Source organism: Meles meles, chromosome 12 (assembly GCF_922984935.1).
Source record: "Meles meles chromosome 12, mMelMel3.1 paternal haplotype, whole genome shotgun sequence".
Classification (NCBI taxonomy): Eukaryota; Metazoa; Chordata; class Mammalia; order Carnivora; family Mustelidae; genus Meles; species Meles meles.
In genome coordinates, this window is record NC_060077.1 from 25,294,722 (window position 1) to 25,583,079 (window position 288,358).

A 288,358-nucleotide genomic window follows, 5' to 3' on the forward strand; every position below is an offset into this window, starting at 1 on the left:
AAGGCACGTTAGACCACAGGATGGAAGATGGGGGCAGGAGCCTGCATGGAAGCTCTGCCCATAAAATTCCTGAACAGACGGGCATGGTTGGCCCTCATCCCACTGAAGGGCCCCCTTTCTGCCTGGCCCTTCTGCGAAAACTACTTTCAGAAGAAAACCCAAATTACCCCCTTGGAATGGCAGAGCACTTAAGGGACCCGCCAGAGTACTGAGGGTGGGCTTGTGCAGCCAGAAAAGGCGTATTCAATGCCATAATTTCATAGTGGGGAACCTAGAATTAAGTGCCTGTTGTTTTTGTCAATCAGACCGCAGCAAGTAAAGCTTGAAGATATAATAACCTCCATGGCTGGGAGAGCACCTTGGAAGCCCAGTGAATTCTCAAGCAGGGTGAACCTCCCTGACTCCTGGGAGTGGGGGTGGGGATACCTGAAATCCCAGGGTCCAAGACTTGTGGGGGAGGGTTGGGGGTTTAGATAGGTTGAGAAACTGGACAAAATACCCTTTAAGGTTCTCCGAGGTCTGCCCGCTGTGTGAAATTCTCTTGATGATTATCGATTGTTGGGAGAGAATTTCCAGTGTGACCCGAACTCAGAATTTGATTCTCATTTTAAGACACACATACCAACCCACCTCCACTCCCCGGGGCTGGAGATAGTAACCTTTAGATTACATTGGTTACCTCTCTTCAGGCTGCAGAACTGCAACACCAGTCTCAGGCCATGGTCAAGTCCCTTTCTCCTGCCCCAGCACTCAGAGATCTAGCTGGGACAGGACACCAGGCTGACCTGGGGAGCTTCTGCTGGGGAATAGCCTTCCCCCAAGCACATCTTCTAGAGCCCTGGTGCCTCCCCTCCTCCTTCTAGACATCCCATCAAAACAGTCTGGGTGGGCTGCGTGGGTGGCTCAGTGGGTTAAAGCCTCTGCCTTCGGGCTCAGGTCGTGATCCCAGGGTCCTGGGATTGAGTCCCGCATCGGGCTCTCTGCTCAGCGGGGAGCCTGCCTCTCCCTCTCTCTCTGCCTGCCTCTCTGCCTACTTCTGATCTCTATCTGTCGAATAAATAAATAAAAGCTTTAAAAAAACAAACAAAAAAACCCGGTCTGGGCTCCAAGGCTCCCTCCTCTCCCCTCAGCTCTCTTTTCCTCCTGAAGCCATGTTCCTTGGAAGAGGGGCCCACTCTCCTGCCTTCTCTTCCTCACCTTCCATTCTTTCCATGTCTCCCCATCACTTCTTGGCAAGGTGGGGCAGAGCCCCCGTGAGCCTCACTGACTTAGCCTGGTTGACCTCCCAGCTGCTGCCTGACACTGTGACCACTACCCTTTGCTGCTGCTGCTTCTTTTAAAAAAAAAAAAAAAAAATTTTATTTATTTGAGAGAGACAGAGAGCGAGAGGTAGTAGGGGGCACGGAGGGCAGAGGGAGAGGGAGAAGCAGGCTCCCCACTGAGCAGAGAGCCTGACTCCTCGATCGATCCCAGGACCCTAGAATCATGACCTGAGCCGAAGGCAGATGCTTAACCAACTGAGCCACCCAGGCGCCCCACTACCTGCTGCTTCTGGAAAGTCTCTTTGGTCTTGGCTTCTTTCTGTTCATCTTGCCTGTTCGTTTCTTTATTCATTTATTAGGGCTTAGTACAACTGTGACTAAATCACTTTCCCAAAATGTCTTAACATCCAGATCCCACCTTGGACTGTGAACTCCACGAGGGCAGGGGGTGGGGGGCTGGTCTTTCTCACACATGCCTGCCTCACTGCCTGGCATCTAGTAGGTCTTGGTAAACATGTGCCGAGTGGATGCATTTAGCCTCTCCTCCCTTGGTCCTCCCAACCAGGCTGACCGTCCATGCCCTAAGCCCTGAGGACAGCCAGTTAATACTGGGAGCTGCTCTGGACAAATGTCTGGGCCATGGCCTGGCCTGTGCTCCTAATTCTGGGGCTCCCATCCTCTTTCCCACCCTTCTTCCATATTCCCCCTGGACCCTTTGGCCCCCTCCCAGGCCTCTGTGCTCCTCAGGGTCTGCTGTCCCCACCTCTGCTGAAAGAGTTCTTTTCTCTGCTTCTCCCCGCAAGCCTTTTCTCTGCTTCCCCTGGACATAAAAATGAAGAATCATTCAGTGGGCTTCGCGGCAGACTGGACACACAGAGGAAAGGACAAACCAATCTGAAAACAAAGTGGAAAAAAAAAGGTCTGATGAACTGGGATTTCCCATCCTCTTGTCCTATAGCTATTGGGCTTATATTTTCTTCTTTGTTAAGAACACTAGTGACAAGGATGCGGAGGTGGGGAAAGAAAGAAAGGATGGCACGTGGCATAGGGGTTAAAAGCGTGGGCTTTAGGAAAACCTGGGCCTGAAGCACTCCTTGGTCATGTGGTAAGTGTGGAACCTTAGACAGGTCACCTGCCCTCTCTGACCTTGGTTTTCTCATCTGAACCTACCTGGCGTGAGTTCGACAAGATAACACAAGGAAAGAGCCCAGCCGAAAACTCTGGCCGCATTGAGTACTCGGTAAGCGCTTTTATTCTCATTACAAATATCACGGTCTTACTGTCATTTTCATTTATGAACATTGCTTTCCAGACTTAGTCTGTACACGAAGTTTTCCAAAAATATTTTCACAATCGTGGAGCATTACCATCCAGTTGTCTTAAAAAACACCACCACTAACAACAAACTTACTCTTCAATATTTTATTTCTCACATTGCTACCAAGTGTTCATTGACATCATCTTAAAGTAGGGGGCTCCACAACCACCCCCTGCATTTTTGGTGGGTTTACTTTTGTTTGTGGTTTTGTGGTCTCCCTCTGCATTATTTAACCCAAGCTCCCGGTGTGACAGGGACAGGCGGGCTCCTGCTAATCGTTTCCTTTTCCAGAATGCACCTGGGGCGAAGGACCGACCTGCACCCAGGCTCCACTGCCAACTTGCCTCCCTGGGCTCCCGGGTCCCCCCCCCCTTTTTTTTTTTAATCAATGACAGGCCCTTCCCTGCCCTCCCCACCTCACAGAGGCCCAGAAGCCCTGTTCAGACAGACACATTTGCCAACAGTGCCCCTTGTAAGCTAGAAACAATGGCACTCTTAATCCTAAATCCTCTTGGAGGTACTAGGTCGTAAAAGCTTCCTGGGAAATGCCTGTGATAGCCATGTTCTCTAACAGGGTGCAGAGAAGGCACTTAGAAATTCCTTCTTAGGAGCAGCGGTGGGGTGGTGGGGCCCAGGGATCAAGTGAGCGGGGGTTCAGGGCTCCTACCCCACTTCACTTGTAACACTTTTGCCATTGCCCATCTTAAACCTTGGGGCCTCCTCAGAGGATTTAATTGGCACCAAGTGGAAACCATTCACCTGGCCCAATGTACCCACTTTGCAGATGGGAAAACTGAGGCCCTGAGAGGCAAAGTGTTGTGCTTGCCAGCACTGCTCTGGAGGACTCCTGAGTGAGGTGTTTGCAAAGCATCCCTGAAGGGGGCGCCCTCAAGATTTGCAATGAGGAAGAATAGTTCTTCAAGGGTGATCAAGTTTGGCCTGGCAGTACATTCTGGAAGGTTTGAAAAATCATTTGTCTTCTCTAATCCTTTAGACCGGGATGCCAAGGTGAGGCCCGAATGCCGCTCCCAGAGGTCAGGAGGTACATATGACAAAATGAAGGCGAGAAGGGCTGTGTGAACAGTAACAGGTAAGGTGGGTAAAGCCCAGGGCTCCCCCAATTCACCTCGCCTTGCTCCAGGGCCAAGAGCTGGGTCTGAGGAGCTCAGGGAAACAGTAAAGAAATGACCCTCACCTGTGTGGTCCCTGGCAAAGGCCTCTGGGAGGAAACAGAGTCTTCCTGCTGCCTGTCAGAGTGGTTGACCCCGAGCCCGATCTCAGCTAATTCAGCAGCTGGAAAGGAAGACACCGCTCCCCTCTCGGTGCATCTCAAATGCACCAAGAGAACTGGCGTGACTCAGAGGAATTGCTATTGATTTTCACTTGTGCGGCTGACCTAACAAAACCAATTTGTCAAGTGCCTGTCTGCCTCGCTGCTCCGGACACTCATCTAAACCACGTGCAAATAAATTACACAAGCATCTCGGGTGATTTGTCAAGGTCCAGCTGGGCAGGGGCCCTGGCTCTCATGGATGGACTCCAGGCCAGGCTGGGGAGGATCAGGCTGGCAAATACCGCACACTCGATCCTCTATTGATCAGCAACAATCTGGGGGTGGGGGGAGACCAGGAATCGGGATGCCTGGCACCTGCTGCCACACTATCAACCAACTGACCATACCAGGCTGAGGTTTTGAGGAACTAGGCCCAAGTCTTTAACGGGGCTTGGCACGGACCTCCTTCACAGGCGTCTTCTGGTCTCTGACTCCTTGACTCTGGAGGATCTGACTTCTGGTATTGGCTTTGCTACTGGACAAATGTCCTCAGGACAGCTGTGAGATGGCAATGACACCACCTATGGGAGTCTAGGACTCTATAAAGGCCAGGGGTCAGACTGAGGGTCTGATCCTTGTTCTTCCCTCAACCCGCCTGCCTGTTGCCTGGGCAGGCACCTCCAGCTCTCAGTGCCTCACCTACACCACAGGGCTGGAAATACTCCCTTCCTCTAGGGGTGGAGGTTGCAGGGACTGAACGAGAGCATGGAGGGGACCAGAGGGCCTCACACCTTCACCTCTTCTTTCCACAAGCAGGGGCTAGAGGTTCAGAGGAGGGAGTAATGTGCTCAGGGCCACACGACAAAGCAGGGCAACCTCAGGAGGGGTTAAAACGAGAGGCAAGCATGCCAGGCTGATGAGCAGAGTGGGCAATCACCCTGCTCTCTCACTCTCCTGATGGTGGCTGTCACTGAAGAATGGGATACAGGGGGAGCGGGCTGGGGGCACTCATGGGTCATTGCTTGAAAGGGTCAAAAACTTTATTTGCAGGCCTTTTCTGTTTTTGTCTTTGAATTTACAGGTTTCCTGCCATCCGGGAAGGAAATCGCCAAGAGAAGTGGTGTCTTGCTGCATGGGGTCTGTGGGGCTTGCCTTGGAGCTCTGTCCCCATCCCTTTCGCCTGCTCGCTGGGCCCAGGGGCTCCTCCACTGTGGGATAAGGCACTGTGTGTTCTGCAAGAAGGCGCTCATGGCTGGCTGGTGGACAACGAGGCGGCCTTCTCAGGGGCTGCAAAGCTGAGGCTGTTGAGGGGTGGAGTTGAACTCGGGGCCCTGGCAGGAGGCCAACGGGTGAGGAGACCCGAGGCTGTAGTAGTAACTCAGCCTGGCAGGTCTTGCTGCTGCCCCCTCCCAGATGGCCCTGACAGCGCGGCCTCAGGATGGAATCATGCCTTTGCTTCTTTTACGGTCAGCCATGGTTCTCCGGTTGTGGTTGGCTCGCGTTGCCTTGTTGGCTTCCTTCTTCCTGCGTTCCTGGGTTGTCTCACGGGTCTGCCCGTGGCCCCGGGGGCTGCCGGCCACTGCCGTCGAGCTGTCATGCCTGTACCTAAGGGAGGAACAAGCCAACCCAGGGAATGGGAAGAGCCCACTGGCTTTCTTAGAGGTCCCTGGGAGCAGACACACAGCGAGGGCCAGGACACCCCTGTCCCACTGCCAGTGAGAAGAAATGGAGCCGCAAGGGCAGGGCTCTGGGGCCTCTGGCTGGTCCTATGTCTGGTGAATTCTCTTCTCTGAGCCCTGCCTCCAGATGCGACCCCGGCCTACCAGGGGGAAGGACCAGCTGTGGGCTGAGCAAAGCCCACAGCAAGGAGAGGAGGGCTTGGGGATGGGGATGGGCCTATTTCTTCCTCTGTAAAATGAGGATGATGATAAAGTGGCTACATCCTGGGGCTGTTGTGAGGATTAAACTAACACACGTGATACACTAGATGCTTGGCTGAGCCTTCCCCAGATGGGTCCCTTCCGTCCAGAAGGCCCCTTCCCCCAGACACAGCTCTTCAAAATGCTCACCCCTTCCTGGCGAGGAAGGCCATCCGCCTGGCTTCTGCCTTCTCCCGCAGCACCGCAGGGTCCTGCACAAAATGATCGGGCTGTGGAGAGGAGGGGAGAAAAAAATCCAGAGTCAGGAGCCACCCCATTTGCTTAAGCCTCGGGCGGCTGTGAGGCTGCGCCTGGCTGAATTTTGTAGACGCCTCAGGGCCAGGAGTGGGGGACGCCACAGAGTGGCAGGGCGAGGCACTGTAATGCTGCCGCCCTTGCTTGGGTCCAAGCTTTCCACGAGAAGCCTCTCTTGTCCTTTAGAAGCCGCTAAAGGGACGAGGGCTTCCTGTACAGGTAGGGTGGAGCAGGTGGACCACGAATGGGCGCATGGATGACAAATGGGGACGGGATGGCCACCACGAGAGGCCGCACAGGGCCTCGAAGGCTAAAGCCGCCCCTGGGAGCTGCCTTGTCCTCACTCTAGGGCCGCCCCTGGGGTGCTCCGAGAGTACCCACTCTTGAAGACCATTTTTTTGGCCAATAAGAAAAGGAGCCTGGACTAGCAGTGGGGAGAACTGGGACTGAAGGATCGCACACAGGCTTTCACGGTCTGTACTGTTTAAAAAGAAACACAAACAAGTGCAACTAGTAACAGTCAAAAACTGGAAGACTTTACAGAAAAATCTGGGCTGATGTCTTGCCTGGGAAGAAGAAAGCCCTGGAAGCTCTGGGCCTCCGTTTCTGCTGAGAAGCCCCTCGGACAGGGTATGTGTGCTTCTGCCCCACCAGCCATGATCTCTGGCAGTCTCTGCTACTCGTTACCTCGGGAGCCTGGCCTGGATGCATCAGAATTTGTCACCCTGGTGGGAGGGCACGAGGGGATACAGGGGTCCCAGGGTGCCACTCCGTTCAACCTGAGCAACACCACCCTTAACCTATTTTATATGTTGAGGTTCTAGTTGAGGTTTCATTTGAGGAAAAAGTTCAGCTGCCAAAAAACAGAACTTTCAAACCCACCAGCCCAGATGACCTCCAAGGGCCCTTGGGCTCTACATCTCTGTGAGTTTCAGAATTGCCATCCTGGGACGCCTGGGTGACTCAGTTGGTTAAGCGTCTGCCTTTGGCTCAGGTCATGATCCCAGACTCCTGGGATCAAGTTTCACATTGGACTCCTTGCTCAGCAGGAAGCCTGCTTCTCCCTCTGCCTGCTTTCTCTTCCTGCTTGTGCTTGCTCTCTCTCTGACAAATCAAATAAATAAACAAAATCTTTAAAAAAACAAACAAATCGAAAAACTGCCATCCTGAGCACGGTGGCCCAGAGCTGTCCTTCTTTCAGTCCCCAGGCTCATGGGCCTGACGAACCCAGAAGCTCAAAGGCTTGGCCTCTAACCTGTCCCCTAAGCCCACACTGGGCAGTGGAGGTGAGTTCCAAGCCAGCAACTCTCCAAGCAGACATCCTAAGTTCAGAGGAACCCCTCTTCTCCTGGGCAGTGAGGCAGCCTCAAAGCCCTGCAGGCAAGCAGGGGCGCAGTGGCCCCAATCTGCCCTTCAGAACCGCCCCCTGCCCTTCATCTGCCACCTGCCAAGGCAGTACCTTGGGGGCTTCATCCTCAGCCTCCTCCTCCTCCTCCTCCTCGTCCTCTTCCTGCCCTTCTCCGGGCACTTTGGTTCTCAGCACCTGAGGGATGGTGAAGGGCCTGAGGGTTTAGAGAGAAAGTGAGATCAAAGACTGGATTAGACCTGGAAAGAGAGCCTCGGGGAGGAGGCGATGGGGCTGGGTGAGAGGGGGGTATCAGGATGGGGATGGGTTCAGGCGGCTGGGTGCTTTTAAGCCAGCTTTGTTCCAGCCCCCAGACTCTCTGAGAGTACCAGAATCTGAGATGGAGGCTTAGGGGAGGCTAAGCTGGGCAGCTCTGTTTTTATCCGCGCTGGGAAATCTCTCTAAGATTCCATGGCTAAGAGTTTTCTGCATTTAAGAACTATCTGAAAAGACTGCATGAAACCGAATAAATGTTGCCCCACTGGGGATGGGTTGGACTAACTGGCTGAGGGGATGTCTGGTGCTAAGGGACCACTGGACCAGGAGTCAAAAGGGCTCAGTTTGGGCCCTGGTTCTACCACAGACTTGCTAATGCCATCAGGGCCTCGGCTTCCCCATCTATATGAACAAGCAGCTCCGGGAGCACAGCTGTGCCCCGCCCCCAGCCCCGTCCCCCAAACTCCACCCTCTTAGCGCCCCGCAGCCTCACCTGCGGCTGATGAGCTCATCATCTGAGTCGGCATCATTAGCGCCCACCTGGTTGCCATCGTAGGTGTCATCGTACTCATCCTCATAGTCGTCGCCGCGGTAGGGCAGACCCTCGCCAGGCTGCAGGGGCACCTGCAAGGAGTGTGGGGCCAATGGGACCGGGGCCGGCCCACTCCCTCCGCCCCGCCCCCACCCTCCGCAAAGGCCTGGGGTCCCTACCTCCTCCACCACCACGCTGTACTGCTCATAGCGCTGCCGCTGAGCCACCACCTCCCGCTTGTCGTTCAGCAGGCTCCGTGTGTTCTCCTCTTTCCTGGCAGCGGCAAGCGGGGACAGCACAGAGAGAGGAAGAAAAACCATCAGGCTTGGGCTGGTGCAAACTGACAAGCAGCCGTGGCAAGGTGGGGATGGTGGTGGGGGGCGGTTGTCCCTGCTGCTGGTGGCCCTGTGATCCTGTCCAGCTGCTCTGGAAGGCATCCCAAAAGGGATGCTGCCATGTAAAACGTGCCCACCCTTCGGCTGGGAAATTCTTCTCGGAGGCACCCACCCTAGGGAACTGCTGGCCAGGTGCATAAAGAGGTCTGATGGGGAATTTTCTTTTCAACGTTGATTGTGACAGTGAAAAATGAAAAACAAGTAGTGTCCATCACAGGTGAAATGGCCAAATGATGTGCCACATCTATATTACAGAACGCTGTGCGGCTGTTATCAAGAATGACATTCATCTATTTGTGCTGATGCAGAAAGAATTCTAAGACTTACTCCTGAGTAAGCTACAGAAAAATGTATGCAGTAAGATTCCAACTGTATAAAAAGCAGAAGGCAAACCAGACAAACTATGTGTTCCTGTGAGTACATAGATTATAATTTACATGTCAATGCACAAAGAGCTATTAAGTCCCCTGTCAAATGACAATGGTTACTCCTAGGTAGGGCCTGGGATTATTTGAACGTTTTAAAACAACAAAAATTTAGGGGCGCCTGGGTGGCTCAGTCATTAAGAGTCTGCCTTCTGCTTGGGTCCTGATCTCAGGGTCTTGGGATCCGCCCTGTGTTGGGCTCCCTGTTCAGCAGGGAGCCTCCTTCTCCAGTTCCCACTCCCCCTGCTTGTGTTCCCTCTCTAGCTGTTTCTCTGTGTCAAATAAATAAATAAAATCTTCAAAAAAAATTAAAAAATAAAACCCAAAAATTTAGGGGCACCGGGTGGCACAGAGTCTAAGGCCTCTGACTCTTGGTTTAGGCTCAGGTCATGATCTCATGGTCCCAGGATCGAGTCCCTCGTCAGGCTCCATGCTCAGCATGGAGTCTGCTTGAGATTCTCTCTCTTCCTTTGCCCCTCCCACTCATGCTGTCTCTCTCTAAAATAATTAAAATCTTTAAAAAATTTTTAAAAAATTTAAGAAAGAGCGAGTCCCGCTTACTAAGCTCAGGGGAGCCACAGGAGACCTTGGGGGATGAGGGGAGAGCAGGGGTAGCTGCCTTCTTCCTTGCACCCCTGCTTTCCTCACAGGAGCCTTCTATCTGTTCTACAGTTCAATCTTCCACGTCAGATTGCACTGGAAGAAAAAGTCCAAAAGTTCAACTCCTGTTCTATTATCACAGGTGAGGAAATTCGGGCACACTGGAGGGGAGAGGGATGTGCTTGAGATCTGTGAACTGTAGCACAGCCTCAGTGGGGACTCAGGCCTCTTAACTGTGGCTTTGCAAATCTGTAGAAAAACCTGGCTTGTCAGACCATAGCAGGCTTGTGGAATGTAGTTTCTAGCCCTGCAGGGGAAAATCAATATGAGATGCCAGGCAAGAAAATCCAGCTTAGCTGTGAAATCGGTTTTCTGGAAGGTATCAAGGGTTGGGGGGGGAAAAAAGAAGAAAAAGAGGTACAAAGTCATATGCAGCTTCCATAAAAATCTTCTATTAACTGGCTTTTGATGCAGAGAGGGATAGGGGCCTGTGTCACTCAGGCTGTCTGCCTGGGAGCCTGGGGCAGGTCAGGATTTGGCTTCCTTCAGTAGTTTTTACTAAGGGCCTACTATGTGGCAGGTAGGATACAAAAGTTGAGTTGCAAGAGAATCAAAAAAGAGTAAGGTCGGGGCACCTGGGTGGCTCAGTGGGTTAAGCCTCTGCCTTCGGCTCAGGTCATGATCTCAGGGTCATGAGATTGAGCCCGGCATCAGGCTCTCTGCTCGGCAGGGAGCCTGCTTCCCCCCTCTCTCTGCCTGCCTCTCTGCCTACTTGTGATCTCTGTCAAATAAATAAATAAAATCTTAAAAAAAAAAGAAAAAAGAGTAAGGTCTGGATCTGGCCTCATGGAACTCATAGTCTAGAGAGGGTCACGACCAAGCGGCAGCTATCATGAAATATGCTGAATGAAGGTAAGCATACCCTAGGAACACAGAGAAAGGAAACATGACCTCTGGCTTCAGGGGGTTCTAGCGGGGGTGGGGTGGGAGGAGAGGAAATGGAGGCTATTTGCGGGGGTCGTTGGGAGGCACTGGATCTAGACCAGGGAAAATTCTTGGTCCACAGGAAAATTTCATATCATGCCAAGAAAGGGGGCCTGTGACTTTGGGCCCAGCCCTTATCTGGTCCTCTTCACCAGGCTGGGGGCTAAAGAGGAAAGAAGAGGGGAGCAAGGAAAGGGGGCCCGAACTCATCCAAGTGGTTGGCGTCACTGGAAGGAGCACATCCCCTCCTTCTACACATATTTCCTGAGGGCCTACTAGGTGCTAGGACCTATGCTGAGCCAGGCGTCCAGGGATGAATGAGAGGTCACAGTCCTCTCTGCCACACCCCACAGCTCCTGCTCCATTCGGTCCCTGGTTCTCGTGCGTAAGGTCCCACTGTAGGCCTCTGGTTATGTGGCTCCCTGGCAGGGCCAGCAAAGTCTTGACAACTCTGCCCACCCAGGATCCTGGAGAGGACACACACAGGGACAGTGGAGCCTGGTGCCCTGGGCATCCCATCCAGGGAGGTGCAGTTTCGGCCCCATGACCCCATTTAGAGCCAAGAAGGAAAAGTCAGGGGCAATGAATGCCAGCCAGGAAAAGACCCATCCGAGGCCCAGAACTCCAGTCAAGTCTGGAAAAACAAGCGACAGTGGCTTCGGAGACTTTGGAGCAGGTGCTTCTTTGGCTTCTTACAAGATGACAGGGAGCCCAGGGACCATGTGGGCTCCCCTGAAGCCCAGCCACTTTCCCTCCTCACTTCTTCCATCCTATCCTTCAAGGCCCAACTGGTCCTTGGGGGATGACTCCCACCTCTGAACTCCTAAAGGACCTGAGGAGGCAAAAAACCCCTCCTTTTGCAGGTGAGGAAACGGAGGTCCCAAAAGGCATAGCACCTTTCCCAAGCTTCTACCAGCCAAGCCAGGGACAGAATACAAGTCTACGAACTCGAATCTGCTCAGGTACTTCCTGAGCTGTGTGATCCATCACAAGTAAGTCTCTTATCCTTGCCAAGTCTTAATTCTGCATTCCAGGGATGAAATAAGATGATGACTAAAAGTGAACCTGGCACCTACTGAGCTCAACAAAATGAATCCTGTTTCTTTTCACTGCAGGACTTGTCAGAGCCTTTAGCATGCTAATGTGCTCTGTGCCTCTCCAAGAAGCCATGTGCACAGACATTTTTTTGGCCAGAGACCCTTTTCTGAGGGAGAACATTCATAATCTTCCAGATTATGAGATTAGTCCAAAGGAGTTATGGGACCCACCTTATACACACTGCCTCCTTCATTTGGCCCATGTGCCTGGCATCTCCCCAACAGCCATCGTCCACCTCACCCCACTCCTAACAGACCCTCACTTGGTTCAGGTCTTTTGACCTTTCCCCCTTCTGCTGGAGGCCTGGACCTTGGCGCTGTGACCCAGCTCCTCACTGGGATGAGACCGGAGTCTGGAGACTTCTGGGAAAGGCTTCCTAGTCTCTAAAAGAGATACAGGAAGATCTGGTCCAGACTTACTCTTGGCACTGTCACTTCTGGAGGTTGCAGCTGAAACAGCTGTAGCCGCCCAATGGCTTCAAAGGAACTAGCTCCGAGAGATGGCAAAGATGTTTCCTTGATGATGAGGCTGTACCACAGGTTAACCAAGCCTAGACTGCCCTACCTTGTAACTCCCTGTCATGCCAGGAAGAGTTTTCCCTGTTGAGCCACTGAGTGCAGCTATTTGATTTAACCACACACCTACCTTTTAACTCAAGTGTGACCTGTGTTGTGCTACTTTTCTCGTGTGCCTGCTGACTGCCCTGCCCAGATTAGGACAGACGTCCCCACTGTGGTCCCTGTATACCCTACCCCAGCCAAGAAAGGGGGCCTGTGACTTTGGGCCCAGCCCTTATCTGGTCCTCTTCACCAGGCTGGGGGCTAAAGAGGAAAGAAGAGGGGAGCAAGGAAAGGGGGGCCTCTCCCACTCTGTCGCTACTCGTTTAATGGCCTGAGTCTTTCCCATGGTCTCTGTGCCATTTGAGAGCATGGCCCCGAGTGCCCTGCTCACCTTGTCTCCCTGGTGTCTAGCAGAGGATCTGGAGCTAGTAAATCACTTAATAAATATTTGCTGAATGAATAAATAAATAATGAACGCATAAATGGAGGCTTTGCCTCTTTGTAATCCCCAGCCCCCAGGCGACCCAACTTCACGAATTTGGTAAACATTTGCCACCCAGTCTCTCTGCCCAGCGGCTTGGAGTACCCTCGGAGCAAGGCACAGCCCTCCTCATCTGCCCTTTTCCATAGCAGGAGTTTTGAGGGTCATGCTGGTCTGGAACAGTGGCCGCTGATGCAGGATAACATCTCTAGCCCAGGATCTGGGGATGTCGCAACGTGTGTGACTAAGCAGTTTACAATTGCTTCCTGTCCAACCAGCCAGATGGCTTTATAGCTGCCCTGTGCTCGCTCCCCGAAGCTGTCGGCCAGCTGAGCTTCTAGCACGAGATGGCCCTGGGGAGAGGGAGCAGCACAGGGCCCTCACTGAAGAAGCAGCTTGCAATTCTGCTGCCAGGGCTCCTATCATAAGAACGGGGCAGGTCTCTCACTGCCCCTCTCTAAACCTCACATTATATATATATATATATATATATATATATATATATATATATATATAATATATGTAATGAGGGAGAGAGAGGGGGCAGCCTGTACTTGTCCTGCAGTTCCCAGATTCCCAGATTTCATGAACCAATACCATTTAAAGGAACCCTGGGGGCTAGCACAGTGTTGTCAATGTCTTACTTTGCCTTTTCTATTGAACCATCATCACTACTGACTTGTGGTCCCTCCAATGGGCCTCTACTCCAAAGCCAGGTCCTCTTTCCAAAGCATAAAATGTGTCAGCTCACGGACCATCACCATGCTCCCCACGATCTCGGGGTCACCATCCCTGTTGTTTACTCTGCCCAGAAAGTTTCTCCTTGCCTGCTCTTTTCAGAATTGACCCTTTGACCCCTCCTCATCCTTCTGCTCTTGGTCCCATTTCCTCAGAGGAGCCTTCCTACCCAGATCAAATCCCTTACCGGAAGCTCGGAAGTCTGTACACCTTCACCTTATAGTGCCTGTTAGATCTGCAATGTTACTCTGCTTGTTTGAACAATTGATTAGTGCAAACTCCACAGGGCCAGGGGCCATGTCTGTTTCACTGCCCACTTACATCTCCAGCACCTAATAAATCCAGGGCCTAGTATGCCGTAAGCACCAGGCAAATATTTGTTGAATGAATGAATAAATCATAAATGGGTTTTTTCAATGCCAAAAAAGTAGAAAGGACATACACTAAAAATAAGTAGAAAGGCCTTAAAATAGAATGCGTTCACCCTCTGAAAAACTCACTTAGTATAGGCCCTTAATTTTCTCATTTTGTCACAGAATGGAGAAAATCACGTGGAGGGGCGGCTTCTAGAAGTACCGCTCGGCTCTATTGTCCAGAGATTTGACAGTTGACACATCCAAAGATATAAGAAGGGAGGAGGAGGACAGCTTAGGTTCCTCTGGCCTTTTGCTATCCACAAGGGGATTCATTTAAAAACCACCCCGTGCAGAGTCAGAGCTTAACACGTAACCATTAGAAAAGCTGGCCCTATCGCTTCTCGGCCTTTTGGCTAAGATCAAGTGTAGAAGCTGGCCCTGCCTGCTGGGAGTACAGAGATCCTGGACTGCTCAGGCGGACCCTAAACTGAAACTCGGGCCAGTTCCATAAGGACAGAGCCCTTACTGTCTTTTGATTTTTTCACTGCACATACAGAGTAGGGGAGCCTGGCACCTCTCCCGCCCATTGTACTCACCTCCTGCCCTTGTGCACCCGGCTCAGGTCCACTGAGTCTCTGCTGAACACGTCAAACTCGTCATTCTGGAAGACGTTGTGACGAGATGTCAGCAGGGGAGTCGGGTCTGGCTTCACTTGCCTGGAAGTAACCCAGAAATCAATTTAAGGGGGACTGATTGGTAAGCTGATACCTACCTTATACCTTATGGACACCCACCACGTTACCTCCATCAGATTCTCCACTCCCCTTCAACAGCCACACGAGACACGATCTAAAACCCTGCTCCGTCTGACCACTCCCTGGGGACACAGCCATCCCTCACTCAAGGCTCCCCCTCAGTCCCATGGGCTAGTCACATGGATTTTCTTCAAAGTTTCCTCCCTCACCAAACACTTGCAATAATGTGACAAGATGGGTCCCTAAGAACACTCAACCCTTCTGTGCCTCAGTGCCCTCCTCTGTAAAACGGGCACAAAGTGGCTAAGGAACGTATCCAGAGACGGAGCTAAGTTCATTCATTCAAAAAACGTAATTTGTTCATTGGAGAAACACCCATTTGTGTACCCATCACTGCGGCCGTGTGGGCCTACCAAGAAGCAGTGGGCTAAACTCTGAAAGGGAGGTGTGAGGAAAGTGAGAAGCACTGGCCATCCTCCCTTGGGAACTGACTGGAAAGGTGACAATGACAGGGGTAGGCCAGAAACTTCAGCACTCTGAAAGGCTCAGCAACCCCTTTGTCACATGCCACATCGGTCCTCCAGTGAGGTGCCGCTGTGCACACTCTCCGCCCTGCAAGGGGCACATGACAACCCCCCCAGGGACCTAAAGTTTTGAGGTTTTGCAGAGGAGGCCATCATTTACATGGCTGGTAAACGCTACCATGGGCAAGAGACAGACGGCTGAGTTCTGGCACAGGAGGGGGAAGCAGAGAAGCCAAGAAGGGGCCCAGACAAGGCCCCCAGAGTGCCTCCAGCTGGGGCCATGCCACAGCCTGGGCACCGGGAGCCACCTCCCACATCTCTCTCCCACCTGTCTAGGCTGCGGTCCAGCTGGCTGAGGGCCGGGGCCAGCCGCTCCTCCAGGAAATTGTTGATCACCTGCTCCGGGTCATAGCCATAGTGTTCCAGGCAGGCCAGAATGAAGCCCTCACCGAGGTCTGGCAGCAGGTCCTTCACTTGGGAGATGAGCGAGTCCAATTCCACACCACCCACAGGAGGGCCCAGGGCAGCCGCTGCCCCCATGCACTGTGGAGAAAGCTGGAGTGAAGGCGGGGAAGACTGGGCCAGGTGGGTGAGAGGGCCACAGGCCCTAAAAAGCACAGGATCAGGAATCGGGGGACCTGGTGTGAGTCTTGGCTCTGCCACACCTGGGCCAAGGATCTCAGCCAAGTGACTTAGGCCTCTCAAGTCTTCATTTCCTCCCCTGGGAAAAGGAGAGTTCTGGCAGAGCTACTTCTGGCTGTGTGACTTTCGGCAGGGCACTTCCCCTCTCTGAACCTGAGCTCCTTCCATATAAAATAGGCCTACTACCACACACCTCATGGGGTTGTCTCAGATGGCTCAGAAAGAATCATTCACCCAAGGCACCGAGCACAGTGCATGGAGAAAACTAGACACTATGTAAATGGCTGTGGCCTCTACTCGTCCTTAGCCAGCTCTAACAAGTTGATGGAGAGGAACAGCACTGGAGAGGAATGGCAATCACCAGCCCTGGACCATGGGGAGCTGCTCCCCTTTGATTATATTCCTTTTAAGAAGTGGGATTCAGTTCATATCCTGCTCCATGTGACTGAATTCAGTTAGGCTTTTCATTTAAGGAAATTCGTAAATCAAACAAACAAAAATAAGAATCATCCATGTCAGGGGCACCTGGGTGGCTCAGTGGGTTGAGCCTCTGCCTTTGGCTCGGGTCATGGTCTCAGGGTTCTGGGATCGAGCTCTGTGTCAGGCTCTGTGCTCGGCGGGGGGCCTGCTTTCTCCTCCCCCTCTGCCTGCCTCTCTGCCTACTTGTGATCTCTGTCTGTCAAATAAATAAATAAAATCTTAAAAAAAAAAATCATCCATATCTCTGCTAAGAAGCCCAAATGTGGGAAAGGTGGCGAGGACTGTCATTTTCCAAGGCCCTGTGGCAGTCACGGGCCTGAGTCTAACTGGAAGGAGAATGGCATCTGTTAACAGAGCACAGAGGGCTGGCTGGGTTTGGGGCGCTCCACACAACCCCTCTGGGAATCCCCACAAACTCGAGGAGGCAGGGATGGTGACCGTCCTCACTTATAGATGGGGAACAGAGGCTAGAGGTGAGTGATGGCCACACGGCTGGTGAGTGGCAGGAGCCGGGTACACCCCTGAGCTGCCGGACCCCAGAGACCGGGTGGCCTTGATCCCCACATCGCGCAGCCTCCCAACACGCAGGGAAGAGTCCTGGGCTCAGTGTCCCATCTGTACAGCTGTAGACTGGGCGAATTCTGGGAAAGTCTGGAGAGAAAGTGCTAGATTGGGGGCTTTGAAACTCGTTCAGTGGAGCCGTGCAGTGCCCCGGCGGGGAATCCAGGCTGGCCAAGCAGTGAGACCAGGCGCCGCTCTCTACTGCAGCCAAAGTAGCGCCGCGGCAATCTGCTCAGAGGAGCGCTCCAGGAAGGATTCCCCAAAGCTCCAGCACTTCATTTTAGAGGGGAGAAACTGGGGTTTTGGCAGCTGAAGCAACTTGCAGGACTCTCCAAAGGCAGCTCGAGGCTGTCAATTCCAAAAGAAACCCTTTTCTCTGGGAGCAGAAACAGTAGGGGGAGAGATTTCCCGGAAAGGGCAGGGGAAGGCGGTGAAAACGCCGCTGCAGACACACACCTCGTCTTCCTCTGAGTTTTCCGGACGTGAGGACGGTCCCCCGATGGGCTCTCCCAGCGCAATGACCCCATTAGGATCCTCAGCCGCTGGGGGGTCTTTAGCATCTGTGGCTTTCTGTCGGTCCACCCCTTCCCAAGCACCCTCAACGGCCTGGAGGATGTAGGCAGTCCGCGTTTCGTCCCTGTTGACATGGGTTAAGGCGCTTCTCTCTTGGGAGTGGGGGCGTTCGCTGCCTCCCTTGCTCTGAGGCAGCATAGTTTCTCAATGCCTTTCCGGCACCTGACCCTTTGACTTGTGTTAGGGGCTATATGAGCTGTACCCAGTGGGCATCATGGGCACCCGGGCTGCATGGGGAAGCAGGGCAGGCCACGACCACCCTGGCCTTAAAACCCAGTGCCTGACACTCAGCAGAAAGCAGGTCTGGATGAAGACAGGGCCAAAAGCACCCTGGGATGTGACATCTGGGAGAGCCAGCAGCTCCTCCTCTGCACTGACCCCTAGGAGGGCCTGATGGGGGTCCTGTACCCTGCTTCCTGTCCAACTAGCTGAGGGCTTCCTACAAAGGCTGGGGGCCTGGCGCTCTGCTCAGCAGGGAGCCTGCTTCTCCCTCTCTCTCTGCCTGCTGCTCTGCCTGCTTGTGATCTGTCAAATAAATAAATAAAATCTTAAAAAAAAAAAAAAAAGGCTGGGGGCCTAGGGGGTATCCCTGAGGCGAGCCTGAGCCACCTAACCCAGTCTCCAACATGGCCCACAGGCCCTCCTCCCTGTCCTTCCTCACTCTCTACCACTCCAGCACTGCCAAGCCCGACATCTGGGTGTTGCCTTAGATGTCCTCCCACCCCTTCTAAACCGCACCCCCACTGGCCACACCTGGATGCCAGCCACAGCATCCTCACCCCTGGGCCTCATAGAGGTCCCAGGCAAGTCTGTTCTCTTCCCTGTGCCAGACAGAGCTTTTCCAAAGTATAAAACCAACCCTGTTCCTCCCCGTTTCACACCTTTCCATGACACTCCAGTGCTTGTAGGACAGAGTCCAAACTCAGTGAGAGTCATTCTGGAGCCATGCAGGTCTGCTCACCTACCATGTCAGTTTCTTCCTGCTAGACCCTGGCCCCCCTGGCCCCTACACCCCCAAGCCACACAAAATGTCTCAGGGCTCCTCAGAAGGGCCTCTCTGTCCTCCATCTACTGGCCCTGGTCTTGGTCTCCTCTATTCTCTTCTGCTGTTCTCAGCTTGGACAGCACTTCTGTCTCAAAACCTTACTCTGAGCTTCCTTGTTTCCTTGTCTGTCTCCCCTCCTGCTATGAGGTCTGTGAGAGCAGGGCTGAGTCCATGTTGGTCACACAGGCCCAGACACTCAGTAAACATGCAGAACGCAGGCCTCTGACCCCACCCAGCTCTGAGGACCAGAGTAGTCATCTCCTCCAGAGACAGGGGCTGGGACATTGGCAGGCGCTCTGGGGACCCGTGGGTTGTAGCTGGCCGATCCATGGGTTCTGGAGCTAAAACTCCCTCTGCTCCCCGGGGTCCTCGCAGCCCATCTCCAACTTGGTCAGGCCAGGTCCTGTCCCAGAGGCTGTGGGAGAAGGATACAAGGCTGCGGAGGCCTGCTGGAGCAAGCTGACATCATCGGCCACAGGGAAGAGTGCGTCGTAGTCCCGGAGAAATCTGCTGGCCAGGGAGCAGACAGAAGGGACAAGGCTGGGGCAACAGGGGCGCTGTTCTGCTGCCCAACCAACAACCTCAGACCAGGATAAGCATTTGGCAGAGGCTGTAGTATGTAAGGCCTCGTGCCGACCGGTCTCAGCTCGGCCGCACTCACCTCTTCTCCTGCAGCAAGGAGCTGAAGATCTGAAGAAACTCTTCAATGAAGCCCTGAATGTTGTCACAGCTGGAACAGGATAGCAGGGCAGATGAGCTCGCTTGATGCAAATGATCTGGAACTTCCCTCCCTGCTCTTCTGCAAGGCCTCAGGCCAGTTAGAGGAAAGAGGCACGGGTCTCTTTTTCCCATCTCCGCTCAACCAGGAAGGGGGCAGAGGAAGTAAGGGGGACACCTCTGGTGGCCTAGCCACCTAGGCAGCTGCTCCCAAGGGCTCACCTGCTTTCCAGGACAGGAAGAAGGCAGATCTGGTTTATGAGGATGTGAAAAATCTCCAGCAGCTTCTTCCTAGAATGGGACAGCCTCTGCCACAGGTCCCCTAGCAGCCTTTGAAGGCCAGAGAAGAGAGGGAAGGAAAAAAAAATAGAGATTAAGGAGATTAAAAAGGCCCGGAGGGAGCTTATTCTCAACAGTTGCAGGTGTCCCTCCCCAGGGCTAAGAACGAGTCACAATTCGCTGTGGATAGCAGTTGGCAAAAGGCTACAGGCCCCAAGAGGCCAGTGGATTCCCCGGCTGCTTCTCTGTAAACAGTGGGTGGGAAACCAGCCCACCAATTACTAAGAGGTTGGAGCAGCAGCGGAGGGGAAAAGCCTAGGATGCTGGGGCTGGGAGGCTGCTAGGCAGGGACACTCCATGCGGCTACCCCCTCGTTCTTAGAGATGGGGACGCTGGAGCCCGGGGAAAGCAGGGCCTCTCTTTCCCTGACGACAAGGCACTTAGTTTTGTCCCCTGCTCACTTGCTGTCTTCAAGCCTCCTCTTCTTCATTGCGGACTCCAGTTCAGGAATTGCGATTTCATAAAAGGAAGCTAGTCTGGGAAGGCACACATGGGGAGAGGGTGGGGTTAATTCCTAAATACCACACTTCATCAGGAAAATCAACAGCAACCCATGGGAAGGGGAAAGGCCCATTTCTTGCTCCCGAGTTGTCGCCACAGCAGTTTGCTCCTGGAACCTGCCTGGCTCTTCCCCCAAGCTTACCCCAGATTGGGCCCCACTGTGGCTGGTCCACGAAGAGCCACGTGAGAAGTGACCTGTAGCTCCTGTCCCCTTTCACCTGGGAAACTGAGGCCCAGACAGGCTCTTTCTCACAGAGCAACGAGAGAGCTACTCAGAACTACTGAGGTTTGCGAAACAAAGGAGGTCACTCTTTTTGCTTGCTCAAACCTGCCAGAGCTCCCTACCTCCCATGACATCAAACTCTTAACAGCTCTCTCTGGTACCATGCATAGCTGGCATGGAGCAGCCAACCTTGCTTCTCACCTCAGCAACATCACACCAACCCTTTTCCCAACTCAGATTCCAACTCTCTGCCCCAGCCACATGCTTCCTGGTGATGCTCACCAATGTGATAACTCCTTCCTGGAACTAGGTGCCAAGCACCCATCATATGTTACCCTTACAACTTAAAATGTAGCTGCCTCTCTTCTGTGGTCAAATTCTTCCTCTGAATATCTTAGGCTTCCCAAAGCCAGAACTGTAGCCTCAGGGCCTAGGACCGCTGCTGAATTTGCAGCAGGTACTCTGCAAACACTTCACTACCCACTGGCTGGATTCTGGCAGCTTCTACGCTAGTGTAGTCCCGTACGCAGCAAAGGGTAACTGGGCCCAAAGAGGCAGGGTTTCTAGGCCCACGGCATGGCACCCAGAAAAAGACAGAGGGGGCAGTCTGGCCCAAGCAGATTCAGGTGTTGCCAGGATACATGGCTGGTGGGAGGGTAAACTGGAACAACCCCTTTGGGGGGCCATTTGGCGAGATCTAGGAGAATTTAAAATACACAAACCATCTGTTCTTGTGATTCTACTTCTAGGAATATATTCCTCAGATGTACTTGCAAAGGTACAAAATGATGTATGTGCAGCTATTCTTTGTAACATTTTTCTGGAATAGCAAACAACTGAAAAAAATCTGAAGGTCCATCTATGGGATCTGGCGTTCCATAGGGTACAATGGAATTCTATCCAGCTGCACCAAAGATGGAGGTTGCTTTGTGTACTGACACACATTAATTTGAAAAATAAAATGTATCCAGCCTCTAGAACTGTGAGAAAGAAACTTCTATCACTGAACAAATAAATTATTTAATTAAATAAAATGCAAACAGTACATATAGTACTCATAATAGGTCAGCAGTTAATTTAAAAGGCAGGGGGTGGGGGTGGGCACCTGGGTGACTCAGTCGGTTAAGCATCTGACTCTTGGTTTCAGCTCAGGTCTCATTCACAGGAGCGTGGGGTCGAGTCCCACATTGGGCTCTGCACCCAGCAGGAAGTCTCAAGATTCTCTCTCTCCCTCTGCCCCCACCCCTGCTTGTGCGCTCCATAAAATAAATAAAATCTTAAAAAAATAAATAAATGAAAGGATGAGGGGGGAGATATGTATTATGTGTATCTCTGGAAAACACCACCAAAAAACCCTAACAACAATGGTGGTGTGTGAGAACGGGACTGGGGAAGGGGAGGAGGTAGACTGCGTTTTATGTATGCATATATACATTTTACTTTCATTATTATTGGTTTTATTTATTTTAAGTAAGCTCTACGCCAAATGTGGGGCTTGAACTCATGACCTACAGATCAAGAGTTGCATGCTCTACGGACTGAGCCAGGTGCCCCTCATTATATATTTTAAGTTTTGAGCCACGTGAATGTATTATTTTTTCATAAAATTACGTGACAAAGAGTTACTCAGATATACTTGAGGATGTCTGGGAGGAAGGAGGTTGTTCTGAGAGGATTAGCCACAGAGCTGTTTGGTGGCTGTAGACCCTTCCAGAAAGTTGCGGGCACTGAGATGGCTGCGTTTGCTCAGCGGGCGTTCCTGGCTTCCGACACAGTGAGAACACGCTGGGCCAGTGCGGAGCTGTTTGTGGGTCAAAGGCAGTGTCACTTGTAGTCAACCCTGTTTTCCTTTCTTCCTCCCTCCTTACTCTGACATGGGTGGAGCCGCTCCCTGGCCTTCACTGTCCCTTGCAGGAAAGTCAGTTCTTCCAAAAATTACCCTCTGTTTCCAAAGACCCTTTCAAAAGCAATCTGTTACCATGTTTGGGAAGATGCTTTAACAAAACAGGAAAATGCCTATGGGGGCACCTGGCTAGCTCAGTTGGTAGAACATGGGATTCTTGATCGTGGGGTCGTGAGTTTGAACCCCATACTAGGGGTAGTTTACTTAAAAGAAAAGAAAAGAAAATGCCTATGGTAAGTGAAGATACAAAATCCTAAAAATAGCATGATCCCTCATAGTGATTTTAATTTTTTACCTTTGGAGATTTTCCAAATTTCCTATGAGCATTTGCCACTTTAACCATGAGAAAAGATACCTTTGCAAAAAGGGGATGGCAGAGCACCTGGGTGGTGCAGTTGTTAAGCCTCTGCCTTTGGCTTAGGTCATGATCCCAGGGTCCAGGGATCAAACCCCGCATCAGGTCTTCCTGCTCAGCAGGAAGCTTGCTTCTCCCTCTTCTACTCCCCCTGCTTGTGTTCCCTCCCTCGCTGTGTCTCTGTCAAATAAATAAATTAAATCTTTTTAAAAAAGTGGGTGGGATGGCTACAGGCCTATTCTAACCCCTTTCTTCAGGTGGAGTGCCGACTGGTGCTTTATCCTAATATCCTCTGGGAGGCTGATTAGTCCTCATGTGCGACCTTCTCTAGCTGAGGGGACGCAGGAGGGGTCAGAACACCAGCTGCCCTCTCTGACACAGGTCAGCGCTAGACACAAGTTTTGTTGAATGGGTGAGTAAAACAACTGAATGGACTGGTGGCTGAGTGCAGAGAGTTGGGCAGCTCCCAGGAGCTCCTGTAAATGGTGGGGAGATGTCTGGCAAGAGTGACAGCCAAGGCCAGCACTACTCCCACATCGTTCCCAGGCAACATGCAGGTTACCAGCCCAGGCCTGCATACCCCTTTCCACTGTACATGGAACAGACAGATGCCTGTGATGCTAAAAGTACAAGGAGGGTCTCCCTCCCTATATCTTTCCTCATCCTGGCAGGATCTTTCTATAACTCCTTTGGATAAAAGCTCCCAGTGGCTCCCTATTGCGTATAGAACAGAGGCCCCACTCCCTGCCAGCGACGTCAGGGATTGTCACAATCCAGCTTTTACCAACCTCTCCAGAGTGTCTCTGGTTAGCTGCTCCTTTTCCTGCTGCTCTGGGCCCTGCCTCATCCCACTCTACTCCCTGGCTCTCCCTGGACACCCTCTGGGGTTTCTTACCCTCGCTCTGCCTGCGGGAGTAATCCTTCTGTCTGGAAGGTTCCTGTCCATTCTCACTTAAAGGCCATCATGAAACCTCTTACTTCACCAGACAGAATTTTGCCTCCCTCCTCTGTGTTCCCAGAGTGCTTCATAATATGGCCACAGCAGCCGGCCCCACATGTGAGCTTATCTGCTTGTTTCTTTGAGTGTGCTCTGCTCGAGACCAGATGCTGAAGTCCTCGGACCTGTTTTTTTTTTTTAAGATTTTATTTATTTATTTGACAGGGAGAGAGAAAGAGCGAGAGAGAGCACAAGCAGCAGGAGCAGCAGGCAGAGAGAGAGGGAGAAGCAGGCTCCCCGCTGAGCACGGTGCCCAATGCGGGGACTCGATCCCAGGACCCTGGGATCATGACTTAAGCCAAAGGCAGACACTTAACCATCTAAGCCCCCCAGACACCCTCCTCAGACCACTTCTTATGATCTGTTACTCCTTTGTGCCTGCCCATGAGAGGGGCTTTGAAACCAAGGAACTGAACTTGGGTTTTTTTCTCCCTTATCTAGTTCTTAGCCAAATGGGAATGTTTGGGGTGCCTGGGTGGCTCAGTTGGTTAAGCAACTGCCTTCGGCTCAGGTCATGATCCCAGGGTCCTGGGATCGAGCCCTGCATCAGGCTCCCTGCTCAGTGGGGAGCCTGCTTCTCCCTCTCCCTCTGCTGCTCTGCCTGCTTGTGTCTCTTGCTCTGTCAAATAAATAATAAAATCTTAAAAAAAAAAAAAGGGGGGGGAATGCTTCTAAAATGCAGGTTCCATGGCACCTGGGTGGCTCAGTCGCTAAGCGTGTACCTTCTGCTCAGGTCATGATCATAGGGTCTTGTGATCAAGCCCTGCATCAGGCTCCCTGCTCAGCAAAGAGTCTGCTTCTCCCTCTCCGTCTGCTCCTACCCCCTGCTCGTGCTTGTTCTTGCTCTCTCTCTCAAATAAATTTTAAAAATCTTAAGAGAAAAAAAGATAAAATGCAGGTTCCACACAAGCAGGAGCCTTACCTGTCTTCTTCACTACAAGTACCCAGTAAATATCTGCTGAATGAGGATGTCAACTAGCACATCTACTTGAGGAGTTGGAATTACCGCTGTACCTGTAACAGAAGTCGTGTTTCTGGAAGGTTTGGCAAGCCAAGGGGAAGATATCCAGAAAGGCCCAGAGCGTTGTGCAGGTATCACAAAGGTAGAGAACAATGTCTTTTAATTCCTGTTGCCAAAAGAAAACACTGCATTATTTTCCTCCACCCCCATACACAGCTCTGTGGTGGGTATGAGACAAAGTTGACAAAACCAGTGGGAGCCAACAGGCAGCTGCCTTGGGCGGGCAGGGAGGCGGGAGGGGGAGAGATCACTGGAGGTCTGTGTGAAGACTGGCTGGTCCATCTCTAGCAGCACGATCTGGACCAGTTATTCAATCTTCCTACCTCAGGTCTTGCTACCTTAGCTCTGACGCGCACCCACCCAATGATCTGGGGTTATTTCTAGTTCTAGCATAATATAGTTCTCTCTTCTAGGCTGAAGGACCTGAAGACAATGCCCGTGGTCCTACACAGAAGGTACGTCCCAATTAGGACAAGAATATCAAGTCCATACACGGAGTACATTCTTAACATGCGTTCCGGAGTCTCTTGACCACTCTGAAAGGCAGGCTGAGCAGCTGTTGCTGTTCGGATCTCTATCGTACAGATTAGGAAACTGAGGTTTAGGCAGGTAAAATGACTTGTTCCCACAGAACTTGGTGTGCCTCCTTCTGACCTGTTTAATGCCCATTTTTCCACGAGGTTGTGAGTTCCAAGAGGGCAGCCAATGGCTGCCTCTTTCCTCCTCGATCGCCAGTGTTTAGCATAAGGCCTGACACAGGTCTGTGTTCCTTATTTACCTCTGGCTTAGACTGCAAGTCCCATGCCTGCTTCTGCCCTGCTGCTTTACCCTGAAGGCTCAGCACCTGCTGGAGCCTCCTCAGTACAAATTTGTGGACCCAACACAGGGCTCAATGAATAACACAAATGAGCTCATTGTGCTGAGCTACGTGAAGACTGAACCTCCCTCTCAGAACTCCAGTTCCCTGTTCTTTCCACTGCCCCATAAAGAAGCTCCCAGAGAAAAATACAAAGCCTGCTAAAATGCTCTAAGCCTGTGTGATGGGACTAGCTGCTTCTGGAGTTGGGGAAAAGGGTCACGAGCAGGGGAAGGAGCTGTGGGGTCCTCTGCTGGCCAAAAACAGGATGGGCTGAAGGGCAACCTCACCAGGAGAGGCATGTCGCTGGGGGTCAACCGGCCCCTCTCCTCGAGTTTCTGGGGTGTGGTGCTGACCCCGTCCCCTTGCAAACCACAGTGCTGGAGGATATTGCTGAAAACCTGTGAAACACAAGAAGGGGTCCTCCTACATCCTGTCGAACCAGCAGCTAGGACCCCTGGCCTGCAGTCAGGGATGGGCGATCTGGAAGCTGCCTTGGAATCTTTCGAGTATGGGCCAGTGTTTCCAAGAAACCAGCTGAGAGCACACCAGGACACAGGGTTAGAGTGGAAACTATAAAATCGGGATGAGGGGGGTTATTCTTCTTACAGGATTGTGGGGAGGATTAAAAACACAAAATGTAAAGGGGCACCTGGCTGGCTCAGTTCAGAAGAGCTTATGGATCTTGATCTTGGAGTTGTGAGTTCAAGTCCCATGATGGGGGCTCAAATAAAAAAAATTTATTTTATTAAGTAAAACTAAAAAAAAAAGACAACATGTATGAAAAGCCCCCAGAATCCTACAGAAATTATCTGAATGAATATACTGGGCAAGTGTATGGTAATGAACATTTAAGATACACTTTCAACAATATATGTTTTGGATCCTCTGGAGACGGCAATTTATGGAACTATATTGAAATTAAAAACAAATAAATCAACAGTGTGAAGAAAACAGAGCCCATCGTAAAATCACGTAAGTCTTGAATTCATTGTACCATCTATAAGGAAGCTAGCACGTAACTACCCTAAATGTTATCATGAATAGTAGAGTCTCTTGGTGGGATGATGGGTTAATCTTCCTCTTCTTGTTTTTTATTGGTTGTTTATATTTTCCAAATTTTCTACAATGAATATTATTATATTCTAAAACAGTTCTATAGAATTTTAAAACACTTATTTGAGCAACATAGGCCTCTTAAAGGGGTGTCCTTAGAGGCTTGTGGCTTTTGGTAAATAGCACACAATTTAAGCTTTTTGTATGAGTGCTAGACAGCCCTTAGATTCCAGTTCTGTTCAAGTGGGGAAAAGGGTGAATTTGAAAGGGGGTACTGAGGCACAAGACCCAGAGACTGTTTGGAGATGGGGCTAGAGAAGGGTGGGGAGTAAACATTTCTCCACACTATTCTAAGAAAGTCCAGGGCCATGCCATCGGGTTGGGGAGGGGATCTGGGCAGGGATGAGAACTGGTACCTGAAGGATGGTGGGCATGGTTTCATCCAGGTCATTATAGTAACTGGGCTGCTGGGTAAAGATGTTTCCTGAAAAGAGAAAAGAAAGGTAGGGATTGGGAAAAGAGGGCCGGGGAGGGGAGGACACATTACAAATGGTTGCCAGCATGTTCTGTGACATTTCTCCCCTTTCTTAAGCCTGTCTGCACTAGAGCAGTCCTGGCCCCAGGCCCTGCTGGCACAGAGCTTTGGCCCAACCTAGAAACTTCACCAGCACGAGGGAGGACTTTACTCAGTACAATTTAACCTTTTAAGCACCTCTGCCTAGCGAATTACATCAAAGGCCTACCCTGGGAGCAACTGGGTGGCTCAGTCGGTTAAGTGTCTGCCTTCGGCTCAGGTCATGATCCCGGGGCCCTGGGATTGAGCTCTGTATCAGGCTCCCCGCCCAGTGGGGAGTCTGCTTCTCCCTCTGCTTCTGCCCCTGCTTGCATTCTCTCTCGCTCTCTAATTTAAAAAAAAAAAAAGGAAGAGGGGAAAAAAAAAAAGGCCTGCCCTGGTCAAACCAGCTCATGCTGACGTTCCCAGGGAGTGATCATACTTGGGCACCATGCCTTGGATGATAGCATTGGCTTTGGAAGTGGGAGTTAGTCATCCAGGAGAATCAGGAGATATGATCTCTTCGCTCAAGAAACCTGGATGCTACAATCTAGGACTCTTGCCAGGCCACGCCTCTAATAATGTGAGGAGACTCTAGGGAGAAATTTGTCTGGAAATTCTCTTGCCCTCTGCTTTTGAATACAATAGCCATATTAACCTACCCTCCTCCAAGGGGGAGAGGCCTGGGAGGGACCTAGAGACAGGTTTACCACGCATTTGCAGTTGTTCCTATAAAACAAAGGCTCCTTTCCAAATGTTTACTACCTCCGAGCGCTGCTGCTGCTGTGAGCGTGTAGGTTAGAGCATATGGTAACTGGAACAGAGACTGAGTGTTCCGGCTGCCCAAATGGCAAGGGAAGGAGGGAAAATCATAGCTAGCCAGGAGACATGCTGATGCAAAATACCAACACCCTTAAGAAGAGGCCAGGGTTCTTCAGCCCACCACAATCCTAATGGCTAAGGCTGGCTATCAGGCTGTGCTGAATTCTAGGCATCCTTTGTCTTTGGACATGTTTGTCCTTGGTTTCCTTAATGAAAACCAAGGGAAGTCCTTGCCCCATCCTTGAAGATTTGAAAATCCATGGGATCAAAGGCCAGATGGGACTGGGTGAGGAAGCAGCTGGAATTTCTGTAAACAATTTCTTGGATGCCCCTTCATTCCTTGACTCCACAAAGCGGAGTTTTCCAAGCACGAGCTCACTCAGGGTATCCCACCTTCAGAAGGGTGCTAATCCCTCAACCTGTGAAGGTACTCCCTGACCATCTCTGGCCGCCTCCTACTCTTGACAGCAAGCAGGGACTGAGCTGTCTCCCCACCAACTTCTGTTCTTTCTCATAAAACCCTCCCAGCCAATGGCATCCTCAAGGTCAAGTCTGAACTCCCGACCGGAGCATAGAGGGCCATGTGAGATCTGGCCCAGAAAGCACCTCCATGCACCCCCTCTCCATTTCCTGGGCTGCATTCTCTCTTGTACCTCCTCAACCTCAGAGAACAAGCCCTGTCCCCTCTCCTTGCCTGGAGTGACCTCCCAGATTTGAGTCCACCATAAGGCCAGTGTCACCTCCTCCAGGCGTGCCTCCTGACTCAGGCTTCAGGAGCCGGTCTCCCCCCCAGTACCAAACGGTAGACCCCACTGTGCCCTAACCACCTGACCTGGGGTAGGGCACTCTTTCATAATCCTTCTAGTACTTATGTCTGAGTAACAGGGATGTTTTACAAGCATCAAAACAGATAACATTTCACAACTGACCCTTTCCTCTCCTTTATCTGATCCAGTGATGGTGAAGATCTGACTTGTGATCTCTTAAAGAAACAATTAAGAAGTAAGGGACAACACGGCATCCTTCTCAGACTAAAGCAGTTCAGAAACCCAGGGTGAAGGGAAGGGATTGCCAAAGAGATCAGTGTAGTCCTCGATGGGGCCAAGGCCTGACGTACTCCTGCTTTCACAAAGTGCCTCCAAGAGTCTAACTGGAAGGCCCTGCTTTCAAAATCACACTTCCTGATTCAGAACACCAATCTTGAGGTTAAAAAAAAAAGTAAGGTGTGTTTGTGCAGGAAGGTCAAGGGGGGTGGGAGGGTGCCAGGTAAGGACTGGGCTTCTGCCCAAAGGACAATCGGCCAGTCCCCTTGTTCCCTCCTTCTCTCCCTTGTCAACACTCTTACTACAGTTGATTTGCTTGGCTCAAGAGCTTCTGTGGTAGAGAGAGTTGAGGCTGGCCCTTGTTGTGCCTTCCGCTCAAGGGCTGGAAAGACAGCTGCAGTATTTGTGTGTGGCGGGGGCGCATGTGTGCACTGTGTCTCCAGGCCCCTCCTCCACACCAACACACACACACCCCATGCACACACACAACGAAGGGGCTCCTGATGCCTGGTCTGCCTTCTTTTCCATGAACCACCCTCTAAGAGCCAAAGAAAAGACTCTCCTAAATGAGTCAATTAAGGGTTCTCAATCTGCGGGACAAAACATAGGCCTCTTAAAGGGGTGTCCTTAGACACCTTAGTCAATTAAGGGTTCTCAATCTGCGGGACAAAAACATTCTATGACACTTCAAAATTTATAAGGGGGTATGTTCTTCTAGGGACAAACTTTCATCTGATTCTCAAAGAAGTCAGTGACTCAAAAATTTAGGAGCTTTCTCACCCACCCTTGCCCACCTGGAACTACGGGCAGAAATCCTTTCCCCCTGAATCTGCACAGCGTCTCACACCCCATAGATCTAACACCATGCCTCCAGTTGCAACACGCACCCCCCACCCCGACCCGAAAGGCCCTTTTCCTGCACCTGACACCAGTTTTTTCTAGAATTGTTGATGTCTCCCTCTAGCTCACCTCCCTAAACCCTGCTTTATTCTACCTCCAGGATGTCCTCTTCAGCCAACCCAGGCTCTCACCTTCAAACCTGTGCTGAAGTACTGGCCTCCTCCTTGGTCTCCTGTCACCACCCTTCCCACTGGCACGCTGCCAAATTAACTATAACATCAGACAGCTCCTCTCCACAGCTCCCATGACCTCATTCCAGTAAGAGCTCACAGTAACCCAGTGCTTATAACGAGTCAGGCACTGTGCTAATCCTCACGACCATCCTATCAGGTAGGTAGAGCATTAGTCTTCCCATTTTTCAGATGTGAAAACTGAGGCTCAAGGGGTTGACTGATTTGGACAAAGTGACACAGCCAGGAAGAGGGTTGGGGTGTGAACTGGGCAGAGCCTGCCTTCTGAACCACCAAGCGATACTGTTCCCTGAGTGCTAACGGCTGGCGTAGAGTCCTCCCCAATCCGGCCCCAGCTTCCCCTTCCCCATCTCCTGTTGTTGCCCTCCCAGAATGCTCTGCTGCTGCCCTCCCAGAATGCTCCACTCTAACCACTAGCCTAATAACTGTTTCTCTAACTATCTCTTGTGCCTGGTTTGCTCACTCACTCCATGCCCTCTGTCTATAGTAACATTATGAAGAGTTTTTCTCTGGGAAAGTAAAAGAATTGAACTGATGATCAGGGAACAATTAGATTTGAATGAGAAACCAGACACCATATCAATGAAAAGGCTGGATGTGAAATTTCATATATGTTATGCTCTGACATGTTTTTCAAAAACACACAGAGAAAAGACTGGAAGGAAATAATCACTCAATGATTGTCTATGGGTGCTGCAATTTGGTAATTGCTTTCCTGCTTCTTTACACATTATATTCTCCCCAAACTTTCTAAACTAACCTGTATTACCTTTATTATTACCTTTTTCATTAGGAGGAAGGAAAGAAACCATTTCAAGGGACAAGTTAGCTTTGAAATTGGGCATCTGGGAAGACTATGTCCTATAATCTCAGGGTGAGGAGAACTAACAGTGGTGTCCTGTCTCTGTGTCCCGCCCAATGCTAGGGTGTTGTTCCCTCTGCAGCATCCCAACCAAGCTTCAGTCTTTGACTGACCCCTCCAGCCCACTCCCTCATGATGGGATCCAACTGCTGAAGTCATTCCTTTCTCAACCCAAAAGAGTCCTCTCTGAACTCGGTCTCCAACTGATCTCAGCAACAATGCAAATCATGAGACTTCTGAGGCAGCCCCATTATCCCAGAGGCAGGGAGTGACAAAGAGGAAGAGCTGGAGAGTCAGGCCTCTGTGACATAAATCCCAGCTTGGTCACTTATCAGTCATGGGCTCTCGGGCAAGTCCCTTACATTTTAACCCCAGTTTCCTTGTCTGTAAAGAGGGATGATTACAGAGCCACATCCCAGGACTGCCGTGAGAATCAATTAAGATCACATACAAGGAGCTCGGCAGAGTGCCAGGCCCCCAGTGAGTTCTCACCTAAAGGTTAGCGATCACTGCTGTTCTTACTGTCACTGCTGAAGCAAACCTCCCCACTCCTTCAACAGTTTGACACGTGGCCTAATACTAAGACCCTTGAGGGACCGTGGGGTCCAGTGTTGTCTCTGCTCCCCCATGGGCACCTAGTTGTGTCTTTTGGAGTTGTAACACACATACCTACAAAGTCAGGTCCAAACCCCATTTGCCACTGCAGTTCTGAATTCCCCTGCGCTCATCTAGGTGCTCTAGTTTGGCCTGTGGGGGCCAGCTCTGTGCAGCCCTCCAGGCCCTGTGCCCTACATACCTATCATCTTCTGGAGCAAAGGCGAGTTGCCTTTTCCAAAGAGCACGCAGAGGTCCAGGATCTTTGGGATGTCAAACAAGAAGTTATTGTAGAGGATTTCTCCAAATGCAGAGGGAGAAATGAAGTGATCCTAAGAACAGTGCAGAGAGAGAGGATGAGAGACCTTCCAAAAGCACACACTTGGTAAAGTAATAGCAAGCTCACAAGGAACAAAATGAAGGTCCATCCATACTGCGGGCATGTCTGAACCTCATATATTGACCTGAAGCAACAGCTATTCTTCGTTTTAATGTAAAAAGAGGCAAAAACATGCTATTAAAAATAGTCAGTTGGGCATTCATTCTAAAATATTTATGGGTTGGGGTGCCTGGCTGGCTCAGACAGTAGAGCATGCAACTCTTGATCTTGGGGTCTTGAGTTCAAGCCCCACATGGGGCGTAGAGCTTACTAAAAGAAAATAAAATATTTATGGATAAATTACTGTGATGTTTGGAATTTCTTTAAAATACTCCAGGAGGGGTGCCTGGGTGGCTCAGTGGGTTAAAGCCTCTGCCTCCGGCTCAGGTGATGGTCCCAGGGTCTTGGGATCGAGCCCCGAGTCGGGCTCTCTGCTCAGCGGGGAGCCTGCTTCCCCCCCTCTCTCTGCCTGCCTCTCTGTCTACCTGTGATCTCTCTCTCTCTGTCAAATAAATAAAATCTTTAAAATAAATAAATAAATAAAATACTCCAGGAAAGGGGTGCCGAGGTGGCTCAGTCAGTTAAGCATCTTCTGTTGATTTTGGCTCAGATCATGATCTCAGCGTGGTGAGATTGAGCCCTGTGTTAGGCTCTGTGCTGGGTGTAGAATCTGCTTAAGATTCTCTCTCTCCCTCTGCCCTTCCCCCACCCTGCCCCTGCACTCTCAAACTCTCTCTCTCTCTCCTTCAAAAAAAACCAAACAACAACAACAAAAAAAAACATTCCAGGAAAAAAAAAAAAAAAACCCTCAGGGGAAGAAAGAAAATAAAAGTGGCAAAATACTGGTAATTGTTGAAGCTGGGTGGTAGGTAGGTACATGGGGTTCATTATGCCTTTGCATATATTTGAAAGTTTCCATACTACAAAAGGTTTTTTGGGGAAAAAAAAAAGCAAGATCTTATTGTAAAAATAAATATGGACTCAAACACACACAAGTATATTGAAAGGAAAATAACTCCCTGAAAGAACACGCACCATCGAACCATAAGAGACTATGGACTCTGAAAAACAACCTGAGGGTTTTGAAGGGTCAGGGGTGGGAGGTTGGGGGAACAGGTGGTGGGTAATGGGGAGGGCACGTTTTGCATGGAGCACTGGGTGTTGTGCAAAAAGAATGAATACTGTTACGCTGAAAAAATAAATAAAATGGAAGAAAAAAAAAAAAAAAGAACATGCACCATAACAGTGGTTATATTTGGGGAAAGGGATTTTCTGGTGACTTTCACTACCTACAAAATATTTCTGCAATGTTTGAGTTGTTTAGAGAGCGTGTTATTTTTAAAACTGGGGGGAGAAAAGTAAAGGTTTTTAAAGAGCACATAAAAGTTCCTTTAACAAATCAGAATCAATGTTTTCACCCTCTGACGCATGAAAAATGGCACAGTCACACGTCAACTGGCAAAGGGCCCTCAGCTCCCATTGATGAAAACACTGGATATAACGCAGACCCAGTGAATTCACAGATAAGGGGGGTGGCCACAGATTTCTTCCCCAAAGGTGGGAATGAAGGTGGAGAGGAGACGAAGAGGAAACTCGATACTTCCAGAGCCTTCCAGAGCCTTCCTTCCCAGGGGCGGGAGAGTCTGGCACAGGGGTGCTGGGTGTTGGGCGGCACCCTGTCGTGAGGCCGGGGCTTACTTTGGATTCCTTGTGAGTGGACATGCGGAGGAAAGTGAGGAAAACACTTCGATGGAGGCGTTTCTGCATGTCAACAACCTCAGGGGCCGGGGCCACCCACTCATCGAACTTTCGGGGGACATAGCGCAGATAGGAGTCCAGGCACTTCTGCAGGGTTTCATCGAAGATAACCTGTGCCAGACAATAGATCAGAGCAAGGATTTGTCACTGAGGTGCAAGGGCTTGTGGGTGGACTGCACAGGGGCTCACGGGCCTACCAGCCCTGGCCTAAGGCAAATACTCCAACCCGAGGGACTAAGGAGGTATGAATGAGCAGAGGGCTAAACACAAGTTTCTAAAAATGACACGTGGAAAGGCGTTGCATAAACATCGTTAAGATTGTGATACAAGACAGAGCAATCCAAACCACAATTTGCTGTTAAGGATCCAGTGTAAGAAGTAGGGAAAAAAGCATCTCCTAGGGGGGAGAAAAACAACAACAGCAACCAACCAACGGCATGTCATGTGCTTTGTCTTAGTGTTAATTTTGATAGAATGTTACCTGGCACCAGAATTTATCGTGAGGCAAGGCCAGGAGCCAGTCGAGGTCATTGGCTACGAAGGTGGCGCGTTCCAGGTACTCCTCCACTAGGGCGGGAATGTTGTCTTTAGGGGGCGGTTTGTATAACACAAAATACCGGTCTGCCTTCTGCTCGGGGTGCTACGGATCCAAAAACCACGTGTTAACGTGGCAGAGGTTAGTCAGCGAGGGCCCATTTGCCAACCCACAGCAATGACAACACTTGGCTGCTCCAACCGGTGACCCTCCAAGGAGTTTTTAAGCATAAAGAACCAAGTGTCTTTAACAAAGGGGGCTTGGTTGCACCCAGGGAACACTAGGCAGGCATTAAAAACCATGTGTTTTGGAGGATATTTTAATGCCATGGGGAAAGGTCAAGGCAAGAGAAAGCAGGAATATAAACCTATTTAATAAAACCAGTTGATTTTTAAAGAAGTATATATTTTTAACACAGATTAAAAAAAAAAACAAAACCCGGCCCCCGTGGGGTGGGGGGCTCAACATACCAAAGCTAATAGTGGTTATCTTTGGTGGGGGGGAATTATGACTATATTATGACTGGAATACATTTTCCAGTTTAAAAAACACATACACGTATTATTTTTTAAGTTATTTTGTAATTCTACAAGGAAGGGATGCACATCTTTTCTTTCAAAACTTACAACCCTGTAGAGAAGGTAAGATTCCCGGGACCACACTCCTAGTCCCCACATCCTCCCAGGAGGGACAACTCAGCATCAGGTGAGTGTCCTTGCAAACCTTTTCTAGGCTTTTATGGGAAAACTATACCCATAGAAGGTATGTTAGATCTGTTTTCCACTTTCTTATATAAATAGTACCATACTGTATGTATCATGCTATATCCTTCTTAGATTCGGGGAAAAAAAAAACTTGGTAACTTTTTTCTTTTAAAGAAAAGAATGCTAATCAAGTAATTGCAGGTCTCAGCTTAGAATCACAAGTTCTCTGTCCTAACCCTTACTTCGCCATGAACAAACTTTACTTTGTTCACCATTAAGAAGAGATGATGAGCTCAGTTTTCTTCTCTGACTACATAAGGGCTGCTTTCTCCAGGGGAAGTGGAAAGAGGAGGAAGGCCAGGCAAGGTCTCAGTGGTTATCAACCACAATTCACCTACTTCCAGGTCTGTCAGTCCAGGGGGACAGGAAAATCATGATGGATTGGTCGGTTTCCTCGAGAACACCCTATGCCTCACTACTGCCTGATGAGAGTTTTCAAACTGTGGAGTCTTTGGGTTCCACAAGGATTCCTCAGGGGGGTCCCTATCAGGTGGGTCTTCAGGACCCCGCCCCCGTGGAAATCAGAATTTATACAGTGGGCTTCCAGGGACAAGCTTTTTGAAAAAGGGACTCCTGCCGATTGAAACAAGTTCAAAACTACTCTCTTGGACCTAAATTATCTCCTTGGTTTCCGAGCTCCTCCCCTCGTCTTTCTGTTGACACCTCATTTCTTAGGTTACTTCTCAGTCAGGGCTACTCATCACCCCCTACTCCTCTGACAGACAGACAGATAGACACCCCCGACCCAAGATTCTACCGTCCTTGCATTCCTACAAACATTTACTGGCACACCGTTGGGTCAGGTATGGCAAGGCACATGAAGAAAACATCAGCATGCTCACGGAGCCTATGCTCCAGAGAGGAGATGCACATCGAAGCCAGCAAGTGGGCACAAAACAGAGAAAGTGACAGCCCAAACCTGGCAGAGGGACCGTGGAGGGCGGGGAGGCAAAGGTGATTATCTGCACCCAGAGGACAAAGGAGAACTTCCCAGAGCAAGCAGCATCTAAGCTGGGCCTTGGGAAATGAGAAGGATTGTTTTTTGATGGAAGAAACAGTACATTATGGAGGCATAAAAATGGGCTGAGAATCAAAAAAAGGGGCCAGGATTGCACTGGGTGGTGGGAAACAGATGTGGAGGGAGAGAACACTGGAATGGTGAAAATAAAGGCCGCCACTTGACAAGACCTGCTCTGTGCCAGCTGCTGAGTGCGAATGCCCCACAGGCTATTTCTTTTTCATTGATAACTATTTAAAAGGGAGATAGTATTCTCCCCATTTTACAGAGGAGGAAACAATCAGTAAGGGGCAGGAATTTTGCTAAGGTCACAGGGCTAAGGAGGCCACTGAGGCAGGATTTAAACCAAAGCTTACGCTGCAGACCTACTCAATGACTCACAGTACCCACGTGCTCTCCTGGTGCTGCTTGGCCTTCTGATCCCAGCGCTGACCTCACCTACTCCAGGAAGTCTTCCCAGCTCCCAACCCTGACCAGGCGGGGTGTGCACTTGGGCTCCCCCAACCACGGCAACTGTTGAACTGCATCAAAAGTACTTTCAGATCAGTGGGTGCTGTCCATGGGGACAGAAGAAAGGTTTGGTCACTGAAGAGCACAAGGAACCTTTCTGGGAGGGGTAGAAATGTTCATTACCTTGACTATGATGACAGTACCCTGGGTGCATACTAATGTCAACACCAGCCAAATTGTATACTTTCAGTATGTGCAGTTGGACTGTCTTTCAATCATGCCCCCATCAAGTTATATGAAAAGGAAGGGCCTGCCTTCTCTGTCTCCCCTCCTAGCCTATAGGTCTGCAGAAGCAATCTGGGCCTTGCTCACCACAGCATTCCAAGTCCCTGGACCAGTGTCTGGCATGGAACAGACTCTCCATCTACATTTGCTGGCTGGACAAAGCATCAATGCGGGTAAAGAAGGACCAGATCCCACCGAGTTCTCTGAAGGACCTTGAATGCCAAAATCAAGAGTAGGGGCTTAATTTTGTAGGTAGCAGAAGCTGTGGGAGATGTCAGGGCAGGCCCAGCTGTATCTTCTACCCTTCGATCTTGGCTCAAGTCCTACTTGCTCTGTGAAGCTTTCTGGACATTCTCTGCCCATCAAACTTCTGTTCTGCCGATCTCGATAAGAAACCATTTCACCCTGTTCTCTGCCTGTTCCATGTTCCACTTACATGAGTCTTGTCTTCCCCAAGAGCTCATTCACTCATTGTGGCTCAAGACTTTATTCCTTTTGGGTTTTCAATAGCACTAATTGTGAGCTGTGTGCACAGTAGCTACTCAATAAACATTAGCTCACCTATCACCCTGCAAAGGCAACGTGGTGGCTGTCCCTTGGCTAGAGATCTCCTTGTCTTAAGTTGGGACTAACAAGACAAATATAGAGTGAGTACAGATCTCCTCCACAAGACCACTCCTTCATCAGGCAGCTCTCTCCCTCAGCTCATCTTCTTCCCACCCTATTTCCCATTCGAACTTTCTGCCACTGTCAATGCTACCATCACTGTCACTGAGCGCTTACAGTGTTCTGGTTATGTGGTTAAATATGTGTGAGACTTAACACAAAGCTTGTGCTCCTTGACTCAGTGATACTGCTTCCACCCCAAGGGAGTGGTGGTTGGGTAGGAGTTGGGCTCTCAGGACTTCGGGATGGTATACTTGGGTCCTCCTGCCAGGTTCATCCTTCTCCCATTGCTCTCATGGCTACTGGTTATTCCCCCTTCAATACCCAGTCCAGGATCCCTCCCCTCCTTCATGAAGCCTTCCCTAGCTGCACATGCCCTCCCACCAGCTCCAAGGCATCCCTGCCCCACACACCCCATTCAGTCTGGATCAGTGGCCTGGGCTCTGCATTCAAGCAGCCACTTCTAACACCACCTTGATCACACCGTAGAGAAACTACTGGTCTGCTTTTCTCTTCACTGCTGGTCTTCTCATAGACTCCTCAAAGGCAGGAACCATGTCTTTTTTCTCTGTAGCTCCAGGATCTGGCACAAGGGCTGGCTGGAGTCCTTGACTCATTTACTGAATGTTTCCTGAAAGAAAAGCACCTGGTACCCGGGAAACCAGAATGAAGAAAAGGGACCAGGATCCTGTTCTCGTGGAGCCCACAGCCTAGCAACCCGGGTATTAAGTACACAGGGAAGGACTGAGGTGGAAAATCAGAGTTTCTGTGTTATTGGAACTGTTCCCTATTTGTGCTGGCAAATGCAGTAGGCACTCACCACATGGACTATTTTAATTCAAATTAACTAAAATTAAATATAAAATGTAGCTCCTCAAACTGTCTACATCTCAAGTGTGTAACCCCTATTTGTGGCGAATGATGACTGCACTAGGTGGCTACCATGCTGAGCAGAACAGATCTGGATTTTCACATAAAAAGGTTATAAAAAAGAAACAGCAGGCTTTATAGCAGAAAGGTTAAGGGTATGAGATCCAGAGTCAGTCTAGCTGGCTTCCCATCCCTGCTCCCTTAATTTCCTAGTTCTGTGACCTTGAACTTTCAGTTTCCTCATCTGTAAAGTGGGGACAATCAAAATACCTACTCACGGGGCTTAAAAGAGATAATCCAGGTGAAGTGTTTAGAAAGATTTGGCCCAGAGCAAGTGCTCTATAAACATTAAGTCCTATTATCAGAGAGGAGTTAGGAAGTAATAAGAAGCCATCCAGAGAGCAGGAAACCCAACACCAAGCTCTTGTTTCCCACGACTTTACTCAAGCCCCCCTAGAAAATACTTCCTCCCACCTTGCTCAAGTAAGCTCATATTCTTGGGAAAACAGTAAGTGGGTGTGGGGACTCCGGTCCCCACGTCTGTCTCCTTCAGCAGTCTGGCACCTCTCTGCAGCCCTAATCTCACTCTGCACTGGTAATCAGCACGCTCACAGCCTCCTTGTTTTTCAGTCTCCCAAGCCCTGCAGAGTTGGTATGTGGCAGGTGGCGCTTCATGGCCCGGTATGATAAAAGACAGCCTGACCTCTGAAACTGGTGTTCCCCCCGAAGTGTGGATAGCAGGTGAGATAGCTCTGAAACAAGGCCTACCTGAAACCTGAACGCTTCCCGCAGGGTCAAATCCCCAAACCCGGCTTTAGGCTGGATCCTTTTCTAGGCCAGCTCAGGTTGAGCCACAACTGCCATCAGGCTCTGATTCAAAATGCAATGCTTTGGCGGCAAGGTGTGGGGTGGCAACATGGAAAATAGGACTCAAATTCAAGCTGCTGCTCTCAGAAAGGAAACTTCTGCACTGGGTCTGGGAGGACCTAGTAGTGCCTCAGCTACTGAATTGCTGACTGTGGCCCTCGGGTCATTCTTGGAACAGATAAAGGAGGAATTTGCTTTTTGCTTCTGAAATTGCAAGAATGACAGTATCAGGCTGAACGGCCTCAAGGTCCCGGCTCACCAGCGCTGGGGAAGTCCTCAGTTTTCCTGTCTTCAGGTCCGTGTGGGTGATCTGAAGTTGGTCCAAGGGCAGAGCTGGCATTGTGCTGCGTGACCCTCCTGAAAGGAATATGGATGGGAAGAAGAGAGCAGACACATAGGCTCCTGGTGGCAGGGGCCTGCCCTGGAACTGATCCCAGAGCCAAGAGAGAAGCTTCACCCTGTGGCCTCAGGAGGCTCCTGACTTGAGCCTTGAAGGCCTGGTGCCTGCACCTACTAGTCCAGATGGTGCTGACTTTTCTGCCTAAAGCAAGAGCTCTCAGCTGAGGAGGAAAACACTCACCAAGTGACTCCTGAAATACTCCCGCCATCTTTGTGAAGTACTGGCTAAGCGGACCTAGGTTATTTTTATTATGGCTCTGGCTCTGTGCCCTCCTTGGCCTGTGAGCTCTGTGAAGACAATGCCTGGTCTCTCCTCTTATCATCTTTTCTGTGACCAGCACAGGCCTGGTGCAGAATCGGCCTCATCAACTGTTTGATGAGTGACTGAATATAAGGACACTTTTCTTAAAATTCTAAGCAGATCTGCAGTCTTTTCAGGGATGGAGGAATGGGCTTTTCCTCACTTGTTTTTTTTTCTTTTTTTTTTAAGATTTTATTTATTTATTTGACAGAGAGATAGAGAGCACAAGAGCACCAGTAGGCAGAGTGGCAGGCAGAGGGAGAGGGAGAAGCCGACTCTCCACTGAGTAAGGAGCCCAATACGGGGCTTGATCCCAGGACCCTGGGATCACGACCTGAGCCGAAGGCAGCTGCTTAATCAACTAAGCCACCCAGGTGCCCTGCCATTCCTCACTTGTAGAGGGTTTTAAGATTTTACAACCTCCCTAGGCTTCAGGGAAGAAGGATGTGGATGAACAGAAGGACCAGCGAAGATGACAGAATTCAGAGAAAACTGCCAGTGTGAGCTCTTTTCTGCAGAGGCCCAAACGCGCCTCCAAGTCAGTGAGTGGCAGATGCCACATCTCTTATCTTCCCATCCAATGTTCTTTCCACAATTCTACTTGGCCTGCCCCACAGAAAGGGACACACATATTGGGTGGATCACAGAATGAAAGTGAATCAGGCCCCTGATATAGAAGACATGCTATATGAGGCCAGCACAGTCTCAGTGACAACACAAAGACATACTGAGGCTGGGATGAGGAAACCATCCATCACCTCCTGAGAACCTCACAGATGAGCTGAGGAGGCACGGTCAGCCATTGAGTTATGGGATGTCCCTGGTGTTATGAAGACAGAGCAATAATGCAGGGTCTCTGCCCCACAGGAGCTTACGACCCAATAATTATGATAATGGCAGTAGTAGCAACACACTTATAACATGTGCTGGTGCTGTCCCTAGGGCTTTTCTCAGCATTAACTCACTATGCATATATTAATGCTCAGAACAACTCTAAGGTTAGGTCTATTTTTATCTCCATTTTATCAGTGAGGAAATAGAGAGGCAGAGAAGATAAGAAACTTGCCCTCGGACTTAGTTAGTAGTTGGTGAAGCTGGCTGGCTCTTAACCATTCGCTGTACTGAGTCTAGTGTACTTGAGCTTGTAGGGAGTGTTGCTGTCAGGAAAGTATTTCTGGGGAGCCTAAATGATCAGGAGAGCCTGCCTTGAGCCTTGGTAGTGGAGGTTAGCCAGGAAGGAGGGTGCTGCAGGCAGAGGACTCAGCAGGAGCAAAGGTAAGGAGGTTGGAAGCAGCTTGGTACAGAAGGAGCCTTAGTTCATGGGCTGTTTTAAAGATTGAAGATATCCATTCTAGAAGAACGTAAAAGAGACAGGACCACTCTGTCTAATCCTCAATGCCTGTTCCAACTCTAGGATCTCTGTGGGTCAGCCACGAGGTCCCTATACATGTGAGGTAGCTCGCCAAAAATCATAAGGTGTGAAGTAATGAATGGGGCTTGGGTGACTTTTCACCTTTCAGTTTTCCAGAACATAGATAATAGACACATGTTGCACAGATGTTAGTTTGAATCAAGTTATGATTGTACTAGCATCTCACAACAACCTAGCTACAGACAACAGGGATTACTGATGCTCAGAGGTCCAAAGAGGGACAGATACGTTAGTGACCGAGTTGAAATTGAAGCCCAGCCCGTCTGCTTTGGCACCTGGATCTCTTGTGCTCAACAGACTAAAAATACTTCTTTCCTAACCCCCCAGTGATGCTGGGAGGGCAGCTGGGAACACCAGGGGTCTGCTCACCCGTCCAGAAGTCTAAATGACTCATGGGCCCAGTTCTTTCCATGTTCACCTGCCAAAGAGGGTTGTGGGAGTGTCCAGTATAGGAACCTAGGTTGGAGAAAGAGCTTTAGTAGGTGGTGCCTCTTCAACCTTTTAACTTCCAGGCCCCAGAGGCCAGGCCTAGACAGGTAGAGACAGCACCTGATTTCAGAAGAAATCCACTCCTACAAGCCAGTGCTTCTAAAGGCGGTTCAGGCTGGCATGATGGTTAAAAGAGAGCTTTATAGTTCTGCAGCCTGGATTCACATCCCGGCTCCACCTTTTCCTACCCATCTTTGAGACCTGGAGACAGTTCCTTAAACTCTCTTAGCCTTGTTTTCCTCATCTATAAAACTGAGATGTGAGAAGTAATCAATGCTAAGTGTTCAACACAGTAGTTGGCACATAATAAGCACTCAATAAAGTTTACTTGTGATTGCAAATCCCAGCCATAGGCAGAACACTTTGGACTTCCTCATTTACTCAGCAAAGGCTGACTGAATACATTCTGGGTCCTGGGCATGTAAATGACTTTCATTCAGCGTGATCAGAACTGTAACAGGGAATTTTCAAAACAAGCACAACAGAGAAAGGGAGGATGTCTCTGAGAAGGTGACCCATAACCTGATTGTTGAGGAAAAGGTGGGGAGGAAGGGCATTCCAAGCAAAGAGCAAGTGGGAATACAGGCTCAGAACCAGTGGCTTTGAAGGAAGAGGGAGACATTTGGTATGGCTGAAAACACAAGGTCAAGTAGGGGGGATGATGGGAGTTGAGAGAGGAGGTTGGATAGGAAAGATGAAGCCATTTTAAAAAGAGCATCCAGTGTGATGCTAAAGACTTTGGTCTTTCATCTAAAGGCAATGAGGAGAAAAGAGATATAATCAGAAAGAAAAGACAACAACCCAGTGGCAGAGACACTGCCTATGAACCACTGGAGAGCAAAGACCATGTTAATAATTTCACTCAGCCATTCAAAAAGTTTTTTGAGCACCTACTATGTGCCAGGCACTGAAGCCTGGAGAATACCAAGATAGGCAAATAACAGATTTGGTCCTGCCCTTCACAGAGCTTACAGTCTTTATGGGAAAGACAGATATGAATCAAATAGCCATTAAAAACTAATAGAATACCATGGTGTATGCTATGTAGATCAGGCACATGGGGCTGTGACAGCATTTAACAGAGAGAACAGATTTGAGGGAGGGAGCATGTCAAGGAAGATCCGAGTTTTCATCTAAAGTATGGGTAGAAATTAACTAGGCAAAGATGAGACTCTAAGTTCCAAAAGGCAAAGGACATTGATCACGATGACATCTATGCCCACCACTGCATCCTTCATGCCAAGCAGGGCAGCAGAAGCCAAAAACTTAGAAAAGGGCTTTCTTTAGAAGGCGAGCTTGGTGCTAGCAAGGATGCCTGGGAGCATTTCCAGGGCCATTGCTGCCTCAGTTTCTCTAACTGTCATCACCTTTCTGGTCTCAATTCAATATTACTTTCTTCAAAGGCCTTCCCAGACTCCCCAGTCTAAAGTATTCACTCCGCAGTTATTGTCATATCTTTAATTATATTGTGCCTTTATTTGTCGTTAACGGTCTCCTCCCACTGGACTGTATGCTCCATGAAGGAGGGTACCTTATCTGTCTGGCTGTTTGTATCCCCAGTGCCTAGATCTGTGGCTGACACGTAGGAGGTGATGGACCTGTATTTGTTGAGCGAATGAATGAACACCAAGGAAACTGAAACCCGGAGTGCCAGTAGGAGGATTGTGACTCGTCCAAGGTCACTCTGGGGTTGAACCTCGAGCCCGAGACTCCCGGCTCTAGCGGCCTGGCCTCAGGGGCGACTAACAGCCCCTCCGGCATCATCAGTCTCGGCCCCGCCAAGCAGGCGAGGAGGACCGTGGCCGCCGGGGGCATGGCCGCGGCTCGTCCCAGGCCCGATGCCACCTATTCGGCAGGACCCAGCCGCGCACTCACCTCGGCGGCTCCACTACCGGCGCTGTGCCGCCGCCACCGCCACCGCCACCGCCGCCGCCGCCGCCGCCGCTGCCGCGGTCCACGGTGACAGCTCCCAGTGTGCTGGCACTTCCGGGGTCAAACTGCGATTCCGCAGGCGCAGACAGGAAGCCCCGGCCAGCCCCGCCCCCGGTGCTAACAGCCGCCGGGAAGCCTTGCCCGTAGCCACGCCCCCAGCTTAAAGACCTCGCCCCCACCAGGAAAAGGCTGGACGGTAACCACGGCCCCTTCCCCATCCTATCTTCAAAGAGATTCACCTCGGAAAATCCAAGTATTGTGCCTGGTCTCTCAGCATCTCAGGCTTCCATCTCCTTCCTAACCTTCTCAATCATCGTTTTACACATTTCATCCAAAAGAGTAGTTTTAACAAGTCAGAAGCATGAACATGATGTTGAGCAAAAGAAAGGAAAGTAGTATAGACTGCAATTTTGTTTACTGGAAGTTCTAGAACACGCAAGACGAGTGAGCGGTGATGGGATTAGAATGGTGGTTACGTCTGGGGCTGGTGACTGGAAGGGGCCACAAGTGAGACTGGGACATTGTGTGTCTTCATCTTTGGGTAGCTACATAGATGTATTCAACTTGGAAAAGTCATCAAATGGTACACCTATGAGTTGTGCACATTTGCGTGTGTATGCAATACAGATTTTTTTTATTTTGTTGTTGTTTTTTGTTTTAAATCAAAAAGGCTGTTCTATAGCTTTTTTTTTTTTTTTTAGATTTTATTCATTTGACAGACACAGAAAGAGCACAAGTAGGGGGAGCGGCACATAGAGGGAGAAGCAGGCTCCCGGCTCAGCTGTGGAGGCTGAGCCCCCATGTGGTATAGGTATCTTAAAAGCAAAATGCAAATTTTCCACAGAATGTCTTAGGTGGTATAAGGTTGGTATTCCCAAGTCCCGCTGTGCATCAGAATCATTGCAGAAAGCTAGTTAAAAATACACAACCCTGGCTTCCTCTCTGTGCCTAGCACACAGTAAGGACTCAAAAAACACCACTGCCAGGGTACCAGAGTGGCTCAGTTGGTTAAGCGTCTGCCTTCTGGTCAGGTCATAATCTCAGGGTCCTGGGATTGGGCCCATGTTGGGCACCCTGCTCAGTGGAGAGTCTGCTTCTCCCTCTCCCTCTGCCTCTCCCCCAACTCCTGTGTGTGTGTGTGTGTATGTGTGTGTGGGTGTGGGTGTGTGTGTTGCATGTGTGCACATGCACTGTCTCTCTCTCTCTTTCTCCCTCTTTCAAATAAATAAATAAAATCTTAATAAAATAAAAAAGAAGAAGAAAGAAAGAAAGAAAGAAAAGAAACCCAGAAGGGTACCTGGGTGACTCAGTTGATTAAGCCTCTGCCTTCTGCTCAGGTCATGATCCCAGGGTCCTGGGATCAAGCCCCACATTCCAGCTCCTTGCCCATTGGAGAGCCTGCTTCTCCCTCTCCTTCTGCCTGCTGCTCCCCTTGCTTGTGCTCTCTATCAAATAAATAAATAAAATCTTAAAAAAAAGAGAGAGAGAGAGAGAGAGAGAATTACAAGGGATGCCTGGCTGGCTTAGTTGGTAGAGCATGTGACTCTTGATCTTGGGGTTGTAAGTTTGAGGCTCATGTTGGGTGTAGAGATTACTTAAAAATAAAATCTTAAAAAAAAAAAAGAATTGTAAGTGATAAAAACTATTGTACCATTTTATAGAGGGGTTTAGAGATTAAAACAAGGTAACAAAGCTTGTAAGTTGATGGACTGGGGATTTGAACCTGGCTTTGTCTAGCTTCAGAGCTTGCCCTCATAAGCTCTGTACCAAGGGCTTGCCCAAGTTTCATGAAACAAGTTTGGGGTCTCAGGTCCAGGAAGAATTCTGTGACCAAATGCTGCAGACTGAGTCCAAAGAGTGGGTGCATCCCTTAATTGCTGCCATTTTTCAAACAAGGCTGACCATCTACTAACACAGAAATGTCACCAGCCTGACCCAGGAACTCAGGAAATTTCTAGTAGAAGGTCCTGTGTCACTGTCCATCTTACCTTTTAGGAACTAAACTCCTAGCTTCTTCTGCCTGTCTACCTTACTTTTTAGAAACAAACTAACAAACTGCCAGAACAGAAAAAGAAACATTTGAGGAAGATGCCTGCAGTGATGAATCAGAAAGTGCCAGAAGTGACCAACAGTTACCTCAGCCTCCTTGTAATGTTGAAATCCCCTTCTGAGTATTCATCCCAAACCCTAATCAAAGGACCCTACTTTCCCTTGTTTGGAGAGTCACAGTTTTGGAAATTGTTCCCTATAATCTCCTTATTTATACAAATAGAGATGATGAGTATGACAACTCCTTCTGATGTAGTCTCTGACTTTTAACTCGCCAAGGAGCAGACCCACTTTGGTCTGGTAACAGAAGTGGCAGAAAAAGTTGCCAGAAACACCATGTTTTTTTCCCTCTGGCACCACGCACATTGGGCACACAGGAAATATAATCTGTATCTTGGTGATTGGTTGGAAGGAAATCATGAATAGCAGTCTGTGGCGCAGAGAAAACTTAAAATAAGACTTCTGGCAAAAATGTATGGGTGGGTTTCATCTTTCCTTATGTGTATTAATATCAACAAGGTTTTGGAGTTAAATAACAAACCTGTAAAAGGACAAATCAGCCAATAAGACAACTAACTTCTCCAAATGTGTCTGTTTCTTCAGTTGTTAAAAGGGATCATTAATACCTACTTCATCATCATCAGGAAGTTTAATGAGACAATACAGACAATTCCGGCACAGGATATGTGCTCAAGAAATTTATGGGAAAGGAAGGAAAGAAGGAAGGAGAATCCCTATCAGTTGGAGTGTTAACCCTTATATTTCCTTTCCGTTTTCTCTTCTTTGCCAGAAGAAATTAATAAGGAATGTGAACTTTCAAAGGAGACATCTTTGTCTAAGCCTACATACGTCCAATTGAAATTAAACTAGAAAGCCATTTTAACAGAAGAAGACTTAAGCCATACATTCGTCACACAATACGGAGGAATTTGGGGGCTTCGATTCTCTAGATTAAAAGAAAAACAACAGGGTGCCTGGGTGGCTCAGTCTTGGGCGTCTGCCTTTGGCTCCTGTTGCAATCCAGCAGTGATCCTGGTGTCCTGGGATGGAGCCTTGCCTCGGCTCTCTGCTCTGTAGAAGGCTGCTTCTCCCCTCCCCCCTGCTTGTACTCCCTCTCAATGTCTCTCTCTGTCAAATAAATAAATGAAATCTTAAAAAAAATAGGTAGCTTATTTTAAGAGCAAATATTTGGGTTGACAATGAAGGCAAATCACCTGTGTTGCCCATAACCAATCAAGTCTAGGGATAACTTGGAAGAAAAACTGTTAGTAGTTGGAGCTGGAAAATTGGCATATGTGTATCCAGGCCTGAATCCCCCTGACCCAGGTGCTCAGAGCCACCTAAAATGAATTAGTATCATCTTAGTGCTTCACTCTTCCAGCAAGTATGTGTCTATGGAGAACCCATAGTTGGGTTAGCTGTTGTGTGACCCACCCAGTGTTCATTTCCTCTGTTCACCTTCCCATTAATAGCAACTTGATTACTCCTCAGGGAATCATTCCTTCCACTTCAGTCCACATGGAGTAGAACTGATTCCTTACCCAGGGTTAATGGGTAAGAAATTGTGCCTGTTATGTCTTACTGTGCAACGAATCACCCCAAAACTCAGTGACTTAAGACAATAATAATCATGGGGTGCCTGGCTGGCTAGGTCAGAAGACCACGTGACTCGATCTTGGGTTGTGAGTTTGAGCCCCAACGAAATTAAGAAAACAATTCTTTTTACAATAACATCAAAAAGAATAAAATACGGGGGTACCTGGGTGGTTCAGTTGGTTCAGCATCCAACTCTTGATTTTGGCTCAGGTCATGATCTCAAGGTTGTGAGATCTAGCCCTGTGTCAGTCTCACGCTGGGCATGGTGGCTGCTTAAGAGTCTCTCTCTCCTTGGGGCATCTGGGTGGTACAGTCAGTTAAGTGTCTGACTCTTGATTTCGGCCCAGGTCATGATCTCAGGGTTCTGGGTTCAAGCCAGAACCTGCATCAAGCTCCACACTCAGTGGGGTGTTTTCTTGAGACCTTTTCTCTCCCTCTCCTTCTGCCCCTCTCCCACTTGCATGCACGTTCTCTCTCTCTCTCTTTCAGATAAATAAATAAATAAATAAATAAATAAATAAATAAATAAAATCAATCTTAAAAAGAAAAAGAAGCAGCAGCAGCAACACCTGTATGACCCAGCCTGGGAAGTCACATGGTATCACTTCAGCTGTATTTCTATTGGTCACATAGGCCAGCCTTGGTTTAGTGTAGGAGGGGACAATATAAGGGCATGAATATCAGAAGACAAGGTTGCTGAGGGCCAATTCAGAAGCTGGCCATCCCATCCATTTCAGATGAGTCTGGCCAATTGGCATTTTCCAAACCTGCTGAAAAAGTAATTGGCTCAAGAATGGATATACGATCTGCACCTCTCCAATGATACTAATTCTGGGATCTTTGTTGGAGCCAAAGTGATAGAAAACTCTCTTTCTGTTGAGACTGATGACAGTAAGAAAAAGCTAAGCCTAGAGCTGCCAGAGGCCACTACCTGGAACTTAAGAATGAAACCACTACAAAGGAAGCAGAGCTGGGGAAAGAAATGGCAAATGGGGGGGTGGGTGGGGGGAGATGAAAGAGCCTGATGATGTCATTTGATTCCTGGATCCAGGAACCCAGATTCCCCAGACTTTGTTCGTTCCTGCTTTCCCTGAGCCATTTTGAGTTGGGCTTCCATTCTACACAATTTCTAGATGCAGAGTCCTTCTTGTGTCTAGTTTATTAGCTTTTTCTGAAGATTATAATTGGCACCCTGTGGGACAAGAAGGAGAGGTTGCTTGTTAACTGTTCAAGTTTGCAAGTTGCTGGCTTTTCATGTCACGGCATAGTAACGAGATCCAGCTTGTGGATTGACCAGGTACACTTTGGGTATGTGCCATCTGGTATCCTTTAACTAGACCAAGTGTGTTCAGGAGTAAAGCTAGGTAAGAAAATGTGGGAAATAGATTGATGGTGGAGCCTGAAGACCTGATTTGTGCCGCCTACTCACTGGGCAACTTTGGACAAGCTGCTCAGCTTTTCTGACTCCCCATTTCCTTATCTACATAATAGAAATAGTAATACTTATTCAACCCACTATGTCCATGCAGCAAACATTCATTGAGGACCTAGGATGTCCCAGGTACTGTCAACAAAGCAACAAAAAACTCAGTTCTAGTTTTCAAAGTCTCCTCAGAAGTATGAATAAGACAGGGAGCACGTGGCTGGTTCAGTCAGTAGACCGTGTGACTCTTGACCTTGGGTTATTATTTAGAGCTCCACATTGGATGTAAAGATTACTTAAAAAAAATCTTTTTTAAAAAGTATGAATAAAACATGAAATGTAATGTGTTTTGAGGTAAATGTACATAGTGTGAGATATACACATCATTATTTTGAGGTCACAAAGGAGAGAGTGTCTCAGATGGTGGGATCTGCATGGGCTTTCTGAAAAGGATGCTATTTAATCTGAATTTTAAGGGAGTGTGGGAACTTACAGATTGGATGAGAATAACAGGCAAAGAGCACAGCCTGGGAAAGGACCTAGAGGTATAAAAAAGAATAGGCTAGGGATGCCTGGGTGGCTCAGTTGGTTAAGCGGCTGCCTTTGGCTCAGGTCATGATTCCGGTGTCCTGGGATGGAGTCCCACATTGGGTTCCTTGCTGGGCAGGGAGCCTGCTTCTCCCTCTGCCTCTGCCTGCCACTCTGTCTGCCTGTGTTCTCTCTCTCTCTCTCTCTCACAAATAAATAAATAAAATCTTAAAAAAAAAAAAGAATAGTCTAGTAAGAAATTGCAAGCAGACCTGTATAGCTTGAATCTCAGGGTTTGAGGGTATCCTAAGGAAAGGCCAGATTATAAAGGGCTCTGTGGACCATGCTGAGGAGTTTGGACCTCCTCCTGTTGATGGTGGTGAAGGCCCTGAAAGGTCTGAATAGAATTGAGGAATTTCACAAATGTATTTTATTGTATTTTATTTATTAATTTACTTATTTGATATAGAGAGAACCAGAGGGCACAAGCAGGGGGGATGGTAGTAGGAGAGGGAGAAGCAGACTCCCCACTGAGCAGGGAGCCTGATGCAGGGCTCCTCGATCCCAGGACCCCGGGATCATGACTTGAAACAAAGGCAGATGCTTCACCAACTTAACCAGGCACCCCCACAAATGTATTTTATTATATTTTTTTAAGATTTTATTTATTTATTTGACAGACAGAGATCACAAGTAGGCAGAGAGGCAGGCAGAGAGAGAGGTAGGGAAGCAGGCTCCCCGCTGAGCAGAGAGCCCCATGTGGGGCTCCATCCCAGGACCCTGGGATCATGACCTGAGCCGAAGGCAGAGGCTTTAACCCACTGAGCCACTCAGGCGCCCCCAACAAATGTATTTTAGAAAGGCCACTCTAGCAGCTTTGAAAGTGCAGAGAATAAATGGTAGCAAGAACAGACATAGACTTGTATTGCCACTATCGGTTGCTACAAAACACGTGATTCCAAAACTTCGTGGCTTCCAATGACATATTATTTCTTGTGATTTTGTGAATTGACTAGGCTCAGTTCTTCTGCTTCACGTGCTGTCGGCTAAGGTTATCATTTGGTTACATTCAGCTGAGTGTTCACTTGAGGGTGGAACATCCAAGAAGTTTCACTCCTATGTCTGGCTGGGGTGGCTGGAGCAGCTGGTGGCTGGCTGGGCCTTTCTGGCAACGTAGCCTCTCATTCTTCAGTAGTCTAACCCGGCGGTTTTCAAGCAGGGGTGATTTTCTCCCACAGGGGATGCATGGAAATGCCTAGAAACACTTTGGTTGTCACAAGTGGAGCATCAAGTCGGCAGAGGCCAAAGGGGCTGCTAACCCTTTGACATTGCATCAGATGGCCCACCACAGAAGAACCACCACAAAGAACCGTCCGGCCCAAAACATCAATAGCGCCAAGGTTGAGAGACCTTAGTCTTAGCCCAGGCTTCTTTACGTGGTGACTGGGACCTCTAGATGGTAACAGTGGGAGTTGCCAGATCTTTTTAGGCCTGGATTCTGAAACTCATGAATTATTTCCTCTACGTTCTACTGGTCAACGCAAGCTTCAAGGCCAGCTCTGATTCAAGGATTGGAATGAGCCCTCCTCCGCCATCCATGGGCAACCACTAATCTACTTCCTGCCTCTACTGATTTGGGGTGGCCATTTTTTTTTCCAGGTAATCTACCACAGCCAGGGAGACTACACAATGAGAGAGATTCACGTGGGAGGTGATAGTGGTTTGAGCTCAGGCAGTAGCAGTTTCCCCAGGAGAAAATGAAACAATAGCAGTGAAATCTCTTTGCAAAGTGTTACATAAAAATACTAATTTCATAATCCGCGCTGTCCCCAGCCAGGAACTGCTGTCCCCAGCAGCTTTCTGCTAAGCCGGGCTTTCTCTCAACCGGCCTCTGCGCTGTGCCTGTCCAATCCCCCTGCCCTCTGTTGAGTTGATCAAAGCATCAAAGCTTCTGCTGACTCGAGAAGAATCTAGAGAATGATAGCTGCAGTGAAAAGTCTCAAATCATCCCCCAGGGCCCCTAATAACAAAACATCTGCTTGTCATTCTCCTCTCCCCCTCTGGGTTTTAGTGAGAAAACAGTGTTAAATGATGATAATGATAAACAACTTAGAAACTAAGCCTCCTGGCTTCCAAGAAGGGAGGACTAATTTGAAGGCCGCTAATTATCCACTCATGATCATTTACAAATAGTTGTTGTCTTGCCTTCTATTGCTGGTCTGTGAACGGTAGTTGAAAAGATGGGGGGAAAATGTTTGAGTTCGCCCATTTTTGAAAGAAGAGATTAGAGAATCCCCAAGTCAAAGAAAGAATCTTATCAAACACGTAGTCTAAATCTCTTATTTTATGGATAATGAAACGGAGGCCCAAAGAGGGGACTTGCTTAGAGTTGCCCTGTAACTGGTGGGTGGCAGAATGGGCACCGGAACCAAAATTTCTGTGCAGGCTCCAACCTAAAACTCCACCCAAGGAGATGAAAGGGTAGCTCTGTCTGCCCCATGCAGCCTGGAGACTGCACTCAGACCACCCATCAAAGTGGCAATTGGCACGTCCGGGCTTCTCCCTAATCATCGGTGTAGGACGATGGAACCACACAACCAGGAGGTGGAAATAATTCCTCAAAGGGTGGGACATGGTTTAAATTGCAGAGGGGGCTGGGGCAGGGAGATCTTTGCTACTTTAAGATTAAACAATTTTTATCTAGTACCATGTTGTGCTTTTCATATAGGACCTGAGAAGAAGGGGTTTCAGCTACTTGGAGATGAGAGAGGTTGGTACTTAACGTTCTTAACCATTGAACCTGGGGTTTACATGCCATGGAATATTGCCAGCTCTCTAGCTTTCCTAGAGAGGGCATGAAAACGAAGTTACTAGAAGCTATATGCCTTGATCATCACAAAAAGAGGGAAACCCTAGCCTTCTCATGTTTCCAAGCTGCACAGAACCCAGAGGACTCCAGAATGCAGCCAGGTTATAATTATTCCCTGACATTCACATTCCTAGCTAGCTCCCTGCACTTCCCTTGTGCAGCACTGATCACATTTCATCATCTTATATTTCTTGTGTGATTGCTTAGTCAGTGACCACCTTCCTCTTTGGACTATGCATTCTGACAAGTGAGGGACCTCCTCTGTTTTGTTTCCCAACCTCATCCCCAGTTCTTAGCTTGGTAACTGGCACCTGATAGAGTGCAATAAATACTTGTGGAAGGAGAGGCACCTGGGTAGCTCAGTCAGTTAACCGCCAACTCCAGTTGTGATCCCAGGGTCCTGGAATCGAATTCCGCATCTGACTCCTTGCTCAGAGGGGAGCCTGCTTCTCCCTCTTCCTCTGCCTGCTGCTCCCCCTCCCTGTGCGCACTCTCTCTCCCTCTCTGTGAAGTAAATAAATAAAACCACAAATATATTTGCAAAAGGATGGGTACCTGGCTGGCTGAGTCGGTGGAACATCTGACTTTTGATCTCTGGGTTGTAAGTTTGAACCCCATGTTGGGTGCAGAGCTTACTTAAAATGAACTTAATTTAAAAACACATAGTTGCAGAAGGAATGATTGAATCAAAGCACCAAGATAATCTAGAGCAACTCTTCCAGTTCCAAGTGAAGAAAATATGGCACAGAGATGGACCAGGCTTACAGAAGAAGTTTCTAATAGCTCCTTGCTGTTTATTCACTTAGAGTAGTGCCTGAAACAGGGCTATTTCAGGGAAATGCAAAACTGAGGGGCTGAACTCTTTTCCATGCCCTGGACCATTGTAGTTTGTCCCTCTCCTCAAGAGATGACTCCCTTCGAGGTAGGAATTCTAAAGATGGGTCCATGGAGGGGTTCCGAATATCTATGTACCTCCTGAATTGCATGCAGATGTATTTTTTTTTCTTTTCTCAGTAGTGAGACTGCAACACTCTCTTCTGATCCTCAAAAGAATAAGATTCCCCCCCCCCCAAAAAAAAGAATAAGATTCCCCAAATGCTAAGAATCGTGCACACCAGCTCTCTGCTAAACCTTTCATCTCCTTCTAGCTGGAAAAGTCACTCCACAGCCCAAGAATCTCTGGTAGCAGAAACATGGCTTAGTGTGAGGCTATGGGGTGAGCAGTATTCAGGGCAAGTGGCTTTCTGAATAAGTAAATAAATAGATAAGTAAGTAAGTATGTAAGTATAGGTTCAGCTTCAGTAGGGTGGGGATATCAGGGAAAGTTTGCTGGAATAGGTGGCCATTAAACTGGCCTGTAATGAACTGTGAAGGTTTGAGAGGCTGGAAGTGACATGGAAAGAGGCTAGGGTCCGAGATTCCCTTCTGGTGGCCCCAGTGTCCTCATCAACTCCCTGTGCCCCAAAGGAAGGCTTGTTTAAATTGTTCAGTATCAGAGTTGTTTTGGTCCAGACACCAGCCTAGCTGTAGAATCCTGTCTTCCCTCTTCCTTTAGGAGGCAATACGGGCTGTTTCTGTGATGACGATCATTGCTGGCGGCCCTTTGTCCCCTCTGTTGAATTATTCATCTGCAAGATAAATTATTAATTTCCAATTCTGTACAGCAAATGCCTGGCAAACAGGTAGAAATGGAGTTGAGACCCTGGGCATGGAGCCACAGACCTCCCCAGGTCCCCTGAAGCAACAAGGCCACCAGGGCCAGGAAATTATGCAGGAATCTGCAAGGGGCTCACTCTGGAATGCACTTGACTGAGGAAAAAGTTTGCACAAGATCATGGTGCCCATGAAGTGACTGGGCTCCATTCTCCCCTGACTCTCAGGCCCCTGGCTTTCCTGGGTCTTAGCTCTGTCCCTCCTGCTTGAGTCCAGGGGTGGCTCATGTCCAGAGTGGGCTCAGGGACATTTGGCAGAGTGACTTGAGTTTGATTCTGAACGTAGAATCCCAGTGGTCCTGGAGTAGTCCAGCAGGGCTTCTCAGCCTCAGTACTATTGGCATTTGGCCCAGATAGTTCTTTGCTGGGGACTGTTCTGTAGGATGTTGAGCAGCATTCCTGACCTCTACCCACTCAATGCCAGTGGCACACCTTCCTCTCCTCCCGGTCGTGGCAACCAAAAATGTCTCTAGACATTATCAAGTGTTCCTTGGGCAGAGAGAGTGGGGAGGAAGTTGCTCCCACTTGAGAGCCACTAGGTTAGTGTTTTCACTTCCTTGAGCCTTTTTTCCCCCCTCATCTGTTAAGTGGGGATCAGAGTAGCAGTTGCAAGGGTGCAGTATGGTGATCACAGGAGATCACAGATGTCAAGTGTTAGTTTAATCAGAGTGTTTCCACCCTGGGACTTGTCTGCTGCATGAACTGATGGTTTTCTTTTGCGCTGAAGTCAAAGTCCTGGTTAGGATTGCCCTCAGATGCAAATAATGGGACAGCCACCTTAACCTGACTTGGCAGTGAAGGAGAACAAGGGGTTCCGGTAACTGAGAACCAGAAGTAGGCTGAGTTTCAGGTTTGGTTGATTTGACAACTCACATATATCCTCATCCTCAGGGACCAGTTTTTTCTGTGTTTCCGGTCTGCTCTATACAGTGAGAACTGACTGGTACTGGGGCCTCAGGGTCCTAGAATGACCTCCAGCAGTAGTTGGCACCGTGGCCTTCTTATTCATTTTAGTGTCCAAAAGAACACATCTGTTCCTGCTTTCCAAGCCTGAGCCCTTAGCGTCAACCTGGCTGGGCCACTTAGGTCACAAGCCCACTCTGAAATTAGCATCTACATCCAATGGAATGGGTGTGTGGGTTGGTTTAATTCCTTTAAGTCCCACCCCTGGAACTTGGAATCACCTTCCCCAGTATCTGGCCATGCAGATACCCAAATGAAGATCTAAGCATGGATAAGATCTAGTGACCATTCCTGAACCAATCATTCTAGCTAGAGGGGAGGAACGGACCATGCAGATTGGCTGGACCTGGGACTTGACCAAACTTTGGAGCTGAGGGTGTCTGGAGGCAGGGGGGTCACCTTCACCCAGTCACAAGGACTGAAAGTGGGGGAGGCTTGGTTTTCCAATCCCCAAATAGGGGGGCTGCTACCAGAAAAGGAGGAATAAGTGCTGAGCAGGCAAGAATGCAAGGTGTCCACTGTAGGTGGTTAAGAGAGGGCCCGTGGATGGTGGTGGAAGCGGGGAGGTTTGTATATCTGTAGAGTAGATCAAACATCTCAAACATCTCTGTGTACCACTTCAGGTCCTTTTGGGCTCACCTTTTATTCTGACCTGGGATAGATGCTGCCAGGTGCAGCTTGACAACACCTCACCTCTCTCTCTTCTGCCACAAGGGATGGGGGTTAATTGTCAGGCTTGGTACTCACCATGTATAACCTGGAAGTGTGAGATGTTAATCCACCGTGAAGCAACCCTTGACCACGGGGAATGGGAGCTGATGGCTAAATATTTCCCCACTGGTTGGCTCTGTTAATGGAGCATCGGACTCCTGATCTCAGAGTTGTAAGTTAGAGCCCCACGTTGGGTGTAGAGATTACTTAAAAATAAAGTCTTTATGGGGTGCCTGGGTAGCTCCGTCCGTTAAGTGTCTGACTCTTGATCTCAGCTCAGGTCTTGACCTCAGGGTCGTGAATTTAAGCCCCGCATTGGGCTCCATGATGGGCATGGAGCCTACTTAAAAAAATTAATTAATTAAAATATTTGAAGTCTTCCCCCTTTGTTCTTGGAGTCGATGCTCCTGAGATATATTTCCTAAGGGATTTCAAAACATCCCGAGGGATACTCATGATTCATCCTTGTTCTGGCCCGAGTTCCTTGCTTGTCCTTCACTCCTGTTCCCTGGGGCTACTTCCTAAATAAACTACGCATACAGAAACCTTTATCTCAGACTCTAATTCTGGGGGAACCCAGGATAAGTCAAAGATTTGCACTAGTCCAAGATTTAGATTTAAGGCTTTATGGTTTTTAGGCAACATGTGAGACATTAACTAAAGTAAGTTTCATGCTTTTACATTAACCTCCTGCCTGCTGATTGGGGGCCGGCAAAGAAGAAAATGCACTCAGGGACTGAAAGCCAAAAAGACTCTTGAAACCCAGTGAGTCCTAAGCCTTTGCTGGCAGGAGGCAGCAGCCTGACAGCTGGGCGGGCAGGCGGGCAGCAAGAGCGGCCCAAGATGAAACTGTTATCCCAAGGAGCTGTCAGAGGCTGACCGGAGGCCTTGGGAACTATATCAAGATGTTACCAGGCAAATTGGGAAGGCTGCCCTGCCTCAGCTGAGACCTTATGATTCTGACTGATGTGGCAGGACACTGACACGTCCCCACCTCCACTCGGGCATGAAGTGCTCTCTTGGGGTGGCCTGCCAGAAACGAGGCACAAAACAAACCTTTGCAGAGACGGTGAGAGGGGTCTGGAGATGGGCTGTCTCCCTTTCTCTAGCAGCCTTGCCTCTCCACAGCCGGCTAGAGACACGTCATCATGCGTCTCTGCTCCCTGCTCCCCGGGGCTCAGTTTCCTCCACTGATGCCCACTGACAATCCCTGAGATCATGTGGATGAACGCCTCTCTTTCTTGATCCTCTGGCCCTTGCCCCTATACTTGCTCTGCTCCACCCCTTCCCCCCCGCATAAGGCCTTCATCCACCTCTCCTGGACTTAACCCTTGCTCCTGGCTGCCAATAAGGCCAACAGGCCTAGTGCATCTTACCTTTTCTCAATCCTCTGCCTCCCTAACGGAAAAACACAGGAGAGTCGGCAGGGCACAAAAGCAGACCAATTTACACATATTTGGCCATATCTCAGATTATGGACAGGCCTATCAGAGGAATCTGGGGCAGGATTGAACAGTTACTGATTAACCCCGATCTGACTGTGCCACTTCTTGGCTTCATAATTTTCAGCGGCAGCCCATGGTAGTTCAAGGGCCTGTGTAGGGTATTCAAGCCTTGTCTCCTCTGTGTCCCATAACCTCCAACTAGTGAGCTCCATGACCATCCCACACTCCCTCTAGTTCCCAAGCTTATGCCTCAGCTGGTTCTACTGCACATGAGGCATTTTGACTCCTAGTCCCCTATTACTTGGCTTACTTTGAACCATTTTCCAGGTCTCAGCTGAGTGCCACCTCCTCCAGGAAGCCTTCCTTACTTTCTCAAACTGAGCAAGGTTTCTCCTGGAGGCCCCCAAATTACCCAAAATAAACTTTAGCACATTGCCCTGTACCTATTTATGTGTTTGTTTCTTACAACAGGCAATAAATTCCTTGGCATTCAAGTACTATCCCTAGTTTATCATCATTCCGTCAGGGCCAAGCACTGTGCCTGACACAGAGAAGGTGCTAAGTAAGTTTTGTTGAATAAATATTAGGAGACTTCAAAGTGTCTCATAATTTGAGTTGAGAGTTTATTAAAGCAATTAAATTTCAGGTTTTATATAACACCTAAAAGTAGAAAAATAATTCATGCATTAATAGGGAGTATTAATAATATTACCTAGTTACAGGGGTACCTACATGGCTCAGTTGGTTAAGAGTCTTCCTTCAGCTCAGGTCTTGATCCTGAGGTCCTGTGATCGAGCCCCACATTGGGCTCCCTCCTTAGCAGATAGCCTTTTTCTCCCTCTCTCTCTCTCTCTCTCTGCCCTTCTCCCTGCTCATGTTCTCTCTCTCTCAAATAAATAAAATCTTAAAAAAAAATTACCAAGTTAAGGGGCACCTGGGTGGCTCAGCTGGGTAAGAATCTGCCTTCAGCTCAGGTCATGATCCCAGGGTCCTGGGATCGAGCCCTGCATTGGGTTCCCTGCTCAGTGGGAAGCCTGCTTCTCCCTCTCCTACTCCCTCTGCTTGTGTTCCCTCTCTCACTGTGTCTCTCTCTGTCAAATAAAGAAATAAAATCTTTAAAAAGTTTTAAAAAGAATTACTAAGTTATATTCATATATCAAATACATATTTGTACAGACACAAATTTTAAAACTCATATGGCCACAAATTTTTAAAAAACACTGTTAAAAACAGAAAGTAAATAAATATGCAACAACTTAACAACACGAGCATTGTGTATTTTTCTCCAGTCTTCGCCTCTGGGCAGGCATATTTACCCCAATTACAGCAAGAGCTATTTCTACCCTTCACTTAACATTACAGCATCAACATTTTTTCGTCTTGGAATCACTGCCTTTGGAGCTAAAAGGAACTTAAGAAATGGTCTCATCCATCTGTTTCATTTTCAGAGAGAAGAACTGAGGCCTGGAGCCATGACTGGCTCAAAATCACCTAACAAAATGACAACTCCAGTTTCTAAACTTCCTGATATGTGATGTCAATTTCCTGCCCCATAGCCTTTGAGATTTTTCTCAGATACTCTCTACTTCTGGATCTAAACAGGAAAATACTCTGAAAAGAGGATTTGGAAGCACAGATGGATCATAATTGGACTTGCATGCAATTGCTTTTCAGGATTTAATGACATATAGTTTTTTACTTCTGCTGGAGCTCTCCCACACGGCTGGTGGGAGGGTAAATAACACTGGTACAACCACTTGGGAAAACTTGCTGAGATTACTTCCCAGAGCTGCACATCCACCTCTAACCAAAAATTCTCCTACGTACACTCCCATCAGAAATGAGTGCTTGGCTCAGTCGTTAGGTATTTGCCTTTGGCTCAGGTCATGATCCCAGTGTCCTGGGACTGAGTCTGGCTCCCTGCTCTGCGGGAAGCCTGCTTCTCCCTCTCCCACTCCCCTTGCTTGTATTCCCTCTCTCACTGTGTCTCTCTCTGTCAAATAAATAAATAAAATCGTAAACAAAAGAAGTGAGCGCTTGGGTCCATCAAATGAGACATACAAGGAGATTCACGGCAGCCTTATTCATAGTAACTCAAAATTAGAAACAACCTAAATGTCCATCCACAGTAGAATGGAGAAATAATTGCAGTATCATCATAGAATAAAATACTACACAGCAATGAAAACCAACGAAGCTCTACTATGTGTCAAATCATGGATGAATCTCATGAGCTTAATGTTGAGTGAAAAAAGCCAGACAGACATAAAGGAGAATATGCTGTATGATTCTATTTATTTATTTTATTATTATTTTAAAATATTTTATTTATTTATTTGACAGAGGGAGAGAGTGAGCACAAGCAGGGTGAGCAGCAGGCAGAGGGAGAGGGAGAAGCAGGCTCCCCACTGAGCAGGGAGCCCAAGGCAGGACTCAATCCCAGGACCCTGGCTGGGATGGTGACCTGAGCTGAAGGCAGAGGTTTAACCCACGGAGCTACCCAGGCGTCCCTATATGATTCTACTTACATAAAGTTTAAAATAGGTTTACATAAAAAGTTTACATAAAATAGGTTATGGGGGAGGCTGTTTACTTAGAGGGGTTATGAGGTAGGTTCGGAGGCTGATAGCGTTTATACCGTTATAAAGATGTTGGTTACATTAATGATTAGATACGTAAAACTTCATTGGGCTGGACACTTAAAATTTGTGTATTTTCGGGGTGCCTGTGTGGCTCAGTGGGTTAAAGCCTCTGCCTTCGGCTCAGGTCATGATCCCAGGGTCCTGGGATCGAGCCCCACATCGGGCTCTCTGCTTGGCCGGGATCCTGCTTCCTCCTCTCTCTCTCTGCCTGCCTCTCTGCCTACTTGCAATCTCTCTCTCTGTTAAATAGATAAATGGGATCTTTTTTTAAAAAAATGTAGTTAAAAAATTTTGTGTATTTTCTGTGTGAAATAAAATTTTAAAAATATATTATGCTCCCCAAACTGGCACAGTCTGAGTAAGGTATGCAGTCTTGTTAATGTCCTGTTTTTGAAAATGCACTGTAGTTGCATGAGATGTTGCCGTTGGGGAAGCTGGGGAAGTACGTAGAATCTCTATGCACTATTTTTACAACTTCTTGTGAGTCTGTAACGATTTCAAAATATGAAAGTAAAAAAAAAATTTGTATGCTCCCTACTTCCATTACAAAATCAGACATTGTAAACATATTACTTTTTTTTAAGATTTTATTTGTCAGAGAGAGAGAGAAAGCATGAGCAGGGGGAGTGATAGGCAGAGGGAGAGGGAGAAGCAGGCTCCCTGTCAAGCAGAGAGTCTAACATGGGGCTTGATCCCAGGACCTGGGACCATGACCTGAGCCAAAGGCGGACACTTAAAAAAGACTGAGCCACCCAGCATATTACTTTAAAAAAAACATATTATTTTTTCCAATCACCCTCCTTCTTACCTTCAACCAAATTTATGGATCAAATAAATTTATTTTCTTTTCTAAGTAGTTTTAGGCCCTCTTCTCCCTCCCTTTTTTTTTTTTTTTAAGATTTTATTTATTTATTTGACAGAGAGAGACAGCGAGAGCAGGAACAGAAGCAGGGGGAGCAGGAGAGGGAGAAGCAGGCATCCCAATGAGCAGGGAGCCCGATGTGGGACTCAGTCCCAGGATGCTGGGATCATGACCTGCAGACACTTAATGACTGAGCCACTGAGACGTGCCCCCCCTTTTTTAAGGAGGCTCATCTCCCAACATGGGGCTTAAACTTGTGACTTTGAGATCAAGAGTTGCTCGCTTCACCGTCTGAGCCAGCCAGGTGCCCCCTTCCTTCCTTTTTTTTTTTTTTAAGGTTTTATTTATTTATTTGACAGAGATCCCAAGTAGGCAGAGAGGCAGGTGGGGGGCAGGAGAAGCAGACTCCCTCCAGAGCAGAGAGCCTGCTGCAGGGCTCTCTCCCAGGACCCTGAGACCATGACCTGGGCCAAAGGCAGGAGCTTAATCCACTGAGCCACCCAGGTGTCCCCCATTTTTTGAGTGTCATTGCTCCTGGCCCATTCCTCTTTTCTGCCCCTTCTGTATCACCCCACCTTGGTGAATACCTTCCCCGAGAAGGCATCTTCATAAGATCTTACTATCCACTTTGCTGAATCCAAGAGCTGGGGAGCCTAGAACTCTTCATTTCACCCTCCTCCCTGCTCCGCCTAGTAACCTATGGCCAGGTCTCTAATTTATAAGTCTGGGTTTACCTGTTTGGGGAATGGGTTGAATAATAGATGCCTACCTCACTGGGGTGTTGAACTTTAATTACTGTTTGCAACATTGCTTAAGATGTTGAGATGAAAGGCAGTTTTCAAAGTCCATGTTATGGGCATTAGTAATAAAGCCGAGGAATTTGTTTGTGAGTTTGCAAGGTTGTCATAACTGGGAAAGGGGGAAAAAAGTTGATTTTATGTGGAAAAACCTTGCCCAAAAACCAGCCACAGATCCTGGTTGGTCTGTATAAATAGCAAGAACATGTTGTACCTCAAAGGACTTCGCAAATTTCACATTCTTCCATGCCCCCAAAAAGATAGAACCCATACTTCCAAAGTTGAAAACAAGGAGTTACCTGGGGTTAGAAGGCAGGAAATTCAGGGACTGATTTTTTGGCTGAGTTCATTCTTGGTTCTTTTTGCAATTTTCAAGAAAAATGCAGTTAAAGCACAGGGTTCTTTATTTTTACTGTCAACACTTTGCTATTTCTTTTTGCATTCTGATCACATTTCTACCAATATAGCAGTTAACAAGGACTCTTAAAGAAATCTACCATTTGTGTGAGCACTTTATAAGGGAGGGTAGGATCAAATAAAAAGCTAAAACTCAGCCCATGTCCTCAGAACATTTATCATCAAGCCGGAGGATAAATAGGACCGAGTGGCCTATATTTAGAATTTATTTCATGGTGCCCTGTTATTAATAATAACTGCCCCCCTTTGGAGTGTCCATAGCCTTTTGAAATGCTTTACTTCATTTGATCCACCGACAGTGCTAGAATGACAAGCTCTGATGTGAGGGTGAGAAGGCTCAGACAGAAGAGACTTTCTTAAGGCTACACAGCTTGCAAGTGATGGTGTTGGTTCTTAAACATAGTCTTGGAAATTAGGACAGTCTAGAGGAATCTAGTGGAAGGATCTAGTGGTCTTTCCACTATACTGTCATGCCTGGTTGTTACTTAGCCCTGGCCTTTTGTCCCATGTTTAAGCCAGCCTAGCTCAAAGATCAAGGCCATGTTGCATCTAATCCAAGAAAGGAGTTATGTAAGGGTTTAAGTGTATGAGTCTTGCACTCAGGCTCTGGATTAATTCCTGGCTCGTAATACTACGTGGATTGGACAAATGAAACTTTATTCTACTGAATCTCCATGTCCTCATCTGTTAAATGGAGATATAATAACAGTGTTTCCTTCTTGCTAGGTTCAGTTAAAACAGATAATCTATGGAGAGCACAGAGCCCAGTGCCTGATACATATAGACCATTCTTTTTAAAAAATATTTTATTTATTTATTTATTTGAGAGAGAGAGAGAGAGAACGAGAGAGAGACAGTGGGACAAGGAACACAAGCTTGGCTCCCACCAAGCAGGGCTTGGTCCCAGGACCCTGGGATCATGACTTGAGCCAAAGGCAGCTGCTTAACAACTGAGCCATCCAGGTGCCCCTATATAGGGTAAATGCACTTTCTCTGGAAAGAAAGCATCTTGGGTTAAGCTGTCAAAAGAATTAAAAACAAAAACAAAAAACAAACAAACAACAAAAAACCCCAAACACCTATTTTAAGACAATCATAGATTTACATGCTGTTGTAAGAAATAGTAGCAACAGAGATTCCCTATGCCCTTCACCCATTTGTCCCTAATGATCGCAACTTATCTAACTATAGTACATTATCACAGCCAGGAAATTGATGTTGATACAACCCATCTACCTTATTTGGATTTCACCAGTTTCACATGCACTTATTTGTGTATGTGTGTGTGCTTAGTTCTCTGCAATTTTATCACATGTGTAGATGTGTTTAACCATCACCACAATCAAGATACAGAACGCTTCTGGGTTCAGTCAGAAGAGCATGCAATTGTTGATCTTCGGGTCGTGAGTTCGAGCCCCACGTTCCATGTAGAGATTACTTAAATGAATAAATAAACTTAAAAAAAAAAGATGTGGAACACTTCCAATACTTAACATTTCAAGGGTTCCTTGGGTCACACTTCATAGTCATAGCCTTTCCCTTCCTCTTCACTTCCCTAACCCTTTGGCAACCACTAATCTATTCCCCATGTATTTAATTTTGCATTTTATCCTTTTAAGAATGTTATGCGTATATACAAAATCATGCAGTATGTAACCCTTTTGAGGTTATTTCTTCTCACTCAAGCATAAGTCCCTCGAGATCCCATGGAGTTATTGCATGGACCAATATATTTACTTCCTTTTCATTGCTGAGTTGTATTCTGTAGTGTGAATGTATCACAGTTTGCTTTAAGTTCACCCACTGAAGGACATTTCATTTGTTTCAGTTTGGGGCTATTATAAAGAAAGCTTTGGATGATCACACACAGGCTTTGGTGAACATAAGTTTCCATTTCTCTGGAAGGAATGTCCAAGAGCAAAATTGCTGAGTATTGGTAAGCATACGCTTAGTTTTGTAAGAAACTGCCATACTTTTTCGCAGAGGAACTCTACCATTCTGCATTCCCACCTGCAGTGTTTAAGTGATCCAGTTTCTCCACATCCTTATCAGCATTTGGGGTTCATTAGTTTTTATTCTAGCCATTCTGATACATGTGTGGTTATATCTCATTTTGGTTTCGATTTGCATTTCTCTACTGACGAATGATGTGGAAACTCTGCTTACTTGCCATCCATATACGTCCCTTCAGTGGGATATCTGTTCATGTCTTTTGCCTTTTTTCTAATTTTTCACATTTACTATTGAATTTGAGTTCTCTGTTAGGAATGTAGTTTGCAAATATTTTCTCCCAGTCTGTACCTTGCCTTTTCATCTTCTTCACAGGGTCTTTCAAAGAGCACAAGTTTTTTGTTTCGATGTGGTCCACCTTCTCAACTTTTCATTTTGGGAATTATGCTTTTAGTGTCAAGTCATTTGCCTAGTCCTAGATATCAAAGATTTTCTCCCATTTTTTTTCTAAAAATTTTATGGTTTTACATTTTATGTCTAAGTCCTCGATCTTGTTTTGAGTTAATTTCTATATTTGGTGTGTGGTTTAGGTCACTGTTCAGTTTTTCTGCCTATTGATGATCAATTCCTCCAGGACCATTTTTTTAAAGGCTATTTTTCCCCCTATTGAATTGCTTTTACAAAAATCCGTTGCCATATTTGTGCAGATCTATTTCTGGGCCAAGAACTGAAAACAATCTTGACTCAGATATTGAACTTGGGCGAACAACACACAAGAAACCAATCCATACAAAGACTGAATGAAGACTAACATGTGATGCATTTATCAAACAACCTAATGCTCTATGTAATTAAGTGTGACACGGAAGAAATTAACTGTGAGTACCCCGATCATTCAAACACAGGCTCAGGGAAGTGATCCAAAGCAGCAGGGTATATTGAAACAGGCCCTGACTTTGGGGCGCAGAGCCCTGCAATCAGACAGTGAGTCTGTCATTTATCATCTGAGAGACATTGAGCAGATAAGCGAGTTAACCTTGAGCCTCATCTTTCCCCTTCTTCATGGAGATCATGTTACCTGCCTCACAGGACTAGTTTGTAGACCAGTGAGATGGGGGTCTGAAGAATGATTGACAATGAACTTGGTCCACAATAGCTATGTCAGAGACAGATCTGAGGGATGCGTTGGAGGTCTTATCTCACATTCTCTATCAACCCCAACCCAAGCATCCACTCTAAGTAAAAAGTTGTGTACTTTGTCAATATTCCTTACAAATATAGCACTGAGTCCCTCCCTTAAACCAAGCTACTGTTCTTAAACTCTTCTCTTATAGAAACTGCAAAGATTCTATACATGTACAATATAAGTACAATTACATACAGTATATAGTACATCATACAATATACACTGGACGTCTTTTCCCCTGAACATCAGAATGTGGTAGGATTGTCCTCAGGACTGGCATTCAAAGGTCCCCATTCCAACTTTATCTGGCCACTGACTCACTCTCCAAATGAGGTTGATCATCTTTCTCTGGACATCAGCTTTTCCCTGGAAAGGGGAAGAAACTTGATGCCCATTTCCTAAGGGTGTTTAGGAGGACCAACAAAAAACAGAACGGGGAATACCTAGTGACTTCTTCATACTTTCCTTGTGTTAAACACTGTTGATCAGTGGTCAGTAAACTATGGCTCAGGCCCCAGGTCTGCCCTCCTCTCACCCCTCAGCCTGTTTTTGTATGGCCTGAGAGCTGAGAATGGTTTTTACATTTTGATTTTTTTAAAAGATTCCATTTATTTATTTATTAGAGAGAGAGAGTGAGCTGGAGAGGAGCAGAGGGAGAGGGACAAGCAGACTCTGCACTGAGCACGCAGCCCCATGCAGGGCTCAATCCCATGACCCTGAGATCATGACCTGAGCGGAAATCAAGAGTCAGATGCTCAACCAACTGAGCATCTGCTGCCCCTGTTTTGTTTTTTTTTTTTCTTTTAAGATTTATGTATTTGAGACACAGAGAGGGATAGAACATGTGTGTGGGCAGGGGGAGGAGAGAGGGAGAGAGAGAGAAGCAGACTCCCCTCTGGGCCCGGAGCCCAGTGTGGGAATTGATCCCACAACCCAAGATCATGACCTGAGCTGAAACCAAGAGTAAGATGTTTAACCAACTGAGACACCCAGGTGCCCCACATTTTAAGGGATTGTTGAAAGCAAGAAGGAAGAAAGGAAGGAAGGAAAGAAGGAAGGGCCCTCAAAGATGTATGTGGTTCGTAAAGCCCCAAATATTTACTATGTGGCCCTTTACAGAAAAACATTGCTGGCCCCTGCTATAGAGGATAAAACCGAGGCTCGAAGAAGAGAAGGATTGCACATACCTTGGTCATACAACAAGGAAATAGTCAAGCTATGTGTTCATTCATCCTTCCAAAATATATAGTGATAAAGGAGATTTGTATATTGGGACTCACAGAATGGAGGCTGCACCAGTGGCCTGGGCCACTCATAAACCTAAACTTTTTTTTTTTTTTTAAATATTTTATTTATTTGACAGAGAGAAATCACAACTAGGCAGAGAGGCAGGCAGAGAGAGAGGAGAAAGCAGGCTCCCTGCAGAGCAGAGAGCCCGATGCGGGGCTCGATCCCAGGACCCCGGGATTATGACCTGAGTCGAAGGCAGAGGCTTTAACCCACTGAGCCACCCAGGCGCCCCCATAAACCTAAACTTGAGTCAACCCCCACTTAAGCGAAAAACATTTCAAAACTGTCTTGGAACCCTAACATACACCAATCACAATCCTCCAATTCAGTTTGAGCTAACTCCCCTTACCCTAGAAAACAGGACCTGCTAACCTTACCAGGAAATCCTTGACTTCCTAGCCCATCGTGCCCTATTTCCATGTTACTGCTTATAACGTTCTATAAAATTTGCTCTTGCCCAAAAATCCCTTGGGAAGAGAGCTCCACTGCTTGTGAGGCATTGTGCTTTCCCAATCCATGAATTGTTTCCCCTTGAATAAAGGACATTCAACTCATTATTAAATTGTATCATTGTTGTCATTCAACAATATATTGGACTCCCTTTCTATATAAGGATAACATGCCCCCAAAATCATGGGTTAGTGCAGCATTTTTCTTTTTTTTTTAAGATTTAAAACAAATGCATGTATTCAACAGAGAGAGAGCACAAGAAGGGGGGAGCAGGAGAGGGAGAAGCAGGTTCTCTGCTGAGCAGGGAGCTTGATGCAGGGCTTGATCTCAGGACCCTGGGATCAGGACTTGCGCTGAAGGCAGATGCTTAACAGACTGAACCACCCAGTTGCCCCACTGCAGTATTTTTCAAAGTGAATTCCAAGGAGCCCAGATTCCAGGAATTGCCCAGAAACAACATGTCCTCCACTCAAATGACTTCTGGAAACTGAAAACCCTGTAACTTCCTCTTAGAACGTCACCATGTCTATCAGTGTACCAAGGCTCTGAGTTCAACAGCAAAGAAAATAACCTAGTTAACTTTGTTGAACTCAGCATATTCCCCAATTTATCAGCTGGGAAATTCTTATTTTGTTCTATTTATTTCAATGATAGCTGTGTAATATCATTCACCTGAAACATTTGGGAAATTCTGAAGTTGTAGGCCAATCATTTGGTTTGAAAGCTGACCAGGCAGGCCCCTTCTCGGTTGTAGGAACCTGAGCAAGTGACCCAGCTCCTCTGAGCCTCATTGGCAGAAAGTAAAAGCTAATTTCCACATACATAGACATCTCTGATCCTGTTTCCTGTCTTTGGAGCCATGTTTCCCACCAAGGTGTTCATTGGCAATCTGCCATGCTATTGGGCTCCGGGTAGAGGAGGTTTGGACTTTATTTTTTCTCTCTGGTTGGGTAAAAATTCTGTGATTTCCCAGGAAAATAGAGCCCTCTGGATTATACCTGCTGCCCCTTTATGTCATATATATCTTGATAAAGGAGGATGGAGTGGGTCAGGTTCTAGAATACTTGACCTTAAAAAGTCAAGAACATAGGACTCAGGGAGACAGATGGAACACATCCAATAAAAAGGATTTGTTAACATCCAGAGACTGAGGGAACAGGGTTGACTATTTCCTAGGTGTACTGTTGGAGGAATTTATAATATTAAAAGAATGCAACCGTTATAGGATCCAGCTTGCACTCTATGATTAACACAACATTAAATCATAGAATTTCAGCAAGATTCTAGCCTTAGAATGAATAGTAAGATTGTCTCACAGAGAGATGCCCAGGTAAACCCATACTTGCTCCAATTGGTTGGTCCAATGAATAGGTCAGTTCTCTTCTGCCTTTAGGTCTTTGCATGTACTGTTCCATCTCCCTGAGTCATCCTTTCTCTTTTGTCTGATTAACTTCTACCTTTCCTTCCAATCTGTGCTTCAATGTTACCTGCCCCCACCCTGTAAGTGTGGGGTAGGTTCCTTACATGACAGCTGCCATAAGTCCTCTATCTTTTCCATCAGAGCTCTCAGCTGACCTTCTGTTGACTTTGTCTTTCCAAATAGATGGTGTATCCCAGGACGGCAAAGTTTGGTTTTCTCTTGTCACTGTTATTGCTCTTGCATCTGTAGAGCTTGGCATGAGGCTAGACAAAGGGAGATACACTTGCAACAGAGACTGACTGAGTGTGTATACTCTTTGAATTCCTTGATTCTCAGACACATTGGGGAAAACGAGGCAGCTCGACAGACTTCGTAGAGGTGTGGCAGCACTCAGAATGGAACTGAGATTCTTTGACACTAGATGTGAGGCTCTATTTCATACCCCTCAACCATTTCTTTCTTTTTTTTTTTAAGATTTTATTTTTAAGTAATCTCTATACCTGATGTGGGGCTCGAACCCACAACCCTGAGATCAAGAGTCTCAGGCTGTACTTCCCAAGCCAGCCAGGTGCTCCAATACCCTCAACCACTTCTTTTAAATAACTTCCTTCCTTCCCAACAGAACTTCTACAGCCTATTTCAGTCTTTCTTGTCATCGCTGTAGAGGTTAAGACTGTTTTGGAGAGTTATTTTATAATAAATGGGATCTTGAGGCAGAAGAACATTTATCTCACTCTCAGGGGTTGGAGAAATGTGTGCCTTTGGACCTTGGATTTAAATGAGCCAGCAAATCCCTGCTAATTCTCTTCCCTTGCTGGGTCCCGTCTGCTTCATATTCAGCAAAGGAGAAAGCCAGTCTGTGTCACCCATGATTTATGCCCTGCTGTTTGCTCTCTTCCCCTAGAACATTAAACACGCTGAGCAGAGGGGGAAGAAGAGGTAATCTCAGGATGCCTGGCTGCTAGATGGGTGTCTGGGGTGGGCTCTCTCCTCTGGGGGGAAAAGAGAGGAGGTTGAAATGTGAAAAAAAGGAAGAAAGAAAGAAAGAAAGAAAGAAAGAAAGAAAGAAAGAAAGAAAGAAAGAAAAGAAAAAGACCCATGGGGCTTTCACAGAAAAGGAACAAGGGAGTCTCTGTTTGCTTCAACCTCTGCAAAAACCATGTGCCCTGTGCTGAGAGACCTAGGTGCTTGCGTTATGTGTTTACTGAGTGCTTCTCCTCCCTCTGGGTCTCAGTTTCTCCAACTGGCTAAGGAGAATCTGGGTGCCTTGAGCTCCCCACAGCCTCAGGGATCTGGAGCTAGTTGGTACAGTGGCCTTGGAGTGTAGTGAAGTGTTTAACCATGGGGACTCTGGGTCCACTTCCACTGGCTGAGTGGCTCTAGGCAAACTCCCCACCTCCCTATAGACCTTCTTCATTGGGTTGCTGGGGACGAAAGCTCCTGGTGGTACTGGCACGGAGCCAGCACTTAATAAGAGTCCGTTATTGGGGCTGCTGCTCTTTAGGTGGTCCCCAACCTTGGCTTTGGTATCACCCTACCTGAGTTCCCTGCTTGGGGCCTGGCTGGTAGGGGCAAGGCATCCCTGCCAGCATTTGGAAACTCTGGGCAGGAGGGAGGAGGAGCTATTTTCAGTGGATTCTGGTTCTATTTGTGGCTGTGAATTGGCCCAGGCTGCAGGGAAGCTTTGGGTAGAGAAAACTGGCCACTAAGAGGGGTGTGTTGTCTTACAGAGGAGAGGGTGGCGAGAGGAGAGGGAGGAGAAAGAAAGGAGGGGAAATGGAGAGAAGGGAAGGCTGCCCCTTCCCTCTCAGAGTCTTCCTCACCAACGCCGCCCCCCCCCCCCACCATTTCCCTTTCTATCCTCTTCTTGCCAATTTCATCTCCTTTGCTTTCTCTGGGGGGCGACTGACTTTTCAAAGGTGGATTTAGTTAGTAACACCAAGCAATCCATTAATCTAGTTAACACAGTGTTCCCAGCCCACAGCATCGATTTTTCTCAAGCTGAAGTGGGATTTGTATCCCCCAGTGGAATTGCAGGGTATTTGTTAAGGCGTGAGTGGTGTCTAAACCACCAAATGCCTATATCATTTATCAAAGTGAAGAGGAAGCATTCATATTTCCCCACTGGACCCTGAGGCATTACTGCCTCCCCCGCCCCTCCCCCTTGTGGCTAGGCAGGTGGCTTGACTTCTCCACCTCTCTGGGCTTCAATTTCTCTGTTTTTGGAATTGGTGGGGGGCATGCCAGGGAGACGTACAGAATCCTTTCCAGCTGCGGTTCTGTGATTCTCTGATGCAATCATCAAAGAGGTTGAGGCTGGCTCCTTTAACCAGAGGATGGTTGGTAGGACTGGGAAGCTCCGGAGAGGATGACATCCCACCCCATCATTTTCTGGATGAGAAAACTGAGGCAGGGAGGGTGGAGTCAGGTTAGTGAGTCAGTGGCTCAGCTGGGTCAGGAATCTGGGTTTCCTACCTCTAATTGTAGCAGGCTTTCAGAACACTGGACTACCAGGTACCTTTCCCTGGGAGGAGGATGGGAAGCACATCTCCTGAGCTCTACTGCACATGCGTCAACTCATTTAACCTAGACAATAATTCATTTTCCAGATGAAGTTACCCACGTAGTAAGGTATGGTGGCAGGTTTGTCTATTCAAAAACTCCATCACTGTTTGAGGGTTTCTCAGAGTCCAGTCATTTGGATACTATCCTCATGAGATTTTAAATAATTGTATTTATTTATTTATTTGAGAGAGAGAGAGAGAGAGAGAGAGAAAGAATGCATGTGAGCAGGGGGAGGGGCAGAATAGGAGGGAGAGGGAGACAGTCTCAAGCAGATGCCACGCTGAGCACAGAGCCAGCCATAAGGGCTCCATCTCTTGACCCTGAGATCATGACCTGAGCTAAAAGCAAGAGTTTAACCGACTGAGCCACCCAGGCTCCCCACAGCCTCATGAATTTTTGACACCATCAGCTTTGTACTAATATTTACCTTTGTTAAAAAACAAAATTCAACTGAGTAAATTTAAAGATCCAATTGGCTTTATTAAGCGATTCATGAATTGGGAAACGGCCCTTTTAGCATGGAGAGAGGTACTCAGAGGAACGCTCAAAATGGAAGGTTTTTATAGGAAGAGGGTGGGGCAAGGAAGTTATTACCAAAAGAAAAGATTGCTTGGCCAGGACCGAGACTTTTTGAAAGAAGGGAATGTGGAGTTTTTACTATGCAGATTAATTTCAGTAGCCCTGTTAAGAACATTTCAGACTTTTAAAAGGTCATGTTTGGGAGCCTGGGTGGCTCTGTTGGTTAAGTGGCCAACTCTTGTTTCAGCTGCAGGTCATGATTTTCTGTTTGGGAGATTGGGCAGCTTCAGGTCCCCTGCTCAGCGAGGAGTCTGCTTCCCTTGCCCACCCCCACCCTCCTCCGCGGATGTTTTCTCCACTCCCGCTCCAAATAAATAAATAAAATCTTTTTCTGAAAGATTTTATTTATTTTTTGACAGCACAAGTAGGCAGAGCAGGAGGCAGAGGCAGAGGGAAAGGGAGAAGCAGGCTCCCCACTGAGCAGGGAGCCTGACTCAGGGCTTGCCCCCAGTACCCGGGATCATGACCTGAGAGTTGAAGGCAGCTGCTTAACTGACTGAGCCACCCAGGCACCCCATAAATAAATAAATTAATTAAATTTATTTAATAGAATAAATTTAAAATAAATAAATAAATTAATTAAAAATAAATTAATTAAAAGATCATGTTCCTGGGACACCTGGCTGGTTCAGTCTGTAGACAATGTAACTGTTGATCTCTGGGTCATGGGTTCAAGCACCACATTAGGTGTAGAGCTTGCTTTAAAAAAAAAAGTCACATTTCTGTACAATTTTTGTTTTGGCACCAAAAAACAAAAAACAAAAATTAATAAAAGGTCACATTCCTGGGAGAGGCTGAAACTGTAACACAGTCTGGTTTTCTGTTGTGCGGGGCAAATGACTTCATTCTGGGCTTGTTTCTTTTTTTAACACTTCATATTTTTTCCTTAAATCAGTTCATAATTTTATATAAATAAATTTAGCCTCATTCCCAAGTAACGATACCTGTGATGACTGAATTTGGTTGGCTATAGTTTACCATATGTATTAAATAACTATTTAAATAAAAAATCCAAGTATGGACTAAAAATGCCTTTGCATTTGAGAAATCCCAATGAATACTCTGTACTTGTGGTTCTCAGACTTGTTAGTTTCTTTAAAATTATTGAAGACCCTAAAGAGATTTTGTTTATGTAAGTTATGTCAATGTCAAATACATTAAATTATATATTAATTTACAAAAATAGCATGACTTGACTTGGGGGTGCCTGGCCTGCTCAGTTAGTAGAGCATGGGACTCTTGATCTGTAGAACTTAGCTAAAAAATTGTTTTAAAAAAAAAAATTGTTTTAAATGCATAAAAAAATAAGCATGATTAAAAAAATTATAAACCCATGACCTGTTGACATAAATAACATATCTTTATGAAAAATAATTAAACTATGTTTTCCAAAACAAACATTTTAGTGAGAAGAATGGCATCGTTTTACACAGTTGCAGGTCTCCTTAAAGTTTGACTTAATAGAAAAATTCTGCTTTCTCATATCTGCTTCTGCATTCAGTCTGTGGCAATTTGTTTTAGTTGAAGTACATGAGGACAATCCAGCACCATACAATTCAGATAAATGAGCAGATTCTTTTTTGATCCTACACTAAAACATAAGTGGAAGTTTCTTCAAATTTAGTTGCATAAGTCACATGAATGAATTTTTCCTAAAATCCATTGGTTTATCTTGCATTGTGAAAGGATTTTTTATTCATGCATGTGATATGGTAACATCATGCATTGGTCATTTGGAAAATATTGGTTCACTGGGTTATGCAGCTCTTCCAGTTGTCAGCACAGTTCATGATACAATATCAAAAATCTACTTGTTAAATATTACTACCCATCTGAGTAGAAAAGATGTTAGGGATTGGGAAGTTGTCAAATTCATAGTGGGATGTTCAAATTTTCTTTTTTTTTTTTTTCCAGATTTTATTTATTCATTTGAGAGAGAATAAGAGAGAGGGAGAAGGCGAGAACTATCAGGAGGGAGGAGCAGAGGGAGAGGGAGAAGCAGATTCCCCAGCTGAGCAGGGAGCCCAACACAAGGCTCAATTCCAGAACTTTGGGATCATGACCTGAGCCAAAGGCAGATGCTTAACCGACTGAGCCACCCAGGTGCCCCTCAACTTTTCCAAAATTCTGATTAATCTGAAATGCTATCATTAGTAACAAATACTAGCAGTTATTTTACTTTACATGACAACTCATTTCATACATTTTTAAAAAAAGATTTTAAGTAATCTCTACACCCAACATGGGGCTTGAACTTACAACCCCAAGATCACAAGTTGCATACTCCACTGACCCAGCCAGTTGGGCACCCCTCATTTCATACATTTTTGAGAAAAGTTTGCCAAATACCCAAATCTAAATAACTGTAGTGTGTATGTTGACCATTCTTTCAGGTAAAGTAAAAATAGTGGGTTTTTTTTACACTCCTCCCTCCCCTTAAAAAAAAGAGGCTAGTTTAGCTTGCAACTCAAAGATCATATAAATGCTTCCCCTTGCAACATCCATTCTACTTCTACACATAGCAGAAATGCTTTATGTGTGAGGAGTAACTTATTAACGGGTATGGGATCTTATTTTAGAGCTATGAACGTGTTTTGGAACTGGGTAGAGGTGTTGCACAACACTGTGAATGTATTAAATGACACAGAATTGGCCAGGGCTCACTTGGAAGAGTGTGTAAGCTTTTTTTAAAAATAAGATTTTATTTATTTATTCGACAGAGAGACAGCAAGAGAAGGAACACAAGCAGGGGGAGTGGGAGAGGGAGAAGCTGGTTCCTCCCTCTTCCCCCGATGCAGGGCTCAATCCCAGGGATCATGACCTGAGCCTAAGGCAGACGCTTAATGACTGAGCCACCCAGGTGCTGCAGAGTGTGTAACTCTTGAATCCGGAATTGTGAGTTCAAGACCTACGTGGCCTATGGAGATTACTTAAAAAAAAAAAAAAGGATAAAGAATTGGTTATTTATTTTTATTTTTTAATGCACTTTTTAAAAGATATTTATTTATTTATTTATTTGACACAGAGAGAGATCACAAGTAGGCAGAGAGGCAAGTGGGGGCGGGGGGGGGAAGCAAGCTCCCCGATGAGCAGAGAGCCCGATGTGGGATTTGATCCCAGGACCCTGAAATGAAGGCAGAGGCTTAACCCACTGAGCCACCCAGGCGCCCTGGTCACTTTATTTTTTAAATTTATTTTTTTTCCCCCTCTCTCTTTTTAAGTAATCTCTACATCCAATGTAGGGCTTGAACTCACTATCTAAGATCAAGACTCCCATGCTTCACCAACTGAGCCAGCTGGGCCCCCAGAACTGGTCACTTTAAAATGGCTGATTTTATGTTACGTGAATCTTGCTTCAGTAATAAGTTAAAAAAGTGCTTCATGTGTAATTTCCATTTCATCATAGAGGATATTAAAAAGACTTGTATTCAAAGGTCTAGAGATAATAAAATTAGATCTTTACTGTTTTCTCAAAGATATTTTTTCTTTGTTTTTAAGATTTTATTTTTAAGTAATCTCTACATCCAATGTGGGGCTTGAACTTAACCACAAGAATAAGAGCTGCATGCTGCACTGACTGAGCCAGCCAGGCGCCCCTTGAGGATCTTCTTAAATGAAACTGGCATTCTGTTTACTACCAGCACACATTAAGTGAAGACTACCATGACTCCTAATACAGGTGGTACCACTGCCTTGATTTGTGCCAGCAATCTTCCTACCGCTGCTTTTGTATCACCAGTGCAAATGGCATCATGGTTAAATAAAAAGGTAAATGATTTATTATTATTAAAATAATTTTGACCCATATGGGTCCCTGAAAAATCTCAGGACCCCAAAGAGATTTGTGAGCCACACTTTGAGGACCACTGCTCTATGCTGAATTGTCGTTGAGCTGATCCACCCCAGCAATCTGGGTACAATGTGGACACTGGAAAATCCCTGGAGATGTTGAATCACATAACCTGAGTTCAATTCTAGTTTTTAGCTGACCCTGGGCAACCAGTTCCTCCAAATCTGAGACCCCCGGTTATCCCTGTCTGCTAGGTGGGTGAGGAGGCCAAGGAGATGCTGGAGTTATAACCCTTTGGGTATAATCCTCACAAAAGAGCTCACGGAAGGGGCACCTGGGTGGCTCAGTGGCTTAAAGCCTCTGCCTTTAGCTCAGGTCATGATCTCAGGGTCCTGGAATCAAGCCCCGCATCTGGCTCTCTGCTCAGCGGGGAGCTTGCTTCCCTTCCTCTCTCTCTGCCTGCCTCTCTTCCTACCTGTGATCTCTGTCAAATAAATAAATAAAATCTTTAAAAAAAAAAAGAGCTCACGGAAGAAGTGACTTTTATCATGAAGCAGCAGGATCTAGCTTTGGAAAGGCTGCATTTGGAGGTACTTGAGGGACTCCTCCTTTCAGGGGCCCTTTGTGACCTCAGGAGGCTTCTATCAATCAACCTTTCCATCTGTCTTATGCTACTTCAAAGAGTCCCTGAACAGCTGGAAGACCATTTTCAGCTTTGAAGATAGCAGGGGTCGGGGGAAGGAGGCTGAAAGGGTAGCAGGAGGGGGTAGGGAGGTCAGGCGGGTAGAGGAGGGCACCTTACATGAGAAATAGGGCAGTGAGAAGCCTTCACTGAGCCTGGATTGGTTTTCTCTCCCTTTCCTTGACTCATTGCACAAAGTTTAGGGCTTTGTTTTCAGCCAAAGCCCAGGAGGAATCCCATGCACTGGTTTGGCTTTCCATAAATTACAAAAAATTTTCAAGCTCATTACCTTAAAGAAGCCTTACACACCTCTGTGAGGTGAGCCGAATAGTGATTAGGATCCCAGAAGGCCAATGAGGAAACCGAGGCATAGAAAAGGTAATAAAGAACAAGTATGTGGAGGGGCCAGGATTCAAATTTTGGGCCTTTAGGCCCAAAGCAGTTTTCATTCTATTATTTTTCCTTTTTTAGACCTTTCTCCTTGAAGTGAGTTCTCAAGGCCATGCAGCAGTTTTCTCTTTCTTATTTAAAGACAATTTACTAAGGTCTGCTTAATGAAAAGCAGGTGGGCAGCAGTGGGGGATGACGCGTAGCTGAAGCTTAAAAGCATGCTCTCCGAATCGGAATTGTCTGGGTTCAAATTCTGGCTTTTATACTGCCTCCTGTGTAAAATCAGATAGAGTAACAGTACCTGTGCCTACGGTTGTTAAGATTACATTACACACACATGTAAAGCACTCATACTGCGTCAGCACATCTTAAGATTCAATCCATGTTAGCTATTATGAGAACCAGGAGACACAAATAGCGATTTCATGGGCACAGAGAAACTCCTTCCCTGTCCTATGTACGAGCTGAGGACCCAGTTTAAAATTCCTTAACCCAAGTTAAAAGGCAAATAAGAATGATACTCTGCCTGAAACAGAAAACCAACCGGTAAGCCAAAGGCACCTCTTGCCCTGCGGATTCAGGGAAGCTGTTGCATTGGCTGAATCTTTGCCCCTAGCCACCTCATTGGAAGCTAGCCACCCAATGGGCAGGCTGTTCTGGAGTCAGGTGCTAGCTTCAATCCAATCAGAGGCCACCCTACTATGGAAACCCATCCTTCAGTGTTTGCTTGAACAGAGAGGCCTGTGAAGCAGAGTATGCAGAGAGAGAAAGATCAAACCTGTTAGGAGCCCTATTTTATCAGATAATTGGAAAAACAGGTGGGAAACCTGTGTGTGTGTGTTGTCATTCTTTTATTCTATGTACCTACTGTTTCCTCTCTCATTTGGTAAAGGCTATAATCATAACGGAAAGGGGAAATCAAGACATTAAAATATAAATAGGGGCGCCTGGGTGGCTCAGTGGGTTAAGCCTCTGCCTTCGGCTCAGGTCATGATCTCAGGGTCCTGGGATCGAGCCCCACATTGGGCTCTCTGTGCTGTGGGGATCCTGTTTCCCTCTCTCTCTGCGTACTTGTGAACTCTCTCTGTCAAATAAAAAAATCTAAAAAAAAATTATATATATATATATATATATAGGCAAAATTGAGGCGGGAGAGAAAACCACAGTTAATATGCAGACTGGAGGGCACCTGGGTGGCTCAGGTCATGATCTCAGGGTCCTGGGATCAAGCCCCGCATGGGGCTCTCTGCTCAGCGGGGAGCCTGCCTCTCTGCCTACCTGTGATCTCGATCTCTCTCTCTGTCAAATGAATAAATAAATCTTAAAAAAAAAAAAAGGAAAAAATATGCACACTGGAAGGGCCAACAGTAGACTACCACTGAACTTCAGATTTAGCCTTGGGGTTTTGGGAAGCCAAGGGGAAAAGATACACAATTAGCTGCATAACACTAATTATCAGAAAGGAAGCATACCTCATTCTATGGGAGTACAGCAAAGCCGTTCCTAACTTTGAATTCTAATGTGATTTTTTTACTTGGGATTCTATTTCAGGGGTAATTTTTGTTGTCAGTTGGGGTTGGGTTTGAATTTTGTTTTAGTGCATCTTATTCTGGGCTGCAGTTTCTTGATCTGTAAAATGGAGATAATAGTATCTGCCTATTAAAGCTGTGAAGATTCAATTAGATGAGTTATATAACTAAATATTATCTGTTAAGAAATTTTAGGGGTGGGGCGCCTGGGTGGCTCAGTGGGTTAAAGCCTCTGCCTTCCGCTCCGGGTCATGGTCTCAGAGTCCCCGGATGGAGCCCGGCATCGGGCTCTCTGCTCAGCGGGGAGCCTGCTTCTCTCTTTCTCTCAGTCGGCCTCGCTGCCTATTTGTGATCTCTCTCCATCAAATAAATAAATAAAAATCTTAAAAAAAGAAAAAGAAATTTCAGGGGCGCCTGGATGGCTCAGTCAGTTAAGATCTGCATTTGGCTTAGATTATAAGCTCAGGATCCTGGGATCCAGCCCCGCAAGGGCTTCCTGTTCAGAGGGGAGTCTGCTTCTCCCCCTCTTTCTCTGCCTCTCACCCCTATTCCTGCAATCCGGAGCCCCGGGAGCCCACCAGCACTCACTCTCTGAATAAATACAATCTAAAAATAAATAAATAAAAAAGACATTTGTCTACTACTTGCCATGGGCAGTTCCCGGTGCTGGGGATAAAGTGATGAGCAAAACAAGAATTTTATCCCAAAGTAGCTTTTACATTGGAATGGGATAGAAACACAATAAACATGAAAGATGGATAAATAATTACAGAGAGTGCTGTGGGGGAAAAATATAACATTGCAAACACAGATTTCATTTGACTGGTTCTCTTAGCTATTTTCCAGGTATAATGTTGAAATGCAACTCTGAAGAAGTAAGTTAGTCTGTTAAGGGCCTAAAATAATTCCATTCTGCCTTGTAGAATTCATATGCAGGCTATTGTGGGTAGGGTACAATTTTTGTGTGTTTGAAAACTCATTTCTTGCAGCTGAGGTTCAGCTGAAGCAGTTTGAAATTGTATTTGAGAGCCTTGAGCACACAATGCTTATATGGGTTATGTTAAATTAGTTTTAGCTTCACCATAACTACAGGTGAAAAATACTACTGTTCCATTGTACTGGTTAAGTAGAGTGAGGCGCTTTGTCTTGCTCAGGGCTATAGGACAGGGAAAAGATGCCTCCCCCAAATCTTAGGGCCACCATTGGTTTTCTTCCTTGCCTATTTCCCACCTGTTTCTAATACTTTCTCCACCTGAGCTCCTCTGCCAGCCTTTCCCGCGGAGGGCATTCTGCAGCTCTGTAGCCCCGCCCACCACCGGGGCGTGGCCACCGGCCCGGGCCCCGCCTCTGCCGAACCTGCGAAGGCCTGCCTTCTTTCCCCAGACCGCGGACTGAGGGCCCGAGCGTGCGCGCGCGCCCCCGCTCGCGGCCCGGCTCGGCGTCGGGAGCGCGCTCTGTGTGGCCGCTGCCGCCATGTTGTTGTGGTTGTGAGAAGGCGGCGGCGGCAGCGGAGGAGCAGCCGGACGAGAGGCTCCAGCGTCTCAGGCGCTGCCCCCCGCCGACCCTGGCTGGGAGCCTAGTGGGGTGGCGGAGGAGGCCGTGCCGTGGCGGGCCTCGCCATGTCTTGCCGCCCGGTAAGAACGCCTCCCCTCCCCTTCCTCTGGGGGTGAGGAGGGGCTGGAGGAGGGGCCGGCCTCGGCCCCGGCGCAGTGGCTGTCACCCTCTAAGGAGGCGGCGGCCCGTGGGGGGCTGGGGACAGCGTGCGTGGCCCGGGGACGGGTGTCCTGGGTGGCGGCCCCGGCCGCCAGGGGGAGGCTTGGGGAGTGGGAGCGTAGCGGCCGGGCTCGGCGAGGGGGAGGCGGGGTCCCGGGCGGCCATCCCGAACCTGGCAGGGACGGGCCCATGGGGCTGGGGTTGTGAAGTGCTGCCCCCGGAGCGTCCGGACAAGTGCCCGCGGACCCCGGGAGGTGAGTGTGCCTCCATCGCGCGGGACCGGGTCTGTGGGAGTCCACTGTGGCGAGAGGCCGGAGGTCGGGGGCCAGGAGAGCCCCCGGGGCGAGCGGTGCGGGCCCGGGACTTGTGGGAAGGAGGAGTGGCCGACTGACTGTGCAGCCTGGCATCCTCCTGACCTGGTAGTACTTGGATGGGAAGGATGGTTCGGAGGCGGTTGAGAGTTCAGTGAACACTGGTCAAACAGCTCCTCGAGAGATTATTTCTCAGGTGGAAATAGCGCGGCTTAGGACCCTTGCGATAATATTGTTGCTTGTACTTTGGGCTGGAAAACTTACCTCAAAATAATAGGATCAATTTTATGGCACTTTAATAAACTTCTCGGGGGTCTGATAATCTTGCTTGAGTTTTGCACTTGGTCTTAAGTTACCTATTGATGTGCAGGTGTCTTCTCCGGTCAGAGGCTGAATTCTTGACTGAATATTTTGACATCCACTCTGCTTATCTCACAACCTAATTTTTCATAATGAAAAAGGAATGTTCATACTCTTCTAGTTGAGGTTCAACTGTTCTCACAATTTGAATGGTGATGCTATCGAAGGCTTGGGTTGAATTACACGAGGTTTTGTTTTTTTTGTTTTTTTTTTTAAATGTAAAACGTTTGTGATTTCTACATGGAGAGGTGACAGGGACTTTCTCCTTTTTAAAGGGTGTTTCTGTAGGGCCAGAGACATGATATGTGTTATTTTTACTGGGAGACCCCAGTAAGGTGGATTGGTGGCATGCAAAAAGTCTTCCCTTCTAGTAGGGCCTGTGACTTGGATGGGTAGAAGAGCTTACAAAATGACCAAGTTTTGAGTAAGCCTGGTACGGTATGTGATATTAAACTAAATTTGGAGGATTCTAGAATTTTAGATTGGCTGCCTGTGAAGGCCTCTTTCAGCTGTAATTACCTCCCTCATTTTCAGGGGACCCAGAGAAGTTCAAGTGACCAGCACAGTGGTGCAGACCCACTTGTAGTTAATAACAAGTTAGGAGAACCCCTCTTTCTCAGCTTGTAGGCTAAGTTCTTTAGTTCAGTGGTTACCTCAATATGGTCATCAGAAATAGTATGGATTGCCCTTAACTCCATTCAGGAGGACCTGGTGAATTAAAATCTTTGAGGGTGGGGCCTGGGAATCCATCCTTAGGAAGCTCCCTGAATGATTCTAGTCAGCCAGGTTTGTGAACCTGTGAAAGTCAGCTTTAGGTCACCTTTGGTATTCCATAAGGTTCCCATTAATTATGACTCCTGAGAGTGCTTTTAGTTCTTTATAGAGCTTTAAGAATTTGATAGGGAAGAAGGGGAAGCCTGAGAAATTTAAAACTGAAGATTGAACATCTCTTAAAATATAATGGATTTAGGTAGGGGAATTAGATTTGTTGCTAGAATTTATTTTGTCAGTCTTTGGGAACACATGTGATAAAATTAGATGCTGCTTGACTGGCGGTATATCTAGAGATACATAAAAGAATCTAGAGGAATGAAAAGAAGAGGGAGAAGCAGTAGGTCTACTTTTGGCTCACAAAGAGGTCCATGGAAGGTGCTTCCCAACATCTCAACATACTTGCTCCTAAACCAGCTGACTACGTATCTAGTAAAGTGAGGGTAGGGTGGGTGGGTTAGCAGTCATTTGAGATGAGGGTTGTGCACCCAGAAGGTTTATTGTGGATTATGAAAAGTTCTTGAAATTTGCCTTAGGCCACGAGGAGTGGTAAAGTCAGTTTTTAAATCTGTTGTAGTTATGGTTAACACCTTCTATGGTAAAGCAGAATGGTGAATTACCCAAGAAGTATTCATGTGCAGAGGGGGTGTTGTGAAGTTTGTTATAAGTTTGGAAGAATTGGGAGAAATTTCATAGTTGGGGCGCCTGGGAGGCTCAGTGGGTTGAGCCTCTGCTTTTGGCTCAGGTCATGATTTCAGGGTCCTGAGATTGAGCCCTGCATTGGTCTCTCTGCTCAGCAGGAAGCCTACCTCCCCCCCCCCCCCCCCCCCCCCCCGCCTCCCTGCTTACTTGTGATCTCTGTCAAATCAATAAAACAAAATCTTAAAAAAAAATCATAGTTATGTAGAGTAGTGAAGGAGTTTGGTAAATATCCTGTCAAATCATGAAATAGTATTTTAGAGAAGTGTATCCTATTGTCCAGTTTGAGAGCCAGAGGCTGTTTTGTTTTCAGGGTGTCTCCAGTGTCTAGCATAGTTCCCACAGCGTATACTGTGCTCTCAGATATTTGTTGAGAAAATGAATAGTGTTGAGATGGGGGGAAAAAGTTGTGATGGTTGATAATCTCAAAAAACAAAAAAACACTTGATACCTTGCGTTGGCTCAAAGAGCCAGTTTTTAGCTCATGTGGTTTAGAACTTTGGGATTCCTTCAAGACGTTCTAAGGTCTAGGGGCTTCTCTCTGGTTTAGTTGGTAGAGTATGTGATTCTTGATGTCAGGGTTGTTTGAGCCCCATATTGGGTGTAGAGATTACTTAAAAATAACATCTTTAGAAAACAGAAGGTTTTTCTTTTTCTTTTTCTTTTTTTTTTTTTTGGTCCTCCTAGGACTGTCATTGTAAACTATCCTGTGTCTTGAATGTGTTTTAAATTTTTTTAGGTATAATGGCCCTTTTTAGTGACTTTATTAGATGCAGAGACATTTAGGATAATGGGAAGCTGTAGATTGGCAGAGATTGTGTCATTAATTGACTGTGACTGCTGTTAGGAATGTCAGTTCTCTGGATCTCTATTTTCTCATCTATACAATTAAAGGCCTATACTTTTTGATCTCAAGTAGTTTCTTCATCCTAATTCTGCAAAAAAAAAATTTTTTTTAAGAACTATTTCATTTTTTTAAAGTAAGCTCTATACCCATCAAGGGGCCTGAACTCTCAACCCCAAGATCAACAGTCGTGTACTCTATTGACAGAGCCAGCCAGGCGTTCCTCTGCGAATCTTCAGTAAATTGTAATTGTTATTTGGTATTTATTTTATGTAGGTAGATGAATCTTTTTTTTTTTTAACTTGAACATTTTTGGGTTCTACTCTTAGCTTACAGATTTTAGACATTGTCCAAAAGTGCTCTGGAAATTGAGTGCATGTTGCAAGTATTATGCAGAAACAACACACTTAGCTGTTGTAATTCACTTAGTGTTGAAATCAAAATGGATTTCACATAAGGAACTTCATAATTTAGTGTGAAGCCGCAAGTTTAAGAATGGTTTGGGAAAGTTTGTGTAATTTATGTGCCCAGTTGTTTCTTATAGACCACCCAATTTTGTAATTTTCTATGGTAAATGTATATGTAATTTTATAATCAGTAAAATGTTCACTTAAGACAGTATGAGATCAAATCCATATTGGATTGAACTAGAATTCTTGATAATTTTAGAGGCTACCAAAATTGACATTCATTGCTGTTTTTTGTCTTTATTTTGATACCATATTTGATATGCTTTCATTTTCACTTTTGTATCTAGACATTAAAAAACATTTTTTTTTTTTTTTTTTTTTTTTAGTAAGTATACTCTATACCCAGTGTGGGATTCTGACTCACAATCCTGGGATGAAGAGTGCCATGCTCTACTGACTGAGCCAGTGAAGTGCCCCTCATATCTAGAAACTTAACATACTTCTTAAGTTCATATTTGTATCAGATGTTCACCATGAAAATTGTAACATGAGAATGGGTAGACAGTTAAGTCTTGGGTTCAAACTTGAGTTGTGTTCCTTGTAAGCTGTGTTGTTTCTGGCAGGCCATGTAAGTGTTCTCAGCTTCAATTCCCTCATTAATAAAAGGAAGAATAACACTTCATCTCAGTTTGTTCGGGAGGATCAAATGGAATGGTGCATATGGAAAGCAGTCTGAAAATGTAAGGGTATGATGCTATATTAGAGTCCTGTTTTATTTTCTTGGAAGAGTTGGCTTGTGGAGTAGTGGTAAACCTATTAATGTTCTCAAGTGTAGAATTTACTAATGTTACTAATATGGTAACAGAAAAGATTTCTACTTCTGTACTCAGTCTAGAGAAACTTTCAGCACTGCAACCTGTCTGCCAGTAGGAATAGTTACGGGGCACCCGGCTGGCTCAGGTGGAAGAGCATGTGACTCTTGATCTCGGGGCCTTGAGTTTGGGCCCCCTGTTGGGTGCAGAGAGTACTTAAATATTAAAAAAAAAAAAAAACCCAAAAAACCCCAAACCAAGGACTCATCTCAGTGCAGCAGAAACTTCAGAGAGGGATCTGGGACGTCTCAACAATTTGTACTTGCAATAGATTTGCTAGATTTCATCCATTTTTTAAAGTGGTAGTGGAAGGAGTTTAGTAGTACATTTTGTGTGAAGTTTAGGGCTGTGTTTTCTAAATGGCAGGTGGCAACATCATAGGGTAAAGAGAACAGTGTGGTGATCTGTTTTTATTTATTTATTTTTTATTTTATTTTATTTATTTTTTTATTTTTTAAAGATTTTATTCATTTATTTGACAGACAGAGATCACAAGTAGGCAGAGAGGCAGACAGAGAGAGGGAGGAAGCAGGCTCCCTGCTGAGCAGAGAGCCCAATGCGGGGCTCGATCCCAGGACCCTGGGATCATGACCTGAGCCGAAGGCAGAGGCTTTAACCCACTGAGCCACCCAGGCACCCCATATTTTTTTATTTTTTAAAGATTTTTATTTATTTGAGAGAGAGTGAGAGAGGGAGAGAACATACAGAGAAAGAGGGAGAAGGAGAAGCAGACTCCCCGTTGAGGAGAGAGCCTGGCATGGGTCTCTATCCCAGGACCCCAATATCATGACCTGAGCTGAATGCAGATGCTTAACTGAGACTCCCAGGCAGTCCTGAAATTGTTATTTCTGATTGTGGAAAGCTGCCCAACTTAGTCTAATTTTTAATTTCAAAATGAAATTGTGATTTTTTTTTTTTAAGATTTTATTTATTTACTTGTATATGGGAGAAAGAGCACAAACCTCAGTCAGAGGAAGAAACAGGCTCCCTGCCCAGCTGAGAGCTGGTTGTGGGACTTGATCTTAGGGTTCCGGGATCATGACCTGAGCAGAAGGTAGACTCCGCTCTAACTAAGCCACCCAGGCGCCCCTGAAATTGTTATTTTTGATTGCGAAAGCTACAAGTACATATTCAGTGTGGTGGTAGTGGTGGGGTGGGGGAGAATCCTACAAAACAAAGACTTGAATTAACTCAGGAGAGTAAAGTAGAGATAACGCATGATCCCACTTAGAGTAATGTTCGGTATTTTCCTTTTTTCTTATACATTATCTATTGAATACTTCAATATGAATAACTTTTCATGTCAAATTAATGTTCTGTTAATGATTATTTACTGTTCTGTAATACGGATGTGTCATAATTTACAACAATTCCTTGTTAATGGACATTTTCAATTTTTCTCTTAAAACAGTGATGTCATGAACTCCTGGGTTTTGAATGTATTTTAATTTTTTAAATTGGACTTTTTGGGGCACCTGGGTGGCGCAGTGGGTTAAAGCCTCTGCCTTCGTCTCAGGTCATGATCCCAGGGTCCTGAGATCAAGCCCCGCATCAGGTTCTCTGCTCAGCGGGAGCCTGCTTCCCTTCCTCTCTCTCTGCCTGCCTCTCTGCCTGCTTGTGGTCTCTGCCTGTCAAATAAATAAAATCTTTAGGACTTTTTCTTATACAGTTGTGCTGTTATTTCCATGGGTTAAATTTCTAAAAGTGGACTCATATGGTCAAAGGGTTTGTGCATTTTACATTTGAATATACTCATGGCGCCCTGTAGATAGGATGTCTGTTTTAAAGCTTCACCCTGGGTGCCTGGGTAGCATAGTTGGTTGAGCTTGGGACTCTTGGTTTGTGCTCAGGTCATGATCTCAGGGTGAAGAGATTGAGCCCCATGTCTAGCTCTGTTCTGGGCTCTGGGTCTGCATGAGATTCTCTCTCCCTCTCCCTGCCCCTTTCTGCTTGTGTGCCCTTGCACGTGTTCTCTTTCTCTCTCTAAAATGGATAAATCTTTAAAAAAAATTCCCAGGGGGGGCACTGGGTGGCCCAGGTGGTTAAGGGTTCGCCTTCAGCTTAGGTCGTGATTTGGGGTCCTAGGATCAAGCCCCACATAGGGCTCCCTGCTCAGTGGGCAGTCTTCTTCCTCTCCTGCCTCTCTCCCGTGCTTGTGCACTTTGGCAAGTGTGCATGCTCTCAAATAAACTCTTAAAAAAAAAAAAAAGGCATTGAGCATCTGCCTTTGGCTGGGATCGAGCCTCACACTGGGCTCCCTGCTCGGCAGGAAGCCTGCTTCTCCCTCTCCCACTCCCCTTGGCTTGTGTTCCCTCTCTCCCTGTGTCTCTCTTCTGTCAAATAAATAAATAAAATCTTTAAATAAAAAAAGTCCCACCAACAGTATGTTAGTGTCTAGTTCTCTATTATTCTTGCTAGTGGTTTATTATCTTTTAAATTGTTGGTGGGAGTTTAAGATAGTTTGGGAATAGTTTTCCTTTTGTTTTTTTTTTCAGCATCGGGTCTTAGCCTCTGTAGTTAAACTCTGTGAAAGGGGTGGGTGAAAATGAAAGTGCAGTGACAGAATACATCAGGCCAGTGATCTCCAAAATTTTGATCATCTCAGTGGAAAAAAAAATTTGAGCATTAATCTTCACCCTTAAGTATTTAATTTACAAACAATATGGATAGCAACTGGTTATTATGTACCTTATAAAATATAAACAAAGAAAATTAACAAGGATGAGAAAACTAAAGTGAGGCACCTGGGTGGCTAAGTGTGTTAAGCTTCTGCCTTTGGCTCAGGTCATCATCCCAGAACCCTGGGATTGATATCCACCCCCTGGCCCCCATCCCCCACATCCAGTACCCAAGTCAGGCTTCCTGCTCAGCAGGATGTCTACTCCCTCTGCCACCCCCCACTGCCGCCACGTTAGCGCTCTCTCTCTCTAAAATAAATAAAATTAAAAAATAAAGTTCAAATATTTTTCTTTTTTACCCCAGTGGAGTGTTTGTCATAATGAGAGTATCTAAATATCCTCCAGTTCAAATTACATGTATAAAATCCTGTCACTTTTTGTTGCTATAATCCCACTTAATATTTAAGACACACACACACACAGCTATAGAACTTGCTCAAGTTCACATGGCAAGTCAGCAGGAAGAACTGGGAATTAAGGTTGAGCCCTGCGTTTAGGGTTCACAGAATCTGATTTTTCTTTTCAAGGCATAACTCATAATTCTCAGTCAGCTCATCAGGAAGAAAATTAGATGAAGCTCTTCTTATGTGTAAAGGTGATCAAAGCTCAGTCTCAATCACAGTGGAGCTTACAGTCACAAAGTTCAAATCTGCCACCCTGCTTAAGAACTGGAGCCGGGGGGGGGGGGGGGGGGGGGGGGCGCCTGGGTGGCTCAGTGGGTTAAGCCTCTGCTTTCGGCTCAGGTCATGATTCCAGGGTCCTGGGATCGAGCCCCACATCAGGCGCTCTGCTCAGCAGGGAGCCTGCTTCCCCCTATCTCTTTGCCTGCTGTTCTGCCTCCTTGTGATCTCTCTCTCTCTCTGTGTCAAATTAAAAAAAAAAATTTTTTTTTTTAAATAAAAGAACTGGAGCCGGTTAACTACCCACTTTCTCACTGGTGGCTATGACTTAAACCCTCTTAAGACACCCAGTGAGGGGCACCTGGGTGGCTCAGTGGGTTGGGCCTCTGCCTTCAGCTCGGGTCATGATCTCAATGTACCTTTAGGTATATTACATTTTTTTTTGGGGGGGGGGGTCACTGCTTTAGACTTGTAAAATTTAATGTTGGGCCTTTATGATTGATTTTGGGCATTTCCTCTCGTTCTGCAGATGGTCCAGTCTAACTGGATTATGATAGTCTTTAGAGCGTGCCATGCTTTTGAGAGTTATATCTGCAATAAGGGCAAACATATAAACTTTGCTGAAAGTATTTGATACCTTTTGTCATTGTTGAGGTGGCTGAATTTGAAAAGGGAAAATCACGGGATAGGAAACAGTCTTAAGTAGTCTACTTCTCTTAGATATGAAGAATTGATAACTGTGTAGGGTATATTTTAAAAAGTATGTGTTTTATGGAAAGCAGTTTGGCTACAACATATCCCTATTTTCTAAGAACCCAGAAACTGAGGGAAGGGATGAATAATTGCTACTTACTTCCTTTGCTTGCAAAGTACCACAATTAACCTGTCATTCTAACTCCATTTGGAAGAGCCTGAACCTATAACTTTAAAAAAAAATGCTTTATTGGGCTGAAATTTTCCATGATAAATCTTAGATTAAAAAGTAACTTTTTAAATTAAGTTCAAATAAGTTGCTTTTGATTTGTGCCTCCCCCCGCCCCCTACCATATGTTATGAAATCGGGAAATGGTGCTTTTTGTACCAGAAAAATGAATCTCCCTTTCTACTCCCATTGTGGGAAACTTAATTTCAGTTATTTCATATGGTTCATTGTCAGAGAAAGATAATATTGAGGTCTTAGAGATTGTGAAAAGAGCAACTTGTGATTATTTTTTTGTCAGTTAAAAGAAATGAGATAATTTAGTGCTTTCTTTTTACCTTACATAGCATGATTTATAAGGTGCTTTCACGTATCTTCTTAGACTCAAAGGAATTAAGAGCATAATTTAATGAGTGATGTGACTTCTGTTCCTTTGAGGCCGCATGCCTAGTGTTTGACATCATATTTAAAGAGGTAGACTGTGAGCCCTGCAGAAGTAGGGATGACTGTTCTCCCTCACTCCCTAGCACTTGTACTACCTGGTACAGAGTTAAGGTGTCTATACTTCTAGACTGTTCAAACTCTTATGTATTTATTTACACATGTAAATAAGTTATAGAGTTGTAAAAGTAATAGTTATAATTTTCTGTAGTAGTTCTTTCATCTGATGTGCACATTTAAAATTTTTATATTTTTTTTCCAGCCTTTCAGATATTTTACCTTCTCCTAAGGATGGTTTAGAGACCGAAAAAAAAAAATGTCTTGATTTAATTCCTTTTACTATGTGTGTTCCTCCTACTGCCAAGACTGGTTGTGTGTGTGTGTGTGTGTGTGTGTGTGTGTGTGTGTGTGAGAGAGAGAGAGAGAGAGAGAGAGAGATTGATTTATGTAGTAGGCTGCTACTTAAGAAGGAAGCATTAGTTTTTGGGTATATAATGGTTCTTGAAATATGGACTCAGTGGTTGCCATGGGGTGAATTTCTCTGATTTGTCTCGTTCTCTCCAGTTCCATGTATACACATGGTTTTGGCTTAGAAAACACTGAAGAAAATTAGTCTTCAAAAGAACTAGTAGGTTTTCCCCCTTTTCTGCTGTACTTAAAATCCTGTTCAGAAGGTAAACTAATATACTTTTGTAAATAAGAGAGAACCTGGAAAGACAGGAGTAGAAAAAAAATTTTTTTAAAGATTTTATTTATTTATTTGACAGAGAGATAGCACAAGTAGCCAGAGTGGCAGGCAGAGGGGGAAGCAGGCTCTCCGCTGAGCAGGGAGCCCAAAGCAGGGCTCTGTCCCAGGACCCTGGGATCATGACTGGAGCTGAAGCAGGTGGTTAACTGAGCCACCCAGGCCCCCCACAGGAATAGAAGTAATAATGATTAATTTTTGTCTGGTGGGATAACGTCACTGTTTTCTGCTTCATGTTCTTCTGTAGTTTCCCAGTGTTCTATGAGCATGTACTACTCTTACTAGGAAAAATGGCTATTTTAAAGCACATTTTGATGTCTTTAGTTTTCATTGGGTGTCTTTTTTTTAAAAAAAGATTTTATTTATTTATTTGACACAGAGAGAGATCACAAGTAGGCAGAGAGGCAGGCAGAGAGAGAGAGGGGGAAGCAGGCTCCCCGCTGAGCAGAGAGCCTGACAAGGGGCTCCATCCCAGGACCCTGAGGTCATGACCCGAGCTGAAGGCAGAGGCCCAACCCACTGAGCCACCCAGGTGCCCCTCACTGGGTGTCTTAAGAGGGTTTAAGTCATAGTCACCAGTGAGAAAGTGGGTAGTTAACCGGCTCCAGTTCTTAAGCAGGGTGGCAGATTTGAACTTTGTGATTATAAACTCCACTGTGATTGAGACTGAGCCTTGATCACCTTTACACACAAGAAGAGCTTCATCTAATTTTCTTCCTGATGAGCTGATTGAGAATTATGAGTTATGCCTTGAAGAGAAAAATCAGATTCTGTGAACCCTAAACGCAGGGCTCAACTTTAATTCCCAGTTCTCCTGCTGACTTGCCATGTGAACTTGAGCAAGTTCTATAGCTGTGTGTGTGTGTGTGTCTTAAATATTAAGTGGGATTATAGCAACAAAGAGGTGATAGGATTTTATACATGTAATTTGAACTGGAGGATATTTAGATAAAATTACTTTCATTATGACAATGTAGTCTTATTGGGGTCTTGCTGTTAATATACAGCTTAGAGTTGAGCCACTTTAAATTTATATACTAGTGAAATTTTAGGAAGATCTATATAATATATCCTTTAGAGTTTAAGTGATTATAGATAGAGCTGGTCAGCTTGTGTTGTTTTTTTTTTTTCTGCACGTTAAATGTTAGATTTTTGGGGTAGGACATTTGTAATTATCTACCCTTTGTTTTTTTAAAGAATAAGATTAAAGGTGAAGAGCAATCAAGGTAATAAATGTGGGTACTACTATAAGTTAATGGAGTTTTTCAGTTAGAAGTTTTATAGTAAATAATAAGCTTGTGAAAAGAAAATACCCTGTAGATGTCTACAAAGCCCATTCTCCTCTGTTCTGAAATTCCATACCTGCCTTTCCTTTTTTAAAAGTAAAATTTGAATATTTCAAAAATTCAGAAAAACACAAAGAATAATTTAACAAATGTCATGTATTTAATAGATGTTTAGATTTAATAGATGTTGACATTTTGTTAGATTTGCCTGAAGGTTTGTTTTTAAAATTTAAATATCATACAATTGGAGTCCCTTTTGCTTTCCTCCTAGGTCGTTTCCATTACCCAGAGATTATTTATCTTTCTTAGCCGAAGCTCTTATATTCTTCCTATAGTTAGATGTATTTAACTTGTAGTATTATGTGTTTCAGATATGTATGATACCTAAGTATATGTATTCTGCAATTTGAAAGCTTGAAATTTATCTGTATCAATATGTATGTATTTACTTCATTTATTCAGTTGTGTGAATAGGAAAGTTTTAGTCCCCTGTTGATAGTTGTTTTCAGTTAATGTGTAGATTGAAAAATTTCCCAATAGGATCAAAGTATACATGCTCTTCTACAATTTGCTTTTTTTCTCACAATAATAGTGTATTACATCTTACCCTATCATAAAATGTAAGTATACCCATTTTTAAATACTGTGTATTTTTTTTTAAATTTTATGTTTATTTAAGTAATCTCTATACCCAGTGTAGGGCACAAACTCATGATCCTCAGATCAAGAGTTGCATGCCCCACCAACTGAGCCAGCCAGGTGCCCCCATGTAGATTTTTTTTTTTTTTTAAACTTAATAGACACTATTATTTATCCTAGTCCCTTACTGATTGACATCTAGGGTTTTTCTTTTTTTCTATCCTCAAAAGTGCCATCTGTAATGGATAGTCTTGTACTTAATACTTTTGAACAAGAATCAGATTATTTCTACAGAAATAGTTCTGCAAAATAAATTCTAGGGGAATAGAATTGCATGTAATAAATATAGATGGCTTTTATATTAAAGCTAAACCAGTATATGTATTTGTAACTTTCTTATTCCTGGTCTGTTCATTTAGGTGTGTTCAAAATGTGTGCTCGTATGAGATGCTGAAAAGATAATTTCCTAATATATAAATTAATATATTAAAATTGCATGGTAGAGGGGAGCCTGGCCAGCTCAGTGTGTAGAGTATGTGACTCTTGATCTTAGGGTCGAGTTAGAATCCCCTGTGGGGTGTGTATCCTGCTTAAAAAATTGTAGAGGGGCACCTGGGTGGCTCAGTGGGTTAAGCCTCTGTCTTCGGCTCAGGTCATGATCTCAGGGTCCTGGGATCGAGTCCCGCATCCCGCTCTCTGCTCAGCAGGGAGCCTGCTTCCTGCTTCCTCTTCTCTCTCTGTCTGCCTCTCTGCCTACCTGTGATCTCTGTCAAATAAATGAATAAAATCTTAAAAAAAAAATTGTAGAGACAAGGAAGAGTCCAGCTTTGTATAGGGAATGGGGAATGTTTGGGCAATGGGGAATAGTTTGGGGAATGGTTTTGATTTTGCTAGCTAGGACAGAATAGAAGATAGGGGATTCAAAGACATGTTTGCAAAGTGTGTAAGCTACAAATTGTTGACATCAAATAATTAAAGTGTTTGAATATTTTTTTACTCTCTGTACTGAGTCCTTTTGGGCTTTTGAGTTAAAAGGCAATTTTGGAGAAGATGTGTCTGATAGCAGTTGCATGATTGGGAGCAGGCGAAGATTGGAAAACAGTGAGGAATCCTTACTGTACACACATAGGTAATGAGGACCTGAATGAAGGTGGTGGCAGGGTGGTAATTGAGGTGGCTAGATTAAGGTAGAAGATTGCTAGCTGACACCCTAAAGGAAATGAACATTTGTGAACTAGTTGAATTGGAGGTAAGCGGCAATGATTCAAAATTGATGGGTTTTGGGTCTTCGTGAATAATGATAGTACAGAAATGTGGAATTGGGAGGAGGAGCTGGTTCTGGAAAAGGACTAAAATGAAGTCCTTCATACATTTAACATTGAGGCCAGGGGATAAGGAAAAATGTCCTGTAGGAGCTTGGAGATAGAGAATTTCAGGTGGGAAAAAAGGTAGGTTGGCTTCATCTGGATAAGGTCTTGAACCTAGAAGAGACAAAGATTAGTATCACATTTTGGGGGGTGGGGATGGGAGAAGAAGATAAAATTAAAACAGTTAAAATTAGGATAATTAGGTATAGTAGAAACAGAGGAGAAGAGAGGATTTCCAAATTAAGTGATAATCAGTTAAGTTTGAGTGAAATGAGGGAAGATGAAATAATTGGATTTCGTGATCCATGCTAGTCATTGATCATGATTTTCTTAGATTAAGTTTTAGCATAGTAAAGGGCTAGAGGTGAGTGGGAGGTGAGATTGCATTTATAGAACAAGTGCTGGTTCAGTAGAACTTTTTCTGATGATCTTTCTGGCATTCGATATCTGCACTGTCCAGTACATATTAAGCATTTAAAATTTGGCTAGTTTGACCAAGAAACTTAAACTAAAAATTTTTTTAAAAGGCAATTTAATTTCCTTTTTTTACCTGAAGTATAGTTGACAGCTTAAACTTAAATAGCCACATATGGCCAGTGGTTGTCCTGTTGGATAGCACAGATTATGGACTCAGTTAAACAGATGTAAATTAAGCCATAAGAAGAGATCTCAGGATAAAATAGAGGTATTTAGTTATCTAAAAAATTTCTTGCAGTTCTATCGAAATGGTATTGGAATTAGACATTCTAGTGCAAACCAGATTTTTATAAATTTTTACTCTTTGTGTTCAGTGTTGGCAGTAATTAATGACTCTTTTCAATGTATAAGAGGAACATTGAAGAATGTAATTTTAAGGGGTGCCTGTGTGGCTCAGCTGGTTAAGTGTCTGCCTTCAGCTCAGGTCAAGATCCCAGGGTCCTGGGATCCAGCCTGGCATTGGGCTCCTTGCTCAGCGGGAAGCCTGCTTCTCCCTCTCCCACTCCCCCTGCTTTGTGTCTTGCTGTCTTTCTGTCAAATAAATAAAATCTTTTTTAAAAAAAAAGTAATTTTAAGATAATTATGGTCTGCTATCCCTTCATGATTATTTTTCCTGTCTTTTAAGAAAAGGTTGCAATTCAAATTTTACTGATGAAAGAATAATATTTGAGACCTTTTGGGTTTCTGTTTTCTCTAACTAAAAGTAACTGAAAATATCTATCTTAGAAATCTCATTGGAGACTTTAACTGTAGAGAGCAAATTGATGGTTACCAGAGGAGTGGTGAGTGGGGGCATGGGTAAAATAGGTGATGGGTTTTAAGGAGTGTGTTTGAAATAAAAACTTAAAGAAAAATTCAATTTTCAAGCCAAAAAAAACCCCAAACTCATTAGGTAGAGAAGAAATACCAGTTATAGTTGACTTTAAATAAATCAGTATTTAGATTGAGAAATGGTTTGCTTTGAGAATAATTTATGGTTTAAATTTGAATATTTGATAGTGTTGGGAGAACGTTTCTTACTATCTGCGTAACCTAAATGCTTTCTATTTGCAAGAAGAAAAGTATATGAAAGAACCCATTCATAAGATAACACACAGTGTGTGATTCCATTTTTACAAAGTTTAAAAAACAGACAAAAGTAAGAGATGGTAATTGAACTAAGGAGAATAGCTGTTTATCTTGGTGATATGCACAAGGTAGACTTTGGGGGTGCTGGTAATGTTCTGTGTCTTGATTTAGGTGATGATTTCATGGTTTTCTTCAGACAACTATTTATGAGAGTCATTAAGTTTTATACTTATGTACATTTTTTTGTAGGTATATTATACCTCAGTTTTTTAAAAAAAATTTTTTTTTTAAAGATTTTATTTATTTATTTGACAGAGAGAGAGATCACAAGTAAGCAGAGAGGCAGGCAGAGAGAGAGAGGAGGAAGCAGGCTTCCCGCGGAGCAGAGAGCCCGATGCGGGGCTCGATCCCAGGACCCTGAGATCATGACCTGAGCGGAAGGCAGCAGCTTAATCCACTGAGCCACCCAGGCGCCCCTATACCTCAGTTTTTAAAACTTTTACCCTCTAACAAAATTCTAGTAAACATAATCAGTTGAATTTGTCTCCCTTTTGCTTTTTTCTTTAAACTTTTCTACTACTTCTCTTCATAAAGGAATACATTTAATGATGAAACTTCGCTTTACAATTTTTTGAAAAAAAATTTATTTATTGACAGAGATCACAAGTAGGCAGAGAGGTGCAGGGGGAGGGAGAGCGAGCTAGCGAGGGAGGGAGAGAGAGAGGGAGAGGAAGAAGCACGCTCCCTGCTGAGCAGAGAGCCTGATGCAGGGCTTGATCCCAGGACCCTGGGATCATGACCTGAGCCAAAGGCAGAGGTTTTAACCTACTGAGCCACCCAGGTGCCCCTAATGATGAAATATTTTACCTGTGTATTTTTTAAAAAAATATTTTGTTTATTTGAGAGAGCTAGCATGAGGGGGAAGGTCTGAGGGAGAAGCAGACCCCCTGCTGAGCAGGGAGCCCAGTGTGGGACCATCTTGTGACTCCAGGATCATGACCTGAACTGAAGGCAGTCGTTTAACTGAGCCACCCTGGTGCTTGTTGTTTCTTTTTTGAAGTAAGTCCATGCCCTGAGTGGAGCCCAGCATGGGGCCTAAATCCACGACCCAGAGATCAAGACCTGAGCCGAAACCAAGAGTTGGATGTTAGACCCTTAACTGATGAAACCACCCAGGCATCCCTTACCTTTTTCAATTATGATATAAAACAAGCATACAGAGGACTGCACAAAAAAGTGTATAGCTTAGTGTATTTTTAAAATGCATAAATTGGAGGTGGTTTTTTTTGTGTTTTTGTTTTTTTGGTGTGTCATACCCGTATCAGAAGAGAAGGGTTTGATCAAAGAAAGGCAAAAATATTTGGAGAGAACAAAGTTTTGAGAAATCTCAGAACAGCAGATCCTTTTCTTGGCTCTGCCTTCATCTTACTGTCCTTTTGAGCAAGTCATTAAACTTATTTGGGCCTCAGATTTTTTTTTAAGTGTTTTTTTTTTTTTTTTAAGAGGGAGTGTGTGCACAAGCAAGCACAAGCAGGGGAGTGGCACGCAGAGGGAGAGGAAGAAGCAGGCTCCCTGCTGAGCAGGGAGCCCTATGTGGGGTTTGATCCCAGGATTCTGGGATCATAACTTGAGCCAAAGGCAGGTGCTTAATGGTTTGAACCACCCAGGCACCCCTGGGCCTTGAATTTTTCTGTATAACAGGGGTATTACTTAACATTCTTTGTAGGGTGACTTGATGTAGTTCAGGTGAAATTATAGGAACTTAGAATGGTATTAACACATAAGTATTTGGAGCATTGCATTTAGGTCTCTTACCCTACAGGGCAGAATTATGATACACAAAGGTAAAATGATTTGTCCGAGGACACTGAGCTGGTGATTATGAATATTCATTTATATTCGCTTGAAACTTGCTGAGGCTTAAGTATGTCAGGCACTGTTCTAAGTGATAATATGTATATTTGTTCATTTAATTGTAGAATTATTCCCAGACATAGATATAATTATTTTGCTGATGAGAAAATTGAGGCAAAATGAGGTTAAATAACTTGCCCAGGTATTTGAGTTGTTGAGCCTGAGCTTTTAACCATTTTGCTGTACTGCCTAGTTAAGTGAAAGCACTTAAAGATTTTAGGCACAAGTTAAGATCTTAATCTCTTGCAGGTTTTTTGAAGTGAAATTTTGGGTTTTTGAACCAGAATTAGGAGAGGAAGCTCATTTGTTGTGACCGTAATAAATCTAGATAAGATTGATGTTCATACATTTTTTGGGTGTTAATACTTACTGCTTGGGTTTTATTCCCTCCTTGACAAAGCTTATTTTCTTCCAGCACTACTAGGATGTAAATAATAGGTAGTTTTCTTAAAAAACTTTTCTTAAAAACCCAGTGTGGGGCTCGAATTCACCACCCCAAGATCAAGAGTCACATTCTTGGGGCGCCTGGGTGACACAGTTGGTTGAGTGTCTGCCTTCAGCTCACGTCATGATCCCACGGCCCTAGATTGAGCCCTGTGTCTGGCTTCCTGCTCAGTCACCAGTTTCCTTCTTCTCTGACAACCGTGCACCCCTGCTCGCGCACATGCGCTTGCTCTTCCAGATGAATAAATAAAAATTCTTAAAAAAAAAAAACAAAGGGTCATTGTCTACTGACTGAGCCAGCCAGGTGCCCCAAATATATATATGTGTATTTTTTAATACATGTATTTATGTTTTTTTAAAGATTTTATTTATTCATTTGGCAGAGATCACAAGTAGGCAGAGAGGCAGGCAGAGAGAGAGGAAGGGAAGCAGGCTCCCTGCTGAGCAGAGAGCCCGACATGGGGCTTGATCCCAGGACCCTGAGATCATGACCTGAGTGGAGGCTTTATTTTATTTATTTTTTATTTTTTATTTTTTTTTAGACTTTTGTTTATTCGACAGACAGAGATCACAAGTAGGCAGAGAGGCAGGCAGAGAGAAAGAGAGGAGGAAGCAGGCTCCCTGCCGAGCAGAGAGCCCGATGCGGGACTCGATCCCAGGACCCTGAGATCATGACCTGAGCCGAAGGCAGAGGCTTTAACGCACTGAGCCACCCAGGCGCCCTGTATTTATGTTTATTATATATTTATATATTATGTGTATAAACCCAATCAATGAATGTATGTATTTACTTTTTTAATCCTAAGGGAATTTTTAACTACCTTAAAAATGTTATTTTAATTTCTAGACAAAAATATTAAAGGAAGCTTTGGTGTACCTGCTTTGTTGTTTAAGCAGCATCTGGTCCTGTTTTCAGGTTAAGATTCTACCACCTCCATGTTTTAGAAGAATTTTACAACTAAGGTATAATTTACATATCGTAAGACTCACCTTTTGAGTACAGTTCTGTGAGTTGTAGAAACACATATGATCACAGTGATGGAGATACAGAATAGTTCCATCATCTCAAGATATTTTTCTCCTGGCCCTTTCTAGTCCACCCATTCCCCCAGTTCTCATCTCTGGCAAGTACTGATCTATTTTATCATTACAGTTTTGTCTTTTCAGGAATTCCTTATGGATGGAATCATGCAGTATGTAGCTTTTTGAGACTGGCTTCTTTAACACAATGCACTTTGACATATCCATATTTTGTGAATGAGTAATTTTAATTGCTGAGCAGCATTTCATTGTATGGGCATACCATAGTTTATTCATTTTTCTAGCTTATTTGGGTTGTTTCCAGTTTTTAGTGACTACAAAAAACTGCTATAAAAACATTTGTACACACATACACGTCCTTTTTTTTTTTTTTTTTAAGATTTTACTTTTAAGTAACCTTTACACCTAATGTCGGGCTTGAATTTACAACCCCAAGATCAAGATTCCTATGCTCCAACAACTCAGCCAGCCAGGTGCTTCATGCCCATGTGTTCTTTTGCGGGGGGAGGGGCAGAGGGAAAGGGGCGGAGGAAGAGGGAGTGAGAGAATATAAAACAGGTTTCATGCCCAGTGGGAAACATGACCTGAGGCCATTCCATGTATTTAATGCTTTTTTTTTTTTTTAAGATTTTATTTATTCGACAGATAGAGATCACAAGTAGGCAGAGAGACAGGCAGAGAGAGAGGAGGAAGCAGGCTCCCCAAGGAGCAGAGAGCCCGATGCGGGGCTCGATCCCAGAACCCTGGGATCATGACCTGAGCCGAAGGCAGAGGCCTTAACCCACTGAGCCACCCAGGCGCCCTATTTAATGCTTTTTTAAAAAATATGATGCCCAGAGCTTTTGTAACTTTGCCATGGAACTTGAGGCTTATTAATTTTCACAGAAAACTGTAAATTACTTATTAAACTTTATCCCCAAGGAAGCCCACTCTGGAATGAGAATAGTTTGTTACATAAATAATCTTGTAAACTATAAATCAGACTTTTTAAAAAGAAGTAGGCAGACACACTTAGTCAATGGATAAATTTATTTACAAAACTTCCTTTTTTTTAAACTTACAAAACTCCTTAGTACATTATTTTATGTTTTTAGTAGCTCTTGAATTGTGAATCCTTGACTTTGTTTTGTTCCTCTAAGTAGCAGAATGGTTATGTAATTTTGGTTATGAAAAGTTTTAAGTAAAACATGTTTAGCTAGAGTTCCTGCTGCATTTCCTCCCCTCTCTTAAGGTCGCTGGAGGTATTAATATTAGTAGTCATAGTTTCATGTGAACAAGACATAAAACTTAATGTTTTATGGTTTATGGTTGATTAGCTACTTGAATTAAATTATCCTCTTTGTTACTAGGTAGTGAACTTTCTTTTTCTTGCAATATGAGACCGAGGAAGAGATAGGACCTTTTTACATTAGAAAAGACATTGCAGGCAATTTTTGCAAGTTAAGGGTTCGAGCTTCCAGTTCTGACCCTGCAAAGGACTACAGAAATGACCATAGGTGGTTTCACACTTTCAAGCATAGTATGTCTGTGTGTTTCTTTTGTTTAGTCTAGAATCTTAGCTTTAGATTTAAATCCTATGATTGAAGTACTTGGTGTACAGAGCTGTAGGTGTTCTTTCAGAAGTGTATATTTCTTCTAAGTTAAAATACTCAGAATACTGAATATTGTGTTTAGAACTGAGAGATGTTACATTTCAAGTATCATTTGGTAAGTGATTATTTGATATTTCATTTGTGGGTTTTCATGTTTCTAGCCTTTTCACATGGAAATACCTACCTGGAGATGTCCAGTCTTGACAGAATGGAGATTGCTAATTTGGTCTTCCGTATGTGGTTGCTTGATAGGGACAAGACTTAATTATTAGGCTTTTACTTTTTCTGATACTACAGTGTTGGTGATGCAAGTCTAAAATTCCAGCATAAGGTCGCCAACATTAAAAACATGGGAATATGGAGGTAACAACTGTGGTTCTAGTATTACAAATGAGGTTTTAATTTGCTGTATTAGTTGTACACTATCTGAAGTAGGCAGGATAGGCCATATTGTAATTCACACTTTACAAGTGAATAAATTCTTTCACAGCTCTCAGGACTTGTTTGAAGTTGGACTGCTAGTGAATAGATGAACTAGAACCCAGATCTTCTGACATCAAGTTGGATGCTCTTGGCAGTATTGCAGTTTAGTATCATGAGGAGCTCAGGCTTGGGTTTGAATTGTGGTGCCACCACTAGTACCTCTCTCTAATCTTAGGCAAATTCCTTAACTTTTTGTGTGCCTTAGATTTCTTAGTTTTAAAATGGGGTAACAAGGGACGCCTGGGTGGCTCAGTCAGTTAAGTGCCCGCCTGGTTAAGCGCCCGCCTGGTTAAGCGCCTGCCTTCAACCGGGGTCATGATCCCAGGGTCCTGGGATCGAATCCCGCATTGGGCTCCTTGCTAAGTGGGGAGCCCGTTTCTCCTTCTGCCTGCTCCTCCCCCTGCTTGTGCTCTCTCTCTCTTTCTGAAAAATAGAGTCTTAAAAAACTGGAAATAATGATACTTGGTGCTTTTGTGAGGATTAAGTGCTTAGACAGTAGCTAGCCAATAGTAAGCATTCCATATATGCTTGTGCAGTTGTTGTTACTCTTACTACAGTGCTAACAAGAACACTGCCTCTTTCCACAGGGATCAGTGTTAGAGTTGAAAGAAGGTAAATACAAGAATATTCAAAGATGATAGATTTAGATGGAGCCCAGGAGAATAAGTAGCAAGGGCAATTGATTTTTGGCAGAAAGATAAGGAGTGTTGGGGGGTATGTGTGTGTGTGTGTCTTGCTTTTAAGCATAGAAGTAATTGGATATCTAAATACAAATAGTTAAGGCAGAGCTTTAGAACAGGGCTAAATCACCATCACAGATGATATGTGGGAAATTTACTTTGCACCAAATTTTAAGCAACACTAAGTTGTTGCCCTCTATTACATGTGGTTCTTAGGGCTTTGGTACATAAACAGTAAGAAGCTTACCATACATTTTCATTTTTAGTTGTTATACAGAATAATATAGATATTCACCATGTATCTTAGTATAAATAACAGGGAAATATATCTCCTTAAATTAGTGAATATTTCTTGAGCTCTTTTACCATGTGCATAAAACTCTTTAAGGGCTAGGGAATTCTGAATTGTATATTAGAGGATTATGCCTTTTAGTGCTTGAGTCCTTGTATGTGGGTAAGGTACTTCCTTGGTATAAGATAATGTTCATTCAAGCATTCTAAATTGAATGCAGGTTGTTTAAATTTACTATACTGGGAGGGGATATCTTGCCTTTACTGTAATAATGCTATATAAATTATATATTTTATACTTAGTGTTTTTGAATTTGCATTTATTTATTTTTTTTTACTTTTTTTTTTAAGATTTCATTTATTCATTTGACAAAGAGCACTAGCAAGGGTAGCAGCAAATGAGGGAGAGGGAGAAACAGGCTCTCTGCTGAGTAGGGTGTGGGGCTTGATCCCAGGACCCTGGGATCATAACCTAAGCTGAAGGCAGACGTCCAACTGACTGAGCCACCCAGGTGCCCCACTTACTACTATTTTTTAAAAACTTATTTATTTTTAGAGAAAGCGAGTATGCCTTCCAGTAGGAGGGAGGAGAGGCAGAGGAGGAGGGGAGAGAGTCTCGTAGACTCTACACTGGGGAGTCCGATGTTGGGCTCGATCCCCAGGACTCTGAGATAATAACCCGAGCCAAAACCAAGAGACAGGTACTCAACTGACTATGCCACCCAGGCACCCCTGATTTGCAATTTTTCTTTTAAAGATTTTTTTTATTAGAGAGCATAAGCAGGGGGAGTGGGAGAGGGAGAAGCAGACTCCACACTGAGCATGGAGCCTGATGTGGGGCTCACTCCCAGGACCCTCAGTCATGACCTGAGCTGAAGGCAGAAGCTTAACCGACTGAGCCACCCAGGCACCCCCTGAATTTGAAGTTATTATTGTATACTTAGAGCTTTTCTCCTGTGGGTATTCAAACAACTTTTATGGGTTTTATGGGCACATGTTTTAAGTTTACACACTAAAATTCTGCATAAGCACATTTTTAATTATGGTAAGTCTCTTAAACCGGTAAAACTGTGTATATTAGCTTTTTTTTTCCAGTCTTATGTAATCTTCTGTTGACAAACCTGAAATGAGCTCTGTCCATCTTATGAGTAGATTCATCCTGAACGTTTGCGCTCTTCTCAAATTCATAGGAAACACCTTGCCTTTTTTTTTTTTTTTTAAAGAAAACCATACACGAGTATACCTTACTTTCTATATCCTGAAAGTGGATGTTATTATTGTCCATTTTTTCTTCAGAGCCAGGAGTTTTCCCATTCTTGCTCTGTGGAACTAGTTAGTTGCATTGCATATATTATTCCTCTGTTGTCAACAGTGTTTTCCCTTCGCAAAACTAAGAATTACACATTTAAAAAAAAAAATTAATGGGTTCCTCTAAAAAGATAGAGTGGAATAGGTTTTTTTCCCTTCCAGGATAGTTGATGAAAATTTCAGAGAATTCTTGGGTATCTCATGTTTGTATTAACTTAAAAATTCTTCAGTTCATTTACCTGATATATAAAAGATGACTTCCTTTCTCAAGGACATAAAAACTTTTAAATGTATCCATTTGCATAAAACCTAGTTAAAAATATCAGGAGATTTTACAGTACATTTTTGGACTCTTACATGTTAGTTTTTTTTTTTTTTTACTATGATTCTGTGAAAACTCCTTTGTATTATTTGTCCCTTCTCTTACTGAAACATGTGAGTGGCTTGCTTGGATATGTATCTGTGTCCTTTCTTTTGATAAACACTTTGAAGGACTCTTTTTTGAAATTGTGTTGTGGCCACCATATCAACTCTACAGAAATATGGTTTCATGATTAACTCAACAAAAAGCACATTGGCGGCAGTCCAGAAGCTGACTCACCAAGGAGTAATGATAGACACTTTGAAGGGAATGGCCTATCCCAGGGTCCTATTTCAAAGCTTCATGCTATGATTACATCAGTGAAAGGCAGCCAAGAAATGAAGATGAGATCTTGCTTGTACCTCCTGGGGGTAATGGTAGGAAGGACGTAACTAGTAGGATGCAAGTAAGATTTTTTTCCCTAACAATCTTGTAAAACTTGGGGACAGAAACCAAGTGAGGATTCAGAATGGGGGTGACCTTTGTGGTGCTGCAGTGGCATTTCCTTTTTGGGCCTGGATGAAAATAGTCTTGTAGTGACTAAGGGTTAACTCAAGGAGCTCAATGCGTATCAGTTTTCTAGAGCTCAGGGAATATACTTAGCTCACTAGTAAGCACAAATATCATGTTCACATCAGACACTGTAGCTACTGTTTCCTACTTGAACAGAGCAGAAGAAACCAAAGCAAGACCAGAATCAGTTCAGTTTTGAGGAACAGACCCTTTTTGCTTACTAGTACTGCACATTTTAGGAGTAAAACCACTATGAAAGTAGACTTGCTTCAGAACTGTGAAATAAATACCAGTTCTGATTGTTTTTGTGGATTAGACTGATTGCAGCTCCCATTTCTAAATCTAGTTTCATAGCCTCATGTTTTTCTAGGTGACAGATTGTCACCTTAACTTAATTGTTAACTTTGTGGAAAGCATTATGTCTTTTTCATGTTCTCGAAGGGTTGTCTTTCAGATAAGAAAACCCCTTACTAATCTGAAAATCTTTTTGAGATAAAGCTAAGTGAATATGCCATGATGATAGATTGACCTATTTTTGATTATTGTAGTACTTTCTATTTCTCAATAAAAATTGTTGCACATGGTAGTTCTTTCCTGTGGGATATTATGAGAGATTGCTTTGAGGGATTTGCTACATTCTTTCAAGCATAATATTTAAGAATGAATAACTAGTATTCAAAGTGCTGCCATTTCATATGATTTTTGTCAAGAATGTGCCTCTTAAAAGTTAAAAGTGCTTTCTTTCTTTTTCAAAGTTTATTGGTTTATTATTTTTAGTAATCTCTATACCAAGTGTGGAGCTGGAATTATGACCCTGAGATCAAGTCACATGCTCTTCTGGCAGAGCCAGTCTGGTGCCCCTGAAAGTGTTTTTCTTTAAGAAAGAGTTACTTGTGATGATCTCCCTGATATGAGGACATGGAGAAGCAACATGGGGGGGTAGGGGGATAGGAGAAGAATAAATGAAACAAGATGGGATTGGGAGGGAGACAAACCATAAATGACTCTTAATCTCACAAAACAAACTGGGGGTTGCTGGGGGGAGGTGGGATTGGGAGAGGGGGAGCGGGCTATGGACATTGGGGAGGGGAGGCGAACCATAAGAGACTATGGACTCTGAAAAACAACCTGAGGGTTTTGAAGGGTCAGGGGTGGGAGGTTGGGGGAACAGGTGGTGGGTGATGGGGAGGGCACGTTTTGCATGGAGCACTGGGTGTTGTGCAAAAAGAATGAATACTGTTACGCTGAAAAAAAAAAAAAATAAAAAGGGGAAAAAAAAAAAAGGTATGGATTATCCAGTTGTTGGGAAATTGTAAAGCAATTGCAAATAGTGCTTATTCACCCCCAAAAGCCTGAATAATATTGGCAAATAAAGAGTATTGAAAAATGCAAAAAAAAAAAAAAAAAAAAAGAAAGAGTTACTTGTGAAATTAAAAAAAAAAAAAAAAAGAGTTACTTGTGATATTTTTGTATAGTTTGAGAATATAGATATATTACCCCCCCAGGGATCTGGGTCTGGTTTCATGGCACTGAGAGAAAAACAAACAAATAAGCAAACAAACAACTTAGTTCCTCTTAGTCTATGCTACTTTTCTGCCTTTTTTTGGAATGGACTACTTTGACATTGACTATTTTGTTTTTGAGATGACCTTACATGTGCTAGTCCTCCTTAATACATGGTTTGAACTTTCATGTGTAAATTATTTATTAGCTGGCTTTATGACTTGGACAAGTTACTTTATCTCTTTGTGCCTTAACTTCCCCCTCTGTAAAATGGGATGATAACTTGTAGGGTTGTTTTAAGTGCTCTGTGTTGTGTTGGTTATTATTATTATAAATAATTGCCTTGACTTCTCCCCTACATTATTTGTAGCTCTCTTTTTTGTAATTTTTTCAGAGGCAGTATGACTCAGAATCTAAGAGAACTTTTTTTAAGGAATAATAAGCATTTGTATTTAATTCTTTATTATAAATAACTATAAATTTGCTACTTGTTAAAAAATGTGTTTATTCCCTCAGGTTGAGCTTTGAAAGATAAAAAATTAGTAGAAAGTGAGTCCTTTTCTGTGTCTTAGAGGTACCCAGATACTACTAAATGTAGGTCATTGTTTGACTTGAATTCTGAGTGTAAATGCAGTTATGTAGAACAAAATCAGCTTGCATGGGACTGGAAGTATTGATAGATAAAACTAGTTGGTAGCAAACTGTGTTAGTTAAATTGAGTGATGGATCAGCAGAGAATATGGGACTGCTGAGTTTTATTTGTAACATTCAATTGTTTTGAAATGATTAGCCTTGAAACAAAGAAATTTAAAACTCAGATACACCAGAAAATTTGAGATTCCTTTCCACTTACAAAATGTCTTTTTAAAGAAGGAGGCATTTCTGCAGAGAGATTTAGTTCCCCAAGTGTTGTATGAATCTTAGCCATTGCTATGGTGATTGATTGCCCCCAGAATGGGTCTCATGTTATCCTTTAGTTTCAGATTTGTGCCATCACTGAGACAATTCTTTTTTTTTTTTTTTTTGAGAATTTTTAAAATAAGATTGCTCTTTTTCTTGATAAACTATCATATGTAAACCCATTAAATTGAACTTGTCCTTTTTTTCCCATCATAGGACTTTCCTGTAATTTTAGGTCAGTGGTTCTGTTCCAAGGGTTAGATTTCCTTATTTTTTCCTTATTTTTTTTTGGATTATATTTGGAGGGGTTATTACTGATTCTTAGATTGTATCCTTAAATCAATTTTTTGAACATTAGGGACTCCCCCAATACTTTATTATATATACTAGCAAAAGGAATAGGGTATTCATATATACTAGCAAAAGGAATAGGGTATTCATTGTGTTTTTGTTTTTGAGATCTTGCATTTAATTCATGGAGTCAGAATAATTTATATATAGTAGCAAAGTCATTGATTTTAATTAATTCAGCAAGATATCTTAGTCCTCATTTTCTGGTGTCTTAAGGTTGAACATGTGTAGCAGGTCTGTCCCTCTTGAGTACTAATTGGCATTTGACCCAAAGGGCCAATAAGCATGCTTGACTGGTATTGATAAACAGATGACTGGAGCAAGTTGTCAATTTTCTTCTGGGCTTGTGAAGTTAGAAAGCTAGCAGGAGGCAGGAGGTCTTTCTCTATTGGGAGAGAATGAGGCCAAATGAGTAAAGAGGAACATGAGATAAAGAGATGCATCTGGTGGCACTGAGCTTTTGAGGCCCTACTGCTTGAAGTTCATTCTTTGTTTCAGTATCCGTTGAGCCAGTCCGTTTTGATTTTGTTAGCTTGGGTTTCTTTCACTTAACAATTGAGGGTTCTGACTAATATGTCTAGCATTAGTCTAAAACCGTTTCTACAATGACTTTCTAAGTATTTAAAGATAGTTTGGACTTCAAGCTCAGGGTAAATGTTTAAGATACATAGGTAAACTCAGCCCATAGAGGAGTGAAAATAATTATCTTTCCATTTTCAGCGGGGTCTTTGCTTAGAATGAAACGTTTAAATGGATATGGAACAGATCAGTATTCTTTTCCAACCACTAATATAGTGTAGAAGTTTCCTTTAAAGAGATTATCACCATAATAAATAGAAGAGCGAAGACAGGAAGACAGATTGTAATAATCATTGCACTGATCTAGGCATAATATCTTTAGTGTTTTCTCACAAAGAAGCTGTAGTAAAGTAGATGTGATTCATGAGGAATCAAGAGGAGTTTTCTTGTCTTGCTTTTTAATAAGCTGTTGGCATTAAGTTGTGTTGCAAAATTTGGTTCTTTTGTAATGTGACCCTAATTGGTTGGGTGTAACACATTAGGTGAGAATGCAAGGTGAATACTTAGAACTTTTTTCAGAATTGTTTTTTTGGAAGCCTTTGATTAATGGAATTAATGGGTAGGAGATGCAGTGACCATGAACTTTAAAATATTCCAGTCCCAAAATAAACTTGACCATTGGCAAAAGCATGGTAAGCCAAGCGCTTGAGATGTCTGTGCTGCATTATCCAACTTTTAGTTTAATCTGTTTTAGCTAGCTTGCCCTGTGTAACTTGAAACTTCCTTTAAGGCTTCACTGTGGGTTAAATGCAGTTCATGGAGCTCCATCAGAAGGGACTTAGTTATACAAATTTCTTGGTCATCTGTAAAGCATACATTCTGAGTTTAGATTTCAGTGAAATGGTCTGTACCCCTAAACATGTTTCCACTAGTTACTAAGGGTATTTAACTCTAAGATTTAGGAAGAATACTTTCTTTACTAAAGAACATATCTATACTTCTGATTTTTTTTTTGCTGCCAAATGGGGGAAAAATAGATTTATTGAGGCATAATTTGCACAAAATGAAATTCACCCATCTTTATGTAATTTGAGTTTTTATAAATGTAAAAAGTCATTTAGCTACTCCGATTTGTTACCTCAGAAAGGACACCCCTTGCACCCTTCATGGTCACTCCCCTTCTCCTATCCCTATCTCAGCAGTTACTGATCACTTTCTGTAACTATAGTTTTGCCTTTTCGCCTAAAATGTCATATAAATAGAATCGTACAGTATGTACATTTTGCACAACGCTTTTGAAATTCATCCCTTTTATTAAAAGAAGTAGTAGGTTCTATTTAATTGCTAAGTAGTATTCCATTGGATATTCCACAACTTCTCTATTCACCAATTGATGGATATTTGGGTTTCTAGTTTTTGGCTGTTATGGTAAAGTTCTTATGAATATATGCATAGAGGTCTTTGTATGGGCATGTGTTTTCATTTCTCTAGGTTAAATACCTACGGAGTGAAAGTTGCAGGATTGTATAGTAAATGTATGCTTAGAACTTTATAAAAATAAACTGCCAAACTATTTTCCCAAGTGGCTATACTGCTTCACGTTCCCACCACCAGTGTATGAGAATTTCAGGAGCTCAGCATCCTTAACACTTGTTATTGTGAGTCTTTATATGAATTTTAGCCATTCTTGGTGGGTCTGTAGTGATACCTTATTGTAGTTTTATTTTGTAATTTCCGTATGATCATCTTTTTGTGTGTTTATTTGTCATTCATTTATTATCTTCACTGAAAATGTCCCTTTCAACTCTTTCCTCCATTAAAAAAAAAAATAGGTTGTCTTAAGTAGCAAGAATTCTTCATATATTCTGGATATGAGTCCTTGATCCCAGGTTTTGCAAATCACACATTTTGTAAATATGTTCTCACAGTTTGTAGTTTGAAAGATACTGTTAAGAAAATGAAAAGGCAAAGACTGAGAAACTTCTATGAAGTCTAAGTTACTGTTCTACTTTTCCTTTATAGTAAATGCCCTTTATAGCTATTTAAGGAATCTCCTCTAAACCTAAGGTCACTAATATTTACTTCAATTTTCTTCAGGAATTTTTTTTTTTTTAAAGATTTTATTTATTCATTTGACAGAGAGAGAGATCACAAGTAGGCAGAGAGAGAGGAGGAAGCAGGCTCCCCGCGGAGCAGAGAACCTGATGCGGGGCTCGATCCCAGGACCCTGAGATCACGACCCGAGCCGAAGGCAGCGGCTTAATCCACTGAGCCACCCAGGCGCCCCTCTTCAGGAATTTTTATAGTTTTATGTTCTACATTTAGGTCTGTGAAGCACTTCAAGGTGTAAAGTCTGTTTAATGAATGAGGTAAGGGTTTTGTACATGGTTATCTAAATTTTTCTCTAATACTTTAGCTAGATACCACAAATTGACATATTATATACTTACATTTAGTTTGAAATATTTTCCAGTTTCTCTCTGGCTATGGATTATTTAGATATGTACTCAATTAACAGATATTTGGGGTTGTTTGAGATATTATTACAGATTTCTAATTTAATATTTTGATCAGAGGACAGACTATAAGCTTTCAATCTTTTGAATTTGAAATTTGTAGGAAGACATAGTGAATATTCTATGTCTAGGATAGAAAGTGTATCCTGCAAGTAGATACCAATTATTGGCTTGATAGTATCATTAGAGTTTTTTTTTTTTTTTAAGATTTATTTATTAGAGAGTGTGCACCCACTCGAGAGTCAGTGGTGGGGACAGAGGGAGAGGGAGAGAGAGAATCTCAAGCAGAAGGAGCTGTATGTGGGGGCTTGATCCCAGGACCCTGAGATCTTGACTTAGGCTGAAATCAAGAGTTGGACGCTTAACCACCCACGTGCCCTTTATTAGAGTCTTTTATATACTTAGATATTTTTTGTCGACTTGTTCTGTTACTGAAAGGAGTGCTGAAATCTCAAACTACAGTTGGGGATTCAGTGCTGTCAGTTTTTACCTCTTGTATTTTGAAGGTCTGTTTGTTTTAAGATTTTATTTATGGGATACCTGGACAGTCCAGTTGGTTAAGCATCTGCCTTCAGCTCAGGTCATGATCCCAGCATCCTGGGATCAAGGCCCACAGCAGGCTCCCTGCTCATCGAGGAGCCAGCTTCTCCCTCTCTCTCTTTCACTCCCCCTGCTTCTTAAAAATGATTTTATTTATTTATTTGAGATAGAGCAAGAGAGAGTGATCGCGAGCTGGTGGGGAAGGGTCAGAGGTAGAGGGGAGAAATAGACTCTCCCGTTGAGCTCCCAGGTAGCCCGATGTAGGGCTCAATCCTAGGACCCCAGGATCATGACATGAGCTGAAGGCAAGTGCTTGACTGAGTTGTCCAGGTGCCCCTTTAGGGTCTGTTTTTAGCTGGATACATATTTTAGGATTGTTAGGTCTTCTCAGTAAGTTTACTCTTTAATCACAAATGACTTGTCCCGTTCTATCTTGGTAATATTTGCTATCTCTAAGACCTCTTTTATAGGAATATAGTTATTGTAGCTTTTTTATGACTAGTATTTGCATGGTGTATCTTTTTCCATCCTTTTATATTCAGCCTGTGTCTTTATATTTACAATGTATTTCTTATGGTTAGCATATAATTAATTTTTTTTTTTTAAAGATTGTATTTATTTGACAGAGACACAGTGAGAGAGAGAGAGAGAGAGACACAGCGAGAGAGAGAGAGAGAGAGAGAGAGAACGAACACAAGCAGGGGCAGTGGGAGAGGGAGAAGCAGGCTTCCCACTGAGTAGGGAGCCCATTGCGGGGCTTGATCTCAGGACCCAGGGATCGTGACCTGACCCAAGGGCAGATGTGTAACAGCTGAGCCACCCAGGTGCCTCCCGGTGTTTTGTTTTTAAGATTTTATTTTTAAGTAATCTCTATACCCAGTTTGGAGCTCAAACTCCTAACCCCAAGATCAAGAGTCCTGTGCTCCATCAACTGAGCCAGCTAGGTGCCCCATAGACCTTGGTCGATTTTTTTTTTTTTTTTTTAAGATTTTTGTTTGTTTATTTGATGGAGAGAGACAGTGAGAGAGGGAACACAAGCAGGGGGAGTGGGAGAGGGAGAAGCAGGATACCCATGGAGCAGGGAGCCCGATGCGGGACTTGATCCCAGGACCCTGGGATCATGACCTGAGCAAAAAGCAGATGGGTAACAGCTGAGCCAACCAGGTGCGCCCCAGGCCTTGATTTTTAAATTTGGTTTGACAATCTGCCTTTTAATTAGTGTCTTTACAAAGATCCATTAACATTTAAGTATTGATATGGTTAGGTTTAAGTCTGCCATCTTACATTTGATTTCTGTTGTGGGGATCCACTGGGACCTCCAGAATTGATAGAAGATTATTGAGGTATAGGAGCACCTGGGTGATTTAGTCCTTTGAGCGGCTGCCTTTGGATCAGGTCATGATCCCAGGGTTCTGGGATCCAGGCCTGCATCTGGCTCCCTGCTCAGAAGGGAAGTCTGCCTCTCCTCTGCCTCTCCTGCTTCTCCCTCTGCTCATGCTCCCTCTTGCTTTCTCTCTCTCCAAATAAATAAATAAAACTTAAAAAAAGATTATTGAGGTATAGTTGATAACATAGTATTACATTAGTTTCAGGTGGAATCTAAATGGACAATATTTGATATACAGCAAATGTAGAAACCCTCTTGGAGCTTCTCTTGTCTCTCTAAAAGCAGAAATTTGGGAGTGAGTTTTCTATGAATCTCCTTCCAGGGGAATTTTTATGGCCATAAAGAAAAAAATGAGTAAGATCACTCATCCCTACATAAATAGACATTATCACAAACTTTCTTATCTTCTGTTTATTCTCTTAGAAACCCATTTGTTTTTCCCATAGGAGCTTTTCAACTCCTCTCTCTCCTAAGAAATTAAGTATTAAAGGCCCCATCTTTAGTTGTTTAGAAAGTCACTACTTTTGTGTGTTCATATACATGTGAATAAACTTTGCATCCCCCATCCCCATCATTTTCGGTTTAATTTGCAGGCCTCTAATATTGAACTGAATAGAGAAGAGGAAAAGTTGTTCAATCCCGACACTATTCATCTCTTCTATTCCTTTTTTTTAAATTACAAAAAATATTTTTTTACGTAATCTCTACACCCAGCATGGACTTCAGATGAGTTTCAAACTCCACTGATGGAGCCAGCCAGTCACCACTACCCCCATCTCATCTATCCTTAATTTTTTTCTTTTCTTACCATTTTTTGGATTAAGTATTTTGCGATATTTACTTTATCTCCTACATTAGTAAATTAACTGTACTTATTTGCCTAGCTGCTATAGGGTGTATAGTAAACCCTTTATTTATTTATTAATTTATTTGACAGAGAGAGAGAGAGATCACATGTAGGCAGAGCAGCAGGCAGAGAGACAGAGGGAAGCAGGCTCCCTGCTGAGCAGAGAGCTAGATGTGGGGCTCTATCCCAGGACCCTGAGATCATGACCTGAGCTGAAGGCAGAGGCTTAACACACTGAGCCACCCAGGCGCCCCTATAGTAAACCCTTTTAACTTATCATGGTCTACCTTTAAATAATATTATACTACTTGGTATATAACATTAGAGTCCTCTGTTAGTATGTCTCCATTTTCCCTCCTCCTGGTCTTTGTGCTAATGTCATTTTACTACGAGATATGTTATAAAACCCATAATTCAGTGTTATATTTGCTTTAGTTATTTTATATTCAAATACTTGAAGACTTGTTTTTATAGAAAGCTTTGTTGGATAGGCCAAGAGAAGAGTCTTGGTCCTCTGGCTAGTTTAGCTCTGCTGATGCATTCTCATCTGAATGCTCTTGAGTGTTCAGTAGGTTTTCTCTATTTTGGTTGGTCAGAATCAGAGGTCTGTAAAGTCTAGTGGTAGTTATGTTTATAGTACCCAAGTAGTTGCTCATTACCCAGTGGTTCTTCCTTCTTTTTTTTTTTTTTTCTTAAAGATTTTATTTGTTTGACAGAGCCTGTACAAGTAGGGGAACTGGCAGAGGAGAGGAAGAAGTGGGCTCTCCACTGAGCAGGGAGTCTGATGAAGGGCCCGCCCGATTCCAGGGTCCTGGGATCATGACCTGAGCCAAAGGCAGATGCTTAACTGACTTAGCCACCCAGGTGCCCCCCTTCCAATGGTTCTTCTTTACCCACTCTTCCTGGACTCTCACTCTATGCATGTACAGTTTAGTTAAGTAAAGACACAAGAATGCCCCATAGGTTATAGCTACCTCAGCCTTCTGAAACTTGTATTTGAGCTTCTGTTGGGTTTTGGCTCTGCTTGGATTCCCCCTTTTTGGCTAGTGTGTGGAAAGTGCTTTGGGGCAAAAAGTTTAGGTGGTCATAGGTCTCAGGTAGTTTGTCTCCCTTCTGTTAGGGGAACATCCAAGAACTTGTTTCGTATATTATTATGTCCAATGTTCTAGTTGGTTATGGTGGGAGGGCTAGTCCCAAACCAGTTACTCTGTTGTGGCTAGACTAATCTTTTAGAAATGCAAGATTCTGCATGATAAAAGCTGTTATTATAATGGGCACCTGGCTGGCTCAGACAGTAGATGAGGTGACTCTTGATCTTGCAACCGGTTGTGAGTTCAAGTGCCAGGTTATAGATTACTTTAAAAAAAAAAAAAAAAGAAAAGCTTTTATAGGCTTTGACTACATTAATATATTGCATTTTGCCGGCAACCTTTTGTAGCAGCTGTCCCGGCTTAGCCAATATCCATGTCCTAACTATTTACTACAGGATTTTATGTAAATTAAGAAATGTTAACCTTTATAATAGGATTGTAAATAGTACCCTGGATCTACTACTTCACCAGTTGCTTCCTAACGCCTCCAGTTGATAGCTGGCACTGTCTCACTGGCCACTGTAGTTTAAAGATACAATGTCACTAATTAATTATGGATTCTGTTCTTGTTCTGTAATACCCTAACACTTTCAGTAAATGATTTTGTATTGGCTTTTACCAGCTGGTGTTCATTAGAATATGGGAATAATTCAGAGGATTAGCCTCTTAAGAACCCACTTTAACATTAGAAGAGGAGAGGTGATTTTTAAGTGACTTTTTTTCAGATGAAGGAGGCATTAAATTTTCATATGTATTGCTTAAAGGAAAAATTGTGTGGCTAAAGGTATCTCTTTATAGTCGGGTCATTTTTTAGGACTACAGTATTCAGTTTCGTTTTCTTAGTAATATTATTTTCTTTTCCACTCCTCATCACGTGTAAAATTTAAAAATTTGCACTGTACTGGGGTTTGGTTTTGTTTGTTTTATATTTTAAGAGTGAGAAAGCATGCAGGCACTAGAGGGAGAGAGAATTTTTTTTTTTTTTTCCCCTTTTATTAATTTTTTCAGTGTAACAGTATTCATTCTTTTTGCACAACACCCAGTGCTCCATGCAAAACGTGCCCTCCCCATCACCCACCACCTGTTCCCCCAACCTCCCACCCCTGACCCTTCAAAACCCTCAGGTTGTTTTTCAGAGTCCATAGTCTCTTATGGTTCGCCTCCCCTCCCCAATGTCCATAGCCCGCTCCCCCTCTCCCAATCCCACCTCCCCCCAGCAACCCCCAGTTTGTTTTGTGAGATTAAGAGTCATTTATGGTTTGTCTCCCTCCCAATCCCATCTTGTTTCATTTATTCTTCTCCTATCCCCCTCCCCCCCCATGTTGCTTCTCCATGTCCTCATATCAGGGAGATCATATGATAGTTGTCTTTCAGGGAGAGAGAATCTTAAGCAGGTTCCGTGCTTAGCTCAAAGTGGAGGCAGTGCTCTGTCTCACAACTCTTGAGATTATGACCTGAGCTGAAATTAAGTGTCTGTTGCTCAACCAACTAAGCCACCCAGGTGCCCCTGAACTGGGATTTGTATTAAAAGTTGCAACATATGGGCGCCTGGGTGGCTCAGTGGGTTATGCCGCTGCCTTCGGCTCAGGTCATGATCTCGGGGTCCTGGGATCGAGTCCCGCATCGGGCTCTCTGCTCAGCAGGGAGCCTGCTTCCCTCTCTCTCTCTCTCTCTCTGCCTGCCTCTCTATCTACTTGTGATCTCTCTCTGTCAAATAAATAAAATAAAATCTTAAAAAAAAAAAAGTTGCAACATATACCTAGTAGACTTTATAATCATAATGTATAATTTCCATCTAATTTTCACTGAAATTGGGGTGCGTGGCTGGCTCAGTTGGAAGAGTATGCAACTCTTGATTTCAGGGTCATGAGCTCAAGCCCCATGTTTGGTGTAGAGATTACTTAAAATAATTTTCCCGAAATTAGACCATCTTTGTTCATGAGAACCTTTATTTCACTGGAACAGATCTTAGTGCCAAATTTGGCACCACTTAAAGAATAGTGCTAGCATTTAAATATTGACAAAAGATGATCAGTAATTTCCCCTCCTTTTTAGTTTTTATTTATTTATTTATTTTTAAGATTTTTATTTATTTGTCAGAGAGAGAGAGAGAGAGAGCAAGAGCGAGCACAGGCAGACAGAGTGGCAGGCAGAGACAGAGAGAGAAGCAGGCTCCCTGCCGAGCATGGAGCCCGATGTGGGACTCGATCCCAGGACGCCGGGATCATGACCTGAGCCGAAGGCAGCCGCTTAACCAACTGAGCCACCCAGGCATCCCTCCCCTCCTTTTTAATTTGTTTATTAATATTTTAAAATTATTTTTTCCAAAGATTTTATTCATTTATTAGAGACAAAGAGCGTGAGTCAGGAGGAGAGAGAGAAGGAGGGTTCCCTGCTAATTAGGGAGCAGAACGTGGGACTTGATCCCAGGACCCTGGGATCTTGACCTGAGCCAAAGGCAGTCAGTTAACTGACTGAGCCACCTAGGCACCTTCCCCTCATTTAAAAAAAAAAAAAAAAGGCTTATTTATTTTAGAGAAAGAGAGCACAAGCATGAGCTTGCGTGCAGTGGGGGAGGGGCACAGGGAGAGAGACTTATGGGAACTTTGCATTGAGCAGAGCCTGATGTGGGGCTCAATCTCACAACCATGACATCACAACCTAAGCCAGAACCAAGAGTTGGAAGCTAAACCAACTACATCATTCAAGTGCCCTCCCTCATTTTATTGTTGTTATTACTGTTAGGTAAATAGAAGATTATAAAAATATTGTGCATTAATTTAATACCTGTTGTTTACTTTCCTTTTATAGCTTTTATGTCTTGGTAAAAAGTTAATTTATGGGTAAATTGACATACTGTGTCCATGGATAAGTAAGATCTTCTTGTAGCTTGAAGATCTTATGAGCACCAGTATTTACTAATGATTAAATGGGATTTGAATAACTGGTAAGGGATCACTTGGCACAGGAATTTAATCCTGAAATTATAAAATACTTTTCCCAGTCTAAAATCATCAAATGTCTTAGGTTGCTAATGCAGAGAGTTTAAGTGCTTAATGTAGAAAAGATTAGTAATTGCTGGTATTATCTGGTGTGAGATGAACTGGGAAGGGAATTGTTGGTGCTGTTTAGAACTTTTAGAGTATATATAATTCTGTCTTGTACTAGTCTACTATATATGCCACAATAAGGTTTTACTTCATAGATACCTTGGAAAATAAGTCCATGATGTTAAGCATCTCTAAATTGGTTTTATAATTTAAAATAACTTCCATGTATTATTAGTTTTGAACTTAAAAATTTTCATTTTGATAACAGGTAAGATCTCTCTGAGGCATTTCCTCTGCCTTGAAACCTCTTCCTCTTTAAGTTTTACCTATTTTCTTTGTAGGATTTGGCTTAGGTTTATAAATACAGTATTTACCAATGCCACCTATTTACTAGACACTCCTATGCCCTAGGCCTTGTGGAGGCTGCAATGAGCAAGATTACATGGTCTCTGACTTCATTCAGTTTGTAGCCTATGAAGGAAAAGGAGTAGGGAATTATTCATGTATAAGTTGCTTTCTTGAGTCAGGTGGGTAGAATATGCTGAATGGTAATGATAGGCTTCTGCTTTCTTTTGGTACATTGGGGTTTTACCAGAATCTGTCAAGAAATTGTCAGTCAGCTGTTAATTTATTTTTTAAAAAGATTTTATTTATTTGACAGAGATCACAAGTAGTCAGAGAGGCAGGCAGAGAGAGAGGAGGAAGCAGGCTCCCCTCTGAGCAGAGAGCCCGATGCGGGGCTTGATCCCAGGACCCTGAGATCATGACCCGAGCTGAAGGCAGAGGCTTTTAACCCACTGAGCCACCCAGGCGACCCAGTCAGCTGTTGATGTAAAGGGATCATATCATGTCACATGTTAAGGGTAAAGGGAATTTAACAACAACAACAACAAAATGCTACTGGTTGTGTATTCTAAAAGGTAGAGGTATGCAATATTATTTGTCTTTAAGGATGCACAGAAAAGATTGTCTTTATGTTCAGTTGAATGTCTTTTCTCCCCACAATAGACATTTTAGTATCAGGCTAAAATCTAAAATTATAACTTTGAGTGTCATGTCATAGGACTACATAGTTTTGCTAGTAGTCACTGGGTCATTAAGTTTCCTCATTTTGTGTTTCCTACTTTTTTTTTTTCTTTTTTCCTGGGGAGGAAAAAAGTTTTCTGTAGTCCCCACCTCCTCCTAATTCTTTAGCATGTTACATTTTTATTCTTTAAACCAAAAGTGTACATACTTAAAAGTAAATGGCATTCTGGGATGCCTGGCTGGCTCAGTTGGTAGAATATGAGACTCTTGATAGGGTCATGAGCTCAAGCCCCATTATGGGTGTGGAGTCTACCTTGGGGGGAAAAAAAAAGTAAATGGCATTAAAAAAAAAAAACCTGTTAATTCCTCTTTTAAAAAAATAACATATATTGGGGCGCCTGGGTGGCTCAGTGGGTTAAGCCGCTGCCTTCGGCTCAGGTCATGATCTCAGGGTCCTGGGATCGAGTCCCGCATCAGGCTCTCTGCTCAGCGGAGAGCCTGCTTCCCTTCCTCTCTCTCTCTGCCTGCCTCTCTTGTGATTTCTCTCTGTCAAATAAATAAAATCTTTAAAAAAAATAACATACTATTTGTATTAATGTATTTACATTAATACATTAGTGTATTATGTATTATTTCAGGGGTACAGATCTGTGATTCATCAGTCTCACACAACACCCAGCACTCACCACAACACATACCTTCCGTGGTGTCCATCATCCAACCACTCCATACCCTATACCCCTCTCCCCTCCAGCAACCCTCAGTTTGTTTCCTAAGATTGAGAGTCTTTTATGGTTTGTCTCCCTCTCTGGCTTCATCTTGTTTCATTTTTTCCTCTCTTCCCCTATGGTCCTTTTTATGTCTTAAATTCCACATATTAGTGAGATCATATGATAATTGTCTTTCTGTTTGACTTATATTGCTTAACATAATACCCTCTAGTTCCATCCACATCATTGCAAATGGCAAGATTTCGTTTTTGATGGCTGCATAATATTCTATTTTATATAGACACCACATCTTCTTTATCTATTCATCTGTTGATGGAGATCTTTTGGGCTCTTTCCAGAGTTTGGCTATTGTGGATATTTCTGCTATAAATATTGGGGTGCGGGTGCCCCTATGGATCACTACATTTGTATCTTTGGGGTAAATACGCAGTAGTGCTATTGCTGGGTTGTTTAAAAAAGAAAAAAGGGGGGCGCCTGGGTGGCTCAGTGGATTAAAGCCTCTGCCTTCGGCTCAGGTCATGATCCCAGGGTCCTGGGATCCAGCCCCCGCATCAGGCTCTGCTCAGCAGGGAGCCTGCTTCCCCCTTTCTCTCTCTGCCTGCCTCTCTGCCTACTTGTGATCTCTGTCAAATAAATAAAATCTTTTTTTTTTTTTTAAAGATTTTATTTATTTATTTGACAGAGAGAGATCACAAGTAGACAGAGAGGCAGGCAGAGAGAGAGAGGAGGATGCAGGCTCCCCGCTGAGCAGAGAGCCTGATGCGGGACTCGATCCCAGGACCCTGAGATCATGACCTGAGCCGAAGGCAGCGGCTTAACCCACTGAGCCACCCAGGCACCTCCTCAAATAAATAAAATCTTTAAAAAAAAGGTGGCCATTCTGTCTTGGCATGGATTTCTAACTGATACATTTGGCAAAATGGTTTAAACTGTCCAGTTGTAAATACGTTGAAAGCAAAAGTTAGTTATGAAAATGAAAGGAGAAGGGGAAGTTTTCTTAAAGAAGTTAATAAAGTTAATGTTGTAATATAGTAATATATGCCCTGTAAGACATTTGTCTCTTGAAATTTAGTAAGTATTTTTGGTCTATTTATATTCACCTTTGGGCATGTTTATAGTCGGTTTTAATCTGTAGGAAGTATTTTTCTACATTAAATTCAATCCAGTATAACTATATTTGAATGTATTTCACTTTATTAGGATTTCAGGTGATGACTGCATGTGTATTTTATTTTTTCTGTGCTTTTATTATTCTTAAGATTAAAGTAATTTGTTATAAAACTTTAATCAGATGACTCAGGAATAAGTCTTTATTAGCGAAAAATAATTATTAGATAACTCCATATTGTGCTAACTTAGTGACTCATTTCTGCTAACTTAACCATCTGTAATTGGCTAGAGAAAATAACATTTTGTTGGAGCCTACTTTGTAAAACTAAGCCCATCAAAGAATTCATACAAGATTAAGACTTTAGGAATAGAAGACACTTAAGTTGAAGTCTGGATATGGGACTCAGTAAGAAATACCTTGTTAAATTTGTGTATTGTTTTGGTACCTACAGGTAATTAGAATATTTGAATGTTACATTCACTTGGATGCCTATATTTTGCATTTTAAAAAAGAAATGGTTGATATTTAAACTTTTTGAATGGTAGGAAAAGAATCTTACAGGTGAAGGAAGTCGTGTACAGTATTGTACATCTGTTATGGATAAAGCATCTTTTTGTTTTCAGCCTTATATGTAAATCTCTAGTGGGGTGCCTTGCTGACTCAGTCTGTTGAACACTCGATTCTATATCTCAGGGTTTGTGAGTTTAAGCCCCACTTTGTGTGTGCAGCCTACTTAAAAAAAAAATCTCTGGAAACCTGTTGTGCAGACTTTGATATAAAGCATAGAAATAAATTGCATTTGGTTTAAAGATTGATGGTGACCAAATGTAAAAGCTAAAACTTACAAGTTTTACTTCTAATTTTTTTTTGCCTTTTGTTATTCTTCTTTGAAGATATATGGGTGACTAACTTCTTCAGGTTTTACTGAATATTGTTTATTTTAAAGGTTTAAAATGTACACAGAAACAGACCTGTGAATATAGAGAACAAACTGATGGTTGCCAGAGGGGAGGAGGATGGGGGGGATGTACAAAAATATACATACCCACATGGAATGGGGAATGGAATATGAGGAGGATGGGGTAAAGGGGTGTGGGAGGTATACAGGCTTCCAGTTATGGAATGAATAAGTCACAGGGCAGGTGGGGAGTGAAAGTTACATCATGGGTCATAGATATTTTAACAGTGCTGTATGTTGACAGATGGTGAGCATGGCATAAGGTATAGAGTTGTTGAACCACTGTGTTGTACACCTGAAACATTTGTGTGTCAGCTGTACCTCAATGAAGAAAATAAAGTTTACAAATTTACAAGTCAGAGTTATAACAAAAACTCCAGGGTGGTGGTTTTTGTTTTTGTTTTTTTTGTCCTCTTATACATCCTGTTAATGGACACCCTGTTAATATTTTGGGGAATTTCTTTTGGGGGAGCTTAGGATTTTTATATATATATATATTTAAAGATTTTATTTATTTATCTATTTGACAGAGATCACAAGTAGGCAGAGAAGCAGGCAGAGAGAGAGGGGGAAGCAGGCTCCCCGCCGAGCAGAGGGGATCATGACCTGAGCCGAAGGCAGAGGCTTTAACCCACTGAGCCACCCAGGCGCCCCGGATTTTTATATTTTTTAATGCATTTTTCACTTTGTGAAATTCTCTCTTTTTTTTTTTTTTAAAGATTTTATTTATTTATTTGACAGACAAAGATCACAAGTAGGCAGAGAGGCAGGCAGAGAGAGAGGAGGAAGCAGGCTCCCCGCTGAGCGAAGAGCCTGATATGGGGCTCGATCTCAGGACCCTGGGATCATGACCTGAGCTGAAGGCAGAGGCTTTAACCCACTGAGCCACCCAGGCGCTCCCACTTTGTGAAATTCTTATTTCACTTTACTATTTTTACCTTACGCATATATATATATAGAGAGAGAGAGAGAGAATGACTGTTGTGGTAAAATATACATAACATGAAATTTACCATTTTAACCATTAAAAAAATATTTATTTAGAGTGAGTATGTGTGTGTACAAGTGAGGAGTGTAAGGAGAGAATATCGAGCAGACTCTGTGCTGAGTATGGAGTCTGATGTGGGGTTCCATGCCACAACCCTGAGATCATGACCTGAGCTGAAATGAAGACTCCAATGCTTAACCAGCTGAGCCCCCCCCCCCCGCAATTTTAACCATTTTTAAGTGTACAGTTTTGTGGCATTAAGTACATTCACATTGTTGTGCATCCATCCCTACTATCCATCTTCAGAACCTTTTCATCTTCTCTAACTGAAACTCTGTACCCAATAAACACTAACTCCTCATTCATCCCTCTCCCAAGCCCCTAGCAAACAACATTTTGCTTTCTGTTTTTCTGAATTTGACTACTCTAAGTACCTCATGTAAGTGTAATCATACAATATTTGTTCTGTTGTGACTGACTTATTTCATTCAGCATAATGTTGGTTCATTCATGTTGTGGCATGTGTGTGAATTTCCTTCCTTTTTAAGGCTGAATAATACTCTACTGTACATACATGCCATGTTTTGTTTATCCCTTCATCCATTGATGGACACTTGGGTTGCCTCCACCTTTTGGCTACTGTAAACAGTGCTATGAACATGGATATATGAATACCCGTTCAGGCCCCTACTTTTCAGTACTTGTGGGTATGTTTATCCAGAAGTGGAATTGCTGGATGATGTGGTAATTTTATGTTTTAATTTTTTTGAGGAGTTGCCATCCTGTTTTCCACAGTGGCTGTACCATTTTACATTCCCACCAGCAATGCACAAGAATTCCAATTTTTCCACATGGTAGCCAACACTTTATTCTTTTTTTTTTTTTTTTTTAATTTTAAGTAATCTCTACACCCAGCACGGGGCTTGAACCCACAACCCCGAGATTGGGAAGCATGCTCCACTGACTGAGTGAGCCAGGTGCCCCTAAATTTATTATTTTCTATTTGTTTAAAATAGCCATCCTTTTAAAAGATTTATTTGTCCATTTGAGAGAGAGAGAGAAAGAGAGAGATGGAGAGGGACAAGCAGGAGAGGGACACAGAGATAAAATCAGATTCCCTACTGAGCAGGGAGCCCAACTCTGGGCTCCATCCCAGGATCCTGAGATCGTGAGCTGAGCTGAAGACAGATGCTTAACTTACTGAGCCACCTGGGCACCCCTGAAGTTTTTGTTTTAAATTTTTGTTTTTTGTTTTTCTTTTTCATTGTCTCTTACAGGTTTTGAGGTGTATTAATAATGTTATTCTTCCTTAATGGCAGTAGTTTATTAGAGGAGAAAATTTGAGTATTGATGGGCCTTCCAAAGTAGCGTGCAATATGGTGCATGATAGAGGCACAGCAACTTGTGTGAAATAATAGTAATATTTATATAGTAATATTTCTCAGTTTGAACTATTTAAGGGAGGCAAACCTAATATATCCATTTCTTGTTTGCATTAGTGCTTTCCAAAATAAAATTTCAGTATGTGAGTTATAGGTGAATAGTTTCTCCATGTGAAATATTAAAACATTAAAGATAAGGCTAAAATTCCTTTAAATATGATTTGCAGTCCTGGTCTTTTTATTCTCTCTAGAGATAATCACTATAATTCATTTAGCACATTCCCTCCCCCACAGGCTTTTTTCCTCATGCCTCTTATCATAAATAACATAAATAAATATCATAAATAACATAAAATCTTTTTAAAAAATCTGTATTAAAAAATAAAACAGTAACAAAAAAGTAGCTGTAACAATTTTACTTCTACCCAAGTGTATGCAAGTAGTCATTTTCCATGTTTATTCCAGTATTTGAAAGTAAATGGTATCTTACGAGACCAGTGCTCTAACCCCTGAGCTACGGAGCTTCGCTAGTAAATGGTATCTTAATTTTGGCCAATCTAGTGGCTGGAGTATAGGAAAACAGTTATCTTCGTTGTTTTTATTTTGTATTTTTCTGATTGTTTATGAGGTTTAGGTTATTGTAAGATAGCTTTAGGAAAGTGTGCATTATTTTCTGTTGTCCATTTACTCAGGCTTGGTTCCTCCCCCCCCCCCCCCCCCCCAGATTTGTTACTTTTAAAAGTATCTCTAATGCTTAAAGGGTCTGTGTTTTGACTGAAATGCTTATAGCATTGAGCAAGTGTTTGAGGAATGGGAGTGGTAGGTATGCGGACAGTAGAGCTGGTGAGGGTCAAGTGACTTTGGAAGTCCCCTTGATTGGCTTCCATACAGATATCTTTCAGTTAAATCAAGTTTCAGTGAATTTTTTTCCTTAACATTTGATTTCCCCATCATTTTTCAAATTCTAAATTTGGTGTATTTACTTTTTAAGTCTGTTTTATTAAGATATAATTTATATGCAACAGAATTCACCTGGTGTACTTTGACAGGCATATGGGCTTATAAAATCACCACCCTATTCTTGATAGAGAATATTTCCATTACTGTGGAAAAAAGTTCCTAATGCCCTTTAGCAGTCCTCCCATTAGTCTCAGCAAACCACTAATCTGATCTCTGTCACTGTAGATTAGCATTACTTATTATAGAAATTTGATATAAATGGTCATTGCCAGACCTCTTATGTAGACTTCTGAGGTTATTAAGAAAATGAACTTAAAAAAATGATTAATTTCTAGATGTTTTTGGCTAAAAAGTTCCTGAATTTCTTTAGGGTTGATAGTGTTTTCAGAATGGTGACTTGGCAACTTTACTTCACTGTTGAATTAGAAAAAAATTTTGTTTCAGTTCTGCTGTGTAAATACTGACACAATAAGGGTGACAGTACTTGAATCTGTAATGAAATATAGCCCAGTGAAAGGAAGATAGGAGTAGCTGATCTACTCCCTATTTCCATACTTGCTTCTTAAATGTTAGTTTCATGGTCCTGTTTATCATTACATACATTGATTTTGGTTTATGTTGTCCTGAATTTGCAGACATTGTTTTGAATGAAGGACAACATCCACAGTGTTAGTGTTTAGTTTCTTGCCAAAGCTATATTTTTTAAAAAGTTTTCTATTTCCATAGTTTCTGCAAAGGGAGAAAAAAATCCATGCCTTTTAGCTTTTTTTTTTTTTTTTTGAGAGAGGGAGGGACTGAGGGACGGAGACCATCTTTAGCAGGCTCCATGCCCAGTGTGAGCCAGAAGTAGGGCTGGATCTCACCATCCTAAGATCATGACCTGAGCCAAAATCAAGAGTTGGATGTTTAACCAACAGAGCCATGCAGATGCCCCATTATTTATCTTTTCAAGGTGGCTAAGGCTAAAACATAAAACAGTAGAGAGGAATCTGTCTAACCTGATTTCTTGTGTAAGATCGTAATGTTACAGATCATAATATTACAGATTTCATGGTATTTATTGGGAACTCCTGACAGCCAGTTCTTCTTTCTTCCTTGCATAATCTCTTTGAACACCTTCTATTTAAAATTTTGCAATGGTTATTCTTTAAACAAACAAAACAAAACAAAAAACCTGCCTCAGAGGTATACTGCTGTTAACCAAGATTAGAGACTGGTTATAAATCTGAGTGTCAGTGTAATCTGTGTCGTTCTGTTGCATTGTAGGTTTTGGATTTGAACTGAGTGTCTGTTTTCTGAAAGCACTGGTTTGTTTTAATTTATTGTAAAATTGGGAAATAATTGTACATGTAATAAAGTATAGTAACCTTAAGCTTGATAACTTTTTACATATGTATAGATCCATGTAATTGCACCCAGCTTAAGATAGAACATTTAGGGGCACCTGAGTGGCTCAGTTGGTTAAGCAACTGCCTTTGGCTCAGGTCATGATCCCAGGGTTCTGGGATCAAGTCCTGCATTGGGCTCCCCACTCAGTGGGGAGCCTGCTTCTCCCTCTCCCACTCTCCTGCTTGTGTTCCCTCTCTCGCTCTGTCTTCTGTCAAAAAAAACCAAAAACCAAAAAACAAACAAACAAAAAACATTTACAGCTCTCCTCCACTAAGACTCTATCCCAGTCAGTACATACCCCAAAGAGATAATCACAATTTGACTTTTATCACTATAGTGTCTTTGTTTTTGTTTTTAGTTTCATTGTAAAAGTTCTTTTTAAAAACGTTTCTTTTTCTGGTTGTAAAGAGCACCAGGGTGACATCCCTAACCTATTAGTAAAGCTATAATCAGAGATTGCTTGAAAGGCATGGAAGTGAACAAGGCTTAATTGTATGATAGATGATTAATAACAAAAATCTAGTGTCTTATGCAGCTTTCCTTATGGACAGAATATACTTTACCTGGGACTAGAGTACAGCCTTTTTTTTTTTTTTTTAAAGATTTTATTTATTTATTTGACAGAGAGAGATCACAAGTAGATAGAGAGGCAGGCAGAGAGAGAGAGAGAGAGGGAAGCAGGATCCCTGCTGAGCAGAGAGCCCGATGCGGGACTCGATCCCAGGACCCTGAGATCATGACCTGAGCCGAAGGCAGCGGCTTAACCCACTGAGCCACCCAGGCGCCCCAGCCTTCTTTTTCATTTGAATCTTTTTAATCATAAGGAGAATCTAGATTAATCAAGGAATATAATGAATGTTCATGTACCTGCAGACTAGTTGAATAATATTAATCTGTCATATTTGTGTCAGATTTTTAAAAATAATTTTTTGCTTTGATACAATTTCAGATTTAGTAGAAGTTACAGAAATAACATAAGGGATTTACCAGTCATTGCCTTTCACCAGTTGTTTACATTTTGTTTCATATGCTTTATAATTCCCCATTTTTTTTTTTTTTTCTGAACCCTTTGAGAGTAAGTTGGAGGAACTGTGCCCCTCCAGAATTTCTTTGAATGCTCTGGAGTTTATTTCCTAAGAATAAGGTAGGGACATTCTCTTACATAACCATGGAGAAATCCTTTATGGATTTTTAGAGTTTAATTTTAACGATAACCTTATATCTAAGCTCTTGGATACACCTCACAGTTGGCAAGATATTTCACGTACCGCCTCCAATTCTTCTATCAACAGAAGTTTTAGTATGTTTTTAAGCCTAATTAAATGCAAATGTAGTTTATTTTGCTTTTGGTTAAGATGTTTTGAAATTTGAAGACTAAAATGCATCTTGCTAACTTTGGCTTGTATTTCATTAGGTTGTTGTCACCAGATTTATTATATTATAGTATCTTAACATAATTTTTGAACTAAGAAGTATTAATTATAGTTAGACTTTAGTCTGTCAGTGTTCTTTGTAAACTAACACTATGAAGTGTCAAGATGATACATAAACTCAACAGAGCATTTTTAGTTGTCCCTTATCACTGCTTCCTACAGAGGTGACATGCTTGTCCAAGCCACATGTATTCTTCTTCCTGTTTTCCTGATAATAGTACAAGTTTTTAGGTCAGTCGATGTGTGGATAAAGGCATTTGTATTGTGTTTACTCTCTATGGAAGTGAGTAAATTTGTTTGTGAAAATTAAACTCAGTACACTAAAGGTCTTAGTACACATCTCACCAAATGAACCATTATCCAAGGTGGTGGTTTTCCTTGTGCCCTATTTAGATATTCTGAAGCCCAGTTTTTCTCTTGTAACTTCAGAAGTTCTTCCTGTTATATTTGCATTTTAATGTAAAATTTATAATGTCTCTTTTCCTTAGTATCTGAGTTTTGGTACTTTATTTGTAGAATTTGAAAAGATCTTACCATTGTTTTAGGAGAAAACTGCATTCAAGTGATTATGTCACATCATGGTAAGGGGTCCATTCTAGTGTGGTGTTTTAGAACCTAGAAATATACCGGCCCTTTGACCTTGGGCAAATTACTTAGTCCTTGGGCAGATTACTTAACCCTTGGGAGACTTGCTGTCCTCACTGAAGTGGGGATAAATAGTACCTACCTCAACAACAACCCTATGAAGATTGAATGTATGAAAAGTACATAGCTCAGTGATAGACACAGGTCAGTAAATACTAGCTTTTAAGTAGAAGATAATGGTACTTATTTAGACTAGTTTTACTAAGCCTATAAAGGTCTATAATATACAAACAGAGCTCCATATGCAGTGTTTAACTGTAGCTTTTTTGTGAACAGAGTAATGGATAGATCTATAATGGAAGACTTTTTAGTAGCTTTTTTGGTATATTGATTTGTTTCCCAGTAATCTCATGAAATTGGGCAAGACAGATAATTACATTTCTTTTGAGAGCTCAAGAAACAGATTCCTAGAGTGTGTGTGGTATAACTAAGTTATGGATACTAAGTTATTAGTGGGAATTGCTAACATGTATGTGATTACTAAATGCTAGGTACACTTCTGGTTGCTTCTGTGTCTTAGATCACTGATAATAACACTGTGGGATATTTTTGCTGTCAAACGTGTTAATGAAGAGAGACCTGCTCAAGATGATAAAACTAATAAATGCCTGAATTAGTTTTTGAGGCAAGGTCAGCCGGATTCTAAAGCTGTACATGAATGCCTAAAAGAGAACACTCTTCAGGGTGCTCGGGTATGTTTTTAATTCTTAAATACTGGTATTCCCTTGAAGCTCTTTGTTTAAAAGAGCAGACACTGAAGTGACAGTGCATAGTAAAAAGGGAAATCCTATTCCTCCACTCTGCCACAAGCTGTGGGGAGTAGAATAAAGGAATAAAAGCAGGAGATGTGGTCTTAAATACTGACTTTTGCAAAAGAATTTGCCTTTCTTATTATGTTTACTTTCTGGTTGAATAATCTTTTATCTTCCCTTACCTTTATTTTGGGGAAAAGTTTAGAGGCTGGAGACAAAATCAGCTATCTGTTCTGCAATCCCTTAGATGGGTTTGCATTCTTCCTATTCTGTAGTCTATAATTGTAATTTGGAAGGATTAGATTTAAGAAGAATAAAAGATTCCTTAACTTCTGTGGTTCTATCAAAGTACCCTAACCCCATAATTTTATGTATACGTATACTTCTGTGTGTGTGTGTGTGTGTGTGTATTTTATATATAAAAAATACATATATTTAACTCTGTATTTGGTTATGCTTGGGAACTTTCAGGTAGTTACAGTCTCATTAGTATACTGAACACATAGACCAATTGTCTTATCCGGTCAGCTTTTTACTTCCTTGCCCTTATATTTGTTTTATTGTGCTGGTGCCCATAACAACACAAACTTACAGCCCAGTAATGCAGGGCAAATAGACTTCTTTCCTTCCCTGGAGGCTTTTCCTGTACTAGATGCCAGTTGGGAGGGTGGTGAGCCTGTGAGTTTAATGGAAAACCTGATTTCCTGACTTTCTCTTCTTTAGATTGTCTTAGTGCTGAAATAGGCTTTAAGAAGTGAGTAGAAAGCAGTGCCCAGCTTGAAGTTATTTAAAAATATTCAGCTGTAGAGTGAATGGATTTTTTCCTTTATTTATTTATTTATTTAAAAAATTTTATTTATTTATTTGACACAGAGAGAGAGAGATCACAAGTAGGCAGAGGCAGGCGGGGGTGGGGGGGGGAGCAGGCTCCCTGCCGAGTAGAGAACCCAAAGTGGAGCTTGATCCCAGGACCCTGAGATCGTAACTGGAGCCAAAGGCAGAGGCTCAACCCACTGAGCCACCCAGGTGCCCCCGATTTTTTCCTTTGTTAACATCTTAGAAGGTGTTGATGGGTTTAATATTTTAATATTAAATTTAATTTAATATATTATTTAATAATAATCTGTAGTAGAACATTATTTAGTGACACCCAGTTTTCAATTTAATAGCCATTTATTTGCCTTGGCAAATTCTCTGTATTTTCCCATATTCCCCCAAACATGCTTTTCTTTCTTTTTAAAGATTGTATTTATTTATTTGTCAGAGAGAGAACGCGTGCGTGCACAAGCAGGGAGAATAGAAGGCAGAGCAGGCAGAGGGAGAAGCAGGCTCCCCGCTGAGCAAAGAGCCTGATTTGGGACTCCATCCCAGGATGCTGGGATCATGACCTGAGCCAAAGGCTTAACTGCTTAACCTCTTAACCAACTAAGCCACCTAGGTGTCCCAAAACTTGCTTTTCTTTACAGTTTTCCAAGTTAATTTCTTTTATTAAATTTTTAAAAATTCATACCCTAGATGAGCTCCTCCCACCCAATTTTTTTTCTTAAATTAAGATGTTTATTTTATTTTAGCAATCTCTACACCCACCGTGGGGCTTGAATTTAAAACCCCAAGATCAGGAGGCACATGCTCCACTGGCAGAGCCAGCCAAGGCACCCCAAGTTAATTTCTTTGAATAGAATATAAAATTGTAATATTGAAAAAATATGCCCCCCCCATCTTTTCCATTTGAGTTTTAAGATGCTTATGTTTTTGATACTGCTACCTTGGTTAAAAGATTTTCTGGGGAATTTGATGTGATGTTTGGATTTTTTTTTATTTTATTTTATTTTTTAAGATTTTATTTATTTGACAACAGAGAGAGAGAGAGAGATCACAAGTAGGCAGAGAGGCAGGCAGAGAGAGAGGGGGAAGCAGGCTCCCTGCCGAGTAGAGAGCCCGATGCGGGGCTCAATCCCAGGACCCTGAGAGCATGACCTGAGCCGAAGGCAGAGGCTTAAGCCACTGAGCTTTGGATGCCAGGTCCCCTGATGTTTGGATTTTAAAGGCTTGTATTTTACCCCTTTTCCAGAACCTTCTATCAAGTACTCACTTCTGCAGCTGACAAAAGTAAGATACTTACTGATAATGGATCTTTGTTATCTTTCTTGTCATTAATTACTAGTGTTTTAGCTTTACTGTATTTTGTCTTCATTTGAATCTAGCAGTTTTAATACCCTTATTAGCAGGGTGAATCTCTTTTCTCAGGAGAATGCTGACATTTATATGACTATAAAACTTAGTTGTTTGAATGTCTACTGAGCATCAAGACATTCTTTTCTGGAGATGCCTTTCTTTACCACACACTGTTTACCTTTGATCTATCACAGCAGTCTTGGGGCTCAGAAACAACTTGTTTGTTGTGTTTGTGTGCTTCTTTCTTTCATAAAACTTTGAAGGTTTGTTTTTATAAAATACTAGTTTTTAAAATGTAAAATTTGGTGAATAATAGCACTCCATATAATTTTTTGGTCTCAATGAAGTAAACATCAAATTGCATTTCATAAATGTGTTTAAAGGATCTAAATCTGTGAACGATAGAATAAACTTCCCAAAGCTTGTTCTTCTAGTTGATGATGCTTCAGTAGGTACAGACCTTTCTGAAATCTGAGTCTGATTTGGAACCGTATGTGCATTTCTGTCATACTTAAAGGAAAAAAGATTTGTATTGATTTGTGAGCCCAGAGTTAAATTTTTCTTGGTCATTGGAGTGATGGGTGTTTAAAATTTTTTTTTTCCTTTTTTCCTTGCTTAGGACTGACCATATAATTTGCAGGGCTCCTTTTTCAAAAAAAATATTATGAATTTCAGAATGATCATAGCAGAACAATAAACCAAGCATGGAGTCATGTGACTGTACAGGTTGTGCACTTATGAAGCTGGCCCTGTCATTTCTTCAACAGATAATTTTATTTTTAAGAAAGAATTATTTCTGAGAGAGAGTGGGCGAGTGTTTGGAGGGGCAGAGGGAGAGAATCTTCAAGGAGATTCCCTGCTGAGGGTGGACCACCCCCCCTGCAGTGGGGTCTCAGTCTCACCACCCATGAGATCATGACCTGATCCAGAACCAAGAACAGTTAGATGTTTAACTAATTGAGCCACTCAGGCACCTTGTTCAATAGATAATTTAGAAAAATTGTGTACATTTTCTAATTTTGACACATAAGTGTATATTTTACTGTTTTTTTTTTTTTTTAAAGATTTTGTTTATTTATTTGACAGAGAGATCACAAGTAGGTAGAGAGGCAGGCAGAGAGAGAGGAGGAAGCAGGCTCCCTGCGGAGGAGAGAGCCCGATGCGGGGCTCGATCCCAGGACCCCGAGATCATGACCTGAGCCAAAGACAGCGGCTTAATCCACTGAGCCACCCAGGCGCCCCTATTTTACTGTTTTTATTGAAGAAAATATGTCCATGTTAGGATTTAAAATCTTAAACTTTTATGCTCGTTTTATTTTCTAACTTAAGATCTGGTTAAGGAGTGTCACAGTACAAATTGTTCTTATTATAGGTTTAAATAACACAGGGGCGCCTGGGTGCCTCAGTGGGTTAAAGCTTCTGCCTTCGGCTCAGGTCATGATCCTAGGGTCCTGGGATCGAGCCCCTGCATCTGGCTGTCTGCTCAGCGGGAAGCCTGCTTCCTCCCCTCTCTCTCTGTCTACTTGTGATCTCTGTCAAATAAATAAATCTTTAAAAAAAAATAACACAAAACTTGGATCTTAAAAATGGGAAGGGGACTGTATTGGAGGTGATTGTTGTGTTTTATTCAGACATTGAGGTCTTGTAGAGATAAACTTTTGAAATTGATGATCCTGAGTTGCGACTTTAGGTCATGTGCTTACCTCACTCTTGAAATAACTTTATAAACCTTTTAGGCTTGCTAATTAAGGTTAGCTAAAACCACTTTCAGCAAAAGCCCTGTGCTTGTTTTCCCAGTGAGCTAAATCAAGCATTAATTTCTGAAGATAAATTTTTTTTTGTTTTGATAGGAAGTAGTATTTATTGGTGGGCATGAATAGGGAGGGGGCAGTTCAAGGTTCTCATGAGTGCAGAGCCCTTCATTTGTCCAAGGGGTAACCGTTAGGAAAGTATTTGTCCCCACAGCTATCTGGGATGAGCCACTTTTCAGCTACGATGTCTTCAACTTTGTCTGCATTAAACTATGTAAAAGCCCCACTTCTTGGAGATGCGCATCTTCTGGCCGCCAGGGAACTTGAACTTGGCCCTGTCTGAGGCCTCAGTCACATGCTCCTTGTTCTGCAACTTGTTATGGATGGACATGAAGACTTGGCCAGTGTGGACCCTGGCTCCTGTGCCCTAGGGCTTTGCAAAGGCACCCTGCAAGCCGGTCTGCAGCCTGGCTTGGAGATAGCATGAGGTCATACCTCAGTGTCCACTGGAAAGGGCTGTGTTCAAGGTCCCTTGGGGCAACTCATGCAATCAGCAGGCTCCATATGCCACCAAGGAGGCTACTCTTTGCAGCGTGGCATGCTGGTCCCCCATGGAGAAAGAAAAGAGTACAGTCAGCTTGAAGATAAGATTTTTTAATGAAATTGTTTAAAGTTTTCTGGGTAGACGTTATTCTGAAATGACTTCTTGTGTATGGAGAGATTGTGTATTTTATATAAAAGAGTAGCAGTTGGGGGCGCCTGGGTGGCTCAGTGGGTTAAAGCCTCTGCCTTTGGCTCAGGTCATGATCCCAGTGTCCTGGGATCAAGCCCCACATCGGGGCTCTTTGCTCAGCGGGGAGCCTGCTTCCCTTCCTCTCTCTCTTCGCCTGCCTCTCTGCCTACTGTGATCTCTGTCAAATAAATAAATAAAATCTTAAAAAAAAAAAAAGCAGTTGATGTAGACTACTGGATAACAGCTTTAACTAATAGTAATAAGAATATTACTATACTTTTAACCAGTAAGAAGTTTTATGGGAGCTGAAACTAGGAACCCACCCCCCCCTTTTTTTTCCAAGTAGGAAATTAGAATGCTACCAAAGGTCCAACATTTTTCCCCCCTCTCTTCTTCCTCCTCACCATCAGGTTAGCAGGTGGTTAAACAACCATTTCCCTGACAGAAGGTGCTGGGTGATTAACAAAAGCCATCATATAACACATTCGCTTGATCATGTCATGAAGTTGATCTCCTTCGAGGCTAATTAACTTCATGGAGATTTCTGTACCTTAGAAGAACTTTAGACTTTACCCAGAACACTGATCACATGTAAATGCTTGTCCTTTGGTTATATGGAAAACCACAAGTTCATATGCATTCCCTCGGAGATTTGAAACAGAGTTAGTGACCTATGTAGGGTAGTTCATATGATCTGCTTATACAACTTTTTCTAAATACTATACCGACTGCTTTTTGGATGAGGGTTAGAGCCCCGGCTTTAGGATATGATTTTAGGATTTTTAAAAAATTAAGATAGAATCTATATAGTGAAATGCAATCACTTCTCAGCCTTTTGGCTAAGGTCAAGTGTAGTATATAGTGAAATGCACAGATAGAAGTATGCAGTTTGAGTTTCAGTAAATGTTTACAGTTATATAGCCACTGCCACAATCCTGATATATAACTTTATATTGGAACATTCTCTCATGCCCCCCTTCTGTTTATTTCCCCTTCTCCTCCCACCCAAACTGTAGTTGCTACCTGAACTATGTTTCTGTCACTATAGATTAGTTTTATTTATTTATTTTAAAAGATTTTATTTATTTATTTGTCAGAGATCACAAGTAGGCAGAGAGGCAGGCAGAGAGAGAGGAAGGGAAGCAGGCTTTTCTTGATGCGGTGCTTGATCCCAGGACCCTGGAAATGACCTGAGCCGAAGGCAGAGGCTTTAACCCACTGAGCCACCCAGGTGCCCCACTATAGATTAGTTTTGTGTATTTTTTCATTTAAATGGAATCATGTAGTATTTGCTCTTTTTTAAGTTGCTGCTTTGAGTCAGTCTAATGCTTTTGAGATTCATCCATGTTGTTCATTTTTATTGCTGAGTAGTATTTTATTGAGGTATTGCACCCATAATTTGTTTATCTAATCACTTGATACTGGACATTTTGTGTTCTTTCCAGTTTGGGCCTGTTAGGAATAAAGTTGCTCTGAACATTTGTTTCCAAGCCTTCTTGTGATCACATGTTTTCACTTCCTTTGGGTTAGTATCAAGGAGTGCAATTGCTGGGTCATAGAATACATGGATGTTTAACTTTATAAGCTGCTTCAAAGTGGTAATGCCAGATTTATACTTCCATGAGCAATGTATGAGTTCCAGTTACTCAACATCCTCAAATTTGTTATTGTAAGTCTCTTTAATTTAGTTACCCCATTGGGTGTGAAAGAGTATCTCACTGTAGTGTTTTCATTTGCATTTCCCTGATGATTGATGGTGATCCACATCTTTGAATGTGCTTATTGGCCATCGATAATGTCTTTGGTAAGGGTTCCATTAAAATCTTTTGTCTATAAAAGTTTTCTTCCTCTTACTGATTTGTGTTTGCTTTTTATATATTTTGGACATAAATCCTTTATTAGATACATATATTTGCAAATATTTTTCCCACTCTGAAATTCATTTTCTTAAGGGTCTCTTTAATAAGCAGATTTTAACAATTTTTAAAATCTTTTTTATTGTGAGGAAAATACACATAACAAAATTGATCATTTAACCATTTTATTATTTTTTAAAATTTATTATAGCACGAGTGGGGAGGAGGGGCTGTGGGAAAGGGAGAAGCAAACTCCCTGCTGAGCAGGGAGCCGGACATGGGGCTTGATCCCAGGACTCTGAGATCATGACCTGAGCTGAAGGCAGATGCTTAACTGAGTCACCCAGGTACCCCCCATTTTAAAGAGTACAGCTTGGTTGCATCAAGTATATTCAGTGTTCTGTAACTGTCACTATGTATTTCCAGAACTTTGTCAAACAATTTGTACCCATTAAATAACCAGAAATTAAAAAAAGAAAAACATTTATTTATTCATTTTAGATGGGGAGGGGCAGAGGTAGAGGGAGAGAGAGAATTTGAAACAGATTCCCTGCTGAGTGCAAAGCCCAATGTGGGGCCCTATCCCATAACCCATGGGATCACAGCCAGAGCTGAAATCAAGAGTCAGACAGACGCTCAATGGGATGAGCTACCCAGGCGCCCCTGAAGACTTTTTTTTAAAAAGATTTTATTTTTAAGTAATCTGTGCACCCAACATGGGGGCTCAGATTTACAGCCCTGAGGTCAAGAGTCATAGGCTCTACTGACTGAGCTAGCCAGGTGTCCCAATAATAAGAAATGTTTTGTATGAAAAATTTTTTTTTTTTTTTCAAGAGAGGGAGAGGCAGAGGAGAACAGAGAATCTTAATCAGGTTCCACATCCAGCACAGAGCCCTACGCAGGGCGTAGTCAGTTAAGCATCCTACTCTTGATTTTGGCTCAGGTTGTGAGATGGAGCCCCATGCAGGGCTTCACACTAGGTGTGAAGCCTGCTTAAAGGTCTCTCTCCCTCTCCCTCTGCTCACACCCCCCAAATTTGGAGACTGATGGGATGTACAGCTCTGTCTCTCTTCAGTTTTAGCAAATAACCCAAGGGCAGAAGCTGACCAAAGTATTGTATTCATCTCTCTGAATTTCAGGTTCCTTTCATATCTCAAGAAGTTTAATTTTAATAATAGCTCTCACTTTGCTTTTAAGAGAATTTTATTTTTTTTTTAACTTATTTATTTCATTGACAGAGAGGGAGCACTAGTAGGGGGAGGCAGGCAGAGGGAGAGGGAGAATCAGAGCCTGAGCTTGATCCCAGGACCCTAGGATCATGACCCGAATCAAAGGCAGACGTTGAAGCAACTAAGCCCCCTGGTGCCTGTTATTTTATTTTAAAAATTTATTTTATTAGTTTGTTGTGCCAGTACCCAGGAACAAATCACTTATAAGATAATTTTAAATATTTTATTCAGGTTTTTAAGTTGTCCTTAGCCCATTATTAGTAATTTGAATTACTCATTGCTGCTGGAAGTGTTTTAATTTTTATTTGGGGTTTCTGTTTAGGATTCTGATTAGGCACTTTAAATAATTCTGTTTTGGATTTTTTTGTGTTTGGATTCCTTCTGCTTAAAATTTGAACTTTGATTATAGGCTTGGAGGGAGTTACCTTGGGTTTTATTGTAGACTGGGGTCAGGGTTGCAACCGTGTATTGATGTATTAAAGGTTAAGATATGACCTTAAGATATACTGTGAGCTTTGTTGGTTCAATGGATTTTTTTGACTTCATCCTGGGATGAAAGTTGCTTTAACTTATCTAATATTACCCCCATTAGTTTTGTAGTGGACTGATGGAAGGCGTGATCCTTCTGTTGCTAGTTTGAGAAGCATTGGATAAAGAAGCAGGAGAAACATGCAGCAGTGCTGGAATGGAAACAGGGAATGAAGGATCCTGGACAAACTTTGAATCCACTTGAAACTGCCATTTCACCCCAGTGATAATCTGAAATGTTGTCTAATATATTTTAAAAATTTAAGCTCTTTTCAGAGATGGATGTAAGTGTAAGATGGAATTAGAATTCTGAAGAAACCTGGAGTGACTCTTGGATCTGCCCATTAGGTGGTGAAAGGAATAATGTCACAAAGAGGTTGTCAGAACCTTGGAGTTAAAAAATTTAGAAAGTAGTCTGGTAGTAACTGTTTTGAATGCGTGGGAAAGATTAAAACCAGAGATGTACCAGATAAGCTAGGAGCTAACATATTTTGAATTGGGAACGGAGACATGATTAACCTAATTTCGTGCATATGCACTATGGCATAAAGATAAACTTGATTCTTATTTTAATACATATTATCCCTGGAAGCCCTGTTTTCTCTCGTTCATCTCCTGCTTTCATTTCTCTTTTCTTATTTGACTGATAGAGACACCAGTGAACTGTTGCAGACTTTAGTTGCTTTACTTTAATATATATCTGGATTATTGAGTTCTACTTTATTTTTTTAGTAATCTCTCTACTCGGTATGGGGCTTGAACTCTCAACCCTGAGATCAAGATTTGCATGCTGTTCCGATTGAGCCAGCCAAGCGCTTCTTTATTTTTTTAAGTGAACATTTAATCTGTATATTTCTTTAATGTTCATCTTTAGGCCTCTAGGAATTTATACAGCTCAGTAGACTGATAGTCCAGATTCTCCTTTGGAGATGTTTAATTGAACATGTGCAGTATAGTCTTCAGAGATCTATATTTAAGCTTTTAAAAACTTTTTAGACTTTACACGTTTTACCCTAGAAATTTTAGGCAGTCTCATCAGGTCAGAGTTGCATTGGGGTAAGTGGCACTTTAAATATTAAACATATTTAACTAATACTGAATAGTTAATTATTTATACACAGTGCTACATGAAAAACGGGTATTTGTCTAGGGAAGATATACTCAGAGCCAAAAGGGAAGTAGTCTGTGAAAAATTTGCATTTTCTTCTTCAGACTGGGGCTAAATATGTGTGTATGCACATACATATGTATTATATAAGACGGATAAATCCAGGGGCATGTGACTCTTGATCTTGGGGTCGTGAGTTCAAGTCCCACATTGGACATAGAGATTACTCAAATATTAAAAAAAAAAAAAAAAAATCCAGGGTGGCTCAGTTGGTTAAGCATCTGCCTTCGGCTCAGGTCATGATCCCAGAGTCTAGGGATCAAGCCCTGCATCAGGCTCCCTGCTCAGTAGGGAGCCTGCTTCTTCCTCTCCTTCTCTCTGCTGCTCCACCTGCTTCTGTGCGTGCATTGTCTCTCTCTCTCTCTGGCAAATAAATATAAGTAAAATGTTAAAGAAAAAAACCCGACCTTTTTTTTTTTTTTTTTAAAGTAATTTCCGTACCCAATGTGGGCTTTGAACTCATGACCGAGATCAAGAGTTGCACGCTCTACCAACTGAGTCAGCCAGGTACCCCCAAATCCAACTTCTTATATGGACACAGCATGAACAGGACGGAATGAATATGCGTATGGATGCTCTGCGGAAGCTAGATGGTAGATCGTTTTCTTTATATGATGGTAAAGTGACATTCATTGAGGAATAAGTTAATTGTTAGGGTCTTGTGAGCAAGGCAGAATACTCAGTGAACAGGTAAAAAAAAAAAAGTTGAGTGCTAGCCAGCCAGTGGTTACTTTTTTTTCTGATAAAATTTTATTTGCAGTAGATCTGTATAAGTGCTTTATCACAGAACATAAAGATTAGCTGTAGTTGCCATTTTCCATTGGTATATTTCTGGGTTTTCTCATTTTTGGAAAGGTTTACTTTTATCTCTGACTGAAATAAACATCTGTTTAACAGTTACAATGAATGAACTATTAGTTGTGCTCATTGCTAAAATCACTATTGCCTTTGATTTATAATAAAAGATTTCTCCAGAAATCAAAATTAATACAAGATCCATGTTAATTTCTGGAAATGCATTGTTTTACATATTATTTAAGAAAATGTTTGATGACTTCTTGTAATATTCATAAAATAGAGTATTTTACTTTTCTTCTTTGAAGCTGTAATTTTAAGTATATTAGAGCTTTAGATTACTTAGAAAATATCTAATTTGTAATCTTGGTGTGAAAGAAAAAAGCGTGGTATAGTTTAGTTTGTATTACCATGCTGTGAAAGCTTAATGAGGTTTTTTTCAAGAAGAAATCTATAGGGGCACCTGGATGGTTCAGTGGTTCAGTGTCTGCCTTGCCTTTGCGGTGCTGGGATTGAGCCCCGCATCGGCTCTCTGCTCAGTGGGAAGCCTGCTTCTCCTCTCCCCCTGCTTGTGTTCTTTCTCTCACTCTCTCTCTCTGTGGAATAAATAAAATCTCAAAAACAACAACAACAACAAAAGAAACTTTAAGCGTGCCTGGGTCTCTCAGTCTGTTAAGCAGCTGCCTTCGGCTCGTGATCCCAGCATCCTGGGGCTGATTGAGCCCCACTTGGGCTCCCTGCTCAGAGTATGCTTCTCTCTCTCCCTCTGCCCCTCCCCCTTCGCACATGCTCTCTTTCTCTCAAATAAATAAGTCTATAAAACTTCAAAAACTAAATTTTGTCTCAGCATGCAATATCCAATAGGAGTTATTTTGTATTCAGTTAATATAGGACATAGTAAATGGGATGATTTGTATTTGAGTTATAGTAATGTCCTAACTCTGCCTCTTTGGTTGTTTAAAAAAACAACCTGGTATACATTTATGATTTTATTAAGGAAATCAGGCTGAATATGTGGATCATCTGATTTTGTTATTCAGGACTGTTGGTTGCTGGTGACAAACTGAAGAGAGCTTAAGTAGAAGAAGGTATGGCTTTATTGGCAGGATACTGAAGCAGTTCATATAATTGAATTGTGACGGCCAGATAGAGGACTTGGAATTGGGGGTACAGTGTCTTAATTATTCTAGTTTGGCATCTCGCTGGGCTTTGCTGTGATTTCTCTCAGGCTTCTTCTGGCTCATGGTGAAAAGAGTCTCTTCTTCCTTTTGGTGACTCAGTAATATTTTCCACTGTGCCCCTTCACCAAAAGAAATAGTAATATTTCCATTTATTAAGTAGTTTGGACCAAACAGCTTAAGTGTTTAATTCCTAACAATTTAGCTACTTGAAAAATTAATATATATATTTGAAAGAAAACATTTTAATTTTAATATGTGTGCCTTTTGGGTGCTATACAAATTCTCAAACCTTGGAATCAGGCATTCCAGCTTTTTTTCCTTTTTGGCACTGATTTTTATATGATACTTGGGTTTTATCATAGCAACTTGCTTAAAACCCCCGTTTCTCAAGTATTGAAAGGAATTTTTTTGAGCTACTTTTGAAATTATGAATGACCTTAGATCGTTGTTTGTGTGGTTCACATACGTCAGTTACTGCTATTTCCCTCAAGAAACTTAAGATTCCCTGTAGTGCCCCTGTGAATTTACTGTGGTACCCTCAAGGTGCCTTAGCACACAGCTTGGAAACCTTGATTCTAGAAGAAGAGGGTTTTTTTTTTTTTTTTAAAGATTTTATTTATTTATTTGACAGAGAGAGAGATCACAAGTAGGCAGAGAGGCAGGCAGAGAGAGAGGAGGAAGCAGTCTCCCTGCAGAGCAGAGAGCCCGATGCGGGGCTCGATCCCAGGACCCTGAGATCATGACCTGAGCCGAAGGCAGCGGCTTAATCCACTGAGCCACCCAGGCGCCCCCTTTTTTTTTTTTTTTTTTTTTAAAGTAATCTCTATGCCCAATGTGGGGATTGGGCTCAAGATCCTGAGATAAAGAGTTGCATGTTTACCTACTGAGCCAGCCAAGCGCGAAAGGAGAAAGATTGTGTTTTTCTTCTTGGATCATGTGGTTGAGGGAATAGGCTATAATTTGGTCAACCTGGGTGCAATCGACATTCACCCACTCCTTTGCTTAGAAGAGCATGGTATTCCATTGTATGGGTATATCAGTTTACCTATTTACACTTGTTTCAAAATTGCAGGTCATAAATTAACATCTTGCGTATCTGTGTCTATGTCCATAGCACAGAGTCTGTTAAGTCTCATCTAATACTTAAACTATAAAAAAAGTATGGATTTGAAAGCATGATATTTGTGATTTCATATATCTGGGTAATTGAGAATCAAAGACCTAAATTTAAGAGCTAAAACTGTAACTGTAATACTCTTGCTGAGCAGGAAGCTCGATGCAGGGCTCCATTCCAGAACTCAGAGATCATGACCTGAGATGCTTAACCTAGTGAGCCACCCAGGAGCCCCTGCTTAACACATCCTTAAGAGTTGGTCTCAGTTGGCCCATTAATATGAGATTATACTTATAACATTTTCTCTCCCTGTTCTTGCTGTCACTGTAAAACAAAAACAAAACCCAGCATTATTAAAAAATTAAAATTGGCTTTGTTTTTTCTAAGTACCATGCCCAATATTTTACCATTGCTTTCTGGTGCTATAGAGTTAGCTATTCATGTGGATGCAGTACCATTCAGATTCTTTGTCAGTTCTCAGAAATTGTTAAATATATACAATTGAAAAATTATATTGGCTTCAGGTTGGAAGGAACTGTGTAGACTCACCAATTTGTGAACCTGTCTGCTCTTCCTTTGTTAATTCAGGAAAAGTTGAGAAAAGGACAGAGAAGGAATTCAGTTTTCAGAGGAGAAGCAAAATTATTACACAAAGGAATGGAATGTAGAAAGGATTTTCTAGGAATGGCTTGATCTTGAACTCCTGCTTTTTTATGATGGCTTCAAAGAAGTCAAAGAGATTAAAGCCACTTCCCTCTTGCTGTCACTTTTATATTCCATATCCTTATCTTGAAGCAGTGTTTTTTATCTTTACAAAAACCATTATTTTATACATACGTGGCATTTTTTTTTTCAAAAGTGACATTTTTATTAATACCAGTTCAGGACTGATATTGCAGCTATTACCAAGTTCTTAGTCACTTCAAGAAGTCTTTATGTGTTAGTCAGACAACATTATACCATTAATTATGATCGCGTATTACCTATTTTTAGCTTAATGTTGGAACATGAAAGTAGAGAGCACCTCACCTATAGCATTATCACCTATAGCTATTGAATTGTTTATGAGAAAATTTTTTATGATTTATCCCCAACCCTTAAAGAGAGATAAATATTATTTCATTAACTAATCAAAGCATTTTGATTAGCCCTTGAGGGAACTTGCAAACTGTGTGTGTTTTGAGGGAGACAGAAAGAGGGAAGGAGAGAGAAGAATTTGGAAAAGGTGGAGAAGTAGAATTTGGTAAAAGATACTAAATGCTAAATCATGTGTACCTGCAAAAATGCAGTAAAAGTTTAGTGGTCTAAAATACTAGAAGAGCTCTGATGATCTGTTTCGTGGTAAAAAGCCCAGTCTGTGTATAGGAAACAACATAAACAACGGCAAGGAATTTGGAATGAATATAGAATGTCCTAGAGGGGAACAGTAAGATCCTCATTTGAGGTGGACCTGGTTGTTTGAGAGAAAAGGGCCTCATTTTGGGAAGACCTTATTGTTGAGATGGATGCATTAGATCTTAACAACTATAATGATTGGTACCATGAGAGTTCATGTGTTGATTGTGCGTAAAGAATAGCAGTTAATGTTGCTTGGCTCACTCAGTTAAGTGATTTCTTCTTAAGTGTCAAATGGCTACTAGAATTTTTGCTTCAGCAAAAATCACATACTACTATTTTATTTTGGACTTTGAAAGTTTATAATGCATATGAAAGTTAAAATGCATGTTGGAAATAAGGCCATTATAAGGCCTTATTCGATATGAAGACAGGCAGGTAGAATTGTTGGATTTATGGTAAGAACTAGAATGTAGAGGTTTTAAATGGACATGGGTGCTAAATAGAAGGCCATGGTTTATTTCTTGTATTTACCTAAATTATGTTTTTTTTTTTTTTTTAAATTCAGAAGGTAGTTATTGAGCATGTTTCTTGTCCTTGTCAGAATTAGTATTCATTTGGTTTGAAGATACTTGTGCAGTAACTCTTCTAATGTTATCTCCATTTTACAGATGAGGAAACTTCATGAACTTCCCAGACTGACCCAAGTAAGTTTAGAGTCAAAATTCCTATCTAGAATAGTTTGATTCTAGAATCTGTGATCTTACCTAATAAGCTATACTGTAGTGTCTCTCATTAATGCATAGTGTAAGGTCATTGGGTTCCATTGTTAATGGAAAATGTAAAATGACCTTATATATAAAATCATAATCTGTCTAGTAGAACATACAGAAATGTAAATAATCATAGTGATATTTGGTATTATAAAATAGAGCTATATTTATATTGAAAGTGCTCGTGAACTCTGCAGGGAAGCTTTCACAGTGAAAGCTTTGTTTTCCAGGAAGAATTGAAGGATACATAGTATTTAACCAGATAGTTAAAGCAGTATGAGTAAATTAAGCGGAGGTAATAGTAGTGACGAAAACTCATGGATGGAAAATTTAAAGCACCTTCAAGTTGTTCGTTTTGGATATAAATGTCATAGGGCATATTTTTTTGAGCAAGGATGTTTTAGTAAAACTTCTGTTGATCAGATTGGATTTGTCAGGTGATGTTAAAAGAGGAACTGACCAGAACCAGTTCTTTTGTGACTTCATTTGTAACTGGTTGTTTTGTTTCTTACGTAACTAAGATCTACATAAATTTAATTCAAATGTTTGAGAATCAGTTAGCTAGACCAAATGGTGGTGATACTAGTCTCATGGAATGGAAATATGGAAATTGAGCATTTCAGGAAGAGCAGTAAGAGTTGGCATCAGATTTTGTTATTGGAAATAGTCAAATGATTGCTAGCTTTGAAGTCCTAGGCCTACCAAGATTTTCAGTGGAGTATTAAGAAAGAAGGAATGGTGGGGGGAGGGGATGGAGGCTGATGATAGATTTCTGTTAAGGATATGTAGAGTTAGGATATGTGCTCCAGTGACAGTTCAGGGGAGACCCTGTACGCTGTGGTACTGTGCTAGTAATAGTCGCTGGGGTTGGGGAAGGTGCGGGAACTCTGGTGGTAGCAGAAACCTTAGGTTTATCTTTTGTGGGGGGGAAGGACGAGACACTGTTGTTACATGTGGCCCTGGTCAGGTCTCCTTATGAATGGGTTCTGACTTTTAATCACCTAGATCTCTCATTAATATATTACCTGCATGATTTTTTTTCAATATCTGTATGCTAAATGGGAATACATCTTAAAATCAGTGGCATGTTATAGTTGAATCGGAGTTTCTTTCTTAGGGGTGTGTAAGTTTAATAGTGTGCTTTGAATTTAATGGCATCAGAGTCAAGGAAATGCAAAATTTTTTTCAGTGCATAAATACATTTTTTTCCCCCTAAGATTTCATTCATTTATTTGACAGACAGAGATCACAAGTAGGCAGAAGCGGGCAGAGAGGAGGGGAAGCAGGCTCCCCACCGAGCAGAGAGACTGATGCGGGGCTCGATCCCAGGACCCTGGGATCATGACCTGAGCCGAAGGCAGAGGCTTTAACCCACTGAGCCACCCAGGCGCCCCAATACATTTTTTTTAAGGTATTCATATTCCATTTAAGTCATCTCAAATATCCTAATGGCCTGTATACCACTTAATGAAAACACTGGTAATTGAAAATAAAACTGTATGCTGTAGAATGTAGGGTTTGGGTTAAATATTGAGGGTGTAAATCAATAGAAAAGAAAAAAGATAAGCTCTAAGGTCCTCTGTTTCTTTGCATTTTAGCATATGTAAGTGGCCTGATTGAAAACAGTAGTACACAATGGGTTGTTTAGTCATAGGCCTGCTGTTTACCAGAGAGCTATATAAACACATTATTCTTTCTGCCTTTTTGAGACATTGGTTCCTCTGACTATTTTCAGGTTGAAAAATGTAAGAAACTGTGTGGTGCTGATGGACCTTGGAGGTGTGATGTTATTTTTAATTGTTACGTCCACACGCTTATTGGAAACTTGAGAATTTGAATGATTTATGTGAATTGTTTTTTTCTTTTTTAAGATTTTTAAAATTTATTTGACAGTGACACAGTGAAAGAGGGAACACAAGCGGGGGAGTGGGAGATGGAGAAGCAGGCTTCCCACGGATGCGGGACTCAATCCCAGGATCCTGAGATCATGACCTGAGCCGAAGGCGGACGCTTAACGACTGAGCCACCCAGGCGCCCAGATTGTTTTTTTCATGTTGAATTGAATAGTACTTAAGTTTGTGATGTATAAGCAATATACTTGGAATATTCCGTAATTTGTACAGGATAGGTTTAGAGTAGGTTGTATGTTTGAGAAGTTTTTCATCTTGTTTTAGAGAATATTTTACCTGTTATTTTAATATGTTTAGTATAAATAGAAGTTATTTAAGCCAGTATGCTTTTTTATTACACCCTGCTCCCCATTAATGGGTTAAGCAAAATGATAGTTTAAGGATTTTTGTCTTCAGTATGAACCCATGACTTGAGTTTTTAGAGTGGTTATTTTAAGTGTAGTTACTTAAAACCAAAAAGGGAGAAATCTCTTTTGCTTAAGAGCTCATTTCTTATTAGTTTAGAGTACTTTTGCCCTCCTTTTGTTTAAAGCATGTCAATGATGGGGTGCCTTGGTGGCTCAGTGTGTTAAGCCTCTGCTTTTGGCTCAGGGCATGATCCTCAGGGTCCTGAGATTGAGTCCCTCATCGGGTTCTCTGCTTAGCAGGGAGCCTGCTTCCCCCGCCTACTTGTGATCGCTTTCTCTTTCTCTCTCTGTCAAATAAATAAATAAACAAAATCCTTAAAAAAAAATGTTGAGGAATTTACTTTTTGACTTTAGCTGAAAGGTTTTTTCCTTCCTATATTTATTTGGATGGCAGTGACATGTTGTCCTCTGTTTACATGAGATAAATGTTACTAGTTTAAAAGTGTGGGTCTTGGGGCGCCTGGGTGGCTCAGTGGGTTAAAGCCTCTGCCTTCAGTTCTGGTCATGATCCCAGGGTCCTGGGATTGAGCCCCGTGTTAGGCTCTCTGCTCAGCAGGGAGCCTGTTTCCCTTCCTCTCTCTCTGCCTGCCTCTCTGCCTGTTTGTGATCTCTGTCTGTCAAATAAATAAAAATCTTAAAAAAAAAAAAAGTGTGGGTCTTTCTCTCCGCGTTCTGTTGAATTGTCTTAAAAGGATGGTCTTAAGAAGATGGTGTTCTGACAAACAATTTCTGGTCTTTTGGCTATTTAGTAATTGAGAATGGCTTCAAAAGGGTAGGATTTGGGGCACCTGGGTGGCTTAGTGGGTTAAAGCTTCTGCCTTCGGCTTTCGGCTCAGGTCATGATCTCAGGATCCTGGGATCGAGCCCCTAGTCGGGCTCTCTGCTGGGCCAGGAGCCTGCTTCCTCCTCCTCTCTCTCTCTCTCTCTGCCTGCCTCTGTGCCTACTTGTGATCTCTGTCTGTCAAGTAAATAAATAAAATCTTAAAAAAAGGTGGGGGGGTAGGTATTTGACCTTGCCATTTAAAACACAGCCTGCGTTGTAGTGTGTGGTTACTGGAGGTTGTTTGGGTTTTTATTGGCTTGCCTTAAAAAATATGAGTAGCCCCCTACCTCATTGCCGGAATATTAATTTTAACTAGGCCAGTAGAAGAGTGGATTCTTTTCATTGCACATAACCTTTATAATTTGAATTTTGTTTCTTTCCTCTTGGGTGTACCTTTTGGCTAGCGGAATTGGACAGTTTTTAATTGTGAATACAGCAGCTAAAAATTCAAATCTGTTTCTTACGTTGTAAGCCTAAAAGATGGATTTGCATTTTCATTCAGTTTTCTGTTCTTTGTCCATTTTTTAAAAAAGTTTTTCTTTCTTTATTAGTTTGAGAGAGCTCGTGCATGAGTCAGGGGAGGGGGCAGAGGGAATGGGAGAAGCAGACTCCCCATTGAACAGGGAGCCCACCTTAGGGCTCCTTCCCAGGGCCCTGAGATCATGACTTGAGCCCAAGGCAGATGCTTAACTGACCTAGCCAACCAGGCACTCCTTGCTCCTTATCCATTTTGATGCTCTTAACTCTACATAAAACTGAGTGGAAAGAACCAGAGCTTTGGACAGTCTGTTTACAGACTGGGAGAGGAATATTAACATTCCTAAATATAATATTAATAGCCTAATAAGCAATACGCAGATTAGCTGGGTTTGGAATACTGATTAGGTTTTTTTTTTTTTTTTTTTTTTTGTAGTTTACTACATTTTTCCTGGAATTGGCGTTAAACATCTCAAGTACTTAGGCAAAACAGGAAAATCATGCTCATTTACACAGGGGCACACTGTTGAGTTCCCATGGTAAATTGACCTTCAAATTTCGTTGTTTGTCTTTCTAGAAAAGAAACTTCTTATGCAGCTGTGAGTGGGGAGGATTGGTGTAAAAAGGGTGGGGTTTGGAGATTCTGTTTTTGTTCCTTTAGGGCAGGGCCCTGAGGAAAGCCTATTAGAATAAGATGTGTAAATCTGCAAGTTTCAAAATGACATCGGTGTGTTGAATTTTGCCTGTTTTTTAGTTGCCTTTTTTTAAATTGCATTTTTGGTTTTTGCTGCCTGTCTCATTTGATTAGTTTTCTTTCTTTCTTTCTTTTTTTTTTTGGAAGATTTTATTTATTTATTTGACAGAGATCACAAGCAGGCAGAGAGGCAGGCAGAGGTCCGGGCGGGGTGGGGGGGGGAAACAGGCTCCCGGCTGAGCAGAGAGCCTGATGCAGGCCTTGATCCCAGGACCCTGAGATCATGACCTGAGCCGAAGGCAGAGACTTCAACCCACTGAGCCAAATAGGCACCCTTAGTTTTCTTTTTCTATTGAGTATGTAAGAAACAGGAATTGATAATTTAAGCACTTATTTATTTATTTTCAAAGATTTTATTTATTTATTTGACACAGAGAGACAGCCAGAGAGGGAACACAAGCAAGGGAAGTAGGAGAGGGAGAAGCAGGCTTCCTGCTGAGCAGGGAGCCCGATTTGGGGCTCGATCCCAGGACCTTGGGATCACGACTTGAACCGAAGGCAGAATCTTAACAACTGAGCCACCAGGTGCCCTGTAGCTTTTAAAAACTCTTTGAGACCCTATTATAAAACTGCTTATCTTTATAGGGATTGGTCATTTAGGTGTTTTGTCCCCAAAAAATGCCCTTAAAATTTTATTCTTTGGACAATAGGAAGCAGGGACAGAGTCTATAATCTCATGTTAAGAGAGAATCATATAATATGTTAAGGGGGAAATTATAATTAAGAAAATTTAAATTTCTATGGGGAGCTGTAGATCAGAAATCAGGATGTTTTTCTCTTTCTTTTAAATAGGACATTGACCTAAGCAGTGCCAGTGAGAGCTCTGATATGGGGGCAAGGTAGGGGAGAAGAAAGGAGAGGTGCAAGAGGAAACAAAGTTAACTTCCTTCCGCTTTATCAGAGATTAACTGGGAGCAAGTAGCAGGACATTAATATGTGTGCAGGAATTTGCCTTATGTTAAATCTCAAAGGTACACCTCAGAACTAGTCAAAGAGAAGTTAGGAAACATTTTTCTGACATGGCAGCTAGTCTTTGTGATCTTTGTGTAGTGATTATAAATATTGAACTATCTCCAGCACTTAAATAAAATGATCTGCTTGGCTTTAAAAATACAGTTAATTTCTAGTGATTTGAATACCTGGATTTTCTGTCCTCTTAACATCCAAGACTTAAGTATTTCTTCTGTTTTCTGTTAAATTATAAGGGTTTTTGTCTTTCTTAGGCAGTGGGGAATGTTTCATTTAAGGTGATGAACTTAAATGCTGCCTTATAAAATTAAATTCTTAATTTCAGGAATAAAATGCCTACCATGTGATTTCTTTCTCATGGAGGACATGGAGTCAGAAAATTACATTATAGATTACACATAGACATTCCTTAGAGTACTATTAGTAATATATCTGAGTAGTATGAAGTGAATGTGTTCTGTTACAGAAGTCATAATAAAGAGCAAGCCAGAACACTAAAAAACTTTGCATTCTTAAAATTATTTGATTTTTATCCTTTTTAGGAGATAGTATGTGATCCATGGTTTTTGTTTGTTCATTTTTAAGATTATTTTAGAGATAGAGCACCACGCATGTGAGTTTGGGGCAGGGCAGAGGGAGCAACCTTCATGTAGACTCCCATTGAGCACTGAGCCAAGGTGGGGCTCGATCTTCTGACCTGTGAGATAATGAGCTGAGGTGAAACCAAGAGTTGGTTACTCAACCAACTGAGCCACTCAGGCGCCACTGTGATCCGTGATTTTTATCTTTTCTGCTCACCATCAGAAAATATCTTCACCAAGACATCATGTCAGGATTTATGTTCCCCCCCCTTACCTACCCTGTTGTATAAGGATTAAGTTTAAAAGAAAAATACTTGGGGTGCCTGGTTTAAAGTCTCTGCTTTCAGCTCAGGTCATGGTCCCAGAGTCCTGGGATTGAGCTCAGCAGGGAGCCTGCTTCCCCCTCTCTCTGCCTTTCTGCCTACTTGTGATCTCTGACAAGTAAATAAATAAAATCTTAAAAAAAAAAAAAAAAAGGAAAATACTTGTATATTAAATGATTTTTAAAAAGGTACAAATCCAAAAAAAAAAAAAAAAGGTACAAATCAGGGTACCCTGGTGGCTCAGTTGGTTGGACATCTGCCTTTGGCTCAGGTTATAATCCTGGGGTCTTAGGATCAAGTCCCACATGGCTCCCTGCTCAGCAGGGAGTCTGCTTCTCACCCCTCCTCGCTGCCCCCCCCCCCCCCCCCCCCCCCCCGCTCATGCTCTCCCTCTCCCTCCCCACTCAAATAAAATGTTTAAAAAAATAAAGATACAAATCAAATTTGCTAAAATTGGTTTGATCATAGTTAATCTTTTCTGAGAACATGGTTGGGGCTTCCTTTTGCCTACTTGAGATGGGAAAAGCAGTAATGTTCATCTGAAGTGCAACCAAACTTTGTCTAAAAGTGCTAGAGCATAATTACTTGCTTTTGATTTCTCACATTTGAGGTCCACTTTTGGAAAAGCAACTGTCAGTGTTTCAGCCACTTAAGTGACACCCAGTGATTTTGAGTATTGATCACTAACCCAAGTGTTTGAAATTCTGGGTATTGCAGAACCTCCTTTGTGGGATATTTGCAGAATTTGTCCCACCCTTAATCCCCTCATTCCCATATATATACATACGTGCATACATACATACACCTATGTATGTAGAATATAGATTGAACCACACTCTGTACCACTAGTGTAGTCACAGATTATATAAGATTGATCTTTGGTGGTTATCTCTTGAAACAGAGCTTTTTTGTTATTTTGAACATTATCTTAAGTGTTGCTGGTTCAAGAGACTTATTACCAGTGAAAGGCTCTTGATACAGAAATGTGATTGCAACATGGAGTTTAAGTGACAGTTTCTGGCAACTTTTACTGGGTTTTTGTTTTTCAAGGAGAAGATGGTTGTTTTTTGGTTAGGAAATGATAATATTTTAGCTACTTATCTGTGCTCTACAGCTGGCAGAGGAATGCCAGATCATGAATTTGCATCTGGATCTCTCAAAACTCACAGACATTACTTAGTGTTTCCAAAGGGATAGAAAAGACATGTAGAGTCAGTCCCTCCATCTTTCTCTCTCATCATCTTGTTTAGCGATTTCACTGAACAAGGTCACTAACTCAATTTTATATTTACTTTTCTTTTTATCTTTTTTAGAGCATAGACCTAATAGGTAGGGGAGAAAAGTCACACTGAGGGCATTCAGCCATGTGAGAATAGTACAGTTGACACAAAAATTGCAGCTCCTGGACAAACCATAAGAGACTCTTAATCTCACAAAACAAACTGAAGATTGCTGGGGGGTGTGGGGGTCGGGATAGGGTGGCTGGGTTATGGACATTGTGGGGGAGAGCTATGGTGAGTGCTATGTGAAATGTGTAAGCCTGATGATTCAGAGACCTGTACCCCTGGGGCAAATAATACATTATAGGTTAATAAAAAAAAGTTGCTTCTCCCTTAAGGATAGGAACTTTGTTTTGTTCATATCTGCAACAATCCCCAGTGCCTAGAATTGTGCCTATCACTCCCAAATATTTGTCAAATAAATGAACCTTCATTGTATGCAGGCATGCTTTTTGAACTCTGTTTCTGTTTTTATTTATAGTTGACTTCAGCAGCAAAGGTTTTAGAAAACCTGAGGTTTGGGCTTCTATTCAAGGAATAAGACGAGACCATGGTAGGGCTTTTTTTTTTTTTTTAAGATTTTATTTATTTAGGGGCGCCTGGGTGGCTCAGTGGGTTAAAGCCTGCCTTCAGCTCAGGTCATGATCCCAGGGTTCTGGGATTGAGCCCTGCATCGGGCTCTCTGCTCAGCGGGGAGCCTGCTTCCTCCTCTCTCTCTCTGCCTGCTCGTGATCTGTCTGTCAAAAAAAAGAAAAAAAAAGATTTTATTTATTTATTTGACAGAGAGAGAGATCACAAGTAGGCAGAAAGGGGGGAAGCAGGCTCCCTGACTAGCAGAGAGCCCGATGCGGGGTTCGATCCCAGGACCCTGAGATCATGACCTGAGCTGAAGGCAGAGGTTTTACCCGCTGAGCCACCGAGGGGTCCCATAGCCATAGTAGTTTTATTCAACTGATAAGCGTTGGTGTTTAAATCATCTCTCCACCATGGAATAATCCCACCCAGCATGCAGCGTCCTAGTATAGGAAGGTCATACCATCCATCAGATATTTGAAAAGTTATTAGGAAAGTTATAAGGAAACATGAAGAAACTGTAAAAACTTGCCTAAAGTAGTAGCAGTTGGAAAGCCACTTAATAGTTAACATCTCTGAATTATTTTATGTTGCCTCCACACTCAAATTTTGCTGTGAATCTGTTTCTTAATATGCAGTGCATGTCTAAGAAAAAGCATTTCTTTGACATCCAGTGAAAATAAAAGATTCCTTTAAAATTATTCAGTGTTGCCTTCTCAAAGTTTTCAACTTTTAATTACTCGGCATTTGAAAGTGAGACAGGAATATGTAAAATAGTCCTTTTTACAATTTTTTTTTAAGTTAAAATGTACACTAGTCAAAAAAGTGCTGCTTTAGCTACCTGTGCCTAATTTTCCCCACCCAACATTTTAAGATGCCTGGCCTGAGTCTCTTCATTTCTCATGAATTGATTCAATCTGTTTAGTTTTTTTAAAATTAACATATAATACAATATTTGTTTCAGGAGTACAGGTCTGTGATTCATTAGTTTTACATAATTCAAAGCACTTACAATAGCACATACCCTCCCCAATGTCCATTACCCAGCCATCCCGTCCCTTCCACCCTCCCTCCAATCCAGCAACCCTCAGTTTGTTTCCTGAGATTAAGAGGCTTATATGGTTTGTCTCCCTCTCTGGTTTCATCTTCTTTCATTTTTCCCTCCATTTCCTATGATCCTGTGTCTTGTTTCTCAAATTCTTCATATCCGTGAGATCATATAATTTTCTTTCTCTGATTGACTTATTTTGCTTTGTGTAATACCCTCTCTTTCCATCCACATCATTGCATGTGGCAAGATTTCATTTTTTGATGGCTGCATAACATTCCCGTGTGTGTTTGCGCGCGTGCGTGCATGTGGATGCCACATCTTCTTTATCCAGTCATCTGTTGATGGGCTCTTTCCATAGTTTGGCTGTTGTGGACCTTGCTGCTACAAACATTGGGGTGCATGTGCCCCTTCGGATCACTACATTTGAATCTTTGGGGTAAATACCCAGTAGTGCAATTGCTGGGTCGTAGGGTAGCTCTATTTTCAACTTTTTGAGGAACCTCCGTACTGCTTTTCAGAGTGGCTGCACTGGCTTGCATTCCCACCAACACTGCATCCTTGCCATCATCTGTTGTTTCCTGACTTGTTCATTTTAGCCATTCTGACTGGTGTGAGGTGGTACCTCCCTGTGGTTTTGATTTGTATTTCCCTGATGCCAAGTGATGTTGAACATTTTCATGTGTCTCTTGGCCATTTGGATGTCTTCTTTGCAGAAACGTCTGTTCATGTCTTCTGCCCATTTCTTGGATTATTTGTTCTTTGGGTGTTGAGTTTGGTTAAGTTCTTTATAGATTTTGGATACCAGCCCGTTATCTGATATGTCATTTGCAAATATTTTCTCCCATTCTGTTAGTTGTCTTTTGGTTTTGTTGACTGTTTCTTTACTGTGCAAAAGCTTTTGATCTTGATGAAGTCCCCACAGTTCATTTTTGCCCTTGCTTCCCTTGCCTTTGGCAGTGTTTCTAGGAAGAAGTTGCTGCGGCTGAAGTGGAACATGTGGCTGCCTGTGTTCTCAAGAATTTTGATGGATTCCTTTCTCACATTGAGGTCTTTCATCCATTTTGAGTCTGTTTTCGTGTGTGATGTAAGGAAATGGTCCAGTTACATTCTTTTGCATTAGGCTGTCCAATTTTACCAACATCATTTGTTGAAGAGGCTGTTTTTTTTTTCCATTGGACATTCTTTCCTGCGTTGTCGAAGATAAGTTGACCGTAGAGTTGAGGGTCTATTTCTGGGCTCTCTGTTCTGTTCCATTGATCTATGTGTCTGTGTTTGTGCCAGTACCATACTGTCTTGATGATTGGATAGATGATTAGAATAGAGCTTGAAGTCTGGAATTGTGATGCCACCGGCATTGGTTTTCTTTTTCAACATTCCTCTAGCTGTTTGAAGTCTTTTCTGGTTCCATATAAATTTTAGGATTATTTGTTCCATTTCTTTGAAAAAAGTTGATGGTATTTTGATAGGGATTGCATTAAATGTGTAGATTGCTTTAGGTAGCATAGACATTTTCACAATATTTGTTCTTCCAATCCATGAGCATGGAACGTTTTTCCATTTCTTTGTGTCTTCCTCAATTTCTTCCACAAGTATTCTATAGTTTACTGACTACAGATTGTTTCCTCTTTGGTTAGATTTATTCCTAGGTATTTTATGGTTTTGGGTGCAGTTGTAAATGGGATCGACTCCTTAATTTCTCTTTTATCTATCTTGTTGGTGGTATATAGAAATTTCTGTGCATTGATTTTATATCCTGACACTTTACTGAATTCCTGTATGGGTTTCAGCAGTTTTGGGGTGGAATCTTTTGGGTTTTCCACATAAAGTATCATATCATTTGAAAAGAGTGAGAGTTTGACTTCTATTTTGACAGTTTGGATGCCTTTTATTTCAATCTGGTTAGTTTTTGTGGTTTGAATTCTTTTATTATATAAAAGGCCCAGATTGGTGTGCCTCTTTGCCCCATTGAAGCTAATGGGGCCCGTCTATTCATTCGTTTGTTGTTCCTCCCCCTGCCCCCCGACTTTTAGGGGAAAAAATAGATTTTATTTATTTGAGAGAGAGAGAGAGGGAGCACGGGGAGGGTTAGAGGGGGAGAGAGAAAGGTAGAGATAAGCAGAGTCCCCCTTGAGCAGGGAGCCCGAGGCTGGGCTGGATCCCTGGACCCTGGGATCATGAAGCTAGCCAAAGGCAGGCACTTAATAGACTTGAGCCACCTGGTACTTCTTTAAATATATTCAGTTTATATTCAGTGTCACCCAAACCTAAGTGCTGTTACTCTGTGAGGCATGTGTATACATGACTGTATCATAGGATATCTGCTGCTGTCACTGGCAGGTAGCTTATGGCACCAGAGAGCTTCTTTCAGACTCACCTCTGCATGGCCTTTATCTGGCAAATAGTCCTAAGAGGCGTGGGCAGTTTTTGTTGTTGTTGTTGTTGTTGATGTTGGCAGTATTTCACAATGACATACTTGTTTCCAACCAAGTAGTTCTTTGATTGTAGTTGTTGGGAAGAAGAGTCGTTGCCAGCGTTGAAGTAGACCTGCCTGAACCTTCTTGTTTAAACTGCCTGTTGTTTGGTCTGTCTCTTGGAACTTTACACCCTGTGAAAACTGTACACAAACATTTCTGTATTGATGGACTTCTTATATGTTTGACAGAATAAATTATCAAGTAACTTAAGAGGCGCCTTGGTGGCTCAGTGGTTTATTTATTTATTTATTTTTAAAAGATTTTATTTATTTATTTGACCAGAGAGAAATCACAAGAGAGGCAGGCAGAGAGAGAGGAAGGGAAGCAGGCTCTCCGCTGAGCAGAGAGCCCAACGTGGGGCTCGATCCCAGGACCCTGAGATCATGACCCGAGCCGAAGGCAGCGGCTTAACCCACTGAGCCACCCAGGCGCCCCGGTGGCTCAGTGGTTTAAAGCCTCTGCCTTCGGCTCGGGTCATGATCTCAGGGTTCTGGGATCGAGCCCCACGTTGGGCTCTCTGCTCAGCAGGGAGCCTGCTTCCCCCTCTCTCTCTGCCTGCCTCTCTGCCTACTTGTGATCTCTGTCAAATAAATAAATAAAATCTTTAAAAAAATTATCCAGTATCTTAAAACATGTCAAATGATTTTTATAGTAGATATGGTGATTTCCTTGAATTAAATTTAGCACCTTGAATTAAATCAATTCATTATTACCCCTAGACTTGACCTGTCTCTTGAATTTAATCCCTCCACCTTCCACCTGCTGGATATACATCTACTTGACATTGCTTCCTTGGAACTACCTTCCATTTCTTTCTTTCTTTTTTTTTCTTTTAAGTTTATTTATTTTTAAGTAATCTTTATACCCTGTGTGGGGCTCAAACTCATGACCCCAAGATCAAGAGTTGCATGCTTTTCTGACTGAGCCAGCTAGGCATCCTACCTTTCATTTCTTAATGATACTGTCCTTTTTCCACTCACCCCAGGCATTAACATTTTGGAGTTACCTTTGACAATTTGCTCTGCCTCTTTTTCTCCCATTTCTAATCAATTACTAAGCTCAGGAAGTTAATGCTTTTACTCACTTTGATGTTTTCCCCTGCATTTCCTCTGCTACAGTTGAGATATTAGGCTGTTCGCAATTTATATATGAACTACCAGCCCACAAACATCCTAAGTCAATTTTCCCCTCCAGACCATTCTGCTTGCTGCTTGCTGTTATTGTAACACCACCACTTTTGTGGTTTTTCCTGTTTATAAAGCTCTTGATTTCGTGCCTGCCTCTCATTGAATTAAATCTGACTCCTTACCCTGGCATTGAAGGCCCACAGTTGTGTCCTGCCTTTCTAGTCTTCTCTTCTTGAACTCTCTCTTGATATTCTGACCTCTATTTCTCAAAAATGTCATGTTTTCTTCCTACTGTGGTATTAATAGCTATTCTGTCTTGAATTATCCCTATCCTTTTTTTCTCTTTATTTAGATCCCATCCAGTCTATAAAACCCAGTTAAGAGTCTTCATCTGCTGTGAAGTCTCCCTGCGCTGTTCTCCCCTGAACTCTGAGCACATGCATGTCACTGGGCAGTTAACCTGGTAGTATCCTGAAACTTGCTGAGTTACAATGAGCTGTGTTTCATCATTTTTTGTTTGTAATACTTTTTATGTGAAATGTGTCTTGACATACATTATTTCATCTTTTTTTTTTTTTTTTGTAAAGTCAAAGACAAAGAGACCAAGCAGTTCTTCTTAACAAGCAATTCTTTATATCCTAAAGTAAAAGTCTTAGGTAGTGGGTCTCTAGGTGGCTTAGTTGGTTAAGCATCTGCCTTTGGTTCAGGTCATGGTCTCAGGGTCCTGCTCAGCAGGGAACCTGCTTCTCCCTCTCCCTCTCCCTTTTCCCTCTGCTTGTGCTCTCTCTCTCAAATAAATAAAATCTTTTTTTTTTTTAATATTTTATTTATTTATTTGACAGGGAGAGATCATAAGTAGATAGAGAGGCAGGCAGAGAGAGAGAGAGAGGGAAGCAGGCTCCCTGCTGAGCAGAGAGCCTGATGCGGGACTCGATCCCAGGACCCTGAGATCATGACCTGAGCCGAAGGCAGCGGCTTAACCCACTGAGCCACCCAGGCGCCCTCAAATAAATAAAATCTTTAAAAAATCATAGTATAATGTACCTACTGACATAACTTAAAAGGAAGAAATTAAAATATGTATTTTAGTATTTAAATGCTTAGCAAAAATTACATTCTAGCAAGAAAAGGTCCTGCAGATTTACAGACCTCCAGCTTTTCTTCTGTATTGTGTTGTACCTTTTAAAACAATAAGACTAAACTTGAGGAGTGCCTGGGTGGCTCAGTTGGTTAAGTTGAAACTTATGACTTTGGCTGAAGTCATGATCCCAGTGGGATCAAGCCCTGCGTTGGGCTCCCTGCTCAGTGGAGAGCCTGCTTCTCCCTCTTCCTCTACCTGCCACTCTGCCTACTTGTGCTTGCCCGCTGTCTCTCAAATAAATAAAATCTTTAAACAACAACAACAAAAGACTAAACTTGATACTTAATATGGTTTGTATCTCAAGTTGTAAATTATTAACAGCTTTATTTCCCATATAGTATGTGGTTAATATGGCCTCTGAGTTATAAAATTTAAATTAGATGTTATGGGAGACAAACAAAAATCCTTCTTGTAAAATGGTTAAAACACTTTATTATTGCATATTTAGCCTCCCTTTTTTGGTTCTTACCCCATTAAAATTGTTTTTCTGGAAGTTATGGATCTAATGTGCTATGTTGACTGGTTCCTTTAAGATTTTAATATTTTACACAGTTTTGTTTGTGACTTCATGTCCTGTAACAGCCCAAAAGAATGAGTTGTCTGCAAATACTGAGAGAAATCATTACAAAGGAATCCTGTTATGGGGCACCTGGGCTCGGGGGAGTGCTCAGCAGGGAGTCTGCCTAAGATTCTCTCTCTCTCTTCCTCTGCCCCTACCCCTGATGTTGCAGTCTCTTTCTTTCTCTCTCTCTCTCTCAAATAAATCTTTAAAAAAAAAAAAAATCAGTTAGGTATTTTATCTTTGTAAATATCAGATTGGTGCCTAGTTGTAATAAAATTTATTTGTGTTTAGATCATACTCCTTCCACCTTGATTTTTTTTCTTACACATAAAAGATCCCTTGGTAGGAATGCCTGGATCACTCAGTTGGTTAAGCGTCTGCCTTCCACTCAGGTCATGATCCTGGGGTCCTGGGATCTAGTCCTGCATCTGTCTCCTTGTTCACTGGGGTGCCTCCTTTCCCTCTGCCCACTGCTCTCCCTGCTTGTACTCTCTCTCTCCTTTCTGTGTCTCTCTAACAAATAAATAAAATCTTTTAAAAAATCCTTGGTAGAAGCCAGTTGTGTGTACAAAACACCTTATGTTACCAAGTCTTAATTCTAGACATACGATCGTCTTTTCTTAAAGTACTGGTTCATGTAGTGGCAAAGGTTTAGCTGAGAAACCATCAGAAATGATGTTGATTGAGGAAAAACCCATATATAGGAGTATCTGTAGGTTGTTGGAATAGTTGTCTGAATAGTTCTGTAATTTCTAAAGGCATCGTGAGGCCTGACTGGGCTCATTTTGGGCAATTAAGCACTCTAAATTCTGTTGTTGACTAAATAGTCAACAAACAATTTAAAAAAATAATGTCACAGCCTTCTAACTTGTAGAGAAAAGTCTTGTGGAGACCTTTAAGTGGCTTAACTTGATTCTTAGGATGTTTGTAAAACTATTGGTTTTTCTTTTGCAGATTGACTTGTGAAACCTTCTAATAGAGAAAGTTCTTGGGACAAACTTCACTTGGTAAGTTTGTCGTACCCCTCCCCCCACTGTGTGCTGTTTTGAGCAGCAGAAACTAATTTACAGATTAATTGTGGGGGGCGGGTCTCTTTGTCCATGTACATAGTTATTTAGATGAGCTCTTTTTAAAAAAAATATTTTTTTCCCCTCCCCCGCAAAGATTTTATTTATTTATGTGAAAGAGATCACAGGTAGGCAGAGAGGCAGGCAGAGAGAAAGAGGTGGGGGGAAGCAGGCTCCCCGCTGAGCAGAGAGCCCAATGCTGATGTGGGGCTGGATCCCAGCACCCTGGGATCATGACCTGAGTTGAAGGTAGAGGTTTTAACCCACTGAGCCACCCAGGCGCCCCTTTAGATGAGCTCTTACATGTTTACTTTAATGTTAAATCTCTAAATATGAGGGCTCAAGGCAGATTATTTTTTCAATATATAATTTGCCATAATACAGTATACTATATTTGGAAACTTTGTATTTAAGTTGAGATTAAATGAGTTGGACCCCTAATATTTTGTTTATGGAGTTGACAGTTCTTAACAACATGGAATTCTTTTACATTAAAATGATTCTTGTTTTGAGTTTTCCTGTTACATATCTATATAAAAATGTTTCATCATTAGAAATAGTAGTACTAATGTGACATTTAAGAAGAAAAGTTCTAAAAATTTTAATCTTGTTCCCAATGTGGTTATTAATCCTTGTTCTTTTCATAGACTAGTGTGTATCTATGACTTTTTCAGTCTTCATTACTGCCTCTTGTTTCTGCCATCTGTTTAATTTATGAAATTATAATCTAATTCTATTGAAAAGAGAATTTGTTGTTTTAGTTTTAACTTTTTAGATCCATATCAATACTTTGTTTTGCAGCCTTTAGCTTGACATTGCCTCCAGAATAAGGATCAAGCTCATTACCATGACATTTTAGGCTCTTGACAAGTAGGCTTTAAACATTTCCCCATACACCTAGGGGCACCTTTTGCTGTAGCCACATTGACCTATTTTCCCTTGAGTATTCTCCAGTATGCTTTTTGGGGGAGGGGGGGGTCTCATTCTTTTCTGTGCCATTCCTGTTCCCTCTGTCTCAGTAGCTCAGAATCTGACTGGCTCAACTATTAAAAAGCTCAGTTGTTCCAAAAAGCCTTCCTTGAGTGCCCAGACCAGAATCTATTTCTGTCTTTTTTTTTTTAAGATTTAATTTATTTATTAGAGAGAGACAGAGCGCGAGCGAGCACAGGCAGACAGAGTTGCAGGCAGAGGCAGAGGGCAAAGCAGGCTCCCTGCCGAGCAAGGAGCCCGATGTGGGACTCGATCCCAGGACCCTGGGATCATGACCTGAGCCGAAGGCAGCGGCTTAACCAACTGAGCCACCCAGGCGTCCCTCTATTTCTGTCTTTTGCATCCTCATGGAGTTCTAGTTCTGCATCTCTTTTCACATTCTGCCTTATTAGTTCCCGTGAGATTGTGAACACCTTGAAGGCAAAAACTATGCTCATATTTGAATTTTCAATTCACAGACATTTCCAGAGTTCTGGGATATAGGAGTTCCACTATAATTTGATTTTAAGTAAGATTTTTGTTTTTGGTGGGGGTGAGTGTGTGTTTGATAAGAATAAAGGAGAATAGATTTTGTGCCATTTGTTTAATTTAGGAAATTATAATCTAATTTTTAATTTAGTAGGGATTAGTTATAATCTTGTTGATTCAGGGTACTGTTTTTTTTTTTGTTCTTTCTGTATAATGAAGGGTTTATATGATACATATAATCTGTGACCTTATAGTCTGAGTTGCAGTTGAGTTACTGTTTGTGAGTGTAAGTTTTAGTTATTGAGAAAAAAATTGGGTAATTTCTCCTTTACAGGTGCCTGGAAGATGAGATACCATGTTCACTAGGAAGATGAAATGATATTTTACTTTTGTTAAGATTTCTCGGAAGTTGCATGGGTGGTACTGACGATAGAGCCCAGAGAAGCCTGCAGATCCTAGATGTCAGATTCTCATGCATATATTAAGAAAAGAGCAATCATTTGACTTTGATGCTTGGAATAAGAATCTTATCCTTCATTTGGCCCAGTGGGTCTGTATTAGACCTTTAAAGAAGGAAGTGTAATCCTAATATATTACTTGGCTCTGCGGGTTTAATTTTTACATTGCCATAGTAATGTAAGTGTTCGTTGATTTTTATTTTTAGAATCATTATTGACTTGATAAAGCATCTAATACCTGTATTTGCAAACAGTGAATTAAAGTATTTTTTTTCAAGATTTTAAAAATTTATTCATGAGAGACAGAGGCGGTGGAGGGGTGGGCAGAGGGAGAAGCAGGCTTCCTGCAGAGCAGGGAGCCCTATTCGAGGCCGGATCTCAGGACCCTGGTATCACAACCCAAGCTGAAGGTAGATGCCCAACCAACTGAGCCATTCTAGGTGCTCTTAAAGTGTTACGTTTTAAAAAATATTACATTCTTAAGAAACATGGTCTAGGTTTGGAGGGAAAGATGTGAGATTATTGAATTAATTTTGATGCCAGGAAACATTATTTGAATTAATATAATATGGGTCACAGATTAAAAGAGACCCGAGATAGGACAACTAGATTCAGTATGTGATCCTAGACTGGATCCTCTGTTGAGGGAAAAAATTAATATGAGGTATGAAATTGGTTAAGTTGAGCAGATTGTAATACAGAAGGTAGGTTAATGTACTAAATCAGTGTTAAACTTCTAAATTTTAAAACTAATACTGTGATTATTTAAGATTATTTTTGTTCTTAGGAAGTATATACTAAAGTAATAAGGAGTACAGAGGCATGGTTTATACAGCTGTCATTTTAAAAAAATATTTATTTATTTGAGAGGTAGAGAGAGACAATGAAAGAGAGCGAGCATGAGAGGAGAGAGGTCAGCAGGAGAAGCAGACTTCCCACTGAGCAGGGGGCCCGATGTGGGACTCGATCCCAGGACTCCAGGATCATGACCCAAGCTGAAGGCAGCTGCCCAAACAACTGAGCCACTCAGGCTCAGTTGTCATTTTTTTTTTTTTAAAGATTTTATTTATTTATTTGACAGAGAGAGATCACAAGTAGGCAGAGAGGCAAGCAGAGAGAGTGAGAGGGAAGCAGGCTCCCTACCGAGCAGAGAGCCCGATGCGGGACTCGATCCCAGGACCCCGAGACCATGACCCGAGCCGAAGGCAGTGGCCCAAACCACTGAGCCACCCAGGCGCCCCCAGTTGTCATTTTTTGAAAAAAATTTATTCTAGAGCAAGAGAGAGAGAAGGGTGGGAGGGGCAGAGGGAGAGAGGGTCTTAAGCACATTCTGTGCTGAGCGTGGAGTCCAACGTGGGGCTCAGTCTCATGACTCTGAGCTCATGACCTGAGCTGAAACCAAGAGTCAGATGCTTAACTGACTGCACCACCAAGCACCACCCCAGCTCTCTATTAAATGGTTCCGAAATAGGGGCACCTGGGTGGCTCAGTTGGTTAAGTGTCTGCCTTCAGCTCAGGTCGTGACCTCAGGGTCCTGGGATTGAGCCTCAAGCCAGGCTCCCTGCTCAGCAGGGAATCTTTCTCCCTCCCCTTCTGTCCCTCTCTCCACTTGCGTTCTCTCTCTCTCTCTTTGTCAAATAAGTAAAGTCTTTAAAAAGAATGGTTCAAAAATGAGTAACTGTGTATGCACACACACACGTGTGTGTGTGTGTGTATTTAATAAAACAGGACATGGTGGGAACTATCCTATCCAAGTTCTTTGTCTGTAATGGAATATCTTAATGATTTAAAAGGTGCTTATTTCTATATGTTAGTAATTATATTAAGCACACCATATGCATTATCCCTTAACCCTCACACATCTTTCATGCAGTTGTTAATTTTTATTTATAGATGAAGAAACAGAGGCTCAGAGAGGTTAGTATGACTTGCTTTCAAGGTCATAGAGTTAGTAATATGGCACAACGCTTAACCAACTGAGCCACCCAGGTGCCCTTTCATTTCTTACTGTATTTTTGATACAGTCAAAAATATCTTTTGATATTTCAGGTCATTATCTTTACACTTAGCCTTAGATTACATGGAAAACCTTTTATGCAATGTTATTCTAAGTTTCTTTAAAAAAAAACTTCTTGGGCGCCTGGGTGGCTCAGTGGGTTAAGCCGCTGCCTTCGGCTCAGGTCATGATCTCAGAGTCCTGGGATCGAGTCCCGCATCGGGCTCTCTGCTCAGCAGGGAGCCTGCTTCCCTCTCTCTCTCTCTGCCTGCCTCTCTGCCTGCTTGTGATCTCTCTCTGTCAAATAAAAAAAAACTTCTTTGTAAAAGTTTATTTTCCTAATTACAAATGTAAATTCTAAAAGTATAAAAACTAAAAGTCCCCGCTCCCACTTCTCTTTCTTAGAGGGGTAGCCATTGAAAAAAATTCGTGTATCATTTTTCTGTGCATGTACAAACATACTTCAGAATTAATACAAATAATGCTTTTGTATATATTTAATTTTTAAATTAATATTTAATCTTTTAAATTACAGAACATTGACACTTCTTAAGTTGCCGTGGGAATTAGTCTTTAGAGACCATACTGTAGATGCCTAGAATGCTTATTTCTGCTGGACTGGCTCCAAAACTTTTTTGATGTAAGATTATTTTTAGTGTTTTATGAAGAGTTTGATTATATGCACACTCTTTACATTTAAAAAAAATTTTCTTTAAGATTTTATTTTTAAGTAATCTCTACACCCAGTGTGGGGCTCAAACCCACAACCTTGAGAGAGAGTTGCACACTCCATTGACAGCCAGGCACCCCTAACTGCATTTTTTTTTAAATTGAGTGATAAGTCACATCACGTGAAACTTACCTTTTAAAGTTTAGAGTTGAGGGATTTTTAGAATGTATATAATGTTGTGCTAAACATTACTGTTATCTAATTCCAGAACATTTTTGTTACCCCACAAAGATGCCTTGTATCCATGAGCAGTTACACCCTATACCTTCTTCAGCCTAATCCCTGACAACCACTAATCTGCTTTCTGTCTTTATGGATTTACCTGTTCTGGACATTTCATATAAATGGTATTTAATAATGGGGTTTTTTTGCCTGGCTTTTTTCACTTAGTATAATATTCTCACAGTTCGTTCACATATTATCATGTATCAGTATTTCAGTCCTTTTTATTGTGTGACTTTCAGATGAACATAGAATATTGGGACAATAAGGCAGTTTTTTCATATTTTGCTTACTGAGCCAGTTTGGTTCTCACAGATAGGGAGATCCATTTTGAATTTATAGATAAGCACAGAAACAGCCTATAATATTACAAGAACAGGGGCGCCTGGGCTCGGCGGCTGCCTTCAGCATGGGTCATGACTTCCAGGGTCCTGGGATCGGGCCCCACATCGGGCTCCCTGGTTGGTGGAGAGCCTGCTTCTCTCTCTCCCTCTGTCTGCCCCTTTGCTTACTTGTGTTCTCTCTCTCTCTGTCAAATAAATAAAATCTTTAAAAAAACCAATTGTATTACAAGAATATTGTTTTTGCATTTGCAGGTTGGTTTTAATCTTTATTATTTCATTGAAAGTTTATAACATTTTTCACACTACTATCAACGTTAGAAACTTGAGTCTTTGCTGCATTTTTGCTCAAATAGGTTAGGACCATGAGGATTTTCACAAAGGCATTATTGAGTTTGGATTTAACTAGTGGAAATTGGCTGGGTGATATTTAACTTGTTCTTGGGTGACTCTGGTCAGGTCTGCAGATCCATGTATGTGTGGTTCTTTAATTAAAATATGGCCAAATAGGGGAAGATTGCCAATTTTCCTCCCCCCCCCTTTTTTTCCTTTTTAAAGATCCACGTGTAAAGGAAAGTCTTGCCAGACACTGAAGAAGGGAAGGGGATTTCTCCTCCTAATTTGGGCCTCCTGTCATGGTAAGTAAAAAGAAATAACAAGAAAATTGGAATTGAACTCTATCCTGAAATTAAGTGAACACTAATAGGTCCATACATTTTTATTTTTTAAATCACTTTTCTTTTCCTGAACTCTCTTCTTGTTACCTTTCTTTTGTTGTTTATTCAGTAATAATGGAGCATTTTAGTGTTTTAGAATAGTTTCTTTCTTTTTTTTTTTAAGATTTTATTTATTCATTTGACAGAGATACAGTGAGAGAGGAAACACAAGCAGGGGAGTGGGAAAGGGAGAAGCAGGCCTTCCACCGAGCAGAGAGCCCAATGTGGGACTTGATCCCAGAACCCTGGGATCATCTGAGCCTAAGGCAGACACTTAACGACTGAGCCACTCAGGTGCCCCTGAGAATAGTTTATTTCTGTTTAATCCTGTGAATTAGATAATGTATGTTACTTTTCAGTCAGGGAATAAGTGGAATTAAGACTAAAATGCATGATTCTTGGATTCTAGGTTTCTTATCCTTTTCTAGGGAGCAAGATGTGAAAACCGTGTGTGTTTGTGTGTGGTATGTCTGTAGAAGAATTATGATATGGTCATCCACATATTCTTTATGAATTCACCTTTCTGGATAGCAATAAATCCCTACCTTCCTCTTTCTATTTAAGATAGTATTTTTATCCCAATGAAGGTGAAGCAGCTTTCCACACCCCCTACCTGCATCTTTGACTATAGAGCATATAACATATAATGGACATTTCAGTGACTTGTGGGCCATTTAGCACTCCGTCTAAGCAGAGAAGATGGAGCAGTGAGCCAGCCACATTTCTATCAATCCTGAGCATATGTTAACAGTGCTTCAAGGCTTAAAAAAGAAATGGTGCTCTATAATACTGTCCTGCTTCTACCTTGTTACGTTTCCTAGATCGAGGCTGTTTCATGCTGGCACACAAAGAAGGAATTGAAAAGGCCATGTTAATTTCAAGCTTCATTAGGGACATGGGTTGAAAATGCTTTTTGAAATTAAAAACAAACTAAAACACAACAGAAAAACTAGTTGTGCAAAAATGTCATACTAAAAGAAGGAGAAAGATAACTGCTTTCATTTTGAAGCTGGGCCAGTTTTTTCTTAGTTTGTGGGTGTAACAACTTTTTGATATATCTTATATCCAGACACTGATGAACCTTTAATATTATTTCTCTAGACTACATTTTATTTTATTGGTTTTCCCACAGAGTGTTTAATGAATTGAAAAAATGTTTGCCTTTTACGTGGTATGTATGCCAATGCTAACAAATAACAAATGACAGCCTTATAAAAGCAGCTCTGTTCTGTACCGAGGGGTTGTCCTTTATTGTAGACCGTGTAGCTAGGAAGAGTGTGGTTCTCGTACTGGTGCTGCTGGGGTCTCTGCTGGTGCCCTGTGAATAGTCTTCTGGTGTGCTCTGGAGAAGCTTTTATGTGCTGTAGTTAGGCAACAGTATGGCCATGTGTCTCTTTAAAAAAAAAATTTCTCATAAAGTGACATTATAACAAGTTTTTACAAATACTCTGATAATTCTACCACCAAAACCCATGGTTGTAGTCCTTTCTACCTAGTTCATGTCCTCATGTATATTTTTTTATGTATTTGTAATTAAAGCATAATTAAAATTCTGTTTTGCTTATTTCACTAAAGGAATTAAACATTTCCCCGTGTTGATTCATTGGATTCCTAATGTTCATTTTACTAGCTGTATAACATTTTGCAAGTTGTTGAACCATTGATTTAATTAATATCCTAATTAATTGATGTATTCTGTTTTCCAGCATTTTGGTTGTATATGCTTAATCCTTATTTTTTGTGTAGTGCATTCAGAAGTACTGAATTTTTTTTTTTTTTTTAGATTTTATGTATTTATTTGACAGAGAGCACAAGCATGGGGAGCAGCAGGCAGAGGGAGAAGGAGAAGCAGGCTCCTTGCTAAGCAAGGAGCCAGATGCGGAACTTGATCCCAGGATCTGGGATCATGACCTGAGCCAAAGGCAGACACTTAACCCACTGAGCCAACCAGGCGTCCCAAATTTTCGTTCGTTCTTTCTTTTTTTCTTTTTTAAAAGATTTTATTTATTTATTTGACAGAGGGAGAGATCATAAGTAGGCAGAGCAGCAGGCAGAGAGAGAGAGGGGAAGCACGCTCCCTGCTGAGCAGAGAGCCTGATGTGGGGCTCTATCCCAGGACCCTGAGATCATGACCTGAGCCGAAGGCAGAGGCTTTAACCCACTGAGCCACCCAGGCGCCCCCCAAATTTTCTTTTTTAAAATGTATACCTTTGTACTAATTTGAGTAACATCTTTTCTCTTGAGCTTCTAAAGATTGAGTTTGAAGTCTTTTTTCATATGTTAAGCATTAGGAGAATATGTTTCATGTTTTATGGAAAATCTCAAGCTTGTACAGAGAGACAGTGAACGATTACATGCATCAATCTACTGCAGTAATTATTCATGGCCATACTTGTTTCTTCTGACTCCTTCACTGTCAACTCTTGGATTATTTTGAAACAAATCCCAAGCATTGTATCAAGAGAAATTTGTATTTTTGATGGCCTTCAATACCAGTCTTAAGAATAATGACTGGAATTGACAATGAGACTGATAATTATTTTCATTTTTACATTTTGTCCAATATGCCTACACATATTTTACTCTCAGCAGTAGTTTCTTTTCTTTCTTTCTTTTTTTTTTTTTAAAGCCTGGAAATTTGTATGTGCATTTAGTTAATGGGTATTTTGACTTGTTGGCAGTCTCTGCTTCCTGTATTCTTTAAATATTTCTTTGTAATGTTGATTTCCCCTCTAATGCATGGACTACCGCTCTTACCTTTGTAAGACAGTAGCAGAAACTAGCCTGGAACTGTGGTGACTAATCCCTTTTCAAGATTTTGTAGGTAGTCCCACTGACCTTATGGAACTGGTAGAGAGTAAGAATTGCCAGATTCCATAATACCTGGTGTCCCTCAGCAATACTAGGAAATCAACCATACGGAATATATGCTCCCTAGTACGAATAAATTACTACTTGTAGCCTGGGAGAAATTTTGCAAGCCTTTTAGGAGGCCAAGACTTGCTAGTCTGTTTCTTCCTTCCCTTTTGTCTCCTTCCAGCTCCTTATTCTATCAGAATAGGTATGTTAAAGTTTGACCTTTTTTACCCATGAAATTTAGAAACTAATAAGGCAGTTAATTTAACTTATGTTATGAAATACCATTCTAGGATGTCAGTAGCTTGTCCTAATGTTAATTAAGTCCTTAGTGATTAAATGCATATTTATGTATAAGGGGGAAATCAGCTGTAAAGCCTTACAGGTAATGTGAATTGAGATAGTCTTAAAAAACACACTTTATTTGACTGTGAAGAAAATAGTACTTCATGATCTTGCGTTGCTGACTTAATTCTCTGTTATGTTCAATACCATTCATTCCATTTTCAGTTTTCACTGGCTACTTTGGTTATATACATTAGCATAGATTAGCACCCAAATGAATGTGCCAGCAAGAATAGATTTGTAGATTTGTAATGGCTTTTCATTTTTGGTTTTGTTTTTAGCTTGCTACATTATTTTAATTCTGTGCTATTTAGAGGTCAGTAAAAAAACTGGGTTCAGTAATCACTTGAAGAAATGAGTGACTCTGTAAAATGATCTTGAAGAGAATAAAAGTTTAGGCCTATATGTTTGTGTGAGTTAAAAAGTTAATGTGATGGGACGCCTGGGTAGCTCAGTGGGTTAAAGCTTCTGCCTTCCGCTCAGGTCATGATCTCAGATTCCTGGGATAGAGCCCCGCATCCCATCCGGCTCTCTGCTCAGCAGGGAGCCTGCTTCCTCCTCTCTCTGCCTGCCTCTCTGCCTACTTGTAATCTCTGCCTGTCAAATAAAATAAATAAAATCTTAAAAAAAAAAGTTAATGTGATGCCGAGGAGACATGTTTACTGTGTACTTTTATGTAATAATTTTTAAAAAATTATTTATTTATTTGTTTGTTTATTTGACATAGAGACCACAAGAGAGGGAACATAAGCAGGGAGAGTGGGAGAGAGAGAAGCGGGCTTCCCTGCCAAGCAGGAGGCCCAATTTGGGGCTTGATCCCAGTATCCCGGGATCATGACCTGAGCTGAAGGCAGATGCTGAATGACTGAGCCACCAAGGTGCTCCTATGTAATAATTTTTTAAAGATTATTAGAGCTTGGGGAGGGGCAGAGGGAGAAGGTGAGCATCTTAAGCAGACTCCTTACTGAGCACAGAGCCTCACACAGGGCTCGAGCTCACAACCCCCAGATCACAACCCGAGCAAAATCAAGAATCCAATGCTTAACTGACTTAGACACCCAGGTGCCCCTTTTCTGTAGTAATTTTTAAAAGCATTCCCCCTCATAGTGTTTCCTACCTTTCCCCTGTTGCTTTTTGTGAGAAAAATCTTCCTAAAATCAAGATTCCTCTTACCTTTTCTTGGTTTTAAGTGTAAATACTCAATGATCTTTGGGTCAGGAGCTACCTCTTTTTTTTTTTTTTTTTTTCCATTTTATTTATTTTTTCAGCGTAACAGTATTCATTCTTTTTGCACAACACCCAGTGCTCCATGCAAAACGTGCCCTCCCCATTACCCACCACCTGTTCCCCCAACCTCCCACCCCTGACCCTTCAAAACCCTCAGGTTGCCCCAACCTCCCACCCCTGACCCTTCAAAACCCTCAGGTTGTTTTTCAGAGTCCATAGTCTCTTATGGTTCGCCTCGCCTCCCCAATGTCCATAGCCCTCTCCCCCTCTCCCAATCCCACCTCCCCCCAGCAACCCCCAGTTTGTTTTGTGAGATTAAGAGTCATTTATGGTTTGTCTCCCTCCCAATCCCATCTTGTTTCATTTATTCTTCTCCTATCCCCCTACCCTCCCATGTTGCTTCTCCATGTCCTCATACCAGGGAGATCATATGATAGTTGTCTTTCTCCGATTGACTTATTTCACTAAGCATGATACGCTCTAGTTCCATCCACGTCGTCGCAAATGGCAAGATTTCATTTCTTTTGATGGCTGCATAGTATTCCATTGTGTATATATACCACATCTTCTTGATCCATTCATCTGTTGATGGACATCTAGGTTCTTTCCATAGTCTGGCTATTGTAGACATTGCTGCTATAAACATTCGGGTACACGTGCCCCTTCGGATCACTATGTTTGTATCTTTAGGGTAAATACCCAGTAGTGCAATTGCTGGGTCATAGGGTAGTTCTATTTTCAACATTTTGAGGAACCTCCATGCTGTTTTCCAGAGTGGTTGCACCAGCTTGCATTCCCACCAACAGTGGAGGAGGGTTCCCCTTTCTCCACATCCTCTCCAGCATCTGTCATTTCCTGACTTGTTAATTTTAGCCATTCTGACTGGTGTGAGGTGATATCTCATTGTGGTTTTGATTTGTATTTCCCTGATGCCGAGTGACGTGGAGCACTTTTTCATGTGTCTGTTGGCCATCTGGATGTCTTCTTTGCAGAAATGTCTGTTCATGTCCTCTGCCCATTTCTTGATTGGATTGTTTGTTCTTTGGGTGTTGAGTTTGCTAAGTTCCTTATAGATTTTGGATACTAGCCCTTTATAAATATCTTCTCCCATTCTGTCAGTTGTCTTTTGGTTTTGTTAACTGTTTCCTTTGCTGTGCAAAAGCTTTTGATCTTGATGAAATCCCAATAGTTCATTTTTGCCCTTGCTTCCCTTGCCTTTGCCGTTGTTCCTAGAAAGATGTTGCTACGGCTGAGGTCGAAGAGGTTGCTGCCTGCATTCTCCTCAAGGATTTTGATGGATTCCTTTCTCACATTGAGGTCCTTCATCCATTTGGAGTCTATTTTCGTGTGTGGTGTAAGGAAGTGGTCCAATTTCATTTTTCTGCATGTGGCTGTCCAATTTTCCCAGCACCATTTATTGAAGAGGCTGTCTTTTTTCCATTGGACCAGGAGCTACCTCTTAATAATGGAAATAGAATTGGTTAAAAGAAAAAAAGGGTAACACTTACAGAAAAATAAGTTCCTTTCAAATGTAACTGTATCCCTTGTTATTCCTTCACTCAGTCATTGACCTCGGAGGAAATGACTGAAGAGGGATAAAAATGGAACAGACTGACACAGATCTCTTCTTTATCTAACAAATTATTATGGTGTTTATGGGAGTGGAGCCTTTTTACAAACCTTTGTACACCCCAAGTAATTATATTTTTAGAGGCTCTAAGCCACACAATATTAACCTTACTGAAATATGCTGCATTGATTAAACTTTTTTTACTATGAGAAATTGAATTTTTATACTTTTATAATTATTTATCAGCCATAATTTCTTAATTCATCATGGTAAATACCTCATAGCCCAAGGGATGTGACTCTGTTGACACCTGATTTGTTTTCAGATATAACAAGTCTTTATTTAATGATGACTGATGTTTTGTGATTCTTTTTTGGATTTCATGAGCCATTTATAAAGCTGTTAACAGTTTTATTTTTAGAACTTGAAGTCAGTAATGTCTTTCTGTATTTTAAATATCAAACCTTTAAAAGGTAAAATTCTTCTGCCTCAAAATAAAGTGGGTGGATGGAATGGGCCCAATCAGCTAGTAGCCAAGAGACTGCTTTTATGGTGGTAGATGGGTGAGGGATTGTTACTCAATTTCTGTATGACTCTTCCAGTCACAGATTAGAGCTGGAAGAATGGTTTTTGAGGAAGTGTAACTTCAAATGAGCCCACATGAATGGTATTTTGAGTTGCAGTATAGTAGATAGAGCTATAGTTTTCCCAACTCTGCTTTCAGGATCCCTTCTTACATTGCTGACTTATTGAGGACCCCAGAGAGATTTTGTTTACATAGGGTATGTCTGTCTATACTTTATTAGAAATTAAACCTGAGAAGTCTTTAAAATGTTCTTTTGTTCATTTAAAAACAATAGTAACTGGGGTGCCTGGCTGGCTTATTTGGTAGAGCACACAACTCTTGATCTTGGGGTTGTGAGTTTGAGCCCCATGTTGGGTGTAGAGATTACTTAAAATCTTAAAAAAAAGTAACAAAACCCAACTAAATGTTAACATAAATAACATTTTTGATGAAAAATAACTTTTTCCTTATCCAGAGATAGTGTAAACAGTGGCATTATTTTAAAATTTTTACAAATCTCTTTAATGTTTTGCTTAATAGATGATAGCTAAATCCTCATATCTACTTTTGCATTTAATTTGTTAAAATTTATTGTTGAAAAATATGAAGTAAATCCAACCTCATATGGATATATAGTTAGAAGAATATTTTAATAGTTTTTCCATCTGGAGAATATTGTGTATATTCTTCTGTTATACCAAAGCAAGGAATATATGTTCCCTTTTTTGGGGTGGGGGGAGATAAGTAATATTTCTTTAAAGGTTAGTTGCATTGTGGAATCTGAAGCTGTATCAGTGAACTTACTACATTCTATTACATTTTTTAAAAGATTTATTTATTTTAGATGGGGGAGGGGCAATGGGAGAGGGAGAGAGAATCCTAAGTGGACTCTGCACTGAGTATGGAGCTGGACATGGGGCTTGATCTCACGATCCTGAGATCATGACCTGAGTTGAAATCAAGAGTTGGACACTTAACTGACTGCACCACCCAGGTGCCCCAATATATTCTATTACATTTAAAGCCATTGGTCTGTCTTGCACTTTAAATGGATCTTTTTTTTATCCATGCATGATTTTGTAACATTATGCCTTTGTCATTTTGAAAATAATTGTTAATTGAATAATTGATCTTTTAAATATAGACCTATTTCTTTATATAATTTCTTTTATTATTTTTTTATTTTCTTTCTTTTTTTTCTGAAGATTTTATTTATTTGACAGAGAGAGAGATCACAAGTAGGCCGAGAGGGAGGGGGAACTAGGCTCCTGACTGAGCAGAGTGCCCAATGTGGGGCTCAATCCCAGGACCCTGACACCATGACCTGAGCTGAAGGCAGAGGCTTAACCCTTTAAGCCATCCAGGCACCCCTACTTTTTATTTTCTTAAGTAGGCTCTAACACCCAGCATGGAACCAAATGTAGGACTTTGAACTCACCATCCTGAGATCAAGACCTGAGCTAAGATTGAGAGTTGGATGCTTAACTGACTGACCCACCCAGGCACCCCTGTAATTTCTTTCAAAAATCACACTTGGGCATGCCTGAGTGGCTTAGTCGGTTAAGTATCTGCCTTCAGCTTGGGTCCTGAGTTGGGCTCCTTGCTCAGCGGGAGCCTGCTTCTCCCTCTGCCTGAGCTCCCCCCTGCTCGTGCACACGTGTGCTGCTTCTCTCTTTGACAAATGAAATCTTAAAAAAAATGAAAATAAAAATCACATTTGGTAGTATTGGCTCAGATTTTGTCAGAGAAGTCTGTTTAAATATTGGCAATCTGTGGAGCTCTTCATTTTAGCAGATGATGGGTTTTCTAAGATTCAAATTTTCACATAAAAGCTTTATCATTAGTAATTAATGATGTCATTTGTAGGAAGAAACCCTGCTAGTTTAAGTCTGAATTATAGTTTGTCAGATGGTCTTTCAATTAAAATGTATTTAATGAAAAAAAAAAAAAGGCAAAACAAAACTGGTTAGTTCAGCTGGTAACTAAAACAGTTGCACAGGCACCTGGGTGGCTCAGTCATTAAGCGTTGGCCTTAGGCTCAGGTCATGATCCCAGGGTCTTGGGATGTGAGCCCCACGTTGGGCTCCCTGCTAGGTGGGGAGCCTGCTGCCCCCTCTCCCACTCCCCCTGCTAGTGCCCCCTCTCTCGCTTGTCTTACTGTCAAATAAAATCTTTAAAAAAACAAACAAAAAACTGTTGCAAGGATGCTTTACCTTGAGACAACCATAACATGTCAGTATGTAGCAGAAGTGTTTCATGTTATTTCCTATATAAAAAAAGACTTACCAAAGGTAAGTGATAAAATAATAAAATAAATAAAATGAAATTTTATCATTTTTGCTCTGCTTTATTAAGGACATCTGAAGTGAAATTAGTGTCATTGCTTATACTTAGGTGTTAGTAGTTTTATCTGTTAATTCTTTTTATACTGTTAGTACAAAGGTCAATGTGAAAAAAGGCAGATAATGTCTCAGTACTAATGTGGAAGTATCTGTAGATCTCACTTTGAGAGCCACATTAGTAGTGTTACTGTGTTATGATTAAGATTGCTATTAGGTAAAACTGTAAGTGGGTTTATAGTTAGGATTTATAGATAGCATGTTATTTATAGGTAGGATTTATTTTTCCCTTTGAGGAAATTTAAAGAATTGCTGGAATTGTGTTAAGCAGAACATGTAGGTAGAACTGCCCTCTAATTAGTGGTTATAATTCTTAGTGCTGTCAGAGGACATGATATGGTTTTTGCTCTTGTAAAATGTGCTGTATAAAACAGATTCTATAATGATTTACAGTTAGGCTTTCCAGTAGATTGCTTTACTCCTGTCTTCCTAAACCATAAAAATTCATAATATAAAAAACTACTTTTTAAATACACATTATAATTAGTTAAAGTGCCATTTAGATGAGAATTTAGTGCTTCTTTTTTTGAAATTGTCATAATAGAAATGCCTTGTAATTTAAGGCAGATTAAACTAGGGACAGTGGTTCACATGTTTTCAGTTTTTGAGGGATTCAGTTCCTAAACTTAAATTTTTAAAGAAACCTTTCCGTTGTGGAAATCTCACATCTAACCAAAGTAGACACAATGGTTTAGTGAACCCCTGCTTTTCCCAGTTTTCTCAGTTATCCCTCATGGATAATCCTGTTTCATTTGTTTCCCACTCACTTCCTTTCTACCCTTCCCCTCCAATTATTTTAAAGCAAATTGTAGATATCACATCATTTAATTCTTCAGTAATTCAGGATATAGCATTCAAAAATAAGAATTTAAGGTTATAACAAAGAGAAAAAACTGTATTGGTTTCTCTTACAAGTAATGTGTTACAATTTATTTGTGCTTAGTAAAAATGTTCTTTACTCTCAAAAGTTTTTTTTTTTCCATCCATGTACTCTCTGACTAGAGACACCTTATATATTGGATGGAACACTTAGGGGATGAATATTTTTTCCTTGAGCTTTCTGCCTGTTCACCTTGGTAACTGGACTCTGAATTGTGATCATGCTACTAGACATGGCAGAAAAAATAAAATATGGATGACTGAGAGCTTTGAAATTATTTAAAGGTTTTGGGTTTTTCCAGGATGAAGAGACTCGGCACAGCCTTGAGTGCATCCAGGCCAATCAGATTTTTCCCAGGAAGCAGCTGATCCGGGAGGATGAGAATCTTCAGGTAATTACAGGCCACTTTGATTATGAAATAAGTATTTAGCCTCAGAGTAACAGTGTAGCAGAGCTAATGGATTGAAGTAATGCACTGTATAATTTTGTTTTTCCCTAAACCATACTCATAGTAGAAATGCAACCTGGAAAACAATCTCTTTTTATTTTTTTATTTTTTAAAAAGATTTTATTTATTTATTTGATACAGAGAAAGAGATCAAGTAGGCAAGGAGGCAGGCAGAGAGAGAGGGGGGGAAGCAGGCTCCCTGCCAAGCCGAGAGCCCAATTCTGGGCTCGACCATTACCTGAGCTGAAGGCAGAGGCTTAACCCTGTGAGCCACCCAGGTGCCCCACAATCTCTTTTTTTTTTTTAAAGATTTTATGTATTTATTTGACAGAGAGAGAGATCACAAGTTCACAAGTAGGCAGAGAGGCAGGCAGAGAGAGAGGAGGAAGCAGTCTCCCTGCAGAGCAGAGAGCCCGATGCGGGGCTCGATCCCAGGACCCCGAGATCATGACCTGAGCCGAAGGCAGCGGCTTAATCCACTGAGCCACCCAGGCGCCCCCACAATCTCTTTTTTTAGAAAGACTTATTTCTTGAGAATTCGTTATTTGAGAGGATCATCTCTCTGTCATTCCTTCAGTAGTCTAGAATTTGAATAACCAGGTATATTTGATATGTGGATATAAATCATCCTTTTAAAGTCCTTTATTTATTTATTTTTGAGTGACAGGTCTTTATCATCCATTTGTCCAGCCTGTGCTTGAAGACTTTGCTTTACTGCTTTAGAACTCTGAAAGGTTTCTTTTTCCATTTTGAAGGTTCCTTTTCTCGAACTTCATGGAGAAAGCACAGAGTATGTGGGCCGTGCTGAGGATGCCATCATTGCCCTTTCTAATTATAGACTTCACATCAAGTTCAAGGAGTCTCTTGTTAATGTAAGTGATTACCAACTGTTTTCCCACTAAAGTAGAGGGAGAAAGGAAGTAAAAAAAAAAAAAACCAAAAAAATTGTTAATGTTCTCAAAGAGAGAAGTATTATACACAGTTGGGTATGAAAACATTGTGTGCTCTGCTTTTCTCTCTCTCGCTTACTTTAGCACTGGGACACTAGGTTAACAAGCAACTCTTACTCTTGATTCAAAATGATAACTGTAGTTGTCAGCTGAATTGTCCATTTTTTAGTAACACCTAACGATTTGTACTAGGTAATGGTGTATCATTAAGCTTTATAAGGGTACAAAGGCTGTATAGGCTTTTATCTTCAATCTTTGGTATTTAACAGCTGCCTCAGTTGAGATAATTTCTGGGAGGGTCCTTAATGTCAAGTGATGAGATGTACTTTGAACTCCATGCAGACTCTCATTATAGATGAAGTTAATGCTAATTGCTTCTTAGTGGAATAAGCATGGATATTAAATACAATGTTTATTTGCATAATGGACTATATTACTGAAGAAAAGGGAGGCCCTCAGTTCTCAAGAGTGCATTTACCCTTTTCAGTTATGAGGGTATTCTCAGTGAACTGGTTCTTCAGTGCACTGCCATTATTAGTTTTCAATGAATGTGCCTTCACCACAAAGATATGCAAGTTCATACACTTCCACCAAATGAATGCCTTCTTCCTTTTTCCTTTGCTAATATTGTGGCTTTCTTTCTGCAGTTTGATTCGAGCCCTGAGAAATGTATTAAGACTTCTTATAAAAGTTCAGGACTCTCCTTTCATTCAGACTTTACATGGTGTGTTTTGGGGTTCATTTTGGGTTCTTTGAAATCTGTCACTTAAGTTCATTTTACTCAGTGGTCCAGAAGTTACCTAACTCCTTTGTCAAATTCTTTTGTTTGTTGAAATGCTGTCCTTTTTAAAATAATTGGCTTTTATTATTTATGTATTATTATTATTTTTTGTAGTTAAACATTTATATCAAGGAGCTCTTTTGGCCTGAATTTCTTGGCGTGTAGATCTGGGCTCTGACTGTCCATCAGCTAAAAATACACATTGGATTCATCAAGGAAAGAGGCATGCTGTGCATTCATACCATATAGCACTGTATTCAGAAGGGTCCGTTTGATATTGGGTGGTCATGATAGGAGGGAACAGGATGAAAATCCTATAAAATCCTGGCAACCAGAATTTGCTTCCTAGCCACTGTGAAAGTAAGGACAGTAATAATTAATAGAATTGCCCAGTTTAATCCTGTGTTTAAATTGTTTATCTGATTGGAATTAATGAAATTGTAATTAAATTGCGTGAGGGGATGATAGTTTCATGTTACTGTATTTTTCCATATTGTCCCCTATTTCTCAACTTACTGCCTTAGAGCCAGGTATTTCCGAGGCTATTTTTAGATTTACTTGGAAATAGGGTTTGTTGGAGAGAAAGCATGGATTTGATCATGTCATTTACCAGTCTAAGGCCTCCAGTGTTTCTTCAATATTTCTAAGATGAAATTACTTAGCATGGTATCAGGCTAAGTGGTGTGATCCTTGGTCTCTGCCAGCTTTTCTGTCAGTTTCTCTCTCATCCTCTTTCTCTCCTTTGTATTATTAGTAAAACCACCCTCCTTAAAGTATTCAGCCACACCTCACACCTTTGAATTCTCTCTCTTGTTTCCTGCCTGGGGAATTTCTCTTCATCTGTCAAAACCAGGTTTAGGTGGTAACTTCTGTGAAGCCTTTCTCTGTTCCCTCCCTGACAGTTTGTTACCCTTGCCTCTGACTTCTTCAGTATCTCAAGCATGCCTTTACAACACTTACGAGATGTGTTATAATTTTTTGGTTCTTCATCTTTGTATCTTCAGAATTAGCATGTTTCCTGGTGCTGTGGTATTCAGTAAATATTAAGTGAATTGAACTTAATATGAGTTTGAAATGGGTATTAGACCATTTTAAAACCCCTTTTGGGTTTAAAGCTCATTTAAAAACAAATTTCTGTGTGACTAGGACTGTGTCATCATCATCTCTAGCAGTAGTGTATGAGTAGTAGGCTGTTTACTGTAATTGTTGATCCCCCATTATGATTGAGGTATAGTGCTTAAGAAAACTTACACTGTTCCTTACTTTTGACCCACTTCCTCACCTAAAAGTGTTATCTCAGCATAATAACCCTCTAAGGCATAGAATGTGCATGTCATGTAAAAGTCCCAAGATAATGGCTTTGCACTCAGAAATGGTTGTTCAAAAGTATTTTGGCACTGCAGCAACTTTAAACATTTCAAATCAAGAGAGACTGGGATTTCTCCATACAAATAGGCACATCACAGTTAGTGCTAAGGTTCTTAAACCTGTGGTTACTACTTCACAAAACAGTGGCTGTTCCTGTACTAGGTCCTGGGGGGAGACCAGAGACTTGGTGGTGTCGCCCCACCTTTACTTTTCCCTTTCTCTTTCCCCTTCCCCTCGCCTCTCCCCCTCCCCTCCGCCCCTCCCCTCTCTTCTCACCTCCTCCCTCCACTCCCCTCTCCTTCCTTCCTTCCTTCCTTGCCTTTTAAATCAACATATTTAGCACTTTAGAAAATGACTTACCATCAAGTTTTAAATAGCTACCTGATATCATATATTCTCTTTTAATTTTACAGCACATTGAATAAAACATGCCTGTAGATTTAGATACCATAACATCATTACTTTAAATATATTCACTGGGTATCAGTTTTCCAAATCCTAGAATAAAGAACGTCTGTAGGAGAGTTCATTTGTAACATTTAAGGTATGAATTGCTCCCATTCTGTGCTTTTCCCAAACTGTATTTTTGCATATGTACAGGTATATTTCTTTGCTCAGCTCATTTATAAACAAGTAAGTGTTCAAGTGAATTCATGAAAATTTAAAACAATTTTTGTTGTGTAATTCAATAGACTGCCTCTCAATCTGCTGCTTCTGAAATCCCAGTAAGTAGCATGAGAATCCTAGGTGGTTTTTGCACCTGTGCTTTGGAACAAGTTGGTTTTGACTGTCAAAAGCTCACCTTGCAAAGCAGCAGAATTTGTCCTCTCTGCATGAGTCCCTTCCATTTTACTAGACAAAGTGCTAGTGGTACACTATGATGAGAACAATTTGTGGAGTGAGGAAAAAGCCCCATAGTGTGTACATAAACAGGTGGAATTGTGATCCTCAAAAAATGTAAAGTGAATTTCAACTAGGAATAATTTGTAAAATCAACATTAGTATTTAAAAAGACAGTAGAGCTTCTTTTTCCAGGCTGGCCTGTTAATGCTTTTTAGGAAAAATATGCAAGTGTAGCAGCTGCAAACATTTTCCTTAGCATTTTTTCACATTCTTTTATTGTCTAACTGTAGTATAGCAAAAATCTTTATTACCCAAGTATCAGAAGGAGGTTACTGTCAACCCTTCCTTCTTGCACCTTGGCCGCAGTATTCATATGCCAGCAGAGGTCTCTGAATCAGTGCCCGAAGAGCAGTTTGTAAATATAAAAGGTGAGCAGTAGAGTTTGGATCTTTAACTAGTGACAATCTTCTTCTGACTGGTTTTTATATAAGATTTAGGGCCCAGATACTTCACAGCTTATTACAGATTTTAGGGTTAGACTCATTATTTTCACTCAATTACTGCCATTTTTAATTCAAATGGATGTACAGAATTAGTACTTTCCATTCAAGCTATAAAAAGGGCATTGTTTTTAAAAGGTAGACCTATCCCACTTTTAAATTCTGGTGCTTAAAAATACTGCACACGTGCATGTCCACACACACAAACTGAGAAAGAATTAAAGTAAACATACTTAGGATATGATGTCGTAAAATTCCCTCTGGAGTGAGATAGTGCTATGGATCTTTAATACTGTGCATGTCTATTACAATTTTTAACTGCTGCTCTTCTGCTTTTTTGGATTGACGCTCTTATGAATTTTGATGCCCATGATGTAACTGTTGGCCTTTTGAGGAATTAACAGCACTGAGTGTGTTTGATGCATTGTTTGAGCATGAGTTTGGTGGAGATTATAAGAGGAAAATCACTGTAAAGGAAGTTAGAATTATCTTGCAGGAAGAAGGTAGAGGCGAAAGAAGCAAAAAGAAAATGAGTTGCTGCAAAACACTGAATCAGTGTGCTAGGGAGGATTTGAATGTATGCGACTTTAGATTTTTTCGTACTCTTCCATGGTTAGAACTATACATAAGGAATCTGGTTTAAATTCTATTTTCCTCTTGAAGGTCCCTGGTGGAGAGGCCACTTAGTTCTGAGAGAAACATTAAAGTAGAGCTCATACGGCAAGGAGGGGCAATCTTAGAGGAAGAAGGAAAGGTGCACCATTATAATGGAAGGATCTTGGGCTAGAAGACAGGTGCATGGAATTCTGACCCTATCTTTGCCACTAGCTTATAGTGTAGAAGCTTAACCTCCCTGGGCTATGGATTGAAGACAATCTATAATTGTTTGCTAATAGGGTTGATTATGGGGTTTGCCTGGTTACAGAAATGGTTAAGAGATCCTCTTGATGTGTGAGGAAAATTGAGGAACCTAAAGCAATGGAGCAGGCCTTAAAAAAAAGTAGAGAGGGGTGCCTGGGTGGCTCAGTGGGTTGAAGTCTCTGCCTTCGGCTCAGGTCATGATCCCAGAGTCCTGGGATCGAGCCCCACATCGGGCTCTCTGCTTAGCAGGGAGCCTGCTTCCTCCCTCTCTTTGCCTGCCTCTCTGCCTACTTGTGATCTCTCTCAAATGAATAAATAAATAAATCTTAAAAAAAAAAAAAAGTAGAGAAACTTAGTGTGTTTTGGTTGGGTGTGTAAGAGGGAAAGAAGGCCTGTTCTGCCTTTTTGGAAGAGGTGGCAGTCTATGGAGGGAACATTGAAGGGAACGTTGGGGTAGAAAGGAGAAGAAAAAAGGGAGTTGTTGATTTAGTATACAAAATCACATATGTCTCTTTTTTTAAATTGCTGCATATTAAACTTCCCTGCATGTGACAATCTGCATGAGCATTAAAATCTGTTTTCCATATCTATGACTTGAGTACACATGGTGGTTTCTGGTGATTTGCTAGTAGTATCTGCATACTAGCATCTGGTATTTTTAACCTTCTTCCTTAAATTTGTGATGTTAAAATGTGTGAAAATTTGCATATCGAATACATTTTAGGTAGCAAATATTTTGCATGCTCTAAGGTGTTTCGTTATTCTGGAAGTCTGGACACAGGCTGATCCAACAGTAGGGCTTAAGTAAAACTTATTTTTTCTTTATAGCACAGTAGCACAGGCTCGTTCACTTCCTCCAGCAGCTGCTATTAGCATTAGTTGATTTTCAGATTTTATAGTTACAAGGAAGGTGACTGAAGGGGACCTGGGATACAGAGCAGCCTTTCCATGTGGGTTTGTAAAGCTACTCTCACTCTACTCCAGACACTCCCTGTTCCCTCTGCCTGGGACTTCCTATGCTGTGACCATTTGATGTTCAGAAAACATAATAGGCAGGTTGGAAATTGGTCCAAGGAAGTCAGGAAGTAAGTAGACAGACTTGGTAAAATTTTAGAAATTTGAGATTAGAATTCAGACTTCTTAATTGCCATTCTTGCAGCCATTTTTGGGAAGGGAGGGAGAAGAGAAAGGGGTTATATTAAAACAAAGCAAATGCAGTGTGAGAGTCTGTTACAGGACATCCAAAAGTAGTATGAGAGTCTTACAAGGCACCCAAAGGACTGACCTGCAGACAGATCAGTGTCCTCTTCCAATCTCCATCTTTTTTTTTTTTTTTAAGATTTTATTTATTTATTTGGAGAGAGAAAGTGGCAGTGTGTATGTGTGTGCACAAACTTAGGGAGAGGGAGAAGCAGACTTGCCCCTGAGCAGGGAGCCTGATGTGGGGCACCATCCTGGGACCCTAGGATCATGACCTGAGCTGCTTAACAGACTGAGCCACCCAGGTGCCACCTCTATCTTTTTAATCTGTGTTCTTCCTTTATAGCTTATCCCTACCCGTTGATTAATACTGTATTTTTCCTTCTGAGATGTACAGGTCTTGAAAGAATTTTTAGCTGCTTCATCTACAGTTTCTCACAGCACCTGGACTTAAAAACAGAAGGCCAGGGGTGCCTGGGTGGCTCAGTGGGTTAAAGCTTCTGCCTTCAGCTCAGGTCATGATCCCAGGGTTCTGGGATCAAGCCCCTGCATTGGGCTCTTGCTCAGTAGGGAGCCTGCTTCCTCCTTTGTCTCTGCCTGCCTCTCTCCCAATTGGTGATCTCTGTCTTGTCAAATAAATAAGATAAATAAAATCTTAAAAAAACAAAACAAAACAAAACAAAAAAAACACCAGAGGGCCAGAGTTCCTTTTTTCTCAGAATACAAGATTTCTTTACTTACTCCCAGTCCTATTATTGAGGGAATTTTTAGTTTATAGACTTAGAACTAGCAAGAATGTTCTGAGTTTTGAGGTAGAAACTCCCGTTTTCTATATATTATTTTGCTTGCTTCTCTTGTTTAATCCCTGCCCCAGTTTCTGTTTCTTATCCCAGATATCCAGCTCTGGGCTTCTTTTTGATTCTCACATCATTTTTCTGAGAGTTCTCTGCTGACTCTGGCAACTGTGTGGTGGGGCAGGGTTTGCAGGAAGCCTGTTTCTGAAACTGGCTCAGCTAATATGATGGCCACCTTATGCAGGCAGCACTCTCTTGTTTCTGTGCTGGAGACTGCCTGTCTCTTCCTATGCTAAACATGAATTGTTGGAATACTACTCAGAATTGTCAGAGCTACATTTTGCCTGGGCGTGATATAGTATAAGAGACAGTGGTCTACCCCTTCTCTAAGGAGTGAGTGTATCTACAATTATTTTACCAGGCTCTCTTGAGAAGTTTTAGAAATTAGTTTCTGAAACCAAGGGTTGAGTCAAGGTGAATTGAGCCAAGAGGGGGAGGATTCTCATATCAGCTTGAAGATTTGTCACCTGTTAAGATGTGTTCCCTATCTGCATCCCTTTCCTTCTCCCAGCCCTCTCCACTATTGTCCTTACTTCTGTGTTCTGTAGAGTCTGCTCACCGGATTGGCAGGGAGAGAACCATTCCAGTTTTTTCATACATCAAGCCCCACTTGGCAGACAGGGATCTTCCCTGGTCTTTTGAAGCAAATTAGACCTAGCTAGTTTTAGGACCTTTGACCACTATGTGGCCTGCTCCCTCCTCTTTGATGCTTATTCTAACATCTAGATGTTGGATGGGACTATTCTACTGAGCACAGAGTCTGACAAGCAACCACATCTTTCCTGTGTGGCTTGTGGGCAGTTTAGGTCTCTAGTGTTTTTCAGGATGTTCCTTTGCTAAAACAAAGCCACAAGTCCACTTTGTTATTTGGGGCAAATAAGTGTAGTCCTACCGTCACCTTGATCTGCACTTCTTCTCTGTGAACAAGACCAGATTACCATTCTGGTTCCCTTCAGCTACTTTGTCATTGCAAATCACAGCTAGCTCTAAGTGTGTAAAGTAGTACCTGGAGAGATTGTGAGTTTGATACTTGAGAGATGACCTGTTTCCCCGTTCTTTCATTCCTTGTCTTCATGCTCAGACATGACTTGAGGCTGTTGATTTAGAGGGAAAGAAGGGAAAACCCTACTTGACTCAGTAGTAAATCACTTGAATACTACTGATTCAGATAAATTTGCGGCTTTGTTTGCTACTTTCCCTTGTAGAGCTTTTGGATCTTTCTTGTTGAACCCACTGAGAAAACTGCAGGATTAATGCCTTCTTGACTAAGGGGTCTTCATCTTTTTTAATTGCAGGTTCCATTACAGCTTATAGAAAGTGTTGAATGCCGAGATATATTTCAGCTTCATTTGACTTGCAAAGACTGCAAAGTTATCAGGTATGTGATGTGTTTATGCTGTTCTTTAGTGTGGAAAATATGTATTATTAAAAGAATGGATTCATGGTTCGGTAATAGAAAAACAGCTTTTGAGTGTCAGCCTTGTTAGGAATATTTTCTGAGTGGTTAGTGCCTGAAATATTTCATCTTTAGGCTACTTTCCTATTTGAAAAGTGATTTTTAAGTTTTTTACTTGGAAATAATTTCAGATTTACCCAAATAAGTGCAACAGTTAAAATATTATGAAGAACACCAATATTGTTAACATTTTACCCCATTTGCTTTATTATTTGCAGGGGCTGTGTGTGTGTGTGTGTGTGTGTGTGTGTGTGTGTGTGTGCTTGAGTGATTCTTTTTCTGAACTATGTGAAAGTAAGTTATGTAATCCTGGCTTTTCACCCTGAATACTTTGGTGTGCTTTCCTAAGAATAGGGATATTTTCTTACATAACCATGGTATCATTATCAGCTTCACAACTTTACACTCATAATACTTTTATCCAGTCTACTATCCTTGTTCCAGTTTTGTCATTTGACCTAATAATGCCCTTTATAGCATTTTTCTCACCCCCACTTTATTCAGGATAGGATCCATGCAAAGTCAGGTATTGCATTTATTTAGTTGCTGTGATTCTGTAGCCTTCTTAGTTTTTTAAAAATATGTATTCATCCATTTTATTTTATTTTTTAATTTATTCACTTTATTCATCCATTTGTCAGAGAGCGCGCACACGCACAAGCAGGGGGAGCAGCAGGCAGAGGGAGAAGCAGGCTCCCCACTGAGCAAGGAGCCCAATGTGGGACTTGTCCCAGACCCTGGGATCGTGACCTGAGCTGACACCTAACTGACCAAGCCGCCCAGGCGCCGCTCTAGCCTTCTTTACTCTGAAACATTTTTCACTCCCTTTTTTTCTTTTATGACATTCACATTTTAAAGAATATAATCTTTCAATTGAATGTTTCTCATTTTATGTCTGTACAGTGTTTCCTTATGATTAAATTGAGGTTCTGTATTCTTGGCTACAGTACTGTATGTGTAGGTTGTATCCTTCTCAGGGTGCTCTATTACATCTGGAGGCAAGCAGTGTCCATCTGTCCCTTATTGGTGATGTTAATTTTGATCATTCTTGTTGAGGTGTCACCTGCTTTCTGTGTAATTTCTTCATTTTCTCCCTCACAACGAATAAACTGTCTATAGAAGGCACTTTAAGACAATGAAAATATCCTGCTTTTTGTCAAGTTTCTCCATTGATTTAACATCCATTATGATTTTTATCTGATATAATCTTTAATGATTGTGAAATGATGCCTGAAATGTGTTTTTAAATTTAATAGCTCTAGAAGTTCCGAATTCCCTTATCTCTTTGATTTTGGAGTGCCAGTAAACACTGTGTGTTGGCATATTGATGAGCCACATTGATTGGAATGAGCAAGAGGTTTAAGTCACCTCCTTGGTTTTAAGATATATAAGTTGCCTTTTAGCCATTGAGATTGGCCTGCTTTTGATGGATACTAACTACAACTTACATTTAAAAAGCTTGTTTATTAATTACTCAGTTTAAACACTGTCTGCATTTGAAAAGGTGAAATATTTTTTGCCTAATTGAATCAAACAATATGTACCTAAAATTACAATTTCTAATAGAATTGTTTGGTTCTCTACATGGTCACAGCTGAAAGTTTCAGGGTCTTATTTTGGATCTAAGTTGCTGATTTATTCTTAATTGCTGAGTTAGATTTTGAAATTATTATCAAACTGGCCAAAAGTTGTGCTGATTTATTTTTGAGTTTGGCCTGATAGGTTTAGGAGAAGTTCTTTTTGTTTTGTTACAACCTATTTCTTAACAACCTTTCTAAAGCTTTGGTGGAAGACATAGAAGGAAACCTTACTCATGAAAGAGAACACTGCCATTTTACTTTAATAATTACCATTAATCAATCTCAGAAGCAATTTCATCAGCCTAAAAATAAGTTTTTCACACATCCATTTTTTTTGACATTTTGTACCATTGGCTAAAATTTATTGGACCTCTTTTTATTATAAATGATGAACATGTGAATGGCCACCTCTGATGCTCTTTTGATTGTAGCTGTCACTGCACCAGGACATAGGCACTCTTGAAATGGTGGCTTCCCTCAGGTTTGTCAGCCATCTGCTAATTACATCCATACTTGTTTGGCTTTACAAAGGTGTCAGTTCTCAACATTTGAGCAATGTCAAGAGTGGCTCAAGAGACTGAACAATGCAATCCGACCACCTGCGAAAATAGAAGATCTATTCTCATTTGCATACCACGCTTGGTGCATGGAGGTCTACGCCAGTGAAAAAGAGCAACATGGAGACCTGTGCAGACCAGGTAGACCTTTCTAAAATGTGCAAATAGTGTCTTTTTTGAACTACTGTTCGAGGTACCCTTCACGTGAAATGGGACTCTAAGCATACGTGTATTCATTCGTTATCTGTTTTATGGAGCACCTAGCATGTGCCCATCACTTCTAAGCTTAATAGAACATGTTTCCTGCCTTTCAGGGGAAGGGAAGAACACTATATTTGGTATTACTGTCTGTTGGGCCTAAAAACAACTATAGTATAAACCATACTATATAAATCAATGGGAGTTGAAAGGAGCCTAATGGAAGGGAGTCATGAGTGTTGTATACACATTTACAGTAGCTTTTGAATAGGCTTTGGAGGTAGAATAAGGAAGGGTTCGTTAATTAGAGAAAGGGGGAAAATGTTAACACAGGTTGCATGAACAAAGATCCAGAGGTAGGTGAAGGTAGCATGTAGAATAGTGGCATACAAAATGGCCTTTCCCTATCTTATTTTCATGTCAGAGATTTCCTATCCCTACCCCTTTCATCTCCTAGGTGATGAAACAGAGGTCTAGAGAGGACAGGTGTCTTTCCTCGATACAAGTAGAGAAGTCGAGCTTATGCTAGAGTCCAGGCCTCCTGCCTTCCCAGGAGATCTTTGTTCCATTCTGTCTTTTCCCCTCAGAAATGGCTTGGATCAAGTTCATGTTATTTCTCCACGTGTATTTTTCTATAAACTTTAGGCTGCCATAAATAGAACTTTGCTGGTCCAACACTCAATCTTTATTATGTCCAACCTGGAAGCAAAGTCCTGAATTTTTTCTTCTTTTTTAAATTTCGAAGCAATGAGAAGTTGTGAGGCTCCTTCCAGCTCAGCTTACTCTAGGGACTTTTTTCTTTAAACCTCAGTTTTAATCCTGAATTTTTTATCTTAACTGTTCTGCCCTGGGTCATTTTAAACATTTGAGGCTAATTTAGCTTTGCTTGTATCGCTTTGTTTCCTGGCTCATTCACTGGTTGAAGTTTCTGGTTCATAAATAAAATATAACAATAAGCATCATATTTTTTAAAGATGCTTTGATATATACTTTTGTTTGACCCTCATGACCACATCAAGCAGGCAGGATAGACTGAATCTCTGTTTTGGGAGCCACAGAAATGGAACTCAGAGGTAAAGCCTGCTGCTGGGTCCCACTGCTAGTCAGTGATAGAGCTAGGACTTAACCCCAGTTCTCAGCTATTGAGAGTTGACTGTGTGGGATGTTGTGCATGCAGAGATGAAAAACAGGCACTGCCCTGTGGATCCACAAGGAAAGCCTCAGGAATCCAAGCTACCCATGAGCCTGGTCAGGCCAGTGAAACGCAGAGTCAGCCACAGGAGTTCACACCATCCTGGAAAAGGTTATGAAAATGTGCTTGAACTGTCTATGACTTCACTCCATCATCCATTGCATCTTTTTCATTTTCCTTCTTTATTGAGATGCCATCATATTTTGTCATTGTTGTTGTTTATGGCTCTTTTCAAGTTTTTCTTTTTTCAAGGTAAAATTTACATACAGTAAAATACACAAATCTTATATGTATTTTTGCTGAATTTTTAGTCAGTGTGTCTTACTAAATTTTTAGTCTCTACCATTTCCTAGGATAATGAAGTTAGGGAGTTCTGTCTAGCTGCATAGTGTTATAAAAGAACTTCATTGTTAAAGAGTCCTTACCCTAATGGACATACCCCTAGTTTAGGTGGTTAGTCAGCAAGGCTTGCTTTTTCTCCTAACCTGTTTTTTCACGACAGACTGGAAATTCCTCATCTCTTTAGATGACTGCTTATTTCCTTGATAAAATTAGTTTCTTTTGGATTTGAGCCATCTCCTAAGCTATTGCTAAGGTGTGCCAGGTCAGAACTTCACTCTTTTAATTATGGATGGCCATGTCTTGAGCTGAGATGACTTCTGTCCCCAGATCCTTCTCTTCCTGATGATATCTGGTATTCTTTGGCTGCCAGAGCTTATAGATATCGATAGTGTTCTCTGTCTTTTCATTAGGTTGTGATGCGTGGAGGTATTTGGGGGGTAAAGAACTAATTTAAGAACTAGGGAACCTGAATTCAAACCCATACTTTACCATTTAATTAAAAAAAAAAAAATACTGGGCAAGCCATTTATCATCTTTGTATTTCAAAGATGTTTTGTGTTTCCTTTGTTCTTCAGAGTGGGACTTCCAGTTCTCCCTACCCAAGCTGATCTGGGTATCCCAAAGATTAAATCTGTTATTGCTGGAGAGTTCAGTTCAGTAAATATCTGAGTACTTCCCATGTGCCATGCTTGTCAGAACATTTTGGATTTTATGAACATACAAGGTGATGCCATTGTAACTGAATGGTTGGAGCTTAATCTGAGTAAAGGTTGTATTATGTTTCTTTCTAATGTCACAAATCCACACTGTAGTTAACCTCCTACCGCTTAAGTGGAATCTTACTGTACTTCAGTGACTTGGTTTGAGTGTGTTTATGTATGTATGGCTTTTTCCTTTTTATATATTTTCACTGTGGAGTACAGAGGGAAAACTTGTTCTAATAAAAAATACTGTGGTAGCATTTTTAAAGCCAGTCAACCTGGTTCTTTTGTCTCTGCCCAGTATTATTGAGTGTTGGTGGTGGCTACAGCATTACTCACCAAGTGGGAGCATACCAGACAACCACATTCTTACAAGTCATCTTTAGGGTGAGACAACACTTGAGATATTTCAGAGTGATGCCTTTGTATAATCTGTTCCAATATATAAGATCATAAGCACATAGACTCTGAAGAGTTGAAGTTAGTTTAGTCTTTTAGCAGTTAATAAAGGGTTTTATGGATTCTGTTTCTCTATGCCTAGTCTGCTAAGAGTAGAATGTGTCAGAAAGGAGCGAAATGGGAAAATTGTATCATTGCCTTGTATTCATATAAATCTTAAGTTTTTGACTGTTGAAGCTGTCATAGTTAAGCCAGCCATTTGGTGGCCAAAGCTCTGAATCTTAATCTGCTTTGGAAGAAGTCTCAGCATTGCTATTGGAATTTACCTGTGAAACTTCCATAAGTCTTTGTAAAACTCTTGACTCTTAGATCCATTTCGAACTCTAAAAAGGAATGGACTGAAAGCTTAAAGCTTCTCTCCCATGTGCTTGGTTTTCTTCTCTTCATTGTAGCTGCCTTCTTGATGATCATTCTGTCCTTGAGCATTAAGCAGGGGTCCTGACAAATGACTGGGCAATTCAGTTATTAGTTTAGTCGCATCAGGCTCATCTCTCTGACCTCTCTTCTGTGAAATGCCCATTAAGCACATCTTGAACCATGAACAGCATGGGAGTCTGGGTCTCACAGCTCTTGTGCAGCTACTTGTAGTATAAAGCCAAGTCTTAGGAGTTTGAACAAAGTCCAGTAAGTGTAAATTTAGATGACTGTACTGGGATGTTGTTCATAGAACAGAATGATTCTTCCATCCATATTTGAAAATCTGGGAGGGCTGGTTCTCACCTTCTCTGACTCTGAAGCAGTTCTTCCTCGCATCCTGTATAGAGGACTGGCTCTTCTATCTCAGACCTTTAGGCTGTTCATAATTGTGGGCTTGAATGCTCAGAATCACCCAGGGAGCTAGACTTTTGAGAGGGGGATTTTTTTAGACTGCCTGTTGACACTGGTTATGATAGAGGGTCTCATTACTTTGAAAAGATTTTCATTCTCGGGGCGCCTGGATGGCTCAGTGGGTTGGGGCCTCTGCCTTCAGCTTGGGCCATGATCCCAGGGTCCTGGGATCGAGCCCCGCGTCGGGCTCTCTGCTCAGTAGGGAGCCTGCTTCCTCCTCTCTCTCTGCCTGCCTCTCTGCCTGTTTGTGATCTCTGTCAAATAAATAAATAAAATCTTAAAAAAAATATACAATCTTAAAAAAAAAGTTTTCATTCTCACTAAAGAATTGCTGGACTGTTTGCATTTGTAGTACAAGAAATACTAAACATTAAAAAAGGACACATCCTGGGGCGCCTGGGTGGCTCAGTGGTTTAAGTCGCTGCCTTCGGCTCAGGTCATGATCTCAGGGTCCTGGGATCGAGTCCCGCATCGGGCTCTCTGCTCGGCAGGGAGCCTGCTTCCCTCTCACTCTCTCTGCCTGCCTCTCTGCCTACTTGTGATCTCTCTGTCAAATAAATAAATAAAATCTTTAAAAAAAAAAAAAAAAGGACACATCCTCATTTGGGGGTGGGGGGAGAGCAGACAGGAGGGTTGCAATGGAAATTGAGAGCCAAACAAACTTACAACTGTAATATTTAAAACAGGATATGATAGTATATCTAATATTGAATCAGTGGAAACCTAAGAATTCTTAGAGGGAAATTCATAAGGGAAATCAGCAAATAGATGTGCTTGGCATTCAGTTTTCTAGCTGAATAAACATAAGGGAGCTTCTAACACAAGTTAGCAAAAGCCAGTTGAATTACTCCTGTATTTAGTTTTTTTTTTTTAAAGCACTGCTTTTCCTACTAAGTTGGGTCATGAAATCAAAAGTTTTAAGGAATGAAATACAAAATGAAACACCTAGGATAAAAAATATCAAAATGTATCCCACATAGTAAGGGTGGGTAGTTTTGTAAAGCTTTTAAAAATAAACATGCAGGGCGCCTGGGTGGCTCAGTGGGTTAAGCCGCTGCCTTTGGTTCAGGTCATGATCTCAGGGTCCTGGGATCAAGTCCCGCATCGGGCTCTCTGCTCAGCAGGGAGCCTGCTTCCCTCTCTCTCTCTGCCTGCCTCTCTATCTACTTGTGATCTCTCTCTGTCAAATAAATAAATAAAATCTTAAAAAAAAAAAAAAGAAAAAATAAACATGCAGTGGCTTATGATGTAAAACCTAATTATTTGGGTTGTGATGGTCAGTTTCAAACCTAGGAACTCACATTTTAGAGGATATAAAGGTAAACTCCTTGTTCTCAAGGAAGTTGAGTAACATGTTTTATGCTTGATACACAGTATATATTTCTTCGTGTGTAGCTCAGAATTTCATACTCTTGATGGCGGTTCTAAGCTTTTCTTTGGGCAAATTGCCAGTGATGGTGGTGGTGATTTGCTAGTTACTCTTTTAAAATTAGAGGGTCCTTTTAGGGCTGTGTGTTTATGCTCAGATTAGAGGTACTAATGTTAGAGTCATTAATTACTTTTACCTTTTGCAAAGACTTGGAGCTATATCACAGGTGGGAAAAATCTCATTAATTAATGAACTTGGAAATTGTCATAGTTTTACTGTTTTAGATGGGGAATAAAAGTGAAGGACTCTCCAATATTCTTGATGGTCACTATTCCTTGCAATTTATAGACAGATGTCACTCCATTTCAGATAGCTTTTTTCCTATTTGGAAAGCCGACATCACATCTGTAACTTTTCCACAATGGGATGCATTCAGCTGATTATTTCTTCCTGAATCTCTGTGCCTCATTTTTTTATAGCTCTCCTTCAGGAAACATATGATACCTATTTTAAGCTCATGAAAAGCAGTTTAAATGGGCAGTAGTTTTATAGAATTGTCCTTCATTCAAGTAATTGCTGTTTCCTATTCTGAAGCTCCTTTCCCAGGGAGAGCAAAGCTTTATACTTTGATCACCAAAGCAGTCTAGTCTGCTTTGTGCTTTTATTATTGTAGTTTCTCCCAGCCCCCACCAGAATTTATTTTACAACCTGTAACACTACATATAGAGATACTGCTTAATGGTTTTTTGTTTGTTTGTTTTACTGCCCTAGGACTATGTGTGTTTTCAAGGAAGAAAGTTATTTCAGATTTAATGACTTTTATGTTTGGTTCACTTCTGCATTTGTTTGTTGTCTTTAGGAAGAGAAAGCCAGTTTCATTAGCGCAGATGTAGGCGGGTTATACTTGTTTGAGTGGATGTTCTTACAAATGCTTAGCACTTTACTTAGTAGTATGGCGTTTCCTGAGATTCTTGGGTACTGGAAGTTACAGTTTCATGATCTCTTTATCTATAATTCTCTAATCTATAAGGCTCTGAAAATCAAAAGATTTTTCTTACTTGGTGGCTTGACCCGTCTGAGGTGACATGAAGGTATTTGCTGCTTTACTGTGGGAATTATCCATGCATTTCGCTGTAGAAATACTAATGTTTTGATTAGTAGACCCTGTTGAGAGCGTTAATCTAATACTATATTATATATACCATCTTAAACTCTAGAAAACTCAAGTTTTGAAATCTGGCCCATAGGATTTCTGATGAGGAGTTGTAGATTTATATTACTATTCTTGGTGAAATTGTTGATTTTATGTTTTATGTATATTGTGAGTGTGGAAATGGGAGAGTAGCCAGTGACAGGGACTGGATTTTGGGACCAGACAGACCTGCCATAATAACCTCTCTCAGTCTCAGTTTTATCCTCTGTAAAATGAACTCGGTGATAACCATTCTGAGTTGGTAGTAGTGATTAAATGAGATAACATAATTCTTCTTTTTTTTTAACGTTTTATTTAATTACCTGACAAATCAGAAATAGGCAGAGAGGGAGGCAGAGAGAGAGAATGGGAAACAGGCTCCCTGCTGAGCAGAGAGCCCGATGGGCTCCATCCCAGGACCCTGAGATCATTACCTGAGCAAAAGGCAGAGCCTTAACCCACTGAGCCACCCAGGCGCCCCTAGATAACATAATTCTTGATCAAAATTCCAAAATAATGGGAACAACCCAAGTCAACCTAAGTGTTCATCAGTAGATGAATGGATAAAGAAGATGGGGCATATGCACGCACATGTGCACGTGTGTACATACACACGCATACAGGAATATTACTGAGTCATAAAAAAGAAAATCTGCCATTCGTGACAACATGGAGGGACCTAGAGATTATTATGCCAAGTGAAGTAAGACAGAGAAAGACAAATACCATATGATTTCACTTACATGTAGAATCTAAAAATGGACAAAAAATAGATACAGATTCATAAATACAGAGAACACATTGGTTCTCTGGTTGCCAAAGTTGGGGGGCGATGGGTAAAATGGGTGAAGGGGATTAAGAGGTATAAACTTCCGCTAAGAAATATGTCACAAGGATACAAGGTACAGCATAGGGAATATAGTCAATAATATTGTAAATACAATAAGATTGTAATTTTGTAATATAGTCAATAATATTGTAATAACTACCATAATACTGTGATACAGAATTGTAGTAGCAATATAATACTGTAATAATATTGTAATAACTGTTACTCTGTATGGTGACATATGGTACCTGCACTTACAGTGAGCATTTCATAACATATGTAATTGTTGAATCACGATGTCGTCGACCTGAAACTAATGTAAATTGGATTAGCTATATTTCTATTAAAAATTAATTTCCTCATTCCTTTGTATAGTCTTACCCTGACAGGGACTTTTTAAACTAAAACTAAGTACATGTTATTTATATAACTGAGCAGGGTAGCTATGCTTTTATTCTACCTGTTTTGCAAAATGGTATTCATTTCTTTCTTTCTGCTGTCCTTGGCCCCTAGGGGAGCATGTAACGTCGAGGTTTAAAAACGAAGTGGAGCGAATGGGTTTTGATATGAACAATGCCTGGAGGATTTCCAACATCAATGAGAAGTACAAGTGAGTTGTATGGGTGCCTATGGACGGTGCTTCACAGCCAGTGCCTTTGCAGAAACCCCAGTTCTCATGTGGCAGAACATTTGAACTTAGACATAGACCTATTTTTTCAGTGGAATTTCATTTATATTCATGGAAGTGGAAATTCATTTATATTATATCTAACTGCATGGTCTTCAGAGTACTTCTTGAGCCTTCTGTTCCCTTTGCTGTTACTGGAGTGGAAAAGTCGTATTTCATAGGATTCTGGAACCTTCCTTTCCATCCCCCTCCAGATCTCTGTTGTTCCAGGTGCGTGCGTTTCCCAGACAGTATTGTGTTCTCACGTAGGCAGGCAGTTTCCATTGGTCTCGTCACCACTTGACGTCACATTGGCGATACAGGCAGTGATACAACACTTAGAAGCTAGTTTTTATGACTAATTTTACTCCAGAGTCTATGAAATAGGCATAAGTACTATTCTGTTCTTTCCAACTTCATAGCTATGACCATTTAATCATTAAATATTAATATAATCACTATTAAATATTTCCCATTTCTTGTTTCCTTAAAAGGTGTAAGTACTTTGGTATGGGGGAGCAGCTAACTATTATTATTTTGGTGGTCCAAATTTCTATGAAACAAAAGAAAATTGTTCAGGAGATTTAAATTAGTACTTTTCTCCTCTTAAGATTCCTTCTAGCAATTGGAGGCATTAATCATTCTGTTTTTCAAACTGCCTCATGATATTATGATATTATGATATTATGATAGCCATTTTCTTGGTCTGTTTGTGGGTAGCCATCAGAGCATTTCATTTTTCATTGGACTAGTTTATGCTGCTCTTAACATGGACACTGGCCAAGGAATTAAGAACCCGGGATCTTGTGAAGGAACTGGAGCTACAGACCTGTCATACCTTTGCCTGTTCTCGGTTACAAGTCAAAGTAGAGAGTAGAGGTGGAGACTGGAGGCAAGGGCTCAGAGAACCTGAGGCTGCCACAGGCTTTGTTCATGCACAGCTCTCCTTTCCTATGCTGGAAACAGCTTATCTACATGTAAGCAGCCAGTATTTGCTAAAGAGGTGACTACTAGGTAGTATAATACAGGACAAGGAATAGAATGATTAGAATATTGAAGTCAGAAAACCGAGTTAAGCTAAATTCGTTGAATAAAAAACAGGTTGAATAAACTTGAATTCAAACGAGTTCAAAAGCCATTTTGTTTTCAAAATCGCCATTCAATATGGGTTTTAAAAATTAATTTTTTTCTTTGAATCCCCTATTTCTGCCTCAAAACCAGTCTGCAGGACATTGAAAAGTGCTTCCTACTATGAAGGAGCGCTAAATTTACTGTTAAGTTTTAAACAAGATAAAAGAAGACAAAAGAACAAGACTTGTGGTTACCATATTAACTATGGTCATAGTGTCCCAGATTATTTTTAGTTTATGGGTGTTAAGTTTATAGAGCTACTGTTGGTCGTAGATATTCTCTTGGTTCAGTGGCTTTTAAATTCTTGATATTTAATCTTCTGGAAATTGAGAACATGTTGTAGATATTTTGTGCAGAATGATCTTAAGCTACTTGATGTTTTCTGCCTCTTCCCCCACTGCGTAAGGTAGGCAAGGGCTGGGCGGTGGTGGTGCAGGAGGAGGAGGAATTTGTGTATTTTAAGATTCGGATTAAAGGTCTTCTTACCTTCACTGCTGAAAAGGAATGTTGGGATACCCATAGAGAGACAATGAAGGTGAAAAACCTGTCAGAAAGAACTGCTTTTTAGGGTACCAGCCTGACTAGTATGCAGCTACGATCTTCCTCCCTAATGAGAAGAGCTCCCCCCCAATATAGTTCTGAAGTATGTTTTATGAAATTATGATTAATAGCTTACTCATATTACTAACTTGGGTCAGTGGGGCTGCGATTATGTATGCAAATGTCCTGACTTATGGTACTGCTTCTGCATACCCATGCCTGTACCTGTTACCTATAATTAGGACACATCAGAGAATATGTTAGTAATTCTGTAAGGTATCTGGAAACTTGAAATTGTAGGCTTTTGTCTTTCTTCACATGTTTCCCTTTGACAGAAGCCTGAAAGAATGAGGGGGTCTGGTAGAGGTTGACAGACTTTCACTTCTGTAGTTGGACTGTGCACTTTCTATAGTTAAGAAATGACTTGTGTGTTTGTTACAAGAGAATGTTAGAGTGAAGTAACTGATTGCCTATGGACTCCCCTTATTTCACATGTTAGGATCACCAAATTCCCAAAGGTAGCCTAAAGTGGAACAGTGCCAGATATTATCAGGCGACATACACATAAGTAAACACTAAGGTTACTAGTTCTGCTGAGTAGGCCAGGACTCACTTACAGCTCCTTATTGCCTTTTAACTGGCTCTGGGTAGCTTGATCAGCATCCTTATACTGGCTCACCCAGTGTCTCTCCCTCTTCTCCTTCCCTGTCTTCTAACCCCCACTCCCTCCTTTTCCCCTTCCCCACTAGGCTATGTGGTAGCTATCCACAGGAGCTCATAGTGCCTGCCTGGATCACCGACAAAGAACTAGAGAGTGTAGCAAGCTTCAGGTCCTGGAAGCGCATCCCTGCCGTCGTCTACAGGTAAGTAAGCCTGGCCAGGCCCAGCCTGGTCTGGTGCTGCTGTCCACTGCATGTGGTCTGCTGCTCTTTTGCTGCTAACCTGGGAAGGAAGGGAACGGTTCAGAGAATTTTCCAGGCTAGCTTGTGCTTCCTTATAGTTAAAGCCACTCTTACGGTGACACACTGATACTTACTGCATCCAGAACACTTGCTGATGGCTCAGGTGATAAGAAAACTTTAATAGAAATGTTGCTAGTCTTGGGGCACCTGGGTGGCTCAGTGGGTTAAAGCCTCTGCCTTCGGCTCAGGTCATGATCCCAGCGTCCTGGGATCGAGCCCCGCATTGGGCTCTCTGCTCCACAGGGAGCCTGCTTCCTCCTCTCTCTCTGCCTGCCTCTCTGCCTAGTTGTGATTTCTTTCTGTCAAATAAATAAAATATTAAAAAAGAAAAAGAAAAAAAAAGAAAAGTGGCTAGTCTTGCTATTTTAAGAGCCTTCTGACATTCTGTGGGAAGATAATGTGTTACTGCATTTGACCTTTGGATTGAGAGAGAGGAGTTAAAGTCAAGTCATTTGTGATTGTCTTTGTGGTTGAAACATTGACACATGAAAGAGCTCTGTTTTGAGAGGTAGCGTGTAAAGGAGAAGGCTAAGGCTTGGCTAGATAGAAGATCTTAAAAAGATCAAAGACCTGAGAGCCAAGGGAGGCAAGTTCTAGAAGGGAATGGTGGCGTGGTGTCAAGCACAGGTTTGGGAGTTCAGGTCTTCTCACTGATAACTCTTGCTAAGGCACCTTGAGTAAATTCCCTCAGCCTGTTCCTAATTAGTAAAATGGGAATGACGGTCCTACGTCACAGGTATGCTGAGCTGCATGAATGCATCTGTGAATACTGGGCTGCTCTAAGCAGTACATGGAGGAGGTTGTATTCCTGGGGACTGCTTTTATATATAATTCATTGAATAGCTCAGCTCTCAAGGACTCAAGTTAAGACTTGAAGAAGTCATTGCCTCTTATTTTGAAATTGTTTCAGATGTCATCTCTTTTTGTATTTACATTCTCCATTCCATTTTTCCAGTTTGCAGATTTGGGCTTTCCTTGAATTTGGGCCCAGCCACTGGGGCTTACTTAAGAGACTTCCATGCCAGGAAGCATTCCATTGAAATACTGATGTTGTAGGAAGGGATTTATCTCCTTGTGGAATTTCCACTGAGGTAACCAGCTTGTTCATTTAGTCCACTGATGGCAAATTCTGATGGCCGTCCTGAATAGAGAGAAATGAAAAAGTATTTGTTTCTGGCCCAGTGGAATCCATTAAGTTTTCAATCTCAATTTTCATCACTGTTGTTTTCAGACACCCCTAGAAAAGTAGGTCACCAAATTTACCTATCACTCAAGTGACAAGGATGACACAGGAATTAGAGAGCAGGGAAAGCTGAAAGGATTTGTGTCTTAGCAGTGATTGGCCTAGCTCAAATAGGGAAAGCAGCCAGCTGCTGGCTCTCTGGCCAACAGCTGTGTTAGATCAGCAGCTCTAGCATTTGTAGGGTTTGCAGACTTTGAGCATAAGAGGAAAGGACTGTCATTTTCAAAGTACAGGGCTTTAGGTGAGTTTTCCTTGTTGGTAGAGAAGCCTGTAAGTGCAAAGTTAAAGAAGAACTTAGAATAAACAAAAGACCTTTTTTCCCTTCTAAAATTTATTCTAGAGGGCATGGGCCATGGGTTCCCCCCCCCCCCAGCCCTTTCTAGAGATCGTAGTATATATATATAAATGAAGTTTATTTCCAATTTCTCTTAGACAATCTGCTCTCAAAGGATTACAAATGAAAGTTCTTGGTATTTAAAAAAAAAAAAAAGTTCTTGGTATAGTCCACACAAACTCAGATAGGCTTTTGGGAACTAGCCTCCATTTGGGAACATGTGTCTTGAATCTCTGAGCCCCAAACTGGGTTGTTAAAATGGTGGGGAAGCTTTGTAAGGGGTATACAGAAGACTGCTTCGGGGATACTCTGCCACTCTCTGCTTTGCCAGGCCAGGTGGCAAGCTGCTTCTGAATCCAGCATACGTTTACTGAATTTAGTTGTCTGTAGACTGCAGTAATGATTCCTGAAGTTGCTAGCAGCAGTAACTTGAGAGCATCATACTGAACCAGCGCCTCATTAGTGTTTTTTTTCCCACTGTGATGAGAGAGTGTTTAATTGGGTTTATTACTGAAGACCAAGATTGCTCTAACCCAGCAAGATGGTGCAAAGGGCATCCATCTGTAGTGCAATTCACAGCTCCCCCCTTTGTGCACTGAGTGGTTATTAGAAATTTCTAATCGTTTAGTGAGCTTGCCTAATACTGACTTAGGGATAGTTTAAGTATTTATGTGTTTCTGTATAGAATTGAAGCATTCAGTGTTCAGTAGGGGACTCATCCATTGGACATTCATTTTTATACTTTTTCCTTGATTCTGTTTGTTGATATGGTAGAAATGCTCTTTCATGATATTTAGCTGTATTGTTTTAGTTTTCGATCATGCAGTCAAAAGCATTTTGGAAGACTGCAGAAAACTTCACTGCTTATTGCAACAGTTCAATTGAGGCTGGCTGTTAAAAATGCTATGACCCTTTAAACCCAAGATCCAAGCTGAAGAGTGCCATCTTCTGTTCCTCTTGGGCATTGCTAGGAGCATTGCAGAGAAAGAAGATGCTCAGGAAAGGCCCTGCCAGCCTCATTTGTGAAGGTTTGGCATAAGTCAGCTCTGTTGTTTCCCAGTGCCTATTACATGTGCTACTAGGCATTTTTAGGAATTCGGTTTGATTTCCAGTTGGGCTCCATTCAGCAGGTGAGCCCACTGAGCATATTGGCTAGTGCTTTCTGTTACTTGTCTCTCTGTTCTGGAGGATTTAAAAGCTAAACTGATGGTTCCAGTGGAATATGGTTCTTGCTGAATTTCATTGATTGCCTGTGAGCTTTAGGATTAAAAACAAAAATTGTTCTCCCATTGTTTCTTAAAGATGACAAATAGATTCAGTAGTATGTTTTATTTAGATCTGTCTCCTATATATATGTTATAGATGTGTATGAATGTATGTATGTAGATTTTTAAAAGATTTTATTTGAGAGCGTGTGTGAGGTGGGGGAAGAGCAAAGGGAGAGGGACAAGCCGACTCTGTGCTGAGCTCGGAGTCCAACGTAGGGCCTCATCTCAGGACCCCGAGATCATGACCTCGAAAGCCAAAACCAAGAGTTGAACGCTTAACCAACTGAGTCACCTACCCGGCCCTGTATTTAGATTTTAATGGGAAGTAAGACATGGATACTTCCCCTCTGGAAGATAGAATTGGGGGGCATTTAAACATTTTGCTTACTCTGCTAATTTAGTTTTATAACGAACCGATTACTTTCATAACTTTTTAAAAACTACTTTGTGAATATCACAGTTCACCCTTTTAATGTGTTGTTTGATTTTTTTTTTAAGATTTTATTTATTTATTTGACAGAGAGATCACAAGTAGAGAGGTGGGGGAAGCAGGCTCCCTGCTGGGCAGAGAGCCCAATGCGGGGCTCAATCCCAGGACCCTGAGATCATGACCTGAGCCGAAGGCAGAGGCTTAACCCACTGAGCCACCCAGGTGCCACTGTAGTTTGATTTTTTAAAATATATTCAGAGTTGTACAACCATCGCTACAGTCAATTTTAGTACATATTCACCCTCTCAGAAAGAAACTCCAGACCCATTAGTAGTCACTCCCTATTCCCTTCCCAATCCCCGTAGCCCCAGGTCACTAGTAATCTACTTTGTACAGATTTGCCCATTCTGAACACATCTAATAAATGCAGTCATACAATATGTGGCCTTTTGTGACTGGTTTCTTTCACTTAGCATAACATACTCCAGGTTTATCCATGTTGTAGCATTTATTGGAACTTTATACCTTTTGTGCCAAATACTACTTTTGTAACTTTTTTTAAAAAAAGATTTTCATTTATTTATTTATTTGACAGATCACAAGTAGGCAGAGAGGCAGACAGGGGGAGGGGGAAGCAGAAAGCCTGATGCGGGGCTCGATCCCAGGACCCTGAGATCACGACCTGTGCTAAAGGCAGAGACTTAACCCACTGAGCCACCCAGGCGCCCCCTTTTATAACTTTTTAATTGCTTAAATTGCCTAACTAAATTCCTAACTAGGAAAAGACTGGGTTTTACTTTTTCTTTCTTTCTTTTTATTTTTTTATTTAAGAATTAATTTATTTGACAGAGCGCAAAGGGAGTACAAACAAGGGGGAGCTGCAGAGGGAGAGGGAGAAGCAGACTCAAGGAGCCCAATGCAGGACTCAATCCCAGGACCCTGAGATGATGAGCTGAGCCGAAGGCAGATGCTTAACTGACTGAGCCACCCAGGCGCCCCAAGAGACTAGGTTTTAATATCACCTTAAAGATTTTTGAGTAAGATTTCTGGTCTTAATTTTTACAAAAGGATCTATCAAAAAATAAAAATAAAAAAGGGTCAGAGTATGGCTTACTGAGGTTTATGCTGTGCCTTCTGAGAGCTTAAGGAAAGGTAGCTGATATGTTGAGCTATCTGCCTATAATAAGAGCAATTTGTGAGTCATGAAATCTCAGAAGATTTTGTAGAGCGGTTCACTGTGGGCCAGGTAAATGTTTGAGTCCCAAAGGTGGGACCTTGTTTTAAAAAGAATCCCCAAGCCATCCATAAGTGTACAGTTGCTGCAGTGGGCCCTTAGAAGTTGTTGTGGAAACAAATTTTTCTGTGTCAGCATTTATTATGCCAGGATATTCAGGCACAGTATTAAGAAGAGATTAATGTTTCGTTATTGAATAGCAGAATTAGTGTAGTATTTGTAGATTATATTTTTACCCAATTTTCCAAAAATAAATTTAAAGATTCAAACATTTGCTTAATGGATATAAATTTGTTTTTTCTAAGAGCACACATTTATCATTTTGTTGCTGACTTTACAAGGGCCTCAAAAATGATCAATTTTTGAGAAAGATCCAGATAGGTTTTGTTGTTTATTCTTGATGCTATAGAAGATTTCAAGAGGACTTGAAGCTAACCCATCACTTAACCTATATTTAGGCTCTTCATTAAGAGATTTAAAATCCACTACCTTACTTTTGTATGAGCACAGAGCATCGGAATGGGGCTGCTGAGATGGGTATAGTTGTGTCTTGTTTCTTGCACAGGCACCAGAGTAATGGAGCTGTCATTGCCCGCTGTGGACAGCCAGAGGTCAGCTGGTGGGGCTGGCGAAATGCTGATGACGAGCACCTGGTGCAGTCGGTAGCCAAAGCTTGTGCCTCTGACTCCCGATCAAGTGGCAGCAAGCTGTCAACTAGGAACAGTTCTCGAGACTTTCCCAATGCGGGAGACCTTTCTGATGTGGAATTTGGTAAGATGCTCCCTGGATCCAGTGGCAGAAATTTTTAGAGTATCTTTGAGAACTTTTTCTTGAGTGGCCTTTTCCTTGTAAGACCTATAATTTGTTTCATAGGAGAGAGAGGGTGAAGCTTCAGTTGATGGGATTATTTGAGGAATCATAGGTCTGGACAATGAACCAGACAACTATTTCAGACTTGGCTTAAGAGGGCTAATGTGTCTGTTGTCTTTCCAGTCATTGTGACAACAATGGGGTATGTATGTGATAGGGGACCTGGAATTTCTCCAGACCATGGCAGGAGTCACCAGTCTTTATGAAAAGACTATACATGTAGAAATGAGATAAAGGAGAGTGGTAGACAAAACAGAAGATAGAGAAGTCCTGTGTATTAAGGGTTCTGGTTAGGTGAGTTTTATTTAATTGAGGGTTTTTGTTTGTTTCTTGGTATTGCAGGAGGTGTTTTTGCTTTTAGTTCTTATTTTGCACAGTTTTGGGGAGAGATGGGTTCATTCTAGTTTTTCATTCCCGCCTGTGATGTTCCTAGATTCTTCTCTGTCGAATGCTTCAGGAGCAGACAGTTTAGCCATCCAACCGCAGAAGCTTTTGATCTTGGATGCACGTTCCTATGCTGCAGCTGTGGCGAACCGAGCCAAAGGAGGAGGCTGTGAATGCCCGGGTGAGGTGTATGGTGCTTTGTCCCCTGACACTGTTCTTGTGAACCTAGCCCATGCTCGGCTGGGTCTTAGTTCTCAATTTGAAATGAATGGCAAGCTATGTTCTTCAGCCTATCTCGAGAGAGCCAGAGCTGTTTGGATTCTTAACACTTGTTTCTTTTCAGGGAAGAAGTGAAGGAGGAGGTGTAGGGAAACCAAATAATCTTCCTTCCTAACCTTTAGATGATAAAGAAAGTAAATCCTCCCCATAATAAGGCCTGTTCATGTTTGGAAGCTTCTTTAGTGGCTCAATTTCTTAGCCTTCTAAAAGCTTTTTGTTGCCTTTGACAGTGGGTTTACTCCTCACTGACCTCAGAGAAAACTTCCCATATGGCTTCTACTTAGAAAGGCTGGGGTGGAAGGTGAAGCACCAAATACAGGACTCTAAGCAGCACACCTCTGTCCTGACCTGTAGCACCCCCGCTTTCTGAATGTATTCTCCAAGGAGGGACCCCTTCAGTGCCAGTGGTGCGCTGATGGAACAGGGAGAGGCTCCAAGCCCCTTCATCGGGATGTGATCTCAACTGGAAATTGAAAGCACTTGTACGAAGGTGATATGTGAATACATAAAATGCATTGTTTGGCCAGCTTCTTTTTGAAGAGATTCCAGAGCTACAAGTTAGATGTGGCCAGAGAAGTTAACCTGGGATGGGATGGTAGACTATAGATCTTTTAAAAAAAAAAGCTTCTGTTTTATGTCCATATCTTCACAAATCTAACTTTTCTTTTTGCAAAAATTCAAGCACTGTTTTTCCTGTGATAAAAGGACTAGACTAATAGGTATCAAAACAGCAGTTTCATTCGTCAGCAACTATAATGGATTTGCTTTATAGCCTGTTTGCTGCTTTTAAATTTGGCCATGTGGGCTTTAAAGTCAACATATTTTTGTTCTCTTTATTGTTGTTCTCTGCAGAGTATTACCCAAACTGTGAGGTTGTGTTTATGGGGATGGCAAATATTCATTCAATTCGGAGGAGTTTTCAGTCTCTGCGGTTGCTGTGCACACAAATGCCGGATCCGGGAAAGTAAGACTTTGGCCTTAGCTTTAATTTTGCGTTGCCTTTTTCTTTCTTTCTTAATGAGTTTGGAGGTATCTTTTCTTCTGTTTCTTGGTACACTTTGGTCTTACTTTCAGTCCCTGTGGGCATTCTCCTTTCTATGTTAGCACAGTAGCAAAAATCTAGCCCTTTGAAAGGTTTAAAGATGTGGAGCACAAAACAGATCTCGGTCCTCAGAAGCCCTGCTTTCTTGTTTTTCCTGGGACCTCTTCAATTGTACATTGTTTTTGGCTCATTTTTAATTCTTTGGTTTTTGACATCCTATAGGTAACAGTTACCTACTGTGAACTGGGGGGGGGGGGGGGAGTTTTTACCTTGAGTCAAAATTTATTCATCATGTTGTAAAAAAAGGGTTAAACTTGCCATTTGGTGAATTCCTTTTACATTTGCTTCTGAGTCCTAAACTACCCTCTCTCATTATGAACATTGCCACATTTTAATTGCTTGTTAAAAATAAATGGCTGGCATTTGCAGTGAGGTAGGTGAAGTAATACTCCCTCCCTGCCCACCCAAGGGAACTGGTTGAATACAAGAAAAATTAGCAGGAATGGTCTGTGAAACAAATACGGATAGATAAATATTTAAAAGACCCTGTTTTACTATTTGAGGAAGCCAGAAATGGTGCCAGAGAAGACAGAATTTTCTCTTTTCTGGTGTTTGTGCTGGAGCCCATAGCTGTTTCTCTGGGTTCTGTTCAGTAGATCTGATCACATCAAGTTTTGCAGAATTCCTTGATTTATTCAATCAGATGTCTGCCTGAACCACTTGTACTAACCTTGGTAGTAAGTGATTAGATTCATCACATTTGGAATCAGCCCAGAGGGTGAAGTGCAGTTGTCTTTGGGGAAAAAGCCTGACCCAAGAATGAGCTTGCTTCTCTGCTTTGGGGATTAGCAACTTGTATTTGCTACACAGTCAGTAGTGCTCTCTTCCCCAGAGGTGGGGCAGAGAAAGAGCCTGGCTGAGGTCTCAGAAGATCTGCCATTAATTGACTATGTGACTTTAACCAAGTGGCGTAATTACTATTTCCTTCAGAAGACTCCAGAAAGAACTACTTATACGGGATATATAACTACCATGGATTGAAAAATACTAGATACTCATTCTCAGAAACTAGCCGTAAGATTTTTAGAACAAAAATTCTATTAATTGCTGTCCTATTAGTAAAGCTGTCCTCTATTGCATAGTAGGGGTTAACCTGCATCTTTATACATGCTTTATAAAGACAGAGATTTGTTTGTTTTGGCACTGTTTTATTTGGCGGGAAAGATCTTTGGGAATTGCCTTTTAATTTCACGGGTATTTGGCATTATGCAGTAAATCATAAAAATCCGCATTTCCTTTCCCCTTCTGTTTTTATTTTTATAGTTGGCTCTCAGCCCTTGAAAGCACAAAATGGCTCCATCACCTGTCTGTGCTCCTAAAGTCGGCACTTCTGGTAGTGCACGCTGTGGATCGTGATCAGCGGCCCGTACTAGCACACTGCTCAGATGGCTGGGACCGCACTCCCCAGATTGTGGCATTGGCTAAGCTCTTGCTGGATCCGTATTACCGAACCATAGAGGTGGGTGCATCCCAAGAGTAGGATTTGGTACATCAGTATGAGTGGGCGAAACCTTGGATGGTTTCATGATCAGTTTTGGTCTTGGTGGTTAAGCCTAAAGAGAGTAAAATTTGTTTTAAAACTATTGCTCCTTTACCTTGAGCTAAATTGTGGTGGTGCCTCCCACAGTTCTTGTGCCTTTTAAAATGGATCAGATTGTGGATAACAAGGTATTGAGAAATAGAGACATGTTTTCCTCTGTAGTCTATCTACTTGGAAAAGTTTTGGCTACTCCAGGAAAATGGGGATATTATAGTAGGATCTTGGCATGCTTATCCTGATAATGGATCCGGATATCACTACAGTGTTCTGTGGAGAAAGAGCCCTACTCTGAAAGAACCACATGTTGGGTTAAAGATATGAGGAAAGTCATAAAGGTGCCCTAAAATACATGTAAATCTGGGGTAGGGAAAGATACTAGAAACAAGACTTAGTACAATACAAAATAAAGAAATTAAAAAATAAGTTTAGAAAAAATGTGGTTCTTACACTACATAGTGAAAGAAAGTATAGACTCAGGAAAGGCTTAGATAAATGATTAGTACCCATTTGATAATTATGGAATGGAGTTGAGGGAAGTGGGAAATTGCCCTAAGGATGTGTTCCATGGAGCCCTTGGCTATGGGGCTGGGTCAGGCCCTCCTGTTGGGCTTACTGGGAAGGTATTAAAAGGGATTATTGCTGTTAGTCCTGACAGGCTCAGGAACGTCATAGTCTCCATAGACAAGTAAAAACAATTGGTCTATCCCGGGTGTTTTCCTGCAGGGTTTCCAGGTCCTCGTGGAGATGGAGTGGCTGGATTTTGGTCACAAGTTTGCTGACCGGTGTGGTCATGGGGAGAACTCCGATGATCTGAACGAGCGCTGCCCCGTGTTTCTGCAGTGGCTTGACTGCGTTCATCAGCTTCAGAGGCAATTTCCTTGCTCTTTTGAGTTCAATGAAGCATTCCTTGTGAGTTTGAGCTTGTAATTCTTTATTTTGGGGACCTTCTAAAATTATGGGGGTATCAATGCAGATGTTAGTGGGTTAGTTTTCACATGAAACTATGAATTCTTTTTAGAATTTAATAAGGGCCATTCTTTCTCCCAGTTTTAATTAAAAACAGTAAGAAGTGTGTGTTTATTCAGTGAATATAGATATGTTAGGTTTGCACAAAGTCTTTGAGTTGTTTTATACTTAGCTTTTAAAGTAGATGATAGAAGCCCTAAATATTTAGAGAAATAATGGGGGTGCCTGGCTGGCTGAGTTGGTGAAGCATGTGACTCTTGATCTCGGGGTTGTAAGTTTAGCCTCCCGATGGGTGTAGAGATTTTAAAAAATAAAAGAGAAATAATAGAATATCCTCGGCTCCCTCCAGTCCATCTGCCAATCTCCTCACTGTCCCTTCCCCCCCACCCCCACCCTGGACCCTGGCTTGTGTTCCACACTCACTGCACCCTTTTCCTTTGACAGAGGACTCACTGTCTTTGCCCTCTTCCAGCCTCTCCATCCACTGCTGCACCGCCTTCCATTGCTTGTCCTCTCCTCAGCTGCATGGTGCCAGCAATTCTCTCCTCTGCGGTTTGCATTGGTGTATTTCCCTCTCTACCACATCGTTGCCGTTAGTACTCAGACATGGCATAGTACCTCCCATCCCCTGAAAACACTTTCTCAGCTTTGCATCTCTTGCCAGCTATTAATTATTTCCTATATCTCATTTCTTCACAGCAGAGCTCAAGTCTTCTGCATTTACTGGCTCAAATTCCTTTTTTCCCATTCTCTTAAACCCAGTCAGGTTCAGGTGTTCCCCCAACCACTTTAGCAGAGCTGTGACTTTCATGTTGCTAATCCAGTGATCAGCTCTCTGTCTTCATCTTGCTAAGAAGTTTTTTAAAAAAAATCCAGGTATAATTGACAATATAATACTAGTTTCAGGCATACAACATAATTCTATATTTGTGTATATTGTGAAATAATCACAATAATTAACATCCATTGCCACACAAATTTTTTTTCTTGTGAGAACTTTTAAGACCTACTCTTAGCAACTTTCAGATACGCAGTAGAGTATTAACTATATTCACCATCCTGTACATACATCCCAAGGACTGACTTATTTTATAACTGGAGTTTCGTTTCTTTGACTCTCTTCAGTTTACTCTTTGGCACTGTTCAATAACACCTTTCTTGAAAGCCTTCTTCAGTTGACTGCCGGTACAAACTCTGCCTTATTTCTTCTCTGCTTCACTAGCTGGTCCTTTTTGTCTCCTATGCTAGTTCCTTCATATCTTCCCAGTACTGAATGTTGGAATGCTCCAGGACTCAGCCTCCAAGGTGCTTCTGTATCATACTGCCTCTCTGGGGATTTCCTCCAGTCCGCATGGCTCTGATTGCTATCCATGATTCCTACATTTATAATTATGTCTTCAACTCAGATCTCTCCACTTAACTCCAGACTCGCATACCCAACTGTGACTGCATTATCTCCACGTGGGTGTCTTAATGGTATTTCACACTTAACCTGTTCAAAGCTTGGTTCTTGAGTTCCACATCTTCCCACCCAAAATCTGACCTTCCAGAAGTCTTCGCCCCCACTAGGGGGCAACTCAGTCCTTCCATTTACTGAGGGCAGAAACTCATACAGCCTGCCCAACTCTCCTCCTCCCCCTTTAGTACTCCATGTTCAGTCTGTCAGCAGATCTGCAGCTTTGCTTCCAAAATCTATCTAAAACCTGATTACTTCTTGCTATCTCTACTATTCCTACACTGGTCCAAAGTTACCACCATCTCCTGTCTTAATTCTGGAGAGTCAACCCAGCAACTAGAGGGATCTTTCTTTTTTTCCATTATTTTAAAGATTTATCCATTCATTTATTTTAGAGAAAGCACACAAGCAGGGGGAGGGGCAGAGAGAGAGGGAGAGAATCTGAAGCAGATCCCCTGCTGAGCATAGAGCCTGACGTGGGGCTTGATCTTACCACCTGACACTGTGACCTGAGCCAAAATCAAGAGCCGGCTGCTTAACTGACTGAGCCACCCTGGCTCCTAGAGGGATCTAGGGGCAGTCCTCCTTTTTTTTTTTTTTTTTTTTTTTTTTTTTAAAGATTTTAAAAATTTATTTATTTGATAGATCACAAGTAGAGAGCGAGGGGGAAGCAGGCTCCCCGCTGAGCAGAGAGCCTGATGCGGGGCTCGATCCCAGGACCCTGAGATCGTGACCCGAGCCAAAGGCAGGTGCTTAACCCACTGAACCACCCAGGTGCCCCGGGGCAGTCCTTCTAAAACATAACTGAGACCATGTCATTCCTCTGCTCAAGAACCTCCAGTGATTTCCATTTCACACAGTAAAAGCCAGTCCTTAAAATGGCCTGCAAAGCTGTCCTAGAGCTTACCTCTCTAGATTCATTTCCTGCCATTGCCCTCCTTGTGCAGTGTCCTTCAGTTACACTGGCCTCCTTCTGTTCTTACAAATTGCAAACATGCGCTCACCTCAAGACCATTGTGCTGGCTGTTGGCCTCTGCCTAGAGCATTTCCCCCTCTGATACCCTCTTAACTTGCTCTCTCACTTCTTTCTCCTGCTGCCCTATGTGTGCCCTGTCCCTCTCACTCCCTTACTGTGGTCCACAGCAGTGGTCACCTCTCCTCCACAGTTAGAAACAGCTCTGCTGAGAGTTGTCGCCAACCCAGTACCCCTAGAAATGTCTGGGGTGTGTCAGATGCTCAGGAGTGATTTGTTGAGTGGAAAGCTATTTAGAAATGTGCTCTCAGTTCAGACTTGGGGTTGCACACTGACCTACTCTTGTACCCGAGTGATAATGATCTATCGCTGTGGAGTGTGGCTATTAACTCAGGACTTCTCAAACTGGTTGCAGGGAGGCCAAGAGGAGTGGGGTGCCAGCTCTTTTGAATCAGGAATGCTAGTGGTTGGGGTTGGTGGTGTGAGGAGGCAGCTCTTCCGTGGCTTACGTGGTTTCCCCATTCTTATGGAGTGTGAATTCTGAGGTGCTCTCGGGGATGTTGGGGAAGGGGGGCTCAGCGGGGCTACCCTTTCCCCAGAGACATATACCCTGTTGCTTGATTTTGGACTCCCATAGGTGAAACTGGTGCAACATACCTATTCCTGCCTGTTTGGAACATTCCTGTGCAACAATGCCAAGGAGAGAGGAGAAAAGCATACTCAGGAGCGGACGTGTTCTGTGTGGTCGTTACTTCGGGCAGGCAACAAGGCTTTCAAAAACCTACTATATTCCTCTCAGTCGGAAGCCGTATGTATCCTTCAGCCTTTCCTCTCTGATCAGCAGAAGGAATTTGGGGGTGGTGACATATGGGAGCCATTTTTGGTAGTGACTGTTTTCTAAGAGGCATCTCTGTTTTCTCCAGCAAACTTGTTTTCACTGTTTTTTTCCATCTGTCCCGAGGAAGGCTTGTTTCCTGGTGCTGCTCTGATCTGCTTCTAACCCCTTTTTGCTCAGGGTGGTTTGATTTAATACTCATCTCTATTTTGCCACTCTGGACACGAATCTTTTTTGGCACCTCTTTTAGAGCTTAACTCATTTTTGACATGTTCTGTCTAACAAATGGAAGGGGAACCTTATTGTCCCCTGGGTGCCCATGATAGCTTAGGAGCTGCCACCAGGCTCATGGCACCATTCCAGAGCCATCAGGTGATGATACGCACTGCAGCTCCTGTCTCTGAGAGCAGAAGTGTGTTTGACACTGGCATGTGTGTCCATGTGATTTTTCTGCTCACATGGAGAGCTGGTAGACTTTTTTCTGCAAAGGAATACCTTCAGTTAAATAGAGGAAAGGAGGCACGCACATCTTTGTTGATACATGGTGATGTTCCTTTTGTCAGAATGCATCTTAAATTCTAAAGTCAAAAAGGAAGCTTCATGAGAGGTTGTATTGCTTCACTGGACTGTTAACATGCTTCTCACTACATTTAAGTAGTCAAAGGAAAGATTTACACTAACTGCTTCTCTCTTTCCTTCACTGTGCCTGCTGGGAAAGTCACAGTATAGGAAGAAAATTCCCTTCTTTTTTCATAATTAATTTAAGTGATCCTATACAACAGGTTTGACAGTGTTTTCTGAAGCCACGTTTTTGTACAAGGAAACATAGTCACCATCTAGTGGATTGACTCACTTTCATATGAAGTAAAAGCAACTAAAATCAAGCTGATATGAAAGTAGGTTATTCAATAAAGGGGACCTAAGAAGTAATTAATGAGGAATAGATTTTTAAAAATCCTTTAGATTTTCATGCCCACAAGAGGGTCTCAGGTGGGAAATGCAACTGATGCACACCTGTTGGATATTCCAGCTTGGTGACTTTTTGACCCTCATTTCTGGATTTGTTTAAACCTGTATCCCCTCTGCTCTCCCGTCAGGTGCTGTACCCTGTGTGTCACGTGCGTAACCTGATGCTGTGGAGCGCAGTGTACCTACCCTGTCCATCCCCGTCTACCCCTGTGGACGACAGCTGTGCACCATACCCAGCCCCCGGAACCAGCCCTGATGATCCGCCCCTGAGCCGGTGAGCCTGGGGTTGATGCCGAGCTTCCAGTCCTGCATGGGTGTACTTCTGTGTCGGGCACACACAGGCATGGTCAGAGATCATGGCGTCTGGCTCCACATGTCTCGCCTAGATCTCTGAAGTTTTCTCAGGGCAGGTTATAAGGGTTTCAGGCTTTGAGGCCATAAGAATCTCATTTCCTGAAGGGCACTGGGCCCTGTCACTGTATTGCTGGGCTGCATGCAACAAGCCATTTCTCAGTTAATGAACAAACCTCTAGGTTCCTTGTGACCCTCTGGCTTGAGTTTCAGCCACTGCTCTGTGCCCTTGCCTTTCTGCTGTCATTTGTCTTTTTGGGGTTGAAAGGCAAATGCTGTCAGATGATACAAAGTTTGGCTTTGCCACTGGAGAATTAACTTTACTGAATTCAGACTGCTAAACAACATGTTAATTTAAAATATTGTAATAGAAAACCAGCAGTGCTACTTTCCCTTGCCACTAGTTGAGAAACAGCAGTATCATGATGTTTTTTTAAACACAGCATTTGCTGTTTGTTTATTTGTAGGGACACGGGGTGGGGCTAGTGGGGTAGGTTGAGAGGAAATTTGCAGACTAGAAGAAGGGCCAATCCTGGAGCTTTTTGCCTGTCAGTCTGAGCCTCACTTTGGAGATGCCATGGCTCATTGAGGAGCTAGAGTGGACCCAGTTATGAAACAACTGCCTGTTAAAACCAGTTGTCTCCTACTTTCCTCTGAACAGCCTCAGATTCTCATTTCCCTCAAACTCCTTTTGTTTAGGCTACCAAAGACTAGATCATTTGACAATCTGACTACAGCTTGCGACAACACAGTGCCTCTGGCCAGCCGCCGCAGCAGTGACCCAAGTCTGAATGAGAAGTGGCAGGAGCACCGGCGCTCACTGGAACTGAGCAGCCTAGCTGGTCCTGGGGAGGAGCCTCTCGATCCTGATAGCCTAGGAAAGCCAACCAAAGTGCTGGGCGGTGCCGAGCTGTCTGTCGCTGCTGGAGTGGCTGAGGGGCAGATGGAGAACATTTTGCAAGAGGCCACCAAAGAGGAGAGTGGGGTAGAGGAACCTCCCCATAGGGGGAGCATTGAGATGCAGCAGGTTGAAGAGGAGGCTGTCTTAGAAAAGCAGATCAGGGCGAAGACCCCCGAGGGCTCGGCCATTGTCTTTCCTCAAGAGCCAGAACTGGGTGATGCTGCTCTGGTGAACCGTCCAGGCACTGGCCTCTCTGTGTCCTCCCAGGATATTCCTAAGCAGCAGGATGGGCACAGTGTTCTCCCCAGTTTTCTCTCGGAGTCCCCCGAAGGAGAGGATGCCCAGGAGGTCCCTATGGAACAGCCCCAAATAGGAGCTACCACAGAGGGTAGGGAGGAAGCTTTTCTTCCAGTCCCAGTAGATACAAAAGTTGGCTATGGTACCTCACAGTCAAGTTCTCTGCTGCCCTCCCAAGTCCCATCTGAGGCCAGAGGACCAAATACAGACAGTTCAATGGATATGTTAACAGAAGATCAAGTCAAGTCGGAAAGTGGGCCCGAAGGCCATCATACACCTTGCCTGGTAAACAGTGGCTGGTTTAGTGGCAAGCACATGCTTCCTCAAACCATGGAGCCCCGGCCTTCGGGGAAGAGCCTAGCTGAGAGGCCCCAGGTGGCGTCTGTGGTACATAGGACTTCCCCTGGCAGCACCCACAACCCAACACATTCTCCTTGTGCCTTGCCTTTAGCCGAATGTAAAGAGGGGCTTGTGTGCAATGGTGCCCCAGAGACTGAAAATAAGGCTTTAGAGCAGCCCCCAGGGCTTAGCACTCTCCAGAAGCACGCCACCCCCAACGGCCACTGCACCAATGGGGAGGCTGGCAAGAGCAAGGACTCACTGAGCCGCCAGCTGTCTGCTACAAGCTGCGGCTCTGCCCACTTACACTCGAGGAACTTGCACCACAAGTGGCTGCACAGCCACTCCGGGAGGCCATCTACAACGGGCAGCCCCGACCAGCCTTCCCGCAGCCACCTGGACGACGATGGCATGCCTGTGTACACGGACACTATACAGCAGCGCCTGCGTCAGATTGAGTCAGGCCACCAGCAGGAAGTGGAGACCTTGAAGAAACAAGTACAGGAGCTGAGGAGTCGCCTGGAGAGCCAGTACCTGACTGGCTCCCTCCGCTTCAATGGGGACTTCGGGGATGAAGTGGTGAGTAGACCACAGTGCCTCCATAGCTGCCCCGGGAGAGGGCACACTGAGGCTGGGTGCTCTTTTTGCCCCGTGCACGGTTGATTGGTACAGATTTCTAGAAGAATTGGAAAGGTCCAGAGTAGTTCTTTTGAGAGGCTGGAGATCAGCATCAGCCATGAATGGCAGTCGGCCTTTTGTTCTTTCCTGCCTTGCTTGCTTGCCACAGGGATCCTGTTTAGGCAGTTAGAATAAGGAAGACAGCACTCAGTATGTGGCTGGTCAGATCCCTTTGGATCATGTTTTAAGAAAAGGCATGAACTCCTGGGTGGAATGACATTAGTAGGGCAATGTCAAATATTTCTCTCAAATTATGATGTCTATCCTACCCCAGTAGCTAGTTAACAGTGAGCTCCCCTGCCTTGCCCTCCCCTCGGCTGTAGTTTAATTAACAAATGTTTGTACCTGCCCTGTGGCAGGTGATGGCAGTAGAAATGGGGAGATGGGATTGGTTTCTGGCACTGTGGAGGAGTTAGCACTGATGGTGCCTGGTGACTGGAAGGGTGGGGGGTGGGATGCTACATGAGGGGAGGCTCTCAGAGAGATGCTCTCCTCGCTGGCTGGGTGTGACTTGATGTGTTCAAGTACAAGAGGGAGCCTGGCTCTGAAGCAGTCAGCGTACACTAAAGGCGGGCTCATCCAATGACTTTCAATTCAAACTGACTTCTCGGTATTTCCTTCATACTAATGATGGTTTCTCATTTTCCCAAAGAGTCCTTCAGAGAAAGGAGGACATGCCCAAAGCACTCAGTTTCAACTTGCAGATGTAAGTGGCAGGGTTGGAGTAACAGACTCACTGGAGCAGCTGACTCAGAGTTCACACGCCATCCTGGTCACTTCCACCCCACTCACTTCCTGGAGCCCACGGCCTATCCTTCCCCTACAGTCACTGCACACAGCCTTAGACCTGTGCATCTCTCTTCCACCTGAGTTCAGCCCTGTGTCTGCACCTGCTCAACCCATTTCTTGATGGCTGAGGTGCCAACAGATTTGGCAGCCCTTAATACTCAGGCCCACCCAAAGTCCCCAGTGCTCCCTTCTTTACTAAGCCCTTTCTTCTGGGAGGAGCCAGGTTCATTCTGTTCAGCTCTGTTTGTTTGCCAACAGACTTCAATCCCCGACTCGGAAAGCAATCTGGATCAGAACTGTTTGTCTCGCTGCAGCACAGAGATTTTCTCTGAAGCCAGCTGGGAGCAGGTGGATAAACAGGACACGGAGGTACAGGCTCAGCCCCTGTTCTGAGTACCGTCCATGAAACTGTTTTATGGTTCTCTCCACCCCCATCCCTGTCCCGTGCCCCTGGCCAAGGTATAACCTCATAGCACACTTAGCCTTGAGCCTCTGTGAATCCCCATCGAGTCAAGAATTTCTGAGCCAGGGAGACCCAGCAAGCTGGTCCTCTCTCCTCCTTGCCTCTCTGAACTGGAGCCTTGCCCGCTCTTATGGTGACCCAGGGTGCTGCTGCCTGATACTTTATCTCAGGGGAGTTTGGAGTCCCCGCTAGGGAAACGATTTGGACGCCTTTCTTGTACTGCTGACATCAACCTGCTGGGCTGGTGCCGCTGGAGCCGGTATGGTCCTTGTGACTCTTGCTGCCCCCAGCATGGCTCTGCTGGCTCCAGCTCGATGGCCCATCTCTGGTCACTAACCTGGCCCCACCTGTTTTACAGATGACCCGTTGGCTCCCTGACCATCTGGCTGCTCACTGCTATGCGTGTGACAGCGCCTTCTGGCTCGCCAGCAGGAAGCACCACTGCAGGTGCCGTTTGGGTGTGTGGTGGGGGTGAGGTGGGCCAGAGTTTGGAGGCTGAGGTTTGACCCACAGAGCTTGCAGCTTGGAGAGATGCAGGTGTCTGGCTGGCAGTGTCCCCTCTGAGGCAGAACCTGGGGTCTACAGGACTCCAGCACATCTTTTGTGCCTCTGAAATTGGTTTTTACATTTGTTGTTTTGGTTTTTTTTCTAATTAAGAGTGATCATGACTAAATTTTAAAATGTGCAAATGATGTCCCCTTTTGTTCTGTTTTGCTTCCTGGATTAGCAGAGCAACAGCCGCCACCCAGACTACCATTTCTTATTCCTACCAGTTCTTCCCATTCAACATGGCTGCCCTGAGCAAGAAAATTTTTCCTGCTGTGGGCAGGGAACTTCATTTTCCTACTCCTTATCCTGCTCCCTGACCCCAAACTTGTCTTGTGGTAGTAGTGAGGAGACCTAGCTGTGGGGACTGATAGGGACAGCTGAGGACATAGTCTTCAATCCTTATGGCTCCCGACTTCTTTCTTCTTTCTTCTTGGTTGGGATAGCAGCTAACTAGCTGCTAGGAATGCTTTGCCCCAGCTGGGGTGGTGACTGACTGGAGGATGTTCAGTGTTCTTGGGGTAGGAATTTTATCTGAATCCTGACATAGCTCATCCACAGGAGAGAACCCAGGTAGAAAATGGAACCACCTCTTTGTCTAGTAATGATGCTTCAGGATCGTATATCTCCCTACCATGCACCCCAAGCCCATATGTCTTTGGTTGGCTTCTCCTCTGAGCTCTCTCTCCCCTCCTTGCAGGGACACTGACCGTGTTGATCAAACGTGGTGAGCATTTGCAACAACCTGTCTGTGATGTCTGCACATCTACAATAACTTCACACTAACGCTGCCATTTCCCCCTCTCTGCACTCACTGGGATGAAGCCTGGGGCTGGGAGCGTAGGCAGGCAGGCAGGCAGGTGGGCTTGGGGGGAAACCAAAGCAGCCAACTGGGGAGACAGTTAGGGCTGAGTCAGACTGCAGCCATGTGCTCCCCTCCTGACCACACAGGTCAGTGGAGCCATCCTGCTTGTGACTTAGAAGCTGGGCTTCAGCAGGGGCTGCTCTTGTGGGTTTTCAGAGCTATTTTCTTTGGGTTAGTCATTCAGTGGGATCCTAGAATGATGCTTCATGATATCTGAGTCAGACAGCATTGCTGCTCCAAAAAAAAATTTTTTTTTTTTATTTTTTTTAAACAAAGAGACCAGGACTGAACAGAGGTGGTCTTTCCAGAGAACTGTTTTAGCAGGGAAGACTTTAGTGGAGAGTTCTACTTGAGGTCTGTCAGGATCCCCTGAAAAAAGCCAGATAGGAAAGCTTAGTTGGTCAGATTCATATCAGGATAAACTCTAGCAGGTCTATTAAATAATCAGGATGAACTCCAGCAGGTATATTAAATAAATGCAGATGTTCAGAAGTAGATTTAGGTAATTTTTCTGTGTAACCACAGGTTCTTGCTGATTCATGCTTTTCAGAAACATGAGGTTCTTACTGCCTTCTAGAAGATGAAGTTATGTGTGTTTGTTTTAGTTCTCTGTCCTTCCATTGACCCATGTCTAGCCTTGCCTTTTGTGGGTTTTTTTTTGGGGGGGTCCCCAAAGGGTATTTAGTATTCTCTCCCCTGTGCCCAGGTGGTCCTTAGTTTACATTCTGTGGGTTTATATTCTGAGGAGCATAAATGAAAAGGCAGTGAGTGATGCTAGCTAAGGGGAAGCATTTCCCTTCAGCTGCTTTCCCGTCTTTGGTGGGCTATGTCAGGCTCCTTGAAGTCTCCCATTCTTGGGTTTATTGAGATTGAATTGTACTTCAGGGCCTAGCAGAGTGGGGTTGTAAGGTGAGCAGAAACTTCTCTACCAGTTCCTTTTCCTCTTAGCTCTGAAGAGCAGTTGTTTGGTTGTTTATTTGTGGGCACCTTTGTTGCATGGATACATCAGAGCTGGGCTTTCAAGTGGAGGAGAGGGAGCCCTGGGGCCCGAGTACAGTCTGGCCTTCGGGTGGAGCTCTGATAGTTCTTGGTAGATGCATGGGGGCAGGGGAGTGAGCTATAATTGACTGACACCTATCTAATAAGGGGGGTGTTTGTGCACGTGTGTTCATCTGTGCTCTCTTGTCCTTTCACCTTGAGCATGTGTTGCTTGTCTTCTGGCATTGCATGTTGGCATCAGGGCAGTCCTAGATGGCAGCAGTCTGTTCTTCATGTTGCTGCCTCCGAGCCTCTGGGGATGTAGCCTGTTGGACAAGGCTCCTCACCCCACCCCAGCTTGGCTAGGTAGTTTGTCTTCTCTGAAGGGCTCGGAGGTAGTTCCATTGGACTCTGGTCTCTCTGTGACCACGAGCTACACAGAGGCCATTGCCCAAGTGGGTATGGCTCACTGGGTTTTTTGGGCCAGGACTTAGCCAGTGTTCTAGAACCTACTGCTGCGTGGGGCCCTTTTGTTTTCCTAGATCTCTCTTGAGCAGCATCCCCCCTGTGCACCTGTAACCTTGAGCCATATGGTGAGACAGCCAAGTGGCCTTGGCCCTAAAGTCACAGTGCTGTGCAGCTACACTAGGCAAGGATTTCCTGCCCCCCACCCCACCCCGCCTTTTCCTGGGCTAGACAAATGAAACAGTTCAGTCTTGGAGGAGTCTCCAGGACATCCGAATTACCACAGCCAAGTTCTGTCTTCTGAAGTTGGTTTCCTCACACCATACCCGCGACCGAAACTAACTGTTTTGTTTTCTTCTTCCCATCTCAAGGAATTGTGGGAATGTGTTCTGCTCCAGTTGTTGTAATCAGAAGGTTCCAGTTCCCAGCCAGCAGCTCTTTGAACCCAGTCGAGTGTGCAAGTCTTGCTATAGCAGCCTTCATCCCACAAGCTCCAGTATTGACCTTGAACTGGATAAGCCCATTGCTGCCACTTCAAACTGAAGCTCAGTGACCTGGGGCGGGCAGAGACCAAGCTGCTGTTCCTCTGACAGGCCCACACAGCCTGGACAGACCGAGAGGCCCGTGCACTTTGGAATGGGGGCATGGAACCACCTGTGCAGAGTGACAGAAATTTGGGATGTACCACTGGATTGTAGATCGATTTTTCTTTCCTGTTGTCCCCCCTCCCTCCTTTTCCATCTTCTGCCTCCAAAAAAGAAAGAAGTCCCCTGGTTGTATTAATTTTTTTTTTTTTTTAATGAAAGACCAGAGGTTGCCAGGCCCCCTGTAAACTGTTGAGCCGCCTGCTGTCCTGTGATGCTGAAGGTTGGCTTGGTTCCTCAGGATGGGAGGAGGCTGGTCAGAGTCAGGAGTGGAGGTCCGAGATGAGTGAGTGGAGGGAAGCAAGCCAGGGCTGATGTTTGTGACCATTTCTCGTGCTACTGCCACATCTGATTGGAAAAACCTTTGCTGCTGAGGAGGCTGAAAGCATCTTCCCTCAGAGCATTGCCCCGAGTGCCATCTCTCTCTTGAGAGGAGCTGGGCCTGTCTGACCTCAGAGATAAATGGGATTGGCACTTGAGGGAGGGATACAGTAAATGGAACCCTTCCAGGCCCCCTTTCGGGGAAGGAAGGTGTTAGTTTCTCTGAAGTGAGTGAGAGGGACTGGGAATGGGGGTGGCATGATCTCTCTTGCATGGGATTCTGTTTTTAACTTGACCCTGGATGGTCTAGGGCTCCCTTCACTGTCATGAGTAGGCCTCCCTCGGCTAGGCTGTGTAGTACTTCCCACCCTCAGGCATAAGAGTGCATACTGGCCAGAGTGCGGTGTCCTGCTGCTGTGGCCAAGGCCAAAGCCTGCCCTGAGCCCGGGCACACCTGGAAGCCCCTTCTGGGGCCTGGTCCCCCAAACAATCTCTCTTCCTTGACCAGCACAGGGAAATCCAGACTCAGGGTTCCAAAAATTCCCCATTCCCAAACCAAACAAATCATGGATCTCCCCCTTAAGGGGTAGAATCAGCCTTTTAGAGTGCAAGCCTCTGGAAAAGGGAGCATGCCCCATACAATCAGCCTTTCTCCTCCTTCCCTTCCCTTTTTGGGGCAGTGGGAAGGGCCCAGCAATCCCCTGCCCTGCTCCTGTGCTGCTGGCCAGCAGTGAGGGGACACTTGGTGACTCTGCAGGGTTCTTTAGAAAATTTGTGACACAGCCCGTAGGAGATTTGGGACACCTTTCCTCAGTAAGTTTGGTGTGGTCCAAAAAGAGCCTTAAATCAAGAATATTTGTGGTAGAGTGAGTGTGGGGAAGGTTTGTGCTTTGTAATCTTGGCATCCATGTTTTGTGCCTGCCCTCCCTCTTGGGGAAGGGCCATGCTTGGCTCTGCTAAAAGCTGCTAACTGGTAATGGCGGATCGTGGTGAGCAGATGGGGGTGAGGCCAGGGAACTCTCTGACCCTTTGGAAGCAATTCCTTGGCCAAGGGAAGTTGTGTCTCAGGAAGGTGGCTCCTGTGTGTGCCTGGGTGTGGTTACGTGGTGGCCCAGAGCCTCCCCTGGCGCTGTCAGTCCAGGCAAAGCCAAGAGCATCAGAATGAGTCTCTGACTTCCTAGTGGCCGCAGGTAGCTCAGAGTCTGACTTTAGTGAAACAGGGTGTAGTTCTTCTCCACACTCTGTATGGTCTGGCCGTGCAGGTGGGGAGAAGTCCGTCTAATTAAAGATTGTGCAGTTCCTAGTGACAGGTGCCAAGAGGTTATGATACGGGTTTCTTGGGTCTGATGTACAGTGTGAATAAATGCTTGCAGCTCTTAGCCCTTTTCGATCAATGAAGCACTTTTTTATTAATATTTTTCTTTGTATGTAAAGGAGGAACCGTAACTCTCCGTAGCTGTACATATAACCCTTTTCTCCTAAAGAGGAGTCAGTCAGTGCTCCTATATTTTTCATTTTTTGTCAAAGCAGGAAGTAAATACTTTAGAACTGTTAAATATATAAATAAAGTGAATAAAGTTTAGTGTTCCGCATGGTAGCATTTGCTAACACATTCTAATTGTTTGCCCTGTGGTTTATTCCCTCTTCATCCCTTTTCCCTTACACAGCAGCAGTTCGAGGTGCTGCCGGGAAGCTGAACTTTGGCGAAGGGAACTACAGGTTTCTGTTCTACTCTGGACTTTGGCAAGCAGGTGCCCCACAGTGCCCAAGCACTGGAACACCTTTCCTTCATGGTTTTGCCCCCAACCTCTCTCTAAAGCTAAAAAGGCAAAGGCAATCAGGCTTCTTAACAATCGGGGGGGGGGGGGGGGTGTTCCTCATCCAAAGAACTGAGCATCAGTAGTAAATACAGTAAACAAAACTACCTCTGGCTTCTAGCCACGCCCCGCGCCCCCCCCCCCCCCCCAGCAGCTGGTGCTCGGGCCTCTTAAGCCCACAGTGGCAGCTGCAGGGCCCGTTAAGCAGAGCCCTGCATGGGGAGATGCTGAAGCACGGGGAGGTGGCCGGAAAGTGCTGCTTCCTGTGCTTGGATGAGAGCGAGTGGGTGGGCCGAGAGACCCTCAGAGTAGAAGCTGACATGGTGTGACTGGATCATGTGCCTGACTGGAAGTCATCCTCCCTCCACACCGAGCGCCCAACCTCTGCTCTGTAGACCTGCAGACCAGCCAAGCAAGCAAGACCATAGTAATGGTCACTTCTTGACTAGTTCTTGCTCTTCTCAGAGGTGGATTTTCTTTCCCTGCATCACTCTGGGGCACCCTTCCATTGCACAGGTCTGTGGGGAGAGCTACATCATGCGCTTCCTCCCTAGAGGTTTGTCCTGAGTAGTGCCCAGCATCTCTGGTGGGTTGGCCGGGCTCTAAAGAGTGACCTGCTCAGAGCCTCCCCAGGGCCTCAACTCCAGGACAGGCTTTTCCAGGGTCGCGTTCTGGATGCACTCTCTGCCTAGCTTGTGTAAAGTACCTGAAGAGCTGAGCTCAGCTGCACGTGCCATCCAGCAGTGTTTGACAATGGCCTGTTCTTTGGAAGAAGGTGCCCCTTCACCTGCTAGCAGGGAGGCCAGACCACATTCAGACCAGTTTGTAAAAATGAGGGTGTTCCAGCCACCGTGTGTCCACACACTGCTCCTGTTCCTAAGGTCTGATGGTGTAGACCTTGGCCAGTTGAAACACTAGCAAAACCCAGCAAGGCTGGCTGGGGCCCACAGGTGGGGAGCTGCTGGGGGAAGGTGAAGATGAAAGCCGGCGTGCTGGTGAGACCTGCACAGTGTGGGGCTGAGGCTGGGAGCTGCTATGGGAGAGGTCTGTGCGCAGAGAACGGTGGTTGGCCAAGGGCCACGCCAGCTTTCTTCAGGCCCCCACAAGGCGGCACTTGGTGTGAAGCAGTGAGGTACTAACAGTGAGCAGCCAGGATGTCCTCCTCATCTCTGAACTTTATCCTGGCGCTTTCTCAATATTTACCTTCTTTCTTTACTTTGGCCTTAATCCGAGTCTAAAAAATGAGAGGGCTGCCTTAATCCACTGGGATTTTTCTAGTGAGGAAGTACAGAAAATTTTTTGAGTTATTTCGCTAAAATGCTCACTGTGGATTCCTATGTTAACAAAGCATATTCTAAGACTTAAAACGGTACAGATCTGAAGGAGATCTGAAGGATCTGAAGGAGAACGAAAAACATGGCACTGGGAGATCTGTTAGACAATATCCAGCTATCGAATATATTGAAATGGGAATCAAGAATATACCCTAGAGTAAGATTACAGGCTCTTGAGACGGCCGATACACTTCAGCCTGCTCTGCGTGAAGCTAGGAGATTAGATTCCATGTTTATTGAAGTTAACTCTAGCCCTCTCCTGATCTCTTAGGGCTGATTTGAAGGTGCTCTGGCAGGATTGCATTTAGCGAGTGCCTATTCAAGTGACCGGTCCCCAAGGCTGCAGTTGCACCTGCCCAAGTGAGTTCACTGAGGAAAGGCTAACAGCACAGTTAAAAATGGACCCTAGGTGGGGGCGCTTGGGTGGCTCAGTGCGTTAAGTCTCTGCCTTCGGCTCAGGTCATGATCTCAGGGTCCTGGGATGGAGCCCCACATCGGGCTCTCTGCTCAGCAGGGAGCCTGCTTCCTCCTCTCTCTCTGCCTGCCTCTCTGCCTACCTGTGATCTCTGTCTGTCAAATAAAATCTTTTAAAAAAATCTTTTAAAAAAAAAATGGTCCCTAGGTCACGGAGCCATGACTGTCCATTCGGAGTTTTGAATAGCATGGCAAGAATCCCAGCTATTTAATTTCTAGTCACGTTTTCTAAGAACATTTGTTTTAAGTCGAGGTTACCGACCAGGTATCTCAAGGGCCGGCCTAGAATGTGTGTGAGGCTTCTGGGTGTAAGAGGTGATCCTCCTATGACTTTGCCTCTTAAAACACAAGGCCTGCTGTCCCTAGCAGGAAACCACACTGACGCTTCCTCTCCTGTGTGCAGCATTCACCTGCTGCACAGTCTGCACACGTACCAGCTGCCTCCCCTGCGGAACAGGCCTCTCCTGAGCAAGACGCGTGTTCAGAGGCTTGAAGGAAAGGAGTCCACTCCCTGTGGGAATCACAAGGTTTTCAACTGTGGCTATTGTATTTTATTTACCACTTCCCGTCTTCTTTCTACCTGAGTTGGGTCACTTTTCTTACAGTGCTCCTAGCGGTTGCATTTCAATTGTATTTTCAAGTTGAAAGTTGTTTTACATTGGCATTTAAAATTGGCCTTTAACTGCTTCCCTATTGGTTCTTAAGTTCTTTGTTTTGTTTTGTTTTTTAATGCAAACATAACCTATGAGGCTTGGATGCTGTTTAAGAAACATGCTGTGTGTTGCCACAGACAGTAGTGCTTGCCTATTGATTCTGCTGTAGCCTTAGTGACCCTGTAAATGAAATAAACGTGTCCTCTTCACCCACAAACAGTTGTTCGGCCCCTGGATTCTGGTTGCCACCGTGGGTCTCTAGTCAGTGTGGTGACCAGCATACTAGGTGCTGGGATGAGTCAGTTCAGCTCCTTGGTTGGTCTGGGAGAGGGAGGGGCCTGGCCAGGAAGGGGCGGCTGAGCCCAGCGTTTGCGTGTCAGAGGCAGGGGACTTGAAATCCTGACGATTAGACGTGGAAGGAATCTTAGATGATCTGGTTTCGTGGTTTTCATGCTATTTTGTGGGGAGGGAGCCGCCATGCCCATTCAGTATTACACTTCCAAGTAAGATATGATTTGAAGAAAGGTTTTGGTGCTTAAAATAAAAGTCTGAAAATTATTTGATTTTATCCAAACTCCTCTGTTTTTTTGGTGAGGGAAACAGCTTCAGGGAGCCACAAAGACTTATCCAAGATTGTCAATGAATTAACAGCAAAATTTGAGTATGAAACTTTCTCTCCCAACTCCACTTCCACCACCTGCCAGTGCTCCTGGGCTTCCAGAAGACAACCTTAGATAAATGGCTACGGTAACCTGCTCCTCTTTGAGCTAGAAATCTTAGAGAAGAGCTTGGTAAATGCTACCAAAAGGCTTAAAGAATGAGCCCTCCTCTCCCAATCCAAATCAAAAGGTTTTGATACTATAATCATTGTCTTTAACCTTTCAAATATGTGTTATTAGCATGAATTGTCTAAGTTGAAGTAATAACACTATCTTAAATTAGTAGGCCTTGGGGGAGCATTTTTACTACAGCAAATGGGTTAGTTGTGAATGGTCTCTGCCTCCAGTTTATTTCTGAATTTGTTTGCTATAGAGAGAAAAATCATATAATAGGTGAGTGGCTGCAAATGGTAACAGTCACAGCTTGTCTGCAATCTCTGGTTATTGACAAAAGTGAAATAGATGCTTGGAAAAAAGGATTAATAGAAGTTAATAGAAGAATACTCAATACCGGGCGCCTGGGTGGCTCAGTGGGTTAAAGCCTCTGCCCTCGGCCCAGGTCATGATCTCAGGGTCCTGAGATTGAGTCCCACGTCGGGCTCTCTGCTTGGCAGGGAGCCTGCTTCCTCCTCTCTCTCTGCCTGCCTCTCTGCCTACTTGTAATTTCTCTCTGTCAAATAAATAAATAAAAAAAAAAATACTCAGTACCTGCTTTCAATCCCTATCCTCTCTATATCAGTAAAGAAACACCTAAAGGTTATAAGTAAGCCCTCAAATTACAATGAGAGCCACTAGCGCTGCGCAGCAGCTGGGCCTGGCGATCCGCCACCAGGCTAGCGCCCTCTGCCTCAGCTCCCAGGCCTACTCAGGCGCGGCTGTGGAGGCCTCACAGTGACGTCTCAGGCAGTTTAAACTCATGTGTGCACATAAGCGATGATTTTTACCATCTCAGATATTTGAAGTGTTTGCAGAGAACCCCTGAAGTGCTGCCACAAAAGCCAGTTTCAAAACCACTAGTTTGGTGGAGCGAACCCGAGTTTCTGAGCCCACAGACCTGGGTTTGGAATCCCAGCCCTGCCAGCTGAGTTCGCTTGTGGGCGGGTGGGGAACTGAGCCATTTCCTCGTCTAGAGCACAGCGCTTTGCCAGAAGAGCCAGTTGAAGGTGGTTGCTTAGTAAATGTTCGCCTCCCCACTGTTCATGGGATGAGATGGCATTTCTATCTCTGGCTGCTGGCAGACACTCTGCATGTCTGGCAGACATTCTGTTTCACCATGTATTGAGACTAGGAGACAACCGGCCCCACCCTGGGTCTTCCACCTTACGGTGGTAAAATTCTGACCTTGAAGCATTCTGATCTGACATTTGCAATTTATTGTAAAACTATCACTACTCAAAGACTTTAAAGTTCACACATGTATTTTATTAAAGGATTAAAATGTTCCCATGGATGCAGGTGCACTGATGCTTTAAAATTGTGTAAAAGCAATGGAAGGGGGCCCGAGAGAAAGAAACGGGGTTGAGGGGGCACCTAAGAACTCCTGAGCCCTGTGGAGACTGCCATGGCCTCACTTTGCTGAAGTTCCTGACTAAAGACGGAGACCAGCTGTCCAGGCTGAGGAGCAGGGAGGCAGAAGCAGGTGGCCCTTACCTCTGCAGTGCAGTTCTCTAAGGCAGAGGCCCAGGCCCAGGTTGTGTGCGCTATCTAGCAAGAAAACCTCCGTGAGGACCCTAGAGCCCGAGGTTGGAAAATGAAGCAAAAGACCTTGCATTCATATGATCCCCACCCCTCCACCCCGGCCATCTCTTGTGCCAAAGGATCCCAAGCTAGCTGAACGGATTTAAGCTCTGTCACCCAAGTTAAACCAGATTAGTGTTCACTGTAAATGGTTGCCCTACTACACCTTGCCATGTGGAAGGTCAGGCCCTAGACTGGTGGTTCATTCAAGTCGCCGTTGAAGGTGCCGCGACCAGCTAGCACACCCTCTGCGCTGGGGCAGCTCCCACTCTTACATGTCCTGGGACATGACCTCTGTGCTCTGGCACTTCAGGTGCGATTCTGTCATCTGAAGGATAAACCAGGTGCTGCCTCAGAGGCTCCTCTTGCCCCCTCTGTCACTGTGCTCAAATGTCCCGAAGGACTAGCCAGGCGCTCCAGCCCCTGCCCCAGAGCATTCCTTCTCAAAGTACACCTCACCACAAGGCAACCCCCGGCTGGCGCTCACACCTCTGCAAACGGCCTGCAGCGCCGGGCCTTGCCTTCTGTCCTCCGCTCGGTCTGGGGGACCTAACCAGTCAGTGCCCGGAGCTGGCGTGAACACTGGTGCCAGTCTGCCCTTCCTCCTCCGCTCCCAAGTAAGAAGTTAACCTTTTTGCAGACATGTTCCCTGGGACTGGGAAATGCTCCGCCATGCAGTCTGGTTATGGAGCATAGTCTTAAGTTCTGAACCATACCAGGCAGGAATAAACCAGAGCACCCAGCGCCACCTCACACAGCTTCCCTACTTGGGGGGAGGCCAGAGGAGTGGCAGCAGGGGCGTCTGCCTCTCCTTAACTGATCACCCTGCCCTCTCTTACGAACTCCACCCAGCCCTACCCTGCAGAGCACTCCAGGCTTTTAGAGAACACCGCCAATGCCTGAAAAGCCCAGACAGAGCTGAGGACAAGGGCCTGGGTATCTGGGATCACCTAGTCACTCCTCCTTGCTGGCCCCTCACTGCAGGTCTTTGCTTTCAACAGCTCTGGATATACCAGGACTCATTCACTTAACAAGTAATTGAGGGCCGTGGGTCGGCACAGGCTTCACTGGTGACTCACGCACACATAACCGCCCCCGTCACCCTATGAGATGGTGACATGGCATTTCTGTCTTGACGCTGTTTGCCCTAGGAGTGTGCCATCTGTTAGGGAAGATGGGGGGGCAGATAAAAGTAAGTTAAAAGGTGTTCATTATCCAAAAAGAACTGAGACTTGAAAAAGCCTCTGAGTCAACCTACTTAAAATGGAGACTAGAGTTACATATAATGAACGGTGGGAAAGGTTTGACTGGAACTTCCTGGAAAACGAAACTACTACTAAAACTAGTAGCTCTCAAAGTGCAATTGCAACTATGGGCTAGTTCTTAGAAAAAAATTATTTTATGCGTATTTCCCTCCTAAAATTACATGATTGCACAACAGGACATCATTTCCGTGGGGCAGTCATTTTTGCAAAAGTTAGGGGCTTCTTCAGTTTCTCTGGAAGCCTCTCTTATTCCATTACTCAAATTGCCCCCCTGAGGCACCTCTCTGGTTCCGCGAAGCTCTTCATTTCTTAATGGACCTGACCCTCAGCTCCTCATTTGCGTGACTGCAGTCATTTGAGCAGTTTCCCACCAACACCCTATGACTTTATGACATTCTACATTTTAAAACTTAAATTGTACTCTGGCACCATTTCATGTCAGAAGTTTACAACATCTCACAATCCTAAGTATGAGATCAGAGAGACGGGCTGCGGTGCGGGGAGGGTGGTAAGCAGGGAGATGCTTAAAAAGAGAAAACAGGCCCCAAATGAAGTCAGCTGTGCGAAGCCCCATGTCCGCACACCCTGGCTTGTTAACTGAACTGCACCTGCAGCTCCCCAGGCAGAACCTTTAACCAGTCGTCATGGAATTACCTAGTCAGTACTGGTGAGAGAATCCACTTGATGGAGACCCCGTCTGATCCTGGGAGAAAGGCCATCTTCTGGAAACAATGTATTCCTTACTAATCATTCCCCTTTCCCACCCCATTTTTGCTTTTAAGAACCCTGCATTTTGTACAGCCCTTCAGAGCGCCTTTCTGCTGCTGGATGGTCCTATGTAAATTCATGACCTGCCCAACTAAGGAGTCACTGAATCAAAGCCAATTTGATCTCTGAAGTTACTCAGCTGAATTTTTATTGTTTAACCATGTCTAAGTAGAAAGTAATTTTTTATATGCTCAGCTGTTCGGAGAATACATTTCACCTGTTCTGACTTTAGCTTTCCTCTACAACTCTGAAGGCCTACGTAGATACGGCTTAAAGGACAAAAGAAAAAGCCCATCAGCACATCCGAGCAGAGAGCCTGCCCTGAAGGGGCAGCAGTGATGTCAACTGATGGCAATACTAGGTCAGCATGAGCCGAGGCAGGAGGGCAGGTTTGGGGACCTGAGTTGGAGTGCACGGTTTAGCAAATGAGGGAGTTCTTGTTAAGAGAGGCCAAGGAAGTCTATTTTTGGTTAAACACTGGTCTTAATTCTATAACTATTTGGGATTTCTGAACAGAGAACTGAAAAAGATGATATAAGATTTATTGTGGGTCAGACACTGTTTAACTACTAGAATTAACACATTTAATTCTATCAACCTGGTAGGTCAGTACTACTCTATCCTCATTTGAAAATAAGGCAGTGGAGGGTGCCTGGGTGGCTCAGTCAGTTGGGCATCTGCCTTCGGCTCAGGTCATGGGATTGAGCCCCACGTCAGGCTCCCTGCTCAGTGGGAGTTTGCTTTTTCCTCTCCTTCTGCCTCTCCTCCCAGCTTGTGCTCTGTCTCTCAAATAAATTAAAAGAGAAAAGAAAATTGGACAACAGAGCCCGCTTGGCTATTAAGGCCCTGGCCCAATGTTACACAGCAAATAAGCAGCAGAACCATGGTTTGAGTTCCGGCTCTCTGTCTCTAGAGACCACACTCTTACCCAGCTTTTCCTTAGTCAGAGCCAGCTGGGAGTGGGTGCTAGGAGGATGAAGGAGTGGGAAGAACAGTAAAAGGCCATGTGCAAGGCCTAAACCAGAGCAGAGAAGGCGCGGGAGCAATTCCAAAGGGACCCTTGGAGTACTAGTGCTACTGCGCTGAATTTACACAGGACGATTCATTTCCAAAATACAGAACCGCGTTACATTTCACACAAAGTAGTCCATGTTGCAAGAAGGAATTAGCTACTCCTTAAAATGTACTAAATTTCTTAGGAGGAGCTCCCTCACTCAACTGTAAGCCTTCGACCTCTTGCACAGAGACAAATCTGTTGGCAGCAGACACCAACTCCATGAGGGGTCAAGACAGCTCTGAGCCTGAAGAAGATACGGCCTCGTGTTGACGTGTGTGGAGCCCTGGGTGGCCCAGACCCAGAGACTGGGACTTGTGTCCTAGCCCCCTTAACTGCTTATTCAGGGTGTGGTCTTGACCACTGTACTCTGCTTTAATTTCTCACTTATGGGGATGTTTGTCCAATCAACCCACAAGGCTGTTGTTCCATGAGGAAACACCATGTTTTACAGTCTAGTGGCTCTGCAGGTGACACCGAGTGCCTACTCTGACAGACTTGCCACACCTTACCAGCTTTCCCGTGTAGTCCAAAGTGGGAGGCGGCAGGAATCCTTGTCTTCCATGCTCGAAGGCAACAGCACGTCTCCTCTGCCAAACCAGAGAGAAATAGATCAGGTCTTTCCGGGGGTGGTGGAGACTCCCGGCCATCTCCAACCAGGAGGTCCCCAACATGAAATACTTCATATTCAGCAACTACAGTCTGACTCTTGATTTTGCCTCAGGTCATGATCTCAGGGTCTTGAGATCAAGTCCCACGTTGGGCTCTGTGCTCAGAGCAGAGTCTGCTGGAGGCTCTCTCTCTCTCCCTCTCCTTCTGCGTGCCGCCCCTAAATAAAATCTAAAAAAAAAAAAAAAAAAAATTTTTTTTTCCTTTTGGCCATTCAGCTTGGATGACACCTACTACCCTGTCTTCCAGATTGCCGATGCATTCTTCTGCACTATCTAATCTGCTGTGGACTCCCCTCTAGTGCATCTGTCTAGCATCAGGCCAGCTAGACAGAGGGACGGAAAGAAATATGGTGCCTGCCAGTGCTTACGTTCTCAGAGAAAGCCCCTACAGATCCTTGCCCCTTTAGCACATGCCCTCACCCTAAAATCAATTAGTCATAGACAAATAGTCAAGACTCTTGATCTGAGGGTTGTGAGTTGGAGCCCCACGTGTGGTGTAGAGTTTACTTAAAATAAAAAATTTCTTTTTAAAGAAGATGTATTTATTTGAGCATGAGCAGGGGGGAGGGGCCAAGGGAGAGGAAGAAGCAAGCTCCCCACTAAGCAGGGAGCCTGACTTGGGACTTGATCCCAGGGCCCCAGGATAATGACCTGAGCCCAAGGCAGATGCTTAACCAACTGAGCCACTTAGGTGACCCTAAAATAAACAAATAAATAAATTAGTCAATAAATCTCCTTCCCATATGACACAGTCACTTTTCAAACTGCTGCCTCTGTGCTGAGTCTCAGGGCAAGTGAGCTTGTATATGGGCCCTTTAAAAGTGGACTCTCAGTTTCCCGCAGCCCTCCAAGTTCTCCTGATCACCCTTCCTGAAGTTAAGCGCCACTGATTTTTTTAAAGCCAGATGTTATGAGGGCTCCTCTTCCCAGTGCAGATCTCCAAAGCTTGAGGTGCCTGATGAGGGGGCAGGGTTTGAACCCCTCACTTCTGAGGGACGATCTCTGTGCCTGTGATATCCCTCCCACTAGTGAGTCACTGCACCAGGGGTATGGGTCCCAACCAGAACATGCCTTTGCCCCTCCTCCCCTTCTCCACGTGGCTATCTTTAGCTGTGGAAGAGCTGTTCTGCTGGTCTTCGGAACATTCTCAGTGGAGCTGCTACGTACGCAGGTGCAGCCTCAGTGTGTCCATGGGAGCAGGTAAGCTCAGGATCCCCCGCTATCTTGATCCACTCCCTAGGCTGCTTTCTTATGGAAGGATCTGCTACGATGAATCACCCCCAGTGCCCCAGGTTTAACTTAAAGCCGGTGGGATACTCTTGGCCTCTTGTTTGTTTACGTAATGTGGCCATCTACCTCTTACTTCACAATTAGTTGAGAACATTACAGGGACCCCAATCCCGGGAACCTTTGATTATGTATGAGGATACTAGTCAAATCACAAAACAGGAGTTTCTACCCCTTGTCAGGCACCTCATTTGGCAGAAGAAAACCGGATCCCTGTCCTGATGGAGAGGAGAGTTGAGAGAAGACAGGTAAGTGTGATGAACGTTGCAGAGGAGTCTACATTGCTGGGAACCTGCACGGAGCCTGTGGCAAGTCAAGGGAGGGGGACCTAAGGAAGTAATGTTTAAACTGAAGCCTGAAGGATGAGGGAAAGAGAAGGAAGTTGCTGATTCATCGAGTACATACTGTGTGCTAAGCCACTTGCATCATTTCATTTAGTCCTGACAATGACCCTTTAAGATAGGTATACTGTCCCCATTTTTTAGATGAGGAAACTGAGGCTCAAAAAGCTGAAGAGCCCCATTCAAGGTCACCTAGTTAACAGGTGGCAGAATGAGGACTTAAACTCAATGATTTAAAAACCAATCTAATTAGGGGCACTTGGGTGGCTCAGTGGGTTAATGCCTCTGTCTTTGGCTCAGGTCATGATCTCAGGGTCCTGGGATCGAGCCCCATATCGGGCTCTCTGCTCAGCAGGGAACCTGCTTCCTCTTCTCTCTCTGCCTGCCTCTCTGCCTACGTATGATCTCTGTCAAGTAAATAAATAAAATCTTAAAAAAAAAAAAAGCCAACCTAATTAAAGGCTGTTGTCATAGTCATGGCCAGAAAACATGAGAGCACCATTGGATATGGAGAGAAGTGGATGTGTGGGCTCAGGAGGTACAAGTGCAAGTAGAACTAACGGGACTTAGTACATGGTACTGAGATAAAGGAGGAGGAATCAAAGATGACTCCTGGTTTCGTTTTTTTTTTTTTTTAAGATTTTATTTATTTACTAGAGAGAGAGAGAATGAGAGGGGAGAAGCAGACTCCCTGCTGAGCCAGGAGCCTGATGCGGGACTCGATCCTGGGACTCCAGGATCATGACCCTAGCTGAAGGCAGTTGCTTAACCAACTGAGCCACCCAGGCGCCCCTCCTGGTTTCTGTCTTGATCGACTGGGTGAATAGTGACCCACGCGGATGACCTACCAAGATGGAGAAAAGGGAGCAGCAAGTTTACAGGGAAAGAATCATTCACCTAAATTTGATATATTCTACTTCAGTTTAAAAAATTGACTAAACGAAAACCAAACAGGGAGAGTTCCATGCCTAGAAACTCCCCCTCTTCATGCCTCCTCAATCCCTGTGTTCTCTATACCCATTCATCACCCCTTCCTTCTGATGTTCTAAGGCACCCTGATTCTTTTCCGATCCTTGGTCCCTCTGATATCCAAACCCCAAGCAGAACATGACCAAGGACTGCCGAGGGAAAGCTGTCCTTGGCCACACCATTCACTCTCATAGAAGTGGCCCTATGGTTGACACATGCTTTCGCCGGATCTTTCCTGACTGACACTTCCTTCTCTACTGAGGCTGCTGAGTTCCTTCAGGCAAAGCCCCTTCATCATCCTAGCGTTCAAATCACTCTGTGTGAGCAGCCTCTGCCTCCCCATGCTCAGAAGGGCCCTGCCCCTGCTGTAATGGTCTTCTATTGCAGGTTTGAAACTCCTACTGTGTTTAATGAGGGGCCCACATCTTTATTTAGCACTAGGCCCCACAGATTATGTAGCTGGTCCTATCTGTACACGTGCATCATAATGATGGGGGACCTGGAGCGGCATTCTTTCCCATCTCTGGGAAGGAGCCTCATTTCCAACTCCGAAGACCCACTGCTTTAGAGATAAAGCAAAAAAAAAAAAAAAAGTTCACTTTCTTTGTTTCTATGAAATACAGTTTTATGTGCAGTTTTATGTTTCTTCCCGGGTAATAACTTCGGAGAGAACCTTGGGACGAAAATGCAGAAATAACAAATTTATGGGCTATTAAGTGTGGTTAATTAGTTCTTTACAGCTTGGGCAGAGACATGGCTGACTTCCTCTGGCATACTCAGTGATAGGTAGGGACACGGGTCTGCTTAAATACAACGTAGGGTCCCTCAGGAGGTAGAGGGAAGAGCAACTGAGTAATCCCAGCCTGGCTTTTGAAGCTAAAATCTCCACCAAGGCCTCCCCACCAGTGAGAGTATGTTCTCTTGCAAGCCTAATCACTCAGTGATCAGGGGCCCTTTACCTGAGATCTCCTCAGCTCTCCGAGTGTGGAGGTGGTCTGTGTGATGTCTGGGCATCATGCAGCAGCCTCTGGGTTGTAACTCATACTTCTGCCCCAGAAGTCTCCAAGTTGGTTCCATCTGCCACTCCGGCTCCAAACAGCCGCAAATCCTTGCTTACTTCAGTAACCATGTATTTTTTAAAAAACTGAACCAAAAAATGTTGCTTAGATTCCTTGCTAAACAGGAGTAGAAATGCTCTGCTGCTTATGGTCACAGCCCTCTGCATCCTGATGAGCTAATGCAGAAAGCACTATGACCCTGAGTGGCGACCCTTCCGGTGTCACTTACGGCAGTAACAGCGAAGACCCAATAGGCACAACACACAGAAAATACAATCTGCCCCCAAATTCCTTGTTCCATAGCCAGTATCAATTCAAACTGGTTGTCAAAGGCTTTCAGAATGTACTAGGTCATCCCACTGATTCCCCACTGAACTGATCATGTAACTGCTGTCCTGCTCAGGAAGCTTAGCCTACATCCTTGGTTCTAAAAAAGTCTGCATTCCTTCGTCTGGTATCTGCACGCGTCCCATTCTGACATCAGCTGGGCTTTCCAGCTCTATCGCCCCAGAGCCTGCACCCCAGCCACACCAAACTATTTTTTTTTAATATTTTACTTATTTGACAGAGAGAAATCACAACAAGGCAGAGAGGGCAGGCAGAGAGAGAGGAGGAAGCAGGCTCCCCATGGAGCAGAGAGCCCGATGCGGGGCCTGATCCCAGGACCCTGGGATCATGACCTGAGCCGAAGGCAGAGGCTTTAACCCACTGAGCCACCCAGGCGCCCCACACCAAACTATTCTTTACTCCATGTACTTTCTCCCTTTTATTCTATCTCTTCTCCCTCAACTTTTCCGTTCCTATTCATTGAGTGCCTATCCTTGCTAGGTCTGGGGAATACAACAGGAAGAAAGCAGGCCCAGTCCCTAGGTCTAGTGAATCCATAATTACACAAACCTTCATGGCAAAGTGTAAGAAGTGCTATGGGGGAAAGGAAAGGAGGCTCTGAGTGCCCATATCAGGGGTTTGGTCTAGTCTAGGCATCAGGAAAGCTTACTTGAGGAGTGTGATTTTTTTTTTTTTTAAGATTTTTATTTATTTATTTGACAGAGAGAGATCACAAGTAGACAGAGAGGCAGGCAGAGAGAGAGAGGGAAGCAGGCTCCCTGCTGAGCAGAGAGCCCGATGCGGGACTCGATCCCAGGACCCTGAGATCATGACCTGAGCCGAAGGCAGCGGCTTAACCCACTGAGCCACCCAGGCGCCCGAGGAGTGTGATTTTTAATTTTTTAAAAGATTTTATTTATTTATTGGAGAGACTGTGTGCAAATGCCTGCACACACGTGAACGGGCGAGGGGCAGAGGGAGAGAGCGAGGACCCCAAGCAGACTCTGCACTGAGCGTGGAGGCCAACACTGGGCTTGATCCTTCAACCGTGAGATCAAGATGTGAGTTGAGATCAAAAGTCAGAGGCTTAACCAACTGAGCCACCCAGACGTCCCTTGAGGAGTGCGATTTCTGTGACCAGAAACAGAGGTGGTAACTGGGCACCAACTAGCAGCCGGGGCAGGCTACTAGAAGGGCATGTTCAGGCCAGACTAGCATGGGAGGAGCCCTGGAAGCAAGGCCATTGTGAGGGAAGCACTGAAAGACCAGAGAGGCTGGAGTGCAGAGGGCAAGAGGAGATGTGAGTTCAGGTTAGGATAAGCTGAGTCTGAACTCAAAGAATGTGGTCGTCATCCCTAGAGCCACGGGAGATCGTTGAAGGATTTTCAGTAGTAATATCAGGGTCTGTGTTTTTTTAAGTAGACTCTGTGCCCAATGTGGGGGCTTGAACTTTCAACCCTGAGATCAAGAGTTGCATGCTCTCCCGACTAAGCTGGCCAGGTGCCTCATCAGAGCTGTTTTTAAGAGGCTTCTGGAAGGGGTGCAGGGCACTTGCTGGGGCAATCAGATGAGAAGGGAAGAGCAGTGCAATAAAGTGTATTTGGGGGGGGGGGGCGTTTCGGTGGCTCAGTCAGTTAAACATCTGCCTTTGGCTCAGGTCAATATCCCAGGGTCCTGGGATCAAGTCCCATGTCAGGCTCTCTGTTCAGCAGGAGCCTGCTTGCTTCTCCCTCTTCCTGCCACTCCCCTGCTTGTACTCTCAATCTGTGTCAAATAAATGAATAAAATATTAAAAAACAAAACAAAACCCAAAAACTTTAAAAATTTTTAAAAAAAGAGAGAAGTGTTTGGGTTGTAGAGAGGGGATCAGCCAGATCTCGGTATTGCACAGTGGGAAGGACAGCGGTGTCATCTAGTGAGGCTCTGTGTGTCCTGGGGAAGTCTGGGGGCTTGTTCTGAAGAAGGCTCTCTGAATGTTGTGCGAAGAGAGATGTCTGGGTGGAGAGGAATGTGTGCCATTTGAGGCAGAGTGATGCAACTGGAACAGTGGATGGGAAGGAGACAGAAACCCAGACAGAAGGAACAGGAGGCCAAGGACTAACCTAAAGACCAGGGAGAAAAAATGGAGCTGGCAAAGAGGGTCGAAAAGGAAAGAATGAAGTTATGGTGCCAAAAAAAAAAAAAAGGGAAGAGAGTATGTCAGAAAGCACCAGCCACAAAGGGCAAGTGGGCCCCTCAAAGAAAAGGGGGAAAGAATGGCATAAAGAGAGAAGAGTAAATCTGAAGTCCAGAAGGCAAGGCACAGGGAGGCCGTGGAGCTGGAGCTTCAGGCGCAGGTGGGACTGGACAGAGGAAGGAGAGGTGGCAGGGGAGGCCTGGAGGTCAGTGAAGCTAGATCAAGAGGGGCCTCAGTAAGGAGTTTGGCTCTGATTCTCAGGGTCAGCAGAGGGTTGTTAGTTTGATTTGGTTTGTCTTTTTAATTAGAAACAAAGTGCAGGCTCCTTGTAAATAAATGAAGAACCACCCTCCACCAAATCAAACTCTGGGGCACCAAAGAAATGTATGTTAACAACCGGAAGTTCCTTCTGCTAAATCCCACTCCTCGGCTAGCATTTCAGTGTTAGCATTCCAGACTTTCTGCCATTCACAGACTTCTTAGTTTTATGAAGACAGGATCATGCTACAGGTAATTTTTGCAACTTCCTTTATGCAACCAGCAGTAATCATGGGTTTCCCCCTGGTCTGACTGGCTGCATAGTGCTCCACAGCCGGGATATACCTGTGCCTACTATGGCTGTGTAATCAACTGCCACTGAATTAGCAGGTTAAACGCTACAAAGTTGTTACCTCACGGTTTTTGTGTTCAGGAGTCCCACAGTGTGGCCGGTCCTCTGCTCAGGGTCTCCCAGGGCTGCTTCCCCTTCTGAGAGTCGGGGTCCTCTTCCAACCTCTTTCAAATTGTTGGCAGAATCCATTGCCTTGCAGCGTCAGGACTGAAGTTCGCTTCCTTGCCGGCGGTCGACTGGGGTCACTCAGCTCCTAGAGGTTTCCTTCATTCCTTACCAGGTGATTCCCTCCATCTTCAAAGCCAGTAACAAATATACCTCGAGCTTCACACTTCTTCTAGGAAGAGCTGAATCCTTCTGAGGAGTCACCTGCTTAGGTCAGGGCCACTCAGGATAACCTCTCTTTCGGAAGGTCAGCTGTGCCATCTGACAACCTAATCAAGGGAATAGAATCCATCCCATTCCAAGTCTCACCCACACTCAAGCGTAGGGTCACCACAGCTTCACCTTAGAATTCTGCCAGGCACGATACCATACAATCGCCTTCCAATATAGGGACAGGTAAATTTTTCCCCATGTTTTGCTTTCTACAAACAACTACGATTAGTAATTTTTACATATATTTTGTATGCTTTGTAAATATTTTTGTTGGGTTTTAAAAAGTGGCATTTCTGGGCTGAGCATATAATCACAGTATAATTTTTAAAAAATATACATAGATTTATGTAAAAGAAATAAGCATCTCTTTAGGATCTACTTGGCTTTTGTTTCTTAGACTTTCCTTACTTTTTTTTTTAAAAAAGATTTTATTTATTTAACAGAGAGTGATACAGTGAGAGAGGAAATACAGGTGGGGGAGAGTGGGAGAGGGAGAACCAGCCTTCCCACTGTGTGGGGAGCCTGATGTGGGGATCGATTCCAGGACCCTGGGACCATGACCTGAGCCAAAGGCAGATGCCCAACAACTGAGCCACCCATCTCCCCAGACTTTCCTTATTTTTGGTGACTGACAGTTTTGAGGTACTAATCAGGTATTTTGTAGAATACCCCTTAATTAGGATTTGATGTTTTTCTCATGCTTAGACTAGGGTTTTTAGGAGAAAGAATATAGAAATAAAGTGTCATTCTCATCAAAGCCACTGAAGGGTACATACTATCAACATGTCCCTGTTCATGTTGGCCTGGATCACCTGGTTGAGGTCGTGTTTGTCAGATTTCCCCACTGCAAAATGACTCTTTCTCCCCCCTTTCCATACTTTCAATGTTGGAAGGAAATCACTACGTGAAGCCCACACCTACAGAGCAGGAAGTCATGGTCTATCCCACTGAGAGCACAGTATCTACATTAATCATGTAGAGTTCTACGCAGGGGATTTGTCTGTTCTCCTCTTTTTATTTATTTATATGATCACTGATTAATATCAGTATGGTCTCAGAAATATGTACTTTACACTTTGGATTATACTCCTTTAGGGTTGACATAAGGTTTATTTGCCTGCTTGGTACTCTTAGGCTTTTGCACTGATAGATAATACTAGTTCTACATGTGACAATCTCTCATCTCTTTGACATTCTGTGGTGTAGTTTTTTTTTTTTTTTTTTAAGATTTATTTATTTATTTATTTAAGAGAGAGAGTCTGAGCATGAGCCAAGGGAGGGTCAGAGGGAGAAGGAGAGAGAGACTCCCTGCTGAGCAGGGAACCCGACCTGGGGCTCAATCCCAGGACCCTGGGATCATGACCTGAGTTGAAGGCAGAGGCTTAACCCACCTGAGTGCCCAGGTGCCTCAGTATAAACTTTTCTAATCTTGATGGCAAATTTAATGCCCTACTTTATTTTTATTGTTTAAATTGTTCTAATTTTGGCCACTGGGAACTCTTTCAGTTGGCTCCTGTGTCCTCTGGCACATGCCATATTTGTGTTGTTTTATTGTTTGTTTGCCTCATGAGCACAATGTGGGGTTTGAACTCACAACCTTTAGATCAAGACCTAAGCTAAGATCAAGAGTCTGATGTTTGGGGGAGAGGAAGCAAGATGGCAGAAGAGGAGGAGACTGAAATATTATTAAGTCCCAGGAGTTCAGTTAGATAGTTATCAAACCATTCTGAACACCTACAAACTCAACAGGAGACAGAAGAGAAGAGCAGCAATTCTAGGAACAGAAAATCGACCACTTTCCAGAAGGTAGGACATGCGGAGAAGCGAATCCGAAGCAACGGGAAGACAGACTGCAGAGGGAGGGGCCGGCTACTGGGTTGTGAGAGAGCAGCGGAGCACAAAATTGGAACTTGAAGAAGTCTGCTCCACTGAGGGAAGTCACTCCAGAGCTAAGCGGGGGTGGAGCCCTCACAGGGACAGCGTAGTCTCAGGACCCATGTGGTCACAAAAAGACCAGGAGTGTCTGAGTGTGGCAGAGCTCCCAGGTATTGGAGTGGGGAGGCCAGCTGCAGAGACAGAGCCGAGGAAGGGGCTCTAAGCTCAGGGTTACCTTAAACCATGACCCAAGTCACAGATGGACCACTGCTCTTTGAGGAGGGACCCCACAAGTGGCAGATCTGGAGAGAGTCCCTCTTTCCTCCCCTGGAAGGAGCAGTGTGGGAGCACATGGCAGGAATCTGCTGGGTTTGGAGACTCCAAATGGGGTGGCCACATGCCAGAGATGGAAATGCTTGGTCACAGGCTGGGTGAGCTCTGAGTATAGCTGGAGACCTAGAGATGGGAGGGACTGACTGCTTTTCTGAGGGCAATGAGGAGTGGGGTCCTGAGCTCTTGTCTCCTACAGGCCAGAGATTTGGAAGCTGCCATCCTCATCCCCGTCCCCCAAAGCTGTATGGAAAGCGTTCAGGGAACAAAAGCTACGGAGAGTGAACCCGAGCAGATTACTTAGCTTGGCTCCTGGCAAGGGCAGTGCAATTCTGCCTCAGGCAAAGACATTTGAGAATCATGCAACAGGCCCCTCCCTCAGAAGATCAACAAGAACATCCTACCAAGACCAAGTTCACCGATTAATGAGAACTGCGGAACTCCAAAGTTAGGGGAAAGCAACACACTGAATTCATGGCTTCTTTCCCATGATCCTTTAGTCTTTCAAAGTTAACTTTTTTAAATTTTATTTTTTTCTTATTCTATTTTTTTAACTTTTCATCTTTTTTTTTTAAAGATTTTATTTTATTTGACACAGAGAGAGATCACAAGTAGGCAGAGAGACAGGCAGAGAGAAAGGGGGAAGCAGGCTCCCCACCGAGCAGAGAGCCCAATGTGGGGCTCAATCCCAGCACCCTGAGATCATGACCTGAGCCAAAGGCAGAGGCTCAACCCACTGAGCCACCCAGGAAACCCTAACTTTTCCTCTTATTTTAACATTTTTAAACTATTTTATCTAATCAATACCTTTTTTAAAAAATCTTTTAAAATTTTCACTGTTAAATTCATATTCTATCCCTTCATTGTATTTAACCTTATTTTTTGTACACATTCAGGTTTTTTTTTTTCTTTAAAATTTTGGGATACAATTTCTTCTCATAGATCAAAATATACCCTAAATCTAGCACATGGCTTTGTTCTAGTTTCCAGCCTGATCACATTCTCTCCTCTTTTTTCTTTTTCCAACCAACTTCTTGTCAATTCCTCTTTTAGAATCTTTTAGATTTTCATCTTTACAGTCATATTCCATCCTTCATCGTGTTTACCCTTTTTTTTGTGTGTATATATATATCTATATCTATATGTATATATATATATACATATATATATACATAGATATATATGTATATCTATATATATACACACACACACACACACATAAGTTTTTCTTTCTTTGAAATTTTGGGAGGTAGTTTCATCTAAGAGACCAAAATGCACCCAAAATCAAGTGGGTGGCTCTGTTCTATTCACCAGTCTAATATATATACTTTTAAATTATCCCCCCTTTTCTTCTTCCCCCAGTTTTGCGTCTCTTTCGATTTGATTAGCATATATTTTTCTGGGATCTTTGCCACCCTTTTATTATTTTGTTCTTTTTCTCTCATTCATCAATTTTTATCTGGATAAAATGACAAGACAGGAAAACTCACCACAAAAAAAAAAAAAAAAGAAGAGGCACTACCGATGGCTAGGGACTTAATCAATACGGACATTAGTCATATGTCAGAACTAGAGTTCAGCATGATGATTATCAAGGTGCCAGATGGGGTTGAAAAAAGCATGGAAGGTATTAGAGAGTCTTTTTCTGGAGAAATAAAACCCCTTTCTGGAGAAATAAAAGAACTAAAATATAACCAAGTTGAAATAAAAAAAGCTATTAATGAGATACAGTAAAACACAGAGGCTCTTACTGCTACGATAAACTACACAGAAGAGAGAATCAGAGATATAGAAGACCAAGTAACAGAGAATAAAGAAGCTGAGCAAAAGAGAGACAAACAACTACTGGGCCATTAGGGGAGAATTTGAGAAATAAGTGATACCATAAGACGAAATAATATTAGAATAATTGGGATCCCAGAAGAAGAAAGAGAGAGGGACAGAAGGTATATTGGAGCAAATTGTAGTAGAAAATTTCCCTAATATGGCAAAGGGAACAAGCATCAAAATCCAGGAAGCATAGAGAACCTCTCTCAAAATCAATAAAAATAGGTCCACACCCATCATCTAATGGTAAAACTTACAACTCTTAGTAACAAAGAGAAAATCCTGAAACCACCTTGGGACATGAGGTCTGTAACATACAATGGTAGAAATATTAGATTGGGGGCGCCTGGGTGGCTCAGTGGTTTAAGCTGCTGCCTTCGGCTCGGGTCATGATCTCAGGGTCCTGGGATCGAGTCCCACATCGGGCTCTCTGCTCAGCGGTGAGCCTGCTTCCCTCTCACTCTCTCTGTCTGCCTCTCTGCCTACTTATGATCTCTCTCTGTCAAATAAATAAATAAAATCTTTAAAAAAAAAAAAGAATTTGGCAATCTATGTGCCTTTGTTGCATTCTAAAAAAAAAAAAAAAAAAAAAAAAAATATTAGATTGGCAGGAGACCTATCCACAGAGACCCGATAGGACAGAAAGGACTGGATTGCTATATTCGGAGCACTAAAGGAGAAAAATATGCAGCCAAGAATACTATATCCAGCTAGGCTTCACTGAAAATAGGAGAGAGAAAAAGCTTCCAGGATGGGGACACCTGGGTGGCTCAGTGGGTTAAAGCCTCTGCCTTTGGCTCAGGTCATGATCCCAGGGTCCTGGGATGGAGCCCCACATCAGGCTCTCTGCTCAGCAGGGAGCCTGCTTCCCTTCCTCTCTCTCTGCCTGACTCTCTGCCTACTTGTGATCTCTGTCTCTCAAATAAATAAAATCTTTAAAAAAAAGTTTCCAGGACAAACAAAAATTAAAATAATTGGCAAACACCAAACCAACCCTACAGGAAATACTGAAAGGGGGTCCTCTAAGCAAAGATAGAGCCTAGAAGTAACAGACCAGAAAGGAACAGAGACAATATACAGTAACAGTCACATTACAGGCAATACAATGGCACTAAATTTGTATCTTTCAATAGTTAACCTGAATTGTAAATGGGCTAAATGCACCAATCAAAAGACACAGGGTATCAGAATGGATGAAAAAATGAAATCCATCGATAGGCTGCCTACAAGAAACTCATTTTAGACCAAAGACACCTCCAGATTTAAAGTGAAGGGGTAGAAAACCATTTACCATGCTAATGGTCATCAAAAGAAAGCTGGGGTGACAATCCTTATAACAGATAAATTAAACTTTAAGCCAAAGACTATAATAAGAGATGAGGAAGGACACTATATCATATTTGAGGGGTCTGTCCAACAAGAAGGTCTAACAATTTTAAATTAACTAAACTAACCAAACCCACTAACATGGAAGCAGCCAATTATATAAACCAATTAATAACAAAATCAAAGAAACACATTGGCAATAATACAGTAATAGTAGGGGTCTTTAACACCCCCCTCACTGAAATGGACAGATCATCCAAGCAAAAGCTCAACAAGGAAATAAAGGCTTTAAATGACACACTGGACCAGATGGACATCACAGATATATTCAGAACATTCCATCCCAAAGCAACAGAATACACATTCTTCTCTAGTGCACATGGAACATTCTCCAGAATAGATCATATCCTGGGTCACAAATCGGTTCTCAACTGGTACAAAAGATTGGGATCATTGCCTGCCTATTTCCATACCACAGGGCTCTGAAACTAGAACTCAATCACAAGAGGAAAGTTGAAAAGAACTCATACATGGAGGCTAAAGAGCACCCTACTAGAGAATGAATGGGCCAACCAGGAAATTAAAGAAGAATTTAAAAAATTCTTGGAAACAAATGAAAATGAAAACACAAGTGTTCAAAATCTTTGGGACACAGCAAAGGTGGTCCTGAGAGGAAAGTATATAGCAATACAAGTCTTTCTCAAGAAACAAGAAAGGTCTCAAGTACACAACCAAACCCTACACCTAAAGGAGCTGGAGAAAGAACAGCAAAGAAAGCCTAAACCCAGCAGGAGAAGAGAAATAATAAAAATCAGAGAAGAATAGGAGAAAAAGAATAGGAGAACAAATCAACAAACTAGGAGCTGGTTCTTTGAAAGAATTAATAAGATTGATAAACCCCTGGCCAGACTTATCAAAAAGAAAAAAGAAAGGACCCAAGTTAATAAAATCATGAATGAAAGAGAGATCACAACCAACATATACAACAGATATACAAATGATTATAATAATAATTGTTTGTATTTGTTATGAGTATTTGTATTGTTATGAGTAACTATATGACAGCAAATTTGACAATCCTGAAGAAACGGATGCATTCCTAGATACATATAAACTACCAAAACTGAACCAGAAAGAAACAGTAAACCTGAACAGACCCATAACCAGTAAGGAGATTGAAGCAGTCGTCAAAAGTCTCCCAACAAACAAGAGCCAGGGCCAGACGGCTTCCCAGAGGAATTCTACCAAACATTTAAAGAAGAATCTATATCTATTCTCCTGAAACCATTCTAAAAAATAGAAATGGAAGGAAAACTTCCAAACTCATTTTATGAGGCCAGCATTACCCTGATCCCAAAACCAAAGACCCCATCAAAAAGAAGATTTATAGACCAATATCCTTGATGAACACAGATGCAAAAATTCTCACCAAAATACTAGCCAATAGGATCCAACAGTAATTAAAAGGATTATTCACCACGACCAAGTGGGATTTATTCCAGGGCTGCAAGGTTGGTTCAACAACTGCAAATCAATGTGATACAATACATTAAGAAAAGAAAGAATGAGAACCATATGATACTCTCAATAGATGCTGAAAAAGCATTTGACAAAGTACAGCATCCTTTCTTGATCAAAACTCTTCAAAATGTAGGGATAGAGGGTACATACTTCAATATCATCAAAGCCATCTATGAAAACCCCACAGCGAATATCATTCTCAATGGGGAATAACTGAGAGTTTTCCCCTGAAGGTCAGGAACACAGCAGGGCTGTCCACTATCACCACTGCTAGTACTATAAGTCCTAGCTTCAGCAATCAGACAACAAAAAGAAATTAAAGGCATCCGAATAGACAAAGAGGAAGTCAAACTCTCACTCTTCATAGACGCTATGATACTTTCTGTGGAAAACCCAAAAGACTCCAGTCCAAAACTGCTAGAACTCATATAGGAATTCAGTAAAGTGTCAGGATATAAAATCAATGCACAGAAATCAGTTTTATGTCTATATAAATAGTAAGACAGAAGAAAGAGAAATTAAGGATCCCATTTACAATTGCACCCAAAACCAAAAGATACCTAGGAATAAACCTAACCAAAGAGGTAAAGAATCTATATTCAGAAAACTATAAAACACTCATGAAAGAAATTGAGGAAGACACAAAGAAATGGAAAAATATTCCATGCTCATGGTTGGAAGAACAAATATTGTGAAAATGTCTATGCTACCTAAAGCAATCTATACATTTAATGCAATTCTTATCAAAATATCATCAATTTTTTCCAAAGAAATGGGACAAATAATCCTAAAATTTATATGGAACCAGAAAAGACCCCGAATAGTCAGAGGAATGTTGAAAAAGAAAGCCAACGTTGGTGGCATCACAATTCCAGACTTCAAGCTATACTACAAAGTTGTAATCATCAAGACAGTATGGTACGGGCACAAAAGCAGACACATAAATCAATGGAACAGAAAAGAGAGCCCAGAAATAGACCCTCAACTCTATGGTCAACTAATTTTCGACAAAGCAGGAAAGAATGTCCAATGGAAAAAAGACAGTCTCTTTGACAAATGGTGTTGGGAAAACTGGACAGCCACATGCAGAAGAATGAAACTGGACCACTTCCTTTTACACCACACACAAAAACAGACTCCAAATGAATAAAGGACCTCAATGTGAGAAAGGAATCCATCAAAATCCTTGAGGAGAACACAGGCAGCAATCTCTTCAACCTCAGCCGCAGCAACTTTTTCCTAGAAACATCGCCAAAGGCAAGAGAAACAAGGACAAAAATGAACTATTGGGACTTTATGAAGATCAAAAGCTTTTGTACAATAAAGGAAACAGTCAACAAAACCAAAAGACAACTGACAGAATGGGAGAAAATATTTGCAAATGACATATCAGATAAAGGGCTAGTACCAAAAATCTATAAAGAACTTATCAAACTCAATGCCCAAAGAACAAATAATCCAATCAAGAAACAGGCAGAAGACATGAACAGACATTTCTGCAAAGAAGACATCCAGATGGCCAACAAACACATGAAAAAGTGCTCCATATCATTCGGCATCAGGGAAATACAAATCAAAACCACAATGAGATACCACCTCACACCAGTCAGAATGGCTAAAATGAACAAGTCAAGAAATGACAGATGTTGGCGAGGATGCGGAGAAAAGGGGAACCCTCCTCCACTGTTGGTAGGAATGCAAGTCGGTGCAACCACTCTGGAAAACAGTATGGAGGTTCCTCAAGAAGTTGCAAATACAGCTACCCTATGACCCAGAAATCACACTACTGGGTATTTACCATAAAGATACAAATGGAGTGATCTGAAGGGGCACACGCACCCGAATGTTTATAGCAGCAATGTCCACAATAGCCAAACTATGGAAAGAACCTAGATGTCCATCAACAGATGAAAGGTTAAAGAATATGTGGTATACACACACACACACAATGGAATACTATGCAGCCATCAAAAGAAACGAAATCTTGCCATTTGCGATGACATGGATGGAACTAGAGGGTATCATGCTGAGCGAAATAAGTCAATCAGAGAAAGACAATTAGCATATGATCTCCCTGATATGAAGAATTTAAGAGGGAGGGCAGGGGGCTGTAGCGGTAGATAAGGGAAAAATGCAACAAGATGGGATCGGGAGGGAGACAAACCCTAAGAGACTCTAAATCTCACAAAACAAACAGAGGGTTGCTGGATGGTGGGGAGGAAGGAATAGGATGGCTGGGTTATGGACACTGGGTGAGTGCTGTGAAATGTTTAAGCCTGATGATTCATAGACCTGTACCCCCAGGGCAAATAATACATTATATGTTAATAAATAAAAAAAAAAGAGTCAGATGTTTAACTGACTGAGCCACCCAGTCACTCCTCCTTACTTTCTTCCTTACACAAGGCTCATCTTGTATATTTCCTGTTTCAGTCCTCGAATCAGCTGTTTCTCTAAGGAGGCCTGGTTCGTTTTATTAGAGAACAGAATTAGAAACCAAGGTCTAGGTACCCCTGGCTGGATTAATCAGTAGAGCATTTGACTCGATCTCAGGTTGGGCATAGAGTTTGCTTAATAAAAACACATATTAAAAAAAAAAGAAAAAGAAACCAAGATCTGAGCATTAGGTGTTCCCACTGCTACTGGGTTGTCATTGCTGTTTGGCCCTCTCAGCAGAGCTAGTACATATATATGTGTATACTAATATATATATATTTTAACTTTTAAATATATGTGTGTGTATACACACACACACACACACACACACACACATCCAACCATCTCTACTGTCTCTAATATTCCCTTGGTGTAGTATAAAATGTTATAATTCTATATGCAAATTTAGTTCCTTAAGTGATTATAGTTTTTTTTCTGAGACAAAGTGTACATTATCATCCAACACTGTGAAAGCCTAGCAGCATCCAAACATAAAATTAACCCTTATGTTGGCCCTAAAGGTCTAGTATGTGGTTTGACTTTATGGAAGTAAAGTCTTCCCTATTTCACAGGACCCCTATATTTCTTCCTTTTTCTACCCCGAGAGAGAGCCACTTAGCATAAATCTCAGAAATATGTGCTGGGAGCTATCAGAAACATTAAGAGAAAGGTTTTTTGGTCCAGGATATGCTCCACTCTGAAGAACCGAAGGCCCAGGATTATTTCTACAGTCCACAGTGGAACCAGAAACCCAGGTTGACGTGGGGCAGATACGGGCAGAGAAAGGGATGGGCAACCTGAAAAGAAATGGATATCCAGGAATCTTCTGAAGTTCACTCTAGAGAGAGGGACCAAAAAGTAACCAAATGGGGAAGTGCAGAAACAGTTTTACCACTAGCTGGGATCCATGAGCACTGGGGAAGGCACTTTTCTTTCTGGCAATGAATAGTTCCTTCTAGATGTGACAGGGCAACACGGCAGGGTGACAACTCCATTGTGCAGTATCTTGGATGATGAACCTCCAACTGTATCTAAAAGTAGGATTTTGACATGAAAGAATAATTTCTCAAGTTTTCAGAGTTTTTATATGGGTTTCTTTCAGGGACTTTTAGTGCTTAAATCTGTCATCTAGAAAAGACAAACTCAACCCATTAAATGCCAGTATAAAGATTTCAGTAAGGGGGAATGAAGACAAATTGCACTGGTTTAGGAATAAAACAAAGTAGGTAAAACCACTTTTCCCATGACTATATGCTAACCTGGCAGCGCCTCTAACCACTTAAGTAATTTTCTTCCTTTTAACGACATTTATTTATTTATTTAGCTACAGAAACATTCTATATCATCATTTTAAAGTTCAGGTAATACCAACAAGCAAAATGAAGAACATAAAAATCATATATAATTCCAGGTCAAGATGGCGGAGAAGTAGCAGCCTGAGACTACATCAGGTAACAGGAGATCAGCTCGATAGCTTATCTAAACACAGCAAACACCTACAAATCCAACGGGAGAGCGAAGAGAAGAAGAACAGCAACTCTAGAAACAGAAAATCAACCACTTTCTGAAAGGTAGGACTGGCGGAGAAGTGAATCTAAAACGACGGGAAGATAGACCGCGGGGGGAGGGGCCGGCTCCCGGCAAGCGGCGGAGCAACGGAGCACAAAATCAGGACTTTTAAAAGTCTGTTCCACTGAGGGACATTGCTCCAGGGGCTAAACCGGGGTGAAGCCCACGCGGGGCCAGCGTGGCCCCAGGCCCCGCAAGGTCACAGAAGGATCGGGGGTGTCAGAGTGTCGGAGAGCTCGCAGGTATTAGAACGGAGAAACCGGCTGCAAAGACAGAGCCGAGGACTGAACTCTCAGCTCAGGGTTACCTTGAACTGGTCGCGGGCTGGGTGAGCTCGGAGCGCGGCTAGAGGCTGGGGATACGGGAGTGATTGGGTGCTGTCCTCTGGGGGCGCACTGAGGAGTGGGGCCCCAGGCTCTCGGCTCCTCCGGGCCGGAGACTGGGAGGCCGCCATTTTCATTCCCGTCCTCCGGAACTCTACGGAAAGCGTTCAGGGAACAGAAGCTCCCAAAAGCGAACCCGAGCCGATTACTTAGTCCGGCCGCCGGTAAGGGCGGTGCAATCCCGCCTCGGGCAAAGACACTTGAGAGTCACTACAACAGGCCCCTCCCCCAGAAGATCAACAAAATATCCAGCCAGGACGAAGTTCATCTATCAAGGAGAAAGCAGATTCAATTCCTAAGACAGCAGAGCAATTCCAGAGGAGGAGAAAGCAAAGCACGGAACTCATGGCTTTCTCCCCATGATTCTTTAGTCTTGCGGCTACTTCAATTTTTTTTTCTTTTTTCAATTTTTTATTTTTTTTTCTTTTTTCAATTTTTTTTTCTTTTTTCTTTTTTCTTCTTCTGCTAAATTTTTTTAAAAACTTTTACCCTTTTCTTTTTTAACGTTTTTTGACTAGTTCATCTAAATATATATATTTTTTCTTTCTTTTTTATATTTTTTTATTTGTTTTATTTTTTAAATTTTTTTCTTTTTTTTTTTTTTTTCTTTTTTTTTCAGAACCTGTTTTTTATCCCCTTCCCCCCCCCCCACAATTTGGGGTCTCTTCTGATTTGGTTACAGCGCATTTTTCCGGGGTCTTTGCCACCCTATTAGTAGTTTATTTGCTCCTTCATATCCTCTTATCTGGACAAAATGACAAGGCGGAAAAAATCACCACAAACAAAAGAACAAGAGACAGTACCGAAGGCTAGGGACCTAATCAACACAGACATTGGTACTATGTCAGATCAAGAGTTCAGAATGACGATTCTGAACATTCTAGCCGGGCTCGAAAAAGGCATGGAAGATATTAGAGAAACCCTCTCTGGAGATATTAAAGCCCTTTCTGGAGAAATTAAAGAACTAAAGTCTAACCAAGTTGAAATCAAAAAAGCTATTAATGAGGTGCAATCAAAAATGGAGGCTCTCACTGCTAGGATCAATGAGGCAGAAGAAAGAATTAGTGATATAGAAGACCAAATGACAGAGAATAAGGAAGCCGAGCAAAAGAGGGACAAACAGCTACTGGACCATGAGGGGAGAATTCGAGAGATAAGTGACACCATAAGACGAAACAACATTAGAATAATTGGGATTCCAGAAGAAGAAGAAACAGAGAGGGGAGCAGAGGGTCTATTGGAGAGAATCATTGGAGAGAATTTCCCTAATATGGCAAAGGGAACAAGCATCAAAATCCAGGAGATGCAGAGAACCCCCCTCAAAGTCAACAAGAATAGGTCCACACCCCGTCACCTAATAGTAAAATTTACAAGTCTTAGTGACAAAGAGAAAATCCTGAAAGCAGCCCGAGAAAAGAAATCAGTAACATACAATGGTAAAAATATTAGATTGGCGGCAGACTTATCCACAGAGACCTGGCAGGCCAGAAAGAGCTGGCATGATATATTCAGAGCACTCAACGAGAAAAACATGCAGCCAAGAATACTCTATCCAGCTAAGCTATCATTGAAAATAGAAGGAGAGATCAAAAGCTTCCAGGACAAACAAAAACTGAAAGAATTTGCAAACACCAAACCAGCTCTCCAGGAAATATTGAAAGGGGTCCTCTAAGCAAAGAGAGAGCCTAAAAGTAGTAGATCAGAAAGGTACAGAGACAATATACAGTAACAGTCACCTTACAGGCTACTAATGGCACTAAATTCATATCTCTCAATAGTTACCCTGAATGTTAATGGGCTAAATGCCCCAATCAAAAGACACAGGGTATCAGAATGGATAAAAAAACAAAACCCATCAGTATGTTGCCTACAAGAAACTCATTTTAGACGCGAAGACACCTCCAGATTGAAAGTGAGGGGGTGGAAAACAATTTACCATGCAATGGGCATCAGAAGAAAGCTGGGGTGGCAATCCTTATATCAGATCAATTAGATTTTAAGCCAAAGACTATAATAAGAGATGAGGAAGGACACTATATCCTACTCAAAGGGTCTGTCCAACAAGAAGATCTAACAATTTTAAATATCTATGCCCCTAACGTGGGAGCAGCCAACTATATCAACCAATTAATAACAAAATCAAAGAAACACATCAATAATAATACAATAATAGTAGGGGACTTTAACACTCCCCTCACTGAAATGGACAGATCATCCAAGCAAAAGATCAACAAGGAAATAAAGGCCTTAAATGACACACTGGACCAGATGGACATCACAGATATATTCAGAACATTTCATCCCAAAGCAACAGAATACACATTCTTCTCTAGTGCACATGGAACCTTCTCCAGAATAGATCACATCCTGGGTCACAAATCAGGTCTCAACCGGTATCAAAAGATTAGGATTATTCCCTGCATATTTTCAGACCACAATGCTCTGAAGCTAGAACTCAATCACAAGACGAAAGCTGGAAAGAACCCAAATACATGGAGACTAAACAGCATCCTTCTAAAGAATGAATGGGTCAACCAGGAAATTAAAGAAGAACTGAAAAAATTCATGGAAACAAATGATAATGAAAACACAACAGTTCAAAATCTGTGGGACACAGCAAAGGCAGTCCTGAGAGGAAAATATATAGCGGTACAAGCCTTTCTCAAGAAACAAGAAAGGTCTCAAGTACACAACCTAACCCTACGCATAAAGGAGCTGGAGAAAGAACAAGAAAGAAACCCTAAACCCAGCAGGAGAAGAGAAATCATAAAGATCAGAGCAGAAATCAATGAAATAGAAACCAAAAAAACAATAGAAAAAATCAATGAAACTAGGAGCTGGTTCTTTGAAAGAATCAATAGGATTGATAAACCCCTGGCCAGACTCATCAAAAAGAAAAGAGAAAGGACCCAAATAAATAAAATCATGAATGAAAGAGGGGAGATCACAACTAACACCAAAGAAATACAGACAATTATAAGAACATACTATGAGCAACTCTACGCCAACAAATTGGCCAATCTGGAAGAAATGGATGCATTCCTAGAGACATATAAACTACCACAACTGAACCAGGAAGAAATAGAAAACCTGAACAGGCCCATAACCAGTAAGGAGATTGAAACAGTCATCAAAAATCTCCAAACAAACAAAAGCCCAGGGCCAGACGGCTTCCCAGGGGAATTCTACCAAACATTTAAAGAAGAACTCATTCCTATTCTCCTGAAACTGTTCCAAAAAATAGAAATGGAAGGAAAACTTCCAAACTCATTCTATGAGGCCAGCATCACCTTGATCCCAAAACCAGACAAGGATCCCACCAAAAAAGAGAACTACAGACCAATATCCTTGATGAACACAGACGCAAAAATTCTCGCCAAAATACTAGCCAATAGGATTCAACAGTACATTAAAAGGATTATTCACCACGATCAAGTGGGATTTATTCCAGGGCTGCAGGGTTGGTTCAACATCCGCAAATCAATCAATGTGATAGAACACATTAATAAAAGAAAGAACAAGAACCATATGATACTCTCAATAGATGCTGAAAAAGCATTTGACAAAGTACAGCATCCCTTCCTGATCAAAACTCTTCAAAGTGTAGGGATAGAGGGCACATACCTCAATATTATCAAAGCCATCTATGAAAAACCCACCGCAAATATCATTCTCAATGGAGAAAAACTGAAAGCTTTTCCATTAAGGTCAGGAACACGGCAGGGATGTCCATTATCACCACTGCTATTCAACATAGTATTAGAAGTCCTAGCCTCAGCAATCAGACAACAAAAAGAAATTAAAGGCATCCAAATTGGTAAAGAAGAAGTCAAACTATCACTCTTCGCAGATGATATGATACTATATGTGGAAAACCCAAAAGACTCCACTCCAAAACTGCTAGAACTTGTACAGGAATTCAGTAAAGTGTCAGGATATAAAATCAATGCACAGAAATCAGTTGCATTTCTGTACACCAACAACAAGACTGAAGAAAGAGAAATTAAGGAGTCAATCCCATTCACAATTGTACCCAAAACTATAGGATACCTAGGAATAAACCTAACCAAAGAGACTAAGAATCTATACACAGAAAATTATAAAGTACTCATGAAAGAAATTGAGGAAGACACAAAAAAATGGAAAAATGTTCCATGCTCCTGGATTGGAAGAATAAATATTGTGAAAATGTCTATGCTACCTAAAGCAATCTACACATTTAATGCTATCCCTATCAAAATACCATCCATTTTTTTCAAAGAAATGGAACAAATAATCCTAAAATTTATATGGAACCAGAAAAGACCTCGAATAGCCAAAGGAATATTGAAGAACAAAGCCAAAGTTGGTGGCATCACAATTCCGGACTTCAAGCTCTATTACAAAGCTGTCATCATCAAGACAGCATGGTACTGGCACAAAAACAGACACATAGACCAGTGGAACAGAATAGAGAGCCCAGAAATCGACCCTCAACTCTATGGTCAACTAATCTTCGACAAAGCAGGAAAGAATGTCCAATGGAAAAAAGACAGCCTCTTCAATAAATGGTGCTGGGAAAATTGGACAGCCACATGCAGAAAAATGAAATTGGACCACTTCCTTACACCACACACGAAAATAGACTCCAAATGGATGAAGGACCTCAATGTGAGAAAGGAATCCATCAAAATCCTTGAGGAGAACGCAGGCAGCAACCTCTTCGACCTCAGCCGCAGCAACATCTTCCTAGGAACAACGGCAAAGGCAAGGGAAGCAAGGGCGAAAATGAACTATTGGGATTTCATCAAGATCAAAAGCTTTTGCACAGCAAAGGAAACAGTTAACAAAACCAAAAGACAGCTGACAGAATGGGAGAAGATATTTGCAAACGACATATCAGATAAAGGGCTAGTATCCAAAATCTATAAGGAACTTAGCAAACTCAACACCCAAAGAACAAACAATCCAATCAAGAAATGGGCAGAGGACATGAACAGACATTTCTGCAAAGAAGACATCCAGATGGCCAACAGACACATGAAAAAGTGCTCCACGTCACTCGGCATCAGGGAAATACAAATCAAAACCACAATGAGATATCACCTCACACCAGTCAGAATGGCTAAAATTAACAAGTCAGGAAATGACAGATGCTGGAGAGGATGTGGAGAAAGGGGAACCCTCCTCCACTGTTGGTGGGAATGCAAGCTGGTCCAACCACTCTGGAAAACAGCATGGAGGTTCCTCAAAATGTTGAAAATAGAACTACCCTATGACCCAGCAATTGCACTACTGGGTATTTACCCTAAAGATACAAACATAGTGATCCGAAGGGGCACGTGTACCCGAATGTTTATAGCAGCAATGTCTACAATAGCCAGACTATGGAAAGAACCTAGATGTCCATCAACAGATGAATGGATCAAGAAGATGTGGTATATATACACAATGGAATACTATGCAGCCATCAAAAGAAATGAAATCTTGCCATTTGCGACGATGTGGATGGAACTAGAGCGTATCATGCTTAGTGAAATAAGTCAATCGGAGAAAGACAACTATCATATGATCTCCCTGATATGAGGACATGGAGAAGCAACATGGGGGGGTAGGGGGATAGGAGAAGAATAAATGAAACAAGATGGGATTGGGAGGGAGACAAACCATAAATGACTCTTAATCTCACAAAACAAACTGGGGGTTGCTGGGGGGAGGTGGGATTGGGAGAGGGGGAGCGGGCTATGGACATTGGGGAGGGGAGGCGAACCATAAGAGACTATGGACTCTGAAAAACAACCTGAGGGTTTTGAAGGGTCAGGGGTGGGAGGTTGGGGGAACAGGTGGTGGGTGATGGGGAGGGCACGTTTTGCATGGAGCACTGGGTGTTGTGCAAAAAGAATGAATACTGTTACGCTGAAAAAATAAATAAAAAGGGGAAAAAAAATCATATATAATTCCAAAGTCCAGAAACAATCACTATTTATATTTTTGAACAGTCTTTTCCCCTCCTATGAACATATACATAAATACAATTCATAAAAACTGAGTCATGTTTTATATAATGTTTAGTATGAAACCTGCTTTTCTACATCTAACACTATATTATGAACATCTATGTTGGAATTGCCTTTCTCCAATATTCAGAAGCTGGATCTAAACATGGAAGGTACATGGACTGAATCCTCACTTTTAAAGTTTTTTATTTTATTTATTTGACAGAGAGAACCAGAGAGCACAACCATGGGGAACAGCAGAGGGAGAGAGAGAAGCAGGCTCCCCACTGAGCAGGGAGCCCAATGCGGGGCTCTATACCAGGATCCTAGGATCATGACCTGGGCCGAAGGCAGATGCCCAACCATCTGAGCCACTGAGGCGTCCCTGAATCCTCTTTTTAAATTTAATTTTATTGTTTCAGTGTTCCAAGATTCATTGTTTATGCACCACACCCAGTGCTCCATGTAATAGGATCCTCTTTTTTAATAGGTATTGCCAAACCATCCTCCAAGAAGTTGTGTATAACATTCCCACCAATAATGTCTGTGCATTTCCTCTCACTAACATCGACTGATGATTTTAAATCTCTTTCATTTGGAGAGATGGAAAAAAGGTAATCTCACTGGCGTTTTAATCTAGATTTGCTTTTATTAGTTGTATCTTACTACCTTCTGAAACCACTATCCTATCTTTGCTTAGTTTTAGTTTCTTCCATATACTGAACCGGCTCTGTCTCCAGAAAAATTTCCACTTTTTTATTCATCCTTTGACAGATCTAACTATAAGTACTCTACATCTATATTCATAAGGGATATTGGTCTTTTCCTATAATGTCTTTGTCAGGTCGTTATAGCAGGTAATACTGACCTCATAAAATGAATTCGGAAGTATTACATTCTCCGATGAAATTGGTATAAGAATAGTGTAACTTCTTCCTCAAGACTTTGGTAGAAACTATCAGTAATAACTGCCTTTTATTTCTGGTATTTTTGTTCTGTAACTGATGTTTCCTTCCTTAGTTCATCAGGCTAGAGCTTAATAATTTGGTACTCTTTTTACAAAGAACCAACTTATAGTTTTGGTAATTTTCTCTCTGGTTTTCTCTATATTAATTTCTGTTATTTTCTTCTTTCTGCTTATCTTGGGTTTACTTCCTTTTTTAGTTTCTTAGGTCATTGATATTAAACCTTTCTTTTTTAATATAAGTATTTCCCAGCTTTACTGAGCTATAATTGACATTTAACATTGTTTAGACTTAAGATATACAATCTATTGACTTGATACACTCACATGCTGTGAAATGATTACCACTGTCATGTTAGCCAACATCTTTTTATTATTATTATGTTAGTCACCATACAGTACATCATTAGTTTTTGATGTAGCGTTCCATGATTCATTGTTTGCATATAACATGCAGGGCTCCATGCAATCCATGCCATCCTTAATACCCATCACCAGGCTCACCATTCCCCCCCATCTCCTTCCCTTCTAAAACCCTCAGTTTGTTTCCTGGAATCCACAGTTTCTCAGGGTTCGCCTCCCACTCCGATCATGGAGGACATTTTCCCTTCCTTCTCCTAATGTCCTCCATGCTACTTCTTATGTTCCATAAGTGAAACCGTATGATAATTGACTGTCTCTGCTTGACTTATTTCACTTAGCAAATCTCCTCCAGTCCCCTCCATGTTGATACAAAAGTTGGGTATTCATCCTTTCTGATGGCTGAGCAATATTCCACGGTGTCTATGGACCACATCTTCTTTATCCGTATGTCTGCTGAAGGCCATCTCGGTTAGCCAATATCTTTCATCACCTCACACACTTACCATTTTTTTTTTCGTCATGAGAAAATTTAATATCTACTCTCTTAGCAACTTTTGAATTTATAATAGAGTATTAGTAATTAAAATTACCATGCTATATATTAGATCCCCTAACTTATTCATCTTATAACTGGAAGTTTGTATCTTTTGACCAACATCTCCCCATTTCCCAGCCCCTGGCAACCACCATTATACTCTTCTGTTTTTATGAGTTTGGCTTTTTAGATTCCACATATAAGTGACATCATATTTCTCTTTCCCTGTCTGACTTATTTCCCTTTGCATAATGTCTTTTTTTTTTTTTTTTAAGATTTGTCAGAGAGAGAGAGAGAGAGAGTGCGCGAGCGCACAAGCAGGCAGAGTGTCAGGCAGAGGCGGAGAGAAGCAGGCTCCCTGCCAAGCAAGGAGCCTGATGTGGGACTCAATCCCAGGACTCTGGGATCACAATCTTAGCCAAAGGCAGCAGCTTAACTGACTGAGCCACCCAGGCACCCCTGCATAATGTCCTTTAAAAGCCCATCCATGGTGAGGCTCCTGGGTGGCTCAGTCAGTTAAGCATATAAGTCTTGGTTTCAGCTAGGTCATTATCTCAGGGGGTTTGGGATTGAGCCCTGCGTTGGGCTCTGTGCTTGGTACAGAGTCTGGTTGAAGATTCTCTCCCTCTGTTCCTCCCCCAACTTGCTGTTTCTCTAAAATAAGTAAATAAGCCTTTAAAAAAAAGTCCATTCATGTTGTCATAAATGACTGAATTTCCTTTTCTTATGAACAATATTCCATGTATGTGTGTGCATGTGTGTATACACATACACTTAACACATGTTCTTTATCTGTTTATCCATCAACGGACACTTGGGTTGTCTCCATTATCTTGGCTATTGTGAGTCATGCTGCAATGAACATGGAAATAGATCTCTCTTCCAGATCCTTATTTCATTTCCTTTGGATACATACTTTGAAGTGGGATCGCTGGATCATATCATACTTCCAATTTTTTGAGGAAATCCATACTGTTTTCCACAGTGGCAGAATCAATTTAGATTCCCACCAACAGTGCACAAGGGTCCCTTTTTCCACATTCTTGCCTACACTTGACCTCTCATCTTTCTGATGATAGCCATTTTAACAAGTGCGCAGTGATATCTTAGTTTTGACTTACATTTTTCTGATGACCAGGGATGTGAGCATCTTTTCATTTTCATATTGCTATTTAGATGTCTTATTTTTTTAAAGGTTTTATTTCTTTATTTGAGGGAGGGAGAGAGAGAATGAGCAGCGGGGAATGGCAGTGGGGGGAGGGAGAGAGAAAAGCAGACTCCCTGCTGAGCAGGAAGCCTGATGTGGGGCTTGATCCCAGGACCCAGAGATCATCTGAGCTGAAGACAGATGCTTAACTGCCTAAGACACCCAGGTTACCCTAGATGTCTTCTTTAGAAAAAAGTCTATTCAGATCCCTGATAATTTTTTAAGTTGGAATTTTTTTGTTATTGAATTGTTTATATATTTTGGATACTAAGCCTTATCAGATATATGGTTTGTGAGTATTTTCTCCCATTTTATAAATTGGCTTTTCATTTTGCTGATTGTTTCATTTGCTGTGCAGAATTTTTAGTTTGATGTAGTCCCACTTACTAATTTTTATCCTTGTTGTGTTTTGGGTGTCATATTAAAAAAAAATCATTGCCAAGACCAAGTCATGGAACTTTTCCCCTATATTTTCTACTGGACGTTTTATGGTTTCAGACCTTGTTTAGTCTTTAATCCATTTTGATTTAATTTTTATGAGTGGCATAAGAGAGAGGTCCAATTTCATTCTCCAGTTTTCCTAACACCATTTATTAAAGAGGCTATCCTTTCCCCAGTGAGTATTCTTGGCTCCCTTGTCAAATATTAGTTGACTATACATGTAAGAGTTATTTCTGGGCTCTCAATTCTGATCCATGGGTCTATGTTTCTATTTTTATGCCACTACCATGGTGTTTTGATTACACAGCTTTGTAGTATAGCTTGAAATTAGGAACTGTGATTTTTAGGACTGGTTCTTCTATTTCTGTGGAAACTACCACTGGAACTTTGATAGGGATTTTTCTGAAGCTATCGATGGCTTTGCATAGTATAAACATTTTAATCATATTAATTCTTCCAATATATTAACATGGGATACTTTCCATTTATTTGTGTCTACTTAAATTTTCTTTCATCAAGGCCTTACAATGTTCAGTGTACAGATGTTTCATCTCTTTGGTTAAATCTATTCCTAAGTGTTTTACTGTTTTTGATGTTACTGGGAATAGGATTGTCTTCTCTTTCAGAAATTTCACTGTTAGTGTATAGAAATGCAACTGATTTCTGCATGCTGATTTTCTATATTTTGACTTTACTGAATTCATTCATTATTTCTAACCAGTTTTTTGGTGGAATCATTGGGATTTTTTCCTTTTTTTTTTTTTTAAAGATTTACTTATTTATTTGACAGAGATCACAAGTAGGCAGAGAGGCAGGCGGGGGGTGGGGTGGGGAAGCAGGCTCCCACTGAGCAGAGAGCCCGATGTGGGTCTCGATCCCAGGACCCTGAGATCATGACCTGAACCGAAGGCAGAGGCTTAACCCACTGAGCCACCCAGACGCCCCTCATTGGGATTTTCTATATAAGATTATATCACCTGCAAACAAAGACAATTCTACTTCTTCCTTTCAAATTCGTATTTATTTTTAATTTCTTTATCTTGCCTGATTACTCTGGCTAGGACTTCTAGTATTTCGTTGGATAGGAATGGGAAATGTGGGCACCAGCATCTTGTTCCTTGGGGTTGGGGGGGAAGCTTTCAACCTTTGACCACTGAGTATGATGTTAGCTGAAGGCTTGTGATATATGGCCTTTATTATATTAAGGTATGTTCCTTCTATACCCAGTTTGTTGAGGGTTTTTATAATGAAAAATGTTGGATTTTGTCACATGCTTTTTCTGCGTCTATGCAGATGATCCTGAGAGTATTCTCCAGGAGATCTCAGACTGCAGCCAGGTGGGGCGAGAGCTAATTCACAGGCTGCTGCAGGGTCCACAGCCAGGACTGAGGTTTATATGTCTATTATCTAATGGATGGATGGGCAGGACTCCTCCCAGGTCCCTTGGTGTGTATGGTGCTAGATTCCACAGCTCCCACAAAGGCATTTTTTCCATGGATGGATGCTGAATTAGTGTTGGGGGAGAATGTACAAAAATGAAGGACATCTTATTCCACCATGATGCCAGTGTCACTCCCCTATACTTAGTAATCTATTTTACCTCATTCGACACTGATAAATATGATCTATGTGCCTCATCATTGCCTAGAGAGACTGATTGGTTTCTCCCAGCTCTACAACCTTCCCAGGTCTGTTCAGGCACACCACTGCCCTGTACCCTGGGCTTACTCCTTCTTACAACTTCTTATATTTGGCTTATGACATACCAGATTGATCTGGGGTTCTTAGAAGTGGGGCAAGCTACCTCTATAAAGTGGCTGCTCTTTCCAAACTAAGAGCTCTATAAAAGCAGATATTACATGTAATGTTACTCTATAGATTAAATTCCTAGGGGCGCCTGGCTGGCTCAGTCAGTAAAACATGCAACTTTTCAATTAGCAATAATCGCGCCTCGGATAAACCTCATTGGCTACGATACTGCCACTGCGCAAAGCTAACATGCAACTTTTGATCTCAGAGTTTTGAGTTCAAGCCCCGTATTGGGTATAGAGATAACCTAAAAAAATAAAAAATTAAAATATAAATTTTTATATCTGGACATGCCCATGAAAGCCCTCCCTTTTTAAAGACTTATTTATTTCAGAGACAGAGCAAGTGTGAGTTGGGGGGAGGGCAGAAGGAGAGAATCTTCAAGCAGACTCCCTGAGGAGCATGGAGCCCAATGCAGGGCTTGATCGCACAACCCATGAGATCATTCCCTGAGCTGAAACCCAGAGCTGGACACTTAACTGACTGAGCCACCCAGGTGCCCGAAGGCCCTTCCTTTAGCATGACTTGTATACTAATGTTTATATACATACATATATACATATGCATGTATATTGTCTTCCTGTTTTGTATCTGGAGAAACACTATTCACTGATCCACCAGTTCTTTATGTGCCAACTTGTGTTTTAGCTGTGTCAGAATAAAGGATCAAGATAGCTTCCAAACAAAAGGAATTAACTCCTTCTGTTGGGTCTAGGCCCTAAGGCATTCCCCTGCTCACTTATGAAGTTAAGAATATTTTTCTATGTTTACTGGTCATTGTGAATTTTTTACCTTTGCCCATTTTTATTGGGTTGTCTTAGTTTTACTGGCTTATTAAAAGTAATATATTGGAGTTGCTCTTTATTAAATATAATGTAATCCTAGGCTGTCACTTGCTTAAACCTTATTTAATGATATCTTCATCAGTTACTAAGTTATTGTTTTTAGCCTTAAACACATCCTCCTACATTCTGCTCTGCAATGGTGGGACTGAAATTCTGCAAAACTACAGTTCTCCTTAGCCAGCTGGCTTCCTGACAACTCCCACCAATGGCACTAGAGAGAGACAAGAATACAGGAGAAAGGAGTTGCGCTTCCCTGTTTTGCTTGTTGCTCCTGTCAGTGTTGCTCTGGGACTGGTTCTTTACCATGAAGGCAGCACTCAGTTCCAGTTTCCAGGTCTTATAGCACTCCCAGAATGAGACTTATTAGACCTCTTGGTAACAGCCAGGTAGTACTCTGTGATAGAGAGCATAGTATCAAAGGTATCTGTCTCTTCCATCCCTGGAAGCTGCTGAATATGGTATCTTACAGTGCAAAAGGCAATTTGCAGGTATGAGTAAGTTAAGAACCTTGAGATGGGAGATTATCCTGAATAATCTCGGTGCGTGGGCCCCATGTCATCACAAGGATCCTTAAAAGTGTAGGAGGAGGCAGGCAGGCCAGCGTCAGGGTGGTGTAATGTATGAAGGACAGCCAGCCTCTGCTAGCTTTGGAGGATGAAGGAAGGAGTCATAAACCAATGCGGGCATCCTCTAAAAGCTATAAAAAGCAAGGAAATGGATCTTTCCCAAGAACTTCCAGAAAGGAACATGGCCCTGCTGGTACTTTGATTTTTTTGCTTAGTGAGATTGATGTCAATCTGTGCCAGACTTCTAACCTATACAACAGTAAGAGCATAAATCTGTTTTAAGCCACTAAATTTGTGGTGATTTGTTACAATAGTAACAGAAAACTAATATATACTCTAACATCAGAGGTAGAAGTTCCAGCTCTTGTTGGGACCCTCTTCCAACCTTCTAGGTACCCATAACTCCAAACTCTTCCCTTGTTTTCCCAGCCTCAGGGGTGACAGCTGTTTCCTACGGGTACAATTTCCATGATACCTCAGGGTTCCCCTCTGCTTTTTGAAACTTCCATACCTTTTTAAAGAACCACATTCCAATAAGCTCTTCCTGTTAAATTAATCAGCATGGTTGCTGTTTTCCTGACTGATCCAGGATCTTCTACAAAGCCTTGCTACTTTTATTATAGTCACATCCCTTAGCATTTTCCGTTTCAGGTTTTATGATTTACATAAAAATTTCTCTATTCCAAGATTTTAAAATTTCAACTTTTTCCAATTATATATATGGGTATAGCTTTATATTTTATATAGTTTTATATTTTAAATTTAGGTTTTTAAAAAAAGATTTTATTTATTTGATAGCTAGAGAGTGAGAGCCCAAGAGCAGGGGGAGGGAGAAGGAAGCTCCCTGCTGAGCAGGCCTCTGATGCAGGGCTCAGCCCCAGAATGCTGGAATCATGACCTCGGCCAAAGGCAGTCGCTTAACCAAATGAGCCACCTAGGCACCCCTAAATTTAGTTTTTAATCCATCTAGAATATACCTTTGTACTTAAGTAGAAAGTCAGCATTTAATGCGATCATTTTCCCCCAAATGACTAGCTGATTTTCCAACGTCATCTAGTCCACACTTTGCCCAGTGATGTGAAACTTATCCTAGTCATACACTGAATTACCATATATATAGTTCTGTTTTTGACTCTCTTTTCTGTTCCACTGATTTGCTTAATTTTTTTTCCCGAATTCTTTTTTAATTTATTTTTTTCAGCATAACAGTATTCATTGTTGATTTGCTTATTCTTGACTTGTAATATGCTGTTTTAATTTCTATAGCTTTATACAATGTCTTAATGTCTAAAAACGTAGGTCTTCCCACACCTCCATTATCCTTTCTCAGAATTTCCTTCTTATGTGTTTATTCTTCCATGTGAGTTTTTATTTTATTTTTTTCAAGATTTTATTTATTTATTTGACAGATAGAGATCACAAGTATGCAGAGAGGCAGGCAGAGAGAGAGGAGGAAGCAGGCTCCCTGCTGAGCAGAGAGCCCAATGTGGGGCTTGATCCCAGGACCCTGAGATCATGACCTGAGCCAAAGGCAGAGGTTTAACCCACTGAGCCAGCCAGGTGCCCCTTTATTTTATTTTTTAAGTAGGTTCCCCACCCAGCATGAAGCCCAATATAGGACTTGAACTCATGACCCTGAGATCAACAGTCAGATGCTTAACCAACAGAGCCACCCAGGCACCCCCCCTTCAGATGAACTTCAGAACTTACTTGCTTTCAGTGTATAATTTAAGGAAGAAGAAATAGCTTTACAATATAAAATTTTACTATCCAGGAGTGCCTGGCTAGCTCAGTTGGTATAGCATGGGCCTCTTGACCTCAGGGGTTGTGAGTTCAAACCTCATGCTGCATACAGATATTACTTAAAAAAAAAAAAAAAAAAAAAAGTCTGTTTGGGGCACCTGACTGCCTCAGTTGGGAGAGCATGCAATTATGGACCACAGGGTTGTAAATTCAAGTACCACGTTGTATGCAGAGATTACTTAGAAAGAAAATCTTAAAAAAAAAATAGGGGTGCCTGGGTGGTTCGATTTGTTAAATATCTGCCTTCGGTTCAGGTCATGATCTCGGAGTCCTGGGATCCAGCCCCACGAGAGGTTCCCTGCTCAGTGGGGCGCCTACTTTTCCCTCTCCCTCTGCAGCTCCCCTTCCTTGTACACACTACCTCTGTCAAATCAATCAATCGATCTTAAAAAAAGTAAAAACAAATGAAGTTTTACTACGCAGGAATATATTTCAGGAAGCACTAAAAACTTGATTATTCTTTTATTTTAATATGTATTCCTAGAGCGCCTGGGTGGCTCAATTGGTTAAGCAGTTAAGGGTCTGCCTTCAGGGGGCGCCTGGGTGGCTCAGCGGGTTAAGCTTCTGCTTTCAGCTCAGGTCATGATCCCAGGGTCCTGGGATCAAGCCCCGAATCGGGCTCTCTGCTCAGTGGGGAGCCTGCTTCCCGCTCTCTCTCTGCCTACTTGTGATCTCTCTGTCAAATAAATAAATAAAATCTTAAAAAAAAAAGGGGGGGTCTGCCTTCAGCTCAGGTCCTGGGATAGAGCCCCACATCATCCATCCCCTGCATCATGGGGCTCCCTGCCTGCTTCTCCCTCTGCCCCACCCCCTGCTCATGCTTTTTTTCTCTTGCTGGCGCTGTCTCTCAAATAAATAAAAAATAAAATCTTAAAAAAAAAAATTCCTAAATATTTTAGTTTTTAGTGCTAGAGTGAATGGTATTTTCCTTCTGTTATATTTGTAACTGGTTGCTGCTAATACATAGGAAATCTATATTTACCTTATTTCTAGCTCTTTGCTAAATCTTACTAGTTCTAAAGGTTGTTTTTACTGCTTACTTAGACTCTCATTTAGATCACTGTCACTTGCAAATATTATGGCCTTTTCCAATATGTAGACCTCATATCTTTTTCTCACCCCTAGATCCTAGAATCTAAAACAATGTTAGGGGTGGCTGGGTGTCTCAGTCAGTTAAACAGCTGACTTTTTTTTAAGATTTTGTTTATTTGAGAGAGGAAAGACATAGAAAGCACTCACATGAGTGGAGGGGGAGGGGCAGTCTCCCGCTGAGAAGGAAGCCCCAGGTGGGAGCTCAATTCCAGGACCCTGAGATCATAACCTGAGCCAAAGGCAGACTCTTAACTGACAGAGTGGCCAGGTGCCCCTAACTTTTTTTTAAAGATATATTTATTTATTAGAGAGAAGGGCAAGACAGAGGTAGAGAGAGGGAGAAACCCAAGCAGACTCTGTATTGAGCACAGAGATGGACTAGGGCTTATCTCATGACCCTGAGATCATGACCTGAGCTGAAACCAAGATGCTTAATTGACTGCACCACACAAGTGCTCTGTGGGCCCCCCCCTTTTAAGATTATTTATTTGACAGAGAGACTGATAGCAAGAGAGGGAACACAAGCAGGGGGAGCAGGAGAGGGAGAAGCAGGTTTCCCGCTGAGCAAGGAGCCCGATATGGGGCTCGATCCCAGGGCCCTAGGATCATGATATGAAGGCAAATGCTTAACAACCAAGCCACCCAGGTGCCCTGGTCTCTGGCCCATTCTTGATTTAGGCATAGGTCATGGTCTTGGGGTCCTGGGATCGAGCTCCACATCAGCTACACGCTCAACAGGGAATCTGCTTCAGGATTCTTTCTCTCCCTCTGCCCCAGCCCCCTGCTCATTCACTCTCTCTAAAATATTTTTTTTTTAAACTCCTTCTATTTTTTTTTTTTTTTGGAAAATTTGCTAATGATCTGTGAAAAATATTTTTTATCAACTTAATGAAGCTTTCTATTCTCCAAGGGCACTGAGTTCTAGTCTGGCTGTACCATTAATCACTGGCTTTGAAGATGACATGGTCCCTACTGGGCCTCGTTTCCTCATCCACAATGTATGCTGGGTACCATTATCTCACAAAACAAAGTGAATATTAGTATTTGTCATCATTGAAGGGCTTTAGATAGAGGAATGCAATGATTAGATCTGTGCTTCAGGAAAGTCATTCAGGCTGCAGTATGAAAAATGGCTGGGTCTTTCTTCTCATCCATATTTGTCAAAATTTCACTAACCTTTTAAGTTTTAGTTCAAATTTTCCGTCTTCCATGAGTCCCCTCTCCATCATACCCAGCCTCTAAGTCAGAATGCTCCCATTTCTCCCCATAAAACCCAGAACTACTTAGTGTAGGCATCAAAGAACAGGTCGCTCCTAAATGTGCCACTTTGGCATGAACATTATTTTGATTTAAAAAGTAATCAAAACCAGCAGATTCAGGAAAAGCTTTTTTTCTTTTTCTTTTTCTTTTTTTTTTGGCAGATTTTACTTACTTACTGGAGAGAGAGAATGAGAGAGACAGCATGAGCAGGGCAAGGGCAGAGGGAGAAGCAGATTCACTGCTGAGCAGGGAGCCCAACGTGGTGCTTGATCCTGTAACTCCGGATCATGACCTGAGCTGAAGTCAGACACTTAACTAACTGAACCACCCAGACATCCCTCAAGAAAAGCTCTTTACCTCCCCCCTCAACTGCCTGAAAAGAATTTAGATTGAGGACTTGCTCCAGGAAGAGGGCTAGGCTATTATCACAGATAACTACATTATGAATTAGGGGGTGCCTGGGTGACTTAGTCCCTTAAAAGTTCTGCCTTCGGGGGCGCCTGGGTGGCTCAGTGGGTTAAGCCGCTGCCTTCGGCTCAGGTCATGATCTCAGGGTCCTGGGATCAAGTCCCACATCAGGCTCTCTGCTCAACAGGGGGCCTGCTTCCCTCTCTCTCTCTCTGCCTGCCTCTCTGCCTACTTGTGATCTCTTTCTGTCAAGTAAATAAATAAAATCTTTAAAAAAAAAAAAAAAAAAAAAAAAAAAAAAAAAAAGTTCTGCCTTCGGCTCAGGTCATGATTCCAGGGTTCTGGGTCCAGCCCCATGTTGGGCCCTTGCTTAGCAGGAAGCCTGCTTCTCCCTCTCCCTCTGCTGTTCCCCCTGCTTATGCTCTCTGTCAAATAAAATCTTTAAAAAAAAAAAATGAAGTGAACTAGGTATGGCAAACAGAGAGGAACCCCGGAAGACCTATTTGATCAAAGTCCTCTATGTCTCATTGTTTCTCAGTGGCCCAGCAAACATTTGTTTATAAAAAGTTAACTCTTTTTCATCTTCCTGTGAAATTACATTCCTTTCCTTTGAAGTCCCAGATCCCTATCCCTTTATCCTTAGTTCAGAATAACATATATACCTCATTTTGCCTGACTGTCTTAGAATTTGGTATCTGTGTGGATTCCTGGTACATATGGAATTAAATCTGATTTTCTCCCATTAATCTGTCTCATACCAATTTGATTTTTAGTCCAGCTGAAGGGCAGAGGAAATTCTTCCTCTTGAACAACTGCAAACCCCTTGAAGTCTGGAATCATGTTTTCAACCTCACATGTTCCACAGGAATAAGTCTATAGGAAAACTTAACAAATAAACGCTTGTGCAATTATCCATGCACCACAAAACCATTTTAGGGGGACAAAAGGAAGAATAAGCAAGCCACTCCATAGTTGTCTGGGATTCAAGTCTTCTTTTGATATGGAGTTTATCCTCAATCCTCAAGATGAGTCTGATTAAGCGCTGCAGGAAGTATTTTCTCCTAGGTCCAAAAGGCTCCAACCTGCCTGGAGTGCTGATGTTGAATGCGATCATGTGGGAAACAGGTCGTAAGGCCAGTCTGGTTTATTGTCCCAGGGCTTTAATAATAACCTGCAACTCACACCTGAGAGGTTCCTTTTCACCTTGCACAATACACTGAAAGTTTTGCCTTCAATGGACTGTTGATAAATGGGAATGAGTAATAGTGACCCGTTCGTCTCTTTTCTTTTTGGAAGTTTCACCCATTAAAATTCAGTATTTTTTTTTTTTAAAGATTTTATTTGAGAAAGAAAGAGTGAGTGCACAAGTCGGGGTAGGGGCAGAGAGAGAGGAAGAAGCAGACTCCCCTGATAAAAGGCTTGATTCCTAGGACCTCAGATTTATGACCTGAGCCAAAGGCAGACACTTAACTGACTGAGCTACCCAGACGCCCCCTATGTAATTCAGTATTATGTAATTCAGTATTATGGAAATAAAATGCTTGTATTGAACACACATTACTGCTTGAAGATCAGTTCTCCTATTTTGTAATTTAAAATGACTTATAGGAAATAAAGTATATAAAAATATCTATTATCATCTAAAGAATGACTAGAAATTTTCTATGACTTCTATAGAACAGTGGGCCTAAGTAATCCAGAGAGTTCCCAAAAAATTTAAAAAAGGAATTTTGCTAGGTTAAAAAATTATTCTGAAAACAGGTTGCTGCCTCTGGGAGTGTGGTGAGTGTGGTGAACAGTCTCTCTAGTGCAGTACTCAGATTGACTGAGGAGGGCCATGACATAATTCTCTGGTTGGGGTAACAGTGATATTTTGTAATTCAGCGTAGGATCCCTATGTGAATATGTTTGTCAAAATTTACCAGAGTATAATCACAATTTGTTCACTTCACTGGACATGATTTTTTTTTTAAATTACCAGTATCGTTGTCTGCTATAGGTAGAACTTATTCTCCTGACTTGACTATTTTTTTTTAAAGACTTAATTTTTTTTTTTTTTTTTAGAGTAGTTTAGGTTCACAGCAAAACTGAGAGGAAGGTAGATTTCCCATGCATCCTCTGCCCCTCACAAGCACAGCCTCCCCTATTATCAATATCACTCACCAGAGTGTACATTTGTTATCAATGACAAACTTACACTGACACATCATAAATAACCAAAATCTATGGTTTACATTAGGATTCACTGATGGTTTTGTACATTCTATGGGTCTGGATAAATGTATAATGACATGTATTCAGCATTATAGTATACGGAGTATTTTCACTACTCTAAAAATCCTCGGTGCTCCACCTAGTCACCATTTCGCTCCCACCCTATACCCTACTCGCCCCTCTGGCAAATGTTTTATTGTCCTCACAATTTTGCCTTTTTCAGAATGCCATATGATTGAAATCATACAAGATGAAGTTGTTTTTTTTTTTTTTTTTTAAGATCTGCTTCTTTCACTTAATAATATGCATTTAAATTTCCTCCATGTCTTTTCACAGCTTGATAACTCATTTCCTTTTAGTGCTAAATGATATTCCATTGTTTGGCTACACTACAGTTCATTTAACCATCACCTACTAAGGGCATTCTGGTTGCTTCCAAGATTTGGCAATTATGAATAAAGCTGCTATAAACATCTGTGTGCAGGTTTTGTGTGGATGTAAGTTTTCAAGTCTTTGGGTAAACTGTATGTGAATTCACCTTTAAAAAACCCCTGTAAGGGGCACCTGGGTGGCTCAGTGGGTTAAGCCTCTGCCTTTGGCTCAGGTCATGGTCTCAGGGTCCTGGGATCGAGCCCCACATTGGGCTCTCTGCTCAGCAGGAAGCCTGCTTCCCTTTCTCTCTTTCTGCCTGCCTCTCTGCCTACTTGTGATCTCTCTCTGTCAAATAAATAAAATCTTTAAAAATGAAACAAACAAAAAACTAAAACCCTGTAAACAAATATTAAGCTCTAGTTAAATATATGCAAGAAATATTTAGGGGTGATGTGTATTTATGTCTGGAACTTACTTTCAAATGCATAAAAAGATGATTTATGAAATGGATAGAGAGATTGATAATTAGATGCATATATGTAAAAAAGCAACTATAGTAACATGTAAATTGTAAAATCTAGGCAGTGAGTATATTGGTATTTGCTAGAGAATTCTTTCAACTTTCTTGTATGTTTGAAATTTTTCATAATAAAATGTTAGAAAAAATCCTGAAGTATATGTCCCACTCCCTCACATCAGATGCATTTTAGAAAGTCAGTATCTTGCTAACAGTCATCTATCTGGCTGTATCCAGCAGCTCTAAACTATAACTAAAATCACACTAAGAATGCAAGAGAGTGCCAAGTCAAGGCCCTTAATGCAGCGCCGACTCTGGAAAGGACAGAGATGTTGATGAGCGAGCAGGAGGGTGGCTGAGGACAAAGCAAAAGCTGGCACCTTGCACCCCCTCTCCACCAGCTCCCCTCGGTAATATGTGTGACATTCCTCAGGCACCCCTGGCTACCCTAAAAGAAAAACAAATAGTTAACTTGCAGAGATCACAATCCTACAAGACAGGAGTCTCCCTCTGTCTACAAATGTCCTAGAGATTTACAACAAAGAAGCTATCTTATCAATAGCCCATTTCCAGAGACAAATAACTCAGTTCCTCAAGCCCTAATGTCACCCTCCCCTCCATAAAACCTAAGGAGGCTGAGCTGGAAGGAAATGTAAATAAAGTTAAATTTCTTCTAAACCTAAATCTCACTGACAAGGATGTTTGATAGGAGGAATGTGACATTCCACCAGGAAACTCCCAATTGTCTTCATGTTAGTGCCTCATTAGAAGGAAAAATGGCCTTGGTTTGGCAATAACCAGGCCTCCAATATCCTGACAGTCTTGTTTACCTGACAGCACCTCTTAACATCCCCTTTGTCCTCACGTTCCCAACTCCTGTGTATGTAATCAGCCACTCCTTAGGATAGCGGGGCAGCATCTCTGTCTGCCCACGGGTCCTGTCCCGTGCTTTAATATACCACCTTTTTGCACCAGAGACATCTTAAGAATTCTTTCTTAGCCGTCGGCTCCGGACCTCACCCCACCGAACCTTACCTAGGTTCTAGAACTTCATCAATGTGAACTGGTATGAGACAGCTGAGGTTACTCAGTCACTGCCCAAGGTGTTTCCCATGTGGTCCCAAGGGTGACTTCTTAGTTGAAAGATGAAACAAAGTCTCGTTCTAGAAGCAAATTATGATGATAATTATACTAAGAGGGAGGAGTGACAAAGGTTACCCTGAAATGGAGCTTAGTTCCTGCTATGCTCATGTGTTCTTGTACTTTCATCTACCTGCTGTTGGAATATGGCCTCCACTACAGAGGGGCAGGGTAGAGAGGGAAAAAATATCATCTCCATAGTTATCAAAACTTGAAAATGTAAAGGAGGCAGGGGACAGAACTGTGAAAAATGAGAAAGATAGTAATGAAGCTGTATAATAAATAGTAGCTAAATGGCCCCCAATTCTAAACTTGGGTATTTCACTTCTCTTCTGGCAACATGCTAAAGAGGCAGCAAAGGTGAGCAAGGTGGGAGCAGGGGCTCCCAATGTGTAGTGAAGGGGGCACTCTAAGGGCTCCGAGACTCCTTCAGAGGATCATAAGGTCAAAAGTATTATTATAAGCTGCTTTTTGCCTTTTTTACTCATTTTCTCCTGTATGCATATAGTAGTTTCCAAAAGGCTGCATGACATGATATCTTAACAAATTAGTTGGGCACCTGGTGGTTCAGTAGGTTAAGCCTCTGCCTTCGGCTCAGGCCCTGCATCCGGCTCTCTGCTCAGCAGGGAGCCTGCTTCCCTCTCTCTCTCTGCCTGCCTATGATCTCTCTGTCAAATAAATAAATAAATAAAATCTTTAAAAAGAACAAACAAACAAATTAGTTGCAGAGCAGGTTTGAGAATCCATCCAGCTGTCTTCTCTAAGCCAGACATTAAAGAAATTTGCAAAGATGTAAAACAATGTCACCCCTATGATTTTTTTTTCTTAGAAAACAGTCATTTTCATAAAAATACTTTTAATATGTAATGAGTTATACTTTTAAAATGAGTTAATATCTATAATTTCTCCATTTCAATTTCTTTCTTTTAAAGATTTTATTTATTTGACAGAGAGATCACAAGTAGGCAGAGAGGCAGGCGGGGGGTGAGGGGAAGCAGGCTCCCCGCTGAGCAGAGAGCCCGATGCAGGGCTTGATCCCAGGACCCCGAGATCATGACCTGAGCCGAAGGCAGAGGCTTAACCCACTGTGCCACCCAGGCGCCCCCTCCATTTCAATTTCTAATGTGGTAAGATATCATAGATATTATTCACATAAAGATTCTTTGGGGTCCTCAGTAAATTTTATTTAAAATTATTTTGGGGACACTTGGCTGGCTCGGTCAGTAGAGTGTGCAACTCTTGACCTTAGGGTTGTGAATTCAAGCCCCATGTTGGGTATGGAGATTCTTAAAAATTAAATCTTTAAAAAAAAAAAGTAAAAATAGGGGCACCTGGGTGGCTCAATCAGTTAAATGTCTGACTTCTGCTGAGGTCATGATCTCAGGGTCCTAGAATTAAGCCCATATGGGGTTCCACACTCAGCAGGGAATCTGCTTGTTCCTCTCCCTTTGCCCCTCCCCTAGTTTGTGCACATGCACATTCTCTCTTCAATAATTAAATAAAATCTTTAAAAAAAAATTAAAAATAAGGGGCACCTGGGTGGCTCAGTGGGTTAAGCCTCTGCCTTTGGCTCAGGTCATGATCCCAACATCAGGCTCTCTGCTCAGTGGGGAGCCTGGTTTCCCCTTTCTCTCTGCCTGCCTCTCTGCCTATTTGTGATCTCTCTCTCTGTCCAAAAAAAAATAAAATCTTGAAAAAAAAACACCTATTTTTTACTAAGGTATAATTTACAAGCAAAACGCACACAAATCTTAAACATGCAGATTTTTACAGAAGTATATACCATGTAACTTCCACCTCGCTCAAGATATAGGCCATTTCCATCACCCTGGAAGGACCCCTTGTGCCTCATTTAATCAATACCTAATACACCAGAGGTAACCATTATTCTGGTTTCTGTCATCATATGAATGTATGTATGAATATACATATTCATATGACTGTATCATATGAATAGCATGTACTCTTTTGTGACTGGCTTTTTTTCTGTCAGCATAGTGTTTTTGAGATTCACACATATTCTGTGTATTAACAGTCTGTTCATTTTTATTATTGCTGATAGTATTCCAGCCATATTCCAGCAGTATTCCAGTGGACATATGAACTACTTTTCCTTGAGCATAGGCTTGCATGTGGAATTGTTGGAGTCCATGGTAGGTTTATGTTTGGATTTATAAGAAACCGCCCAATAATAATGTATGAGAGTTCCAGTTACTCCATATCCTCAGCAACATTTGATAATGACAGCCTAACATGTTCTTATCAGTTCTGCTGAATGTGTTACTATGGTTTTAATTTGCATTTTTTGGATATGATTCTGATTACCTTTAACTATGTTAATTAGCCACTTGGAAATCCTTTCATGAAATGTTTGTTCAACTCTTTTGCTCATTTTAAAACTGAATGTCTTTTGCTTGTTTTGTAGTTCTTCATATATTTTGTATATGAGTTCTTCAGTCTACAGTTTCTTTACTTTCTGAATGATATCTTCTGATGATCAGATATTCTTAATTTTAGTTAAGTCCAATATATCAATTTTCCTTTTTAGTTTAGTTTCATTTTGTGACTGTATTGAAATTTTTTTACCTATCCCAATATCAGGAAAATATTCTTCTATGCTTTTATTTGGAAGTTGGATTGTTTTAGCTTTCAAATTTAATTTATGATATATTTAAACAGGAAACTTTGTGTTTAGTTTGTGAGTCAGGCTTCATTTTTCTGCATATACATCCATCGTTCCAACATCATTCCCCTCTGTAATTACAGTGGCACCTCTGATGTAAATCAAGAAGACATTCATCTGTGGGTCTATTTATATACTATTCTGTTCCAATAGTGTATTTGACTCTCCCTTTTCCAAACCTGTGGCTTTACAGTAAATCTTGAAATATGCTGGTTAAGTTCTCCAACTTTGTTTGAAAACCAGTAACTTTTTTACTTTAAGATTTCTTGGATATTCTAGATCCTTTGTATGTCCAGATACATTTTGGCTCAATCGTTTTTCAGAATAAAGAGGTCTTAGCCAAAAAGTTTGAGAGCTGTTAAAGCATGGGCTCAAAACTATAAAACATTTAGAAGAAAATGAGAAAAAGATCTGACTCTGTGTTAGGCAAAGGCTTCTTAGGAGACAAAAACAGACCATTCACAACTTGATAAATTATCTCTAAAAATTAGAGCGCATTCATCAAAAGATACTTTCAGGAAAATAATAATAGCACAACACATTAAAGATAAGGACTTGTATCTAGAACATTATAAAGATACCCCTAACTCTATAAAAAGAAGACAAATTACTCAATTAAAAAATTTAAACTATACCAAAGAAGATATGAAAATGGCAAGCATAAGGTGCTCAGCACTGTCAGTCATTAGGGAAATATGAACTAAGAGCACAATGAGTTACCACAACACACACAGTAAATGGCTAAAATTTTAAAAGACTGACAATATTAAATGATGGTGAGAATGGATAACAACTGGAAATCTCATATCTTAGTGGAAATGCAAAATGCAAAGCCATCTGGAAAACCATTAGGCAATTTCCTACAAACATACTCATTCCATTTGACATAGCAATCCTGCTTTTAAGTATTTACTAAAAAGAAACAAAAACATACATCCACACAAACACCTGAATGCAAATGTTTATAGCAGCTTAATTCACATAATAGACCCAAACTGGAAACAATCCAAATATCCAACAACTGGTGAATGGGAAAACAAATTGTGGTACCTCTACACAATGGAATATTACTACATGATAAAAAGGAACAGATTACTGATACATGCAACAGTACGGATCAATCACAAAAGCACTGCATAGGTAAAAAAGAAAAGGCATACACAAGAGAATACATACCATATAATTCCATTTATATGACATTTTGGAAAAGGCAAAATTACAGGGACAGGGGCACCTGGGTGGCTCAGTGGGCTAAAGCCTCTGCCTTCGGCTCAGGTCATGATCTCAGGGTCCTGGGATCAAGCCCCGCATCGGGCTCTCTGCTCAGCGGGGAGCCTGCTTCCTCCTCTCTCTCTCTGCGTGCCTCTCTGCCTACTTGTGATCTCTGTCTGTCAAATAAATAATAAAATCTTTAAAAAAAAAATTACAGGGACAGAAAACAGATCAGTGGTTGCCAGGAGCATGGGATGGGGAAGGTGAAGAGACTTTCCTAAAAAGGAACATGAGGAAACATTTCAGGGTGAAGAAAATGTTTTATATCTTGATGTGGTAAACATTTGTCAAAACTCACAGAACTGCATGCTTATAGAGAATCAATTTTATTGTATATATGTCATACTTCAACAAATTTAATTTTAAAAATAATTTCAACATTAAGACAAAACACAAAAAAGTATTCCCTGTAAGTATAACCTGATACAGAATGTAAACGATAAGATACAGAATGATATGTTGGGTGAGATAAATTGGAAGCAATAAGAAAGAAAAGAATATCTCCTATGTGAATGATTTCTACCACAGATTTAGAAGGCTGGAGAGGGCTATGATAAGGTTTAAGTCCAAGGTATGATCTTACTTATCTGTAAGTTTTTGTACTTCCTTGCCCTTAACAAATGATAGGTATCCATTAAATATTTGTTGAATGAACTTGCTACGTACTGAGAGACACATGGCCTTATTGCAGCAGTGAGTATGATAGATTGGCTAGCTGAATTAAATCTTCCCCAAGATCACTCTCAGTTTTAATAATGCATGAGAAGGACATGCTGAACTCAGAAAAAGCTGTTACATTCATGGTGATGATGTATTACAGTGACAGGATACAGATTAGAATCAACAAAGGGAAAAGGCACATAGGGCCAAGTTCAGGAGAAATGAGGGGCAAGCTTCCAGCTGTATTTTGCCAGTCTCATAAACAGCACTTAATTCTCCCAACAATGAAGTGTGACAACACATGCAAAGTGTTGCCAATCAGGGTAGTTCACCTAAGCCCTGGTGTCCAGAATTTTTATTGGAAGTCAGTCACACAGGCATTCTTTACTTACCCTTACCTAACAGTCTCTAGCTCCACATAGATCAAATGGATATACCTTGACTTAGGTTCTCACCGGTGTACAGAAACAAGTGCTCACCATAAGTGACACTGTTACCATGATCTAGCTGGTCAAACTGATACAATGTGACCAAGGCTTCAGGTACACAAAAACACTCTTATTAGGCAGGATATTCCAAAACCTCGGAGATTATGTTCCAGGAGATGGTCTAGGGCCAGTCCTTTCTTTGGAAAGTGCAGGACTAAAGTAACACATGCCTGCTGTGTTAACACTCAGCATATGGACTATATCAAGATTTTAAAATGATAGTTCATGAGTATACGTACAACTCTACCAAAATTTTTATTTTTATGTGTATTTTTTTCCTAGAGGGAAGTTTCAGTTTTCATCAGATTACCAAAGATCACACAACTCAAAAAACTTTAAAAGATCTGGAGTGATATCAGCAAGATGGTGGAATAGGAAGCCCCAAATCTTATTCCCCCACAGAGACACTGACTTAAAATAATCTATGGTCCAGAAAGCCCTTCTGTGAACTCCAGAGACTAGTTAAAAGGTGATAGTACCCCAGACAAGCACAAAGCCAAGAACAGCTGCACTGAAGTAGGTAAGAAAAAGCCAATACATTTCACTGACAGCCCTCACTCCAAGCCAGCACAGCCTCGTGCAATCAGGAGAAAACACCCCACTTGTAGCTTCTTCTCTGGAAGGGAAAAGGATGAGTGGCACATATGATCAATATTCTGGCTTTTGAGGGTTTGCTTGCAGGACCCATTTCTGTCTTGCCTTAGAATGCTGACAGGGATCTGGCATACTCTGGTTGCCTGGGAACTACTGAAGACAAAAAAGAATTCAGTGGCATGTTGCAGCAACAGAGAACCTGCAGTACCACAGAGAAACCAGAGAAAGCAAGGAATTCCTTGAAAAGGGAATGAAAAAGAAAACAGCAAACCTCTGTAATTGTGAAATTACATGCACAAGCTCAAAGAAGATACATCCCCAGAAAGGTCTGTAAGCCTCTAGAGTCTCTACCTGGGCTGACTGGTGAAGTTCCTTTCCTGTGTAAAACCAGTCCATAAAGACTAGAAGAGGTGGCTGCTTTCCTCAAATGCTCAAATCCTAGCAAATAAATTTACATGACAAACAAAGAAACAGGAAAGTGTGGCTTAATCAGAGGAAAAAAATAAGTCTCCAGAAGCCAAACCTAATGAAATGGAGATCTATTAGTTACCTGACAAAGAATTTGAAATAAGTCTTAAAGAACTCAATGAGTTACAAGAAGACACAGATAACTAAATGAAATCAGAAAAGTAATAAACAAAATGAGAATATTAACAAAGAAATACAAACTTTTAACAATAGTTAATACAAGAATATTATTACATATATTATATAATAGATTATATATTATATATGTATATATATAAACAATAGTTAATATAATAGAAATACAAAACATTAACAAAGAAATACAAACTATAAAATTCTGGAGCAAAAGAATAACTAAAATAAAAAATTCACTAGAGGAATTTAACGGTAGACATGATCATGTAGAAGAAAAAAACCAGTGAATTTGAAGATAGATCACTTGAAACTGAGTCAAAGGGGCTTTTTTTTTAATTGCAAGGGGAAAAGAATTAAAAACAAACAAAGAAACCCTAAGGGACTTATAGAACACCAACAAGCAGGGTAATATATGCATTATGGGAGTCCCAAAAGGAGGAAAGGGGGGGCGGCGCAGAGTTTATTTCAAGAAGCAATGGCTGGAAACTTCCCAAATCTGAAGGAGGAAATGTACATCAATATTTATGAGCTCAAAGGACTCCAACAAAGATGAACACAAAGAGGTCCACAAAACGATATAATCAAACTATCCAAAGTCAAAGGCAAGGAAAATATCTTGAATGCAGCAAGACAAAAATCATGAACAAAAAAACTACCATAGGAGTATCAACAGATTTCTTAACAGAAGACTTGCAGACCAGAGAAGGGTGTGGAAAGATATATTCAAAGTACTGAAAGAAAATAATTGTCAACTAAGAATATTATATCTGATAAAACTCTGCTTCAAAAGTGTAGGAATAAGAAAAACCTTCCCAGATAAATAAAAGCAAAGGAAATTCATCACTACTACATCTGCCTTATAAGAAATTCTTAAGGGAGGGGCTCCTGGAAGGGTCTGACTCTTGTTTTTGGCTCAGGTCATGATCTTAAGGTTGTGAGATCAAGCTCTGCATTGGGCTCCATGCTTTGTGCAGAGTCTGCTTGGGATTCTCGCTCCCTCTCCTTCTGCTACTCCCCCCTCGTGATCTCTCAATTTTATTTTTTTTTAAAGGAAATACTAAAGGGAGGGTGGCTCAATCAGTTAAGCATCTGCCTTCGACTCAGGTCATGTTCCCAGAGTCCTGGGATCAAGTCCTGCATTGAGCTTCTTGCTCAACAGGGAGCCTGCTTCTCCCTCTGCCTCTTGCTCACCCTGCTTGTCCTCTCTCTTTCTCTGACAAATACATAAAATTAAAAACAAACAAAAAAAATAAATACTAAAGGAAGTCCCTCAAATTAAAACAAAAGGATGTGAGATAGCAAAATAAAAACACAAAAATATAAAACTCTCTGGAAAGGTAAATATATAGATGAATACAGAATCCTGTAATACTGTAATGGGGATGTATAACTCACTTTTAAGTCTAGTGCATAATATAAAAGATAAAAATATCACTGTAACTATAAAACTGTTAATCGGGCATAAAACAGAAAAAAATGTAATTGGTATCAAAACACAGAATGTAGAGGGAGATGTAAAGGATGAGTGCTTTTATAAATGTAGTTAAGTTATTATTAGTTTTAAGTAGACTGTTATAAGATGATTTATATAATCCCCAGGATTACCACAAAAAAAATATCTACAGAAGATGCACAAAAGATGAGAAAGGAATCAAAGCATATCACTACAAAAATAATTAATGAAATACAGTGGAAGGAAGCAAGAGAAGAAAAGAGAAACAAACAATTACAAGCCATCTAGAAAGATAATTAACTAGGGGCTCCTGAGTGGTTCAGTTGGTTAAGTGTCTGACTCTTGATTTGGCTCAGGGCATGGTCTCAGAGTCGTGAGACTGAGCCCTGTGTTGGGCTCTGCACTCAGCACGGAATTTACTTTAGATTCTCTTTCTCTCCTCATCCCTCCCCTAGCTTGCGTATGCACACATGTGTGCTGTCTCTCAACAAATAAATAAAATCTTCAAGTGCTTGGATGGCTAAGTCAGTTAAGCATCTGCCTTTGGCTCAGGTCACAATCCCGGTGTCCTGGGTAGAACCCCACGTCGGGTTCCCTGCTCAGCAGGAAGCCTGCTTCTCCCTCTCCCACTCCCCCTACTTATATTCCCTCTCTTGATGTCTCTTTCTGTCAAATAAATAAAAATCTTTAAAATAAGTAAATAATTTTTTTAAAGCCTGTAGTAAGAGATACAGAAGGACACTATATCATTCTTAAAGGATCTACCCAACAAGAAGATCGTACAATTGTAAATATCTATGCCCCCAACATGAAGCAGCCAACTACATAAGCCTCAACACTCCACTCTCAGCAGCAGACAGATCATCTAAGCAATCATCTAAGCAGAAGATCAACAAACAAGAACTTTGAATGACACACCTGACCAGATGGACTTCATATATATACAAAACATTCCATCCTAAAACAACAGAATACTCATTCTTCTTGAATGCACATGGAACTTTCTCCAGCATAGACCACATACTGGGTCACAAATCAGGTCTCAACCAATACCAAAAGACTGAGATTATTCCCTGCATATTCTCAGAACACAGTGCTTTCAAACTGGAACTCAATCACAAGAAAAAATTGGGAAGGAATTCAAACACTTGGAAGCTAAAGACCATCCTGCTTAAGAATGTTTGGGTCAACCAGGAAATCAAAGAGGAACTTAAACAATTCATGGAAACCAATGAGAATGAAAATACATCAGTCCAAAACCTACGGGATACTGCAAAAGTGGTCCTAAGGGGGAAATACATAGCCATCCAAGCCTCACTCAAAAAAAAAAAAAAAAAAAAGAAAAGAAAAAGAAAAGAAAGAAAGAAAATCCCAAATACACAAGCTAAGTTTATACCTTAAAGAACTGGAAAGAACAATAAATTAAGCTGAAGCCAAATAGGAGAAGAGAAATAATTAAGATCAGAGCAGATATCTATGAATTAGAAACCAGAAATACAGTACAGCAGATCAACAAAACTAGAAGCTGGTTCTTTGAAAGAATTAATAAGACTAATAAACCATTGGCCAGACTTACCAAAGAAAAAAGAAAGGACCCAAATTAATAAAATTATAAATGAAAGGGGAGAGATCATGATTAACACCAAGGAAATAGAAAGAATTATTAAAAATTATTATCAACAACCATATGCCAATAAATTAAGCAACCTGGAAGAAATGGAAACCTATAAACTACCAAGACTGAAACAGGAAGAAACTGACAACCTTAATATAACAATAACCAGTAACGAGATTGAAGCAGTGATCAAAAACCTCCCAAAAAAACAAGAGTCCAGGGCCTGATGGATTCCCTGGGAAATTCTACCAAACATTCAAAGAAGAAATAATACCTATTCTCCTGGAGCTGTTTCAAAAAAACAGGAACAGAAGGAAAACTTGCAAACTTGTTCTATGAGGACAGCACTACCTTGAACCCAAAACCAGGCAAAGACCCCAACAAAAAACAGAATTACAGACCACTATTCCTGATGAATATGGATGCCAAAATTCTCAATAAGATCCTAGTCAATAGGATCCAACAGTACATTAAAAGGATTATCCATCACAATCAGGTGGGATTTATTCCGGGGATACAAGGGTGGTTCAATATTCGCAAATCAATCAGTGTGCTAGAACACATTAATCAGAGAAGAGAACTATATGATTCTCTCAATGGATGCAGAAAAAGCATTTGACAAAATACACCATCTTTTCCTGATTAAAACTCTTTAGAGTGTAGGGATAGAGGGAACATTCCTCAAATTCATAAAAACCATCTATGAAAAGCCCACAGTGAATACCATTCTCAATGGGGAAAAGCTGAGAGCTTTCCCCTTAAGATCAGGAACACGACAAGGATGCCCACTCTTGCCACTATTGCTCAACATAGTATTAGAAGTCCTAGCATCAGCAATCAGACAACAACGAAAAAATAATAGGTATCCAAATTGACAAAGAAGAAGTCAAAGTCTCTCTCTTTGCAGATGACATAATACTTCATGTGGAAAACCCAAAATACTCCACCCCCAAATTACTAGAACTCATAAAGCAATTCAGTAATGTGCCAGGATACAAAATCAATGCACAAAAATAAGTTGCTTTCCCATACACTAACAATGTAACTGTAGAAAGAGAAATTAGGGAATCGAATCCATTTACAATAGCACCAAAACCTAACCAAAGAGGTAAAGGATCTATACTCTTGAAACTACAGACACTTATGAAAGAAACTGATGAAGACACAAAAAGATGGAAAAACATTCCATGCTCATGGATTGGAAGAATAAACATTGTTAAAAGGTCTATGCTGCCCAGAGCAATATATACTTTCAATGTCATGCTGATAAAAATACCAATGGCATTTTTCAAAGAGCTGAAACAACCATAAAATTTTTATGGAACCAGAAAAGACCCCAAATCACCAAGGAAATGTTGAAAAAGAATAACAAAGCTGGGACATCGAGTTGTCTGATTTCAAGCTGTACAAACCTGTGATCACCAAGATAGCCTGGTACTGGCACAAAAACACACACACTGATCAATGAAACAGAACAGAGAGCCCAGATAGGGACACACAACTCTACTGTCAACTAATCTTTGACAAAGCAGGACAAAATATCCAATGGAAAAAAGAAAGTCTCTTCAAAAAATGGTGCTGGGAAAATCAGACAGCTATATATAGGAAAAATGAAACTTGACCATTCTCTTACACCATACACAAAGAGAAACTCGAAATAGATGAAAAACCTCAATGTGAGACAGGAATTCATTTCCTCCTAGAGGAGAACATAGGCAGTAACTTCTTTGACATCAGCCATAGCAACTTAAGCAAAAATGAGCTTTTGGGACTTCATCAAAAGAAAAAGCTTCTGCACAGCAAAGGAAACAATCAAAACCAAGAGGCAACCCACAGAATGGGAGAAGATATTTACAAATGACATTACAGATAAGGGGATGGTATCCAAGATCTGTAAAGAACTTCTCAAACTCAACACCCAAAAAACAAATAATCACTTAAAAATGGGCAGAAGACATGAACAGACACATCTCCAAAGAAGATTTGCAAATGGCTAATAGACACATGAAAAAATGTTCAACATCATTAGCCATCAGGGAAATTCAAATCAAAACCATGCTGAGATACCACCTTATGCTGGTTAGAATGGCCAAAATTAACAAGGCAGGAAACAACAAATGTTGGAGAGGATGTGGAGAAAGAGGAATCCTCTTACACTGTTGGTGGAAATGCAAGCTGGTACAGCCACTTTGGAAAACAGTATGGAGGTTTCTGAAAAAGTTAAAAATAGAGCTAGCTTATGACCTAGCAATTGCACTACTGGGTGTTTACCCCAAAGACAGATGTAGTGAAAAGAAGGGGCACATGCACCCCAATGCTCATACCAGCAATGTCCACAACAGCCAAACTGTGGAAGGAGATGAGATGCCCTTCAACAGACAAATGGAGACAAATGGATAAAGACGACGTGATCCATATATACAATGGAGTATTACTCAGCCATCAGAAAGGATGAATACCTACCATTTGCATTGACATGGGTGGAACTGGAGGGGACTATGCTAAGTGAAATAAGTCAAGCAGAGAAAGACAACTATCATATGGTTTCACTTATATGTAGAACATAAGGAATAGCATGGAGGACATTAGGAAAAGGAAGGGAAAAATGAAAGGGGGGATATCAGAAGGGGAGATGAACCATGAGAGACTATGGACTCCGGGAAACAATCTGAGGGTTTCAGAGGGGAGGTGGGTGGGGGATGGTGAGCCTGGTGATGGGTATTAAGGAGGGCACATATTGCAAGGAGTGCTGTGTGTTATATGCAAACAATGAATCAAGGAACACTACATCAAAAACTAATGATGACTAACATAATAAAAATTAAAAAGAAATAAAAAATAAAGGGGCACCTGGGTGGCTCAGTGGGTTAAAGCCTCTGCCTTCAGCTCAGGTCATGATCCCAGGGTCCTGGGATCCAGCCCCATGTCGGGTTCTCTGCTCAGCAGGGAGCCTGCTTCCCTTCCTCTCTCTCTGCCTGTCTCTCTGCCTACTTGTGATCTCTGTCTGTCAAATAAATAAAATCTTTTTAAAAAATTCTTAAAAAAAAAGAAATAAAAAATAAAAAGGAAATAAATGCTTGTTACTAAGTTGATTAATAAGTAAAAAAATATATTTTTTAAAAATACAACTATTATTATTATTAGCTCATCTGTCTGGCACGTGATAGAAAAGTTTGTATAAAATGTATCAGAAATACACCTAGTGCACAATTAGCCTTTTTTTCCTCCTTTGAAGAGAGAGAGTGGGGGCAGAGGAGGAGGGGGAGAGGGAGAGACAGAATCCCAAGCAGGATAGAGGCCAATGCAGGGCTTGACCTCACAACCCTGAGATCACAACCTGAGCTGAAATCAAAAGTCATATGCTTAACCAACTGAGCCAGCCAGGCAACCATTCTCTCCCCACCTTCCCACCCCCAACAAGGGTTAACTTTAAGGAGATATCTTCAAAGAGGATATAAGTTGGTTTCTTCAATAAACACCAGTGTCACTAAGAACTCCAAAGATACAGTAAGTGTTACTCAGAATGTTTCTTAAGACTAGGCTCTTAACAGTAACTTTACATTTCTTTCTTTCTCTTTTTTTTAAGATTTACTATTTATTTGAGAGAGACAAAGAGAGACAGAGCACGAGTGGAAACGCCAGGAAAAGGAAGAATCTCAAGCAGACTCCACACTGAGTGCAGAGACCAGCATGGGGCTTGATCTCACAACCCTGAGATCAGGACCTGAGCTGAAACCAAGAGTCAGATGCCAAACCAACTGCAGCACGCAGGTGCCCCTAATTTTATACTTCTTAACTGAAAAATCTTTTAAATTTCTTACGCATTACTGTTCTAAAACTTGACTTTCTCTGACTCCCAGATCACACTTAACCCTCTTACTCTAAACAGATGAACTCTGAAAAAGAGAAAATACTTCATGCACTCTCTCATCTACCTTTTTCTATCATCTGCACTCTATCCATCCCTACCACCTTCAATAATGTCTCAGAGGATAAAGCACCCCCCGATTCCCATGTCAGATATTCTGGACTAATTCTCTCCCTCTTCCTCTAGGACTTTATGCTGTAAGTCACTCCCCATACTATCCTTTCAGCAGCCACTCTTTTGCCACAAGATTATTCCTAGTTTACAAACATGTATGTGTCTTCTCCAACCTAAAGCTTTGAATCTTTTTGAAAAATTTTACTTGGTAAGGGAAAAGACAATGATTAAACCATATTTAGAAATAAAACTGGTAGTGGGGTAGTTTAAATCTGAAAGATGGTGAGCTAGAAATGAGTTGTTCAGTTTAGGTGTTTCTACAGTAATCAGGGTAAGAAATAACTGGGACCTGAGCTACAGTAACGCCATGAGAACAAAAGGAGGGGAAAAAAAAAAAACTATGCAATTAAAACTGACAGACCGGGGCGCCTGGGTGGCTCAGTGGATTAAGCCACTGCCTTCAGCTCAGGTCATGATCCCAGGGTCCTGGGATCGAGCCCCGCATCGGGCTCTCTGCTCCGCAGGGAGCCTGCTTCCTCTTCTCTCTCTGCCTGCCTCTCTGCCTACTTGTGATCTCTCTCTCTGTCAAATAAATAAATAAAATCTTAAAAAAAAAAAACCAAAAACTGACAGACCTTGGCAAATGATTGAATGTGGGACAGAGGGACAGAAAAATAGAATAGTTTTAGAGCAGAGATTTCGTATAGCCACCCATAATAAAGAATACAGATTTTATAGAATTAGTTTGGGAAAGTCACCAAATAAATAGCAATAACAAACTCTGGTGGGGGATGGCCTGGTTTTCAGAGCTGCCACATTATAATACTTAAAAATGTCCACTTTTCACCAAAAATTACAAGACATGCAAAGAAACAAGAATTATAACCCATATATACACACACATAAAAAGCAGTCAAGAAAAACTATTCCTGAGGAAGCCCAGACATTACACTACACAAAGACTTTAAATCAGTTCATAAAAATGTTTAAAGAACTGAAGAAAACCATGGACTAAAGAACTAAAGGGAAGTATGAGAATAATGTCTTACCAAATGGACAATGTCGATGAAGGGATAGAAATTTTATACACACACATGCACACACACACACACAATCTCTGTCTCTCTCTCTCTCTCACACACACACACACACACACCCCAAATAGAATTCTGGAGTTAAAAAGCAAATAACTGACATGAAAAATTCACTAGAGGGCTCAACAGCATTTGAGCTGAGAGAAGAATCAATGAACATAAAAACAGATCACTTGAGGTTATCTGGTCTTCCACCAAAAAAATCAATCAATAAACAGAACTGCAGAGTACTGTGGCACATTTTAAAGTATACTCATATATGCATAATGAGAGTCTCAGAAGGTCAAAAGAAAAAGAGGAAAAAAAGTATTCAAAGAATTAATACCAGAAAACTTCTCAAAGTTAAAGAAAAACATGCATCTATACATCCCAGAAGATTAACAAACTCCAAAAGGATAATATCAAAGAGATCTACACTTAGACACCTCATAATCAAATTACTGGTAGTCAAAGACAAAGAGAGAATCTTGAAAGCAACAAAGAGAAGCAAATCTTCACACACAAAATATCGTCAATAACAGTAACAAATGACTGGGATGGCATATTTGAGGTAATGAAAGAAAGACTTTCAAACTAGAATTTATATCCAGAAAAACTAATCTTCAAAAACAAAGGAGAAATTAAGACATTTCCAGATAAACAGCTGGAGAGAGAACCAGTCACTATCAAACCTGCTGTACAATAAATATTAAAAGGAATCCTTCAGGCTGAAATAAGAGGACACCAGATAGTAACTTAGATTCACATAAAGAAATAAATAACACTTGGGGTGCCTGGGTGGCTCAGTGGGTTAAAGCCTCTGCCTTCGCTCAGGTCATGATCCCAAGGTCCTGGGATCGAGCTCCGTGTCTGGCTCTCTGCTCAGCGGGGAGCCTGCTTCCTCCTCTCTCTCTGCCTGCCTCTCTGCCTACTTGTGATCTTTGTCTGTCAAATAAAAAAAATCTTTAAAAAAAAAAAAGAAATAAATAACACTTTGACAAAGGTAACACACAGATAACTATAAAGACAATATAAATGTGTTTCTGTTTGTAAATTCTTTCTCCTATCTAATTTAAAAGACAACTGCGATAATTATAAAGCTGTGTTGCAGGTTTATAATGTTTATATGTAATGTGTATGTGTGATAATAACAGCATGAAGGTAGGGGGAGGAAAAGGAGCTACATAAGAGCCAAGTTTTTGTAAACTTTTTTTTTTTTAAAGATTTTATTTATTTATTTCACAGAGAGAAAGAGAACACAAGTAGGCAGAGAAGCAGGAAGAGAGAGGGGGAAGCAGGCTCCCTGCTGAGCAGAGAGCCCAATGCAGGGCTCTATTCCAGGACTCTGAGATCATGACCTGAGCCGAAGGCAGAGGTTCAACTCACTAAGCCATCCAGGCACCCCTTTTTAAACTATTTAAATGAAGTTGCATTAATCTGAACTAGATTGCTATAAAGATATTAACTGTAATCGCCAAGAGACCACTAAGAAAATTACAAAAAAAAAAAAAATAACCAAATGACAGGAGAATGAAAATGGTACACTAGAAAATATCTACCAAGAAGACAGTAATGGAGAGGAATAGAAGAATAAAAAGATAAGACATGTAGATGGGGCACTGGGTGGCTCAGTCAGTTAAATGTCTGCCCTCGGCTCAGGTCATGAACTCAGGATCCTGGGATCAAGTCCCGAGTCAGGCTCTCTGCTCGGTGGGGAGCCTGCTTCTCCCTTTCCCTTTGCCTGCCACTCTGCCTAATTGTGTTCCCTCTCTCTTTGTCAAATAAATAAATAAACAGAATCTTTTCCTTAAAGATTCTATTTATTTATTTATTTATTTGACAAAAAGAGAGACAGCAAGAGAGGGAACACAGGGCAAGTGGAAGAGGGAGAAGTAGGCTTTCAGCAGAGCAGGGAGCCCGACAAGGTCATGACCTGAGCTGAAGGCAGATGCCTAACGACTGAGCTACCCAGGTGCCCCAATAAATAAAATCCTAAAAAAAGATATAAGACATAAGAAAACAGTAAAATGGTAAATACAAATTCTACCTGTCAGTAATTATATTAATTATAAATGTAAATGGACCAAACACTCCAATCAAAAGGCAGAGGTTGCTCTTTTGAATGGATACAAATAACATGACCTAACTATATTCTATCTATAAAGGACACACTTCAGGATCAACGACACACATAGATTGAAGGTAAAAGGATGGGGAACAAATGAACCCATACAAACAATATTCAAAGGAGAGCTGGAGTGACTATAATTATATCAGACAAAGTGGACTCTGACACAAAAAACTGTCACTAGAGATAAAGAATGACAATAATAAATAAGTTAATTCATCAAGAATATATATAATTATAAACATATACCTAACTAACAACAAAGACTCAAAATACATGAAGCAAAGAAGTATAGAAATAAAGGGAGAAATAAGACAACAATAAGTAAGTACCTTACTTTCAATAATAAATAGAACTAGACAGAAGATCAACAAGGAAACAGAAGACCTAAACAACACTGGATACTAACTAGACCTGAGAGACATCTGAAGAACACTCCACTCAAAACACCAGAACAGGGGTGCCTGGGTGGCTCAGTGGGTTAAGCCTCTGCCTTCGGCTCAGGTCATGATCCCAGATTTCTGGGAATGAGCCCCGCATGGGGCTCTCTGCTCAGCGGAAGCCTGCTTCCTCCTCTCTCTCTGCCTGCTTCTCTGCCTACTTGTGATCTCCGTCTGTCAAATAAATAAATAAAATCTTTAAAAAAACAAAACAAAACAACAACACCAAAACATACATTCTCAAATACACATGGAACATTCTAAAAAACAGACAGTATGTTAGGTCTTAACACAATTGTCAATAAACTTAAAAGGGCTGAAATCACACTAAGTATGTCCTCTGACTTAATAGAATAAATAAATAACCAAAAGGAAATGTGAGAAATTCACAAATATGTGGCAATCACACCACACACTCCGGAATAACAAATAGGTCAAAGAAGTCATTAGGTAAATTAGAAAATACTTGAGGTTAATAAAAACAAGAACACAATGCGCCAAAATTTATGGGATACAGCTACACACTTAGAGGAATATTTATTTACAGCTCTAAGTGCTACATTTTTTTAAAAAAGATTTTTTATTTATTAATTTGACAGAGATCACAAGCAGGCAGAGAGGCAGGCAGAGAGAGAGAGGAGGAAGCAGGCTCCCTGCTGAGTACAGAGGCCAAAGCGGGGCTCGATCCCAGGATCCTGGGATCATGACGCCAGCCGAAGGCAGAGGCTTTAACCCACTGACCCACCCAGCGCCCCTCTAAGTGCTACACTAAAAAGAAAAACCTCAAATTACATACATAATCTTACACCTTAAGAAAATAGAAAAGTGCGAACTAAATCTAAAGCAAGCAGAAGGAAGAAATAATACATTTTAGAGCAGCAAAAAATGAAATTGCAGAAAACAATAGAAAAAATCAATGAAATAAAAAGGTGGTTCTTTGAAGAGATCAACAAAATTGACAATTAGTTAGAAAGATCAAGGGAAAAGAGAAAGAAAACTCAAATTACTAAAATCAAAATGAAAAGAGCGACATTATTAGTAACCTTACGGAAACAGATTTATAAAGTAATTTTATGAACAAATGTATGCCAACAAATAGGATAACCTAAAAGAAATACATAAATTCCTACAAAGACCCAAACTACTAAAACTGACCCAAGAAGAAAAAGCACATCTAAATAGGCGTATAACAAGCAAAAAATTGAATCAGAAAACTTCCCAAAAGAAAAGCCCAGAACCAGGTGACTTCACTGGAAGTGTATTGAATGTATAAAGAGGAGTTCACAAACTCTTGCAAAGTATAAAAGAGGAAAGAACATTTCCTAGCATGTTTAAAAATCACAAAAAAATAGATATTGATATTCCTTAAGCATATAAGATGAAAAAGTCCTTAAAATGTACTACCAATCTCAATCCAGCAACATATAAGATTATGCATCATGAACAAATGGAATTTATCCCAGGATTGCAAGGTTATTTCAATACATGGAAATAAAGCAATTTAATACATCATATTAAAAGCCTAAAGAACAAAAGCCACATGATGATCTTAATATATGTACAAAAAGCATTTGGCAAAACCCAACAACTTTTCATGATGAAAACATTCAACTAAGAGGGAGATTTCATCAACCTGATTAAGGCATCTATGATAAATCCCACTGAACATTATACTTAATGGTGAAAGACTGGATGCTTTCCTCTAAGATCAGACAAGACAAGACAAGACAAGACAAAAATGTCCACAGCTCTATTGTGACAGCTCTATTCAACACAGTACCAGAGGTGGGGTGCCTAGGTGGCTTAGTTGGTTAAGTGTCTGACATTAGCTCAAGTCATGATCTCAGGGACCTGGGATAGAGTCCTGCATGGGGCTCCCCCCTCAGTGGGGAGTCTGCTTCTCCTTTTGCCCCTTCCCCTGTTTGTGCTCTATCTCAGATAAATAAATAAAAATCTTTTAAAAAATAAAATCTTAAAAAAAAAAAAAAAACTAACCAAAAACAACAACAAAAAACTGTAGTTTCAGAAGTTATAGCCAGGCATTAGCCAAGAAAACAAAAGGCACCCAGATTAAAAATAAATAAAATTATCTCTATTTGCAGATTACATAATCTTTATGTAGGAAATCCATACAAAAATCTGTAAGAATTAATAAGCTATTTCATCATGGTTGCAGGATACAAGATCAATACATAAAAGCTAATTATATTTCTATACAGTAGCAGTGAATGATATGCAAATGGAATTTAGAAAACAATTCCACTTATATTAGCATTATTATAGACTGAACTGTGCCCCAAATCATATATTAAAGTGCTATCCCCAATCTGACTGTATTTGGAGATAGGGTCTTTATGAAGGTATTTGGAGATGAGGCCTTTAAGAAAGTAGTTAAAGTTAAATGAGGTCAAGGGTTAGGATCTAATATGATAGGACTAGTGTACTTACAGGAAGAAGAGACAGCAAAGATTGATCTCTCTCTCTACAGATGCACAGAGGAAAAGCCACATGAAGACACAGGGAGAAGGTGGCCATCTGCAAGTAAAAAAGAGAGGTCTCGCCAGAAACCAAACCTGCTGACACCTTGACCTTGGTCTTCCAGTCTTCGGAACTGTGGAAAAATACATTTCTGTTGTTTAAGTCACCCAGTCTGTGGTTCTTCTGTTTGCCTTCTTGGACTGCCATAACCGAAGTATCAAAAAGAATAAAATATTCAGGAATAAATTTTAAAAAGTAAATTCAAATAAGTTCAAGACCTGTACACCAAAAACAACATCACTGAAAGAAACTGAAGAACTAAATAAATGCAAAGATACCCCATTCATGGATTAAAATGGCAATACTCCCTAGTCTAGATCCAATACAATCCCCATCAAAATCCCAGTTGCCTTTTTTGCAGGAATTGACAACTGATTCTAAAATTATTGCAAGGGACCCAGACTAGCCAAACAATCTTGAAAAGAATGAAGTTGGAAGTCTGAGACTTCCAACATCCCTGATCTCAAAACTTACCACAAGGTTATAGTAATAAGGACAGTGTGGTAGTGGCAAAGAGTGGACATATATATCAATGGGAAAAAATTTGAGCACAGGAATAAACCCTCACAATTATGGTCAATTTATTTTTGACAAAGAAGACAAGACAATTCAATGGGGGAAAGAACAGTCTCTTCAACAAATTATGCTTGGATAAGTGGATATTCACACACCAAAAAAAAATGAAGTTGGATCTCTACCTCACATTATATATGAAAATTAACTCAAAATAGCCTGAAGATCTAAATACAAGTGTAAAATTCTCAGTAAAAAGCACTGGCACAAATCTTTGTAACCTTGGATTGGCAATAGTTTCTCATATATGACAGCAAAAGCATGGGCAACAACAACAACAAAAAACAAATCAAAACCGTCTATATATTAAAGGACATCATCAAGAAACTGAAGATAACCCACTGAATAGAAGAAAATATTTCAGAATCATACACCTGATGACGGATTTGTATCCAGAATATATAAAGAACATTTACAACTCTACAAGAAAAACACAAATAACCCGATTTTAAAGTGGGCATAGGATAGAATACACACTTTCCAAAGAAGAAATACAAATGGCCAGGAAGCACATGAAAAGATGCTCACCACCATTAGTCACCAAGGAAATGCAAATAAAAGCCACAATGGCATATCGTTTCATATCCACCATGACAACTATTAAAAAAAAAAGCTGGGGGGATGGAAATGATGAGGCAAGGATGTGAAGAAATCAGAACCCTCATACACTACTGATGGGAATGTAAAATGGTGCAGCTGCTTTGGAAACAGTCTGGCAGTTCCTCTAAAAGTTAGATATTAAGAGTTACCATATGATCCAGCAATACCACTCCTACATGTATACCCAAGAGACATGAAAACATATACCCACTCAAAAACTTGCACACAAATGTTCATAGCATGATTATTCTTATTTACTTAAAATTAAAGTACAGTTGACATATAACATATTAGTTTCAGATGTATGATATAGCGATTCAATACTTATGTACATAATAAAATGCTCACCATGGTAAGTATAATTACCATTGATCACCATACAAAGTTATTATAGTATTTCGGACTATACTCTCCATGCTTCACTTTACATCCTCATGACATATTTATTATTGCAAGTTTCTACCTCTTAATCCCCTTTACTTATTTCACTTCACACATTCCTCAACCCCACTCCCCTCTAGCAACCACTAATTTATTCTCTGTATTTATGAGTGTTTCCATTTTGCTTTATTTGTTCATTTATTTATTTATTTATATTCCACATATAAGTGAAATCACACAGTACTTGTCTTTCTTGGATTTATTTCACTCGGCACAATATTTTCTAGATCCATCCATGTTGTTGCAAATGGCAAGATTTTATTCTTTCAATAGATGAGAGGGGAAGATAGCAGCAGAGGAGGAAGACTCTGGGCTCACCTTGTCCCACAAATACAATTAGATATCTATGAAATCATCTGAAATAGCCCAGACATTGATCTGAAGACTGGCAGAACAAACTCCACAACTAAGGTAGAGGTCACGTGGAAGAAAGTAGGAAGTGTAGACACGTGGTTTGGGAGAGAAATGGCCTGTGGCCCCTGAAGTGGGGAGGGAGCTGTGGTCAATGAGAAGGGTGAGAGACAGACTAGCATACAGGGGAGTGCACAGGGATAACATATCCTCATAGCAACTGGCTTGGAAAGTGGAAGGGCCCACACTTCATAAGTTCTTGCAACCACCGGGGCTTAAGTCTGGAGTTTTAAAGGTCAGTGTGCTTGGCTTTGGGAGCGCTCAGAGGACATTGAGGCTGCTCTTGGAGAAAAGGCAAGGCAAACAACACACAGACATATGGCAGGGAAACAATGATCTGAAGGGCCTGGGGCACAGAGTGGGGAGGTTAGCTGCTCACCTTGGAGCATGTCCCAGGGTGGCAGCATTCACGGAGAGACCCCTCCAGGAACAAAAGAACTGTCTGGGGCATTTCCCTTCCCCTTCCCTTGGCATAACCACAGGGCTACCTATGTGAACCAGCACAGCACAGATACACCCTACCTAACTTGCTTACAAGCTCTGCAACCCCCATGCTCCAGAAGAACCACCCTCCTAGTCACATCTGCAGTTCCAGTGCAGCAGGTCCCCTCCCCAAGACAACTAGCCCAAACCCCTGACAACACCACGTCTCCTGACCCTGGAGTTTTGTGATGCCCCAGTTCCAGTGGCAGTGGCAACAAGTCTCATTTCACAAGCAGATCGGAGCACACCTATTTAAAGTGTACCACTCTCAAACCAGGGACCAAACATTGCCTACAACAGGCAAAGAGAGCCTCTGTAGGTAACTAGCCTGAAGGATAAAGTGGCCAGGACATACTATCAGAGTGCATGCAGCACATATTGGAGACACTCCCAGAAGGGTGACATACTGGGCAACAGGAAACACTACACTGCAGGACCTCTTTCTTCACAAAGCCATTACTCTCAAGAACA

At 42.4% G+C, this 288,358-nt stretch overlaps 2 protein-coding genes, 1 non-coding gene and 1 pseudogene across 27 annotated transcripts; 1 reads left to right on the top strand and 3 right to left on the bottom strand.

Annotated features, from left to right (window-relative positions):
* Window positions 1–2,506: 2,506 nt before the first annotated feature.
* Window positions 2,507–43,521, bottom strand: ASCC2 (activating signal cointegrator 1 complex subunit 2). 11 transcript variants are annotated; one of them, XM_046024981.1, is made up of 20 exons: window positions 43,419–43,521; window positions 39,182–39,279; window positions 33,949–34,107; window positions 33,408–33,578; window positions 31,533–31,662; window positions 26,782–26,849; window positions 25,600–25,710; window positions 24,447–24,559; window positions 19,855–19,929; window positions 19,337–19,444; window positions 19,059–19,196; window positions 18,830–18,904; window positions 17,236–17,416; window positions 15,425–15,639; window positions 14,414–14,533; window positions 8,360–8,453; window positions 8,142–8,272; window positions 7,487–7,589; window positions 5,923–6,002; window positions 2,507–5,458 (listed from the first exon to the last, which is right to left on the bottom strand). In XM_046024981.1, the coding sequence occupies exons 2-20, from the start codon at window positions 39,260–39,262 to the stop codon at window positions 5,287–5,289; spliced, it is 2,325 nt and encodes a 774-aa protein (XP_045880937.1). In that variant the 5' UTR covers window positions 39,263–39,279; window positions 43,419–43,521; the 3' UTR covers window positions 2,507–5,286. The 11 variants fall into 11 exon arrangements, with proteins under 11 accessions (XP_045880937.1, XP_045880938.1, XP_045880947.1 ...); XM_046024982.1 differs by having other exon boundaries at window positions 19,059–19,127; window positions 43,419–43,480; XM_046024991.1 differs by having other exon boundaries at window positions 33,949–34,034; window positions 43,419–43,470.
* A 35,218-nt stretch (window positions 43,522–78,739) lies between these two features.
* Window positions 78,740–218,223, top strand: MTMR3 (myotubularin related protein 3). Of its 15 annotated transcripts, XM_046025563.1 has the most exons (24): window positions 78,740–78,954; window positions 137,522–137,569; window positions 140,783–140,818; window positions 156,291–156,343; window positions 162,167–162,246; window positions 172,468–172,557; window positions 173,370–173,486; window positions 181,267–181,349; window positions 183,539–183,705; window positions 191,188–191,284; window positions 193,762–193,875; window positions 199,049–199,254; window positions 199,787–199,918; window positions 200,869–200,980; window positions 202,382–202,577; window positions 203,382–203,567; window positions 206,691–206,861; window positions 207,986–208,131; window positions 208,908–210,324; window positions 211,076–211,129; window positions 211,471–211,581; window positions 212,034–212,122; window positions 212,922–212,948; window positions 214,901–218,223. In XM_046025563.1, the coding sequence occupies exons 5-24, from the start codon at window positions 162,244–162,246 to the stop codon at window positions 215,070–215,072; spliced, it is 3,690 nt and encodes a 1,229-aa protein (XP_045881519.1). In that variant the 5' UTR covers window positions 78,740–78,954; window positions 137,522–137,569; window positions 140,783–140,818; window positions 156,291–156,343; window positions 162,167–162,243; the 3' UTR covers window positions 215,073–218,223. The 15 variants fall into 15 exon arrangements, with proteins under 15 accessions (XP_045881519.1, XP_045881517.1, XP_045881522.1 ...); XM_046025561.1 differs by lacking the exon at window positions 137,522–137,569; XM_046025566.1 differs by lacking the exons at window positions 137,522–137,569; window positions 140,783–140,818 and adding an exon at window positions 158,196–158,411.
* Window positions 130,687–130,824, bottom strand: LOC123954794. The gene has a single exon (XR_006821156.1). It is a non-coding gene; the product is annotated as a small nucleolar RNA SNORA70 (small nucleolar RNA).
* Window positions 218,224–255,649: 37,426 nt separating the features above from the next.
* LOC123954734 lies at window positions 255,650–255,819 on the bottom strand (annotated as a pseudogene).
* Between the last annotated feature and the right edge of the window lie 32,539 nt (window positions 255,820–288,358).

What these genes read in the sequence shown, in the direction of transcription:
- ASCC2 (XM_046024981.1), bottom strand. Translation starts at nt 39,262, where the DNA reads ATGCCAGCTCTGCCCTTGGACCAACTTCAGATCACCCACACGGACCTG. An exon ending in CCACTCACAAGGAATCCAAA is followed by an intron (nt 31,663 to 33,407) that starts GTAAGCCCCGGC and finishes CACTGTTCTTAG; the next exon opens with GATCACTTCATTTCTCCCTC. An exon ending in AAAACTCAGAGGAAGACGAG is followed by an intron (nt 15,640 to 17,235) that starts GTGTGTGTCTGC and finishes CTTTCTCCACAG; the next exon opens with TGCATGGGGGCAGCGGCTGC.
- MTMR3 (XM_046025563.1), top strand. An exon ending in GATGATCCGCCCCTGAGCCG is followed by an intron (nt 208,132 to 208,907) that starts GTGAGCCTGGGG and finishes CCTTTTGTTTAG; the next exon opens with GCTACCAAAGACTAGATCAT. An exon ending in GGGACTTCGGGGATGAAGTG is followed by an intron (nt 210,325 to 211,075) that starts GTGAGTAGACCA and finishes ATTTTCCCAAAG; the next exon opens with AGTCCTTCAGAGAAAGGAGG.